We start from the raw sequence: 257,150 nt of genomic DNA on the forward strand, positions 1-257,150 counted from the left end.
CCTTTAAAATTGTGCCATTTAGTTTATATTGCCTCTTCTCATTTTTCCTACCAAAATGAATCACTTCACACTTCTCTGCATTAAATTTCATCTGCCTTGTGTCTGCCCATTTCACCAGTCTGTCTGTGTCCTCCTGAAGTCTGTTACTATCCTCCCCATTATTTACTACATTTTCAACTTTCGTTTCATCTGTAAACTTTGAAATTATACCCTGTATACCCAAGTCCAGGTCATTAATCTATATCAAAGAGCAGTGGTCCTAATTCCGACCCCTGGGAGACACCACTGCATACTTCCCTCCGGTCTGAAAATCAACCGTTCACCACTACTTTCTGCTTAGCCAATTTCATATCCACACTGCCACTGCCCCTTTAATCCCATGGGCTTCAATTTTGACAACAAGTTTGTTATGTGGTACTTTATGAAACGCCTTTTGAAAGTCCATATACACATCAACCGCACTACCCTCATCAATCCTCTCCGTTGCCTCATCAAAAAACTCAATCAAGTTAGCCAAACACGATTTGCCTTTAACAAATCCGTGCTGGCTTTCATTTATTAACCCATATTTTTTCACATGCCAATTAACATCGTTAAAAAGAAATTAGTTTTAGCTTTTAACTTTTATAATTTTTTTTTTTAAAAACACAGTTAAATGTAATTTTCTCTCCCTCTTTTAGGCCCTGAAGTGAGTTTCTTACCTTTTGTCTCCTCTTTACTCACTCCTTTCTCTGGAACCGCCTCCAACTTCCTGTCAATAATGTGATGGAAGATCCACTGGTGAATAAATAATATCCTCTTTAAGGAATCTAGAACATTGTCTTCGATGCAAGTCTGTCAAGCTGAGTATTAACTACTTCAAACTGTTCCTACTTTTGGATCTATACTAGAATCCCAAGACATTCAATAAATCAGGATCAATAAACAGCTGGTAATAACATAACAGGAACAGCTTTACCAGCATTAACCCCCAGAAACAAACGGGACCTTGGAACGGGTGCTCTGGGACTACATCGGCTTTTCTTTTGATGTTGGGACACTGATCTTCCAGGCCGGTAATCCTCAGACACAGTTTATACAATGCTCCGGGGAGCTGCTTGCTAAACATATGATAAGGTAGGATAAATTCCATATTTCCTGGTGATTCCTGACCACTTCAGGGGATGCATTTTACAGTCTAGTTTGCTGGTTGCGATGGTTTAGCCAAGCCTTTGTTCGCATAAGAAAAAGTCCTCGGTGGTACTGGTGTTGGATGCAGAACTCTGCCTGTCCGCACTCCAGTAATTCAGTGGAAAAAACGCAAGGTGGTGGGGAAAAAAAATTACTGCAATAAGCTAACATTGAGTTTAGGCAGGAACAAAGAATGTGATTTTAAAGCTGCTCTGTCCGTGTACCAAAGAAGAGTTCAGTCAACCACCAAACCCTGAGCTTTGGTGAGCCCATGAGCTGAAACTACTGCTGGCAAGGTGGGACCTTGGAACAAAGAATTTATGATCACAGGAACCCAAGGGTATGTTAACTGGTGAATGAGTCGTTCCAGGCACCCAACGAGAATCTGGGCCACATCATGAGGATTTCCTGCCAAAGGCAGTTGAGAGGTTGTGGTGGTAATCAGAGAGCTGGAGACAGAGCAGGGTCAGAAATGCCTTAAGGTCTAACAGGAGAGCTGGAACATCACTATCTAATGGGTTTCAGTCACAGTTATGCTATGAAATGAACAAACCTTTTCCATTTGACAGTTTTAAAGGGGAAGTATTTCAAGATACAAGAATGATCTATGGTACTGATGGAGGAAATGCATGTTCTGGAGTAAAAAATTAACATTATCACCTGCTTTTTTAGCTGGGTGTCTTTCAACACTATTTTGTGAGGAAACAAAACACTCTCCGATGATTCTAGTCTCACTTCAGACCTGCTCCTTTTGTACTTATGTCCTCTCAAGTCATTTTAAATCATGTCCTGGATATTCTGGTGTTGTGTCCACTCAATCTTTTCAATGAAAATGTTGAGTTCTGATTCTCTTTTCATAATTTTTGAAGTCTTGAAACTATCCCAGGTTTTTCCTCTGAATTGATCTCCAACGGATCAATGTCCATAAAGTCAGGCTGTTTTAGACACCAGAATGTCCAGGGCATGGTTGAACCTGCATTACGGTGCCTCGCAATACAACCAATACTGTCAATACAGTCCTTGGATATTGGAATCTGCTCTCCTCAGATGCATTCAGATACAAGTATCACCCTACTGTGATTTCAAGTTAAATAGAATTTCAACACCTTTTATATAGGAGCATGGGTGTAGTAAAACACAGCTCATGCTCGATAAGGTGTTTTTATCACAAGGGTGTTCAGTATTCAAACTGAGACCAGGACTCGCAGCAAAAGGTCGTGCAACATTCTAGCATAGTCCTTACATACACCCATGACCACAGCTACATTAGTTTATGTAGTACCAGGTTAAAATGAGTACGTGCCAACAGGGAGACTACATCCCTAGACCAGTCAGTCTGAGAAAACAATTTTCTCATTTGGTTCAATCGCACACCAGCCCAGGGCAGCATTGGGGGGGGAAGACATCAAATCCCACCATGCTGTAGATGTGACGATACATGGGAGTTTGAGCAGCAGCATTTGAAAAATGTAAGATGTATTGGCTGGAAATAGATTAGAGCATTCACATCTTCCCACTTCTAGTGGGAGGGTTAAAAACTAGGTCAGAAGCTTGAGAAATATTCAGCATTTCTGCTCGTTGTTGTTGATGAACCTTCATTGGGGTTTTATTAAATCTCATCTGTGACTCATGTGAAGGCTCATCCTTTTATCAGCCACCTTATGTTGAGATGCCAGCTACAGTATGAATAAACCCGAGGGACCACTCAAACCTGCTTTTCTTCATAAATTTCACCAACTCCTTGACTTCTTTGAGGAAGTGACAGCACAAGTGGACTCTTGAAAGCCTTACAACATGTTGTGCCAAGACTTCCAGAAAGCTTTTGTCAAAAGTTCCACACAAAGGGCTATTAGTTAAGCTCAAAACTGTGGGAATTCAGGGTAAATCTTGTTGTGAATAAGAAATTGGCTTAAGGATACAAAACAACAGACTCTTGTTAGGAGGAGTTACAGCAAGGTGGGTGAAAGTGACAGGTGATGTGCCCAGAAATTAATGTTGAGAACATTACTGCTTCTAATTTACACCGATGACTTGGATTCAGAAATTGGGCAAATTTGCACATAATATCAGACTAGGAGACGCAGTGGAATCGGACAAGGCAGCTCAATTATAGAATGAGCTGGACAAAATATGTAAATGGACAAAACAAATGAAGATGAATGCTACACACAGGAAAGAACAAAGGGAACACACACACACAGAATGGAGTTGAAATAGCCTCAGATGAAGTTAAAAGAGACCTACGAGTCCCAGTAGACAAGATGCAGCATATCCAACCAATGTAGAGCAGCAATAAACAAAGTCAATAGAACATTGAACTGCAGCATAACCAAAACAGTAGGATGGTGAACAGCGTGTACAGTGCTCTGATCAGACCACACCTTGGTACCATGTCCAGTTCTGATCACCGAGACACATTCAAACATTGGAGGCAATGCAAAGAGTCACAAGACTGATCCCTCGTGTCAAAGGTCTGGGTTATGAGAAAAGACTGGAGAGATTTGAGCTTTTCAACCTTTAAATAAGATATCTTGGTGATCTTTTTGAGGTATAAGATTGAATGAATGGTATCGAAAAGGAGAATCTAAAAATTACGAGAGTAGGACTAATTTCGGACTGATATCAGGAAGCTCTTCACACAACACATGGAACGATATCCAGCTGGAGTAGTGGAGGTGAAACCCTGGAATTATTTAAGAAACGATTGGATGCTCCAATGGATGGATTTTAGGGTTATCCTGAATGGATGAACTAAGATTGGCTGAATAACCTTCCTCTTGTGAACTGCAGATGCGATGGAGGATACTCGACATGTGGTGCCCACAGAAGAGGGATCGCTGCACCTGTTGCCATAAAATTCCACAGCAACATTATCCTTTTGCTATGTACATATTTTGCTGAGTGGAAGATGCAGGTGGCACCAACTCCCAACACCAGAGGGAGCAAATGATTTTCTTACCCCACCCATCTTCTCTTGAAACATGGCGACTCATTTCCAGTCTGTGTGCCTCAATACACCATCCATCTGAAACGTTAACTTTGTTTCTCTCTCCACAGATTCTGCCAGACCTGCTTCGTACTTCTAGCATTTTCTGTTTTAATTACAGAAAGAAGTATGAGGAAGATGGAGGCAATAATATGTTTACTGTAGGATGGCTCCCAAAGCAAGTCAGGTTTTAATAGAAGAAGGGATGAGGCAATTGCTTATTACAGGTCAACGAAATGTCCAACTAACTCCAGACTTCCAGAGCAAACCATAATCGGATCTTTAAAATTACCATCAAATAGAGAAAGCGCTGAGGAAATGGGGATCGTAGAAAATTAAAATTGGTTAAGGTAGTAAGAAAACCTGTGAACCTGTAATGAACAATAATGAACAGAATCCAGGCACTGTCTATGAAATGCAGCAGGAAATATGGTCTCAGAAGAGACGCTAGAAAAAGGGAGCCCAGCTTGGACTGAAACAGTTTGGAAAGTGTCTGGAACGAGCTGCCAGAGGCAGTAGTAGAGGCGGGTACAATTTTGTCTTTTAAAAAGCATTTGGACAGTTACATGGGTAAGATGGGTATAGAGGGATATGGGCCAAGTGCAGGCAATTGGGACTAGCTTAGTGGTATAAACTGGACGACATGGACATGTTGGGCCGAAGGGCCTGTTTCCATGTTGTAAACTTCTGTGATTCTATGATTCTAAATCACAGAGTTTGAGGTTATGGGGATTCTTTACTCAGAGAAAGTAGATAGCCAGATGTGTCGTAAAGACCACACCTATAAACTTAGTGAGCTGTCTACCCGGCACTGGGCACTACATATTGAAGAAAGGTTAGAAGGTTACTGAAGGGTATAAGGGGCACAGTGGTGGCAGTCCATGTAGGGGCAAACAGCATTAGGAGAAATAATAAGGGTCTTAAAAGTCACATACTTGAGGATTGCCTCTAAACTCAAAATTGGGAATGGAGAATTCACCAAGAAAATTGAGGATATGAATGAGTGGCTGGCAACCTCATGTAAAAACCACAATGTTTATACCATACACAACTGGGAAGATTTTCAGAACAAACAGAACTGGTACAGAAGAGATGGGCTGTACCTTAACAAAATAAGGACAAAAAGACTTGAGGAACATTGAGGCAGCAATTAGAAATCATTTAAACTGGATAGGTTTGGGGATGGCAAGGAAGAAACCAAATGCCAGACAAGACTAGTTAGATGATAGTCAACAGGTGGGTACGGACAATAATATCCAGAAAGGCACCTGAACCAAAGACCAGGAATGGGCAGATACTGAGGGGCATGAATGGAGGTAAATCTATAAGATGTACATACGTGATCTCTAGAAGAATATGTAGTACCTTTCGTGACCTCAGGACACCCCAAAGTGCTTTACAGCCAATTAAGTACTTTTGAAATGTAGTCAAAGTTGTGATGTAGGAAATGTAATATAAGAACTGGAGGCTGTTGCAGCAGTAACTAACTACAATGTAATGGGAATAACAGAAACATAGCTAAAATACCAGAGTATGGAAATTAATTCAACATTCAAGGGTATAAATGTATTCAGAAAAGGAGATGGTGTAACCCTAGATATCAGAGACACCTGGGAAGTAAAAGAGTTGATCACATGGGACGAGGCAATCTAGAAAATTAACTACTCTAGTTAAAGATCTTAAATATGGAAAAATCCAAGCTTACACTCAGCACTCCTACAGACCTTCAGGTCAGCATAAGAAGGATAATTCTACAAAGAGATAGGAATAGTACGCGAGGATAGGAAAGTTAATGTAATGGGAGGTGTTAATAACTGAATGAAAACTGGTCAATCCCAAGTGGTTCAGATAAATGTAATGCATGAATACTTCATGACGCAGTGCATCAAGGAAGCCACTACAGGCAGTACTCATCTTGACATGGTATTTATTAATGACCCGGATACATACAGGAGATGGAAACAGTAGCACTCCTGGGGAACAGCAATCAGAATGATCAAATTCAAAATGATCTGGTAGTCAGAAATACCCAAGACCAGGAGTCAGCTATATTCCTTTTAGAGGGCTAAATTCAAAGAAATTAGGGAGCAACAAGAACAAATGGATTGGAAAAGGTTCAACAATATTTCAGCAGAGAAGTGGTGGAATAGCTTTAAGGAGTAACACATGCAGAATAAACATATTTCTAAAACCTACATGCTCAGTCTAATCTAATTAAATTAACACAGATTAAAGTGAAATAAACAGGAACAACCACCTCTACCTCATCATTCTATGATACAAATCGTGTCGGGAGAAAAGGAAGGGGCTTACTAGGATGAATACAAGAAAATGCAGAAACATGCTAAAAGGATGGGCAGAAGGGCAAGGAGGAACCTGGAAACATCTGAAACGAAATAGTTGGTTAGAGATGGTTTCAATCCAGGGATCCACAGCAGAAAACTGCTCCTGATAGGCAATCTCACTCAAGGGATGGTTGGTGTGGGACATGGGAAAACATTACCCTGGTGCAGCAGTGGATGCTCTTCTGATCATTACTTTGCATCTTGCTGTGAAATATCAGACCTTGGAGTGTTTAATGCCAACAATGAAGACCCAAAATGAAAAGTCCTCCTAAGTTGAACTGAGCAAGGAAGAGTGTTGATAAAGCTATGTGTATCTGTACCTCTTATCAGGAGGAGTACAGATGTGGAAAAATTGTTCTAAGTTACTCCTTTATGATTTTATTGCTAATTATAACTTTAATATTACTGATTCACTGAGCACTTTGAACACTTCTGCACAGATGATTAAGAGGAATTTAATAGAAGTGTCTAAACTTTTTCTCTATGTACTACAGAGCTCTGGGAACCACATATAATGTTTCATCCTTGATCCCATTAATTTGCAGATACCTTAAGTTGATGATACTAACAAATTTTGGTGTTCAGATTTAGGATTTATTCATCAATGAGGCAACAGCCCTTTCAAAACCTCAGTCCCATAACTTCAAACATACAAAGTTAGAATATGTAATATGCATACCACATTGAAGCTGAATCAGTCACAGCATGAGAGTGAATTAGATAAACACCTCAAGGATAATATTGAAGTGCACAGGAAAAGAGCAGGAAAATGGGATTCGAGTGGATCTTTCAGATATGGAGCTAGCACCGGCAAAGGCCTAACAAATGGCCTCCTTCTGTGCTGAAATTTCTGGCTCTATGCAAGAGTGGTCCCCATGCACTATTTTAAGTGGGATTTTCCTGTACATGAGAATTTCCATGTCATCAGTGGGGACAATGTCATACGGCAAGTGAAACCTCTATGCACACACACACCACAAGATGGAGTGCTTTTAAAAGACAGTAGAATTCTAGTCTGCGTTTGAGATAAAGAACACACATGCTGCCTAGCTGACAGTGGGCTGGACTATAATAGTTTTAATACTTTTGGGGCAAATTTTTGCTGTTTGTAAACCAGTGTTTAATGAATGCATATCTAATACTGCTATAAATAACATGTAATGGAAATCCCCCAAATCTGTCACTCTATGTGACCAGTCTGCATCTTGTACATCACATTTTTAATTTTATTGCTTGGGGATTGCAGAGATAAGTTTGTGTGCAGGATCAGACAGGTCTGTTTTCCATCGACTCCAAGAGTGTTCAAAATAATTAACAAAATTCACTATCTCAAGCAGCGGCAGCAAAGAACCCATGTGTTTTTAAAACATTTTTTATATAAAAGACTTCAGCACTGTAATTTTCAGAGATAGTACAATGAAATTTCATCACACCTTCGAACATGCATTTTCTATCAACGTGTCTCTATCAAAGTATTACAAAATTAAAATGTTTCATTTTAAAAAGGCATCAAAATATAACCACACTGCACTACTGCAAAAATGGCAAATCTCCCTCAAGCTAATATACTTAAAAAGGACACCTGATTACTTACATAAAAAGACTGTCTGAGTATCCGAAGATTTGTTCAACTGTCCTTATCTCTCTCTTCTTTGCTCTCCAGGTTTATGGCCAAAGCACTCCAAATTTTCCCATCTTTGCTCAGGTGGATTGTAGTTACACCTGTCCTTTCCATCCTATCATCCAGCCGCATTATTCTTTACCTGTCCCTGGTTCTGTGACCATCAAGTTTCCTAGAGAACTACTTTCCTTCTGACTCCTGAATAACGTGCCCGCAATCTGCCATTTCTCTCATCCTAATCGGCCTTTTCAGTTTTCTCTTTTGTGCTAATTCAAGGAGCCTCATTGGTCTTCCTTGTTCAACTAATTTTCCACACATGTCTACAACACCAGAACTCAAAGGCCTCCAGTCATCACCTATCTTCTTTGATCATGGTCAAATTTTCACATCCGTTCAAGTCTGTGGACCACAAAAAATTAAACATTTTGCTCACCACCAGCTTGGTGTTTCAGTTGTACATAAACTCTTTCATGTGCCTTTTTTTGCCATTGTTATCTTTTCTTTAACTTCATTATTTCACCCATCTGATGATACTGGATGACCCAAGTAAACAACACTCTCTCTACTTGCTCTATGTTTCTCTGTTCACTTGAAGGTCAACTTTTAGAAGCTGCTCTTCCTTTCTCCAGTGTTGTGGCTTGTGACGTTTGGTTATGTAAAAGGCGCTAGCGGAATGCAAGTTTTTGTTGTTTGTGGTTATCATTGAGTTTGTCTTCTTAGCATCCATTTTCAATCAACATTCCAAATATGGCTGAATTTCATTCTCAAGTATCTGTTGTAAACACATCTTGCATCTGTGGTACTGGCCTTAGATTATCAGTTCTCCATTGATGTTGAATCAAATTTATAAATGATTCAGATTCCTTTCAGTGAGTTCAGAGTGCATATTGAAAAGATGTGTGATGTAACACATCCTCGTCTTATTCCGCTTCTAATCAATGTCTGTTTTGTCAATTAACTCAAAAAACAAAAACTCTTACTGCTGCTTGTACCTCCCAGTGAAGATTCCTCCTGTCTTTTCCATCATTGCAAGGCACCGATTACTCTTTCGTCCTTTATCCTATCAAATGTTTTATGAAGCATAGGACCATTTCTCTCCATTTTTAATACAATGCACAAATCATTCTCAACTCAAATATTCGTTTGTGTGTTCCTTTCCTGCTTCAAAAACCTACTATCCTTTGCTTAATTCTCAATCTAGCTTCCTTTTTATTTTTTGTAGTGTGATTTTTAGCAGCATTTTCAGTGTGGCTCATGAGACCGATGCTTTTTTCCATTTTTGGGGGAGTGTTAGGAATATAGGTCTGGCAGAGCCCATGGGTACAATTCCTGAGCTATAGGTATCACACAGTTGGGATATTTTCTGTGCACCAATCTCCCCAGTGTTCTGCAGCACCTCTGTTATGACACTATTTTTCCTTCCAGCTCACGTGTAATATTTGGCTTTTCTGTGAACTTTCAGACACAAGTTCTGCAGAGTCATTTTTAATGTTTTCTGCCCCTCTACACTGACTTAACAGACATCAAATTAATCAGAGGTACATAAGGTTGTCTATTCTTGTACAACTCTGTACTTAACACTTTGTTTTAAAGTGAACTGTCACAACCACAACGGCAGCAATATAGATTCAGTGTTGTCACCAGGTTATTTAACAATAATGGCACCTATAGGCCATGAGAGAACAGCAATACACTTTAACATTGTGCCAATATAATTATTACATCTCCAATTGCTCTCACCCACAGTGATACTGTACCCACCAGTATTTCACCCTATTGTTACACAGCTCAAAATGCTCTCTCCAGACATAGCCCAAATTTGGAAGAGCAGGATTTAGAACTGTACTATTGCATGATTTTCCACAATTTATGATGAAAATCTCAACACACCCAGCACTGCTGAAATCCTAGTGACAACACTGAGATTATGTGTCAGCTGGGCAGAGCAACTGTATAACATATGGTACACATCTCACACTATTATCTATCTCCTGGTACAAACAGCATTAGTATCCTATATGTGAATGCCTTAGGTTTGACTTTTTTTTGCTGTAAATGCTATACTTAACATTAATGTGAAGGCTTGGTATTTCACTTAGTACATCAACATTCATTGGTAAAATGTTTTTCAGTTAAACAAACTTCTACCAACAGTACCACAGAAATATAGTTAATAGGTCAAATCTAAAATTAAACTTAAAAAAGTAAACTTGTATTTAGAAATACCTGATGCATTAGTGCAGCCTAAACAACACATGTTAAAACTAAGCCCCCATCTCAAAAGCACGACCAGTAACCAGGGTGTTTCAGATGGGTAACATGAATCCAACAGGTTCACTCTTTTAATACATTATCAAAGTGAAAAAGACACCCTGGGGGCATATGGCAGTAATGAATCAATGTGCTGCACCACAGGGCATAGAGTCACCACGTACTGACCTATCGATCCCAGACAGGCCTTTTTGTGAGGAGCTGTGAGTGTAGGGGGCATGTGCCCACTGCAAAGAGAAAAGCAACCCAAGTAACTCTTGCATACCTCTGATCAAAGCTGCACAACAGCACTGGCAGAAGCCTGATTAACAGGCCTCATCCTCTCCCACTCAAAATGGCATGTTCTTGGGAGGAGGTTAGAGAAAAGTTTTTTTTTTCCCTTTTTAAAAAGTAAAACATAAGAACTGAAGTGAAATTTTTAAAATGACAAAACAATCCTTAATGTTTTCGGTAAGAGGTTCTGAAGACAAAAATTTGAAAATCACCAATGCATTATATAATGCTAGAGTCAATTTTTAAAAAAATGCTAGCAGGAAATCTGGCTTATGAGCAGGCAACCTGATTGTGAAACCCTGGACAGATCCCAAACTCTACATCTATAGGCTACAATCTGATTCTTGCACCTGATGTACTTAGGGCACCTTATGGAAAACATTACATGAGCTCAGAATTAACGCTGAACAGTCAGCAGTCATAGATTGCACCATCTGCTTTACTCTCAAGTACCAGTAACAGTGGCACACGTTACACAGCATCATTGTCCTCCTCTTGTTCTTTTGCAGAAGGTTGCTGAGGCTGCATATTTTGAGCCTGCTTGGAGACCTGCTCGGCACTAAAGTGTGAGTTACAAGAGGACTGGGCCTCACAACATTCCTGGGCACCAACACCGCCCATCAGGCCCACTTCCTCGTGGTAAGGGTCCTCATCCATCTGGCACACACACACCTCTATGCCAGAGTCTCCAGTGATCCTCCTGTGCCTCGAGGAGCTTTCTTCTTTCACTTCTCCTTGGTCGCACAAATGAGAATCCACGTCCAAGGTTTTAAAATCAGAAGCTGTAAGTACAGCAGATTCCTCATCTCCAATTATATCACCATTTACTCTGTCCCTTGGACAACTGGGCAATGTCCCCATGGAAGTGTCAGACACATGATGGTCATCTTCCTGTCCACAAATAGATGAGTTGGACTCTGCTTCTTGCGGAGCTGCCTCTGTCTCATCCTCTTGCACTAGTGAGGTTACAGACTCCTGAGGTTGACTCTCTACAACAGCGTTTTCATGGTTAGAGGTCTGTGCATTCTGCTGCTGTAGTTCAGTGTAGGGAGGTGGGGGTGTTGGTGGGTGGCCTGCCACCTCCTCATAGTCTGGAAGCTTGCAGTTTGTCCAGAATCCTATCGAGGGAAATAAAGGAGAATTAACTGGTGGAATGTGACTGTGTGACATGAATTGTAGCGATTGTTAAATACAGGGTACATGTGTCAAATATCAAATTGAAGTTCATGATCATTTTTCTACTCAAGGTGAAGCTTCCTTTTGCTTGGAAGAGATGGTAATTTTTGTACCCATTATCAGCATCAAAGACTTGTAAGAAAGGTATAGCACAGGAAGAGTAAAATTCAGACACTTCCTCCAACAGTGCAACTCAAAGGGGAAAGAATGTGTGAGAAATTAGCAATTTCCACAAATCTGTCCCCTTGCTGTACTTCATTTTATTCAGCCTTATCTTTCAGTTTGCAGTTCTGATAAAGAAGCTACACCCTTTTTCTTTATAGACCTGCTATATATTTCCAGCATTTTCTATTTTTATTCAGAGAATTTAAAAATTGGGATTTAACAACAATTACGATTGTTGCGTAATGCCCCTCTGCACTGATTTAATAAACAAGGTCTACTCACTTAAGTCCAACGGTTGTGTTGTGTAGGTACTAGCACCCTGGTAGGCCATCAAGCTGATCTCCCTCTGACGTTGCTCCTGTTGCAGTCGCAGTTTCACACGCCGGTGCCGATAAGCACAGCAACAGCTAAGCATAATAATGATAGTCCAGACCAACCAGAACCCTGCCATGGTCAAACAAAATGAAGTGCTGTTCAGAATTGCATTATACTTGGATGAGTTAATTTGATGTGTACAAACCGTTCAGGTTTAACTTAACTCTGCAAGGACCAAGTCCATATACTTACAACAGCTGGAATTAGCTTTCATTCCACAGCTGTAACTAGCACCATTATTTACAAATATAGCACCGTTCAAAGGCACAACATCACCTATCTACATTAATGCTTTTGGATGCCATTTAGAATAGTCTTACTTTAAATAATCTGTTGGAGCAGTTCGCCTATGGGAGGTAGGCATCAATGACAGAGTGAGGGAAGGTGGATGTCACCCAATAAAGCCTGTGCATTTCAACTCCACTCTAAGACTTCAGTACATAGTCTGAGCTAATGTTCAAGTGCAGTATCGAGGGAATGCTGCATAGTTGGAGGTGTCATCTTTCCAATGAGACAGAGGCCACGTCTACTTGTTCAGGTGGATGTCAAAGATCCCGTGACACTATTTAAAGAACTGCAGAAAGTTCTCTTGCTGTCTTGGCTGATATTCTACCTCCAATCAAAACCACCAAAATTAACACCAACCAGGAAACTGGGAGAACTCCCTGCTCTTCTTTGGATAGTGTCATGGGATTTTCAACATCTGCCTAAACCACTGGAACAGGCAGATGGGCCTTGCTTTAACATCTCCTCCTAAGGATGGCACCTCTGACCACGCAGGATTCCCTCAGTATTGCGTTGAACGATCAGCCTAGATCCAATGGCCTGATGTGGGCTGAATAGGCCCACTTCCCAATTTCATCTGGGCCATGGCGCAGCTCCTCAATGAAAATATCACTGCTCCATCTCATGTGCATAGGCAGGTATACACCATGGAGAGCACCCAACTGTAAGATGGATCACTGGATCCATCGTGAGCGTTTTGAGTGACAGCAGTAAATTGCTACAATTTGTGACAAATGGAGCACTGTGTATGGGGCTAGTGATGACCTACACATGGCATACACTAGCTATGACACAAGGGATCCAGCGCACTTCTCAAAAAAGGTTGGATGCCCCTGGCCTGGAATGGGGCTTAAACTCCCACCTTCTGATCTTCAATAACTTTATGTCTAAGACCTTGAGAAACACAATCCTCCAACAACTAAAGCAAGTTTCTGTGCCCATTCTAGAAACTTACACCATAGTTCGTAATAGTAGGTGCAACACTCAGTCTCCCCACAGCAGTATCCTGTCTCACACCAGTAAGGCTCGTTGTTCACTCCGAAGCATAGTTCTTTGGCCTGAAAAGATGAGAAAGAGTAAAAACAGTCCACAGGTACACAATGAACCACTAACAAGATGGAAGAGAAATAGAAGGGAATAAAGGTAGTATGAAAAATTGTTGCAGACAAAAAGGTGTTACACACACTCACTTTAAATCAAGGAAAGTGATCTTGGAAAAAAAAACAACCAGAAGGATTCCAACAAGACACCTGAATTAAAATATTCAAATTTAAGCATTCCTTACATTTTTTTCTAAATGGAATGAGCAAAGAGTTCCACAAAGGCAATGTTACATGTTGAGAAGCAGTAAATTTCAGTACTGCTGGGAGGAATGATCCAAATGGTCCATCCCAACTGCAAGGCAATAGATTGGTTGTGAATTGCAGGCAGGCAGGGAGACTTGAATTCAAATTTCCAATTGGTCAATATGCCATTATTTTAACTAAAGCAATGATGTGCCTCATCCCTTTGGAAGGAGTCATTCCAGTGCATTCCAAACCTGGATGTTCTTGGCCGCTTTCATATTAAGTATCGTTCGCAGCAAATTACCCAGCTTTCAGGAGAACAGCGTCCACGACACCACACAACCCTGCCACGGCAACCTCTGCAAGACATGCCAGATCATCGACACAGATACCACCATCACACGAGAGGACACCACCCACCAGGTGCACGGTTCATACTCCTGTGACTCGGCCAACGTTGTCTACCTCATACGTTGCAGGAAAGGATGCCCCGGAGCATGGTACATTGGCGAGATCATGCAGACGCTGCGACAACGGATGAACGGACACCGCGCAACAATCGCCAGACAGGAGGGTTCCCTCCCAGTCGGGGAACACTTCAGCAGTCAAGGACATTCAGCCACCGACCTTCGGGTAAGCATACTCCAAGACGGCCTTCGAGACACACAACAACGCAAAATCGTCGAGCAGAAATTGATAGCCAAGTTCCGCACCCATGAGGACGGCCTCAACCGGGATCTTGGGTTCATGTCACGCTACACGTAACCCCACCAGCGAACAAATGTTATCTGTTTTTAATATAACGGGTTATTTGCTGTCTTTTCTATGTTTCTGCCTCTCTCTCTCTCTCTCTCTCTCTCTCTTTTTTTGGTGGTTTGTATATTCGGTGGCCTTGCAGGTAACACCTCTCTGTCTGCACACTGTGATTGCCTTGGCAACGGGCAGTTGGAAAGACTATCTGTAATCACCAGGTATTGTTCTGTGATTTATAAATGCGAAGGGTTCAAGGATTTCATTTCCACAACATTCACCTGAGGAAGGAGGAAGCCTCCGAAAGCTTGTGAATTTCAAATAAAATTGTTGGACTATAACTTGGTGTTGTAAAATTGTTTACAATTGTCCACTTCATATGAAGTGGCAGAGGAAGAAGTTTAATGCTCTTGACATTCTCCCAAGGGCCCCATCAGGGCACTCTTTGCTGCATCCTTAAGAGCAGTAACCCCACCTGCCACATCCTCTTCTCTCGCTGACCTTCCCATCAAGCGTGCCTGTTGCAGGCTAATCCTCCCTTAACAACTCTCTTCACCTGGAGTACTGCGTATAGTTTTGGTCTCCTTATCTAAGGAAGGATATACTTGCCTTAGAGACAGTGCAACAAAAGTTCACTGGATTAATTCCTGGGATGAGAGGGTTGTCCTATGAGGCAAGGTTGAGTGGAATGGGCCTATACTCTCAGGAGTTTAGAAGAATGAGAGGTGATCTCATTGAAACATATAAGATTATGAGGGGGCTTGACAGGGTAGATGCTGAGAGGTTGTTTCCCATGGCTGTAAAGTCTAGAACAAGGGGGCTTGGTTGCAGGATAAGGGGTTGGCCATTTAAGACAGAGATGAGGAGGAGTTTCTTCACTCGGAGGGTTGTGAATCTTTGGAATTCTCTACCTGTGGATGCAGAGTCGTTGAATGTATTCAAGGCTGAGATAGAGAGATTTTTGGACTCCAGGGGAATCAGGCAGGAAAGTGGAGTTGAGGTGGAAGATCAGCCATGATCTGATTAGAATCATAGAAAGGTTGCAGCATGGAAGGAGGCCATTTAGCCCATTGAGTCCGTGCTGGCTCTATGCAAGAGCAATCCAGCTAGTCCCACTCCCCCACCCTATCCCCATAGCCCTGCAAATTTTTTACTTTCAAGTACTTATCCAGTTTCCTTTTGAAAGCCAGGATTGAATCTGCCTCCACCATCCCCTCAATCTGCCGTGCCACCTTCAACGATTTGTGCACATATGCCCCCAGGTGTCTCTGTTCCTGTACCCCTTTTAGGAACATAGGAACAGGAGTAGGCCATTCAGCCCCTCGTGCCTGCTCCGCCATTTGATAAGATCATGGCTGATCTGTGATCTAACTCCATATACCTGCCTTTGGCCCATATCCCTTAATACCTTTGGTTGCCAAAAAGCTATCTATCTCACATTTAAATTTAGCAATTGAGCTAGTATCAATTGCCGTTTGCGGAAGAGAGTTCCAAACTTCTACCACCCTATGCATGTAGAAATGTTTTCTAATCTTGCTCCTGAAAGGTCTAGCTCTAATTTTTAGACTGTGCCCCCAACTCCTAGAATCCCCAACCAGCGGAAATAGTTTCTCTCGATCCACCCTATCTGTTCTCCTTAATATCTTATAAACTTCGATCAGATCACCCCTTAACCTTCTAAACTCTAGAGAATACAACCCCAATTTGTGTAATCTCTCCTCGTAACTTAACCCTTGAAGTCCGGGTATCATTCTAGTAAACCGACGCTGCACTCCCTCCAAGGCCAATATGTCCTTCCGAAGGTGCGTTGCCCAGAACTGCTCACAGTACTCCAGGTGTGGTCGAACCAGGGTTTTGTATAGCTGCAGCATAACTTCTGCCCCCTTATACTCTAGATATAAAGGCCAACATTCCATTTGCCTTCTTGATTAGAATTTAGAATTGTACCCTCTAGTTTATATATTGCCTCTCCTCATTCGTCATACCGAAATGTATCACTTCGCATTTTTCTGCTTTAAATTTCATCTGTTACGTGTCCGCCCATGCCACCAGCCTGTCAATATCCTCTTGAAGCCGATCACTATCCTCCTCACTGTTCACTACCCTTCCAAGTTTTGTGTCGTCTGCAAATTTTGAAATTGTGCCCTGTACACCCAAGTCCAAGTCATGAATATATATCAAGAAAAGCAATGGTCCCAGCACCGACCCCTGGGGAACACCACTGTACACCTCCCTCCAGTCTGAAAAACAACCGTTGACCACTACTCTTTGTTTCCTGTCACTTAGCCAATTCTGTATCCATGTTGCTACTGTCCCCTTTTATTCCATGGGCTGCAATCTTGATGACAAGCCTGCCATGCGGTACTTTATCAAATGCCTTTTGAAAGTCCATATACACATCAACTGCATTTGAATGGCGGAGCAAACTCGAGGGGCCTATTTCTTATGTGCATATAACGTCTCCTACCCATATTCACGGCCACCCCCTTGACCGTGCCAAGTCATGTGACCTCTCCATTCTCATCCTCTCAATCACAGATAACGCTATCTCTGATCACATCCTTGTATCCCTCAGGACTCACATCCGCTTTTCCCCTTCCAACCCCACTTCCCTCTGCATCTGTCCCTGGAAAAAACTCTCCCACAAATCACTTACAAAGGCACTTTCAAACACCTAATTCCCGAGCCTTTGGCCATCCGTTTGCCATGATACTGCTGCAGCAATCGGTCAGCTCAATCACACCTCCTCCTCCTTTGATGCCCCTATCCCCAGCAAATCCCTTCCTCTCTACCGCCCTGGTCATTCCCCTGGTACCAACCACAGCTTCGCTCCATTAAATCCAAGAGGCGTAAACTTGAGCACATAGGCACATAATTGGTTTAGCCATTCAATGCCAGCACAATCGAGCCCTGCCCTCCTCCTCTGCCAAAACTGCTCACTACTCCAAGATCATCCTGCCATGTTTCTCCACTACCAACCATCTTCTTAAACCTCTCTTCCCTGCACCCTCCACCCTGACCTCCAACAAGTGTGAGGAGCTCATGGACTTGTCACTAAAATTAAGACTATCCGTTCAGCTGCCTCTGCCACATCCTTCTCTTCCCCATGCCCAGCAAGCTAAGCACCCCCACCCTTCCCCATGCCCAGCAAGCTAAGCACCCCCACCCTTGCCCTAAAGCCTGAACTCATATCTTTCTCTAGTTTCTGTCCCATCTCCCCATATGCCCTCATCTTGTCCATGAGACCCACCTCCTCTCTCTTGACTCTATTCCCACTAAACTGCTGACCATCCAATATCCCTTCCTAGCCTCCACGCTAGCTTGATATTGTAAATGTTTTTTTTTATTCGTTCACGGGATGTGGGCGTCGCTGGCGAGGCCAGCATTTATTGCCCATCCCTAATTGTCCTCGAGAAGGTGGTGGTGAGCCGCCTTCTTGAACCGCTGCAGTCCGTGTGGTGACGGTTCTCCCACAGTGCTGTTAGGAAGGGAGTTCCAGGATTTTGACCCAGCGACAATGAAGGAACGGCGATATATTTCCAAGTCGGGATGGTGTGTGACTTGGAGGGGAACTGCCCTTTCCTCTCCAGCTGCCCTTTCCTCTCCAAAGTTCGACAGCAAGTTGTCACTTCCCAAATCCGTGCCTATCTTTCCCGCATCTCCATCTTTCATAGAATCATAGAAGTTACAACATGGAAACAGGCCCTTCGGCCCAACATGTCCATGTCGCCCAGTTGACACCACTAAGCTAGTCCCAATTGCCTGCACTTGGCCCATATCCCTCTATACCCATCTTATCCATGTAACTGTCCAAATGCTTTTTAAAAGACAAAATTGTACCCGCCTCTACTACTGCCTCTGGCAGCTCGTTCCAGACACTCACCACCCCTTGAGTGAAAAAATTGCCCCTCTGGACCCTTTTGTATCTCTCCCCTCTCACCTTAAATCTATGCCCCCTCATTATAGATTCCCCTACATTTGGGGAAAGATTTTGACTATTACCTTATTTATGCCCCTCATTATTTTATAGACTTCTATAAGATCACCCCTAAACCTCCTACTCTCCAGGGAAAAAAGTCCCAGTCTGTCTAACCTCTCCCTGTAAGTCAAACCATCAAGTCCCAGTATCATCCTAATAAATCTTTTCTGCACTCTTTCTAGTTTAACAACATCCTTTCTATAATAGGGTGACCAGAACTGTACACAGTATTCCAAGTGTGGCCTTACGAATGTCTTGTACAACTTCAACAAGACATCCCAACTCCTGTATTCAATGTTCTGACCAATGAAACCAAGCATGCCGCATGCCTTCTTCACCACCCTATCCACCTGTGACTCCACTTTTAAGGAGCTATGAACCTGTACTCCTAGATCTCTTTGTTCTATAACTCTCCCCAACGCCCTACCATTAACAGAGTAGGTCCTGGCCCGATTCGATCTACCAAAATGCATCACCTCACATTTATCTAAATTAAACTCCATCTGCCATTCATCGGCCCACTGGCTCAATTTATCAAGATCCCGTTGCAATCCTAGATAACCTTCTTCACTGTCCACAATGCCACCAATCTTGGTGTCATCTGCAAACTTACTAACCATGCCTCCTAAATTCTCATCCAAATCATTAATATAAATAACAAATAACAGCGGACCCAGCATCGATCCCTGAGGCACACCGCTGGTCACAGGCCTCCAGTTTGAAAAACAACCCTCTACAACCACCCTCTGTCTTCTGTCGTCAAGCCAATTTTGTATCCAATTGGCTACCTCACCTTGGATCCCGTGAGATTTAACCTTATGTAACAACCTACCATGCGGTACCTTGTCAAAGGCTTTGCTGAAGTCCATGTAGACCACTTCTACTGCACAGCCCTCATCTATCTTCTTGGTTACCCCTTCAAAAAACTCAATCAAATTTGTGAGACATGATTTTCCTCTCACAAAACCATGCTGACTGTTCCTAATCAGTCCCTGCCTCTCCAAATGCCTGTAGATCCTGTCCCTCAGAATACCCTCTAACAACTTACCCACTACAGATGTCAGGCTCACCGGTCTGTAGTTCCCAGGCTTTTCCCTGCCGCCCTTCTTAAACAAAGGCACAACATTTGCTACCCTCCAATCTTCAGGCACCTCACCTGTAGCTGTCGATGATTCAAATATCTCTGCTCGGGGACCCGCAATTTCCTCCCTAACCTCCCATAAACGTCCTGGGATACATTTCATCAGGTCCCGGAGATTTATCTACCTTGATGCGCGTTAAGACTTCCAGCACCTCCCTCTCTGTAATATGTACACTCCTCAAGACATCACTATTTATTTCCCCACGTTCCCTAACATCCATGCCTTTCTCAACCGTGAATACCGATGTGAAATATTCATTCAGGATCTCACCCATCTCTTGTGGTTCCGCACATAGATGACCTTGTTGATCCTTAAGAGGCCCTACTCTCTCCCTAGTTACTCTTTTGCCCTTTATGTATTTGTAGAAGCTCTTTGGATTCTCCTTTGCCTTATCTGCCAAAGCAATCTCATGTCCCCTTTTTGCCATCCTGATTTCTCTCTTAACTCTACTCCGGCAATCTCTATACTCTTCAAGGGATCCACTTGATCCCAGCTGCCTATGCATGTCATATGCCGCCTCCTTCTTTTTGACTCGGGCCTCAATCTCCCGAGTCATCCAAGGTTCCCTACTTCTACCAGCCTTGCCCTTCACTTTATAAGGAATGTGCTTACCCTGAACCCTGGTTAACACACTTTTGAAGGCCTCCCACTTACCAGACGTCCCTTTGCCTGCCAACAGACTCTCCCAATCAACTTCTGAAAGTTCCTGTCTCATACCATCAAAATTGGCCTTTCCCCAATTTAGAATTTTAACTTTTGGGCCAGACCTATCATTCTCCATAGCTATCTTAAAACTAATGGAATTATGATCACTGGTCCCAAAGTGATCCCTCACGAACACTTCTGTCACCTGCCCTTCCTTATTTCCCAAGAGGAGGTCAAGTTTTGCCCCCTCTCTAGTCGGGCCATCCACATACTGAATGAGGAATTCCTCCTGAATACACTCAACAAATTTCTCTCCATCCAAGCCCCATATGCTATGGCTGTCCCAGTCAATGTTGGGAAAGTTAAAATCCCCTACTATTACCACCCTATTTTTCTTGCAGCTGTCTGTAATCTCCTTGCATATTTGCTCCTCAATTTCCCGTTGACTATTTGGGGGTCTGTCGTACAATCCTATCAAAGTGATCTCTCCCTTCTTATTTTTCAGTTCTACCCATATAGACTCAGTGGGCGAACCCTCGGATATATCCCCTCTCACTACTGCCGTGATGTTCTCCCTAATCAAGAACGCAACTCCTCCTCCTCTCTTACCTCCTGCTCTGTCTTTCCTATAGCATCTGTACCCTGGAACATTGAGCTGCCAGTCCTGCCCCTCCTTTAGCCATGTTTCAGTAATAGCTATGACATCCCAGTCCCATGTACCCATCCATGCCCTGAGTTCATCTGCCTTGCCCATCAGACTTCTTGCATTGAAATAAATGCAGTTTAATCTCGACTTCCCTTGGTCTTTGCCCTGCTTTCTCAGACCATCTGTCCGGTCATGTTTTGTACACTCTCCCTTCCTGCCTTTTGTTTCTGTCACCACTTTACTTCCCACTGACTTCCTGCATCGGTTCCCATCCCCCTGCCACATTAGTTTAAACCCTCCCCAACAGCACGAGCAAACACTCCCCCGAGGACATTGGTTCCAGTCCTGCCCAGATGCAGACCGTCCAATTTGTACTGGTCCCACCTCCCCCAGAACCGGTTCCAATGGCCCAGGAATTTGAATCCCTCCCTCTTGCACCATCTCTCAAGCCACGTATTCATCCTAGCTATCCTGTCATTCCTACTCTGACTAGCCCGTGGCACTGGTAGCAATCCTGAGATTACTACCTTTGAGGTCCTATTTTTTAGTTTAACTCCTAACTCCCTAAGTTTAACTCCTAACTCCCTTTGAGCCTCTCCAACAGGTTTCTCCCCCGCCACAGCACTGAAACGGTCCTAATCAAAGAAACAAATGACATCCTCTATGACTGTGACCAAGGCGCACTATCCCTCCTCATCCTTCTCCACCTCTGCAGCCTTTGACACGGTTGACCACACCATTCTCCTCCAACACCTCTCCTCCATTGTCCAGCTGAGTGGGACTGCCCTTGCCTTGTTCCACTCTTATCTATCCAGTTGTAGTCAGAGAATCTCCTGCAATGGCTTCCCTTCCCGCCTCCGTACGTTACCACTGGAGTGCCTCAAGGATCTATCCTTGGCTCCCTCCCATTTCTCTACATACTGCCCCTCAGCGACATCACCCGAAGACACGACGTCAAGTTCCACACGTACACTGACGACACCCAGCTCAACCTCACCACCACCTCTCTCGACTGTCTCTATTCCAGCTCTCTTCCTGGCCACTGGCTCAAACTGAATTTGCAACCTTGGCATCCTATTTCACCCTAAGCTGAGCTTCCAACCCCATATCCTCTCCATCACAAAGGCCGCCCACTTCCACTCCTTAACATTGTCCCTCTACACCTCTGCTTCAGCTTATCTGCTGCTGAAACCCTCATCCATGCTTTTGTGACCTCCATGCTCGACTATTGAAATGCTCTTCTGGCTTGCCTTCCATATTCCACCCTCATAAATTTGAGCTCATCCAAAACTCTGCTGCCCGTATCCTAACTCACACCATCACCTGTGCTCGCTGACCTACATTTCTCTCAGTCAATCAACGTCTCAATTTTTAAATTCCTAGCCTCTTGTTCAAACCCCTCCATGGCCTCGCCCATCCCTGCAGCCCTCAAGAACTCTGCATTCATCCAACTATGGACTCTTGTGCATCACCCACTCCCTTCAACCATTGGTGGCCTGTTTTCAGCAATCTAGGCAGATTAGCTATGGAAATCCCTCTCTAAACCTCCGTGTCTCTCTCTCTCTCTCCTCCTTTACAACCCTCCTTAAAACAAGCTTTTAGTCACCTGTCTTACTTCTTTGGCTCACTGCCAATTTTTGTCTTATTACGCTCCCGTTAAGCACCTTGGGACATTAAAGGCACACTAAGAATGGAGGCAGTTATTACTGTAAAAGGAGCAGCAGCAGAGGGCACAGCAGGCAGAGAGAGCAGCAGCTATCAGACAAATAAACAGAGGGAGAAACTCAAAAAGTGAGATCATAGTCAGCACAAAGTGAGGAGCGGCAGAGCCCGAGGAAATAGAGCTAAGTGTTTAATTTATCATTTATTGTGAGTATTGAGCAGAATATCCTTTAGGTAAACAAATAAACCAAAGAGGCTAAATAGCCTAAATTGGTCTAAAGGGACAAAATAAACTAAGTAGAGGAAACCAACATTAAAGGGACCCAATTTACATTAAATAAGTATCTGCTATACATAAATAATAAATAATCAGAGTATTACATAGAATGCACAGCAGAGAAACAGGCCCATTCGGCCCAAAAGGTCCATGCCGGTGTTTATGCTCCACACAAGCCTCCTCCCTCCCTACTTCATCTATCTCTAACAGCATATCCTTCTATTCCCTTCTCCCTCGTGTTTATCTAGCTTCCCCTTAAATGCATCCACGCTAATCGCCTCAACAATCCTTGTGGTAGCGAGTTCTACATTCTAACTACTCTCTGGATAAAGATGTTTCTCCTGAATTACCTTGTTGGATTTATCAGTGACTATCTTATATTTATGTCCCCTAGTTCTGGCTCCCCCGCAAGTGGAAATACCTTCTCCATGTCTACCCTACCAAACCCTTTCATAATCTTAAAGTCCTCTATCAGGTCACCCCCCCCCCCGCCTGCACAATGCTTCCTGATAGGATGATATGAGAACAGAGAGGTTATACCTAATACATTTTTTTGCACCTTCTCCAGTGCCACTATATCCTTTTATAATATGGATAGCAAAACTTTTTTTTTAATTCGATCATGGGATTCGTTCATGACAAGGACAGCATTTATTGCCCTTGAGAAGGTGGTGGTGAGCCGCCTTCTTGAACCGCTGCAGTCCGTGTGGTGAAGGTTCTCCCACAGTGCTGTTAGGAAGGGAGTTCCAGGATTTTGACCCAGCGACGATGAAGGAACGGCGATATATTTCCAAGTCGGGATGGTGTGTGACTTGGAGGGGAACGTGCAGGTGTTGTTGTTCCCATGTGCCTGCTGCTCTTGTCCTCCTAGGTGGTAGAGGTCGCGGGTGTCGAAGAAGCTTTGGCGAGTTGCTGCAGTGCATCCTGTGGATGGTACACACTGCAGCCACGGTGCGCCGGTGAAGGGAATGAATGTTTAGGGTGGTGGATGGGGTGCCAATCAATACTGTTCACAATACTCCAAGTGTGGTCTAGCCAAGGTTCTATAACTTCTCTGCTTTTCAATTCTATCCCTCTAGAAATGAACCTCAGTGGTTGGTTTGCTCTCTGTTTTTTTAAAAGCCGATATTAATCTGCTTCGCTACTTTTAGTGATTTGTGTATCTGTACCCCCAAATTCCTCTGCTCCTCTACCCCATTTAGACTCTTATTATCCGTGCAGTACATGGCCCCCTTATTCTTCCTACCAAAATGTAATACCTCACACTTATCTATATTAAAATTAATTTGCCAATTACAGGCCCATTCTGTAAGTTTATTAATGTCTTCCGCAGTAATTAATTACTAATTAATTTCAAATCAAACTATTCTATCAGCTAATTAATACTGGACATCAGGTGATTCTATTAGTTCTAGAAATAAATTACTGCTAACTAATAAATAAAAAAAGATTGGAGATGGCAGCACAGGCAGTGTGTCAGGACTACAGTATGTGGGAGTTTGTGGACAATGAGACCATCCCGGATTGCCACATCTGCAGGAAATGTCTCTGCATTGAGTCACTCCAGCTCAGTCATTGAGCTGGAATGCAACTTAGAAACACTAGGGAGTGGGAGGAATGTCTGGATGGTTTTCTCTAGAGTACAGTCACACCTCAAAGGAAAGCACAGGTGCAGGAAGGGGAAAGTGTGACTGTCAGTCATCAGGTACAGGGAAACAAGGAGAGATAGAGAAGGAGGTGTGGCAGACACTGGTCCTATCCAACATGTACAATGTACTTGCTACCTCTGAGCATAAGGTTGAAGACAGCAGGGAAGATGGCAATAATGCTAACCATGGCAACGTGGAGCAGGAGGCAGTCTAAGGATGGGAAGGAACAGAATAAAAAGGTTGTAGTCATAAGGGATTTGATAATTCGAGGGATGGATAACATCCTGTGCAGTCACAACCGAAAGTCGAGGAGGGTGCGTTGGGATAGGGTTAGGATATCTCAGAGCAACTGGAGAGGAACTTGGAAAGGGAGGGGGAACATCCAGTTGTCGTGGTCCATGTCAAGACCAATGATATAGGGAAGAAAAGAGAGGAGGTCCTGCCAAGGGAATATCAGAAGTTAGGAACTAAAATTAAAAAACAGGGCCACACAGATGGTAATGCCAGGATTACTACCCAAGACACGTGCTAATTGGCATAGGGATAGACAGATCAGGAAGGCGAATGCGTGGCTGAAAGACTGATGTGGGAACGAGGGGTTCTATTTCATGGGACAATGGCACCAGTACAGGGACAGAAAGGAGCTGTATTGCTGGGACAGGCTCCACCTGAACCGGAATGGGATAAATAGGCCTGTGGATAAGGTTTTAAACTAGTAAGATAGGGGTCGGGGGGGTATCTGGTGAAAATAAAGGATGATAAAAGGGAATATGAAGAGGTTAGGAAAGCAAAGAGGAACTATGAAATTAAAAATTATCGAGGAATATAAAAAGAAATAGTAAAGTATTCTACAGACACATAAATAACAAAAGAAAAATCTACAGACACATAAATAACAAAAGAAAAATATTAACATCGAGCGGGAGGAGGTATTGGCGGTTTTAGCAGGCCTAAAAATGGATAAATCCCCAGGCCCGGACGAAATGTATCCCAGGCTACTGTGTGAGGCAAAGGAGGAGATTGCGGGGGCTCTGACACATATATTCAGAACCTCTCTGGCCACAGGGGATGTGCCAGAGGACTGGAGAACCGCTAATGTAATACCATTATTCAAGAAGGGGAGTAGGGAAAAACCGGGGAACTACAGGCCAGTGAGCCTAACATCAGTGGTAGGAAAATTATTGGAAAAAATTCTGAAGGACAAAATTAGTCTCCACTTGGAGAAGCAAGGATTAATCAGGGATAGTCAACATGGCTTTGTCAAGGGAAGATCATGTCTGACTAATTTGATTGAATTTTTTGAGGGGGTGACTGGGCGTGTGGATGAGGGTAACGCAGTGGATGTGGTATACATGGATTTCAGTAAGGCCTTCGATAAAGTCCCCCACAGGAGACTGGTCAAGAAGGTACAAGCCCATGGAATCCAGGGTGCCTTGGCACTTTGGATACAAAACTGGCTTAGTGGCAGAAGGCAGAGGGTGATGGTCGAAGGTTGTTTGTGACTGGAAGCATGTGGCCAGTGGGGTACCACAGGGATCGGTGCTGGGTCCCTTGCTGTTTGTGGTCTACATTAATTACTTGGATATGAATGTAAAAGATATGATCAGTAAGTTCGCTGATGATACAAAGATTGGTAGGGTGGTAAATAGCGAGGAGGATAGCCTCAGTCTGCAGGACGATATAGATGGGTTGGTCAGATGGGCGGAACAGTGGCAAATGGAATTTAACCCGGAAAAGTGCGAGGTGATGCACTTTGGAGGGACTAACAAGGCAAGGGAATACACAATGAATGGGAGGACCCTAGGCAAGACAGAGGGTCAGAGGGATCTTGGTGTGCAAGTTCACAGATCCCTGAAGGCGGCGGAACAGGTAGATAAGGTGGTAAAGAAGGCATATGGGATACTTGCCTTTATTAGCCGAGGCATAGAATATAAGAGCAAGGAGGTTATGATGGAGCTGTATAAAACACTGGTTAGGCCACAGCTGGAGTACTGTGTGCAGTTCTGGTCGCCGCACTACAGGAAGGATGTGATCGCTTTGGAGAGGGTGCAGAGGAGATTCACCAGGATGTTACCAGGGCTGGAGCGCTTCAGCTATGAAGAGAGACTGGGAAGATTGGGTTTGTTTTCCTTGGAGCAGAGGAGGCTGAGGGGGGACATGATTGAGGTGTACAAAATTATGAGGGGCACAGATAGGATGGATACTAAGGAGCTTTTTCCCTTCGTTGAGGGTTCTATAACAAGGGGACATAGATTCAAGGTAAAAGGCGGGAGGTTTAGAGGGGATTTGAGAAAGAACTTTTTCACCCAGAGGGTGGTTGGAGTCTGGAACTCACTGTCTGAAAGGGTTGTGGAGGCAGGAACCCTCACAACATTCAAGAAGCATTTGGATGAGCACTTGAAATGCCATAGCATACAAGGCTACGGACCAAATGCTGGAATATGGGATTAGAGTAGACAGGGCTGATGGCCGGCGCGGACACGATGGGCCGAAGGGCCTCTATCCGTGCTGTATAACTCTATGACTCTAAATCAGGATAGGGTTAGGGCCACTAAGGGATGCACAAGATAAACTCACAGGTAATGACAGCGAAATGGCAGAAATATTGAATAGTTAATTTGCCCCCGTATTTACCAGAGAGACTAGCCAGGTGGTATGACATCAGAAGAGGAGATCAAAAAAGATATAAAGACATTTAAGATAGAAAGGGGGGAAGATAGTTGATAAACTAATCAAACAGAGAGGATAAAACACCTGGATCAGATGGATTAAGAACATTAGAAATAGGAGTAGGAGTGGGCCACATGGCCCCTCGAGCCTGCTCCACCATTCAATCAGATCATGGCTGATCTTCAACCTCAACTCCACGTTCCCACCCGATCCCCACATCCCCATAATTTGCATCCGTGCATATTAGGGAAGAAATAGCAGAGGAACAATTAAATATATATAAAAATTAATTAGAAAAGGAAATAGTGCCAGAGGGCCTGGCGGACAGCTAACGTTATTCCTATATTTAAAAAGGGAGATAGAATAAGTCCAGGGAATTATAGACCAGTTAGCTTAAAGTCAGTGGTAGGAAAGATAATGGAATCTTTACTCAAAGATGTAATAGAAAAACATATAGAAACCAAATATAATAGAGCAGTCAGCACTGATTTCAAAAGGGAAAGTCATACTTAACCAACCTTACTGAATTCTTTGAAGAAATAACAAAGAGTGGACAAGGGTAATGCACTAGATGTAATATATTTGGGTTTTCAAAAGGCCTTGATAAGGAGTTACAAAGGGTCCACAACACAGGAAACAGGCCATTCAGCCCATAAAGGTATCACATAGAAGAATCATGACTAAGGTCAGAGCATGTGGAGTCATGGGACAGGTAGCAGAATGAATAGCAAGCTAGCTACAAAACAGAAAACAGAGTATGGGTTAAGGTTAGCTACACAGACTGGCAAAAGGTGGGAAGTGGTGTTCCACAGGGATCTGTGCTGGGACCACTGTTGTTCACGATTTACATTAATGATTTGGACTTGGGAATCTGAAGTACAATTTCAAAATTTGCAGATGACACCAAATTGGGAGGTATGATTAAAACAAAGGAAGAAAGTGATAAAATACAGAAAGACATTAATAAACTTGCAGAATGGGCACAAAATTGGCAAATGAATTTCAATATAAATATCGTGAGGTATTACATTTTGGTTAGAAGAATAAGGAGGCCACATACTGCTTCGATAATAAGAGCCCAAATGGGGTAGAGGAGCCTCGTGTGGAGCATAAATGCCAGCATAGACGAGTTGGGCTGAATGGCCTGTTTCCTGTGTTGTGGACCCTTTGTAACTCCATATAAATGCTGCTGGTGAATCAAACTATCTGTTCAGTCAGCCAATAATAAAAATGGTAGCCTATTTCTATGTACTGGTTAGTTTATATATTTGAAATTTAATTTGTTAAAATATAATGAACAGACTTCAAGAGCAGTGTTGAGTCGGAACTGCTTTTTGCACAGTATGTTAGAGTTTGTGCAAATTCATCGTGGGGAAAAATTCTGTGCCTTATTTTTAAACTCTATTGTATTTGAGTCATTATTGCAACTTCACAGTACAAAATGGTTACTACTGCATTCAGTCACTTGTCTCAAGGTTACTTGCAAGTCTTGTTTCACGGGAACCTAATCTGCACAACACCTGAACGCAAGGAGTGAATGAAGACATGGTTTTGTGATCTTTGAGGTTATACAAAAAAGATTTTTATGAAGTGATTGATTAGTAACCGCTGCCTGATGAAACAAGAACCCAAAATGAAATTATAAATGGATACTTTATTCTCTCCACCCCACACCCCATTCAGGGTTCAAGGGCCCAAAATGTTTTTCTATTTCTCCAGGTGGTAAAGATGAAAAATCTCTAACTTTTGTAGGAGAAGGGAACATTGAACTTTCTCCAGTCCATTTCCTGGTGTTTATACAGAGGATTATTGTGGCTTCTTCACCCAACAACAGTTGAAATAGCCAAAAGAAACTGACCTTTTAATAGCACACCAGCTACTTCTAGATCGTATTGAGGTCAAAAAGCCTGGTTATCGAGACAAAGGGTACATGAAGCACCTGGAAACTGACTTCCATCATGTTACCTATACGGAGCTCAGCACGTCTGCCACGTTCAAAGTCAGAATTTAGAAAACTAAATTAAAATGACAGTTGGCAAGTTCACAGCAGTAATTTGATCTCTGGGGTCTGCTGATGGTCACTAGTCATCAGAACCATGATTAAATTACTTCTATAAGTCACCGACATCCATCTACTATGCTATATATAACTTGCCTGATCCCCTAAAGATGGCTGACTAGCTGTAACTTCACCTCACTGTTTACACACATTATTTTAGGAGCAAAACACTTCTCCCCCTCTTTATCTCATCAACTTCCTTCCGTCCTCTCCTGTAGGCATTGGTCCCTTGCTGCTACACAGCTCCACAGGCACTAATCACCATCTGATACCTCACCCAAGTGTGTGTCACAGGCTATTTGATGATGGAAAGCATCACTGCCAAGCTGGAGACTGTTGTCACCCGACGCCCATACAAAGTCATTTCCAGTAGGGCTTGCTTGATAAGAATCATAGAAGTTTACAACATGGAAACAGGCCCTTCGGCCCAACATGTCCATGTCGCCCAGTTGACACCACTAAGCTAGTCCCAATTGCCTGCACTTGGCCCATATCCCTCCATACCATCTTACCCATGTAACTGTCCAAATGCTTTTTAAAAGACAAAATTGTACCCACCTTTACTGCTGCCTCTGGCAGCTCGTTCCAGACACTCACCACCCTTTCAGTGAAAAAATTGCCCCTCTGGACCCTTTTGTATCTCTCCCCTCTCACCTTAAATCTATGCCCCCTCGTTATAGACTCCCCTACCTTTGGGAAAAGATTTTGACTATCTACCTTATCTATGCCCCTCATTATTTTATAGACTTCTATAAGATCACCCCTTAACCTCCTACTCTCCAGGGAAAAAAGTCTCAGTCTATCCAACCTCTCCCTATAAGTCAAACCATCAAGTCCCAGTAGCATCCTAATAAATCTTTTCTGCACTCTTTCTAGTTTAATAATATCCTTTCTATAATAGGGTGACCAGAACTGTACACAGTATTCCAAGTGTGGCCTTACTAATGTCTTGTACAACTTCAACAAGACATCCCAACTCCTGTATTCAATGTTCTGACCAATGAAACCAAGCATGCCGAATGCCTTCTTCACCACCCTATCCACCTGTGACTCCACTTTCAAGGAGCTATGAACCTGTACTCCTAGATCTCTTTGTTCTATAACTCTCCCCAACGCCCTACCATTAACGGAGTAGGTCCTGGCCCGATTCGATCTACCAAAATGCATCACCTCACATTTATCTAAATTAAACTCCATCTGCCATTCATCGGCCCACTGGCCCAATTTATCAAGATCCCGTTGCAATCCTAGATAACCTTCTTCACTTTCCACAATGCCACCAATCTTGGTGTCATCTGCAAACTTACTAACCATGCCTCCTAAATTCTCATCCAAATCATTAATATAAATAACAAATAACAGCGGACCCAGCACCGATCCCTGAGGCACACCGCTGGTCACAGGCCTCCAGTTTGAAAAACAACCCTCTACAACCACCCTCTGTCTTCTGTCGTCAAGCCAATTTTGTATCCAATTGGCTACCTCACCTTGGATCCCGTGAGATTTAACCTTATGTAACAACCTACCACGCGGTACCTTGTCAAAGGCTTTGCTGAAGTCCATGTAGACCACGTCTACTGCACAGCCCTCATCTATCGTCTTGGTTACCCCTTCAAAATACTCAATCAAATTCGTGAGACATGATTTTCCACTCACAAAACCATGCTGTCTGTTCCTAATTAGTCCCTGCCTCTCCAAATGCCTGTAGATCCTGTCTCTCAGAATACCCTCTAACAACTTACCCACTACAGATGTCAGGCTCACCGGTCTGTAGTTCCCAGACTTTTCCCTGCCGCCCTTCTTAAACAAAGGCACAACATTTGCTACCCTCCAATCTTCAGGCACCTCACCTGTGATTGGCAATCCTGGGCGATTTCCTCATTCCTAACCCAGGGGTGCAGAGATTAAATGTAGTGCCTCCACCATCATCCTGGCTTAGATCACCTAACAGCAAAGAGCAGACATTGAACCTGTGGAGACTTGGCGGCCTATGTGACTAACTACTCACTAGATAAACTTGCTGAGCCATCAGGGTTACATAAAACAACTATTTAAACTGAAAAATATTTCTGTAACATACATTCAGCACTCATTCAAGGCCTTCAGTCCGATTAACGACTGGCCTTTGGTAGCTCCACTGGGCTCAGTAAGTAAAAGCAACACCTAGTGTAGCACTAAGACATACATGACGGTTGTGGTTGTTGGAGGCCAATCACCTCAGCAGTTCCTCAGGACAGTGTCCTCGGCCCAACTATCTTCAGCTGGGTGCTACATCAAAGACCTTCCCTCCTTAATATCAGAAGAGGGGCTGTTCGCTGATGATTGCACAACGTTCAGCTCCATTCGCAACCCCTCAGATAATGAAGCAGTCCGTGCCCATATGCATTAAGACCTGGACAATATCCAGGCTTCGGCTGATGGTGGCAAGTAACATTCGTGCCACACAAGTGCCAGGCAATGACCAGCTCCAACAAGAAAGAATCTAATCACCTCCCCATGACATTCAATGGCATCACCATCACTGAATCCTCCACCATCAACGTTCTGGGAGTCGCCACTGACCAGAAACTCAACTGGACCAGCTATGGCTACTAGAGCAGGTCAGAGACTGGGTATTCTGCAGCGAATGACTCACCTCCAGACTCCCCAAAGCCTTTCCACAACCTACAAGCTACGTCAGGAGTATGATGGAATGATGGATGGGTACCACAGCAACAACACTCAAGAAGCTCAACACCATCCAGGACAAAGCATTCCACTTCATCAGCAGCTCATCCACCACCTTAAACATTCAGTCTCTTCACCACTGTTGTACTGTGGCTGCAGTGTGTATCATCCATAAGATGCACTGCAGCAACTCGCAAAGCTTCTTCGACAGAACCTCTCAAACCCACGACCTCCACCACCTGGAAGGATGAGGGCAGCAGATGCATGGCAACACCATCACCTCCAAGTTCCCCTCCAAGTTTCACACTGCCCTAACTTGGACATGTGTCTGTTTTGTTCTGGGGAATTGCTGGTTCATTGAAAATTTAACTGGGCATTCAAATGACTCTGCCCATGGCAAGCGTCTCTAGCAATGTAATAATTTTCCACAGAGGAAGAAAAGATGTTAACAGATGATTACTGAAATAACACTTTTATAACTGTCACTTCAGTGACACTGACCAGAACATTCAGTGCAAGCCAACATGCAGCATATGTTTTGCACTTGGGTGAGAGACATTTTCCATTTAGGGAAGCCTGAACCACAAATCAAAGGTTTGAAAATGGACTTCCAGTATGGGCGAAACTGATCCCATTCGTAATGTGTGCAAATTACAAGTACTTGGGGCAGTTTGCAACCTCTGCAAGTTCATGGCGCAAAAGTAAATGGAAATATATTTCAATAAAATATATAGGATTTGGATCCCAGCCCAGCATCTGTATAATGTTCTGACACAATGGAAGTTTACTGGCATGCAGAAGTTCAGAACCCAGCCATATTGCCCCCAGGGCAAGTTCACACTGTTGGGCAAGTCAAAACCGTATTCGTTAGGAACAGTGCTCACTTAGGCTTAAATGATGTGGAGATGCGGTGATGGACTGGGGTGGACAAATGTAAGGAGTCTTACAACACCGGGTTATAGTCCAACAGCTTTATTTGAAATCACAAGCTTTCGGAGGCTTCTTCCTTCGTCAGGTGAGGAAGGTGACTCACCTGACGAAGGAGGAAGCCTCCGAAAGCTTGTAATTTCAAATCAAGCTGTTGGACTATAACCTGGTGTTGTCAGACTGCTTAAAAATGAGACCTATATTAAGATTAAGGAGATGTTAAGTTTGGAAACTCATTGGGGCAGAAACTAAGGATATCCCACCTTTCCCATCAGGCTGCTTGTTTTCTAAACTCAATTAAACAGAATGGAATGTCTGAGAAGTCATTTTTATTTTTTCTTTCTAAATATATATAATTATACATTAGTATAGTATTCTTTCATGATTGAATCTAACATATACACACACATACACATATATATAGATTCAAAGTCTGGTGATTAGTATACAATTCCTGTGTCACATTTACTGTAAGTGTCTCACTTATTCCTGTGTCACACTTTATTGACAACATCCCTGTCCTTATAAAACAGCATCGCCCTCTGATTCAGCACAAGCAACGTAAAAAATAAAAAGATTGAGCAATGTTTTTGACAAGATCAAATCTCTACAACTCCAACAGCTCGACCCCCATGACAGAATCATACAGCACAGGAAGAGGCCATTCGGCCCAGTCCGGATCTGTGAAAGAGCTATCCAACTGGTCCCGCTTTTTCCCCCAGAGCACTGCAACTTTTTCCTTTTTAAGTACATATCCAATTCCCTTTTGAAAGTTACTACTAAATCTGCTTTACCGCCCTTTCAGGCAGTAAATTCCAGATAATGACAACCCGTTTCATAAAAAACATTCTGCTCATCTCCCCTCTGGTTCATTTGCCAATTATCTTAAATCTGTGTCCTCTAGTTACCGACCCTCCTGCCAGTGGAAACAGTTTCTCTTTATTTACTCTATCAAAACCCTTCATAATTTCAAACACCTCTATTAAATCTCCTCCTAACCTTCTCTTCTCTAAGGAGAGAGCAATCCCAGCTTCTCCAGTCTCTCCACATAACTGAAGTCCCTCATCCCGGGTACCATTCTAGTAAATCTCTTCTGCACCCTCTCCAAGTCCTTAACATCCTTCCTAAAATGTGCTGCCTAGAATTGAACACAATGCTCCAGCTGGAGCTTAACCAGTGATTTATAAAGGGTTAGCATAACTTCCTTGTTTTTGTACTCTATTTATAAAGCCCAGGATCCCGTGTGCTTTTATTTACACCCTTATCAACTTGTCCTGCCAGCTTCAAAGAATTGTGCTCTGCATTCCTCCAACTCTGTCCTCTTGCGCATCCCGCTTTCCATCGGCCCACCGTTATCGGCCGTGCCTTCAGCTGCCCTAACCTCTGGAATTCCTTCCCGAAATATCTCTGCCTTTCTCTCCTCCTTTAAGACACTCTTTAAAACCTGCCTCTTTGACCAAGTTTTTGGTCACCTGTCCCGATATCTCTTATTGTGGCTGGGTGTCAGATTTTGTCTGATAATCGCTCCTGTGAAGCGCCCTTGGGCCGTTTCACCAAGTTAGAGGCGCTGTATAACCGCACGTTGTTGTCTGTGAACCCCCGGGTCTCTCTGTTGGACCATCTGGCCAATATTTTATAACTTTGACAAATGTTTCCACCCGCACAGCCTGTCCCAGGCGGTTTTCCTCGGCCCCCACGGGCAGTGGTGTTGGGCACCTCCCGCTCAGGGCGGTTGTCAGACACGTCACCAGACGCCGGCCCTTTAAACTCGGGGGCAAAGTTTGGGCCGATCCGTTCCAACCGCAAACAGGCAGCGGAACCGGCTTAGGGCGAGCGGGGGCCCCGAGGCCCTTCCTATTGCCGAGTGTCTGACATTCCCCCAACCCGAGGCCTAACTTCGCAGACGAAGCCTCCCACTTTCCTGTCGTGGAGAGCGGCGGCCTCGTTCCGTCCTCCCGCGCTCTCCGTACCTCAGCGTGGAGCTCCATTCGGGACGGTCCGACGGGGAAGGCCGGGGAGATGAAGAGGAGGAAGCCGATCAGCATCTTCTCCATTTCTCGGGCGCCAGGCCGCCGTCGACGTTCATTTATTTCAAATTTCCGCTCGAGCCTCGGCCGCCCCAACCGCCAGCGATCCCAGCACCCGCCCTCCGCGGCCCCGGATTGGTCCCGGCCCCTCGCCACCTTCCATCCCATTAGCTGACTCCGGTGTCAATCATCGCCGCCGGCCGGCCCCTTTTGCCTTTACTCTTTTTCTATTGGCCAATGTGTGGCGGCCCCTCCACCGCTGATTGGATAGCCGCCATGTCCATCATCGCATTAAAACTTTCCACAAAACTTTCGGAAAGTTTCGGCAACTTCAGACTTGAGCTTCTTTGTGTTGCGGGGATGTGGGATTTGATTTAAGCAGAGTGCTGGCAGATTGATTCTCCAATCAACCGCGATCAGGGCAGTTTGCAAAAGCTCAAACTCTTTTAATCATTGTTGGATTAAGAGAAAGGATAATTTCAACCCATAAAAAGCCAGCTAGATCCTGTAAACAGCTCTGTGGAATGTTTTTATTCTCTTTACAAACGTTGACTGACTTGCTGTGCAAGGAGGGAGGGGAGGGGAGGGCACAGAATGGTTGGCGGAGGGAGGTAAATGTGAGAGGACAGGTGAGCAAGAAGGAACGTTCAGGGGAGGGAGTATGTGGAGAGTGGAGAGGGTGGAGTGCAAAATGGAGGAGAAGGAAGAATAGAGAAAAGGAAGAGGGGGGAGATAGGAGGAAAAAAGTAGATAAAGGAGGAAGGGGTGGTGTGAAGAGAGGGAGTGGAGGGAGGAAGCAGATAAGTCACCCAGTCCGGGTGGGATGCATCCTAGGTTAAGGGTGGAAATTGCACAAGTACTGGCCATAATCTTCCAGGGGTCAGCACTGGGACCACTGCTTTTCTTGAGATATATTAATGACTTGGACTTGGGTGTACAGGGCACAATTTCAAAATTTGCAGATGACACAAAACTTGGAAGGGTAGTAAACAGTAAGGAGGATAGTGATAGACTTCAAGAGGATATAGTCAGGTTGGTGGCATGGGCGGACACTAGCAGGTGAAAGTTAAAGCAGAAAAATGCGAAGTGATACATTTCGAAGGGAAGAACGAGGAGAGGCAATATAAACTAGAGGGTACAATTCTAAAAGGGGTACAGGAACAGAGAGATCTGGGGGTATATGTGCACAAATCATTGAAGGTGGCAGGGCAGGTTGAGAAAGCGGTTAAAAAAGCATACAGGATCCTGGGCTTTATAAATAGAGGCATAGAGTACAAAAGTAAGATGAACCTTTATAAAATATTGGTTCAACCACAACTGGAGTATTGTGTCCAGTTCCGGGCACCGCACTTTAGGAAAGATGTGAAGGCCTTAGAGAGGGTGCAGAAGAGATTGACTAGAATGATTCCAGGGATGAGGGACCTAAGTTACATTTTTTTTATTCGTTCATGGGATGTGGGCATCGCTGGCGAGGCCTGCATTTATTGCCCATCCCTAATTGCCCCTTGAGAAGGTGGTGGTGAGCCGCCTTCTTGAACCGCTGCAGTCTGTGTGGTGACGGTTCTCCCACAGTGCTGTTAGGAAGGGAGTTCCAGGATTTTGACCCAGCAATGATGAAGGAACGGCGATATATTTCCAAGTCGGGATGGTGTGTGTCTTGGAGGGGAACGTGCAGGTGGTGTTGTTCCCATGTGCCTGCTGCTCTTGTCCTTTTAGGTGGTCGAGGTCGCGGGTTTGGGAGGTGCTGTCGAAGAAGCCTTGGCGAGTTGCTGCAGTGCATCCTGTGGATGGTACACACCGCAGCCACGGTGTGCTGGTGGTGAAGGGAATGAATGTTTAGGGTGGTGGATGGGGTACCAATCAAGCGGGATGCGTTGTCCTGGATGGTGTCGAGCTTCTTGAGTGTTGTTGGAGCTGCACTCATCCAGGCAAGTGGAGAGTATTCCATCACATTCCTGACTTGTGCCTTGTACAGACTGGAGAAGCTGGGGTTTTTCTCCTTGGAACAGAGACGGATGCGAGGGGATTTGATAGAGGTGTTCAAAATCATGAAGGGTCTAGACAGGATAGATAGAGAGAAACTGTTCCCATTGGTGGAAGGGTCAAGAACCAGAGGACACAGATTTAAGGTGATTGGCAAAAGAACCAAAGGTGACATGAGGAAAAACATTTTTTTACACAATGAGTGGTTAGGATCTGGAATGCACTGCCCGAGGGGGTGGTGGAGGCAGATTCAATGATGGCTTTCAAAAGGGAACTGGATAAGTACTTGAAAGGAAAAAATTTGCAAGGCTACGGGGAAAGGACGGGGGAGTGGGACTAGCTGGATTGCATAGAGCCAGCACAGACTTGATGGGCTGAATGGCCTCCTTCCGTACTGCAACCTTTCTATGATTCTAAGAGAGGGGGTGGAGGGAGGGAAGAGAGGGGGTGGAGGGAGGGAAGAGAGGGGGTGGAGGGAGTATATTAGGGTAGCTGAGTGGGGGAGTGATGGCATTGATGTAAAGGTTTTTTTTGTTAAGGGGTGTGTTTGCTTCCTCTCTTTCCTCCATCTTCTCATCCTATTCCACTCTCCCCTTCCCCATCTACTCCTCCTCTCTCTCTACTCCCCTTCCCAATCCTCCTCTCTACTCCTCCCCCTTGTCCTCCTCTCGCAGTAGATTTATGTTTGAGAAGAATTAGGTTAGGCATCTTTCGTGGGTGAGGATGTCCCTCGCTGTTGGGGTATCTGTGTGTCTGATAGGGAGAGCAACTGCTCGAACAGCTTCATCGCAAACAATTAGAGCCGTGACTCCGGCCCACTGCCAGCTTCAACTCACACTGTGCAACCCTGAAAAAACATATTACTGACTTTAAACAACAGGCTCAACCTGATTCCTACCTTTCCCCAACTATGAAATGAGGGCATCTTTGAACAAAATGCACTCAGGCTACACCAACCTCTCCCTTTAATATGAAGAAATACAGCAGTGGAATAGTTTTAATTCATATCTATCCTTTATCTGGATTACAATCTATTACATAAAATTCTGATTCTCCCAGTTGGCGCATACACTCAGCGTCCCTGGGTTTACGCCTTGTGTCTCTCCTGTCCTCTGAACAGTTCCAGTCTTTCACTCTCCACTTCCTCTTATCTATAGCAGCTCAGACAATCAGAAGATCACCGGAACTAAAAATCGACATCCCATCCTGACTCCTCATCTAGAGGTTCCTCCTCTGTGTCCTCTGGGAAGGTGTCAAAGTTACTGGTGTCCAGAGGCCCTGTGACCTGCAAGGAGGAGAAACATAGTTTAACAAGCTGCATTTATATAGCACCTTTAACATCGTAAAACGTCCCAAGGCAGGAGGGCAATCATATAAAAAATGACACCCAGCCAAAGAAGGAGACATTAAGACCAGTTGACCAAATGCTTGGTTAATGAGGTGGATTTTAAGAAGCATCTTAAAAAGAGAAGATAGAAAAGGAGACCAAAAAGGTTTAGGGAGGGAATTTCAGAGCTTAGGGCCTGGACGGCTGAAGGCACAGCTGCCAATGGTGGGGCAATGAAAATCGGGGATGCAGAATTGGAGGAACGTAGAGATCTCGGTGGGTTGTAGGGCCGGAGGAGGTTATAGAGATAGAGAGGGGAGAGGCCATGGAGGGATTTGAACATGAGTATGAGAATTTTAAAATGGAGGCGTTGCCTCCCGAATGTACGTTAGCGAGCACAGAGGTGTTGGGTGAACAGGACTTGGTGAGAGTTTTGGATGAACTCAAGTTTACAGAGGGTGGAAGATGGGAGGCTGGCCAGGAGAGCACTGGAATAGCATTGGAGCATGGGAACAGAGTAGGGATTCGATTGCACTGACCACACCAGGACTAGCTTACAATACAGCCCCCCACACTCGGACTGGAATAACAACGACTGATACTTAGCACTTTCTGTCGACAATGGTGCTAATTAATATGGGGAATGAAACCTGGAAACTCCTGCTCTGAATGGCTCAGTTACTCACTGGACACAATCACTAACAGTACAAAATTTACACACATCATTGCTTAGGTTGCAGTTAGCATACTGTGCCCAGATTGAGAGTCCTACTTTGGCAAGAATGTCTAAGTCATGGAGAACAGACTCACTAAGATGAGCCCAGGGATGAGAGGCTTTAGTTACAAGGAGAGACCAGAGATACTGGAGCTCTGCTCATTAGATCAGAGGTTATGAGGAAGTCTGATGTTCACCCTCACAATGGGTTTTGATAAGGTTAATAGCGAAAAACTATTTCGACCAGTCAGTGAGTCAGTAACTCGAGAAGATAAATTCAAGATAATCATCAAAAGAAAAACATAAGAAGTGTAAGAGCACTTACACTGGGAACTATGGGCGGAGTGAGTGTGCCTTTCCTTAGCCCTTCAAAGTTAAAGCCTTCAAACCACCTGAAACAGAAGAAACAAAATCAGTGTGCGAGCGAACCAGCAAGTCTGAGCAAGCGGGTCAGTCAGCGAGTCAGCCACTGAGTGATTGAGTGAGCTCGACAATAAGGGTCACGCTGACGAGAGGCAATCCTCAGCCACATTGTTAAACATTGTTTGCTGTAATAATGAACTTCGAGTCTTTGAAAACCTCAATAGAAGGGTTAAAACAGTCAGAATTAATCATAATTGTCAACTTCTTTCCTCTTTTAACATATCTCTTTGCGTTTCCAGCACATCATGTTTGAGACCCTTGGTCGTGCCCAGCCAGTGCTGCTCTGAAACCTGCTGTTGAGATAAGGCTGAGAACAGCCCTGGGGGCAGGGGCGGCCCTGCAGGATAAACCTCATTCTCTGGTTTGTTTTGGGGAAATTGATGGGCCTCCCAGGCAGGAATGCTCCGTGTGAGGAATGCTGCATATGTGCTCCATTCAGTGAGGACGTCAGTTAGTTGCATCACTGACTTGCCTCAGACTCACCCCTTCAGTTCCAGAGATCTGAGTGTCAGTTTTTGCATTGTCTGTTGTACCACAGTGAGCTACATGACGTCAAGACAAGCGTGCCCGCCTGGAATCCACCCCTGCCCTCAACTTTCTATCGTCACAGTGACTGATCCTTGCTGGGCCACAGTTCCGTGGACACTGGCTGTCTTCCAAATGGCCACTCTTCATGTATGAGCCTAGGCAGTGAGTGTTAGCAGGCCGTTCAACCAAAGAGGGTATCACAGCGAAACAAGACCCTGTCCAGCAGGAACCACCAGTTAATGACCGGGAACAGGAACCCAGGGGCATATTTCCTCCTCACTACTCCAGCAGCAGCAAAGACACTGCTGGAGCTACGACACCTCCCCGGCTGAGATCAGTTAACTCAATACTGGCCCAGGCCTGAACGTGAGACATCCCTGCTCAGCACGGCTCAGCACAATGGTAAGCAGTGCATTCACACACCGACCGGGCCTGGGGTGCACCAACTCCATCTTTTTCCAGACAGCCCCGCAGTTCCCATGTAACCACTTCCATGCCACTCACTTGTGCTTCTGGATGTCCTTAACACTGTTCTTTTGGTTGCCCAGTCTCTCCGAAGGATTGTCTCTGTTAAAGAACAGAAACAGTTACAGAAGCAGAACGCTGGCTGACCACACAGCAGATGAAGTGTGGTCCAATGGATGTCCATTGGCATTACTGCTGCAAGACCACAAGCAGGCTGGCCTCGCAGTCTGGGCTGGCTCTGCACCAAACCCCTTCTACTCCTTGAAATAATTTGAGTTTTACTCTCACCTCAACGCCTCTCGATTTGGTCTTATTTTGATTGTAAATGGAGTGAGGTGTTGCTCCCAGTGTGGTGCACAAAGCTCTTGTTCTCCGATCTGTACTCCAATCTAACTACACTCTGTACTGGGAGCAGTCTTACTGAATTCACCCTGCAGAAGGAATCTAGTCACATTTTTATCCCAAATGTGTCGTGCTTTATTTTAACTGGGACAAATTTTTAATCAAAAATGTATTTTGTTTTCTCAGGGATTGCAGATTCGTTCCTCACAACTCGCAAGGCCACAAAATGCTGAGAAATAATAAAAACTGCGACTTGAATGGGACTGAAGATTCGAATCATTTGTTCTCAATTTCCAACATCCATTTCCAATATTTTGAATTTCTGAGCCACACTTCACTCAGTTTCAGTCTCGTCTCTATCACAAAATTTCATCTTAAATTTAAGTCTTTGTAAGAATTTTAGCTCCAATTGTAACAAGAGTTGATGAAAGTACATTAATTGATTGAGTAACTATTGTCCTCCTGATTTTAGTAACTGAACTAACACTTGGTTACAGTGTGTGGGGATGATCAGTGCATCGGCAGGACACTGCTGAAGTCTAGAAAACAGATTTTTATGGCAAAGATGTTCCCTTGGAAAGCAAATCGAGACCACCTGGGGTTTGAAATTTCTCTCTGCGTTATTTCAGTGCACAGGTGAACACACTCACCTCACTTTCTGTCTGCACTATTTTGACTGTGTCAGCCGTGGCTCAGTGGGTAGCACTCTCGCCTCCGAGTTAGAAGGTTGTGGGTTTCAAGTCCCACTCCAAAGACTTGAGAATAAAATCTCGGCTGGTACTAACAGAGTGTTGCACTGTTGGAAATGCCGTTGGTCGGATGAGATGTTGAATTGAGGCCCTATCTGCCCTCACAGGTGGATGAAACAGATTCCATGGCACTACTCAAAGAGCAGCAGGGCAGCTCTCCTTGGTGAGCCGGCCAACATTTATCCCTCCACCAACACCTAAAAACAGATTATCTGGTCATCATCTCATTGCTGTTTGTGGCAGCTTGCTGTGGTGTTTCTTACATTACAACAGTGACAATGCTGTAATGTGCTTTGGAACGTCCTGTCGTCGTGAAAGGTGCGATTTCAATGCTAATCTTTCTAACGCTAACTCAAACAGGAGTTGGATGCAAACACTTTAACCAGTGTATCTCACCCTGCTTAGGGTCCCGGCTGAACAATTAGCAGTAGAATTGGAGGGGGGGAGACAGTTTGGGATTCTCTCCTCATTGTTTGGATGTGGGTTGTGATGGCAAGGCCGCATTTATTTGAGCCTACCTGGGTGTTCTGAGAAGGTGGTGGTGAGCCTCCTTCTTGTGTGATTGTTTACAACTGGGTGGCTGGCTCGGCCACTTCAGAGGGGAGCAAGAGTCAACCACATGGTGCGATTCTGGAGTCACATGCGGGCCAGACTTGGTTAGATTGGCAGGTTCCCGACCCTGAAGGACATTATTTGAACCAGTTGGGTTTTTACAACAATCCAACAGCTTCCCTGGTCATTTTTCTGATACAAACCCACAAATTACCACAGTTACTGAATTCAATTTCACAAGTGGCCCTGGTGGGGTTTGAACTCCCAGCCTGTTGACTGCTCATCCAATCCCACAACAACTCAGCTACCGTACTACACCACTCCAAGTTCATCCATGGTGCTCACCTGCACAGTTTCTTGATGAGGGTGCCTGCATTTTTGGTGATTTTCTTTGGGAACTCAATCATATCGATCCCTCTCAGGATTATATTGTAAGTTTTCATTGGGTCGGAACCAGAGAACGGAGGGCTGAGGAGACAAGACAGAGAATAATCCAACAGTCTGACACAGCCTATCGCACTGATACCAGAACACACATTGCCTCACACTGTGCGCAAACCAGACCGAAGAACCAACTGTTTTCCAATCTCCCACCGAGGTGGAAACCAGGGGATTGGAGGTCACCACAGCTGAATCTCATGTACAACAAACCCATTGCATTCTTCACTTTTGTTTCAGCACCATCTCTCTCTGCCTCGGAGATACACATTGGGTGAAATTGGTCTTGTCGGTGAGGCAGTATGGGTGCTAGTGAATCGGCATTGAAGTCGGATGTGAAACGAGCTGCCGATTCACTATCTCCCGCACCGCGCTACCACCAAATACCAATTTCACCCTTCAGACTCATTATGTGGGACATCCAGCAACAGAAAGCAATAATTCCCTTTCAAAAGGGAATTGGATAAATACTTGAAAAGGAAAAATTTGCAGGGCTGTGGCGAAAGAGCAGGGGAGTGGGATTAATTGGATAGCTCTTTCGCAGAGCTGGCACAGACATGATGGGCCGAATGGCCTCCTCCTGTGCTGGATGATTCCCTAGGTGCTGGGTCTAACTATAGCCCGTGCGCAAAGCCAATCTCAGCACCCAATGGGCAGGTTGAGATGTCCCAGGCTGGCACCAGCTTGGGCTGGATGTGATGTGGGAGAGTGCACTGCCCAACTTTGCTGACCACTAGCTGGGGACTCCACTGAAACGGGCATGTGGGTAAGGACAGGGTCGGGCTTGGCTTTAATATCCTTCGAGCTGACATTGAATAACTTCCAGCACTCAGAGCTCACCCGTAAAAAATGGCTAGTGCCTGTGGAGCTGTCCCACTGAGGGAGATAGGTACCTTCAGGGGAGGAGGGGGGAGAAAAGAACTTGAAAAAGAATATGGTGCAATTGGGAACTTTTCATTCCGTTATCAAATCTAAAAAGATAAGCAACTGCTAAAAACATCCCCTTCCTCTCTCTATCTGCTGCCTGTCTCCTCACTCTCCAAGCTAAACACCAAGCAGCGTTTGGAGCTGTGTCAGGTCACGCGGGAGACACCTCATACCATAAATGACCACAGACAGCATTCCCCAAAGTGCTCTCAGAGACCAGTTCAAACGCATGTCACCACTCTCAGCCTCTCCCTTCAGCGGGGGCAGTGCACCATGTGGCAAAAGCAGCTCCCAGCGTGGTACCGAGTCAGACAGACCATGACAAAAACAGAAGGATCAATCCCCAGACCTGTGCTGAGTGAGTTGATCTCAACTAGAGCACTAGGATTAGGCAAGGGAAAAATCAGCCAGGGTTCCTGCTCCTGATCGCTGTCCAGTGACTCCTTCTAGAAGAGCACATGTGTGGGCCTCAGATGAGGAAATGATCAGTCTCAGGAGGGAGGTCCTTCCTGGTTGGAATGCTGCCTGACAGTCACTGGCTAGAATTACACGGTGACTTGGGGTGAGGTCCCAGGAACTGTACCCCAGCCCAAGTCAGCAGGGGAGGGAGAGAAAGTGGAAAAAAGAGAATAGTTGGGACTACCTAATTCTCAGATAATACATGGGAGAGGGAGAATATTGTTCAAACTGAATTTTAAAAGTGACCCCATGATTGCTCACCTGCCAGTCAGGAGCTCGTACATCAGGATTCCCAAGGACCAGTAATCTGCGGAGATATCGTGACCTTTGTTGAGGATTATCTCAGGGGCCACGTATTCAGGAGTCCCACAGAATGTCCAGGTCTTCTTCCCAAATCCAATCTTTTTAGCAAAGCCAAAATCCACCTAAATCGTGACAACATCCATTAACCCCTCGGGCTTCTCGAGACAGCACTGTGACAGCCGTCAGGAGTGATCAAATGATAAAAGAGATGATGGTTCAAGGCAAAAGTGTGTGGTAATGGGATAAGTAAAGAAACAAAAGATGGGTCCAGAGGAGGTGTAAATGGTTTCAGCAGAATAGCAGAGGGGGAGGGAAGCAAGGAAAATCTAGCAAAGTGGAGAAGGTTCCCGTGGCCCGGGAATGTGGCAGAGAAAGCTGGGGAGACCCCAGGGGGACGGATAACAGGACACTTAGAAAATATCAACGGGATTAGACAAAGTCAACAAGGGTTTATGAAAGGGAAATCGTGTTTGACAAACCTACTGGAGTTTTTTGAGGATGTAACTGGTAGAATAGATAGGGGAGAACCAGTGGATGTGGTGTATTTGGATTTTCAGAAGGCTTTTGATAAAGTCCCACTTAAGAGGTTAGTGTGCAAAATTAAAGCATGTGGGATTGGGGGGAATATACTGGCATGGATTGAGAATTGGTTAACAGACAGGAAACAGAGAGTAGGAATAAACGGGTCTTTTTCCGGGTGGCAGGCAGTGACTAGTGGGGTAGCGCAGGGATCAGTGCTTGGGCCCCAGCTATTCACAATATATATCAATGATTTGGATGAGGGAACCAAATGTAATATTTCCAAGTTTGCTGACAACACAAAACTAGGTGGGATCGTGAGTTGTGAGGAGGATGCAAAGAGGCTTCAGGGTGATTTAGACAAGTTGAGTGAGTGGGCAAATACATGGCAGATGCAGTATAATGTGGATAAATGTGAAGTTATCCACTTTGGAAGGAAAAACAGAAAGGCAGAGTATTATTTAAATGGTGATTGATTGGGAAATGTTGATGTACAAAGGGACCTGGGTGTCCTTGTACACCAGTCACTGAAAGCAAACACGTAGGTGCAGCAAGCAGTTAGGAAGGCAAATGGTATGTTGGCCTTCATTGCAAGAGGATTTGAGTACAGGAGCAAGGATGTCTTTCTGCAGTTATACAGGGCTTTGTGAGACCACACCTGGAGTGTTGTGTGCAGTTTTGGTCTCCTTACCTAAGAAAGGATATACTTGCCATAGAGGGAGTGCAGCGAAGGTTCACCAGACTGATTCCTGGGATGGCAGGACTGTCCTATGAGGAGAGATTGGGTCGACTCGGCCTGTATTTACTCGAGTTTAGAAGAATGAGAGGGGATCTCATTGAAACATAAAATTCAGACTGGATGCAGGGAGGATGTTTCCCCTGGCTGGGGGTCCAGAACGAGGGGTCACAGTCTCAGGATACGGGGTAGGACATTTAGGACGGAGATGAGGAGAAATTTCTTCACTCAGAGGGTGGTGAACCTGTGGAATTCACTACCACAGAAGGCAGTGGAGGCCAAGTCACTGAATATATTTAAGAAGGAGCTAGACAGATTTCTAGACACAAAAGGCATCAAGGGGTATGGGGAGAGAGCGGGAATATGGTATTGAGATAGAGGATCAGCCATGATCATATTGAATGGCGGAGCAGGCTCGAAGGGCCGAATGGCCTACTCCTGCTCCTATTTTCTATGTTTTCTATGAGCCCCCCTCGGGCCATGTACCAATAGGGGATCCTCTCCAGTCCGCAAACGTGACCCTGACCTGCCAGTCGCTCGCCATTTTAATTCCCCGTCCCACTCCCATTCTGACCTCTCTGTCCTCAGCCTCCTACACTGTTCCAATGATGCTCAATGCAAGCTGGAGGAAGAGCACCTCATCTTACTATTAGGCACCTTACAGCCTTCCGGTTTCAACATTGAGTTCAATAACTTTAGATCTTAATCACCGCTCCCATTATCTCGGACAGCAGGTACTGGTAATGGAGGATGGTTGTACCAGAGTCACTGGGAGTGGGGGAGGTGTGAGCTGGTGCTTGGGAGGGGGTGTGGGGTGTGGGCTGGTATTTGGGAGGGGGTGGGGGGTGTGGGCTGGTATTTGGGAGGGGGTGTGGGGTGTGGGCTGGTATTTGGGAGGGGGTGGGGGGTGTGGGCTGGTATTTGGGAGGGGGTGTGGGCTGGTATTTGGGAGGGGGTGGGGGGTGTGGGCTGGTATTTGGGAGGGGGTGTGGGGTGTGGGCTGGTATTTGGGAGGGGGTGGGGGGAGTGGGCTGGTATTTGGGAGGGGGTGGGGGGTGTGGGCTGGTATTTGGGAGGGGGTGTGGGGTGTGGGCTGGTGCTCGGCGGTGGGGGTGGGAAGGTGTGGGCTGGTGCTCGGCGGGGGGCGGGGAAGGTGTGGGCTGGTATTTGGGAGGGGCTGTGGGGAGTGGGCTGGTATTTGGGAGGGGGTGGGGAGTGTGGGCTGGTATTTGGGAGGGGGTGGGGGGTGTGGGCTGGTGTTTGCGGGGGGTGGGGGGAGTGGGCTGGTATTTGGGAGGGGGTGGGGGGTGTGGGCTGGTATTTGGGAGGGGGTGGGGAGTGTGGGCTGGTATTTGGGAGGGGGTGGGGAGTGTGGGCTGGTATTTGGGAGGGGGTGGGGGGTGTGGGCTGGTATTTGGGAGGGGGTGGGGAGTGTGGGCTGGTATTTGGGAGGGGGTGGGGAGTGTGGGCTGGTATTTGGGAGGGGGTGGGGAGTGTGGGCTGGTATTTGGGAGGGGGTGGGGGGAGTGGGCTGGTATTTGGGAGGGGGTGGGGGGAGTGGGCTGGTATTTGGGAGGGGGTGGGGAGTGTGGGCTGGTATTTGGGAGGGGGTGGGGGTTGTGGGCTGGTATTTGGGAGTGGGTGGGGGGAGTGGGCTGGTATTTGGGAGGGGGTGGGGAGTGTGGGCTGGTATTTGTGAGGGGGTGGGGGTTGTGGGCTGGTATTTGGGAGGGGGTGGGGGGTGTGGGCTGGTATTTGGGAGGGGGTGGGGGGTGTGGGCTGGTGTTTGCGGGGGGTGGGGGGTGTGGGCTGGTATTTGGGAGGGGGTGGGGGGAGTGGGCTGGTATTTGGGAGGGGGTGGGGGGAGTGGGCTAGTATTTGGGAGGGGGTGGGGGGAGTGGGCTGGTATTTGGGAGGGGGTGGGGAGTGTGGGCTGGTATTTGGGAGGGGGTGGGGGTTGTGGGCTGGTATTTGGGAGGGGGTGGGGGGAGTGGGCTGGTATTTGGGAGGGGGTGGGGGGAGTGGGCTGGTATTTGGGAGGGGGTGGGGGGAGTGGGCTGGTATTTGGGAGGGGGTGGGGGGAGTGGGCTGGTATTTGGGAGGGGGTGGGGGGAGTGGGCTGGTATTTGGGAGGGGGTGGGGGGAGTGGGCTGGTATTTGGGAGGGGGTGGGGGGAGTGGGCTGGTATTTGGGAGGGGGTGGGGTGTGGGCTGGTATTTGGGAGGGGGTGGGGGTTGTGGGCTGGTATTTGGGAGGGGGTGGGGGGAGTGGGCTAGTGCTGGGGGGGGGGGAGGAGGGAGGTGTTTGGGATGGGGGGAATCCCCTATCGATTATTGATCTGCAGCCTGGGGGTCTGGACCCCTGGGGTCTCCCCACCTTTCTCTGCCACATTGATGGGCCACAGGAACCCTCTCCTCTTAGCCAGATTATCTGTGCTTTCCTCCCCCTCGGCTGTGACCATTTACACCTCCTCTAGACCCATCCTTTGTTTCTTTACTTATCCCAAAATCACTCCCTTTTACCTTGCACCATCGTCCCTTGTGTTATTTAATCACTCCTGCCCTCCACCCTATCACAGACCTTCCCCTTTTTTCTTTCCTTCCCCCCTTTCCCTGGCTCAACCTGCTTAAAAACTGTTAAATGTCCAAAATCTTCCAGTTCTGACGAAGGGTCATCGACCTGAAACATTAACTCTGTTTCTCTCTCCACAGTTGCTGCCTGACCTGCTGAGTGTTTCCAGCATTTTCTGGTTTTATTTCAGATTTCCAGCATCCGCGGTATTTTGCTTCTTTCTCTCTCACTATTCCCCAATGTACATCCTCAATAAACACACTCAATCCTCAGTTTATCTGCCCCTGTGTCTACCACCATTGTCTCAATAAGTGATCCAACATAGGATAAGTTACCCTCGTTATCATGGCTACATATACGGATCCAGACATCCAGATAAATGGATCAAACCGATAACTTGTCTTACACCAATCACTCTTTTTTAAAAATTGCAATTAGATTTGAAGAGTGAATTATTTATTAGTGATGGAGAGCAGTGTTGCCATCAGATAAATCTAACAGCAGGACTGACTGAGGACAGAGTTGTGGGAGTGTGACGATCACCAGGAACTGTCCCGACAGACTCTGGCTCTCCCTCCACGTCCGCAGATCCAGCGGTCATTTTTGGAACTTCAAATGATGAGAGGCTGTGACTCCTGCAGGGGATTTGACCCCCAAACCCCTGTCCCCCAGTTCAGTCCTGGACGAACTGAATCACAGAATCATCCAGCACAGGAGGAGGCCATTTGGCCCATCGTACCTGTTCTTTGAATGAGCTATCCAATCAGTCTCACTCCCCTCCTTTGTCCCCACAGCCCTGCAAGTCTCTCCTTTTCAAGTATTTATCCAATTCCCTTTTGAAAGTTGCTACTGAATCTGCTTCCACCGCCCTTTCACGCAGCGCATTCTCGGTCATTACAACTTGCTGCGTATAAATAATCCTCATCTCCCCTCGGTTCTTTTGCCAATTATCTTAAATCTGTGTCCTCTGGTTACCGACCCTCCGGTGGAATTATGAAGGGTTTTGATAGAGTAAATAAGCAGAAACTTCTTACTTATTTTATCAAAACGGTTCATGATTTTGAACACCTCTATTAAATCTCCTCTTAACCTTCTCTTCTCGAAGGAGAACAACCCCAGCTTCTCCAGTCTATCCACATAACTGAAGTCCCTCATCCCTGGTAAATCTCCTGAACTACCCAGCACTCCACTATTTATTATTGGGTTTCTTTAAATTGCCAGCTCTGATTTTTGATTGTGGTGTTCTCACCTCTTTAGCTGCCACTCCACCACAGGCCCGCTCCTTCCCCAAACCTGTACCCTACAAGGCCCTGGATGTCGTGTGCTGTTCTGAGTCTTGCTGAGTCTTCTGACTGCACTGCTCCATTTCCTTGCCTGGAGTAGTACAGTGGGAGGTTGGCCTGTAGTGTTGGGTGTGGGGCTGGATAGGTATCGGAGATCTCGGCAGGACAATTGTGAGGTGTACGACTGAAAAGTGGCAGACGCACGGCTCCCAGGACTCGCCACTCCACGAATATCTGCCGCACTCCCCCCCACTTTTCCCACCTCCCACAGGGAACGTCTCTGGTTTCTTCACTGATAACTCCGCTGATATTGGGGAACTGTGGGTGCCGAGAGCAGCAAGTCCGATCCCCACACATGTCCTACCAGTTCGAATCCGTGGTTCACCAAAGCACCTCCTGACCAGGCCACCCTTAGCAATGTGAACAAACTTACCAGATAAAGAGGCAGTCGGTGCAGAGCGGGGAGGAGACGGTGCTTACCAGCTTGGCATAGCCCCTGTCGTTGAGGATTATGTTCTCCGGCTTGAGGTCCCTGTAAATGACCCCCTTGCAGTGTAAATACGCAAAGGCCTCCACCACACAGGCTGTGTAGAACCGAGTCATGGCATCATCGAAAAAGCCCCTGCAATTTACCACACAAACAAACATTCTCAACTCACACTCTTCCTTCAGTGTCTCACAGGAGCAGTAATCAGTAACCAGTAACCAGTGACCAGTCATCAGTAACCAGTGACCAGTAATCAGTGACCAGTGACCAGTAACCAGTAACCAGTGACCAGTAATCAGTAACCAGTAATCAGTAACCAGTAACCAATAATCAGTAACCAGTGACCAGTAATCAGTAACCAGTAATCAGTAACCAGTAACCAGTGACCAGTAATCAGTGACCAGTCATCAGTAACCAGTGACCAGTAATCAGTGACCAGTGACCAGTAACCAGTAACCAGTGACCAGTAATCAGTAACCAGTAATCAGTAACCAGTAACCAATAATCAGTAACCAGTGACCAGTAATCAGTAACCAGTAACCAGTGACCAGTAATCAGTGACCAGTAATCAGTAACCAGTGACCAGTAATCTGTAACCAGTGACCAGTAATCAGTGACCAGTAATCAGGCTCTGTCAGTAGTGAAGACCAGTGACCAGTTTCTCATAGCAACTGGAGGAGGCCATTCAGCCCCTCGAGCCTGTTCCACCATCCAATGAGATCATGGTTGATCTGTATCTTAACTCCATTTACCCGCCTTGGTTCCATAACCCTTAATACCCTTACCCATCAAAAATCTATCAATCTCATGAAGATCAGAGCCAATGACCAGTGACTAGTGGCCAATGACCAGTAACCAATGACCAGTGACCAGGCTCTCAACCACGTTAAAGCCAGAGGGAGTTTCTGGACTGGGGGAGCTTTCATTCTGCCCCCCCTCCCCCCCGCCCCCGCTATTCTCCTCTCCTGAAGCTCGGGTCTGTTATCAGGGAACTGCTTTACAGGGTGTTCAGCTGAGGTTAGATTCCAGCCAACCCTCATCCTGTCCTTAACCGACATCCATCCATACGTGGACACTTTCACAGGAGTCACTGGACAGTGAGCAGGTGGAGAAGCTAAAACTGGAACAAGACTTTCAAATACCCCCGAGCGGCAAATGGAGAGAGATCAGGGTGAGGGTGTGAAGTTCAAGTTTAGGACTGATGTCAGGAAATATCTGTACACAGATCATGATAAACAACACGGCTGGGCTGGGCTGGCAGAAAGGGTGGTCGAGGTCAGGACACATTTAACAAGAACAGTTGGATGCTGGAATGTGGAAGACAGTAGGGTTGGTATTCAGGGAGGAGGAAATCAAATGGGCTGAAAGCACATGTACTCTAGTCACCTGTTTGGTACAACAGGATGTGATTCTTCTAACTCGTTCACTGGGAGGTGTTTACAGTCAATGCTCGTTAAGGAATTTTAAAACCAAACCAAGTGTCAGCAATAGCGCAGGGTGCTGGGGAGCAGTCACTTCACTGCAGACCAGGTCACTGCAGACCAGGTCACTGCAGACCAGGTCACTGCAGACCAGGTCACTGCAGACCACGTCACTGCAGATCAGGTCACTGCAGATCAGGTCACTGCAGATCAGGTCACTGCAGACCAGGTCACTGCAGATCAGGTCACTGCAGACCAGGTCACTGCAGACCACGTCACTGCAGACCAGGTCACTGCAGATCAGGTCACTGCAGATCAGGTCACTGCAGACCAGGTCACTGCAGACCACGTCACTGCAGATCAGGTCACTGCAGATCAGGTCACTGCAGACCAGGTCACTGCAGACCACGTCACCGCAGACCACGTCACCGCAGATCAGGTCACTGCAGACCAGGTCACTGCAGACCACGTCACTGCAGACCAGGTCACTGCAGATCAGGTCACTGCAGACCAGGTCACTGCAGACCAGGTCACTGCAGATCAGGTCACTGCAGATCAGGTCACTGCAGACCAGGTCACTGCAGATCAGGTCACTGCAGATCAGGTCACTGCAGACCACGTCACTGCAGATCAGGTCACTGCAGATCAGGTCACTGCAGACCAGGTCACTGCAGACCACGTCACTGCAGATCAGGTCACTGCAGATCAGGTCACTGCAGATCAGGTCACTGCAGACCAGGTCACTGCAGATCAGGTCACTGCAGATCAGGTCAATGCAGATCAGGTCACTGCAGATCAGGTCACTGCAGACCAGGTCACTGCAGACCAGGTCACTGCAGATCAGGTCACTGCAGACCAGGTCACTGCAGATCAGGTCACTGCAGATCAGGTCACTGCAGATCAGGTCACTGCAGATCAGGTCACTGCAAATCAGGTCACTGCAGATCAGGTCACTGCAAATCAGGTCACTGCAGACCAGGTCACTGCAGACCAGGCCACTGCAGACCAGGTCACTGCAGATCAGGTCACTGCAGACCACGTCACTGCAGATCAGGTCACTGCAGACCAGGTCACTGCAGATCAGGTCACTGCAGACCACGTCACTGCAGATCAGGTCACTGCAGACCAGGTCACTGCAGACCAGGTCACTGCAGATCAGGTCACTGCAGACCAGGTCACTGCAGACCAGGTCACTGCAGATCAGGTCACTGCAGACCAGGTCACTGCAGATCAGGTCACTGCAGATCAGGTCACTGCAGATCAGGTCACTGCAGATCAGGTCTCTGCAGACCAGGTCACTGCAGACCAGGTCACTGCAGACCAGGTCACTGCAGATCAGGTCACTGCAGACAAGGTCACTGCAGATCAGGTCACTGCAGACAAGGTCACTGCAGATCAGGTCACTGCAAATCAGGTCACTACAGACCAGGTCACTGCAGACCACGTCACTGCAGACCAGGTCACTGCAGATCAGGTCACTGCAGATCAGGTCACTGCAGACCACGTCACTGCAGATCAGGTCACTGCAGACCAGGTCACTGCAGATCAGGTCACTGCAGACCACGTCACTGCAGACCAGGTCACTGCAGACCAGGTCACTGCAGATCAGGTCACTGCAGATCAGGTCACTGCAGACCAGGTCACTGCAGACCACGTCACTGCAGATCAGGTCACTGCAGACCACGTCACTGCAGACCAGGTCACTGCAGATCAGGTCACTGCAGACCACGTCACTGCAGACCAGGTCACTGCAGATCAGGTCACTGCCGACCAGGTCACTGCAGACCACGTCACTGCAGATCAGGTCACTGCAGATCAGGTCACTGCAGACCAGGTCACTGCAGATCAGGTCACTGCAGATCAGGTCACTGCAGACCACGTCACTGCAGATCAGGTCACTGCAGATCAGGTCACTGCAGATCAGGTCACTGCAGATCAGGTCACTGCAGACCACGTCACTGCAAATCAGGTCACTGCAGACCAGGTCACTGCAGACCACGTCACTGCAGACCAGGTCACTGCAGACCACGTCACTGCAGATCAGGTCACTGCAGATCAGGTCACTGCAGACCAGGTCACTGCAGATCAGGTCACTGCAGACCACGTCACTGCAGATCAGGTCACTGCAGACCAGGTCACTGGAGATCAGGTCACTGCAGATCAGGTCACTGCAGACCAGGTCACTGCAGACCAGGTCACTGCAGATCAGGTCACTGCAGACCAGGTCACTGCAGACCACGTCACTGCAGATCAGGTCACTGCAGACCAGGTCACTGCAGATCAGGTCACTGCAGACCAGGTCACTGCAGACCAGGTCACTGCAGATCAGGTCACTGCAGACCAGGTCACTGCAGACCAGGTCACTGCCGACCACGTCACTTTGGGGAGGAGGTCACACACTTCATGAATATGGTTTGCAAATAGCAGGGAGAGCGGCCTCCCATCGCTCCTGCTCTTTGATTGTAAATTGGTGGGAAGCATTGTAAATGCTGGTGAATCAGCAGTCAGTCAGTTACCTGTCCCTCAGGATGGTCCAGAGCTCGCCTCCCAGACAGGCCTCCATCAGCATGTAGAGGTACTTACTGTCTCGGAACGTCCTGTACAGCCTGTAACACACAAACACACACATACATGAGCAGTCAGGCTGGTTCACAAACAGCAGCAAGGACAGACAGAACACTGGGGCCTGGATTTTAAACCCCTTGCCCAGGGAGAATGGTGTGTGGGAATGGTTAAGACCAGGCCGAGCTCGCTCCATTCCCGGAGCGGGCGCTCCTTGCTGTGGCCGGGTTGTTGGGTTCTGTGACGGGCGAGACCCCCCCCGACACAACGTTAAAATCAGATCGCGGCACTGATGACGTCATCGGGCCAGGACTTTTGAATGTAAAGTTAGCCCCCGCCTGCCTGTAGCGGGAGCCTCGACTGGGCTGACAGTCGGTGAAGGTCAGAGGTCGCCGGGCAGGATCGGAGAGAGCTTAGTCTGGTAAGTGGACTCGACCCCTCAACCCGATCTTCACCCCCTCCCAAGCACCTGAGCGAAGGGGGAGCGGGGTGGGGGTGGGGTAGGGGGATTAAAATCCAGGCCAACATTCCAGAAACCCGCAGCATCTGAAAGGGAGAACGGGTTTGAGATCTGGTAGAGGGGGTTCCCATTCAAAACTGCCATCTACGTTTCTCCTTCATCTGCTCACTGACCTGCTGCACATGACCAGCACTTTCTCTCTGTTAGATATTGGTGCCTTTGATAACTCCCGACTTACTGTATCTGACCCCAATAAGAACCTAATGCTTTGTGATGCTGCACAGCGTCCAACCCCTGCTATCAGGTTACCTCTATTTCCAGGCACTTTGATTTTAGCTCGCAATCTGCGTGTGTGAAACCTTTTGAAAATGTGTGCGATGATCTGCCGTTCACTGATCCTCCTCCACCCACCAGCTGGGATTCTGCCCAACAGCTCACTTAGGCTAGTTGTACATGACTTCTCTGTCACAGAGCCTTGCTGACTCTCCCTAATCAGCCAAGATTTTTCAAAGTGCTCACTCCCTGCCTGTGGATTCTAGCAGTTTCCCCACTGCTCACCGGCCTCCAGTTACTGGGTTTGTTCTTTCCTCCTTGAATAGGGGTTAATGTTATCTTCCAATCCTCTTGTACTATCCCCAAGTCCAGTGAGATTTGCAAGACTATAGCTAATGCCTGCCCAATTTTGTCTGCTATTTCTTTTAATACCTTTGGATGGGCCTGAATATCTGTCTGTCTTCAATCCCATTATTGGTATCCATTGCAGTTTTTCTGTTTCTATCATCGACTCCCCTTCAATAATCCCTGGACTTCCCTGTTCCTTTGCTATTGTATGCTCCTTTTCCACTTCAAAGACTGAAGCAAAATGTTCATTTAGCAGTTCCATGTTCTTATCCTCTCCTATTGTTAACCATAAATCTGTTTAGAATGGGACCACCTCCTCCTTTCTCATTCCATTTTCCTTTACATACATTCAAAAACCTTTGCTATTACCCTCAAACCATCAGCAAGTGGTTTTTTTGCACTTGTTCTTTGTCTCATTATTTCCACGGGCTCCTTTTGTTGCTTCCTATAACCCACCCGATCCTCCTCCTACCATTGGTTCTTTGCCCTTCCATGAACCTTCTCCTTTAGATTACCCACTCTCACAACTACATCATCCACAAGTTCCACTTCTTCATTTCTGAGGCACACACTTGTTTTGGAATCTGCCAATTACCTCCTTGAACATATTTCACTCTTGGTCTGTTGATTTCCCACCCTTTTCTAGTCGGCTCCTTCTCCATCCCATCAAAGTTCAGCTCCTTCTCCATCCCATCAAAGTTCAGCTCCTTCTCCATCCCATCAAAGTTCAGCTCCTTCTCCATCCCATCAAAGTTCAGCTCCTTCTTCATCCCATCAAAGTTCAGCTCCTTCTTCATCCCATCAAAGTTCAGCTCCATCTTCATCCCATCAAAGTTCAGCTCCTTCTCCATCCCATCAAAGTTCAGCTCCTTCTCCATCCCATCAAAGTTCAGCTCCTTCTCCATCCCATCAAAGTTCAGCTCCTTCTCCATCCCATCAAAGTTCAGCTCCTTCTTCATCCCATCAAAGTTCAGCTCCATCTTCATCCCAACAAAGTTCAGCTCCTTCTCCATCCCAACAAAGTTCAGCTCCTTCTCCATCCCATCAAAGTTCAGCTCCTTCTCCATCCCATCAAAGTTCAGCTCCTTCTTCATCCCATCAAAGTTCAGCTCCTTCTTCATCCCAACAAAGTTCAGCTCCTTCTTCATCCCATCAAAGTTCAGCTCCTTCTTCATCCCATCAAAGTTCAGCTTCTTCTCCATCCCAACAAAGTTCAGCTCCTTCTTCATCCCATCAAAGTTCAGCTCCTTCTTCATCCCATCAAAGTTCAGCTCCTTCTTCATCCCATCAAAGTTCAGCTCCTTCTTCATCCCAACAAAGTTCAGCTCCTTCTCCATCCCAACAAAGTTCAGCTCCTTCTTCATCCCATCAAAGTTCAGCTCCTTCTCCATCCCAACAAAGTTCAGCTCCTTCTTCATCCCATCAAAGTTCAGCTCCTTCTTCATCCCATCAAAGTTCAGCTCCTTCTCCATCCCATCAAAGTTCAGCTCCTTCTCCATCCCATCAAAGTTAGCCTAATTTAAATCCAAATCTTTCCTTTGGGACCCTTCTTTCTCCCCTTTAAGCTTCACCCTGAATTCAATTCTAAAGTTAGAGTAGACAAATATTTGAAGCAGAAAATGACACAGGGATATGAGGAGAGCAGGGGGCAGTTGGCTTGCTTCAGCAAAGAGCCGCACAGACCACGATGGGCCAAATGGCCTCCTTCTGTGCTGTAAACTTCCACGGTTCAATTATATCCGGGTCACTATTCTCTCCAAATGCTCCCTTACTACCAGACCATTAACTATATCCATCACCCATAACTAGATCGAACATCACCTGCTCCCTTGCTGGATTGAAGACATGCTGCTTTCGGAATATAGTGAATAAATCTACTCCCTTTCCTACTTATTCAGCTATTTCTCTCCCTCACCAAATGTCCAGACGTTGACTGGTGCCTGTGGAATCCGAACCCAGTGGGGAGTCAGTGCCCTCCAAAGAGGAGAGGAGAGAATTGGAAGGAAAGAGTTGAGACAAAGACTTCAGTTCCCAATGAGGCAGCATTGCCAAGGGTTGTGCTGAGAGAATGAAGGTACCTGACAATGAAGTCACAATGAGTCTCCTGCATGATCTGCTTCTCTGAGCGAATATGCTCCTGCTGCCTCGTGTCAATTATGTGACGTTTCTTCAGAATCTTCATTGCAAAGGTTCTGGATTCTTCGTTCTTCAGCTGCACCTGAGGAAGAACACCAATATGAAGGTGAAAGCAAAAGCGAAAGAATCGGGAGACATTCGACAACATAAAGAGCTCGCAAAGGAAAATAAGTGCAAACAGAAATAGTATTTAGGCTCTCCTGATGACTCACTGGGTCAATGGGAGTGGGTTTGCTGTGGTACTGAGCCCCATACAGAGGCCCCAGGCTCAACCCCCACCCACCCACGGTCTACACTGTTAGCTCAGGTGGTAGATGGGGGTGCAACCATTAGCCTGGACATGCCAGGGGCAGTGAGTGAGGGGGACAGGAGGAATAGGTCAGGCTTTCTGTTAGGAGACGTGCTGAGAGGATTGGGCTGATCTGATGGCACCCACTATCAAATAGGCTCCCGACCGCTGCCTGGCTGAAATGAGCTCCCTCAGCACAGACTGGGGACTGAACCCATAACAGGGTTACACTGCCCCATTTAAAGAGACCAGCTATTGGAGCCTCCTGACTTACCAACTCAACACGCCCAAATCCCCCAACTCCTAGTGTTTCACGGATATTGAAATCCGTACGCTCCAAGCTGGCAAAGAAAACAGCTTCCGCCTCAAACCTGAAACAGATTGCAAACAAAAGGAAACTCAATCATTGGTTCATGATTGAAACGATGCAGGAGGACAGGCCATTGAAATCCAGTGCAGAAGAGAGAAAAACCAGGGGCCACCCTGTATGCAAAATGGCTGCAAAACAACGATAACTAATCATTGGCTGTGAAGCAATCTGGGATGTCCTGAGGATGTGATAGGTGCTTTAGAATTACAAGTTGGTTTGTTTGTTCTGCTGTACCCCTGCACAGGGAGGGGGAGGCTGTATCATCAAGGGCAGGAGTGGATTGACGGTCAGGGAGGGGAGGCTGTATCATCAGAGGCAGGAGTGGATTGACGGTCAGGGAGGGGAGGCTGTATCATCAGAGGCAGGAGTGGATTGACGGTCAGGGAGGGGAGGCTGTATCATCAGAGGCAGGAGTGGATCGAGGGTCAGGGAGGGGAGGCTGTATCATCAGGGGCAGGAGTGGATTGAGGGTCAGGGAGGGGAGGCTGTATCATCAGGGCCAGGAGTGGATCGAGGGTCAGGGAGGGGAGGCTGTATCATCAGGGCCAGGAGTGGATCGACGGTCAGGGAGGGGAGGCTGTATCATCAGGGCCAGGAGTGGATCGACGGTCAGGGAGGGGAGGCTGTATCATCAGGGCCAGGAGTGGATTGACGGTCAGGGAGGGGAGGCTGTATCATCAGGGCCAGGAGTGGATCGACGGTCAGGGAGGGGAGGCTGTATCATCAGGGCCAGGAGTGGATCGACGGTCAGGGAGGGTGAAGGAGTGACTCGGTTCTACAGCTACAGAGGAAGGAGTCTGGGAATGGGGCTCCCGGCAGAACAATCACTTGCTTGGCCAACGGTGCTGAGGGAAGGGGATGGAAAGGAGCAGGGGAAGTATGCGAAGCTGTCCAATACAGGACATGGAATGTGGTGCAGCAGATCCACACACTAAATCCCCTGCTTTCAGCTCATCATAACATTTCCTTGAGAAACACTGTCCGCAACACAGATAGGCTGGTGAAGGGGCATTCCAGGCAAACAAGGGAGTCGTTTTAAAGAAATGCATCCCTAACCCTAACCCTGTGAGAAAAGTGAGGCGAATGTTCAATTTTGCCATATCAAGCAGTCTTCTGAAGATGGAAAGATTAAAGACCTTTGACACCCCCACAGCACCAGGCTACGAACTCGAGACACAGCTGGGAGGATTACGAATGTACAGCTCGCCCTGTATCTCAGCAATGTGGACTCAGAGGCCTTGGTAAACTAGGCCAAGGTAACTCGAGCCCGTGTGGGTTGGGGAGGAGAGGCTTGGGGTGTAATGTGATGGTACATTACGGTGAGAGTGAGAGTTTACAGAGAGGAGGAACGGATTCAATGGGCAGGCAATGAAACAGAGTGCTGGCACGGGGTCAGCATTTCAGGCTCATCTTGTTCTAAGTCCGCCTGGCTCCATTTTGGGGGGAGGGTCAGTGTATTTCCCATGGTTCAATCGGTGACTGGGTTGGGAATGGGGAAAAAACCACTTGTGTGACCTACAAACAGATGCAGTTAACCGAGCTTTCTCTGTAACTTACATTGTTCAGGCTGCACGAGGGCCAGTGTTACAACAAGCTCTCTGCGATCACTGCAGCCCACTGTGGAATCGTCGGCTGTCCTGATTTGAGTGGAGGTAAGGGCCGAGACAACAGAAAACTAGTGTCACATGGAGAGGAGACCCTCCGTGCGGATCCCCGATATATTCATACTCACTTTGCTTGCATCTCGACACTCTCATATTCTTTATTGGATACATCTTCCATTCCTCCGATTAACTGTCGGAATGAGCTACAGACAGAAAAAAGTAAAATGCTGAGTAAAATGCAACAGATTCATCCACAATCAGCTGTTCAATGACTTCTCACTGACCAATTCGATTCACTCCACGCAATATCAAGAAACGGCTGACTACACTGGATACGGCAAAGGCTATGGGCCCCGACAACATCCCGGCTGTAGTGCTGAAGACTTGTGCTCCAGAACTAGCTGCGCCTCTAGCCAAACTGTTCCAGTACAGCTACAACACTGGCATCCACCCGACAATGTGGAAAATTGCCCAGGTGTGTCCTGTCCACAAAAAGCAGGACAAATCCAATCCGGCCAATTACCGCCCCATCAGTCTACTCTCAATCATCAGCAAAGTGATGGAAGGTGTCGTCGACAGTGCTATCAAGTGACACTTACTCACCAATGACCTGCTCACCGATGCTCAGTTTGGGTTCCGCCAGGACCACTCGGCTCCAGACCTCATTACAGCCTTGGTCCAAACATGGACAAAAGAGCTGAATTCCAGAGGTGAGGTGAGAGTGACTGCCCTTGACATCAAGGCAGCATTTGACCGAGTGTGGCACCAAGGAGCCCTAGTAAAATTGAAGTCAATGGGAATCAGGGGGAAAACTCTCCAGTGACTGGAGTCATACCTAGCACAAAGGAAGAGGGTAGTGGTTGTTGAAGGCCAATCATCTCAGCCCCAGGACATTGCTGCAGGAGTTCCTCAGCGCAGTGTCCTAGTCCCAACCATCTTCAGCTGCTTCATCAATGACCTTCCCTCCATCAGAAGGTCAGAAATGGGGATGTTCGCTGATGATTGCACAGTGTTCAGTTCCATTCACAACCCCTCAAATAATGAAGCAGTCCGAGCCCGCATGCAGCAAGACCTGGACAACATCCAGGCTTGGGCTCATAAGTGGCAAGTAACATTCGCGCCAGATAAGTGCCAGGCAATGACCATCTCCAATAAAAGAGAGTTTAACCACCATCCCTTGACATTCAATGGCATTACCATCGCCGAATCCCCCACCATCAACATCCTGGGGGTCACCATTGACCAGAAACTTAACTGGACCAGCCACATAAATACTGTGGCTACGAGAGCAGGTCAGAGGCTGGGTATTCTGCGGCGAATGACTCACCTCCTGACTCCCCAAAGCCTTTCCACCATCTACAAGGCACAAGTCAGGAGTGTGATGGAATACTCTCCACTTGCCTGGATGAGTGCAGCTCCAACAACACTCGTGGAATGGGAAGCAAGAAATGGAATCCTAAACGATGGGATTAAATAGGAAGTGGCGGATCCACTGGAATTCCACCCAGCGGGAGTGCATTGAACTATCAGAATTCTACGTAATGATCATGTGGGTATCTTATCTACTGTTCCTCAATTTGTAATAATTAAATAATGCTACTCACTCTCTGTCAATCACTAGGCAGGTCACATACTCCGCTGCAATTACACTGGCCAACCTTACATCTTCTCTGGGGAAAGAGAAAATACATTAGTGCAAACGTGGGGTCATTTCCTTCACCATCACACATGGGGCCACTCAGAGAACACTACATCACCCAAAGGGGAGGAAGAGTCGTTATGTAGACCGCAGGCCCCCTGCTCCCCTTCTGAGCTTCAGTACCAATCCAGTCCTGCATGTCCAGCTCCATCAGTGGTTCTGTTTACTGAGTCTCGATGCATTCCATCACAGGGTCTACGACCCCCCCACCCCGCCTTCCAATGCACTCCACCGCAGGTTCCAGACATTCCCATACACTCCGTACCAGCACTAACATCCCTCGCCTTGGTGAGCACCAGTCACTCGAATTACTTCACAAGAGTGAATAGGATACAGGCCCAGTTACCTTCATGGACCTTGTTCCATCACAGTAAGTTTGCTCTTTCTGAACAAAGTGTTTGCCTTTTAGCCACCCATCTGACTCCTTCCTGTCCTGAAGACATTCACTCTTTCAGATGTAGGTGGCCATTCGCCTGTGCGAGATTAGAGAGTGAGTGACAGCAGGCTGAGGATGGGTCGGGGGGAGGTGGAGTATCCGACATTCTCACCATCGAGCAAGGGGGCGTTGAACAGTAGTCAGGGGCAGGAATCCTGGCTGATTTTCCTTTCTGTAATCCAGGGGCACTGAGGCCAGTTCGAACTCCCATTTGCAGCCCTGAAAGATCAGCTCACATCACAGAATCTTACAACACGGAAAGAGGCCATTCGGCCCAGTGTGCCTGTGCTGGCTCCTTGAAAGAGCGATCCAATTAGTCCCACTCTCCTGCTCTTTCCCCAGAGCATTGCAAATTTTTCCTTTTCAAGTATTTATCTAATTCCCTTTCAAAAGTTACGATTGAATCTGCTTCCACTGCCCTTTCAGGCCATGCGTTCCATATGGCCCAATCAGGGATAGAAACATAGAAAATAGGAGCAGGAGTAGGCCATTCGGCCCTTCGAGCATGCTCCGTCATTCAATATGATCATGGCTGATCCTCTATCTCAATACCATATTCCCGCTCTCTCCCCATACCCCTTGATGCCTTTTGTGTCGAGAAATCTGTCTAGCTCCTTCTTAAATATATTCAGTGACTTGGCCTCCACAGCCTTCTGTGGTAGAGAATTCCACAGGTTCACCACCCTCTGAGTGAAGAAATTTCTCCTTATCTCAGTCCTAAATGTCCTACCCCGTATCCTGAGACTGTGACCCCTCGTTCTGGACCCCCCAGCCAGGGGAAACATCCTCCCTGCATCCAGTCTGTCTCGCCCTGTCAGAATTTTATATGTTTCAATGAGATCCCCTCTCATTCTTCTAAACTCGAGTAAATACAGGCCGAGTCGACCCAATCTCTCCTCATACGTCAGTCCTGCCATCCCAGGGATCAATCTGGTGAACCTTCGCTGCACTCCCTCTATGGCAAGTATATCCTTTCTTTGGTAAAGAGACCAAAACTGCACACAATACTCCAGGTGTGGTCTCACCAAAGCCCTGTATAACTGCAGTAAGACATCCTTGCTCCTGTACTCAAATCCTCTTGCAATGAAGGCCAACATACCATTTGCCTTCCTAACTGCTTGCTGCACCTACGTGTTTGCTTTCAGTGGCTGGTGTACAAGGACACCCAGGTCCCTTTGTACATCAACATTTCCCAATCAATCACCATTTAAATAATACTCTGCCTTTCTGTTTTTCCTTCCAAAGTGGATAACTTCACATTTATCCACATTATACTGCATCTGCCACGTATTTACCCACTCACTCAACTTGTCTAAATCACCCTGAAGCCTCTTTGCATCCTCCTCACAACTCACGATCCCACCTAGTTTTGTGTTGTCAGCAAACTTGGAAATATTACATTTGGTTCCCTCATCCAAATCATTGATATATATTGTGAATAGCTGGGGCCCAAGCACTGATCCCTGCGGTACCCCACCAGTCACTGCCTGCCACCCCGAAAAAGACCCGTTTATTCCTACTCTCTGTTTCCTGTCTGTCAACCAATTCTCAATCCATGCCAGTATATTCCCCCAATCCCATGTGCTTTAATTTTGCACACTAACCTCTTGTGTGGGACTTTATCAAAGGCCTTCTGAAAATCCAAATACACCACATCCACTGGGTCTCCCTTATCTATTCTACCAGTTACATCTTCAAAAAACTCCAGTAGGTTTGTCAAACATGATTTCCCTTTCATCAATCCATGTTGACTTTGTCTAATCCTGTTGATATGTCCTGTTATCACATCTTTTATAATAGACTCTAGCATTATCCCCACTATTGATGTTAGGCTAACTGGTCTGTAATTCCCTGTTTTCTCTCTCCCTCCTTTTTTAAATAGTGGGGTTACATTTGCCACCCTCCAATCTGCAGGAACTGTTCCATAATCTATAGAATTTTGGAAGATGACAACTAATGCATCCACTATTTCCATGGCTACCTCTTTTTGTACTCTGGGATGCAGATGATCAGGCCCTGGGGATTTATCAGCTTTCAGTCCCATTAATTTCTCCAGCACTATTTTTTTACTATTCAGACTTGCTACACCAGTGCTCCTCATGGCTTTCACCACACCGGCTAAGCACCAAGCATTTATTTTAACATTCACAACAGCTGAGTGTTGGAAAGGTATGAAAACCCATGTGCTATCCCAGTTGGGACAAGTGTGCTCGATCTGAGATAACAGAAGGAAGACACACCCATGTAGAGCCTTCTCTCCAAACCAGTCTCCCCTGGACAGAGTACTGGGAAACTTTGCTTCTTCACCTGTTGATTCCTCTTGTGTTACATTCACCTGTGGTAAAAAAAATTGCAGATGCCATTAGGAAAAAAACTAAATTTGTGGGAACAGAGGGCAAGTCGAACCTTTCCACATCCCTGTTAAACTGGTTTAACCCACAAGCCACTGCCAAAAGCAGAGACATCAAGAAAGTAGGCAGAATCAACTGATGAAGCACTTCTGCAGAAACATGCAGTCTACATATAAACCATCTGACCCTCTCCATTAGATTCCAGCCTGTAACTCACTCCCAGGTATCTGTTATTCTACATATAAACCATCTGACCCTCTCCATTGGATTCCAGCCTGTATCTCACTCCCAGGTATCTGTTATTCTACATATAAACCATCTGACCCTCTCCATTAGATTCCAGCCTGTTACTCACTCCCGGGTATCTGTTATTCTATATATAAACCTCCCGAACCCCTCGATTAGATTCCAGCCTGTAACTCCCTCCCGGGTATCTGTTATTCTATATATAAACCCCCCGAACCCCTCGATTAGATTCCAGTGTGTAACTCACTCCCAGGTATCGGTTATTCTATGTATAAACCATCTGACCCTCTCCATTAGATTCCAGCCTGTAACTCACTCCCGGGTATCTGTTATTCTATATATAAATCCCCCGAACCCCTCGATTAGATTCCACTCTGTAACTCTCTCCCGGGTATTTGTTATTCCAGGTATAAAATACCCGAATCTCTCAATTAGATTCCAGTCTGTAACTCAGTCCTCGGTATGTGTTATTCTATACATAAAACACCCGGACCCCGCAATTAGATGGCAGATTGAGTGGTGCAGGGATAAGCTCAGAATGGATGCCCTATAGGACTGTCACCATTTCCCAATTCCAAAGTTGAACTGGGTGCTGGAGTCCTGAGGTTTGAATTGCTATTGGTGAAAATTTTCATAACCAACACCTTCACAAATATATAAAATAGAAATATGTCCTTTAAAAGCCTGACTTTTGGTGTCCAGATTACATTTTCAGACAATGCAATCTAAAATTAGAATGGCCCAGGGTTACCTGGTATCTGCTGTGAATTACCCAGCTGTGGGCTGGTATCTTCTGCGAGTGGCCCAGGGTTACCTGGTATCTGCTGTGATTGGCCCAGGGTTACCTGGTATCTGCTGTGATTGGCCCAGGGTTACCTGGTATCTGCTGTGATTGGCCCAGGGTTACCTGGTATCTGCTGCGAGTGGCCCAGGTGACCTGGTATCTGCTGTGATTGGCCCAGGGTTACCTGGTATCTGCTGCGAGTGGCCCAGGGTTACCTGGTATCTGCTGCGAGTGGCCCAGGGTTACCTGGTATCTGCTGTGATTGGCCCAGGGTTACCTGGTATCTGCTGCGAGTGGCCCAGGGTTACCTGGTATCTGCTGCGAGTGGCTCAGGGTTACCTGGTATCTGCTGTGAGTAGCCCAGGGTTACCTGGTATCTGCTGCGAGTGGCCCAGGGTTACCTGGTATCTGCTGCGAGTGGCCCAGGGTTACCGGGTATCTGCTGCGAGTGGCCCAGGGTTACCTGGTATCTGCTGCGATTGGCCCAGGGTTACCTGGTATCTGCTGCGATTGGCCCAGGGTTACCTGGTATCTGCTGCGAGTGGCCCAGGGTTACCTGGTATCTGCTGCGAGTGGCCCAGGTGACCTGGTATCTGCTGCGAGTGGCCCAGGGTTACCTGGTATCTGCTGCGAGTGGCCCAGGGTTACCTGGTATCTGCTGCGATTGGCCCAGGGTTACCTGGTATCTGCTGCGAGTGGCCCAGGGTTACCTGGTATCTGCTGCGAGTGGCCCAGGGTTACCTGGTATCTGCTGCGAGTGGCCCAGGGTTACCTGGTATCTGCTGCGAGTGGCCCAGGGTTACCTGGTATCTGCTGCGAGTGGCCCAGGGTTACCTGGTATCTGCTGCGAGTGGCCCAGGGTTACCTGGTATCAGCTGCGAGTGGCCCAGGGTTACCTGGTATCTGCTGCGAGTGGCCCAGGGTTACCTGGTATCAGCTGCGAGTGGCCCAGGGTTACCTGGTATCTGCTGCGAGTGGCCCAGGGTTACCTGGTATCTGCTGCGAGTGGCCCAGGGTTAGCCCTTCCACCAACACCACACTCACCTTCCCCTTGCTGATGATGAAGAAGGTGTCTCCGCTGGCTCCCTGCCTGATGATGTACTCGCCCTCTTCATAATGAGTCTGTTAAAGTAACGGTAGAATGTCAGGGTGAACTGGGGGTAAAGCTGTCCATGGCTCAGTGGGTAAATGCACTACCCAATGTGGTACAGAGATTTACAGAGCAGGGGCTGAAGATGGGATTCTGATTAACAGAAATCTGAGAGCAGCAAAGTACAACTCATCTTCCCGACTGAAGCATCACAACTTGTTGCATAAACTTGGCTTGTGTTCATTCCCTTCAGTATAGGAGATTGAAGGGTGATCTGATCGAGGTGTTTTAAATGTTAAAAGGATTCGATAGGGTAGATACAGAGAAACTATTTCCTCTGGTGGACAAATCAAGAACAAGGAGGCATAATCTTAAAATCACAACCAGGCCATTCAGGAGTGCAATCAGAAAGGGGATTGGAAATCTGGAACTCTCTCCCCCAAAACACTGTGGATGCTGGGGGTTAATTGGAGCTTTCAAGACTGAGATCGATAGATTTTTGTTGGGTAAGGATATCGAGGAGCTAAGGCAGGAAGTTCGACATTGGAGAGTTGAGAGTTAATAATCACAATGAACTATAATAACCACAACTGGTTGATGGGCCGGCAGGTTGCTTGGTAACATAAGGAAAGATGAAACATTGAACATGAACAAAGGGATTCTATTCCATGTCATGGTATCAACTGGAATGCAAGGGAGTGTTGTCCAGAGCAGACATCAACCATGAGTGATTAATATAGAAACTACAGTCCACAGTATAGCCAGAATACAGGATGCTTTGAACTTGATGTCCTTGGTAAGGTCCAGAGACAGCTAACAAGGGAGGGAGTAGGAGTTGTAATCTGAAGGTCTGCCTAACTATGAAAGTATTACGGTATGTTGCTTTTGTAGTAAACAAGGTGTATAAAAAGGGCTACAGTTACAGGGCTCTGTAGATAGCTGGAAAGAGGCAAATGGGATGTTACCCGTGTACTGTATAGATTGATCACCTGTGCCGTACAATAAAATCTGTCCGGTATACTCAACTGTCTCGTGCTTACTTGAAGTGTACTGCTGTGAACCATAGAAGGAAGGAGACAGGCAACAGTGCAATTCAGCCATGATCTAACTGAATGGTGCAGCAGGTCCGAGGGGCTGAATGGTGCAGCAGGTCCCAGGGGCTGAATGGTGCAGCAGGTCCGAGGGGCTGAATGGTGCAGCAGGTCCGAGGGGCTGAATGGTGCAGCAGGTCCGAGGGGCTGAATGGTGCAGCAGGTCCGAGGGGCTGAATGGTGCAGCAGGTCCGAGGGGCTGAATGGTGCAGCAGGTCCGAGGGGCTGAATGGTGCAGCAGGTCCCAGGGGCTGAATGGTGCAGCAGGTCCGAGGGGCTGAATGGTGCAGCAGGTCCGAGGGGCTGAATGGTGCAGCAGGTCCGAGGGGCTGAATGGTGCAGCAGGTCCGAGGGGCTGAATGGTGCAGCAGGTCCGAGGGGCTGAATGGTGCAGCAGGTCCGAGGGGCTGAATGGTGCAGCAGGTCCGAGGGGCTGAATGGTGCAGCAGGTCCCAGGGGCTGAATGGTGCAGCAGGTCCGAGGGGCTGAATGGTGCAGCAGGTCCGAGGGGCTGAATGGTGCAGCAGGTCCGAGGGGCTGAATGACATCCTAATGTTCCTAACACTTTAGCAGTAGGGGTGGTGGAGGGTGAGGGGTTACAGCAAGAGTTTAAAACTGGCCCAACTATACAGCACAGAGCAGGGAACAGAGCTGACCACTCCCGCTGATGCACATTAAATTAAAGGGTGAATTCTGACCCTGATCTCCCAGCAGGGACAGTGCTGCTGGAGAGAGCATGGGTCAGAGACAGGACCCTGATTGTCTGACCGCCCACTCCCTCTGAGCATGCCTCTCACCCCACTGGGAGCACGGCATCGCAGAATTTACTCTTAATGATGAAATAAAAAAATTGCAAAACTGCTGGAAATACACAGCAGGACACGCAGCCTCTGTCTGAGAGGAAAATCAGGTCAATATTTTAGATGAGATCTGAATGTTAACCCATTGCTTAACAACAACAGCAACAATAGTGCCTTTAATGTAGTAAATTGTCCCAAGGTGCTTCACAGGAGCGATTATCAGACAAAATCTGACACCGAGCCACATAAGGAGATATTAGGACAAGTGACCAAAAACTTGGTCAAAGAGGTAGGTTTTAAGGAGTGTCTTAAAGGAGGAGAGAGAGGTGGAGAGACGGAGAGGTTTAGAGAGGGAATTCCAGAGCTTAGGGCCTGGGCAACTGAAGACACGGCCACCAATGGTGGAGTGAAAGGAGTGGGGGATACGAAGAGGCCAGAATTTGAGGAGCACAGAGGTCTGGGAGTGTTGTAGAGCTGGGGGAGGTCACAGAGATGGGGAGGGGGGGTGACAGAGCTTGTGCACAGGTAGATCATACATACCTTGCACATAGCTCACCTTGTCCATCTCACTTCAGGTGTTCACACTTTTATCGATGCACTTTTTGTGTTCGATTTTTAAAAATATGAAAAAAGGAGGGAAGCCAGTCATTTGGTTTTTACAAAGAAACTTTTCCAGCAACAGAAAATACCTGATTGGCTCAGGAGTCAGAATGTCTTTAGCCTCTAACTGAACTTCAAAAAGTAAAAAAAGAGAGAGACAGTCTGACCTCGAACTGACCCCAATCACGATTCAAAATTTCAGAGTAATCACAGTATAAAGGGACACACACCTGTACCTTAGCAGAATAATACTGTGCATTACGTTGTATAATGCTCTTGTTTTACACACATTGTCATGCAAAAACTAAACTATTCCACATACTAAAATGTGATATAAAATGCCCCAAATATATAATAACATAATGACTTCAATCCAATATCAAGGTCACAGTATTATGTTTAAGGGGAGGGATCTAGCCAGCCAGTGTTCCCTTGCTGTTTCCCTTATTAGTGGTAAATTCTGCCCCCCACCCCACCCATTGCCATTAGAATCAGTTCCTTCCAGTTGGTCACACACAAGTGTGGCCCTCTGAACGTTCTGCAGTCACATTGTGGAGAAATGCATCCTCCAGGAGGGCAGTGCACTGCGCTAGGGTTCATCCCTATATCATACGATGATATCACTGTGACCATCTCTCTACTCTGTCAATCCGGATGTGTGTCCAGTCCAGTCCAGTCAGTCAGGGGAGGGGGAGATCTGCTGATGGCAAATTAAAAATTGGATAAGTTGGGCTTATTTTTTTTCTGGAACACATACAGAACGCAAAGAGATGGTTACAAATGCTATTCGACTCAAGATGCATCATCGTGGTGGAGGCTGAGTTGCTCCAAAAAAGGGTCTGCAGGTGGACGAGAAGACAAAGGGAAGAGACTTCTGGTTTGTGAACGAGCTACTGGAAGGGACCAGTGTCAACTGGATCGGATTTCCCCGTTAACAAGTCTGACAGTACATGGGAAAAGGGCGGGTGGGATTTACTGAAGCTCAGTACCTCCTCCAGTACATCTGCAAGTTTACTCAGAACTTCCTCCTGGAGATCCTGGAATGAGGGGACACTGCAGACAGAAAGAAGAGACCGTGTTAGAGTGGGGGGTGGGTTTGAATGACCAGCTCAGCACTCACCACAGCTCTCTCATCATAAGCAGCCGAGCGACCATTTCAGGAACTGAAAACATCTCAGTGGGAAAAACAGGTGGTGCCATTAATAATCCTGCAATGAAACTATATTATCAGAAATCGCACATTTCAAAACCATGACTGTTAGAAAATCAGTGACGATGGAGGAAACAGCCATTCTCCCAGTAATAGAGGAATTTCACCCCTTAATATAACTTGAGACCATCTGTTAGAGTCTATGCCAGGCAGCTACCTTTCAGTATCTGGCTCCTTCACTGTATGGCAGCGGTCTGTCTCCCCTTCTAACTCTACCAAGAATCTCTGTTATAATAGCTGTGAGAACAGGGGTGACCATAATGAGGGAAGGAAGGAAGGAGTGAAGGGAGAAGGACGCAAGATGGAGAGAAACAGAATGAGAAAATTATATAAAATTAAATGCTGTAATTACATTCTCGCCAATAATTTGAAAAAAGTTTGCAAAGAAAATGAAAGAAAAATGAAGGGATTCATTCTGTCGGATGATTTGTTCTTTCATGTAACGTTGTGAACAGAAGCACAGCTCAATCTACCGGCGATAATCAGGAGCGACTGCTGATTCCACTCGCTCGGACTGTGAGGAATGGACCTGACCAGTAATTAAAATGTCTTAGCTCCTCAAGGGCTGGAGCATACAGAGGAAAAAATACAGCCTGCAGCAATTTGAGAGTTTCTGTGTAGACTCGTGGGTTGGGTTGTGTTGAGATTTACTGGAATCATTGCTATTGAGCAGTCTGAGGCCTGAGGGCAGGTTCAGTGATCCTGCACTCCACGCTCAAAATGAGTGCGTGCCGGAGACCTGGCCTGACAATTGGGGGTTTAATGTTGTAGCCCCACTCCGATCCACATTCCCCCCCAGAGCTTGGCTTTCCCACTGGGGGCGTGGGATCAGGTATTAACCCTACATTACTTGTCCACAGTGATTCTTCCACAATTACAGCCACATATATATCCCTATAATAATTACACATGGCCCTGGGGCTTTGTCTCCAATCTCCTCATTTATTAAATACTGTGTCACACTGACTTCAAAATCTCTAGATTGTCGGATGTAGTCCAGAGATTGGGTGAGTTGGTTTTCTCCTCTCTTGGCCTGGGCGGAGGCCAGCTGGGAAAAAGTGAAGCACATCTGTCTCTGATGGATTATCTATTGGATTATTTTTTGCTGGCCGTGGTACACGCAGGATTAAAATGAGTTACAGTTAGCAGAGAACATGTGATAGATGGTGGGGCATTAGAAAGGCATTAGTGTGCATCTGTGGCTTGTTCCTGGGGAAGAAAAGGGGTCATTTCAACATCCTAATGTTTTGTAAAGCACGATTTATCCAGCAGCATCCCCACTAGCTGTCCAGATAAGTGTTAAATTCTTGCAATCACAGCTTGGTCAAAGCAATTGGAACAGATCAATGGACATCTCAGGAAGGGGGGACAAGCTAGACAATTAAATTCCAGGCAGGACTCGTAACTGACACCCTGTGAGTCTATTTAAAGTTACATGTTTGATTGACAGCTTTATTGGAATTTGAGAAGTAGAGTTTTTAATTCCTTTCGTTCCAGGATATTGTCCAAGGAGTTTAGATCTGTATTGCAGCAAGACAGCAGTAGGTCTGACGCCAGCAGCGATAGGGCTCGTCAGAGGACTCTGCGGTACTGGATGGTTACAAAGGAAGAAGCCATTGTGCTTAGGGATTTGTTCTATTTTGAGGCCTATTGCAGGAAAAGCATTTTTGACACTTCAAGGAGAATAGTAAAGTTTCTAATTAATGTAAATACACTGTTTGTATTGAGTGCTGGTGCTCCACTTGTTTAATATTCAATAAATTTGTCTAGTGATTTATAGCCTGAGCTTTACTCTGATTGAGAGTATACTCTTCTGCCTTCTAGTTGAGGAGATCGGGCAGTGGCGTGTGGTAAATTCCAGTCAGCCAGATAACATGACCAAAGGTTCTCTGTTCAACCACATTTCCAGCAGCAACTTGCATTTATAAAGCACCTTTAATGTAGCAAAACGTCCCAAGGCACTTCATAGGTGCATAATCAGACAAAAATAGACACCGAGCCAAGGATGGAGATATTAGGACAGGTGACCAAAAGCTTGGAGAGAGGGGTAATTTTAAGGAGTGTTTTAAGGAGGGGCAGTGAGCTTTAGGGAGGGAATTCCAGAGCTTAGGGCTTAGATGGCTGAAGGCACGGCCGCCAATGGTGGGACGAAGCAAACTGGGGATGCACGAGGCCACAGCTGAAGAAATACAGAGTTCTCGGAGAGTTGTAGTGCTGGAGGGGGTTACAGAGATAGGGAGGGGTGAGGCAATGGAGGGGGTTCCAGAGATAGGGAGGGGTGAGGCCATGGAGGGATTGAGGATGAAAATCGAGGTGTTGGTGCTTGTTAGCATACGGGCAGCAGAATTTTTGATGAGCTCAAGTTTGTGTGTGTGTGTGTGTGTGACTTCTCCGCGGGGGGGATGTGTGATTGTGTGTTTTCTCCGCGCTCGGGTGTGTGTGTGTGTGTGTGTGTGTGTGTGAGTGAGTGAGTGAGTGTGAGAGTGAGTGAGTGAATGTGTGTGTGAGAGTGAGTGAGTGAGTGAGTGTGTGTGAGAGTGAGTGAGTGAGTGTGTTTTCTCCGCGGGGGTGTGTGTGTTTTCTCCGCGGGGGTGTGTGTGTGCGTGAGTGTGTGTGTGTGTGTGTGTGTGTGTGTGTGTGAGAGACTCCTCACCCTTGGAAATGTTACTATTACATGAAAAACATGAAGGTGAGGAATGTAGTGAACATATGTAGGTTTGCTGTTTGTGTACTTCAGAATGAGATGCAGACTGTTAAAGATTGACGCAGGGAATCAAAGATTGTGTCCTTGGAAAGGTTGGCCTGTGAAAAAGATAAAGAATGTGAATTTCACGTTCTGAAAAAGAAGTGAAGATGTGGAGAATGTCTGACACTGATATATAATGGGAATCGAGCTATCTATCAAAATGGGTTCTGTATCCTCAGAGTCTGTTCTCTTGGGCAAAGCTCCTTTTATATGTATCTCTCTGTTCTGTCTGTGAATCCTTACAAATGTTAACCTTGTGGAGGGGTTTGTCTAGTGTGAAGAAGTTGAAGAATGTGAATATTTCATTTTGAGGAAGATGTGAAGAGAATCCCTACATTAAAAATGCTCAGGCAGATCGATGACTTCCAAAAAACAAACAGCAAAGAATCAGCAATGAAAAGATTCAACGTGAAAAGATACGAATGAAACACAACTCCTCAGAGGCTGAGAAGTTAATGGTGGACCCAATCTTCAGGCTGGTGAGAATGGGAATATAGATGGCCAGTACCTCAGGTGATCATCTCAGTGTTTCACTGTGAGTGTGTGTTACTCTTTGTACGTGTTTCTTCCTGAGCCTATCGTGTGTGTAGGAGCTCGTCTCTTACTCTAAGTGTTAATCCCTCTTTCTGTAACTATTCATCATCCCGGCTGAGCCTGGCCTAAATCACATGGACCGGTTGTGAAATGAGAACAGCTGGACTGGGCTGGTCTTACGTCAGATTTGAGCAGCAGTTCCAGCCTGGACCGTATGGGAATAAGGGAAAAACTGTAAAAACCATAGATGGTGTGGGGAGATGGGGGAGGTAATGGAGGGAAAACTGCCGTGTCTCCAGAGGAAGAAAAAGGATAAGTAAAAAAACATGAAATTGATGCCAGCCCGGGTGTAATGTTAATTAACAGATTAATAAAGCACTGCCATAAATCACTGCTGCTCGCCCTCATTTCAAAGGATGAGTGAATGAATGGCAGAATACAGGAGGGAACCAATCACTGTCAATTCTCTTTAATAAAGGAACGTCTGGGGGTGGGAGTGAAAAAAATAATATGAATTTGTTTTTTTGCTCGAAAATAAATAAATTCCTGAAATGGAATGCTGAACCAACTGGCAACAGTAGAGGGTTCAAGGCAGAGGCTGCTCACACTGAAGGACCCGAGCTTCTGCTCTCAGCTCAATCCAGCGATCCTGGGGATCAGCCTCATGGCTTCTCTCCGCACTGTGTCTGGTCTCGGTGGGTAAAAATGAACCCAGCGTGAAATGTGCAGCCTGGGTGAAGCGTTGCCAGATTTCAGTAACAACTTACTCGGACACAGGCACAAACCTCCACACGAGGCACTCAAGACAAGTGGGCCTGGAGCTTCCGCTGGGGGCTTGATGGGGAAAAACGTGCCCAGGATGCGCTGGACACTGTGGCGGTTTTGCCGAGGTGGCGTTAACGCCCAAGTTCCTGCTCAAACTCATTTGCATAAGCACCAACGTAAAATCTCCCATGAATCAGCCCAATCGAGCAGCGTAATCGATTAGTGACTGGATCAAGGCCAAAGGGGCCTCAAGATTACTGAATTAAAATAATTTAAACTGAAGAGTGTGCTGATACCTGGGGTGGGGGAAACGAGCGGAAACTCCAGGTCACACACTACACGCGCGATGTGTGAGCGTGCGACTATAACCGAGTCCAGCTGCACGTGGATGAATGGGAGACGGAGTTAGGGAACAGTAACTCACCCCCTGAGGAACTCCATGTACTCTGCGTGTTTGATCAGTCCTGTCCGCATCATAATCGTTTGGAAACATTGTCGGTCGATGGCCCAAAGCTTGATGTTGGTGAGGGCTGCAAAACAAATTTTAAACTCAATCTCAAAGCAGGCGTTCATAACACACGGACATGAATCTGCTGTTACTCCAATATATCTGCGGCAGGGTATTACAGTAACTGTGAGTGAGGGAGTGTGTTTACGTTCCATGCTCATACTTAGCTTCCCCTTGGGTCAACACAGGTACCGGAATAAAACCCCCACAGACACAAATCTTTTGCCTCACTGTTGTCATCAGGTCCCACTGGGGAAAAAGGGGACAATTACACCACAGACCTTCACTTATTTCTCTCCTTTTCTTTGGTCCCTTCACGTTCCTTCCCTCTAAAAACACAGATTATCTGGTCATTTATCACGTTGCTGTTTGTGGGATCTTGCTGTGCGCAAATTGGCTGCCGCGTTTCCTACATTACAACAGTGACTACACTTCAAAAGTTCCTTTTGAATGTTTCTCCCTCTCTCTCTCTGTTTTGTGTTCTGGCCGTTTGTATATTCGGTGGTCCTGTAGGTAACACCTCTCTGTCTGAACACTTTGATTGCCTTGACAACGGGCAGTTGGAAAGATTATCTGTAATCACCAGGTATTGTTCTCTGAATATAAATGCGAAACGTTCAAGGATTTCCACAACATTCACCTGACGAAGGAGAAAGCCTCCGAAAGCTTGTGATTTTCAAATAAATTTGTTGGACTATAACCTGGTGTTATAAGATTTTTTACATTTGCCAACCCCAGTCCATCACCGGCATCTCCACATTATACTTCCCTTCAAGCAGAGCTTATGCTACAGCCCGAATGATCAAACATGTCACCGGGATCTTACAGCAACGTTCGGGGCTCCTTACAATCCAACACCACCCCCGACATCCTGTTCCAGAGAGTAATGTCTGCTGCAGGCATAACCTGCAGAGGCCTCGTTTTTGAAGGCAAATTTAAGAGATGAAAACGCAAAAAATGGCAACATGTGAACTGAAAGCAGAAAACAGTGGGAATGCACAGTCAGTCCATCATCAATTGGAAGGGTGAAGACAGATGCTTGTTCTGAGTACAGACCCATCAGAATGGTCCGCTCTGGAATCTCACTACGGATCTCAGTCCGCTACAAGGCAGTGATGAAACTTGACAGTACAAACTCACCAAAAAGTTACACGAGTAAGGAAGTTACATGAATCACGATTTATCGCTAGTTATCGTCAGTGGATTGTCTCGTAGAGGGTCAACACTGTTTGATTCCTGTGGCACCAAACTCAAGCTGCTGGGTAATATCACAAACGGCAACAACCAAAATAACAACCAATGACCCATCCGCCATTAGCAACTAGTTAAGAGGGAGTAACTGCTTGCCCTGTGTTAATATGGACATGCGATGTATCCCTATACAAGCTTATGCACGGGTACAGGCATGGCTCTCCACGGTGCAGTATCAAAGATAGCTGACAAGTCCCGGTGTGAGGTACTGACATTTCTCACTGTATAAACGGGAGAGCTGAATGGTATCAACAATAGCTATTTACATCGATACAGTGACTTTGTCCCAAGATGCTTTCCAGGAGCGTAATCAGACAAAATGGACATCGAGCAAAAGAAGGAGCTATTAGGACAGGTGACCAAATGTTTGGTCAAGGAGGTGGGTTCTAAGGAGGGTCTTAAAGGAGGCGAGAGATGTAGAGGTTTAGGGAGAATTTTAAATTTGAATTGTTGGGAGACCGTGAGCCAGTGTAGGACAGCAAGCACAGGGCACTTTGCTGCTCATTAAAAATGATTATCGCGAGAGAGAGAACAAAATGGAAAGAGTGGACTTGATTTACTAGAATGTACCTGGGATGAGGAACTTCAGTTATGTGGAGAGACTGGAGAAACTGGGGCTATTCTCCTTAGAATGGAAAAGGTTAAGAGGAGATTTGATTGAGGTGTTTGAAATCATGAATGGTTTGGACAGAGTAAATAAGGAGAAACTGTTTCCAGTGGCAGAAGGGTCGGTAACCAGAGGACACAGATTTAAGGTGATCGGCAAAAGAGTCAGAGGGGACATGAGGAAACATTTTTTTATGCAGTGAGTTGTAATGACCTGGAATGCGCTGCCTGAAAGGGCGGTGGAAGCAGATTGAATAATAACTTCCAAAAGAGAATTGGATAAATACTTGAAGGGAAAAAATTTACAGGACTATGGGGAAAGAGCAGGGGAGTGGGGCTAATTGGATAGCTCTTTCAAAGAGCCAGTACAGGCACGATGGGGCGAATGGCCTCCACCTGTGCTGTACTTACTATGATTTCCATTTGTGTCTGGTTTTCTTTTTAGAAATTTTCAGACACACCGCTGTTCCAAAGTTGGACAGGTAGCAGCCCTCCACTGAATCAACCAGCTCCCACCCCTCCACCAAACTCGGGCCATGGGCAGCAAGCTGGAGCGAATTCCCGGCGATGATTCCTCTGCCCTCTGGTACCTCCCTCCCATCTGCGCAGCCCAGATGCAGTGAGAATGACAGATCTGACCTTGACGTGTACGGGCTCTTTGCATCACATGACTTGATGTGAAGAATTTCATTGATAATTCCTTTCCTGACTGACTGCAGGGGCTCTCAGGAAACATAAGCTAATCGGCATGGAGATAGTTCCCAGCAGTTGAGTGACTGCAAAGCCAAGCAAGGGATCTGTTCGAATGACGGAAGCAGGAGACCAAGTAATAGCTGAGCTGGAAGTCCCAGCCATACTTCGGGAGTGGCATTTATAGGGACATCAGAATCTTGGCCCAAACTCTTTACAGATTCTTTCTCAAAGATCAGCCGAGTCCTTAGTCCTCTTCTGCCCAGAAACACATTTAATGATTTCCCTTCATCCCATTCACGCTGTCTCCTTCGGGATCCTTTCCTGCTAACTTATTCCACAACACGATTACCCTTTGGGTGGGAAACAAAATTGCCCCTCTCCCCTTCTTGCTCCAGCGGCCTCATTTAAAAAAGACAATGGTGTCCCCTTGAACAACTTGCCTGGATCAATTTTCTCTTTAGCCCATCACATGCCAGTGTGCGTTTGCCCAGTGTAAACTGTTCATATGGGGATCGGGCGGGAAAGTGGAGTTGAGGTCAAAAATCAGCCATGATCTGATTGAATGGCGAAGCAGGCTCGAGGGGCAATATGGCCTACTCCAGCTCCTATTTCTTATGTTCTTGTAAGCACTAAACCACTGGGTGGGTTAAATATCTGGAGAGGGAGTCGACTGAGTACGGTGTTAGCGGAGCAGGGAAATTCTCCAGCTCCAGTAGCTGACACAGAAATTAACCCAATAAGTTGAGGATAGATCGACAAGTTTCCCCAAAAAATCTTTAAGAGTCGCAATACAATATCCTGGTGTCAAGGATCCCTCTTTAGAAGCAGTCCTGATAGGGAGAAGATAGATTCACTCCTCGCTGGGACTCCACCTGCTTTTAACTCAACTTGAGTCCTGTCTCCTGTTTGGCAGGTTCTCACTGACCCAGGTCCTGGCCCTCACCGGCAAGATATTCAGGCAAAGGTTAACCTCAGTTGAAGGGCCTGCTGTGCGGTTGGAGGAACTGGGGATTTTCCACCTGTGGCAGTGTTTTGTTTTATTGGGGAGAGTGCAGCAGTTTGTGTTCTCCAGTGGTAATGAAATGTCACTGAGTCGGTCTTACTGGTAAAGCTGAAAAGGCCAGAGGGTTTTTCAAAGTCGTTCTTTATCGGTGATTACATGGTTTGTGGTTTCACCCTGCAGCTCCGCAAAGCAGCAATGTCAGGAGGATTAGAAAATGTTAGTGAGAGACGTCCACAATGTCAGCCTGTTTAGTCAGCTGCCATTGGAGATATTTCATTCGCAGGAATATATCTTTCAAAAATGTTCCAGTCCAAACATTCAGTGCTTATCAGCACGTTAAGAATTGTTTCCATGGAAACCCACTATATCTATTTATGGTGAATGCATTAGGGCCGTTGCGGCTAAGACAGGTTCTCAGATAGAGAGGTCACGCCAGCTCAGAAAAACTGCACCAAAGCCCAATACCGCAGGAGTTAGGGGCATGGACCAAGCCCGAATAATGACGGGTAATCGGGTTAACAGAGGTTTCATCTTCGGGAGGAAAAAAGTCAGAGAGTGGAGAGCGTTTCCCATCCTGCTGGTGAGAGGTTCTCCCCATCCTCCCCGTCCTCCCCGTTGGGACCCCTCTTAAAGTAGGACTCACAACACAAAACCCTTTAGTTTTGCGCAAATTGGAAATCGTTCCCACTCGGTCAACGGGAATGGAAATGTCAACTGTGGGGCCGCAGCAATCGTCCTGCTAAGGATTGGATTAGTGCCCAGTGTAGTCGGACGGTCACTGCAAATAACCCCGGCTGCATCGTGACCTGGGACTGCTTGATGCCAGGAGTCAGTTCTATTCTTGGGCGTTTACATTCCTCACCCTGATCAGAATGAAAAGTCACCTCATAACTGCAAAAAAAAAAAGAAATTTTTTAACACCACTCGCTAGCTAAAATCTGAAGACAACTAATGTGAATCACAGTCTGTAACATCAAACAGATTCCATCCAAGTTATCAACCAGACATTAACAGATGAAACTAGCCTTTGAGAACTGCACCTCCAGATCTAAAACCAAGGATGTCCAATCGAAATGTTTGAACTGGATTCTGGCAACTTGACTGAACATTTAAGTTCTAAAATAGCCAATGAGATTGCTTGGTGTGATCCTGGAATAATAGAGCATAGAAGGAGGCCATTCGGGCCATCGTATAAACTAGTCCAGACAGTCAGCAGCTAATTGGTAGCCTTAGTGTGATGAGGTTGTCCTTGCAGCCTATCCTGAGCCAGCCCAAGTTCGTCTATCCATTCCCCCCGTCCAGTCGCCAGCCGTCTCCATCTGCGGCTGCTCTGGTGCCCTCCATCACTGCACTATATCCCCCCCCCCTCCATCACTGCACTATATCCCCCCCCTCCATCACTGCACTATATCCCCCCCCCTCCATCACTGCACTATATCCCCCCCCCTCCATCACTGCACCATGGCCCCCCCCTCCATCACTGCACTATATCCCCCCCCTCCATCACTGCACTATATCCCCCCCCTCCATCACTGCACTATATCCCCCCCCTCCATCACTGCACTATATCCCCCCCCTCCATCACTGCACTATATCCCCCCCCCTCCATCACTGCACTATACCCCCCCCCTCCATCACTGCACTATATCCCCCCCCTCCATCACTGCACCATGGCCCCCCCCCCTCCATCACTGCACTATATCCCCCCCCTCCATCACTGCACCATGGCCCCCCCCCTCCATCACTGCACCATGCCCCCCCCCTCCATCACTGCACTATATCCCCCCCCTCCATCACTGCACTATATCCCCCCCCTCCATCACTGCACCATGGCCCCCCCCCTCCATCACTGCACTATACCCCCCCCCCTCCATCACTGCACTATATCCCCCCCCTCCATCACTGCACTATACCCCCCCCCCTCCATCACTGCACCATGGCCCCCCCCCTCCATCACTGCACCATGCCCCCCCTCCATCACTGCACCATGGCCCCCCCCTCCATCACTGCACTATATCCCCCCCCTCCATCACTGCACTATATCCCCCCCCTCCATCACTGCACCATGGCCCCCCCCCTCCATCACTGCACTATACCCCCCCCCCTCCATCACTGCACTATATCCCCCCCCTCCATCACTGCACCATGGCCCCCCCCCCTCCATCACTGCACTATATCCCCCCCCTCCATCACTGCACCATGGCCCCCCCCCTCCATCACTGCACCATGCCCCCCCCCTCCATCACTGCACTATATCCCCCCCCTCCATCACTGCACTATATCCCCCCCCTCCATCACTGCACCATGGCCCCCCCCCTCCATCACTGCACTATACCCCCCCCCCTCCATCACTGCACTATATCCCCCCCCTCCATCACTGCACTATACCCCCCCCCCTCCATCACTGCACCATGGCCCCCCCCCTCCATCACTGCACCATGCCCCCCCTCCATCACTGCACCATGGCCCCCCCCTCCATCACTGCACTATATCCCCCCCCTCCATCACTGCACTATATCCCCCCCCTCCATCACTGCACCATGGCCCCCCCCCTCCATCACTGCACTATACCCCCCCCCCTCCATCACTGCACTATATCCCCCCCCTCCATCACTGCACTATACCCCCCCCCCTCCATCACTGCACCATGGCCCCCCCCCTCCATCACTGCACCATGCCCCCCCTCCATCACTGCACCATGGCCCCCCCCTCCATCACTGCACTATACCCCCCCCCCTCCATCACTGCACCATGGCCCCCCCCCTCCATCACTGCACCATGCCCCCCCTCCTCCATCACTGCACCATGGCCCCCCCCTCCATCACTGCACCATGCCCCCCCCTCCATCACTGCACCATGCCCCCCCTCCATCACTGCACTATATCCCCCCCCTCCATCACTGCACTATACCCCCCCCCCTCCATCACTGCACTATATCCCCCCCCTCCATCACTGCACTATACCCCCCCCCTCCATCACTGCACTATATCCCCCCCCTCCATCACTGCACCATGGCCCCCCCCCCTCCATCACTGCACTATATCCCCCCCCTCCATCACTGCACTATACCCCCCCCCTCCATCACTGCACTATATCCCCCCCCTCCATCACTGCACTATATCCCCCCCCTCCATCACTGCACTATATCCCCCCCCTCCATCACTGCACTATATCCCCCCCCCCTCCATCACTGCACTATATCCCCCCCCTCCATCACTGCACTATATCCCCCCCCCCTCCATCACTGCACTATATCCCCCCCCTCCATCACTGCACTATATCCCCCCCCCTCCATCACTGCACTATATCCCCCCCCTCCATCACTGCACCATGGCCCCCCCCCCTCCATCACTGCACTATATCCCCCCCCTCCATCACTGCACTATATCCCCCCCCTCCATCACTGCACTATATCCCCCCCCTCCATCACTGCACTATATCCCCCCCCCTCCATCACTGCACCATGGCCCCCCCCCTCCATCACTGCACCATGCCCCCCCCCTCCATCACTGCACTATATCCCCCCCCTCCATCACTGCACTATATCCCCCCCCTCCATCACTGCACCATGCCCCCCCTCCATCACTGCACTATATCCCCCCCCCTCCATCACTGCACTATATCCCCCCCCCTCCATCACTGCACTATATCCCCCCCCTCCATCACTGCACTATATCCCCCCCCCTCCATCACTGCACTATATCCCCCCCCTCCATCACTGCACCATGCCCCCCCCCTCCATCACTGCACTATATCCCCCCCCTCCATCACTGCACTATATCCCCCCCCCTCCATCACTGCACCATGGCCCCCCCCCTCCATCACTGCACCATGCCCCCCCTCCATCACTGCACTATATCCCCCCCCTCCATCACTGCACTATATCCCCCCCCTCCATCACTGCACTATATCCCCCCCCCTCCATCACTGCACTATACCCCCCCCTCCATCACTGCACTATATCCCCCCCCTCCATCACTGCACTATATCCCCCCCCTCCATCACTGCACCATGCCCCCCCTCCATCACTGCACTATATCCCCCCCCTCCATCACTGCACTATATCCCCCCCCTCCATCACTGCACTATATCCCCCCCCCTCCATCACTGCACCATGCCCCCCCCCCCTCCATCACTGCACTATATCCCCCCCCCTCCATCACTGCACTATATCCCCCCCCCCTCCATCACTGCACTATATCCCCCCCCCTCCATCACTGCACTATATCCCCCCCCTCCATCACTGCACTATACCCCCCCCCTCCATCACTGCACTATATCCCCCCCCTCCATCACTGCACTATACCCCCCCCCTCCATCACTGCACTATATCCCCCCCCTCCATCACTGCACCATGGCCCCCCCCCCTCCATCACTGCACTATACCCCCCCCCTCCATCACTGCACTATACCCCCCCCCTCCATCACTGCACTATACCCCCCCCCCTCCATCACTGCACTATACCCCCCCCCTCCATCACTGCACTATATCCCCCCCCTCCATCACTGCACTATACCCCCCCCCTCCATCACTGCACTATATCCCCCCCCCTCCATCACTGCACTATATCCCCCCCCTCCATCACTGCACCATGCCCCCCCTCCATCACTGCACTATATCCCCCCCCCTCCATCACTGCACTATATCCCCCCCCTCCATCACTGCACCATGCCCCCCCTCCATCACTGCACTATACCCCCCCCCTCCATCACTGCACTATATCCCCCCCCCTCCATCACTGCACTATACCCCCCCCCTCCATCACTGCACTATACCCCCCCCCTCCATCACTGCACTATACCCCCCCCCTCCATCACTGCACTATATCCCCCCCCTCCATCACTGCACTATACCCCCCCCCTCCATCACTGCACTATATCCCCCCCTCCATCACTGCACTATATCCCCCCCCCTCCATCACTGCACCATGGCCCCCCCTCCATCACTGCACCGTGGCCCGCCCCCGCCGCTGCACCATGTGCCCCCCCCCCTCCGCCACTGCACCATGGGCCTCCCCCTCCGCCACTGCATCATGTGCCCCCCCTCTGCCAATGCACCATGGGCCCCCCCCCTCCGCCACTGCATCATGTGCCCCCCCTCTGCCAATGCACCATGTGCCCCCCCCCCCGCCAATGCACCATGTGCCCCCCCTCCGCCAATGCACCATGTGCCCCCCCTCCGCCAATGCACCATGTGCCCCCCCCCGCCAATGCACCATGTGCCCCCCCCCCGCCAATGCACCATGGGCCCCCCCCCTCTGCCAAAGCACCATGTGCCCCCCCCGCCAATGCCCCATGGTTCCCCCCCCCCCTCCGCCAATGCACCATGGTTCCCCCCCCCTCCACCAATGCACCATGGGCCCCCCCCACTGCCAATGCACCATGGCCCCCCTCCGCCAATGCACCATGGGCCCCCCCTCCGCCAATGCACCATGTGCCCCCCCCGCCAATGCCCCATGGTTCCCCCCCCTCCGCCAATGCACCATGGGCCCCCCCCTCCGCCAATGCCCCATGGTTCCCCCCCCCTCCGCCAATGCACCATGTGCCCCCCCTCACCCCGCCAATGCACCATGTGCCCCCCCTTCGCCAATGCACCATGGGCCCCCCCCTCCACCACTGCACCATGGGCCCCCCACCTCTGCCAATGCACCATGTGCCCCCCCCGCCAATGCCCCATGGTTCCCCCCCCTCCGCCAATGCACCATGGGCCCCCCCCCTCTGCCAATGCACCATGTGCCCCCCCCGCCAATGCCCCATGGTTCCCCCCCCTCCGCCAATGCACCATGGGCCCCCCCCACCGCCAATGCACCATGTGCCCCCCCTCAGCCACTTCAAGTATTTCTGATTCTCATCACTTACAAGTAAGGTCCCTCTCACACCTCCAGCTCTCACCAGGATAATTGCTGGTCCCAAGCACCGCCCCTCCCCGCCAGGCCAGCTCGCACCTACCTTTAACAGTTGCTGTCCTGGTGCAGTTGTAGAGAATGGCCAGCTCTCCGAACACTTTCCCTGGCGCCATTGTGCAGAGTTTCACATCCTCTTTAGTCACCTCCACTTTCCCCTCTATGAAGAGAGACAGACAGGCAGCATCAGTCACTTACACCGAGACTCACATGTCAGACAGCTGCACTGAGCAGACATTTCATGGGAATGGAGTCCTTTCAGTAGCAGAGACATAAACACGGGACACAGTTATATTGCAGAGGGGAAAACTGCTCTCAATTTGGAAACTCAGTGCAAAATTCAGACGTTCTGGTCAGCATCTTCAAAGGAACCTCCTGTCCACTGGTTTCCCCTTTACATGGACTGACCACACCATGCATGAACACACATAAATCCCCTCCACAAACATACACAGGACCCCTTTTACAAACTCAGGCGAATTATACCAAATGTAAAGCCCTTTAAATATACGTGAGGAACATATGGGCAGAATCAAGTTTGTTCAATAACACTAAAAACAAAATATATCTCATCATTCTTTGACCACATGCAGTGTAAAGAAGAATGAAAATAAGCTGTTGGACCTGTACACACAAAGACTGGGCAGAGGGAGGGACTGTCACTAACAGCTGTGACCCGTAATCCCACGGAATACATTTGGACTACTGACATCCGAAGCTGCAAGTGACAAGTGCCAGTGTGCACCCATCCTCTTCACACTCCTAGGATGAAAAGAGTGGTCCAAATACACTCAATCAACACAACCCTGCTTGATCACTGCTCACTCAGACCAACACTGACATTTGGAAGGTGCCTTGATAGACAAAGGTGCACGTACTCTGCAACGAGAGGGTGTGTGTGTGTGTGTGTGTGCACCCTTCACTAATCTTGTCTGATGGATAGTCGTGGTGCAGTAATTATCATAGATCTTACAGCACTGAAGGAGGCCATTCAGCCCATCTCTGTCTGTGCTGGCTCTTTGAAAGAGCTGTCCAATTAGTCCCACTCCCTTGCTCTTTCCCCATAGCCCTGCAAATTTTTCCTTTTCAAGTATTTATCCAATTCCCTTTTGAAAGTTACTATTGAATCCACCAGGCAGTGTGTCCCAGATCATAATTCACATAAAAAAATTTACCTTCCTCTCCCCTCTGGTTTTTTTTGCTGATTATCAGCGTCCTCTGGTTACAGACCCTCCTGTCACTGGAAACAGTTTTTTCTTATTTACTCTATCAAAACCAGTTATAATTTTGAACACCTCCATTAAATCTCCCCTTAACCTTCTCTGTTCCAAGGAAAACAATCCCAGCTTCTCCAGTCTCTCCACATAACTGAAGTCCCTCATCCCTGGTACCAGTCTAGTAAATCTCCTCTGCACCCTCTCTAAGGCCTTGACATCCTTCCTAAAGTGCGGTGCCCAGAATTGGACACAATCCTCCAGCAGAGGCCTGACCAGAGATTTCTAAAGTTGAACCACATTGGCCCACTTGCTGAAGTCTGATGGTGAGGAAGGTGTAAGGAAGATCAGGGGCGGGGGTACGACAACACAACTGAAAATGTTCATCGGGGCGGGTGGATTTGCTGTTGGCCGATGATCTCCAGTAAGGATCAATGGCTCTCTCTGTTGTGCTGTTTTAATTCCACACATCAGGCTTGGACAACAAGCTGGCAGAATGTGGATCTTTGAAGCTGAATCTGAACAGACGGGGAATTAACCAGGTGCAGCAGCAGCAACAGGTGGCACACAGACCCTGCCAAGGATTAGGGAAAATCTCCTGCGGGTCCTCACTCCAAACAACAGCACAGCCCATCAAATCAATGTGAAAACATTAACAAGGTGAAACAAGAGGCCATCTGGCCTCTCAGGCCTCTTACCTCCATGGACCATGTTGCCCTATTATGGCCTCTAACCAACTCCTCTAGCTCAAGGAAAGCCCTCAAGCTTTAACATTCAGGCAGCATCTTTCACTTAAGATGTTAAACCGAGGACCGTTCACACGCAGTGAGATGTTATAGAAATGTAAACAGTATTATTACTAATATGCTATCAGATCTCTCATGGACTTTCCATGTTGAACGTCTCTTTAAATTGACAGTTACTTGTGTCTTCTTGGGGAGGGAGTCAAGGTCAGAAAAAAATAGAAGGACACTACTGGCTTTTTTCTCTTTTGGTGCATTTTTTGAAAAAAATTCTTCAGTTGTGATCTGTAAGTGAGTTATACAAAGTGTGACAGTTCCACTGAGATAGATAAGACAGCTAGGAAGGTGAAGATTACATTCAGTAACATTTCTCTCCAAACCCTGAAGTAGAATTGGTGAAACTCCAGAACATAAATCGAACTATATAACCCACATTTACATCTCTGGCCCACTGCATCCCCCAGTCGGCACCCATGGTCTGGGCAATACACCTTCACTTCACATAATAACAAATCTCGAACCACAAACACTTTGCAACTACAAAAACATTTTCTATCTCGGATTGTGAACTGAAAATCCCGTTGGCCAGCAAGGATTCTAGTCCAGCTACAGATGGGCTCGACACTTCAGCACGGTGGCAGGTTGGGAGTGTTACCAGTGGGTCTGTCCCTACCTCTCCGGTCCTGTACTCTGCATCAAGTGGCTTTCCTTCTCATCCAGCTGCAGCTCCTCGTCTCTACCAACCACAATTCTTCCTTTTGATTTGATTTAAATATAAAGAATCCCATGAGAGGAGATTCAGAAGACAGAGGCCAGCTTTATAGAAAGTGAGACGAGGCGGAGGGGGAGACGGATTAAACAAGAAAACCGTGCGTTTATACAAGAACCTTACCCAGAAATGTTTCAAAGCTTCTTTTCAACTGCCTGCTGCCTTTTATTGTAAACCAAGCAGCTCAAAAGTCCTGATTTTCAAGCTTTTGATCAGTTTCCATGTGCTTTTCGGAATATTATTTCTATTCAGTATTGTAAGGTTTATGGTAACAAGTCAAAACCTGACTGATTCCAACTGTGAAATCAGCCGGGAATCAAACTGAAATGCAGCAATAATATTCCACAATAGTTGGAATAATTTGCCTAAATACAATGTTTAAGAATGTTTTTTCTCAATGAGGCTTGGCCCTCTCCACCCAGAATTGTCCACTGTCCAGTTCTTGGGCTTGGTAAAAGATGGCCAGCCTCCTCTCTGTACGTGGACATTGAGCAGAGCGAGAGTGTGCTCTTAATCTGAGCCTCAGGCAAGCCGAAGAACGATGCATAGCTTTTCACTGTCAGTCTGACTGGGTGCTGCACATTGAATCCAGTCTGACTGGGGAGGGAGGGGGTTCTCATGACAAATACACTCCTCCATCCTGTAATCATAATCTAATTGGATTTGAAATAGGTCACTCTGAATTTCAGCTCATTAGGAAGTAGCTGACTGCCTTTCAGACAGAGTCATTACCCTTTGCTCTTCATGTTTCCTTGGCATCTAATCCCATTTCTTGCTATGATTGCTGATGGGTGCCATATGGAGTTGACAGAGAGACAGTGGTTTGAGACAGAAACACTTGGAAAGAAAACAAAAAAACATTGCATAAATCAGCACAAAGTCAGCCAGTTCACTCCATTTCATTGTGTGCTGAATGGAACTATTTAACACAAATGCTAGACTGCCTAATGAGGGTCACCCAATGATGCTGCATGGATATCCACAGTTTATCCCACCGAGATTATGTTCAATGTACAGATAAAATAAAGACTCTGGTCGAGTGGGTAAATGTACCAACTCTGTACAATGGGTCAGACAGTCCTTGGTTTGATTCTCGGTCTGTGCTGTCTTAGGCACTCATAGCTGGTGTGCTACAGTTGGTCTTACTGACCTGTGAGATGGTCAGGGCCGAAAAATATCAGCAGGGGCTCCATCTCACCCCAGATAGAGGTGTAGGTCAGGTTAGTGCAGAAGCAGGCTAGGCTCTGTCCTCCCTTTTCAAATCAATGCCAACGACATCTATCTGGGCTGAGATACAAAGAATGGCCACTTGCTGGAAGGACTGGAGGTTCGCTGGTGCCCATGGCACAGGACCCCAGTCAGTAGGACCTTCAGGAAAGGGGGAGAAAATTGGGGAAATACCAGGAGCTTCAATGGGATTGTTAGGGTTACTGGAGGGACGGGCTATCAATGGGATTGTTAGGGTACTGGAGGGATGAGCTATCAATGGGATTGTTAGGGTACTGGAGGGACGGGCTATCAATGGGATTGTTAGGGGACCGGAGGGACGGGCTATCAATGGGATTGTTAGGGGACCGGAGGGATGGGCTATCAATGGGATTGTTAGGGGACCGGAGGGACGGGCTATCAATGGGATTGTTAGGGGACCGGAGGGACGGGCTATCAATGGGATTGTTAGGGGACCGGAGGGACGGGCTATCAATGGGATTGTTAGGGGACCGGAGGGACGGGCTATCAATGAGATTGTTAGGGGACCGGAGGGACGGGCTATCAATGGGATTGTTAGGGGACCGGAGGGACGGGCTATCAATGGGATTGTTAGGGGACCGGAGGGACGGGCGATCAATGGGATTGTTAGGGTACTGGAGGGATGAGCTATCAATGGGATTGTTAGGGGACCGGAGGGATGGGCTATCAATGGGATTGTTAGGGGACCGGAGGGATGGGCTATCAGTGGGATTGTTAGGGTACTGGAGGGATGGGCTATCAATGGGATTGTTAGGGGACCGGAGGGATGGGCTATCAATGGGATTGTTAGGGGACCGGAGGGATGGGCTATCAGTGGGATTGTTAGGGGACCGGAGGGATGGGCTATCAGTGGGATTGTTAGGGGACCGGAGGGATGGGCTATCAATGGGATTGTTAGGGGACCAGAGGGATGGGCTATCAATGGGATTGTTAGGGGAGCGGAGGGATGGGCTATCAGTGGGATTGTTAGGGGACCGGAGGGATGGGCTATCAATGGGATTGTTAGGGGACCGGAGGGATGGGCTATCAGTGGGATTGTTAGGGGACCGGAGGGATGGGCTATCAATGGGATTGTTAGGGGACCGGAGGGATGAGCTATCAATGGGATTGTTAGGGGACCGGAGGGATGGGCTATCAATGGGATTGTTAGGGGACCGGAGGGATGGGCTATCAATGGGATTGTTAGGGGACCGGAGGGATGGGCTATCAATGGGATTGTTAGGGTACTGGAGGGATGGGCTATCAATGGGATTGTTAGGGGACCGGAGGGATGGGCTATCAATGGGATTGTTAGGGGACCGGAGGGATGGGCTATCAATGGGATTGTTCGGGTACCGGAGGGATGGGCTATCAATGGGATTGTTAGGGGACCGGAGGGATGGGCTATCAGTGGGATTGTTAGGGGACCGGAGGGATGGGCCATCAGTGGGATTGTTAGGGGACTGGTGGGATGGGCTATCAATGGGATTGTTAGGGGACCGGAGGGATGGGCTATCAATGGGATTGTTCGGGTACCGGAGGGATGGGCTATCAATGGGATTGTTAGGGGACCGGAGGGATGGGCTATCAATGGGATTGTTAGGGGACCGGAGGGATGGGCTATCAGTGGGATTGTTAGGGGACCGGAGGGATGGGCTATCAGTGGGATTGTTAGGGGACCGGAGGGATGGGCTATCAATGGGATTGTTAGGGGACCGGAGGGATGGGCTATCAATGGGATTGTTCGGGTACCGGAGGGATGGGCTATCAATGGGATTGTTAGGGTACTGGAGGGATGAGCTATCAATGGGATTGTTAGGGGACCGGAGGGATGGGCTATCAGTGGGATTGTTAGGGGACCGGAGGGATGGGCTATCAATGGGATTGTTAGGGTACTGGAGGGATGGGCTATCAATGGGATTGTTAGGGGACCGGAGGGATGGGCTATCAATGGGATTGTTAGGGGACCGGAGGGATGGGCTATCAGTGGGATTGTTAGGGGACCGGAGGGATGGGCTATCAGTGGGATTGTTAGGGGACCGGAGGGATGGGCTATCAATGGGATTGTTAGGGGACCAGAGGGATGGGCTATCAATGGGATTGTTAGGGGAGCGGAGGGATGGGCTATCAGTGGGATTGTTAGGGGACCGGAGGGATGGGCTATCAATGGGATTGTTAGGGGACCGGAGGGATGGGCTATCAGTGGGATTGTTAGGGGACCGGAGGGATGGGCTATCAATGGGATTGTTAGGGGACCGGAGGGATGAGCTATCAATGGGATTGTTAGGGGACCGGAGGGATGGGCTATCAATGGGATTGTTAGGGGACCGGAGGGATGGGCTATCAATGGGATTGTTAGGGGACCGGAGGGATGGGCTATCAATGGGATTGTTAGGGGACCGGAGGGATGGGCTATCAATGGGATTGTTAGGGTACTGGAGGGATGGGCTATCAATGGGATTGTTAGGGGACTGGAGGGATGAGCTATCAATGGGATTGTTAGGGTACTGGAGGGATGGGCTATCAATGGGATTGTTAGGGGACCGGAGGGATGGGCTATCAATGGGATTGTTAGGGTACTGGAGGGATGGGCTATCAATGGGATTGTTAGGGGACCGGAGGGATGGGCTATCAATGGGATTGTTAGGGGACCGGAGGGATGGGCTATCAATGGGATTGTTCGGGTACCGGAGGGATGGGCTATCAATGGGATTGTTAGGGGACCGGAGGGATGGGCTATCAGTGGGATTGTTAGGGGACCGGAGGGATGGGCCATCAGTGGGATTGTTAGGGGACTGGTGGGATGGGCTATCAATGGGATTGTTAGGGGACCGGAGGGATGGGCTATCAATGGGATTGTTCGGGTACCGGAGGGATGGGCTATCAATGGGATTGTTAGGGGACCGGAGGGATGGGCTATCAATGGGATTGTTAGGGGACCGGAGGGATGGGCTATCAGTGGGATTGTTAGGGGACCGGAGGGATGGGCTATCAGTGGGATTGTTAGGGGACCGGAGGGATGGGCTATCAATGGGATTGTTAGGGGACCGGAGGGATGGGCTATCAATGGGATTGTTCGGGTACCGGAGGGATGGGCTATCAATGGGATTGTTAGGGGACCGGAGGGATGGGCTATCAATGGGATTGTTAGGGGACCGGAGGGATGGGCTATCAGTGGGATTGTTAGGGGGCCGGAGGGATGGGCTATCAATGGGATTGTTCGGGTACCGGAGGGATGGGCTATCAATGGGATTGTTAGGGGACCGGAGGGATGGGCTATCAATGGGATTGTTAGGGGACCGGAGGGATGGGCTATCAATGGGATTGTTAGGGGACCGGAGGGATGGGCTATCAGTGGGATTGTTAGGGGACCGGAGGGATGGGCTATCAGTGGGATTGTTAGGGGACCGGAGGGATGGGCTATCAATGGGATTGTTAGGGGACCGGAGGGATGGGCTATCAATGGGATTGTTAGGGGAGCGGAGGGATGGGCTATCAGTGGGATTGTTAGGGGACCGGAGGGATGGGCTATCAATGGGATTGTTAGGGGACCGGAGGGATGGGCTATCAGTGGGATTGTTAGGGGACCGGAGGGATGGGCTATCAATGGGATTGTTAGGGGACCGGAGGGATGAGCTATCAATGGGATTGTTAGGGGACCGGAGAGATGGGCTATCAATGGGATTGTTAGGGGACTGGAGGGATGAGCTATCAATGGGATTGTTAGGGTACTGGAGGGATGGGCTATCAATGGGATTGTTCGGGTACCGGAGGGATGGGCTATCAATGGGATTGTTAGGGGACCGGAGGGATGGGCTATCAATGGGATTGTTAGGGTACTGGAGGGATGGGCTATCAATGGGATTGTTAGGGGACCGGAGGGATGGGCTATCAATGGGATTGTTAGGGGACCGGAGGGATGGGCTATCAATGGGATTGTTAGGGGACCGGAGGGATGGGCTATCAATGGGATTGTTAGGGGACCGGAGGGATGGGCTATCAATGGGATTGTTAGGGGACCGGAGGGATGGGCTATCAATGGGATTGTTAGGGGATCGGAGGGATGGGCTATCAATGGGATTGTTAGGGGACTGGAGGGATGAGCTATCAATGGGATTGTTAGGGTACTGGAGGGATGGGCTATCAATGGGATTGTTCGGGTACCGGAGGGATGGGCTATCAATGGGATTGTTAGGGGACCGGAGGGATGGGCTATCAATGGGTTTGTTAGGGGACCGGAGGGATGGGCTATCAATGGGATTGTTAGGGGACCGGAGGGATGGGCTATCAATGGGATTGTTAGGGGACCGGAGGGATGGGCTATCAGTGGGATTGTTAGGGGACCGGAGGGATGAGCTATCAATGGGATTGTTAGGGGACCGGAGGGATGGGCTATCAATGGGTTTGTTAGGGGACCGGAGGGATGGGCTATCAATGGGATTGTTAGGGGACCGGAGGGATGGGCTATCAATGGGATTGTTAGGGGACCGGAGGGATGGGCTATCAGTGGGATTGTTACGGGACCGGAGGGATGGGCCATCAGTGGGATTGTTAGGGGACTGGTGGGATGGGCTATCAATGGGATTGTTAGGGGACCGGAGGGATGGGCTATCAATGGGATTGTTAGGGGACCGGAGGGATGGGCTATCAATGGGATTGTTAGGGGACCGGAGGGATGGGCTATCAGTGGGATTGTTAGGGGACCGGAGGGATGGGCCATCAGTGGGATTGTTAGGGGGCCGGAGGGATGGGCTGTCAATGGGATTGTTCGGGTACCGGAGGGATGGGCTATCAATGGGATTGTTAGGGGACCGGAGGGATGGGCTATCAATGGGATTGTTAGGGGACCGGAGGGATGGGCTATCAATGGGATTGTTAGGGGACCGGAGGGATGGGCTATCAATGGGATTGTTAGGGGACCGGAGGGATGGGCTATCAGTGGGATTGTTAGGGGACCGGAGGGATGGGCCATCAGTGGGATTGTTAGGGGGCCGGAGGGATGGGCTATCAATGGGATTGTTCGGGTACCGGAGGGATGGGCTATCAATGGGATTGTTAGGGGACCGGAGGGATGGGCTATCAGTGGGATTGTTAGGGGACCGGAGGGATGGGCCATCAGTGGGATTGTTAGGGGGCCGGAGGGATGGGCTATCAATGGGATTGTTCGGGTACCGGAGGGATGGGCTATCAATGGGATTGTTAGGGGACCGGAGGGATGAGCTATCAAAGGGATTGTTAGGGGAGCGGAGGGATGGGCTATCAATGGGATTGTTAGGGGACCGGAGGGATGGGCTATCAATGGGATTGTTAGGGGACCGGAGGGATGGGCTATCAATGGGATTGTTAGGGGACCGGAGGGATGAGCTATCAATGGGATTGTTAGGGTACTGGAGGGATGGGCTATCAATGGGATTGTTAGGGGACTGGAGGGATGAGCTATCAATGGGATTGTTAGGGGACCGGAGGGATGAGCTATCAATGGGATTGTTAGGGTACTGGAGGGATGGGCTATCAATGGGATTGTTAGGGGACCGGAGGGACGGGCTATCAGTGGGATTGTTAGGGGACCGGAGGGATGGGCTATCAATGGGATTGTTAGGGGACCGGAGGGATGGGCTATCAATGGGATTGTTAGGGGGCCGGAGGGATGGGCTATCAATGGGATTGTTAGGGTACTGGAGGGATGGGCTATCAATGGGATTGTTAGGGGACCGGAGGGATGGGCTATCAATGGGATTGTTAGGGGACCGGAGGGACGGGCTATCAGTGGGATTGTTAGTGGACCGGAGGGATGGGCTATCAGTGGGATTGTTAGGGTACTGGAGGGATGGGCTATCAATGGGATTGATAGGGGACTGGAGGGATGAGCTATCAATGGGATTGTTAGGGGACCGGAGGGATGGGCTATCAATGGGATTGTTAGGGGACCGGAGGGATGGGCTATCAATGGGATTGTTAGGGTACTGGAGGGATGGGCTATCAATGGGATTGTTAGGGGGCCGGAGGGATGGGCTATCAATGGGATTGTTAGGGTACTGGAGGGATGGGCTATCAATGGGATTGTTAGGGGACCGGAGGGATGGGCTATCAATGGGATTGTTAGGGGACCGGAGGGACGGGCTATCAGTGGGATTGTTAGTGGACCGGAGGGATGGGCTATCAGTGGGATTGTTAGGGTACCGGAGGGATGGGCTATCAGTGGGATTGTTAGGGGACTGGAGGGATGAGCTATCAATGGGATTGTTAGGGGACCGGAGGGATGAGCTATCAATGGGATTGTTAGGGGACCGGAGGGATGGGCTATCAATGGGATTGTTAGGGGACCGGAGGGATGGGCTATCAATGGGATTGTTAGGGGACTGGAGGGATGAGCTATCAATGGGATTGTTAGGGGACCGGAGGGATGGGCTATCAATGGGATTGTTAGGGGACCGGAGGGATGGGCTATCAATGGGATTGTTAGGGGACTGGAGGGATGAGCTATCAATGGGATTGTTAGGGGACCGGAGGGATGGGCTATCAATGGGATTGTTAGGGGACCGGAGGGATGGGCTATCAATGGGATTGTTAGGGGACCGGAGGGACGGGCTATCAATGGGATTGTTAGGGGACCGGAGGGATGGGCTATCAATGGGATTGTTAGGGTACTGGAGGGATGGGCTATCAATGGGATTGTTAGGGGACCGGAGGGATGGGCTATCAATGGGATTGTTAGGGGACCGGAGGGACGGGCTATCAATGGGATTGTTAGGGGACCGGAGGGATGGGCTATCAATGGGATTGTTAGGGGACCGGAGGGATGGGCTATCAATGGGATTGTTAGGGGACCGGAGGGATGGGCTATCAATGGGATTGTTAGGGGACCGGAGGGATGGGCTATCAATGGGATTGTTAGGGGACCGGAGGGATGGGCTATCAATGGGATTGTTAGGGGACCGGAGGGACGGGCTATCAGTTTGATTGTTAGGGGACCGGAGGGATGGGCTATCAATGGGATTGTTAGGGGACCGGAGGGATGGGCTATCAATGGGATTGTTAGGGGACCGGAGGGATGGGCTATCAATGGGATTGTTAGGGGACCGGAGGGATGGGCTATCAATGGGATTGTTAGGGGACCGGAGGGATGGGCTATCAATGGGATTGTTAGGGGACCGGAGGGATGGGCTATCAATGGGATTGTTAGGGGACCGGAGGGATGGGCTATCAGTGGGATTGTTAGGGGACCGGAGGGATGGGCCATCAGTGGGATTGTTAGGGGACTGGTGGGATGGGCTATCAATGGGATTGTTAGGGGACCGGAGGGATGGGCTATCAATGGGATTGTTAGGGGACCGGAGGGATGGGCTATCAATGGGATTGTTAGGGGACCGGAGGGATGGGCTATCAGTGGGATTGTTCGGGGACCGGAGGGATGGGCCATCAGTGGGATTGTTAGGGGACTGGTGGGATGGGCTATCAATGGGATTGTTAGGGGACCGGAGGGATGGGCTATCAATGGGATTGTTAGGGGACCGGAGGGATGGGCTATCAATGGGATTGTTAGGGGACCGGAGGGACGGGCTATCAATGGGATTGTTAGGGGACCGGAGGGATGGGCTATCAATGGGATTGTTAGGGGACCGGAGGGATGGGCTATCAGTGGGATTGTTAGGGGACCGGAGGGATGGGCCATCAGTGGGATTGTTAGGGGGCCGGAGGGATGGGCTATCAATGGGATTGTTAGTGGACCGGAGGGATGGGCTATCAGTGGGATTGTTAGGGTACTGGAGGGATGGGCTATCAATGGGATTGTTAGGGGACTGGAGGGATGAGCTATCAATGGGATTGTTAGGGGACTGGAGGGATGAGCTATCAATGGGATTGTTAGGGTACCGGAGGGATGGGCTATCAATGGGATTGTTAGGGGACCGGAGGGATGGGCTATCAATGGGATTGTTAGGGGACCGGAGGGATGGGCTATCAATGGGATTGTTAGGGGACCGGAGGGACGGGCTATCAATGGGATTGTTAGGGGACCGGAGGGATGGGCTATCAATGGGATTGTTAGTGGACCGGAGGGATGGGCTATCAATGGGATTGTTAGGGGACCGGAGGGATGGGCTATCAATGGGATTGTTAGGGGACCGGAGGGATGGGCTATCAATGGGATTGTTAGGGGACCGGAGGGATGAGCTATCAATGGGATTGTTAGGGGACCGGAGGGACGGGCTATCAATGGGATTGTTAGGGGACCGGAGGGACGGGCTATCAATGGGATTGTTAGGGGACCGGAGGGATGGGCTATCAATGGGATTGTTAGGGGACCGGAGGGACGGGCTATCAGTGGGATTGTTAGGGGACCGGAGGGATGGGCTATCAATGGGATTGTTAGGGGACCGGAGGGACGGGCTATCAGTGGGATTGTTAGGGGACCGGAGGGATGGGCTATCAATGGGATTGTTAGGGGACCGGAGGGATGGGCTATCAATGGGATTGTTAGGGGACCGGAGGGACGGGCTATCAGTGGGATTGTTAGGGGACCGGAGGGATGGGCTATCAGTGGGATTGTTAGGGTACTGGAGGGATGGGCTATCAATGGGATTGTTAGGGGACTGGAGGGATGGGCTATCAATGGGATTGTTAGGGGACTGGAGGGATGAGCTATCAATGGGATTGTTAGGGGACTGGAGGGATGAGCTATCAATGGGATTGTTAGGGTACTGGAGGGATGAGCTATCAATGGGATTGTTAGGGTACTGGAGGGATGGGCTATCAATGGGATTGTTAGGGGACCGGAGGGATGGGCTATCAATGGGATTGTTAGGGGACCGGAGGGATGGGCTATCAATGGGATTGTTAGGGGACCGGAGGGATGGGCTATCAATGGGATTGTTAGGGGACCGGAGGGATGGGCTATCAATGGGATTGTTAGGGGACCGGAGGGATGGGCTATCAATGGGATTGTTAGGGGACCGGAGGGATGGGCTATCAATGGGATTGTTAGGGTACTGGAGGGATGAGCTATCAATGGGATTGTTAGGGGACCGGAGGGATGGGCTATCAATGGGATTGTTAGGGGACCGGAGGGACGGGCTATCAATGGGATTGTTAGGGGACCGGAGGGATGGGCTATCAATGGGATTGTTAGGGGACCGGAGGGATGGGCTATCAATGGGATTGTTAGGGGACCGGAGGGACGGGCTATCAATGGGATTGTTAGGGGACCGGAGGGATGGGCTATCAATGGGATTGTTCGGGGACCGGAGGGATGGGCTATCAATGGGATTGTTAGGGGACCGGAGGGATGGGCTATCAATGGGATTGTTCGGGGACCGGAGGGATGGGCTATCAATGGGATTGTTAGGGGACCGGAGGGATGGGCTATCAATGGGATTGTTAGGGGACCGGAGGGATGGGCTATCAATGGGATTGTTAGGGGACCGGAGGGACGGGCTATCAATGGGATTGTTAGGGGACCGGAGGGATGGGCTATCAATGGGATTGTTAGGGGACCGGAGGGATGGGCTATCAATGGGATTGTTAGGGGACCGGAGGGATGGGCTATCAATGGGATTGTTAGGGGACCGGAGGGATGGGCTATCAATGGGATTGTTAGGGGACCGGAGGGATGGGCTATCAATGGGATTGTTAGGGTACCGGAGGGATGGGCTATCAATGGGATTGTTAGGGGACCGGAGGGATGGGCTATCAGTGGGATTGTTAGGGGACCGGAGGGATGAGCTATCAATGGGATTGTTAGGGTACTGGAGGGACGGGCTATCAATGGGATTGTTCGGGTACCGGAGGGATGGGCTATCAATGGGATTGTTAGGGGACCGGAGGGATGGGCTATCAATGGGATTGTTAGGGGACCGGAGGGATGGGCTATCAATGGGATTGTTAGGGGACCGGAGGGATGGGCTATCAATGGGATTGTTAGGGGACCGGAGGGACGGGCTATCAATGGGATTGTTAGGGTACTGGAGGGACGGGCTATCAATGGGATTGTTCGGGTACCGGAGGGATGGGCTATCAATGGGATTGTTAGGGGACCGGAGGGATGGGCTATCAATGGGATTGTTAGGGGACCGGAGGGATGGGCTATCAATGGGATTGTTAGGGGACCGGAGGGATGGGCTATCAATGGGATTGTTAGGGGACCGGAGGGATGGGCTATCAATGGGATTGTTAGGGGACCGGAGGGATGGGCTATCAATGGGATTGTTAGGGGACCGGAGGGACGGGCTATCAGTGGGATTGTTAGGGGACCGGAGGGATGGGCTATCAATGGGATTGTTAGGGGACCGGAGGGATGGGCTATCAATGGGATTGTTAGGGGACCGGAGGGATGGGCTATCAATGGGATTGTTAGGGGACCGGAGGGATGGGCTATCAATGGGATTGTTAGGGGACCGGAGGAATGGGCTATCAATGGGATTGTTAGGGGACCGGAGGGATGGGCTATCAATGGGATTGTTAGGGGACCGGAGGGATGGGCTATCAATGGGATTGTTAGGGGACCGGAGGGATGGGCTATCAATGGGATTGTTAGGGTACTGGAGGGATGAGCTATCAATGGGATTGTTAGGGGACCGGAGGGACGGGCTATCAATGGGATTGTTAGGGGACCGGAGGGATGGGCTATCAATGGGATTGTTAGGGGACCGGAGGGATGGGCTATCAGTGGGATTGTTAGGGTACTGGAGGGATGAGCTATCAATGGGATTGTTAGGGGACCGGAGGGATGGGCTATCAGTGGGATTGTTAGGGTACTGGAGGGATGGGCTATCAGTGGGATTGTTAGGCGACCGGAGGGATGGGCTATCAGTGGGATTGTTAGGGTACTGGAGGGATGAGCTATCAATGGGATTGTTAGGGTACTGGAGGGATGGGCTATCAATGGGATTGTTAGGGGACCGGAGGGATGGGCTATCAATGGGATTGTTAGGGTACTGGAGGGATGAGCTATCAATGGGATTGTTAGGGTACTGGAGGGATGGGCTATCAATGGGATTGTTAGGGGACCAGAGGGATGGGCTATCAGTGGGATTGTTAGGGGACCGGAGGGATGAGCTATCAATGGGATTGTTAGGGTACTGGAGGGATGAGCTATCAATGGGATTGTTAGGGTACTGGAGGGATGGGCTATCAATGGGATTGTTAGGGGACCGGAGGGATGGGCTATCAGTGGGATTGTTAGGGGACCGGAGGGATGGGCTATCAATGGGATTGTTAGGGTACTGGAGGGATGGGCTATCAATGGGATTGTTAGGGGACCGGAGGGATGGGCTATCAGTGGGATTGTTAGGGTACTGGAGGGATGGGCTATCAATGGGATTGTTCGGGTACCGGAGGGACGGGCTATCAATGGGATTGTTAGGGTACTGGAGGGATGGGCTATCAATGGGATTGTTACGGGTCCGGAGGGATGGGCTATCAGTGGGATTGTTAGGGGACCGGAGGGATGGGCTATCAATGGGATTGTTAGGGGACCGGAGGGATGGGCTATCAATGGGATTGTTAGGGGACCGGAGGGATGGGCTATCAATGGGATTGTTAGGGTACTGGAGGGATGGGCTATCAGTGGGATTGTTATGGGACTGGAGGGATGGGCTATCAATGGGATTGTTAGGGTTACTGGAGGGATGAGCTATCAATGGGATTGTTAGGGTACTGGAGGGATGGGCTATCAATGGGATTGTTAGGGGACCGGAGGGATGGGCTATCAATGGGATTGTTAGGGTTACTGGAGGGATGGGCTATCAATGGGATTGTTAGGGGACCGGAGGGATGGGCTATCAATGGGATTGTTAGGGTTACTGGAGGGATGGGCTATCAATGGGATTGTTAGGGTTACTGGAGGGATGGGCTTCGATAGGAAAGTTTGGTAACAAGGAGCTTGAGCATTGATGGGAGAATTAGAAAGACGGGCCATCAATGAGGCAGTTAGCGTATTAGAGGGACAGGCTATCATTGGGAGAGTTAACATACTAGAAGAATGGGCTATCAATGGGAGAGTTAGGGTACGAGAGGAATAGGATGGACTTCGGTGGGAGAATGAGAAGGGCAAGCTTCAATGGGCTGAATGGCCTTTTACCATCCCTGACTTTTCTTATGCTTTCATGAGTGCCGTTGTGGAGTGGGGAAAGCACTCAGTCTGTCATTGGGTCAAACTGTTCACATCAAAGGCTTCAGTAAAATGAAGCAGAGGAAAGATGAAGAGTGGAACACACTGGCAGGAAGACAAGAGATGGAGACGCTCCACTGGTCACACGCAAGATCTGTCAGTGACAGACTTTAAAGCACTGCAGGAAAACTCCATGGGCTCTGCAACATTCATTCTTAACCACCTTCGGTACAGGCAACCCCCAGCCCAGCTCAGCCCAGCCCATAAATGCCCCCTGCACCAAGGACCAGGGGAAACAGCGATGCATCATACCCTCTGCTGACACGGACGTGGATCGAGGTTCATGTTCTCTCTTGTGCTACAAGCTGTTATCTGAACCTCTTAATGAGATTACAGTTTTGTAATCACTTTCAGTCCTAGATATAATAGTGTCTGTGGGAGTCTGAATGGATTCTGAGTGTGGATTAGTCGCGTGGCAGAGTCTGAATGTACTCCCACTCTCACAGCCCAGCTCCAGCACTGCTTCAAACCAACCCCAAGGCTCGTTAATGCTCCAGTTTGGATAGGATTATGCACGGACTCGACATACTTACCAAATTACACTGTCTGCATTCCAATGGATCAAATCCCATCCCACTCACTCCCATTGTAGAGAATCCCAAAGGTTCAAACCCCTTTCCATTCACTGCTTTTGAGATAGTCCAAGCGCATGCTTGTGTGAAATGTTAAAGCATTGACTGTGTGTTTGAGTGTAACAGCATGTGGTGGGGGTTTTTGCACAGTGGACATTTTGTAAGCAGTTCAACTCCGAGCACTCACACCCAGTCTGTGGTATATCACTGCCTCCATTCACAATTCAACTCCGAGCACTCACACCCAGTCTGTGGTCCGTCACTGCCTCCATTCACAATTCAACTCTGAGCACTCACACCCAGTCTGTGGTATATCACTGCCTCCATTCACAATTCATCCCCGAGCACTCACACCCAGTCTGTGGTATATCACTGCCTCCATTCACAATTCAACTCCGAGCACTCACACCCAGTCTGTGGTATATCACTGCCTCCATTCACAATTCAACTCCGAGCACTCACACCCAGTCTGTGGTCCGTCACTGCCTCCATTCACAATTCATCCCCGAGCACTCACACCCAGTCTGTGGTATATCACTGCCTCCATTCACAATTCAACTCCGAGTACTCACACCCAGTCTGTGGTATATCACTGCCTCCATTCACAATTCAATCCCTGAGCACTCACACCCAGTCTGTGGTATATCACTGCCTCCATTCACAATTCAACTCCGAGCACTCATACCCAGTCTGTGGTATATCACTGCCTCCATTCACAATTCAATCCCTGAGCACTCACACCCAGTCTGTGGTATATCACTGCCTCCATTCACAATTCATCCCCGAGCCAGTGGTGAAGGGAGTGAATGTTTCGGGTGGTGGATGGGGTGCAATCAAGCGGGCTGCTTTGTCCTGGATGATGTTGAGCTTCTTGAGTGTTGTTGGAGCTGCACTCATCCAGGCAAGTGGAGAGTATTCCATCACATTCCTGATTTGTGCTTTGGGGAGTCAGGAGGTGAGTCACTCGCCGCAGAATACCCAGCCTCTGACCTGCTCTCGTAGCCACAGTATTTATATAGCTGGTCCAGTTAAGTTTCTGGTCAATGGTGACCCCAGGATGTTGATGGTGGGGGATTCGGCGATGGTAATGCCGTTGAATGTCAAGGGGAGGTGGTTAGACTCTCTCTTGTTGGAGATGGTCATTGCCTGGCACTTGTCTGGCGCGAATGTTACTTGCCACTTATCAGCCCAAGCCTGGATGTTGTCCAGGTCTTGCTGCATGTGGGCTCGGACTGCTTCATTATTTGAGGGGTTGCGAATGGAACTGAACACTGTGCAATCATCAGCGAACATCCCCATTTCTGACCTTATGATGGAGGGAAGGTCATTGATGAAGCAGCTGAAGATGGTTGGGCCTAGGACACTGCCCTGAGGAACTTCTGCAGCAATGTCCTGGGGCTGAGATAATTGGCCTCCAACAACCACTACCATCTTCCTTTGTGCTGGGTATGACTCCAGCCACTGGAGAGTTTTCCCCCTGATTCCCATTGACTTCAATTTTACTCGGGCTCCTTGGTGCCACACTCGGTCAAAATGCTGCCTTGATGTCAAGGGCAGTCACTCTCACCTCACCTCTGGAATTCAGCTCTTTTGTCCATGTTTGGACCAAGGCTGTAATGAGGTCTGGAGCCGAGTGGTCCTGGCGGAACCCAAACTGAGCATCGGTGAGCAGGTTATTGGTGAGTAAGTGCCGCTTGATAGCACTGTCGACGACACCTTCCATCACTTTGCTGATGATTGAGAGTAGACTGATGGGGCTGTAATTGGCCGGATTGGATTTGTCCTGCTTTTTGTGGACAGGACATACCTGGGCAATTTTCCACATTGTCGGGTAGATGCCAGTGTTGTAGCTGTACTGGGACAGCTTGGCTAGAGGCGCGGTTAGTTCTGGAGCACAAGTCTTCAGCACTACAGCTGGGATGTTGTCGGGGACTAAACTTATTTTGACTACACCAACTGCACAGCTCGAGACATCAGAGCAGGAAAGTGTTGATTTATCTCTGGTGTGGGTCTATGGCCCATATTACAATCACCACCACCTCTTCATCAATAGATTACAGCCTGAAGCCACACTTCCAACAACTTGGCTCAAAGGGCAAACAGCACACAAGTCAGAAGTTACCAATCTAATTAGATGAATAATCAACGTGCTCATTATGTCTTAAGTTCATTAAATACAATTAAAAGAAAATATAATTATCTACATTATGCAGTCTGACTGCAATAAAGATCCTTCACAATGCCATCAAACAGAATGCACTTGGTAAAACTAATCATTCACATTCCCCACCTCATTTTGAATGGTCCCTGCATATTGGAATGTCTCCTCTTGTCACTGAATGGTACCCACTGACTGCAGTGCTGTCCAACTCATGCTTTAGTACCAGCTCCTGTACAAGTACTGTACATGCCAAATGAAAAGGGAGCACTCACTTTGGGCCAGTACTGCTTGCTCCCTGGCTGCCTCTGTCAGCTCCTGTTCCCAGGTGTTGTGATCTGGATACAGTGCATGCTAATGTAAGATTCTCAAAATTCACAGATCCCCCAAAACTCAGAGGAAAACCCTAAAGAAAAGGACTTTGGACTCTGTTCTCACCATTTCAGGGTGATGAAACATTGGGCCGACTCACACACGCACCGCACCAGGAAGCATCAACCAGGGAAAAGTACTTTTCGAGGAATCCACGTCCTTTAAGGGACTCGCTTCCTCGTAGGGGCGATTGTAAGAATTCTGGGAATTCACCTTTTCCCTGAGTATGGAAAACTTTGGCCATTGACTAAAATCCTAAGATGGAAGGATGGGTGAGAGGTCACCAGACGAATCAACAACACACACAGTGGAATGTGGGAGAATTACTGCTTCAGACATGTCTCTGTTTTAATGCAAAACCTACAGCAGGTGGTCAACACTCAGCACGAATTCGAAAGGCAGTCGGCCATTGAAAGAGGCAACTGCTCCAGACATGGTGGGGCCATGTCTTTGTGTTAAAGCAAAACCGATCAACACTTAGGACGTTGGATACAAAAGGAAGCCTGTATACCAGGTGATCAGCAAATCGGAATTAAAACAATGACCCATCAGGAGAAGCAATTGCAACATGATGAGGGACCATCAAAAGCCATCAAAGATTCTTAAGAACTTTGTAAGAACTGTTTAAACAGACATGAAGTGCTTTTTTTTAAGTGACGAAGACCATTTGTAAGAGAGGGATATAGAAGTGGAAACTCGAAACCTCTCTCTCTCTCTCTGGCTCTTGCTGGCTCTTGTGTTCTGTTTCTCTTGTTCTGCCTGTCTCTGGAAGGAGAGCAGCTTCCAGTGAAACCAACGAACTCTACATGAGAGAAACGGTCAGCCAGACCTGCAAGGGCAAAGGATTGTTCAGTTCAGTTCAGCCAGGAGTTCGACAGCTCGGGAGACGACAGTTCAACAAGGCGAGGGGGCAACAGAGAGAAGGTCAGCAGCTCTAGAAGCAGGCCGACACACAAGAAGAAACCAGAGCAACAGCCCCAGTGACAATCAGACACAAGGGCCTTACGAAACAACCAACCAAATATTACCATCAACCAACCGGGTAATATTGGGCCACCGCGACCAAAGTAAACCAACTCGGGAGAAAACCGAAGATCCACAAAGTTTCCACTCTACGATCTATTCCTGACTTACCTCTGGGTGAATTACTGTCAAGGATTCGTTTGGTGAGCATTATCTCTGGTCCTTTAGAGGCAAACTTAGCTAGTACAGTGTGATTGGGAGGGGTGAGGTATCTTTCTACTGTAATTTCCCTCATGTGTACCGAAGTGTTCCCCATTTTATTGGAGTGTTAAGATTGTTGCGTTGTATTTTCTCTCTTGAATAAAGATCGAAGTTTCATGCACCAAAACCAGTTTGTCTGCTGCACTTTGTCACAACTCCCAAATAAGTCCAAGGTCTAGAACCCAGGGAGTGGGAGCGATTCGAACCGCTCAGAAGTCAGAGGTGAAGCTGACACACACCACCACCCCCTACAATATTCATAGCATAGGACAGGATGCCAAGTAGAGATGACGACAGCATCAGAACTCAACTCTCTATCATCTCAGGCTTGTACAGAAACCATATGACAAAGAAAATAGGAGCAGGAGGAGGCCATTCGGCCCTTCGAGCATGCTCCGCCATTCAATATGATCATGGCTGATCCTCTATCTCAATACCACATTCCCGCACTCTCCCCATACCCCTTGATGCCTTTTGTGTCCAGAAATCTGTCTAGCTCCTTCTTAAATATATTCAATGACTTGGCCTCCACTGCCTTCTGTGGTAGAGAATTCCACAGGTTCACTACCCTCTGAGTGAAGAAATTTCTCCTCATCTCAGTCCTAAATGTCCTACCCCGTATCCCGAGACTGTGACCCCTCGTTCTGGATCCCCCAGCCCAGGGAAACATCCTCCCTGCATCCAGTCTGTCTAGCCCTGTCAGAATTTTATATGTTTCAATGAGATCACCTCTCATTCTTCTAAACTCGAGTGAATACAGGCCGAGTCGACCCAATCTCTCCTCATACGACAGTCCTGCCATCCCAGGAATCAGTCTGGTGAACCTTCGCTGCACTCCCTCCATGGCAAGTATATCCTTTCTTAGGTAAGGAGACCAAAACTGCACACAATACTCCAGGTGTGGTCTCACCAAGGCCCTGTATAACTGCAGTAAGACATCCTTGCTCCTGTACTCAAATCCTCTTGCAATGAAGACCTGTGTGATACAAGTAGCAGTGACGCTTTTGCACTGTTTCTATTCCAAAAAAATGCTCCCAGACAGTAAGTTGACTTGCCGTAATACACGAAAGAGAAAGGGTTAACACACTTACGAGAAATACACACAAAGCAAAAAAATAGGCACAAACCTTCGTCATATTTTGGATGTCAACTAAATGCCTAACAATGATTAATCGTCCTGCAAGGACATGATGAGGGAGAAGTCAGCACTCAGTACACTTACGAGAAGTTCTCTTCCCGCAGCAGTTCTCTGGCTGCCTCTAGTAAGGAATGGGTCAGCATTTCCTCTGGGTGATTGATTTCACTACCAGCCCAACATTGCACACAAAGGCAGGGTACGGTCTTCAAAAAAGCAACACCTGCAGGAGTTCTCTGCTTTTAATCCAGTAAGGGTGAGAGTTCCTGCACAAAGATGGTGAAAGGAATGTTTATGTCAATTCTTGTTATCCCAGAGGTGAAAGAGCAACATCTGTTGCCCCGACTGAAAACATCCCTCCTCACTGAGGTACAGTTCCACAGTCAGCGGTCAGCTTCTGATACCTCACTCGTGGTCATTCAATGGCGGAGTCTAAACAGTGATAGTCTGCAGGAAGGTGGTGACAATTGAGCCTGAAGCCGCTTTCACCGAATGACTACACATTTCAATCGAGATGGGAATTGGGCGGATTCTATACCGGGCGGGTGACTTGTTCCGCCAGATTACCACCCAAGTGGTCAAGGTGTCAATTACTCCCAACTGTGTGACTGGAGGAGCAAATGTGAGACAAGGTCTTTGGAACACGACCCCCTTCAGGCTTCTTACTGCTGCCACCGTGTCCCCCACCGGGTCCTACATCCCACCCAGGACCCAAAACCTTCCTGTCGCCCCATCTGCATTTCTCCCTGAACAACCAACCAACACCTGAACCTTCCACAGACAAATAAAAACAGAAAGAGAGTGAAGAAAGCATCTTCTGGGAAGGGTCACATCACACTATTTCCATCTGGCTGTCACATTTAAGATAAACCATATATATTTATCTTTCCATCCTCCTAGCTCCCTATTGGCATCTCCATGGCCTTAATTTGTTGGCCTTGATATTAACACGAGGTCCAGGCCAGGCCCCAGTCCTGACCCACAACCCAAGAGCAACCTAGCATCCCCGGCTGCAACTCAAAACTCAGTATATACCCCTAGCCAGATACTTTCCTCAACCCTGTGATCTGCCACCTGAAAGCACAGAAGAGGAGACACTGAGTTCAGGGCAAAGACAAAGAAAAACCAATAAAGAACAGAAGTACACAAGAAAGAAACAGAAGGAACACACACATGACGTGCCCCATTCCCCTTGGCACAACGGCAAGAGATCGAAGGCTGTCATCTGACTCCCTGTGAATATCATATTTATATACAAAAAAGGTTCCACACTGTGATGCTGCCCAGTGTTCTCCACGGGCGGTGCTACAACACATGGCAGGGCAGCGGGTGCATGGGAACACCATCACCTCCAAGTTCCCCTCCAAGTCACACACCATCCTAACTTAACATTCGTGCCAGATAAGTGCCAGGCAATGACCATCTCCAACAAGAGAGAGTCTAACCACCTCCGCTTGACATTCAACGGCATTACCATCGCCGAATCCCCCACCATCAACATCCTGGGGGTCACCATTGACCAGAAACTTAACTGGACCAACTACATAAACACTCTGGCTACAAGAGCAGGTCAGAGGCTGGGTATTCTGCGGCGAGTGACTCACCTCCTGACCCCCCAAAGCCTTTCCACCATCTACAAGGCACAAGTCAGGAGTGTGATGGAATACTCTCCACTTGCCTGGATGAGTGCAGCTCCAACAACTTCAAGAAGCTCGACATCATCCAGGACAAAGCAGCCCACTTGATTGGCACCCCATCCACCACACTAAACATTCACTCCCTTCACCACCGGCGCACAGTGGCTGCAGTGTGTACCATCTACAGGATGCACTGCAGCAACTCGCCAAGACTTCTTCGACAGCACCTCCCAAACCCGTGACCTCTACCACCTAGAAGGACAAGGGCAGCAGGCACATGGGAACAACACCACCTGCACGTTCCCCTCCAAGTCACACACCATCCCGACTTGGAAATATATCGCCGTTCCTTCATCGTCGCTGGGTCAAAATCCTGGAACTCCCTTCCTAACAGCACTGTGGGAGAACCTTCACCACACGGACTGCAGCGGTTCAAGAAGGCGGCTCACCACCACCTTCTCGAGGGCAATTAGGAATGGGCAATAAATGCCAACCTCGCCGGCCACGCCCACATCACATGAACGAAAAAAAAAAAACTTGGACATATATCAGCCGTTCCTTCATCGACGCTGGGTCAAAATCCTGGAACTCCCTCCCGAACAGCACTGTGGGAGAACCTTCACCACACGGACTGCAGCAGTTCAAGTAGAAGGCGGCTCACCACCACCTTCTCAAGGGCAATTAGGGATGGGCAATAAATGCGGCCATGCTAGCCAATCCCACATCCCGAGAATGAACTTTTTAAAAATGTATTGTTTATGGCTGTCTCATTCAACCCTCACCTGCAGTGCCCTTTTGCCTCCCATGTATAAGTTTACAGATGGAACATTGAAGTGGCTTACAGCATGCAAATGAGGGTTAAACAGCATCTGCATTCTGAACACATGGCCATTACTGGTTACTGTATTTGCATCCAAAGAGGCCTTAGACCAGGGTTAACGTGACCTATTAATGTCAACAACCCTTCTGTAATTTTCACAGCATGTAGCAGTGTGCCTTTTGATTGTATACAACAATCTCCTCAGCATTGATCCGTCAGGCAGAGTGGCAGATTTCTCAGCTCCCAGCAACTCGAAAGAACTGAGCCAGTTAGCTTCAACTTTCACACTCCGTGTTCCTACCTTCCATCACGTACACCAGCGAATCCACATCTCCCTCTTTGATGATGCAGCTGTCCTTGGTGTACTCCACTGGGTACATGCAATCCACAATCTCCTGGATCTGAGACATCTCCAAGTTCTTCATGAAGTCATTCTCTAAGATGGCCTCCTTAATCAGCTCCTTTGATCTGTTGCACAGAACCAGAGACACATTAGGGATGGACTCGGAGACACTGAGGAAGCAACAATATTTCTCCACTTACCCGCTGGCACCTGTCCGATTCTGGACACAAGCCTGTGCCTATGATTTGCTGCACAGTGAACTCCAGATCTTCGGTGACCTGTCAGTCGAGGTCCTTAGTGATGATTGGGCACTTCTCCATGGTAGACCATCTCTCAATTGGTATTATTAAAGGGTTCTCTAACCCTCTGCAACACATCCCATAATAGTATGGAAATCTTATGGTGTTGAAATTCAGACTCAATCTACTCCTACTCACCATTTCCATTTCCTACTCAAAACTCATTCTTTCCCAGGACTTCCAAAACTCTGGAACTTGCTACCTTACTCAGTACCACCTTCCTCATGAAATCTAAAGCCTCTTAAAACCCAAGCTTCGACTACTTCGTTTATCTCATCTCTTTTCAGCTATGACGACATTCTACACTCTGACCCTTGTACCTTCACGGAGGCTTCTCAATTTAAAAAATAGGATGCTGCAGGTTATTAAGTAAATGCAACAACGTGAAAAGCCTGGAGTGGTCGCCTGGTGGCCTGGTGTTCGGCGGGAGAATCAATCCACAATTCCTGACCCAACAAATTGCTGACTTCATTGGATGTCGGGAAATGTTGAGTGTGGTGAAAGCAGTTCGATACCAGAGAAGAGGGGAAAAATCAACTCAATCCACCTTCAGGCAGCAAGAACACAGAACTGTGGAAAAGCCACAATGACAGAAATTCATTCCTATTGGATGGGTCCAATTGCCTATAATTGGTGTGCATTTAATGTGTTTATGAATCCCCCAGCATTTCATGAATCTGTGGTATCGCCATCTCTGAAACTTCCTCCAGCCCTCTGAAAACTCTGCGTTCCTCCAATTCTAGCCTCTTGTGCCTCCCCCACTCCCCCTCACCCCATCATTGGCGGCCATGTTTTCAGTTCTAGAATTCCCTCCCTACAACTTTCCACCTCCCTCTCTTATTTTAAGATCCTCCTAAAAAACCTACCTCTTTGACCAAGCTTTTAGTCACTCCTCCTAATCTCTCCTTTGGTTCAGTGTTGAATTTTGTCTGATTACCTCTCCTGAGACGTTGGGACGTTTTTCTACGTTAAAGGCGCTGTATAAATGCACATGGGTACGGTAACATTGTGGTTATGTTATTGGACCAGTAATCCGGAGTCATGAGTTCAAATCCCGCCACGGCAGCTGGGGAATTTAAATTCAATTAATTAAACAAAATCTGGAATTAAAAAACTAGTATCAGTAATGGTAACCATGAAACTATCGGATTGTCATAAAAACCCATCTGGTTCACAAATGTCCTTCAGGGAAGGAAACCTGCTGTCCTTACCCGGTCTGGCCTATATGTGACTCCAGACCCACAGCAATGTGGTCAATTCTTAATTGCCCTCTGAAATGGCCTAGTAAGCCACTCAGTTTACCACATGGACTGCAGCGGTTGAAGAAGGCAGCTCACTACCACCTTCTCGAGGGCAATTAGGGATAGGCAATAAATGCCGGCCTCGCCAGCGACGCCCACATCCCATGAACGAATTTTTTTAAAAGTAAGTTTGTATAGTTCAAAAGTCTGAACAACTGTTCATGGGATTTTATTTAAAATACAAAAATCACAGTGAAAGGCCAAGACCAGTACAAAAGACACCAATGTTGAAAACAAAGAGAGAAAATTATATAAATGAAGTAGCAGTGATTCAGTGCTGGGGTGTTAAATTGTTAAGATTGTACTCGGAAGGAGCGAAGAGTTCTGAGGTTCTGAGAAAGAATGAGTTAGAACAGCAGATGGTGCGATGAGTCATAGGTTCAACACAATGAAGATACAGGGAGGAGGAAGTGTGTGTCGGATGGAATATTTGGAACTTAGGAGGGACAAGAGAAAGAAGTTCAGAAAAGCACTGATCATAGTCACAGCGATGGAAGAGAGAGAGTTGGAGAAGTTGCAAGAGAGAGATGCTGGAGGCTAGAGATGCAAGAGGGATTACTCATCAGGTGCCAAGTATCTTTCTTGTATCCCGTCCAGGAGTAAGAGAGAGTGTTTAGCACAGCTTCTTCAGATACAGGAACAGTGTTCAAGGCTCGGATCAACTTGGGCTTATCGAGAGTTATGAATTGTTGAATGGAAAAAGGTGTTTTTGACACAAAAGGAGTTTCTTGGAGGCAGCTTTAGCAGTGAAGGAGATATAAGAGTTCCACTTGAGATCAGAGGAGACAGGGAGGCCAAGAATATCAAGAGATGAAGAAGGATTAAAACTCAGGCATTAAAGGTAAGGGGTGGCAGCTACTGGTTAGACTTGTGAAAGGCGGGAAGACATAATTTTGAACAGTTGAAGGAAACAAGATTTCACTGTCCCATTAGAGAAAGCGTGCAGGACTGCAAAGTGTAGTGATTCAGTCATTGCTTAAAGAGGATTGGGTCTGTGTAAAATGAGAGCATGCAATCAGAAGATGGTCAAGAGGCAATTAATGGCTATATCCCTATTTTTTTATTCGTTCATGGGACGTGGGTGTCGCTGGCGAGGCCGGCATTTATTGCCCATTCCTAATTGCCCTTGAGAAGGTGGTGGTGAGCCGCCTTCTTGAACCGCTGCAGTCCGTGTGGTGAAGGTTCTCCCACAGTGCTGTTAGGAAGGGAGTTCCAAGATTTTGACCCAGCAACGATGAAGGAACGGCGATATATTTCTAGGTCGGGATGGTGTGTGACTTGGAGGGGAACGTGCAGGTGGTGTTGTTCCCATGTACCTGCTGCTCTTGTCCTTCCAGATGATAGAGGTCTGGGTTTGGGAGGTGCTGTCGAAGAAGCCTTGGCGAGTTGCTGCAGTGCATCCTGTGAATGGTGCACACTGCAGCCACAGTGCGCCGGTGGTGAAGGGAGTGAATGTTTAGGGTGGTGGATGGGGTGCCAATCAAGCGGGCTTCTTGAAGATGTCGAGCTTCTTGAGTGTTGTTGGAGCTGCACTCATCCAGGCAAGTGGAGAGTATTCCATCACACTCCTGACTTGTGCCTTGTAGATGGTGGAAAGGCTTTGGGGAGTCAGGAGGTGAGTCACTCGCCGCAGAATACCCAGCCTCTGACCTGCTCTTGTAGCCACAGTATTTGTGTGGCTGGTCCAGTTAAGTTTCTGGTCAATGGTGACCTCCAGGATGTTGATGGTGGGGGATTCGGCGATGGTAATGCCGTTGAATGTCAAGCGGAGGTGGTTGGACTCTCTCTTGTTAGAGATGGTCATTGCCTGGCACTTGTCTGGAGCGAATGTTACTTGCCACTTATGAGCCCAAGCCTGGATGTTGTCCAGGTCTTGCTGCATGCGGGCTCGGACTGCTTCATTATTTGAGGGGTTGCGAATGGAACTGAACACTGTGCAATCATCAGCGAACATCCCCATTTCTGACCTTATGACGGAAGGAAGGTCCATTGATGAAGCAGCTGAAGATGGTTGGGCCTAGGACACTGCCCTGAAGTACTCCTGCAGCAATGTCCTGGGGCTGAGATGATTGGCCTCCAACAACCACCACCCATATATCCCATTGTAAGCCTGTTACAGGAACTCTTTGTTCTATCATGATGCTGAGCCCCTTCTCCTCTCAATTTTTAGAATAAGTTATTTTCTCCCGCAACATGTGATAGAGATTTATTCCCAGCTAGTCAGCAGAGGGTGGGAAAACATATAAACGTAGGGTAACAGACTGTGAAATGGCCCAAAATATCACTGCACTAAAATGACATGCAATAAATCTCTGGTTTACCATACTCGAGCAGTTGAACTCAACACATCCTAGGGGTTTATGGGCAAGTACATGGAGCTCACAATAAGTCTGCTAATGGATCAGACCCACTCAATGACATTTGTTGTCCTTGTTCTGTTAATCTTGATTCCCACAGCCTAGTAAGAGCCTGCTGTCGATCATTGCTCCACTAGTCTGCACCCACCACAGGCCGCATTCCTGAACATATTTACAAACTTGCAATGCTGCAGGAAAAAACCTTGGCTAGTGAGAGAGCAGAGGATCGAAACTGGAGCACAGCAGTGAAGTATGATCCAGTTAACTTGGAAGCTGCCTAATTTTCCCATTGAAATAAACTCCATGTTTGCAGATTTTCTCACATTTGGGATCAACGAATGAGTCAACAAAGAAGCAAATCGGTGATGTCAAAGGTCGGACTGGCTTGGCTGCATCAACTGCCTTTCCATCTTTTGAACTTTGGACGAGTTTAGACTTCGGATTTGCAATCCCATTCATCCTTACCTTCAACGTACTCTGCCAACAAACCCCTGCTCCCCAAGGAAAAGCAGAATGGATTCACATTTGACTTGTTTGGTGAGATATCCAACATTCTGTTATTGTGGCTATTGGACAGGCCTTCAGTTAAACTCTTACATTTTTGAAACTATAATCTCAGGCCCCAGAAATGCGTCAATGCTACTGACTAATTGCGCATGAGGAAGTTATGGACGAGTGACCTGGGCAACTCATGTATTCAGTTTTGTTTCTTGCTCAGCCTGAAGCCTGGTTCTCTGCCTTCCCCTCGGCACACCCTCTGAAAATCAAGGCATGGCAAGTGAGGATTTGTGGGTATCCACACATGGCGTTTCCAGTTGTGGGGGAGTCCAAAACCAGGGGCCATAAATATAAGATAGTCACGAATAAATCCAATAAGGAATTCCGAGATGGTTAGAATGTGGAACTTGCTACCACACGGAGTAGTTGAGGTGAATCGCATCGATGCATTTAACAGGAAGCTAGAAAAACACAAGGGAGGAAGGAATCAAGGAATATACTGATAGGGTTGGATGAAGAGGGGTGGGAGGAGGCTCGTATGGAGCATAAACACCGGCCAGATGGGCCGAACGGCTTGCTCCTGTGCAGGTAATTCGACACTGAACCACTGCTACAGTTACTGCAACTAACCTTTTTTGTTACCTCAAAGCAATCTCAGTGAGTGAAAAACAGAAGGAGCCTGGCAGAAGGAAAAACACTGAGTTCTATAATAGAAAATTTACCCCACCAAACCAGTTGATTTTAGATCTCTCCAAGATACAGCAAATCAGTTTCACTCAGTTGCAACACTTCCATTTCACAAGCCCACTGATGGCTCTATGCAACAGTCTCGATACAGTGGAGTTCTTCAGTGCAGTTTCCTCCTGATTAGATGCCCTGGCTGATTCAGTGAGAATTTCTAGTGTGAGTTGAATGAGTTGTGACCATTGCTTGCTGACCAAAACTCACAAACCATCACCAGGGAAGCTCTGACTCACCACGTGCATAAAACATGAACGAGGCGCTAATCTATTCACCCCAAAGCTACAGCTCTGAGGGCAAGCGTACAGTATTGATTGGACCACCCATAAATATTCAAGACTTTTACTTGGGCCATTGCAGAATCTCACTTTAACAAATTAACAGTCAGGCCAGAATCAGGGCAAAGCAGTGACTCAGCTTCGGTAAAAGATACGCTTCTGTTTGGGGATCCTGTTCTTTTGTGGATACACAGGCTGCACAATCAGTCTCTTGGGCAGTGTTACTGCCTGAACTGGAAATTCTCAGAGTCCTCTATAGGGGAGTGGTGGCAGCGGCAGAGCAGAGATCACAGAATCACAGAAAGTTTACAGCATGGAAGGAGGCCATTTGGCCCATTGAGTCCGCGCTGGCTCTCTGTCAGAGCAATCCAGCTAGTCCCACTCCCCCGCCCTTTCCCCATAGCCCTGCAAATTTTTCCCTTTCAAGAGAGATTACACAAATTGGGGTTGTATTCTCTGGAGTTTCGAAGGTTAAGGGGTGATCTGATCGAAGTTTATAAGATATTAAGGGGAACGGATAGGGTGGATAGAGAGAAACTATTTCCGCTGGTTGGGGATTCTAGGAGTAGGGGGCAGTCTAAAAATTAGAGCCAGACCTTTCAGGAGTGAGATTAGAAAACATTTCTGCACACAAAGGGTGGTAGAAGTTTGGAACTCTCTTCCACAAACGGCAATTGATACTAGCTCAATTACTTAATTTAAATGTGAGATCGATAGCTTTTTGGCAACCAAAGGTATTAAGGGATATGGGCCAAAGGCAGGTATATGGAGTTAGATCACAGATCAGCCATGATCTGATCAAAGGCGGAGCAGGCACGAGGGGCTGAATGGCCTACTCCTGTTCCTATGTTCCTAAGTACTTATCCAGTTCCCTTTTGAAAGCCACGATTGAATCTGCCTCCACCACCCCCTCAGGCAGTGCATTCCAGATCCTAATCACTCGCTGTGTAAAAAAGTTTTTCCTCATGTCACCTTTGGTTCTTTTGACAATCACCTTAAATCTGTGTCCTCTGGTTCTTGACCCTTCCACCAATGGGAACAATTTCTCTCTATCTACTCTGCCTAGATCCTTCATGATTTTGAACACCTCTATCAAATCTCCTCGCAACTGTCTCTGTTCCAAGGAGAACAATCCCAGCTTCTCCAGTCTATCGCTGGAATCATTCTAGTAAATCTTTTCTGCACCCTCTCTAAGGCCTTCACATTTTTCCTGAAGTGCGGTGCCCAGAACTGGACACAATACTCCAGTTGAGGCCGAACCAGTGTTTTATAAAGGTTCATCATGACTTCCTTACTTTTGTACTCTATGCCTCTATTTATAAAGCCCAGGATCCTGTATGCTTTTTTTAAGCACTTTCTCAACCTGCCCTGCCACCTTCAATGATTTGTGTACATATACCCCCAGATCTCTCTGTTCCTGTACCCCTTTTAGAATTGTGCCCTCTAGTTTATTTTGCCTCTCCTCGTTCTTCCTACCGAAATGTATCACTTCGCATTTTTCTGCATTAAATTCCATCTGCCACGTGTCCGCCCATTCCACCAGCCTGTCTATATCCTCTTGAAGTCTATCACTATCCTCCTCACTGTTCACTACCCTTCCAAGTTTTGTGTCATCTGCAAATTTTCTGCAAAGATTGTCTAACTCTCGTGTTCAGATCACTAAATGGATTTCGTGAGGTGAGACATACAAACGGCTCTTTACACAAACTCCAGTGCTAAGAAACATTCTGAAAGTGTATTTCCATCATGCATGGTGCCTGGTGATGTTAATAGACACACCACTGCATTGTGACAATGTGGAACAGTTCCAGACCTCAGACAGATGTTCCTCATCGAGTGTCCCCAAGTGGATATCACCAAACTCCAGTTGTGAAGTCCCTCTGTACATCCCCGCGTGCTGATCTTTGAAAACCCCAGGTGCTGAAAAGCGCTTGGACCCCTCCCCCACAATCTCTTGCCCAAGACCTCAAAACTGTAGACCTCCTTTCCACAATCTACAAGTATTGAAATCCAAGCTCGGCATCACCCAGCATCACTTCCCAATACCCCACATTATCTTTCCTGTTCTTTACAGCTGTGCTGGTATACAGTAACACAGGTCTTTCTGAACAAAACTCAGTTGAAAAGTCACTCTCTTTATGCTTGGGGAGAGAGAACAGCCCAGAATGATTTCCATCACAATGAGAGCACCTGCAAATTGTGCATTTTAATGTGATTCTTCCCATCGCTCTCCTTTAAGGAACAAATAAGAGCGTGAGAGCATGGGAATTGTAAAAATAAATGTCTCCTGTTGCTGAATTCCGTTGATGAAAATTTAAACTTGATTTTGTTTCACCTTTATTAATTGAACGCTTCACTGATGTCGAAGTGATGTGAGGGCACCTGCCGATTTCTATTAAATAAAGAGTAATGTGGCCTGGAGCAGGTCACCGCTCACAGCTCCTCTCACACAAGCAGCATGTTTTACAACACATTCTATACATTCAGGATTAACCCATAATTTTGTCATTTTTGTATTTCTCTCCTTTCTTCCCATGGGCATAAAGTAAGGTGAAAAAGACAGACACTCGGCTCCACACCACACTACAAGGAAGGGGCAGCTCACTGTATTGGATGGCCTTCAATTCAAAGAAATTGGATCAAAACACAGAATTCCGACTTCCTTTGAATAGGAGCCCAATGGACCAAACCATTTCCCATTCCCTCCCATTATAAAGACTCTCAAAGAGCAAACCCTTCCTATTCACTCTCACTATATCAAATTCTACTGGAACAAACTCCTTCCCATTTCCATCCACTGAATGGAATTGCAAAGGACAAACCCATCCCCATCAATTCCCTTGTAATAGAATCCCAATGGAACAAAACTTTTCCATTCAATCCCATTTTGTAGAATTCTAACAGACTACATTCTTTCCCATTCACTCCTTTTGTACAGAATTCCAAATGGACCAAACTGCTCCGAGTTCAAATCTCACTGAATGGAATCCCAACAGACCAATTTTTGTCCATTCCCATTGTGCAGAATTTCTGACATCAGGCAAACATTTAGATAATAGACAGTCTCAGCAGATAGTTGTTCTGTTCATTTTAGGCAAGGTACAGTGAAAATGTGATGGATGGAGTCATTACCGGGCAACAGAGCTGGGTAATGATCCCCTGCCACACTATATAACACTGTCTATATTTCTCTTCAATCTTTTATATCCACACCAAGGAGAAGGTTCCCCTGCAGACTACATGTAGCAAAACTAAAAGCCTATTCTTTATAAAGAGGTTTAAGGTTTCACTGCAGCGAGCGCAAGAAGAAATCTTCCCCCATCTTTTTAAATACCTTAGCATCTTAATACAGGAGGAGACTTTACTGTAATCTTGTTTTTGAAGCACTGGGGACTTTGGATAATTTTTACTTGGGAAACAATTATAATGACCATCTTTGCACTCGAGTCTCCAGTGAAAATGGGAAACCTGCTTTAAGATTTTAACAAGTGGCATTACAATGCTTGCAAAGTCCGGTTAATATTCTCTCCTTAATTGGAAAAAATTCATTGGCCTCAATGAAATTCATCAATCCAAGTCATTCAGTCCGTGATTGTATCTCCTTTCTGTGAATGTGCCCCCTGAGTGAACCTTTCTTGGAGTGGGTCTCCTCAGTAATGCAGCTTCCAATTTCAGTGCAAGTGTGAACATTTTCAGCAACACTGCCTCCATCCAAACATTAGACCACAAGTGAGCTTCCTGAATAATCCTGCCTTCTGTAATTCAGTCTCCTTAGTAATACATGCCTCTGATCCATTTTCAATCCATCAATGCACTTCATAAGTGTGACACCCCTTGCAAGGCAGCCTGTGTGGGACCTTTCTGAATTACATTTCTTCTGGACAATTGTTTCTCCCAAACAGTACCAGCAAACTCACTCTGCCTTCTACAATCCTCATTCCCAGTATTTCCCATTCTAAGCATTTCCTGGACAAAGGCAGCGCTGATGAGCTGCACATTTTCTTTTGCTTCACTCAAATGATGCTGCCTCTTTTTCTTCCACCAGATGGAACACATTTTTCTGTGACAAATTGAATGGCCTCTTTCTGTGCTGTGTGATTCTATGATTGAGTACTTATCCCCCCCTCAGGTCATAATGAGCTAAATTCTCAATTTAATCTTCACTGGACTATTTTCTCCCCATTTCACCAGTATTTTCTCAATCCTGTTACATTTTGTGTTCAATTACAGGTGTGGCATTTCTATTACATTTCTTGCCCCTTGTAAATATCCTTTTCTTTGTTCCAGCACAGTAAGTGCAATTACTTGATAGGCACCCCATCCACCACCCTAAACATTCACTCCCTTCACCACCGATGCACAGTGGCTGCAGTGTGTACCATCCACAGGATGCACTGCAGCAACTCGCCAAGGCTTCTTCGACAGCACCTCCCAAACCCGCGACCTCTACCACCTAGAAGGACAAGAGCAGCAGGCGCGTGGGAACAACACCACCTGCACGTTCCCCTCCAAGTCACACACCATCCCGACTTGGAAATATATCGCCGTTCCTTCATTGTCGCTGGGTCAAAATCCTGGAACTCCCTTCCTAACAGCACTGTGGGAGAACCTTCACCACACGGACTGCAGCGGTTCAAGAAGGCGGCTCACCACCACCTTCTCAAGGGCAATTAGGGATGGGCAATAAATGCCGGCCTCGCCAGCGACGCCCACATCCCATGAACGAATATTTAAAAAAAATGTTGGTACTAGTAGCTGCCATGAAAAGTTCATTTCGAACAGGAACAAGAGTGTCTCTGGCGAATGCATTCACAGTGCAGATAATTACTCCACAGAAAAACAAAGCTGACAGTTTCTGGATTTTTCAAGGGTTAGTACATGGACCACAGGATACATTGCGGTAACTGAAGTGTGCAGAAATAAGGAAAATGAAAGACATCGGACTTTCAATTTGCTTTAAATAAAAATAATTCACTGAGGTGTTTGTCACTTAAAATGAAGGTTGGAACAGCACAACGATGCTCTCCCATGCTGTGACGGAATGGTTGGATGCAAGTTGATGACTGCAGAAACTTGTCAAACCATCGCATTGAGCAGAGGTGCCAAGTGGGTGGCCACGTGTTTCCTCTCCCCGAAGGAGCAGAGAAAAGAAGCCAAAGGAATGCACGTCTCCCGATGCCCGTGGAACACTATCTGAGGACCTTGCATCAGCCCAGGCCTGTTGTACAGCTATGCTTTTGGTCAGGGAAAGCTGTATCGCAGAGGGAGGGGGTGGACCTTGCCTTTGGAGATCAGAAGGCAGCTGCAATGACCCTCGGCCGCCCTGTTCGTGGCAATGGCAAAGTCACCAGGATTCTTACTCCTGTCCACTGACCCGAATGGAAAGTGCGCAGGTGTGGACATAAGATGAAGATAGGAATGATGTGCTTTGTTTAGCCTCCTGCAAGAAGAATGAGCACTTGGGGTGAGGGACCAGTGAGTTAAAAGATCCAATGTATCAGGACGGAAGGGGAAAATAGCAAAAGAGCAGAAAAACTTCAAAGCACATGATGTTTACGTGATGCTTATTTATTGCTGAAAGTTCATTTCTTGCTTAATATATTTAAGCGAAAAAGAGAAAATTACTTCTCCAACCCTGATAGTTGAGACCAATCCTATCGCATGGACATTTATAGTTTGAGAAAGCTTTTTAGTTTGGAGTGAAAGTGCTCGATTTAATGCAGGAATGTATCCATGGCAACTACACTTACATGGTGTACCTCCAGAGATTGTAGAACTGAAAACATCAAGCAATCCTACTGTTCCCCCCCTCCACAATCCTACTGTTTCCCCCCCTCCGCAATCCTGCTGTTCCCCCCCTCCGCAATCCTACTGTTTCCCCCCCTCCGCAATCCTACTGTTTCCCCCCCTCCGCAATCCTACTGTTTCCCCCCCTCCGCAATCCTACTGTTTCCCCCCCTCCGCAATCCTACTGTTTCCCCCCCTCCGCAATCCTACTGTTTCCCCCCCTCCGCAATCCTACTGTTTTCCCCCCTCCGCAATCCTGCTGTTTTCCCCCCTCCGCAATCCTGCTGTTTTCCCCCCTCCGCAATCCTACTGTTTCCCCTCCTCCGCAATCCTACTGTTTCCCCCCCTCCGCAATCCTACTGTTTCCCCCCCTCCGCATTCCTACTGTTTCCCCTCCTCCACAATCCTGCTGTTTCCCCCCCTCCGCAATCCTGCTGTTTCCCCCACTCCACAATCCTACTGTTCCCCCCCTCCGCAATCCTACTGTTTCCCCCCCTCCGCAATCCTACTGTTTCCCCCCCCTCCGCAATCCTACTGTTTCCCCCCCCTCCGCAATCCTACTGTTTCCCCCCCTCCGCAATCCTACTGTTTCCCCCCCTCCGCAATCCTACTGTTTCCCCCCCTCCGCAATCCTACTGTTTCCCCCCCCTCCGCAATCCTACTGTTTCCCCCCCTCCGCAATCCTACTGTTTCGCCCCCTCCGCAATCCTACTGTTTCCCCTCCTCCGCAATCCAGCTGTTTCCCCCACTCCGCAATCCAGCTGTTTCCCCCACTCCGCAATCCTACTGTTTCCCCCACTCCGCAATCCTACTGTTTCCCCCACTCCACAATCCTGCTGTTTCCCCCACTCCGCAATCCTGCTGTTTCCCCCACTCCGCAATCCTACTGTTTCCCCCACTCCACAATCCTACTGCTTCCCCCCCTCCGCAATCCTGCTGTTTCCACACTCCGCAATCCTACTGTTTCCCCCACTCCGCAATCCTGCTGTTTCCCCCCCTCCGCAATCCTACTGTTTCCCCACTCCGCAATCCTGCTGTTTCCCCACTCCGCAATCCTGCTGTTTCCCCACTCCGCAATCCTGCTGTTTCCCCACTCCGCAATCCTGCTGTTTCCCCCCTCCGCAATCCTACTGTTTCCCCCCCTCCGCAATCCTACTGTTTCCCCTCCTCCGCAATCCTACTGTTTCCCCTCCTCCGCAATCCTACTGTTTCCCCTCCTCCGCAATCCTACTGTTTTCCCTCCTCCGCAATCCTACTGTTTCCCCCCCTCCGCAATCCTGCTGTTTTCCCCCCTCCGCAATCCTACTGTTTCCCCTCCTCCGCAATCCTACTGTTTCCCCCCCTCCGCAATCCTACTGTTTCCCCCCCTCCGCAATCCTACTGTTTTCCCCCCTCCGCAATCCTACTGTTTTCCCTCCTCCGCAATCCTACTGTTTTCCCTCCTCCGCAATCCTACTGTTTCCCCCCCTCCGCAATCCTACTGTTTCCCCCCCTCCGCAATCCTACTGTTTCCCCTCCTCCGTAATCCTACTGTTTCCCCTCCTCCGCAATCCTACTGTTTCCCCCCCTCCGCAATCCTACTGTTTCCCCCCCTCCGCAATCCTACTGTTTCCCCTCCTCCGTAATCCTACTGTTTCCCCTCCTCCGTAATCCTGCTGTTTCCCCCACTCCGCAATCCTACTGTTTCCCCTCCTCCGCAATCCTACTGTTTCCCCCACTCCGCAATCCTGCTGTTTCCCCCACTCCGCAATCCTACTGTTTCCCCCACTCCGCAATCCTACTGTTCCCCACCCCCAATTTTCTCCCCTCTAGTCCCTGCTGAGATGCAGTTCCACAGGGACTGACCCCCCTCAGATATCTAACCCACGTGACTGTTTTTCACATGTCAACTTAGTGAGTGTCGGCAGGCTGATTGTTGAGGGCACAACAGTCAGGCCCAGTCCTGTCCTCTCCCGACACCCATACAGGGGCACTTGGAGCCTGGCTGATTCCAGCCCACCTCAGCAAGAGGTGCTGAGGCCAACTGTATCCATCCTATTTCAACATAATCTCAGATCAGGGATGGAACCTGGAAGCTGCTGGTCTGTTATAGCTCAGTAACACTGCTGGGGATGCATCAATATACAAGGTCAAGGAGATGGTGATCAGGTTTTCTATGAATGAAAGTCCCAACATTTTTGACACTTTCACAAGCAGACCTTCCGGCCATGCCGGAGTGCCGGTCAGTTGAACATCTTGGTCTTGATGGTGATTCCCAACCATCAGTTCTGACCCACCCCCTCGCCAAGAATTATTGACTCAGGGCAACAGCAGTGGAACATGCTGCAACAAACCCTCCGACTGGGGCCTTCAAACACGTTCTTCATTTGTCAAACTTTTAAAAAATGTTTGATATTAACTTAGTTCCTAACACACACGAGTAATTTTGGACGAGACGTTAAACTGTGCCCCCTCTGCCTTCTCAGGTGGACGTAAAAGATCCCAAGACACTAGTTCAAAGAAGAGCAGAGGAGTTCGCCTCGGTGTCCTGGCCAACATCACATTGCTGTTTGTGGGATCTTGCTGTGCGCAAATTGGCTGCTGTGTTTCCTACATTACAACAGTGACTACACTTCAAAAGTATTTCATTGGTTGTAAAGCGCTTTGGGACGTCCTCGGGTCGTGAAAGGGGCTATAGAAATGCAAATTTTTTCTTTCCTCTTAATGACTCAAAGAGGTTACCGTTTCACAGATAATCCAATGATAAGGGTGTGAGGTGAGTGGTTCTCCTCCTGCAGCTCCTGCAGCACTGACACTCCAACATTGTGTGCAGACAGCTGGTTGTCACATCAGAAATAATTATAAATTATTTAATTAAAAAATACATTTAATCTTCTCATTTCCACAATAACATTCCTTCATTCTCCTCCCCCTGACCAACTGAACAGAATGTAAACACAATATCGAAAAGGGCATTGACAACAGAGGCACACATGGGAATCGCTGCGTTAATTCCCCGGGGCTCCGGTGCACTGGCAAGTCAGCTGCCTGCGTGAACTCTGCAAGGTTTCAGTTTCCCTGCAACAGATACGGAGCAACACCAAGGTCACGGATAATATCTCCACATGTGAGACTGACCGGTTAACTCCTGACTGATATAGTCACAACTGAGATGCAGCCATTTCACAAGCGAGGTTCAGTCACTTCACAAGTGTAGTCATGTCTGGCACATTCTTTTTATAATACTGATGCTGGGTTTTTAAATGAAAACAAAAAAAATGTAATGAGGTTTTTGAAGTTCTTGCAACTCAACAAAAATGAGTTGAATGTTCCTTTGATGTCCCCTCAGTGGGAATACACTTGTTACAATTCGTCTGATATTTCTGCAAAGAAATATTTATAAAATTTATATTAAAAATGAAAAAGTATCTCGAACCCGGACAGTGGATTGGCTTCATCTCATCCATCCAATCAGAGTTGAGAAGGGAAAGGATTTGTTCAACAAGGTGTCTATTTTCCAAATCGGCAGAATCTCCCCATCAGCCCCTCGTGTGCTGTTGGTTCAGCTTTAGATTAACAACATCTGAGCCAGGAGGTCTCCCGAACCTGTCCTCATCTGCTGCCAGGTTAAAGCGTTAGAGGGAACACAAAGAACAAACAAGTCCGACCACTAATTTACAAACACAAGTAAATCTGATCCCACTACGAAACACGCAGCAAAGTAGTGGGTAAAATGCTACTGTGAGTTGCATCCACCTTTTACCCCAGGTGTCAGGTTTCGAGCTCAAAGTGCTAGCTTTTTAAGAGATGGTGTAAAAAGAAATATCAGCTCCTGGTCAGGGCATCCTTGTGGTCTTGATGGAAGAATGCAATGGGAACAATCCTGTTTGTGCCCCTCAGCTGTGGCATTGAGGGGGAGCAGTGGTGCTTTTGTAGTTTGAGAGTTTCTTTGTGTGAACAGAAAAACAAAAGAACTTTTCGGAACAGGAAAAAAGACCATTATGTTCAACAGACCATCTATTTTTCAAAGAGAACCCCCACTGTACCTGTGCCGGCTCTGTGAAAGATCTATCCAATTAATCCCACTCCCCCGCTCTTTCCCCATAGCCCTGCAAATGTTTCCTTTTCAAGTATTTATCCAATTCCCTTTTGAAAGATACTATTGAATCTGCTTCCACTGCCCTTTCAAGCAGCGCATTCCAGATCATCACAAGTCACTGCGTAAAAAAATTCTCCTCATCTCCCCCCACCCCACCGCTCTGGCAATTACCTTAAATCTGTGTCCTCTGGTTACAGACCCACAAACAGCAATGTGATAATGACCAGATAATCTTTTTTTTCAAGTGATGTTGGCCAGGACACCGAGGCAAACTCCCCTGCTCTTCTTTGAACTAGTGTCTTGGGATCTTTTACGTCCACCTGAGAAGGCAGAGGGGGCACAGTTTAACGGGTGTGCACCCCAGGGTCACTGTGTGTGTGTGTGTCCCGGTGTCTCTGTGTGTGTGTGTCCCGGTGTCTCTGTGTGTGTGTGTGTGTCCCGGTGTCTCTGTGTGTGTGTGTGTGTCCCGGTGTCTCTGTGTGTGTGTCCCGGTGTCTCTGTGTGTGTGTGTCCCGGTGTCTCTGTGTGTATGTGTCCCGGTGTCTCTGTGTGTGTGTGTGTGTCCCGGTGTCTCTGTGTGTGTGTGTCCCAGTGTCTCTGTGTGTGTGTGTGTCCCGGTGTCTCTGTGTGCATGTGTCCCGGTGTCTCTGTGTGTGTGTGTGTCCCGGTGTCTCTGTGTGTGTGTGTCCCGGTGTCTCTGTGTGTGTGTGTCCCGGTGTCTCTCTGTGTGTGTCCCGGTGTCTCGGTGTGTGTCCCGGTGTCTCTCTCTCTGTGTGTGTGTCCCGGTGTCTCTCTGTGTGTGTGTGTCCCGGTGTCTCTCTGTGTGTGTCCCGGTGTCTCGGTGTGTGTCCCGGTGTCTCTCTCTGTGTGTGTGTGTCCCGGTGTCTCTGTGTGTGTGTGTGTGTGTCCCGGTGTCTCTGTGTGTGTGTGTGTCCCGGCGTCTCTGTGTGTGTGTGTCCCGGTGTCTCTCTCTGTGTGTGTCCCGGTGTCTGTGTGTGTGTGTGTGTCCCGGTGTCTCTCTGTGTGTGTGTGTGTCCCGGTGTCTCTCTGTGTGTGTGTGTGTCCCGGTGTCTCTGTGTGTGTGTGTGTGTCCCGGTGTCTCTCTGTGTGTGTGTGTCCCGGTGTCTGTGTGTGTGTGTGTGTGTGTCCCGGTGTCTCTCTGTGTGTGTGTGTGTCCCGGTGTCTCTCTCTGTGTGTGTGTCCCGGTGTCTCTCTCTGTGTGTGTGTGTCCCGGTGTCTCTCTGTGTGTGTGTGTCCCGGTGTCTCTGTGTGTGTGTGTGTCCCGGTGTCTCTCTGTGTGTGTGTCCCGGTGTCTCTCTGTGTGTGTGTGTCCCGGTGTCTCTCTGTGTGTGTGTGTCCCGGTGTCTCTGTGTGTGTGTGTGTGTCCCGGTGTCTCTCTGTGTGTGTGTCCCGGTGTCTCTGTGTGTGTGTGTCCCGGTGTCTCTCTCTGTGTGTGTGTCCCGGTGTCTCTCTCCGTGTGTGTGTCCCGGTGTCTCTCTCCGTGTGTGTGTCCCGGTGTCTCTGTGTGTGTGTGTGTCCCGGTGTCTCTCTGTGTGTGTGTGTCCCGGTGTCTCTGTGTGTGTGTGTGTCCCGGTGTCTCTCTGTGTGTGTGTCCCGGTGTCTCTGTGTGTGTGTGTCCCGGTGTCTCTGTGTGTGTGTGTGTCCCGGTGTCTCTCTCTGTGTGTGTGTGTCCCGGTGTCTCTCTCTGTGTGTGTGTGTCCCGGTGTCTCTCTCTGTGTGTGTGTGTCCCGGTGTCTCTCTGTGTGTGTGTGTGTCCCGGTGTCTCTCTCTGTGTGTGTGTGTGTCCCGGTGTCTCTCTCTCTGTGTGTGTGTCCCGGTGTCTCTGTGTGTGTGTGTGTGTGTGTCCCGGTGTCTCTGTGTGTGTGTGTGTCCCGGTGTCTCTGTGTGTGTGTGTGTCCCGGTGTCTCTGTGTGTGTGTGTCCCGGTGTCTCTCTCTGTGTGTGTGTCCCAGTGTCTGTGTGTGTGTGTGTCCCGGTGTCTGTGTGTGTGTGTGTGTCCCGGTGTCTCTGTGTGTGTGTGTGTCCCGGTGTCTCTGTGTGTGTGTGTCCCGGTGTCTCTGTGTGTATGTGTCCCGGTGTCTCTGTGTGTGTGTGTGTGTCCCGGTGTCTCTGTGTGTGTGTGTCCCGGTGTCTCTGTGTGTGTGTGTGTCCCGGTGTCTCTGTGTGCATGTGTCCCGGTGTCTCTGTGTGTGTGTGTGTCCCGGTGTCTCTGTGTGTGTGTGTCCCGGTGTCTCTGTGTGTGTGTGTCCCGGTGTCTCTCTGTGTGTGTCCCGGTGTCTCGGTGTGTGTCCCGGTGTCTCTCTCTCTCTGTGTGTGTCCCGGTGTCTCTCTGTGTGTGTGTGTCCCGGTGTCTCTCTGTGTGTGTCCCGGTGTCTCGGTGTGTGTCCCGGTGTCTCTCTCTGTGTGTGTGTGTCCCGGTGTCTCTGTGTGTGTGTGTGTGTGTCCCGGTGTCTCTGTGTGTGTGTGTGTCCCGGTGTCTCTGTGTGTGTGTGTCCCGGTGTCTCTCTCTGTGTGTGTCCCGGTGTCTGTGTGTGTGTGTGTGTCCCGGTGTCTCTCTGTGTGTGTGTGTGTCCCGGTGTCTCTCTGTGTGTGTGTGTGTCCCGGTGTCTCTGTGTGTGTGTGTGTGTCCCGGTGTCTCTCTGTGTGTGTGTGTCCCGGTGTCTGTGTGTGTGTGTGTGTCCCGGTGTCTCTCTGTGTGTGTGTGTGTCCTGGTGTCTCTCTCTGTGTGTGTGTCCCGGTGTCTCTCTCTGTGTGTGTGTGTCCCGGTGTCTCTCTGTGTGTGTGTGTCCCGGTGTCTCTGTGTGTGTGTGTGTCCCGGTGTCTCTGTGTGTGTGTGTCCCGGTGTCTCTCTGTGCGTGTGTGTCCCGGTGTCTCTCTGTGTGTGTGTGTCCCGGTGTCTGTGTGTGTGTGTGTGTGTCCCGGTGTCTCTCTGTGTGTGTGTGTCCCGGTGTCTGTGTGTGTGTGTGTGTCCCGGTGTCTCTGTGTGTGTGTGTCCCGGTGTCTCTCTCTGTGTGTGTGTCCCGGTGTCTCTCTCCGTGTGTGTGTCCCGGTGTCTCTCTCCGTGTGTGTGTCCCGGTGTCTCTGTGTGTGTGTGTGTCCCGGTGTCTCTCTGTGTGTGTGTGCCCCGGTGTCTCTGTGTGTGTGTGTGTCCCGGTGTCTCTCTGTGTGTGTGTCCCGGTGTCTCTGTGTGTGTGTGTCCCGGTGTCTCTGTGTGTGTGTGTGTCCCGGTGTCTCTCTCTGTGTGTGTGTGTCCCGGTGTCTCTCTCTGTGTGTGTGTGTCCCGGTGTCTCTCTCTGTGTGTGTGTGTCCCGGTGTCTCTCTGTGTGTGTGTGTGTCCCGGTGTCTCTCTCTGTGTGTGTGTGTGTCCCGGTGTCTCTCTCTCTGTGTGTGTGTCCCGGTGTCTCTGTGTGTGTGTGTGTGTGTGTCCCGGTGTCTCTGTGTGTGTGTGTGTCCCGGTGTCTCTGTGTGTGTGTGTGTCCCGGTGTCTCTGTGTGTGTGTGTCCCGGTGTCTCTCTCTGTGTGTGTGTCCCAGTGTCTGTGTGTGTGTGTGTCCCGGTGTCTGTGTGTGTGTGTGTGTCCCGGTGTCTCTGTGTGTGTGTGTGTCCCGGTGTCTCTGTGTGTGTGTGTCCCGGTGTCTCTGTGTGTATGTGTCCCGGTGTCTCTGTGTGTGTGTGTGTGTCCCGGTGTCTCTGTGTGTGTGTGTCCCGGTGTCTCTGTGTGTGTGTGTGTCCCGGTGTCTCTGTGTGCATGTGTCCCGGTGTCTCTGTGTGTGTGTGTGTCCCGGTGTCTCTGTGTGTGTGTGTCCCGGTGTCTCTGTGTGTGTGTGTCCCGGTGTCTCTCTGTGTGTGTCCCGGTGTCTCGGTGTGTGTCCCGGTGTCTCTCTCTCTGTGTGTGTGTCCCGGTGTCTCTCTGTGTGTGTGTGTCCCGGTGTCTCTCTGTGTGTGTCCCGGTGTCTCGGTGTGTGTCCCGGTGTCTCTCTCTGTGTGTGTGTGTCCCGGTGTCTCTGTGTGTGTGTGTGTGTGTCCCGGTGTCTCTGTGTGTGTGTGTGTCCCGGTGTCTCTGTGTGTGTGTGTCCCGGTGTCTCTCTCTGTGTGTGTCCCGGTGTCTGTGTGTGTGTGTGTGTCCCGGTGTCTCTCTGTGTGTGTGTGTGTCCCGGTGTCTCTGTGTGTGTGTGTGTGTCCCGGTGTCTCTCTGTGTGTGTGTGTGTCCCGGTGTCTCTCTGTGTGTGTGTGTCCCGGTGTCTGTGTGTGTGTGTGTGTCCCGGTGTCTCTCTGTGTGTGTGTGTGTCCTGGTGTCTCTCTCTGTGTGTGTGTCCCGGTGTCTCTCTCTGTGTGTGTGTGTCCCGGTGTCTCTGTGTGTGTGTGTGTCCCGGTGTCTCTGTGTGTGTGTGTGTCCCGGTGTCTCTCTGTGTGTGTGTCCCGGTGTCTCTCTGTGTGTGTGTGTCCCGGTGTCTCTCTGTGTGTGTGTGTCCCGGTGTCTGTGTGTGTGTGTGTGTGTCCCGGTGTCTCTCTGTGTGTGTGTGTCCCGGTGTCTGTGTGTGTGTGTGTGTCCCGGTGTCTCTGTGTGTGTGTGTCCCGGTGTCTCTCTCTGTGTGTGTGTCCCGGTGTCTCTCTCCGTGTGTGTGTCCCGGTGTCTCTCTCCGTGTGTGTGTCCCGGTGTCTCTGTGTGTGTGTGTGTCCCGGTGTCTCTCTGTGTGTGTGTGTCCCGGTGTCTCTGTGTGTGTGTGTGTCCCGGTGTCTCTCTGTGTGTGTCCCCCGGTGTCTCTGTGTGTGTGTGTCCCGGTGTCTCTGTGTGTGTGTGTGTCCCGGTGTCTCTCTCTGTGTGTGTGTGTCCCGGTGTCTCTCTCTGTGTGTGTGTGTCCCGGTGTCTCTCTCTGTGTGTGTGTGTCCCGGTGTCTCTCTGTGTGTGTGTGTGTCCCGGTGTCTCTCTCTGTGTGTGTGTGTGTCCCGGTGTCTCTCTCTCTGTGTGTGTGTCCCGGTGTCTCTCTCTGTGTGTGTGTGTGTGTCCCGGTGTCTCTGTGTGTGTGTGTGTCCCGGTGTCTCTGTGTGTGTGTGTGTCCCGGTGTCTCTGTGTGTGTGTGTCCCGGTGTCTCTCTCTGTGTGTGTCCCGGTGTCTGTGTGTGTGTGTGTGTCCCGGTGTCTCTCTGTGTGTGTGTGTGTCCCGGTGTCTCTCTGTGTGTGTGTGTGTCCCGGTGTCTCTCTGTGTGTGTGTGTGTCCCGGTGTCTCTCTGTGTGTGTGTGTCCCGGTGTCTGTGTGTGTGTGTGTGTCCCGGTGTCTCTCTGTGTGTGTGTGTGTCCTGGTGTCTCTCTCTGTGTGTGTGTCCCGGTGTCTCTCTCTGTGTGTGTGTGTCCCGGTGTCTCTCTGTGTGTGTGTGTCCCGGTGTCTCTGTGTGTGTGTGTGTCCCGGTGTCTCTCTGTGTGTGTGTCCCGGTGTCTCTCTGTGTGTGTGTGTCCCGGTGTCTCTCTGTGTGTGTGTGTCCCGGTGTCTGTGTGTGTGTGTGTGTGTGTCCCGGTGTCTCTCTGTGTGTGTGTGTCCCGGTGTCTGTGTGTGTGTGTGTGTCCCGGTGTCTCTGTGTGTGTGTGTCCCGGTGTCTCTCTCTGTGTGTGTGTCCCGGTGTCTCTCTCCGTGTGTGTGTCCCGGTGTCTCTCTCCGTGTGTGTGTCCCGGTGTCTCTGTGTGTGTGTGTGTCCCGGTGTCTCTCTGTGTGTGTGTGCCCCGGTGTCTCTGTGTGTGTGTGTCCCGGTGTCTCTGTGTGTGTGTGTGTCCCGGTGTCTCTCTCTGTGTGTGTGTGTCCCGGTGTCTCTCTCTGTGTGTGTGTGTCCCGGTGTCTCTCTCTGTGTGTGTGTGTCCCGGTGTCTCTCTGTGTGTGTGTGTGTCCCGGTGTCTCTCTCTGTGTGTGTGTGTGTCCCGGTGTCTCTCTCTCTGTGTGTGTGTCCCGGTGTCTCTGTGTGTGTGTGTGTGTGTGTCCCGGTGTCTCTGTGTGTGTGTGTGTCCCGGTGTCTCTGTGTGTGTGTGTGTCCCGGTGTCTCTGTGTGTGTGTGTGTCCCGGTGTCTCTGTGTGTGTGTGTCCCGGTGTCTCTCTCTGTGTGTGTGTCCCAGTGTCTGTGTGTGTGTGTGTCCCGGTGTCTGTGTGTGTGTGTGTGTCCCGGTGTCTCTGTGTGTGTGTGTGTCCCGGTGTCTCTGTGTGTGTGTGTCCCGGTGTCTCTGTGTGTATGTGTCCCGGTGTCTCTGTGTGTGTGTGTGTGTGTCCCGGTGTCTCTGTGTGTGTGTGTCCCGGTGTCTCTGTGTGTGTGTGTGTCCCGGTGTCTCTGTGTGCATGTGTCCCGGTGTCTCTGTGTGTGTGTGTGTCCCGGTGTCTCTGTGTGTGTGTGTCCCGGTGTCTCTGTGTGTGTGTGTCCCGGTGTCTCTCTGTGTGTGTCCCGGTGTCTCGGTGTGTGTCCCGGTGTCTCTCTCTCTGTGTGTGTGTCCCGGTGTCTCTCTGTGTGTGTGTGTCCCGGTGTCTCTCTGTGTGTGTCCCGGTGTCTCGGTGTGTGTCCCGGTGTCTCTCTCTGTGTGTGTGTGTCCCGGTGTCTCTGTGTGTGTGTGTGTGTGTCCCGGTGTCTCTGTGTGTGTGTGTGTCCCGGTGTCTCTGTGTGTGTGTGTCCCGGTGTCTCTCTCTGTGTGTGTCCCGGTGTCTGTGTGTGTGTGTGTGTCCCGGTGTCTCTCTGTGTGTGTGTGTGTCCCGGTGTCTCTCTGTGTGTGTGTGTGTCCCGGTGTCTCTCTGTGTGTGTGTGTGTCCCGGTGTCTCTCTGTGTGTGTGTGTCCCGGTGTCTGTGTGTGTGTGTGTGTCCCGGTGTCTCTCTGTGTGTGTGTGTGTCCTGGTGTCTCTCTCTGTGTGTGTGTCCCGGTGTCTCTCTCTGTGTGTGTGTGTCCCGGTGTCTCTCTGTGTGTGTGTGTCCCGGTGTCTCTGTGTGTGTGTGTGTCCCGGTGTCTCTCTGTGTGTGTGTCCCGGTGTCTCTCTGTGTGTGTGTGTCCCGGTGTCTCTCTGTGTGTGTGTGTCCCGGTGTCTGTGTGTGTGTGTGTGTGTCCCGGTGTCTCTCTGTGTGTGTGTGTCCCGGTGTCTGTGTGTGTGTGTGTGTCCCGGTGTCTCTGTGTGTGTGTGTCCCGGTGTCTCTCTCTGTGTGTGTGTCCCGGTGTCTCTCTCCGTGTGTGTGTCCCGGTGTCTCTCTCCGTGTGTGTGTCCCGGTGTCTCTGTGTGTGTGTGTGTCCCGGTGTCTCTCTGTGTGTGTGTGTCCCGGTGTCTCTGTGTGTGTGTGTGTCCCGGTGTCTCTCTGTGTGTGTCCCCCGGTGTCTCTGTGTGTGTGTGTCCCGGTGTCTCTGTGTGTGTGTGTGTCCCGGTGTCTCTCTCTGTGTGTGTGTGTCCCGGTGTCTCTCTCTGTGTGTGTGTGTCCCGGTGTCTCTCTCTGTGTGTGTGTGTCCCGGTGTCTCTGTGTGTGTGTGTGTGTCCCGGTGTCTCTCTCTGTGTGTGTGTGTGTCCCGGTGTCTCTCTCTCTGTGTGTGTGTCCCGGTGTCTCTCTCTGTGTGTGTGTGTGTGTCCCGGTGTCTCTGTGTGTGTGTGTGTCCCGGTGTCTCTGTGTGTGTGTGTGTCCCGGTGTCTCTGTGTGTGTGTGTCCCGGTGTCTCTCTCTGTGTGTGTGTCCCAGTGTCTGTGTGTGTGTGTGTCCCGGTGTCTGTGTGTGTGTGTGTGTCCCGGTGTCTCTGTGTGTGTGTGTGTCCCGGTGTCTCTGTGTGTGTGTGTCCCGGTGTCTCTGTGTGTATGTGTCCCGGTGTCTCTGTGTGTGTGTGTGTGTCCCGGTGTCTCTGTGTGTGTGTGTCCCGGTGTCTCTGTGTGTGTGTGTGTCCCGGTGTCTCTGTGTGCATGTGTCCCGGTGTCTCTGTGTGTGTGTGTGTCCCGGTGTCTCTGTGTGTGTGTGTCCCGGTGTCTCTGTGTGTGTGTGTCCCGGTGTCTCTCTGTGTGTGTCCCGGTGTCTCGGTGTGTGTCCCGGTGTCTCTCTCTCTGTGTGTGTGTCCCGGTGTCTCTCTGTGTGTGTGTGTCCCGGTGTCTCTCTGTGTGTGTCCCGGTGTCTCGGTGTGTGTCCCGGTGTCTCTCTCTGTGTGTGTGTGTCCCGGTGTCTCTGTGTGTGTGTGTGTGTGTCCCGGTGTCTCTGTGTGTGTGTGTGTCCCGGTGTCTCTGTGTGTGTGTGTCCCGGTGTCTCTCTCTGTGTGTGTCCCGGTGTCTGTGTGTGTGTGTGTGTCCCGGTGTCTCTCTGTGTGTGTGTGTGTCCCGGTGTCTCTCTGTGTGTGTGTGTGTCCCGGTGTCTCTCTGTGTGTGTGTGTGTCCCGGTGTCTCTCTGTGTGTGTGTGTCCCGGTGTCTGTGTGTGTGTGTGTGTCCCGGTGTCTCTCTGTGTGTGTGTGTGTCCCGGTGTCTCTCTCTGTGTGTGTGTCCCGGTGTCTCTCTGTGTGTGTGTGTGTCCCGGTGTCTCTCTGTGTGTGTGTGTCCCGGTGTCTCTGTGTGTGTGTGTGTCCCGGTGTCTCTCTGTGTGTGTGTCCCGGTGTCTCTCTGTGTGTGTGTGTCCCGGTGTCTCTCTGTGTGTGTGTGTCCCGGTGTCTGTGTGTGTGTGTGTGTGTCCCGGTGTCTCTCTGTGTGTGTGTCCCGGTGTCTCTGTGTGTGTGTGTCCCGGTGTCTCTCTCTGTGTGTGTGTCCCGGTGTCTCTCTCCGTGTGTGTGTCCCGGTGTCTCTCTCCGTGTGTGTGTCCCGGTGTCTCTGTGTGTGTGTGTGTCCCGGTGTCTCTCTGTGTGTGTGTGTCCCGGTGTCTCTGTGTGTGTGTGTGTCCCGGTGTCTCTCTGTGTGTGTGTCCCGGTGTCTCTGTGTGTGTGTGTCCCGGTGTCTCTGTGTGTGTGTGTGTCCCGGTGTCTCTCTCTGTGTGTGTGTGTCCCGGTGTCTCTCTGTGTGTGTGTGTGTCCCGGTGTCTCTCTCTGTGTGTGTGTGTCCCGGTGTCTCTGTGTGTGTGTGTGTGTCCCGGTGTCTCTCTCTGTGTGTGTGTGTGTCCCGGTGTCTCTCTCTCTGTGTGTGTGTCCCGGTGTCTCTGTGTGTGTGTGTGTGTGTGTCCCGGTGTCTCTGTGTGTGTGTGTGTCCCGGTGTCTCTGTGTGTGTGTGTCCCGGTGTCTCTCTCTGTGTGTGTGTCCCAGTGTCTGTGTGTGTGTGTGTCCCGGTGTCTGTGTGTGTGTGTGTGTCCCGGTGTCTCTGTGTGTGTGTGTGTCCCGGTGTCACTGTGTGTGTGTGTCCCGGTGTCTCTGTGTGTGTGTGTGTGTCCCGGTGTCTCTCTCTGTGTGTGTGTCCCGGTGTCTCTCTCTGTGTGTGTGTGTCCCGGTGTCTCTGTCTGTGTGTGTCCCGGTGTCTCTCTGTGTGTGTGTGTGTCCCGGTGTCTCTCACTGTGTGTGTGTGTCCCGGTGTCTCTGTGTGTGTGTGTGTGTCCCGGTGTCTCTCTCTGTGTATGTGTGTCCCGGTGTCTCTCTCTGTGTGTGTGTGTCCCGGTGTCTCTCTCTGTGTGTGTGTCCCGGTGTCTCTGTGTGTGTGTGTGTCCCGGTGTCTCTCTCTGTGTGTGTGTCCCGGTGTCTCTCTCTGTGTGTGTCCCGGTGTCTCTGTGTGTGTGTGTGTCCCAGTGTCTCTCTGTGTGTGTGTGTCCCGGTGTCTCTCTGTGTGTGTGCCTCGGTGTCTCTGTGTGTGTGTCCCGGTGTCTCTCTGTGTGTGTGTGTCCCGGTGTCTCTGTGTGTGTGTGTCCCGGTGTCTCTGTGTGTGTGTGTGTCCCGGTGTCTCTCTGTGTGTGTGCCCCGGTGTCTCTGTGTGTGTGTCCCGGTGTCTCTGTGTGTGTGTGTGTCCCGGTGTCTCTCTCTGTGTGTGTGTCCCGGTGTCTCTCTCTGTGTGTGTGTCCCGGTGTCTCTCTGTGTGTGTGTCCCGGTGTCTCTGTGTGTGTGTGTGTGTCCCGGTGTCTCTGTGTGTGTGTGAGTCCCGGTGTCTCTGTGTGTGTGCGTGTCCCGGTGTCTCTGTGTGTGTGTGTCCCGGTGTCTCTGTGTGTGTGTGTCCCGGTGTCTCTGTGTGTGTGTGTCCTGTTGTCTCTGTGTGTGTGTGTCCCAGTGTCTCTGTGTGTGTGTGTGTCCCGGTGTCTCTGTGTGTGTGTGTGTGTGTGTCCCGGTGTCTCTCTGTGTGTGTGTGTCCCGGTGTCTGTGTGTGTGTGTGTGTCCCGGTGTCTCTGTGTGTGTGTGTGTCCCGGTGTCTCTGTGTGTGTGTGTGTGTGTCCCGGTGTCTCTGTGTGTGTGTGTGTGTCCCGGTGTCTCTCTGTGTGTGTGTGTGTCCCGGTGTCTCTGTGTGTGTGTGTGTCCCGGTGTCCCTGTGTGTGTGTGTGTCCCGGTGTCTCTGTGTGTGTGTGTGTATCCCGGTGTCTCTGTGTGTGTGTGTGTGTGTGTGTGTGTGTGTCCCGGTGTCTCTCCGTGTGTGTGTGTCCCGGTGTCTCTGTGTGTGTGTGTCCCGGTGTCTCTCCGTGTGTGTGTGTCCCGGTGTCTCTGTGTGTGTGTGTGTGTGTGTCCCGGTGTCTCTCTGTGTGTGTGTGTGTCCCGGTGTCTCTCTCTGTGTGTGTGTCCCGGTGTCTCTCCGTGTGTGTGTGTCCCGGTGTCTCTGTGTGTGTGTGTCCCGGTGTCTCTCCGTGTGTGTGTGTCCCGGTGTCTCTGTGTGTGTGTGTGTGTGTCCCGGTGTCTCTCTGTGTGTGTGTGTCCCGGTGTCTGTGTGTGTGTGTGTGTCCCGGTGTCTCTGTGTGTGTGTGTCCCGGTGTCTCTGTGTGTGTGTGTGTCCCGGTGTCTCTCTGTGTGTGTGTGTGTCCCGGTGTCTCTGTGTGTGTGTGTGTCCCGGTGTCTCTCTGAGTGTGTGTGTCCCGGTGTCTCTGTGTGTGTGTGTGTGTGTGTGTGTGTCCCGGTGTCTCTCCGTGTGTGTGTGTCCCGGTGTCTCTGTGTGTGTGTGTCCCGGTGTCTCTCCGTGTGTGTGTGTCCCGGTGTCTCTGTGTGTGTGTGTCCCGGTGTCTCTGTGTGTGTGTGTCCCGGTGTCTCTCTGTGTGTGTGTCCTGGTGTCTCTGTGTGTGTGTGTGTCGCGGTGTCTCTGTGTGTGTGTGTCCCGGTGTCTCTGTGTGTGAGTGTCCCGGTGTCTCTCTGTGTGTGTGTCCCGGTGTCTCTGTGTGTGTGTGTCTCGGTGTCTCTCTTTGTGTGTGTCCCGGTGTCTCTGTGTGTGTGTGTGTCCCGGTGTCTCTGTGTGTGTGTGTCCCGGTGTCTCTCTCTGTGTGTGTGTCCCGGTGTCTCTCTCTGTGTGTGTGTCCCGGTGTCTCTCTCTGTGTGTGTGTGTCCTGGTGTCTCTCTCTGTGTGTGTGTCCCGGTGTCTCTCTCTGTGTGTGTGTCCCGGTGTCTCTGTGTGTGTGTGTCCCGGTGTCTCTGTGTGTGTGTGTGTGTCCCGGTGTCTCTCTCTGTGTGTGTGTCCCGATGTCTCTGTGTGTGTGTGTGTGTGTGTGTGTGTGTGTGTGTCCCGGTGTCTCTGTGTGTGTGTGTCCCGGTGTCTCTGTGTGTGTGTGTCCCGGTGTCTCTGTGTGTGTGTGTCCCGGTGTCTCTGTGTGTGTGTGTGTCCCGGTGTCTCTCTCTGTGTGTGTCCCGGTGTCTCTCTGTGTGTGTGTTTCCCGGTGTCTCTGTGTGTGTGTGTCCCGGTGTCTGTGTGTGTGTGTGTCCCGGTGTCTCTCTGTGTGTGTGTGTCCCGGTGTCTCTGTGTGTGTGTGTGTCCCGGTGTCTGTGTGTGTGTGTGTCCCGGTGTCTGTGTGTGTGTGTGTCCCGGTGTCTCTGTGTGTGTGTGTGTCCCGGTGTCTCTCTGTGTGTGTGTGTCCCGGTGTCTCTCTGTGTGTGTGTGTCCCGGTGTCTCTCTCTGTGTGTGTGTCCCGGTGTCTGTGTGTGTGTGTGTCCCGGTGTCTCGCTGTGTGTGTGCCGGTGTCTCTGTGTGTGTGTGTGTGTGTCCCGGTGTCTCTGTGTGTGTGTCCCGGTGTCTCTGTGTGTGTGTGTCCCGGTGTCTCTGTGTGTGTGTGTCCCGGTGTCTCTGTGTGTGTGTGTCCCGGTGTCTCTGTGTGTGTGTGGCCCGGTGTCTCTGTGTGTGTGTGTCCCGGTGTCTGTGTGTGTGTGTATCCCGGTGTCTCTCTGTGTGTGTGTCCCGGTGTCTCTGTGTGTGTGTGTCCCGGTGTCTCTGTGTGTGTGTGGCCCGGTGTCTCTGTGTGTGTGTGTCCCGGTGTCTCTGTGTGTGTGTGTCCCGGTGTCTCTGTGTGTGTGTCCCGGTGTCTGTGTTTGTGTGTGTCCCGGTGTTTCTCTGAGTGTGTGTGTCCCGGTGTCTCTCTGTGTGTGTGTGTCCCGGTGTCTCTCTCTGTGTGTGTATCCCGGTGTCTCTCTGTGTGTGTGTCCCGGTGTCTCTGTGTGTGTGTGTGTCCCGGTGTCTCTGTGTGTGTGTCCGTCCCGGTGTCTCTCTGTGTGTGTGCCGGTGTCTCTGTGTGTGTGTGTGTCCCGGTGTCTCTGTGTGTGTGTCCCGGTGTCTCTGTGTGTGTGTGTCCCGGTGTCTCTGTGTGTGTGTGGCCCGGTGTCTCTGTGTGTGTGTGTCCCGGTGTCTGTGTGTGTGTGTGTCCCGGTGTCTCTGTGTGTGTGTCCCGGTGTCTCTGTGTGTGTGTGTCCCGGTGTCTCTGTGTGTGTGTGTCCCGGTGTCTCTGTGTGTGTGTGTGTCCCGGTGTCTGTGTGTGTGTGTGTCCCGGTGTGTCTGTGTGTGTGTCTGTCCCGGTGTCTCTGTGTGTGTGTGTGTCCCGGTGTCTCTGTGTGTGTGTGTGTCCCGGTGTCTCTGTGTGTGTGTGTGTCCCGGTGTCTGTGTGTGTGTGTGTGTCCCGGTGTCTCTGTGTGTGTGTGTGTCCCGGTGTCTCTCTCTCTGTGTGTGTGTCCCGGTGTCTCTCTCTCTCTGTGTGTGTCCCGGTGTCTCTATGTGTGTGTGTGTGTGTCCCGGTGTCTCTCTGTGTGTGTGTGTCCCGGTGTCTCTCTGTGTGTGTGTGTCCCGGTGTCTCTGTGTGTGTGTGTGTCCCGGTGTCTCTGTGTGTGTGTGTGTGTCCCGGTGTCTCTCTGTGTGTGTGTGTCCCGGTGTCTCTCTGTGTGTGTGTGTCCCGGTGTCTCTGTGTGTGTGTGTGTCCCGGTGTCTCTGTGTGTGTGTGTGTCCCGGTGTCTCTCTGTGTGTGTGTGTCCCGGTGTCTCTCTCTGTGTGTGTGTCCCGGTGTCTCTCTCTGTGTGTGTGTCCCGGTGTCTCTGTGTGTGTGTGTCCCGGTGTCTCTCTGTCTGTGTGTCCCGGTGTCTCTGTGTGTGTGTGTCCCGGTGTCTCTGAGTGCGTGTGTGTGGCCCGGTGTCTCTGTGTTTGTGTGTGTCCCGGTGTCTCTGTGTGTGTGTGTGTCCCGGTGTCTCTCTCTGTGTGTGTGTGTCCCGGTGTCTCTGTGTGTGTGTGTGTCCCGGTGTCTCTGTGTGTGTGTGTGTCCCGGTGTCGCTGTGTGTGTGTGTGTCCCGGTGTCTCTGTGTGTGTGTGTGTGTCCCAGTGTCTCTGTGTGTGTGTGTGTCCCGGTGTCTCTCTGTGTGTGTGTGCTGGTGTCTCTGTGTGTGTGTGTGTCCCAGTGCCTCTCTCTGTGTGTGTTTGTCCCGGTGTCTCTGTGTGTGTGTGTGTCCCGGTGTCTCTCTCTGTGTGTGTGTCCCGGTGTCTCTCTGTGTGTGTGTGTCCCAGTGTCTCTGTGTGTGTGTCCCGGTGTCTCACTCTGTGTGTGTGTCCCAGTGTCTGTGTGTGTGTGTCCCGGTGTCTCTCTGTCTGTGTGTGTGTCCCGGTGTCTCTGTGTGTGTGTGTGTGTCCCGGTGTCTCTCTGTGTGTGTCCCGGTGTCTCTCTGTCTGTGTGTGTGTCCCGGTGTCTCTCTATGTGTGTGTGTCCCGGTGTCTCTGTGTGTGTGTGTGTGTCCCGGTGTCACTCTGTGTGTGTGTGTGTCCCGGTGTCTGTCTGTGTGTGTGTGTCCCGGTGTCTCTGTGTGTGTGTGTCCATGTGTCTCTGTGTGTGTGTGTGTCCCGGTGTCTCTGTGTGTGTGTGTGTCCCAGTGTCTCTCTGTGTGTGTGTCCCGGTATCTCTGTGTGTGTGTGTCCCGGTGTCTCTGTGTGTGTGTGTCCCGGTGTCTCTCTGTGTGTGTGTGTCCCGGTGTCTCTCTCTGTGTGTGTGTCCCGGTGTCTCTGTGTGTGTGTGTGTCCCGGTGTCTCTCTGTGTGTGTCCCAGTGTCTCTCTGTGTGTGTGTGTCCCGGTGTCTCTGTGTGTGTGTGTCCAGGTGTCTCTGTGTGTGTGTGTGTCCCGGTGTCTCTCTGTGTGTGTGTCCCAGTGTCTCTCTGTGTGTGTGTGTCCCGGTGTCTCTCTGTGTGTGTGTCCCAGTGTCTCTGTGTGTGTTTGTGTCCCGGTGTCTCTGTGTGTGTGTGTCCCGATGTCTCTGTGTGTGTGTGTGTCCCGGTGTCTCTGTGTGTGTGTGTGTCCCGGTGTCTCTGTGTGTGTGTGTGTCCCGGTGTCTCTGTGTGTGTGTGTGTGTGTGTGTGTGTGTGTCCCGGTGTCTCTGTGTGTGTGTGTGTCCCGGTGTCTCTGTGTGTGTGTGTCCCGGTGTCTCTCTCTGTGTGTGTCCCGGTGTCTCTCTGTATGTGTGTGTCCCAGTGTCTCTCTCTGTGTGTGTGTCCCCGTGTCTCTCTCTCTGTGTGTGTCCCCGTGTCTCTCTCTGTGTGTGTGTCCCCGTGTGTCTCTCTGTGTGTGTGTCCCCGTGTCTCTCTCTGTGTGTGTGTCCCCGTGTCTCTCTGTGTGTGTGTGTCCCGGTGTCTCTCTCTGTGTGTGTGTCCCGGTGTCTCTCTCTGTGTGTGTGTCCCGGTGTCTCTGTGTGTGTGTGTGTCCCGGTGTCTCTCTCTCTGTGTGTCCCGGTGTCTCTCTGTATGTGTGTGTCCCGATGTCTCTCTCTGTGTGTGTGTCCCGGTGTCTCTCTCTGTGTGTGTCCCGGTGTCTCTCTGTATGTGTGTGTCCCGGTGTCTCTCTGTGTGTGTGTGTCCCGGTGTCTCTCTGTGTGTGTCCCGGTGTCTCTCTGTATGTGTGTGTCCCGGTGTCTCTCTCCGTGTGTGTGTCCCCATGTCTCTCTCTGTGTGTGTGTCCCCGTGTCTCTCTGTGTGCACGTCCCGGTGTCTCTGTGTGTGTGTGTGTGTCCCGGTGTCTCTGTGTGTGTGTGTGTCCCGGTGTCTCTCTGTGTGTGTGTGTCCCGGTGTCTCTCTCTGTGTGTGTGTCCCGGTGTCTCTGTGTGTGTGTGTCCCGTTGTCTCTCTCCATGTGTGTGTGTCCCGGTGTCTCTCTGTGTGTGTGTGTCCCGGTGTCTCTCTGTGTGTGTGTCCCGGTGTCTCTGTGTGTGTGTCCCGGTGTCTGTGTGTGTGTGTCCCGGTGTCTCTGTGTGTGTGTGTCCCGGTGTCTGTGTGTGTGTGTGTCCCGGTGTCTCTGTGTGTGTGTGTCCCGGTGTCTCTCTGTGTGTGTGTGTCCCGGTGTCTCTCTGTGTGTGTGTGTCCCGGTGTCTCTGTGTGTGTGTGTGTCCCGGTGTCTCTCTGTGTGTGTGTGTCCCGGTGTCTCTCTGTGTGTGTGTGTCCCGGTGTCTCTCTGTCTGTGTGTCCCGTTGTCTCTCTCTGTGTGTGTGTCCCGGTGTCTCTGTGTGTTTGTGTCCCGGTGTCTCTGTGTGTGTGTGTGTGTCCCGGTGTCTCTGTGTGTGTGTGTGTCCCGGTGTCTCTCTCTGTGTGTGTGTCCCGGTGTCTCTGTGTGTGTGTGTCCCGGTGTCTCTGTGTGTGTGTGTGTCCCGGTGTCTCTGTGTGTGTGTGTGTCCCGGTGTCTCTCTGTGTGTGTGTGTCCCGGTGTCTCTCTCTGTGTGTGTGTCCCGGTGTCTCTCTGTGTGTGTGTCCCGGTGTCTCACTGTGTGTGTGTGTCCCGGTGTCTCTCTGTGTGTGTGTCCCGGTGTCTCACTGTGTGTGTGTGTCCCGGTGTCTCTCTGTGTGTGTGTCCCGGTGTCTCTCTGTGTGTGTGTGTCCCGGTGTCTCTCTGTGTGTGTGTCCCGGTGTCTCTCTGTGTGTGTGTCCCGGTGTCTCTCTGTGTGTGTGTGTCCCGGTGTCTCTGTGTGTGTGTGTGTCCCGGTGTCTCTCTGTGTGTGTGTGTCCCGGTGTCTCTCTGTGTGTGTGTCCCGGTGTCTCACTGTGTGTGTGTGTCCCGGTGTCTCTCTGTGTGTGTGTGTCCCGGTGTCTCTCTGTGTGTGTGTGTCCCGGTGTCTCTCTGTGTGCGTGTGTCCCGGTGTCTCTCTGTGTGTGTGTGTCCCGGTGTCTCTCTGTGTGTGTGTGTCCCCGTGTCTCTCTGTGTGTGTGTCCAGGTGTCTCTGTGTGTGTGTGTGTCCCGGTGTCTCTCTCTGTGTGTGTGTGTCCCGGTGTCTCTCTGTGTGTGTGTGTCCCGGTGTCTCTCTCTGTGTGTGTGTCCCGGTGTCTCTCTGTGTGTGTGTCCCGGTGTCTCACTGTGTGTGTGTGTCCCGGTGTCTCTCTGTGTGTGTGTCCCGGTGTCTCTCTGTGTGTGTGTGTCCCGGTGTCTCTCTGTCTGTGTGTCCCGTTGTCTCTCTCTGTGTGTGTGTCCCGGTGTCTCTGTGTGTTTGTGTCCCGGTGTCTCTGTGTGTGTGTGTGTGTCCCGGTGTCTCTGTGTGTGTGTGTGTCCCGGTGTCTCTCTCTGTGTGTGTGTCCCGGTGTCTCTGTGTGTGTGTGTCCCGGTGTCTCTGTGTGTGTGTGTGTCCCGGTGTCTCTGTGTGTGTGTGTGTGTGTGTCCCGGTGTCACTCTGTGTGTGTGTGTGTCCCGGTGTCTCTGTGTGTGTATGTGTCCCGGTGTCTCTGTGTGTGTGTGTGTCCCGGTGTCTCTCTGTGTGTGTGTGTGTCCCGGTGTCTCTGTGTGTGTGTGTGTCCCGGTGTCTCTGTGTGTGTGTGTGTCCCGGTGTCTCTGTGTGTGTGTGTGTGTCCCGGTGTCTCTGTGTGTGTGTGTGTGTGTCCCGGTGTCTCTGTGTGTGTGTGTCCCCCGGTGTCTCTCTGTGTGTGTGTGTGTCCCGCTGTCTCTCTGTGTGTGTGTGTCCCGGTGTCTCTGTTTGTGTGTGTCCCGGTGTCTCTGTGTGTGTCCGTGTCCCGGTGTCTCTGTGTGTGTGTGTGTGTCCCGGTGTCTCTCTGTGTGTGTGTGTCCCGGTGTCTCTCTGTGTGTGTGTGTCCCGGTGTCTCTCTCTGTGTGTGTGTCCCGGTGTCTCTCTGTGTGTGTGTGTCCCGGTGTCTCTGTGTGTGTGTGTCCCGGTGTCTCTGTGTGTGTCCGTGTCCCGGTGTCTCTGTGTGTGTGTGTGTGTGTCCCGGTGTCTCTCTGTGTGTGTGTGTCCCGGTGTCTCTCTGTGTGTGTGTCCCGGTGTCTGTGTGTGTGTGTCCCGGTGTCTCTGTGTGTGTGTGTCCCGGTGTCTGTGTGTGTGTGTGTCCCGGTGTCTCTGTGTGTGTGTGTCCCGGTGTCTCTCTGTGTGTGTGTGTCCCGGTGTCTCTCTGTGTGTGTGTGTCCCGGTGTCTCTGTGTGTGTGTGTGTCCCGGTGTCTCTGTGTGTGTGTGTGTCCCGGTGTCTCTCTGTCTGTGTGTCCCGTTGTCTCTCTCTGTGTGTGTGTCCCGGTGTCTCTGTGTGTTTGTGTCCCGGTGTCACTGTGTGTGTGTGTGTGTCCCGGTGTCTCTGTGTGTGTGTGTGTCCCGGTGTCTCTCTCTGTGTGTGTGTCCCGGTGTCTCTGTGTGTGTGTGTCCCGGTGTCTCTGTGTGTGTGTGTGTCCCGGTGTCTCTGTGTGTGTGTGTGTCCCGGTGTCTCTCTGTGTGTGTGTGTCCCGGTGTCTCTCTCTGTGTGTGTGTCCCGGTGTCTCTCTGTGTGTGTGTCCCGGTGTCTCACTGTGTGTGTGTGTCCCGGTGTCTCTCTGTGTGTGTGTCCCGGTGTCTCACTGTGTGTGTGTGTCCCGGTGTCTCTCTGTGTGTGTGTCCCGGTGTCTCTCTGTGTGTGTGTGTCCCGGTGTCTCTCTGTGTGTGTGTCCCGGTGTCTCTCTGTGTGTGTGTCCCGGTGTCTCTCTGTGTGTGTGTGTCCCGGTGTCTCTCTCTGTGTGTGTGTCCCGGTGTCTCTCTGTGTGTGTGTGTCCCGGTGTCTCTCTGTGTGTGTGTCCCGGTGTCTCACTGTGTGTGTGTGTCCCGGTGTCTCTCTGTGTGTGTGTGTCCCGGTGTCTCTCTGTGTGTGTGTGTCCCGGTGTCTCTCTGTGTGTGTGTGTCCCGGTGTCTCTCTGTGTGTGTGTGTCCCGGTGTCTCTCTGTGTGTGTGTGTCCCCGTGTCTCTCTGTGTGTGTGTCCAGGTGTCTCTGTGTGTGTGTGTGTCCCGGTGTCTCTCTCTGTGTGTGTGTGTCCCGGTGTCTCTGTGTGTGTGTGTCCCGGTGTCTCTGTGTGTGTGTCCGTGTCCCGGTGTCTCTGTGTGTGTGTGTGTGTGTGTGTCCCGGTGTCTCTCTGTGTGTGTGTGTCCCGGTGTCTCTCTGTGTGTGTGTGTCCCGGTGTCTCTCTCTGTGTGTGTGTCCCGGTGTCTCTGTGTGTGTGTGTCCCGGTGTCTCTCTGTCTGTGTGTCCCGGTGTCTCTGTGTGTGTGTGTCCCGGTGTCTCTCTCTGTGTGTGTGTGTCCCGGTGTCTCTGTGTTTGTGTGTGTCCCGGTGTCTCTGTGTGTGTGTGTGTCCCGGTGTCTCTCTGTGTGTGTGTGTGTCCCAGTGTCTCTCTGTGTGTGTGTGTCCCGGTGTCTCTGTGTGTGTGTGTGTCCCGGTGTCTCTGTGTGTGTGTGTGTGTCCCGGTGTCTCTGTGTGTGTGTGTGTCCCGGTGTCTCTCTGTGTGTGTGTGTCCCGGTGTCTCTCTCTGTGTGTGTTTGTCCCGGTGGCTCTGTGTGTGTGTGTCCCGGTGTCTCTGTGTGTGTGTGTGCCCCGGTGTCTCTGTGTGTGTGTGTGTCCCGGTGTCTCTCTGTGTGTGTGTCCTGGTGTCTCTGTGTGTGTGTGTGTCCCAGTGCCTCTCTCTGTGTGTGTTTGTCCCGGTGTCTCTGTGTGTGTGTGTGTCCCGGTGTCTCTCTGTGTGTGTGTGTGTCCCGGTGTCTGTGTGTGTGTGTGTGTGTCCCGGTGTCTCTCTGTGTGTGTGTCCCGGTGTCTCTCTGTGTGTGTGTCCCAGTGTCTCTGTGTGTGTGTCCCGGTGTCTCTCTCTGTGTGTGTGTCCCAGTGTCTCTGTGTGTGTGTCCCGGTGTCTCTCTGTGTGTGTCCCGGTGTCTCTCTGTCTGTGTGTGTGTCCCGGTGTCTCTGTGTGTGTGTGTGTGTCCCGGTGTCTCTGTGTGTGTGTGTGTGTGTGTCCCGGTGTCACTCTGTGTGTGTGTGTGTCCCGGTGTCTCTGTGTGTGTGTGTGTCCCGGTGTCTCTGTGTGTGTATGTGTCCCGGTGTCTCTGTGTGTGTGTGTGTCCCGGTGTCTCTCTGTGTGTGTGTGTGTCCCGGTGTCTCTGTGTGTGTGTGTGTCCCGGTGTCTCTGTGTGTGTGTGTGTCCCGGTGTCTCTGTGTGTGTGTGTGTGTCCCGGTGTCTCTGTGTGTGTGTGTGTGTGTCCCGGTGTCTCTGTGTGTGTGTGTCCCCCGGTGTCTCTGTGTGTGTGTGTGTGTCCCGCTGTCTCTCTGTGTGTGTGTGTCCCGGTGTCTCTGTTTGTGTGTGTCCCGGTGTCTCTGTGTGTGTCCGTGTCCCGGTGTCTCTGTGTGTGTGTGTGTGTGTCGGTGTCTCTCTGTGTGTGTGTGTCCCGGTGTCTCTGTGTGTGTGTGTCCCGGTGTCTCTGTGTGTGTCCGTGTCCCGGTGTCTCTGTGTGTGTGTGTGTGTGTCCCGGTGTCTCTCTGTGTGTGTGTGTCCCGGTGTCTCTCTGTGTGTGTGTGTCCCGGTGTCTCTCTGTGTGTGTGTGTCCCGGTGTCTCTCTGTGTGTGTGTGTCCCGGTGTCTCTCTGTCTGTGTGTCCCGGTGTCTCTGTGTGTGTGTGTCCCGGTGTCTCTCTCTGTGTGTGTGTGTCCCGGTGTCTCTCTGTGTGTGTGTGTCCCGGTGTCTCTCTCTGTGTGTGTGTGTCCCGGTGTCTCTGTGTTTGTGTGTGTCCCGGTGTCTCTGTATGTGTGTGTGTCCCGGTGTCTCTCTCTGTGTGTGTGTGTCCCAGTGTCTCTCTGTGTGTGTGTGTCCCGGTGTCTCTGTGTGTGTGTGTGTCCCGGTGTCTCTCTGTGTGTGTGTGTGTCCCGGTGTCTCTGTGTGTGTGTGTGTCCCGGTGTCTCTGTGTGTGTGTGTGTCCCGGTGTCTCTCTGTGTGTGTTTGTCCCGGTGTCTCTGTGTGTGTGTGTGTCCCGGTGTCTCTGTGTGTGTGTGTGCCCCGGTGTCTCTGTGTGTGTGTGTGTCCCGGTGTCTCTCTGTGTGTGTGTCCTGGTGTCTCTGTGTGTGTGTGTGTCCCAGTGCCTCTCTCTGTGTGTGTTTGTCCCGGTGTCTGTGTGTGTGTGTGTGTCCCGGTGTCTGTGTGTGTGTGTGTGTGTGTCCCGGTGTCTCTCTGTGTGTGTGTCCCGGTGTCTCTCTGTGTGTGTGTGTCCCAGTGTCTCAGTGTGTGTGTCCCGGTGTCTCTCTCTGTGTGTGTGTCCCAGTGTCTCTGTGTGTGTGTCCCGGTGTCTCTCTGTGTGTGTCCCGGTGTCTCTCTGTATGTGTGTGTCCCGGTGTCTCTCTGTGTGTGTGTGTCCCCGTGTCTCTCTCTGTGTGTGTGTCCCCGTGTCTCTCTCTGTGTGTGTGTCCCCGTGTCTCTCTGTGTGTGTGTGTCCCGGTGTCTCTGTGTGTGTGTGTGTCCCGGTGTCTCTCTCTGCGTGTGTGTCCCGGTGTCTCTGTGTGTGTGTGTGTCCCGGTGTCTCTCTCTCTGTGTGTCCCGGTGTCTCTCTGTATGTGTGTGTCCCGATGTCTCTCTCTGTGTGTGTGTCCCGGTGTCTCTCTCTGTGTGTGTCCTGGTGTCTCTCTGTATGTGTGTGTCCCGGTGTCTCTCTGTGTGTGTGTGTCCCGGTGTCTCTCTCTGTGTGTGTCCCGGTGTCTCTGTGTGTGTGTGTGTCCCGGTGTCTCTCTCTGTGTGTGTGTCCCTGTGTCTCTCTCTGTGTGTGTGTCCCCGTGTCTCTCTGTGTGCACGTCCCGGTGTCTCTGTGTGTGTGTGTGTGTCCCGGTGTCTCTGTGTGTGTGTGTGTCCCGGTGTCTCTCTGTGTGTGTGTGTCCCGGTGTCTCTGTGTGTGTGTGTCCCGGTGTCTCTCTCCATGTGTGTGTGTCCCGGTGTCTCTCTCTGTGTGTGTGTCCCGGTGTCTCTGTGTGTGTGTGTCCCGGTGTCTCTCTCCATGTGTGTGTGTCCCGGTGTCTCTCTGTGTGTGTGTGTCCCGGTGTCTCTCTCTGTGTGTGTGTCCCGGTGTCTCTGTGTGTGTGTGTCCCGGTGTCTCTCTCCATGTGTGTGTGTCCCGGTGTCTCTCTGTGTGTGTGTGTCCCGGTGTCTCTCTGTGTGTGTGTCCCGGTGTCTCTGTGTTTGTGTCCCGGTGTCTCACTGTGTGTGTGTCCCGGTGTCTCTGTGTGTGTGTGTCCCGGTGTCTCTGTGTGTGTGTGTCCCGGTGTCTCTGTGTGTGTGTGTGTCCCGGTGTCTCTCTGTGTGTGTGTGTCCCGGTGTCTGTGTGTGTGTGTGTGTCCCGGTGTCTCTCTGTCTGTGTGTCCCGGTGTCTCTCTCTGTGTGTGTGTCCCGGTGTCTCTCTGTGTGTGTGTGTGTCCCGGTGTCTCTGTGTGTGTGTGTGTGTCCCGGTGTCTCTCTCTGTGTGTGTGTCCCGGTGTCTCTGTGTGTGGGTGTCCTGGTGTCTCTCTGTGTGTGTGTGTCCCGGTGTCTCTCTGTGTGTGTGTGTCCCGGTGTCTCTGTGTGTGTGTGTCCCGGTGTCTCTGTGTGTGTGTGTGTCCCGGTGTCTCTGTGTGTGTGTGTGTCCCGGTGTCTCTGTGTGTGTGTGTGTCCCGGTGTCTCTCTCTGTGTGTGTGTCCCGGTGTCTCTCTGTGTGTGTGTGTCCCGGTGTCTCTCTGTGTGTGTGTCCCGGTGTCTCACTGTGTGTGTGTGTCCCGGTGTCTCTCTGTGTGTGTGTCCCGGTGTCTCTCTGTGTGTGTGTGTCCCGGTGTCTCTCTGTGTGTGTGTGTCCCGGTGTCTCTGTGTGTGTGTGTGTCCCGGTGTCTCTCTGTGTGTGTGTGTCCCCGTGTCTCTCTGTGTGTGTGTCCCGGTGTCTCTGTGTGTGTGTGTGTCCCGGTGTCTCTCTGTGTGTGTGTGTGTCCCGGTGTCTCTCTGTGTGTGTGTCCCGGTGTCTCTCTGTGTGTGTGTCCCGGTGTCTCTGTGTGTGTGTGTCCCGGTGTCTCTGTGTGTGTGTCCCGGTGTCTCTGTGTGTGTGTGTCCCGGTGTCTCTCTGTGTGTGTGTCCCGGTGTCTCTGTGTGTGTGTGTGTGTCCCGGTGTCTCTCTGTGTGTGTGTCCCGGTGTCTCTGTGTGTGTGTGTCCCCCGGTGTCTCTCTGTGTGTGTGTGTGTCCCGCTGTCTCTCTGTGTGTGTGTGTCCCGGTGTCTCTGTGTGTGTGTGTCCCGGTGTCTCTGTGTGTGTCCGTGTCCCGGTGTCTCTGTGTGTGTGTGTGTGTGTGTCCCGGTGTCTCTCTCTGTGTGTGTGTGTCCCGGTGTCTCTGTGTTTGTGTGTGTCCCGGTGTCTCTGTGTGTGTGTGTGTCCCGGTGTCTCTCTGTGTGTGTGTGTGTCCCAGTGTCTCTCTGTGTGTGTGTGTGTCCTGGTGTCTCTGTGTGTGTGTGTGTGTCCCGGTGTCTCTCTGTGTGTGTGTGTCCCGGTGTCTCTCTGTGTGTGTGTGTCCCGGTGTCTCTCTCTGTGTGTGTTTGTCCCGGTGTCTCTGTGTGTGTGTGTGTCCCGGTGTCTCTGTGTGTGTGTGTGCCCCGGTGTCTCTGTGTGTGTGTGTGTCCCGGTGTCTCTCTGTGTGTGTGTCCTGGTGTCTCTGTGTGTGTGTGTGTCCCAGTGCCTCTCTCTGTGTGTGTTTGTCCCGGTGTCTCTGTGTGTGTGTGTGTCCCGGTGTCTCTCTGTGTGTGTGTGTGTCCCGGTGTCTGTGTGTGTGTGTGTGTGTCCCGGTGTCTCTCTGTGTGTGTGTCCCGGTGTCTCTCTGTGTGTGTGTCCCAGTGTCTCTGTGTGTGTGTCCCGGTGTCTCTCTCTGTGTGTGTGTCCCAGTGTCTCTGTGTGTGTGTCCCGGTGTCTCTCTGTCTGTGTGTGTGTCCCGGTGTCTCTGTGTGTGTGTGTGTCCCGGTGTCTCTCTGTCTGTGTGTGTGTCCCGGTGTCTCTGTGTGTGTGTGTGTCCCGGTGTCTCTGTGTGTGTGTGTGTGTGTCCCGGTGTCACTCTGTGTGTGTGTGTGTCCCGGTGTCTGTGTGTGTCCCAGTGTCTCTCTGTGTGTGTGTCCCGGTGTCTGTGTGTGTGTGTGTGTCCCGGTGTCTCTGTGTGTGTGTGTGTGTGTCCCGGTGTCACTCTGTGTGTGTGTGTGTCCCGGTGTCTGTGTGTGTGTGTGTGTCCCAGTGTCTCTCTGTGTGTGTGTCCCGGTATCTCTGTGTGTGTGTGTCCCGGTGTCTCTGTGTGTGTGTGTCCCGGTGTCTCTCTGTGTGTGTGTGTCCCGGTGTCTCTGTGTGTGTGTGTGTCCCGGTGTCTCTCTGTGTGTGTCACAGTGTCTCTCTGTGTGTGTGTGACCCGGTGTCTCTCTGTGTGTGTGTCCAGGTGTCTCTGTGTGTGTGTGTGTCCCGGTGTCTCTCTGTGTGTGTGTCCCAGTGTCTCTCTGTGTTTGTGTGTCCCGGTGTCTCTCCGTGTGTGTGTCCCAGTGTCTCTGTGTGTGTTTGTGTCCCGGTGTCTCTGTGTGTGTGTGTCCCGGTGTCTCTGTGTGTGTGTGTGTCCCGGTGTCTCTGTGTGTGTGTGTGTCCCGGTGTCTGTGTGTGTGTGTGTGTGTGTGTGTGTCCCGGTGTCTCTGTGTGTGTGTGTGTGTCCCGGTGTCTCTGTGTGTGTGTGTCCCGGTGTCTCTCTGTATGTGTGTGTCCCGGTGTCTCTCTGTATGTGTGTGTCCCGGTGTCTCTCTGTGTGTGTGTGTCCCCGTGTCTCTCTGTGTGTGTGTGTCCCCGTGTCTCTCTGTGTGTGTGTGTCCCGGTGTCTCTCTCTGTGTGTGTGTCCCGGTGTCTCTCTCTGTGTGTGTGTCCCGGTGTCTCTGTGTGTGTGTGTGTCCCGGTGTCTCTCTGTGTGTGTGTGTCCCGGTGTCTCTCTCTGTGTGTGTGTCCCGGTGTCTCTCTCTGTGTGTGTGTCCCAGTGTCTCTGTGTGTGTGTCCCGGTGTCTCTCTGTGTGTGTCCCGGTGTCTCTCTGTATGTGTGTGTCCCGGTGTCTCTCTCTGTGTGTGTGTCCCCGTGTCTCTCTCTGTGTGTGTGTCCCCGTGTCTCTCTCTGTGTGTGTGTCCCCGTGTCTCTGTGTGTGTGTGTGTCCCGGTGTCTCTCTGTATGTGTGTGTCCCGATGTCTCTCTCTGTGTGTGTGTCCTGGTGTCTCTCTCTGTGTGTGTGTGTCCCGGTGTCTCTCTGTGTGTGTGTCCCGGTGTCTCTCTCTGTGTGTGTGTCCAGGTGTCTCTCTGTGTGTGTGTGTCCCGGTGTCTCTCTGTGTGTGTGTCCCGGTGTCTCACTGTGTGTGTGTCCCGGTGTCTCTCTGTGTGTGTGTCCCGGTGTCTCTGTGTGTGTGTGTCCCGGTGTCTCTGTGTGTGTGTGTCCCGGTGTCTCTGTGTGTGTGTCCCGGTGTCTCTGTGTGTGTGTGTCCCGGTGTCTCTGTGTGTGTGTGTGTGTCCCGGTGTCTCTCTGTGTGTGTGTCCCGGTGTCTCTGTGTGTGTGTGTGTCCCGGTGTCTCTGTGTGTGTATGTGTCCCGGTGTCTCTGTGTGTGTGTGTGTCCCGGTGTCTCTCTGTGTGTGTGAGTGTCCCGGTGTCTCTGTGTGTGTGTGTGTCCCGGTGTCTGTGTGTGTGTGTGTGTCCCGGTGTCTCTGTGTGTGTGTGTGTGTGTCCCGCTGTCTCTCTGTGTGTGTGTGTCCCGGTGTCTCTGTGTGTGTGTGTCCCGGTGTCTCTGTGTGTGTCCGTGTCCCGGTGTCTCTGTGTGTGTGTGTGTCCCGGTGTCTCTGTGTGTGTGTGTGTCCCGGTGTCTCTCTGTGCGTGTGTGTCCCGGTGTCTCTCTCTGTGTGTGTGTCCCGGTGTCTCTCTCTGTGTGTGTGTCCCGGTGTCTCTCTCTGTGTGTGTGTCCCGGTGTCTCTGTGTGTGTGTGTCCCGGTGTCTCTGTGTGTGTCCGTGTCCCGGTGTCTCTGTGTGTGTGTGTGTGTGTGTCCCGGTGTCTCTCTGTGTGTGTGTGTCCCGGTGTCTCTCTGTGTGTGTGTGTCCCGGTGTCTCTGTGTGTGTGTCCCGGTGTCTCTGTGTGTGTGTGTCCCGGTGTCTCTCTCTGTGTGTGTGTGTCCCGGTGTCTCTGTGTTTGTGTGTGTCCCGGTGTCTCTGTATGTGTGTGTGTCCCGGTGTCTCTCTGTGTGTGTGTGTGTCCCAGTGTCTCTCTGTGTGTGTGTGTCCCGGTGTCTCTGTGTGTGTGTGTGTCACGGTGTCTCTCTGTGTGTGTGTGTGTCCCGGTGTCTCTGTGTGTGTGTGTGTCCCGGTGTCTCTGTGTGTGTGTGTGTCCCGGTGTCTCTCTCTGTGTGTGTTTGTCCCGGTGTCTGTGTGTGTGTGTGTGTCCCGGTGTCTCTCTGTGTGTGTGTGTGTCCCGGTGTCTCTGTGTGTGTGTGTGTGTGTCCCGGTGTCTCTCTGTGTGTGTGTCCCGGTTTCTCTGTGTGTGTGTGTGTCCCAGTGTCTCTGTGTGTGTGTCCCGGTGTCTCTCTCTGTGTGTGTGTCCCAGTGTCTCTGTGTGTGTGTCCCGGTGTCTCTCTGTGTGTGTCCCGGTGTCTCTCTGTGTGTGTCCCGGTGTCTCTGTGTGTGTGTGTGTGTCCCGGTGTCTCTGTGTGTGTGTGTGTCCCGGTGTCTCTGTGTGTGTGTGTGTGTGTGTGTCCCGGTGTCTGTGTGTGTGTGTGTGTGTCCCAGTGTCTCTGTGTGTGTGTGTCCATGTGTCTCTGTGTGTGTGAGTGTCCCGGTGTCTCTGTGTGTGTGTGTGTCCCAGTGTCTCTCTGTGTGTGTGTCCCGGTATCTCTGTGTGTGTGTGTCCCGGTGTCTCTGTGTGTGTGTGTGTCCCGGTGTCTCTCTGTGTGTGTGTGTCCCGGTGTCTGTGTGTGTGTGTGTGTCCCGGTGTCTCTCTGTCTGTGTGTCCCGGTGTCTCTCTCTGTGTGTGTGTCCCGGTGTCTCTCTGTGTGTGTGTGTGTCCCGGTGTCTCTGTGTGTGTGTGTGTGTCCCGGTGTCTCTCTCTGTGTGTGTGTCCCGGTGTCTCTGTGTGTGGGTGTCCTGGTGTCTCTCTGTGTGTGTGTGTCCCGGTGTCTCTCTGTGTGTGTGTGTCCCGGTGTCTCTGTGTGTGTGTGTCCCGGTGTCTCTGTGTGTGTGTGTGTCCCGGTGTCTCTGTGTGTGTGTGTGTCCCGGTGTCTCTGTGTGTGTGTGTGTCCCGGTGTCTCTCTCTGTGTGTGTGTCCCGGTGTCTCTCTGTGTGTGTGTGTCCCGGTGTCTCTCTGTGTGTGTGTCCCGGTGTCTCACTGTGTGTGTGTGTCCCGGTGTCTCTCTGTGTGTGTGTCCCGGTGTCTCTCTGTGTGTGTGTGTCCCGGTGTCTCTCTGTGTGTGTGTGTCCCGGTGTCTCTGTGTGTGTGTGTGTCCCGGTGTCTCTCTGTGTGTGTGTGTCCCCGTGTCTCTCTGTGTGTGTGTCCCGGTGTCTCTGTGTGTGTGTGTGTCCCGGTGTCTCTCTGTGTGTGTGTGTGTCCCGGTGTCTCTCTGTGTGTGTGTCCCGGTGTCTCTCTGTGTGTGTGTCCCGGTGTCTCTGTGTGTGTGTGTCCCGGTGTCTCTGTGTGTGTGTCCCGGTGTCTCTGTGTGTGTGTGTCCCGGTGTCTCTCTGTGTGTGTGTCCCGGTGTCTCTGTGTGTGTGTGTGTGTCCCGGTGTCTCTCTGTGTGTGTGTCCCGGTGTCTCTGTGTGTGTGTGTCCCCCGGTGTCTCTCTGTGTGTGTGTGTGTCCCGCTGTCTCTCTGTGTGTGTGTGTCCCGGTGTCTCTGTGTGTGTGTGTCCCGGTGTCTCTGTGTGTGTCCGTGTCCCGGTGTCTCTCTCTGTGTGTGTGTGTCCCGGTGTCTCTGTGTTTGTGTGTGTCCCGGTGTCTCTGTGTGTGTGTGTGTCCCGGTGTCTCTCTGTGTGTGTGTGTGTCCCAGTGTCTCTGTGTGTGTGTGTGTGTCCTGGTGTCTCTGTGTGTGTGTGTGTGTCCCGGTGTCTCTCTGTGTGTGTGTGTCCCGGTGTCTCTCTGTGTGTGTGTGTCCCGGTGTCTCTCTCTGTGTGTGTTTGTCCCGGTGTCTCTGTGTGTGTGTGTGTCCCGGTGTCTCTGTGTGTGTGTGTGCCCCGGTGTCTCTGTGTGTGTGTGTGTCCCGGTGTCTCTCTGTGTGTGTGTCCTGGTGTCTCTGTGTGTGTGTGTGTCCCAGTGCCTCTCTCTGTGTGTGTTTGTCCCGGTGTCTCTGTGTGTGTGTGTGTCCCGGTGTCTCTCTGTGTGTGTGTGTGTCCCGGTGTCTCTGTGTGTGTGTGTGTGTCCCGGTGTCTCTCTGTGTGTGTGTCCCGGTGTCTCTCTGTGTGTGTGTCCCAGTGTCTCTGTGTGTGTGTCCCGGTGTCTCTCTCTGTGTGTGTGTCCCAGTGTCTCTGTGTGTGTGTCCCGGTGTCTCTCTGTCTGTGTGTGTGTCCCGGTGTCTCTGTGTGTGTGTGTGTCCCGGTGTCTCTCTGTCTGTGTGTGTGTCCCGGTGTCTCTGTGTGTGTGTGTGTCCCGGTGTCTCTGTGTGTGTGTGTGTGTGTCCCGGTGTCACTCTGTGTGTGTGTGTGTCCCGGTGTCTGTGTGTGTGTGTGTGTCCCGGTGTCTCTGTGTGTGTGTGTGTGTGTCCCGGTGTCACTCTGTGTGTGTGTGTGTCCCGGTGTCTGTGTGTGTGTGTGTGTCCCAGTGTCTCTCTGTGTGTGTGTCCCGGTATCTCTGTGTGTGTGTGTCCCGGTGTCTCTGTGTGTGTGTGTCCCGGTGTCTCTCTGTGTGTGTGTGTCCCGGTGTCTCTGTGTGTGTGTGTGTCCCGGTGTCTCTCTGTGTGTGTCACAGTGTCTCTCTGTGTGTGTGTGACCCGGTGTCTCTCTGTGTGTGTGTCCAGGTGTCTCTGTGTGTGTGTGTGTCCCGGTGTCTCTCTGTGTGTGTGTCCCAGTGTCTCTCTGTGTTTGTGTGTCCCGGTGTCTCTCTGTGTGTGTGTCCCAGTGTCTCTGTGTGTGTTTGTGTCCCGGTGTCTCTGTGTGTGTGTGTCCCGGTGTCTCTGTGTGTGTGTGTGTCCCGGTGTCTCTGTGTGTGTGTGTGTCCCGGTGTCTGTGTGTGTGTGTGTGTGTGTGTGTGTCCCGGTGTCTCTGTGTGTGTGTGTGTGTCCCGGTGTCTCTGTGTGTGTGTGTCCCGGTGTCTCTCTGTATGTGTGTGTCCCGGTGTCTCTCTGTATGTGTGTGTCCCGGTGTCTCTCTGTGTGTGTGTGTCCCCGTGTCTCTCTGTGTGTGTGTGTCCCCGTGTCTCTGTGTGTGTGTGTGTCCCGGTGTCTCTCTCTGTGTGTGTGTCCCGGTGTCTCTCTCTGTGTGTGTGTCCCGGTGTCTCTGTGTGTGTGTGTGTCCCGGTGTCTCTCTGTGTGTGTGTGTCCCGGTGTCTCTCTCTGTGTGTGTGTCCCGGTGTCTCTCTCTGTGTGTGTGTCCCAGTGTCTCTGTGTGTGTGTCCCGGTGTCTCTCTGTGTGTGTCCCGGTGTCTCTCTGTATGTGTGTGTCCCGGTGTCTCTCTCTGTGTGTGTGTCCCCGTGTCTCTCTCTGTGTGTGTGTCCCCGTGTCTCTCTCTGTGTGTGTGTCCCCGTGTCTCTCTGTGTGTGTGTGTCCCGGTGTCTCTCTGTATGTGTGTGTCCCGATGTCTCTCTCTGTGTGTGTGTCCTGGTGTCTCTCTCTGTGTGTGTGTGTCCCGGTGTCTCTCTGTGTGTGTGTCCCGGTGTCTCTCTCTGTGTGTGTGTCCCGGTGTCTCTCTGTGTGTGTGTGTCCCGGTGTCTCTCTGTGTGTGTGTCCCGGTGTCTCACTGTGTGTGTGTCCCGGTGTCTCTCTGTGTGTGTGTCCCGGTGTCTCTGTGTGTGTGTGTCCCGGTGTCTCTGTGTGTGTGTGTCCCGGTGTCTCTGTGTGTGTGTCCCGGTGTCTCTGTGTGTGTGTGTCCCGGTGTCTCTGTGTGTGTGTGTGTGTCCCGGTGTCTCTCTGTGTGTGTGTCCCGGTGTCTCTGTGTGTGTGTGTGTCCCGGTGTCTCTGTGTGTGTATGTGTCCCGGTGTCTCTGTGTGTGTGTGTGTCCCGGTGTCTCTCTGTGTGTGTGTGTGTCCCGGTGTCTCTGTGTGTGTGTGTGTCCCGGTGTCTGTGTGTGTGTGTGTGTCCCGGTGTCTCTGTGTGTGTGTGTGTGTGTCCCGCTGTCTCTCTGTGTGTGTGTGTCCCGGTGTCTCTGTGTGTGTGTGTCCCGGTGTCTCTGTGTGTGTCCGTGTCCCGGTGTCTCTGTGTGTGTGTGTGTCCCGGTGTCTCTGTGTGTGTGTGTGTCCCGGTGTCTCTCTGTGTGTGTGTGTCCCGGTGTCTCTCTCTGTGTGTGTGTCCCGGTGTCTCTCTCTGTGTGTGTGTCCCGGTGTCTCTCTCTGTGTGTGTGTCCCGGTGTCTCTGTGTGTGTGTGTCCCGGTGTCTCTGTGTGTGTCCGTGTCCCGGTGTCTCTGTGTGTGTGTGTGTGTGTGTCCCGGTGTCTCTCTGTGTGTGTGTGTCCCGGTGTCTCTCTGTGTGTGTGTGTCCCGGTGTCTCTGTGTGTGTGTCCCGGTGTCTCTGTGTGTGTGTGTCCCGGTGTCTCTCTCTGTGTGTGTGTGTCCCGGTGTCTCTGTGTTTGTGTGTGTCCCGGTGTCTCTGTATGTGTGTGTGTCCCGGTGTCTCTCTGTGTGTGTGTGTGTCCCAGTGTCTCTCTGTGTGTGTGTGTCCCGGTGTCTCTGTGTGTGTGTGTGTCACGGTGTCTCTCTGTGTGTGTGTGTGTCCCGGTGTCTCTGTGTGTGTGTGTGTCCCGGTGTCTCTGTGTGTGTGTGTGTCCCGGTGTCTCTCTCTGTGTGTGTTTGTCCCGGTGTCTGTGTGTGTGTGTGTGTCCCGGTGTCTCTCTGTGTGTGTGTGTCCCGGTGTCTCTGTGTGTGTGTGTGTGTGTCCCGGTGTCTCTCTGTGTGTGTGTCCCGGTTTCTCTGTGTGTGTGTGTGTCCCAGTGTCTCTGTGTGTGTGTCCCGGTGTCTCTCTCTGTGTGTGTGTCCCAGTGTCTCTGTGTGTGTGTCCCGGTGTCTCTCTGTGTGTGTCCCGGTGTCTCTCTGTGTGTGTCCCGGTGTCTCTGTGTGTGTGTGTGTGTCCCGGTGTCTCTGTGTGTGTGTGTGTCCCGGTGTCTCTGTGTGTGTGTGTGTGTGTGTGTCCCGGTGTCTGTGTGTGTGTGTGTGTGTCCCAGTGTCTCTGTGTGTGTGTGTCCATGTGTCTCTGTGTGTGTGAGTGTCCCGGTGTCTCTGTGTGTGTGTGTGTCCCAGTGTCTCTCTGTGTGTGTGTCCCGGTATCTCTGTGTGTGTGTGTCCCGGTGTCTCTCTGTGTGTGTGTGTCCCGGTGTCTCTGTGTGTGTGTGTGTCCCGGTGTCTCTGTGTGTGTGTGTGTCCCGGTGTCTCTCTGTGTGTGTCCCAGTGTCTCTGTGTGTGTGTGTGACCCGGTGTCTCTCTGTGTGTGTGTCCAGGTGTCTCTGTGTGTGTGTGTGTCCCGGTGTCTCTCTGTGTGTGTGTCCCAGTGTCTGTGTGTGTGTGTGTGTCCCGGTGTCTCTCTGTGTGTGTGTCCCAGTGTCTCTGTGTGTGTTTGTGTCCCGGTGTCTCTGTGTGTGTGTGTCCCGGTGTCTCTGTGTGTGTGTGTGTCCCGGTGTCTCTGTGTGTGTGTGTGTCCCGGTGTCTCTGTGTGTGTGTGTGTGTGTGTGTCCCGGTGTCTCTGTGTGTGTGTGTGTCCCGGTGTCTCTGTGTGTGTGTGTCCCGGTGTCTCTCTCTGTGTGTGTCCCGGTGTCTCTCTGTATGTGTGTGTCCCGGTGTCTCTCTGTGTGTGTGTGTCCCCGTGTCTCTCTCTGTGTGTGTGTCCCCGTGTCTCTCTGTGTGTGTGTGTCCCGGTGTCTCTCTGTGTGTGTGTGTCCCGGTGTCTCTCTCTGTGTGTGTGTCCCGGTGTCTCTCTCTCTGTGTGTGTCCCGGTGTCTCTCTCTCTGTGTGTCCCGGTGTCTCTCTGTATGTGTGTGTCCCGATGTCTCTCTCTGTGTGTGTGTCCCGGTGTCTCTCTCTGTGTGTGTCCCGGTGTCTCTCTGTATGTGTGTGTCCCGGTGTCTCTCTGTGTGTGTGTGTCCCGGTGTCTCTCTCTGTGTGTGTCCCGGTGTCTCTCTGTATGTGTGTGTCCCGGTGTCTCTCTCTGTGTGTGTGTCCCCGTGTCTCTCTCTGTGTGTGTGTCCCCGTGTCTCTCTCTGTGTGTGTGTCCCCGTGTCTCTCTCTGTGTGTGTGTCCCGGTGTCTCTGTGTGTGTGTGTGTCCCGGTGTCTCTCTGTGTGTGTGTGTCCCAGTGTCTCTCTCTGTGTGTGTGTCCCGGTGTCTCTCTCTGTGTGTGTGTGTCCCGGTGTCTCTCTCCGCGTGTGTGTGTCCCGGTGTCTCTCTGTGTGTGTGTGTCCCGGTGTCTCTGTGTGTGTGTGTCCCGGTGTCTCTGTGTGTGTGTCCCGGTGTCTCTGTGTGTGTGTGTGTCCCGGTGTCTCTCTGTGTGTGTGTGTCCCGGTGTCTGTGTGTCCTGGTGTCTCTCTCTGTGTGTGTGTCCTAGTGTCTGTGTGTGTGTGTGTCCCGGTGTCTCTGTGTGTGTGTGTGTGTGTCACGGTGTCTCTGTGTGTGTGTGTGTCCCGGTGTCTCTCTGTGTGTGTATCCCCGTGTCTCTCTCTGTGTGTGTGTCCCGGTGTCTCTCTCTGTGTGTGTGTCCCGGTGTCTCTGTGTGTATGTGTGTGTCCCGGTGTCTCTGTGTGTGTGTGTGTGTGTCCCGGTGTCTCTCTGTGTGTGTGTGTCCCGGTGTCTCTGTGTGTGTGTGTGTCCCGGTGTCTCTCTCTCTGTGTGTGTCCCGGTGTCTCTCTCTGTGTGTGTGTCCCGGTGTCTCTCTGTGTGTGTGTGTGTCACGGTGTCTGTGCGTGTGTGTGTGTCCCGGTGTCTCTGTGTGTGTGTGTCCTGGTGTCTCTCTCTGTGTGTGTGTCCCGGTGTCTCTGTGTGTGTGTGTGTCCTGGTGTCTCTGTGTGTGTGTGTGTCCTGGTGTCTCTGTGTGTGTGTGTGTCCCGGTGTCTCTCTGTGTGTGTGTCCCGGTGTCTCTGTGTGTGTGTGTCCCGGTGTCTGTGTGTGTGTGTGTCCTGGTGTCTCTCTGTGTGTGTGTGTCCCGGTGTCTCTCTGTGTGTGTGTCCCGGTGTCTCTGTGTGTGTGTGTCCCGATGTCTCTGTGTGTGTGTGTCCCGGTGTCTCTCTGTGTGTGTGCACGTCCCGGTGTCTCTGTGTGTGTGTGTGTCCCAGTGTCTGTGTGTGTGTGTGTCCCGGTGTCTCTGTGTGTGTGTGTCCCGGTGTCTCTGTGTGTGTGTGTCCCGGTGTCTCTCTGTGTGTGTGTCCCGGTGTCTCTCTGTGTGTGTGTCCCGGTGTCTCTCTCTGAGTGTGTGTCCCCGTGTCTCTCTCTGTGTGTGTGTCCCAGTGTCTCTCTCTGTGTGTGTTTCCCGGTGTCTCTCTGTGTGTGTGTGTCCCGGTGTCTGTGTGTGTGTGTGTGTGTGTGTGTGTCCCGGTGTCTCTATGTGTGTGTGTGTGTCCCGGTGTCTCTGTGTGTGTGTGTGTGTCCTGGTGTCTCTCTCTGTGTGTGTGTCCCGGTGTCTCTGTGTGTGTGTGTCCCGGTGTCTCTCTCTGTTTGTGTGTCCCGGTGTCTCTCTGTGTGTGTGTATCCCGGTGTCTCTCTCTGTGTGTGTGTGCCGGTGTCTCTCTCTGTGTGTGTGTCCTGGTGTCTCTGTGTGTGTGTGCGTCCCGGTGTCTCTCTCTGTGTGTGTGTCCCGGTGTCTCTGTGTGTGTGTGTCCCGGTGTCTCTCTCTGTTTGTGTGTCCCGGTGTCTCTCTGTGTGTGTGTGTCCCGGTGTCTCTCTCTCTGTGTGTGTCCCGGTGTCTCTGTGTGTGTGTGTGTGTCCCGGTGTCTCTGTGTGTGTGTGTGTCCCGGTGTCTCTCTCTGTTTGTGTGTCCCGGTGTCTCTGTGTGTGTGTGTGTCCCGGTGTCTCTCTCTGTGTGTGTGTCCCGGTGTCTCTCTCTGTGTGTGTGTCCTGGTGTCTCTGTGTGTGTGTGTGTCCCGGTGTCTCTCTCTGTTTGTGTGTCCCGGTGTCTCTCTGTGTGTGTGTGTCCCGGTGTCTCTCTCTGTGTGTGTGTCCCGGTGTCTCTCTGTGTGTGTGTGTCCTGGTGTCTCTGTGTGTGTGTGTGTCCCGGTGTCTCTCTCTGTGTGTGTGTCCCGGTGTCTCTGTGTGTGTGTGTGTCCCGGTGTCTCTGTGTGTGTGTGTGTCCCGGTGTCTCTGTGTGTGTGTGTGTGTCCCGGTGTCTCTGTGTGTGTGTGTGTCCCGGTGTCTCTCTCTCTCTGTGTGTCCCGGTGTCTCTGTGTGTGTGTGTCCTGGTGTCTCTGTGTGTGTGTGTGTCCCAGTGTCTCTCTGTGTGTGTGTTTCCCGGTGTCTCTGTGTGTGTGTGTCCCGGTGTCTCTGTGTGTGTGTGTGTCCCGGTGTCTCTCTGTGTGTGTGTGTCCCGGTGTCTCTCTGTGTGTGTGTGTCCCGGTGTCTCTCTGTGTGTGTGTGTCCCGGTGTCTCTCTGTGTGTGTGTGTCCCGGTGTCTCTCTGTGTGTGTGTGTCCCGGTGTCTCTGTGTGTGTGTGTGTCCCGGTGTCTCGCTGTGTGTGTGTGTCCCGGTGTCTCTCTGTGTGTGTGTGTCCCGGTGTCTCACTGTGTGTGTGTCCCGGTGTCTCTCTGTGTGTGTGTCCCGGTGTCTCTCTGTGTGTGTGTCCCGGTGTCTCTCTGTGTGTGTGTCCCGGTGTCTCTCTGTGTGTGTGTCCCGGTGTCTCTCTGTGTGTGTGTGTCCCGGTGTCTCTCTGTGTGTGTGTCCCGGTGTCTCTGTGTGTGTGTCCCGGTGTCTGTGTGTGTGTGTCCCATGTCTCTGTGTGTGTGTGTCCCGGTGTCTGTGTGTGTGTGTGTCCCGGTGTCTCTCTGTGTGCACGTCCCGGTGTCTCTGTGTGTGTGTGTCCCGGTGTCTCTGTGTGTGTGTGTCCCGGTGTCTCTGTGTGTGTGTGTCCCGGTGTCTCTCTCTGTGTGTGTGTCCCGGTGTCTCTCTGTGTGTGTGTGTCCCGGTGTCTCTGTGTGTGTGTGTGTCCCGGTGTCTCTGTGTGTGTGTGTGTCCCGGTGTCTCTGTGTGTGTGTGTCCCGGTGTCTCTGTGTGTGTGTGTGTCCCGGTGTCTCTCTCTGTGTGTGTGTGTGTCCCGGTGTCTCTCTGTGTGTGTGTGTCCCGGTGTCTCTGTGTGTGTGTGTGTCCCGGTGTCTCTCTGTGTGTGTGTGTCCCGGTGTCTCTCTCTGTGTGTGTGTGTCCCGGTGTCTCTGTGTGTGTGTGTCCCGGTGTCTCTGTGTGTGTGTGTCCCGGTGTCTCTGTGTGTGTGTGTGTCCCGGTGTCTCTCTCTGTGTGTGTGTGTGTCCCGGTGTCTCTCTGTGTGTGTGTGTCCCGGTGTCTCTGTGTGTGTGTGTCCCGGTGTCTCTGTGTGTGTGTGTGTCCCGGTGTCTCTCTCTGTGTGTGTGTGTGTCCCGGTGTCTCTCTGTGTGTGTGTGTCCCGGTGTCTCTCTGTGTGTGTGTGTCCCGGTGTCTCTCTGTGTGTGTGTGTCCCGGTGTCTCTCTCTGTGTGTGTGTCCCGGTGTCTCTCTGTGTGTGTGTGTCCCGGTGTCTCTGTGTGTGTGTGTGTCCCGGTGTCTCTCTCTGTGTGTGTGTCCCGGTGTCTCTGTGTGTGTGTGTGTCCCGGTGTCTCTGTGTGTGTGTGTGTCCCGGTGTCTCTGTGTGTGTGTGTGTCCCGGTGACTCTCTGTGTGTGTGTGTGTGTCCCGGTGTCTCTGTGTGTGTGTGTGTCCCGGTGTCTCTGTGTGTGTGTGTCCCGGTGTCTCTGTGTGTGTGTGTCCCGGTGTCTCTGTGTGTGTGTGTCCCGGTGTCTCTGTGTGTGTGTGTCCCGGTGTCTCGGTGTGTGTGTGTGTCCCGGTGTCTCTCTGTGTGTGTGTCCCGGTGTCTCTCTGTGTGTGTGTGTCCCGGTGTCTCTCTCTGTGTGTGTGTCCCGGTGTCTCTCTGTGTGTGTGTGTCCCGGTGTCTCTCTCTCTGTGTGTGTCCCGGTGTCTCTGTGTGTGTGTGTGTCCCGGTGTCTCTCTGTGTGTGTGTGTGTCCCGGTGTCTCTCTGTGTGTGTGTGTCCCGGTGTCTCTCTGTGTGTGTGTCCCAGTGTCTCTCTCTGTGTGTGTGTCCCGGTGTCTCTGTGTGTGTGTGTCCTGGTGTCTCTGTGTGTGTGTGTCCTGGTGTCTCTCTGTGTGTGTGTGTCCCGGTGTCTCTGTGTGTGTGTGTCCCGTTGTCTCTGTGTGTGTGTGTCCTGGTGTCTCTCTGTGTGTGTGTGTGTCCCGGTGTCTCTGTGTGTGTGTGTGTGTGTCCCGGTGTCTCTGTGTGTGTGTGTCCCGGTGTCTCTGTGTGTGCACGTCCCGGTGTCTCTCTGTGTGTGTGCACGTCCCGGTGTCTCTCTGTGTGTGTGCACGTCCCGGTGTCTCTGTGTGTGTGTGTGTCCCAGTGTGTGTGTGTGTCCCAGTGTCTGTGTGTGTGTGTGTCCCGGTGTCTGTGTGTGTGTGTGTCCCGGTGTCTCTGTGTGTGTGTGTCCCGGTGTCTCTGTGTGTGTGTGTCCCGGTGTCTCTCTGTGTGTGTGTCCCGGTGTCTCTCTGTGTGTGTGTCCCGGTGTCTCTCTCTGTGTGTGTCCCGGTGTCTCTCTCTGTGTGTGTGTCCCGGTGTCTCTCTCTGTGTGTGTGTCCCCGTGTCTCTCTCTGTGTGTGTGTCCCGGTGTCTCTCTCTGTGTGTGTGTCCCCGTGTCTCTCTCTGTGTGTGTGTCCCGGTGTCTCTCTCTGTGTGTGTGTCCCGGTGTCTCTCTCTGTGTGTGTGTCCCCGTGTCTCTCTCTCTCTGTGTGTCCCGGTGTCTCTCTCTGTGTGTGTGTCCCGGTGTCTCTCTGTGTGTGTGTGTGTCCCGGTGTCTCTGTGTGTGTGTGTGTGTCCCGGTGTCTCTCTGTGTGTGTGTGTCCCGGTGTCTCTCTCTGTGTGTGTGTCCCGGTGTCTCACTCTGTGTGTGTGTCCCGGTGTCTCTCTCTGTGTGTGTGTCCTGGTGTCTCTCTCTGTGTGTGTGTCCCGGTGTCTCTGTGTGTGTGTGTCCCGGTGTCTCTCTCTGTGTGTGTGTCCCGGTGTCTCTCTCTGTGTGTGTGTCCCGGTGTCTCTCTCTGTGTGTGTGTCCTGGTGTCTCTCTCTGTGTGTGTGTCCCGGTGTCTCTCTCTGTGTGTGTGTGTGTGTCCCGGTGTCTCTGTGTGTGTGTGTGTCCCGGTGTCTGTGTGTGTGTGTGTGTGTCCCGGTGTCTGTGTGTGTGTGTGTGTCCCGGTGTCTCTGTGTGTGTGTGTGTGTCCCGGTGTCTCTGTGTGTGTGTGTGTCCCGGTGTCTCTCTGTGTGTGTGTGTCCCGGTGTCTCTGTGTGTGTGTGTCCCGGTGTCTCTCTGTGTGTGTGTCCCGGTGTCTCTCTGTGTGTGTGTCCCGGTGTCTCTCTGTGTGTGTTTCCCGGTGTCTCTGTGTGTGTGTCCCGGTGTCTCTGTGTGTGTGTGTCCCGGTGTCTCTCTGTGTGTGTGTCCCGGTGTCTCTCTGTGTGTGTGTGTGTCCCGGTGTCTCTCTGTGTGTGTGTGTCCCGGTGTCTCTGTGTGTGTGTGTGTCCCGGTGTCTCTGTGTGTGTGTGTGTCCCGGTGTCTCTCTGTGTGTGTGTGCCCCGGTGTCTCTGTGTGTGTGTGTGTGTGTGTGTGTCCCGGTGTCTCTGTGTGTGTGTGTGTCCCGGTGTCTCTGTGTGTGTGTGTGCCCCGGTGTCTCTGTGTGTGTGTGTGTCCCGGTGTCTCTCTGTGTGTGTGTGTCCCGGTGTCTCTCTGTGTGTGTGTGTCCCGGTGTCTCTGTGTGTGTGTGTCCCGGTGTCTCTGTGTGTGTGTGGCCCGGTGTCTCTGTGTGTGTGTGTCCCGGTGTCTCTGTGTCTGTGTGTGTGTCCCGGTGTCTCTCTGTGTGTGTGTGTCCCGGTGTCTCTCTGTGTCTGTGTGTCCCGGTGTCTCTGTGTGTGTGTGTGTCCCGGTGTCTCTCTCTGTGTGTGTGTGTCCCGGTGTCTCTGTGTGTGTGTGTGTCCCCGTGTCTCTGTGTGTGTGTGTCCCGGTGTCTCTGTGTCTGTGTGTGTGTCCCGGTGTCTCTGTGTGTGTGTGTGTCCCGGTGTCTCTCTGTGTGTGTGTGTCCCGGTGTCTCTGTGTGTGTGTGTGTGTCCCGGTGTCTCTCTGTGTGTGTGTGTCCCGGTGTCTCTGTGTGTGTGTGTGTCCCGGTGTCTCTGTGTGTGTGTGTGTGTCCCCCGGTGTCTGTGTGTGTGTGTGTGTGTGTGTGTGTCCCGGTGTCTCTCTGTGTGTGTGTGTCCCGGTGTCTCTCTGTGTGTGTGTGTCCCGGTGTCTCTCTCTGTGTGTGTGTTCCGGTGTCTCTCTCTGTGTGTGTGTCCCGGTGTCTCTCTCTGTGTGTGTCCCGGTGTCTCTCTGTCTGTGTGTCCCGGTGTCTCTCTGTCTGTGTGTCCCGGTGTCTCTGTGTTTGTGTGTGTCCCGGTGTCTCTGTGTGTGTGTGTGTCCCGGTGTCTCTCTCTGTGTGTGTGTGTCCCAGTGTCTCTCTGTGTGTGTGTGTCCCGGTGTCTCTGTGTGTGTGTGTGTGTCCCGGTGTCTCTGTGTGTGTGTGTGTGTCCCGGTGTCTCTCTGTGTGTGTGTGTCCCGGTGTCTCTCTCTGTGTGTGTGTCCCGGTGTCTCTGTGTGTGTGTGTGTGTCCCGGTGTCTCTGTGTGTGTGTGTGTGTGTCCCGGTGTCTCTCTCTGTGTGTGTTTGTCCCGGTGTCTCTGTCCCGGTGTCTCTCTGTGTGTGTGTGTCCCGGTGTCTCTGTGTGTGTGTGTGTCCCGGTGTCTCTCTGTGTGTATGTCCTGGTGTCTCTGTGTGTGTGTGCGTGTCCCGGTGTCTCTCTATGTGTGTGTGTCCCAGTGTCTCTGTGTGTGTGTCCCGGTGTCTCTCTCTCTGTGTGTGTCCAAGTGTCTCTGTGTGTGTGTCCCGGTGTCTCTCTGTCTGTGTGTGTGTCCCGGTGTCTCTGTGTGTGTGTGTGTCCCGGTGTCTCTCTCTGTGTGTGTGTGTCCCGGTGTCACTCTGTGTGTGTGTGTGTCCCGGTGTCTCTCTGTGTGTGTGTCCCGGTGTCTCATTGTGTGTGTTTCCCGGTGTCTCTCTGTGTGTGTGTCCCGGTGTCTCTGTGTGTGTGTGTCCCGGTGTCTCTCTGTGTGTGTGTCCCGGTGTCTCTCTGTGTGTGTGTCCCGGTGTCTCTGTGTGTGTGTGTCCCGGTGTCTCTGTGTGTGTGTCCCGGTGTCTCCGTGTGTGTGTGTCCCGGTGTCTCTGTGTGTGTGTGTGTCCCGGTGTCTCTCTGTGTGTGTGTCCCGGTGTCTCTGTGTGTGTGTCCCGGTGTCTGTGTGTGTGTGTCCCGGTGTCTCTGTGTGTGTGTGTCCCGGTGTCTCTCTGTGTGTGTGTCCCGGTGTCTCTGTGTGTGTGTGTGTCCCGGTGTCTCTGTGTGTGTGTGTCCTGGTGTCTGTGTGTGTGTGTGTGTGTCACGGTGTCTCTGTGTGTGTGTGTGTCCTGGTGTCTCTCTGTGTGTGTGTGTCCCGGTGTCTCTGTGTGTGTGTGTCCTGGTGTCTCTGTGTGTGTGTGTCCTGGTGTCTCTCTGTGTGTGTGTGTCCCGGTGTCTCTCTGTGTGTGTGTCCCGGTGTCTCTGTGTGTGTGTGTCCCGGTGTCTCTGTGTGTGTGTGTCCTGGTGTCTCTCTGTGTGCACGTCCCGGTGTCTCTGTGTGTGTGTGTGTGTCCCGGTGTCTCTGTGTGTGTGTGTCCCGGTGTCTCTGTGTGTGTGTGTCCCGGTGTCTCTCTCTGTGTGTGTGTGTCCCGGTGTCTCTCTCTGTGTGTGTATCCCGGTGTCTCTCAGTGTGTGTGTGTCCCGGTGTCTCTGTGTGTGTGTGTCCTGGTGTCTCTCTCTGTGTGTGTGTCCCGGTGTCTGTGTGTGTGTGTGTCCTGGTGTCTCTGTGTGTGTGTGTCCTGGTGTCTCTCTGTGTGTGTGTGTCCCGGTGTCTCTGTGTGTGTGTGTCCCGGTGTCTCTGTGTGTGTGTGTCCCGGTGTCTCTCTCTGTGTGTGTGTCCCGGTGTCTCTCTCTGTGTGTGTGTCCCCGTGTCTCTGTCTGTGTGTGTCCCAGTGTCTCTCTCTCTGTGTGTGTCCCGGTGTCTCTCTCTGTGTGTGTGTCCCGGTGTCTCTCTCTGTGTGTGTGTCCCCCGGTGTCGCTGTGTGTGTGTGTGTCCCGGTGTCTCTCTGTGTGTGTGTGTCCCGGTGTCTCTCTCTCTGTGTGTGTCCCGGTGTCTCTCTCTGTGTGTGTGTCCCGGTGTCTCTCTGTGTGTGTGTGTGTCCCGGTGTCTGTGTGTGTGTGTCCCGGTGTCTCTCTGTGTGTGTGTGTCCCGGTGTCTCTCTCTGTGTGTGTGTCCCGGTGTTTCTCTCTGTGTGTGTGTCCTGGTGTCTCTCTCTGTGTGTGTGTCCCGGTGTCTCTCTGTGTGTGTGTGTGTGTGTGTGTGTGTGTGTCCCGGTGTCTGTGTGTGTGTGTGTGTCCCGGTGTCTCTGTGTGTGTGTGTCCCGGTGTCTCTGTGTGTGTGTGTGTGTGTCCCGGTGTCTGTCTGTGTGTGTGTGTCCCGGTGTCTCTGTGTGTGTGTGTGTCCCGGTGTCTCTCTGTGTGTGTGTCCCGGTGTCTCTCTGTGTGTGTGTCCCGGTGTCTCTCTGTGTGTGTGTCCCGGTGTCTCTGTGTGTGTGTCCCGGTGTCTCTGTGTGTGTGTGTCCCGGTGTCTCTCTGTGTGTGTGTCCCGGTGTCTCTCTGTGTGTGTGTCCCGGTGTTTCTGTGTGTGTGTCCCGGTGTCTCTGTGTGTGTGTGTCCCGGTGTCTCTCTGTGTGTGTGTCCCGGTGTCTCTCTGTGTGTGTGTCCCGGTGTCTCTCTGTGCGTGTGTGTCCCGGTGTCTCTGTGTGTGTGTGTGTCCCAGTGTCTCTCTGTGTGTGTGTCCCGGTATCTGTGTGTGTGTGTGTCCCGGTGTCTCTGTGTGTGTGTGTCCCGGTGTCTCTCTGTGTGTGTGTGTCCCGGTGTCTCTCTGTGTGTGTGTGTCCCGGTGTCTCTGTGTGTGTGTGTGTCCCAGTGTCTCTCTGTGTGTGTGTCCCGGTATCTGTGTGTGTGTGTGTCCCGGTGTCTCTGTGTGTGTGTGTCCCGGTGTCTCTGTGTGTGTGTGTGTCCCGGTGTCTCTGTGTGTGTGTGTGTCCCGGTGTCTGTGTGTGTGTGTGTGTCCCGGTGTCTCTGTGTGTGTGTGTGTCCCGGTGTCTCTCTGTGTGTGTGTCCCAGTGTCTCTGTGTGTGTGTGTGTCCCGGTGTCTCTCTGTGTGTGTGTCCAGGTGTCTCTGTGTGTGTGTGTGTCCCGGTGTCTCGCTGTGTGTGTGTCCCGGTGTCTCTCTCTCTGTGTGTGTCCCCGTGTCTCTCTCTGTGTGTGTGTCCCCGTGTCTCTCTCTCTGTGTGTGTCCCGGTGTCTCTCTGTGTGTGTGTGTGTCCCGGTGTCTCTCTCTGTGTGTGTGTCCCGGTGTCTCTGTGTGTGTGTGTCTCCCGGTGTCTCTCTGTGTGTGTATGTCCCGGTGTCTCTCTGTGTGTGTCCCGGTGTCTCTCTGTGTGTGTGTCCCGGTGTCTCTCTGTGTGTGTCCCGGTGTCTCTGTGTGTGTGTGTGTCCCGGTGTCTCTGTGTGTGTGTGTGTCCCGGTGTCTCTGTGTGTGTGTGTGTCCCGGTGTCTCTGTGTGTGTGTCCTGGTGTCTCTGTGTGTGTGTGTGTCCCGGTGTCTCTGTGTGTGTGTGTGTCCCGGTGTCTCTGTGTGTGTGTGTCCCGGTGTCTCTGTGTGTGTGTGTGTCCCGGTGTCTCTGTGTGTGTGTGTGTCCCGGTGTCTCTCTGTGTGTGTGTGTCCCGGTGTCTCTGTGTGTGTGTGTGTCCCGGTGTCTCTCTGTGTGTGTGTGTCCCGGTGTCTGTGTGTGTGTGTGTGTCCCGGTGTCTCTCTGTGTGTGTGTCCCAGTGTCTCTGTGTGTGTGTGTCCCGGTGTCTCTCTGTGTGTGTCCAGGTGTCTCTGTGTGTGTGTGTGTCCCGGTGTCTCTCTGTGTGTGTGTCCCGGTGTCTCTCTCTCTGTGTGTGTCCCCGTGTCTCTCTCTGTGTGTGTGTCCCCGTGTCTCTCTCTGTGTGTGTGTCCCGGTGTCTCTGTGTGTGTGTGTGTGTCCCGGTGTCTCTCTCTGTGTGTGTGTCCCGGTGTCTCTGTGTGTGTGTGTCTCCCGGTGTCTCTCTGTGTGTGTATGTCCCGGTGTCTGTGTGTGTGTGTGTCCCGGTGTCTCTCTGTGTGTGTCCCGGTGTCTCTCTGTGTGCGTGTGTCCCGGTGTCTCTCTGTGTGTGTGTCCCGGTGTCTCTGTGTGTGTGTGTGTGTGTGTCCCAGTGTCTCTGTGTGTGTGTGTCCCGGTGTCTCTCTGTGTGTGTCCAGGTGTCTCTGTGTGTGTGTGTGTCCCGGTGTCTCTCTGTGTGTGTGTCCCGGTGTCTCTCTCTCTGTGTGTGTCCCCGTGTCTCTCTCTGTGTGTGTGTCCCCGTGTCTCTCTCTGTGTGTGTGTCCCGGTGTCTCTGTGTGTGTGTGTGTGTCCCGGTGTCTCTCTCTGTGTGTGTGTCCCGGTGTCTCTGTGTGTGTGTGTCTCCCGGTGTCTCTCTGTGTGTGTATGTCCCGGTGTCTGTGTGTGTGTGTGTCCCGGTGTCTCTCTGTGTGTGTCCCGGTGTCTCTCTGTGTGCGTGTGTCCCGGTGTCTCTCTGTGTGTGTGTCCCGGTGTCTCTGTGTGTGTGTGTATGTGTCCCGGTGTCTCTGTGTGTGTGTGTGTCCCGGTGTCTCTCTGTGTGTGTGTGTCCCGGTGTCTATCTCTGTGTGTGTGTCCCGGTGTTTCTGTGTGTGTGTGTGTCCTGGTGTCTCTCTCCGTGTGTGTGTGTCCCGGTGTCTCTCTCTGTGTGTGTGTCCCGGTGTCTCTGTGTGTGTGTCCCGGTGTCTGTGTGTGTGTGTCCCGGTGTCTCTGTGTGTGTGTCTCCCGGTGTCTCTCTGTGTGTGTGTCCCGGTGTCTCTGTGTGTGTGTGTGTCCCGGTGTCTCTGTGTGTGTGTCCTGGTGTCTCTGTGTGTGTGTGTGTCCCGGTGTCTCTGTGTGTGTGTGTGTCCCGGTGTCTCTGTGTGTGTGTGTGTCCCGGTGTCTCTGTGTGTGTGTGTGTCCCGGTGTCTCTGTGTGTGTGTGTGTCCCGGTGTCTCTCTGTGTGTGTGTGTCCCGGTGTCTCTCTGTGTGTGTGTGTCCCGGTGTCTCTGTGTGTGTGTGTGTCCCGGTGTCTCTGTGTGTGTGTGTGTCCCGGTGTCTCTCTGTGTGTGTGTGTCCCGGTGTCTCTCTGTGTGTGTGTGTCCCGGTGTCTCTGTGTGTGTGTGTGTCCCGGTGTCTCTGTGTGTGTGTGTCCTGGTGTCTCTGTGTGTGTGTGTCCCGGTGTCTCTGTGTGTGTGTCCCGGTGTCTCTGTGTGTGTGTGTCCCGGTGTCTCTGTGTGTGTGTCCCGTTGTCTCTCTGTGTGTGTGTGTCCCATTGTCTCTGTGTGTGTGTGTGTCCCGGTGTCTCTCTGTGTGTGTGTCCCGGTGTCTCTCTGTGTGTGTGTGCCCCAGTGTCTGTGTGTGTGTGTATGTGTCCTGTTGTGTCTGTGTGTGTGCGTCCCGGTGTCTCCCTGTGTGTGTGTGTCCCGGTGTCTCTGTGTGTGTGTGTGTCCCGGTGTCTCTGTGTGTGTGTGTCCTGTTGTGTCTGTGTGTGTGTGTCCCGGTGTCTCCCTGTGTGTGTGTGTGTCCCGGTGTCTCTCTGTGTGTGTGTGTCCCGGTGTCTCTGTGTGTGTGTGTGTCCCGGTGTCTCTCTGTGTGTGTGTGTGTCCCGGTGTCTCTGTGTGTGTGTGTGTGTCCCGGTGTCTCTCTGTGTGTGTGTGTGTCCCGGTGTCTCTGTGTGTGTGTGTGTGTCCCGGTGTCTGTGTGTGTGTGTGTCCCGGTGTCTCTGTGTGTGTGTGTCCCGGTGTCTCTGTGTGTGTGTGTCCCGGTGTCTCTGTGTGTGTGTGTCCCGGTGTCTCTCTGTGTGTGTGTCCCGGTGTCTCTCTCTGAGTGTGTCTCCCCGTGTCTCACTCTGTGTGTGTGTCCCGGTGTCTCTGTGTGTGTGTGTGTCCCGGTGTCTCTGTGTGTGTGTGTCCTGGTGTCTCTGTGTGTGTGTGTGTCCCGGTGTCTCTCTGTGTGTGTGTGTCCCGGTGTCTCTCTGTGTGTGTGTCCCGGTGTCTGTGTGTGTGTGTGTCCCGGTGTCTCTGTGTGTGTGTGTGTCCCGGTGTCTCTGTGTGTGTGTGTGTCCCGGTGTCTCTGTGTCTGTGTGTGTGTCCCGGTGTCTCTCTGTGTGTGTGTCCCGGTGTCTCTCTCTCTGTGTGTGTCCCCGTGTCTCTCTCTGTGTGTGTGTCCCCGTGTCTCTCTCTGTGTGTGTGTCCCAGTGTCTCTCTGTGTGTGTGTGTGTCCCGGTGTCTCTCTCTGTGTGTGTGTCCCGGTGTCTCTGTGTGTGTGTGTCTCCCGGTGTCTCTCTGTGTGTGTATGTCCCGGTGTCTGTGTGTGTGTGTGTGTCCCGGTGTCTCTCTGTGTGTGTCCCGGTGTCTCTCTGTGTGCGTGTGTCCCGGTGTCTCTCTGTGTGTGTGTCCCGGTGTCTCTGTGTGTGTGTGTGTGTGTGTGTGTCCCGGTGTCACTGTGTGTGTGTGTGTCCCGGTGTCTCTCTGTGTGTGTGTGTCCCGGTGTCTCTCTGTGTGTGTGTGTCCCGGTGTCTATCTCTGTGTGTGTGTCCCGGTGTCTCTGTGTGTGTGTGTCCCGGTGTCTCTCTGTGTGTGTGTCCCGGTGTCTCTCTGTGTGTGTGTGTCCCGGTGTCTCTGTGTGTGTGTCCTGGTGTCTCTGTGTGTGTGTGTGTGTCGGTGTCTCTGTGTGTGTGTGTGTCCCGGTGTCTCTGTGTGTGTGTGTCCCGGTGTCTCTGTGTGTGTGTGTGTCCCGGTGTCTCTGTGTGTGTGTGTGTCCCGGTGTCTCTCTGTGTGTGTGTGTCCCGGTGTCTCTGTGTGTGTGTGTGTCCCGGTGTCTCTCTGTGTGTGTGTGTCCCGGTGTCTCTGTGTGTGTGTGTGTCCCGGTGTCTCTGTGTGTGTGTGTCCTGGTGTCTCTGTGTGTGTGTGTCCCGGTGTCTCTGTGTGTGTGTCCCGGTGTCTCTGTGTGTGTGTGTCCCGGTGTCTCTGTGTGTGTGTCCCGTTGTCTCTCTCTGTGTGTGTGTCCCGGTGTCTCTCTGTGTGTGTGTGCCCCAGTGTCTCTGTGTGTGTGTGTGCCCCAGTGTCTGTGTGTGTGTGTATGTGTCCTGTTGTGTCTGTGTGTGTGCGTCCCGGTGTCTCCCTGTGTGTGTGTGTCCCCGTGTCTCTGTGTGTGTGTGTGTCCCGGTGTCTCTGTGTGTGTGTGTCCTGTTGTGTCTGTGTGTGTGTGTCCCGGTGTCTCCCTGTGTGTGTGTGTGTCCCGGTGTCTCTCTGTGTGTGTGTGTCCCGGTGTCTCTGTGTGTGTGTGTGTCCCGGTGTCTCTCTGTGTGTGTGTGTGTCCCGGTGTCTCTATCTGTGTGTGTGTGTCCCGGTGTCTCTCTGTGTGTGTGTGTGTCCCGGTGTCTCTGTGTGTGTGTGTGTGTGTCCCGGTGTCTGTGTGTGTGTGTGTCCCGGTGTCTCGGTGTGTGTGTGTCCCGGTGTCTCTGTGTGTGTGTGTCCCGGTGTCTCTGTGTGTGTGTGTCCCGGTGTCTCTCTGTGTGTGTGTCCCGGTGTCTCTCTCTGAGTGTGTGTCCCCGTGTCTCTCTCTGTGTGTGTGTCCCGGTGTCTCTGTGTGTGTGTGTGTCCCGGTGTCTCTGTGTGTGTGTGTCCTGGTGTCTCTGTGTGTGTGTGTGTCCCGGTGTCTCTCTGTGTGTGTCCCGGTGTCTCTCTCTGTGTGTGGCCCGGTGTCTCTCTGTGTGTGTGTGTCCCGGTGTCTCTGTGTGTGTGTGTGTCCCAGTGTCTCTGTGTGTGTGTGTCCCGGTGTCTCTGTGTGTGTGTGTCCCGGTGTCTCTGTGTGTGTGTGTCCCGGTGTCTCTGTGTGTGTGTGTGTCCCGGTGTCTCTGTGTGTGTGTGTGTCCCGGTGTCTCTGTGTGTGTGTGTGTCCCGGTGTCTCTGTGTGTGTGTGTCCCGGTGTCTCTGTGTGTGTGTGTGTCCCGGTGTCTCTCTGTGTGTGTGTCCTGGTGTCTCTGTGTGTGTGCTGTTGTGTCTGTGTGTGTGTGTGTCCCGGTGTCTCCCTGTGTGTGTGTGTGTGTCCAGGTGTCTGTGTGTGTGTGTGTGTCCCGGTGTCTCTCTGTGTGTATGTCCATGTGTCTCTCTGTGTGTGTGTGTCCCGGTGTCTCTGTGTGTGTGTGTGTCCCGGTGTCTCTGTGTGTGTGTGTGTCCCGGTGTCTCTGTGTGTGTGTGTGTGTCCCGGTGTCTCTCTGTGTGTGTCCCGGTGTCTCTCTGTGTGTGTGTGTCCTGGTGTCTCTGTGTGTGTGTGTGTCCCGGTGTCTCTCTGTGTGTGTCCCGGTGTCTCTCTGTGTGTGTGTCCCGGTGTCTCTGTGTGTGTGTGTCCCGGTGTCTCTGTGTGTGTGTGTGCCCCAGTGTCTCTCTGTGTGTGTGTGTGTCCTGTTGTGTGTGTGTCCTGGTGTCTCTGTGTATGTGTGTGTGTGTGTGTCCCGGTGTCTCTGTGTGTGTGTGTGTGTCCCGGTGTCTCTGTGTGTGTGTGTGTCCCGGTGTCTCTCTCTGTGTGTGTGTCCCGGTGTCTCTGTGTGTGTGTGTGTGTCCCGGTGGCTCTCTGTGTGTGTGTGTCCCGGTGGCTCTGTGTGTGTGTGTGTGTCCCGGTGTCTCTGTGTGTGTGTGTGTCCCGGTGTCTCTCTGTGTGTGTGTGTCCCAGTGTCTCTGTGTGTGTGTGTCCTGGTGTCTCTGTGTGTGTGTGTGTCCCAGTGTCTCTGTGTGTGTGTGTGTCCCAGTGTCTCTCTGTGTGTGTCCCGGTGTCTCTCTCTGTGTGTGGCCCGGTGTCTCTCTCTGTGTGTGTGTCCCGGTGTTTCTCTCTGTGTCTGTGTCCCGGTGTCTCTCTGTGTGTGTGTGTCCCGGTGTCTCTCTGTGTGTGTGTGTCCCGGTGTCTCTCTCTGTGTGTGTGTCCCGGTGTCTCTGTGTGTGTGTGTGTCACGGTGTCTCTGTGTGTGTGTGTGTCCCGGTGTCTCTCTGTGTGTGTGTGTCCCGGTGTCTCTGTGTGTGTGTGTGTCCCGGTGTCACTGTGTGTGTGTGTGTCCCGGTGTCTCTCTGTGTGTGTGTGTCCCGGTGTCTCTGTGTGTGTGTGTGTCCCGGTGTCTCTCTGTGTGTGTGTCCTGGTGTCTCTGTGTGTGTGTGTCCCGGTGTCTCTGTGTGTGTGTCCCGGTGTCTCTCTGTGTGTGTGTCCCGTTGTCTCTCTGTGTGTGTGTGTCCCGGTGTCTCTCTGTGTGTGTGTCCCGGTGTCTCTCTGTGTGTGTGTGCCCCAGTGTCTGTGTGTGTGTGTATGTGTCCTGTTGTGTCTGTGTGTGTGTGTCCCAGTGTCTCCCTGTGTGTGTGTGTCCTGGTGTCTCTGTGTGTGTGTGTGTCCCGGTGTCTGTGTGTGTGTGTGTGTCCCGGTGTCTCTGTGTGTGTGTGTCCTGTTGTGTCTGTGTGTGTGTGTCCCGGTGTCTCTCTGTGTGTGTCCCGGTGTCTCTCTCTGTGTGTGGCGCGGTGTCTCTCTCTGTGTGTGTGTCCCGGTGTCTCTCTCTGTGTGTGTGTCCCGGTGTCTCTCTCTGTGTGTGTGTGTCCCGGTGTCTCTCTCTGTGTGTGTGTGTCCCGGTGTCTCTCTGTGTGTGTGTGTCCCGGTGTCTCTGTGTGTGTGTGTGTCCCGGTGTCTCTGTGTGTGTGTGTCCTGGTGTCTGTGTGTGTGTGTGTGTCCCGGTGTCTCTCCGTGTGTGTCCCGGTGTCTCTCTGTGTGTGTGTCCTGGTGTCTCTCTGTGTGTGTGTCCTGGTGTCTCTGTGTGTGTGTGTGTCCCAGTGTCTCTCTGTGTGTGTCCCGGTGTCTCTCTGTGTGTGTGTCCTGGTGTCTCTGTGTGTGTGTGTGTCCCGGTGTCTCTCTGTGTGTGTCCCGGTGTCTCTCTGTGTGTGTGTCCCGGTGTCTCTCTGTGTGTGTGTCCCGGTGTCTCTGTGTGTGTGTGTCCCGGTGTCTCTGTGTGTGTGTGTCCCGGTGTCTCTCTGTGTGTATGTCCCGGTGTCTCTGTGTGTGTGTGTCCCGGTGTCTCTCTGTGTGTGTGTCCCGGTGTCTCTCTGTGTGTGTGTGCCCCAGTGTCTGTGTGTGTGTGTATGTGTCCTGTTGTGTCTGTGTGTGTGTGTCCCAGTGTCTCCCTGTGTGTGTGTGTCCCGGTGTCTCTGTGTGTGTGTGTGTCCCGGTGTCTCTGTGTGTGTGTGTCCTGTTGTGTCTGTGTGTGTGTGTCCCGGTGTCTCTCTGTGTGTGTCCCGGTGTCTCTCTCTGTGTGTGGCGCGGTGTCTCTCTGTGTGTGTGTGTCCCGGTGTCTCTCTCTGTGTGTGTGTCCCGGTGTCTCTCTCTGTGTGTGTGTGTCCCGGTGTCTCTGTGTGTGTGTGTGTCCCGGTGTCTCTCTGTGTGTGTGTGTCCCGGTGTCTCTGTGTGTGTGTGTGTCCCGGTGTCTCTGTGTGTGTGTGTCCTGGTGTCTGTGTGTGTGTGTGTGTCCCGGTGTCTCTCTGTGTGTGTCCCGGTGTCTCTCTGTGTGTGTGTCCTGGTGTCTCTGTGTGTGTGTGTGTGTCCCAGTGTCTCTCTGTGTGTGTCCCGGTGTCTCTCTGTGTGTGTGTCCTGGTGTCTCTGTGTGTGTGTGTGTCCCGGTGTCTCTCTGTGTGTGTCCCGGTGTCTCTCTGTGTGTGTGTCCCGGTGTCTCTCTGTGTGTGTGTCCCGGTGTCTCTGTGTGTGTGTGTCCCGGTGTCTCTCTGTGTGCATGTCCCGGTGTCTCTGTGTGTGTGTGTCCCGGTGTCTCTGTGTGTGTGTGTCCCGGTGTCTCTGTGTGTGTGTGCCCCACTGTCTGTCTGTGTGTGTGTGTGTGTCCTGTTGTGTCTGTGTGTGTGTGTCCCGGTGTCTCCCTGTGTGTGTGTGTCCTGGTGTCTCTGTGTGTGTGTGTGTCCCGGTGTCTCTGTGTGTGTGTGTGTCCCGGTGTCTCTGTGTGTGTGTGTCCTGTTGTGTCTGTGTGTGTGTGTCCCGGTGTCTCTCTGTGTGTGTCCCGGTGTCTCTCTCTGTGTGTGGCCCGGTGTCTCTCTCTGTGTGTGTGTCCCGGTGTCTCTCTCTGTGTGTGTGTCCCGGTGTCTCTCTCTGTGCGTGTGTCCCGGTGTCTCTCTGTGTGTGTGTGTCCCGGTGTCTCTCTCTGTGTGTGTGTCCCGGTGTCTCTGTGTGTGTGTGTCCCGGTGTCTCTGTGTGTGTGTGTGTGTGTCCCGGTGTCTCTCTGTGTGTGTGTCCCGGTGTCTCTGTGTGTGTGTGTGTCCTGGTGTCTCTGTGTGTCTGTGTGTCCCGGTGTCTCTCTGTGTGTATGTCCCGGTGTCTCTGTGTGTGTGTGTCCCGGTGTCTCTGTGTGTGTGTGTCCCGGTGTCTCTGTGTGTGTGTGTGCCCCACTGTCTGTGTGTGTGTGTGTGTGTGTCCTGTTGTGTCTGTGTGTGTGTGTCCCGGTGTCTCCCTGTGTGTGTGTGTCCTGGTGTCTCTCTGTGTGTGTGTGTCCTGGTGTCTCTCTGTGTGTGTGTGTCCTGGTGTCTCTGTGTGTGTGTGTCCCGGTGTCTCTCTGTGTGTGTGCCCCAGTGTCTCTGTGTGTGTGTGTGTGTCCTGTTGTGTCTGTGCGTGTGTGTCCCGGTGTCTCCCTGTGTGTGTGTGTCCTGGTGTCTCTGTGTGTGTGTGTGTCCCGGTGTCTCTGTGTGTGTGTGTCCTGTTGTGTCTGTGTGTGTGTGTCCCGGTGTCTCCCTGTGTGTGTGTGTCCCGGTGTCTCTGTGTGTGTGTGTGTGTCCCGGTGTCTCTCTCTGTGTGTGTGACCCGGTGTCTCTCTGTGTGTGTGTGTCCCGGTGTCTCTCTCTGTGTGTGTGTGTCCCGGTGTCTCTCTCTGTGTGTGCGTGTCCCGGTGTCTCTCTCTCTCTGTGTGTCCCGGTGTCTCTCTCTCTGTGTGTGTCCCGGTGTCTCTCTCTGTGTGTGTGTGTGTCACGGTGTCTCTCTGTGTGTGTGTGTCCCGGTGTCTCTGTGTGTGTGTGTGTCCCGGTGTCTCTCTGTGTGTGCGTCCTGGTGTCTCTGTGTGTGTGTGTGTCCCAGTGTCTCTCTCTCTGTGTGTGTCCCGGTGTCTCTCTCTGTGTGTGTGTCCCGGTGTCTCTCTCTGTGTGTGTGTCCCGGTGTCTCTGTGTGTGTGTGTCCCGGTGTCTCTCTGTGTGTGTGTGTCCCGGTGCCTCTCTGTGTGTGTGTCCCGGTGTCTCTGTGTGTGTGTGTGTCCTGGTGTCTCTGTGTGTGTGTGTGTCCCGGTGTCTCTGTGTGTGTGTGTGTGTCCGGGTTACTCTGTGTGTGTGTGTGTCCCGGTGTCTCTGTGTGTGTGTGTCCTGGTGTCTCTGTGTGTGTGTGTGTCCCGGTGTCTCTCTGTGTGTGTCCGGTGTCTCTGTGTGTGTGTGTGTCCCGGTGTCTCTCTGTGTGTGTCCCGGTGTCTCTCTGTGTGTGTGTCCTGGTGTCTCTGTGTGTGTGTGTGTCCCGGTGTCTCTCTGTGTGTGTCCCGGTGTCTCTCTGTGTGTGTGTCCCGGTGTCTCTGTGTGTGTGTGTCCCGGTGTCTCTTTGTGTGTGTGTGCCCCAGTGTCTCTGTGTGTGTGTGTGTGTATCCTGTTGTGTCTGTGTGTGTGTGTCCCGGTGTCTCCCTGTGTGTGTGTGTCCTGGTGTCTGTGTGTGTGTGTGTGTCCCGGTGTCTCTCTGTGTGTGTGTCCCGGTGTCTCTCTGTGTGTGCGTCCCGGTGTCTCTCTGTGTGTGCGTCCCGGTGTCTCTGTGTGTGTGTGTGCCCCAGTGTCTCTGTGTGTGTGTGTGTGTGTCCTGTTGCGTCTGTGTGTGTGTGTCCCGGTGTCTCCCTGTGTGTGTGTGTCCTGGTGTCTCTGTGTGTGTGTGTGTCCCGGTGTCTCTGTGTGTGTGTGTCCTGTTGTGTCTGTGTGTGTATGTCCCGGTGTCTCCCTGTGTGTGTGTGTCCCCGTGTCTCTCTGTGTGTGTGTCCCGGTGTCTCTCTCTGTGTGTGTGTCCCGGTGTCTCTCTCTGTGTGTGTGTGTCCCGGTGTCTCTCTGTGTGTGTGTGTCCCGGTGTCTCTCTGTGTGTGTGTGTCCCAGTGTCTCTCTCTGTGTGTGTGTCCCAGTGTCTCTCTCTGTGTGTGTGTGTCCCGGTGTCTCTCTGTGTGTGTGTGTCCCGGTGTCTCTCTGTGTGTGTGTGTCCCGGTGTCTCTCTGTGTGTGTGTGTCCCGGTGTCTCTCTGTGTGTGTGCGTCCTGGTGTCTCTGTGTGTGTGTGTGTCCCAGTGTCTCTCTGTGTGTGTCCCGGTGTCTCGCTCTGTGTGTGGCCCGGTGTCTCTCTCTGTGTGTGTGTCCCGGTGTCTCTCTCTGTGTGTGTGTCCCGGTGTCTCTCTCTGTGTGTGTGTGTGTCCCGGTGTCTCTGTGTGTGTGTGTGTGTGTGTCCCGGTGTCTCTCTCTGTGTGTGTGTCCCGGTGTCTCTGTGTGTGTGTGTGTCCTGGTGTCTCTGTGTGTGTGTGTCCCGGTGTCTCTCTCTCTGTGTGTGTCCCGGTGTCTCTGTGTGTGTGTGTGTCCCGGTGTCTCTGTGTGTGTGTGTGTCCCGGTGTCTCTGTGTGTGTGTGTGTCCCGGTGTCTCTGTGTGTGTGTGTGTCCCGGTGTCTCTGTGTGTGTGTGTGTCCCGGTGTCTCTGTGTGTCCCGGTGTCTCTGTGTGTGTGTGTGTCCCGGTTTCTCTGTGTGTGTGTGTGTGTGTGTCCTGGTGTCTCTGTGTGTGTGTCCCGGTGTCTCTCTGTGTGTGTGTCCCGTTGTCTCTCTGTGTGTGTGTGCCGTTGTCTCTCTGTGTGTGTGTGTCCCATTGTCTCTCTGTGTGTGTGTGTCCCGGTGTCTCTCTGTGTGTGTGTCCCGGTGTCTCTGTGTGTGTGTGTGCCCCAGTGTCTGTGTGTGTGTGTATGTGTCCTGTTGTGTCTGTGTGTGTGTGTCCCGGTGTCTCCCTGTGTGTGTGTGTCCTGGTGTCTCTGTGTGTGTGTGTGTCCCGGTTTCTCTGTGTGTGTGTGTCCTGTTGTGTCTGTGTGTGTGTGTCCCGGTGTCTCTCGGTGTGTGTGTGTGTCCCGGTGTCTCTCTGTGTGTGTGTGTCCCGGTGTCTCTCTCTGTGTGTGTGTGTGTCCCGGTGTCTCTCTCTCTGTGTGTGTGTCCCGGTGTCTCTGTGTGTGTGTGTGTGTCCCGGTGTCTCTGTGTGTGTGTGTGTGTCCCGGTGTCTCTGTGTGTGTGTGTGTGTCCCGGTGTCTCTCTCTGTGTGTGTGTCCCGGTGTCTCTGTGTGTGTGTGTCCCGGTGTCTCTCTGTGTGTTTGTGTCCCGGTGTCTCTCTGTGTGTGTGTGTCCCGGTGTCTCTCTCTCTGTGTGTGTCCCGGTGTCTCTGTGTGTGTGTGTCCCGGTGTCTCTGTGTGTGTGTGTGTGTGTGTCCCGGTGTCTCTCTGTGTGTGTGTCCCGGTGTCTCTCTGTGTGTGTGTGTCCTGGTGTCTCTGTGTGTCTGTGTGTCCCGGTATCTCTCTGTGTGTGTCCCGGTGTCTCTCTGTGTGTGTGTCCCGGTGTCTCTCTGTGTGTGTGTCCCGGTGTCTCTGTGTGTGTGTGTCCCGGTGTCTCTCTGTGTGTATGTCCCGGTGTCTCTGTGTGTGTGTGTCCCGGTGTCTCTGTGTGTGTGTGTCCCGGTGTCTCTGTGTGTGTGTGTGCCCCACTGTCTGTGTGTGTGTGTGTGTGTGTATCCTGTTGTGTCTGTGTGTGTGTGTCCCGGTGTCTCCCTGTGTGTGTGTGTCCTGGTGTCTCTCTGTGTGTGTGTGTCCTGGTGTCTCTGTGTGTGTGTGTCCCGGTGTCTCTCTGTGTGTGCGTCCCGGTGTCTCTCTGTGTGTGCGTCCCGGTGTCTCTTTGTGTGTGTGTGCCCCAGTGTCTCTGTGTGTGTGTGTGTGTCCTGTTGTGTCTGTGTGTGTGTGTCCCGGTGTCTCCCTGTGTGTGTGTGTCCCGGTGTCTCTGTGTGTGTGTGTCCTGTTGTGTCTGTGTGTGTGTGTCCCGGTGTCTCCCTGTGTGTGTGTGTCCCGGTGTCTCTGTGTGTGTGTGTGTGTCCCGGTGTCTCTCTCTGTGTGTGTGACCCGGTGTCTCTCTGTGTGTGTGTGTCCCGGTGTCTCTCTCTGTGTGTGTGTGTCCCGGTGTCTCTCTCTGTGTGTGCGTGTCCCGGTGTTTCTCTCTCTCTGTGTGTCCCGGTGTCTCTCTCTCTGTGTGTGTCCCGGTGTCTCTCTGTGTGTGTGTGTGTGTCACGGTGTCTCTCTGTGTGTGTGTGTCCCGGTGTCTCTGTGTGTGTGTGTGTCCCGGTGTCTCTCTGTGTGTGCGTCCTGGTGTCTCTGTGTTTGTGTGTGTCCCAGTGTCTCTCTCTCTGTGTGTGTCCCGGTGTCTCTCTCTGTGTGTGTGTCCCGGTGTCTCTCTCTGTGTGTGTGTCCCGGTGTCTCTGTGTGTGTGTGTCCCGGTGTCTCTCTGTGTGTGTGTGTCCCGGTGCCTCTCTGTGTGTGTGTCCCGGTGTCTCTGTGTGTGTGTGTGTCCTGGTGTCTCTGCGTGTGTGTGTGTCCTGGTGTCTCTGTGTGTGTGTGTGTGTCCGGGTGTCTCTGTGTGTGTGTGTGTCCCGGTGTCTCTGTGTGTGTGTGTCCTGGTGTCTCTGTGTGTGTGTGTGTCCCGGTGTCTCTCTGTGTGTGTCCGGTGTCTCTGTGTGTGTGTGTGTCCCGGTGTCTCTCTGTGTGTGTCCCGGTGTCTCTCTGTGTGTGTGTCCTGGTGTCTCTGTGTGTGTGTGTGTCCCGGTGTCTCTCTGTGTGTGTCCCGGTGTCTCTCTGTGTGTGTGTCCCGGTGTCTCTGTGTGTGTGTGTCCCGGTGTCTCTTTGTGTGTGTGTGCCCCAGTGTCTCTGTGTGTGTGTGTGTGTATCCTGTTGTGTCTGTGTGTGTGTGTCCCGGTGTCTCCCTGTGTGTGTGTGTCCTGGTGTCTGTGTGTGTGTGTGTGTCCCGGTGTCTCTCTGTGTGTGTGTCCCGGTGTCTCTCTGTGTGTGCGTCCCGGTGTCTCTCTGTGTGTGCGTCCCGGTGTCTCTCTGTGTGTGCGTCCCGGTGTCTCTGTGTGTGTGTGTGCCCCAGTGTCTCTGTGTGTGTGTGTGTGTGTCCTGTTGCGTCTGTGTGTGTGTGTCCCGGTGTCTCCCTGTGTGTGTGTGTCCTGGTGTCTCTGTGTGTGTGTGTGTCCCGGTGTCTCTGTGTGTGTGTGTCCTGTTGTGTCTGTGTGTGTATGTCCCGGTGTCTCCCTGTGTGTGTGTGTCCCCGTGTCTCTCTGTGTGTGTGTGTCCCGGTGTCTCTCTCTGTGTGTGTGTCCCGGTGTCTCTCTCTGTGTGTGTGTGTCCCGGTGTCTCTCTGTGTGTGTGTGTCCCGGTGTCTCTCTGTGTGTGTGTGTCCCGGTGTCTCTCTGTGTGTGTGTGTCCCGGTGTCTCTCTGTGTGTGTGCGTCCTGGTGTCTCTGTGTGTGTGTGTGTCCCAGTGTCTCTCTGTGTGTGTCCCGGTGTCTCGCTCTGTGTGTGGCCCGGTGTCTCTCTCTGTGTGTGTGTCCCGGTGTCTCTCTCTGTGTGTGTGTCCCGGTGTCTCTCTCTGTGTGTGTGTGTGTCCCGGTGTCTCCGTGTGTGTGTGTGTGTGTGTGTCCCGGTGTCTCTCTCTGTGTGTGTGTCCCGGTGTCTCTGTGTGTGTGTGTGTCCTGGTGTCTCTGTGTGTGTGTGTCCCGGTGTCTCTCTCTCTGTGTGTGTCCCGGTGTCTCTCTGTGTGTGTGTGTCCCGGTGTCTCTGTGTGTGTGTGTGTCCCGGTGTCTCTGTGTGTGTGTGTGTCCCGGTGTCTCTGTGTGTGTGTGTGTCCCGGTGTCTCTGTGTGTCCCGGTGTCTCTGTGTGTGTGTGTGTGTCCCGGTTTCTCTGTGTGTGTGTGTGTGTGTGTGTCCTGGTGTCTCTGTGTGTGTGTCCCGGTGTCTCTCTGTGTGTGTGTCCCGTTGTCTCTCTGTGTGTGTGTGCCGTTGTCTCTCTGTGTGTGTGTGTCCCATTGTCTCTCTGTGTGTGTGTGTCCCGGTGTCTCTCTGTGTGTGTGTCCCGGTGTCTCTGTGTGTGTGTGTGCCCCAGTGTCTGTGTGTGTGTGTATGTGTCCTGTTGTGTCTGTGTGTGTGTGTCCCGGTGTCTCCCTGTGTGTGTGTGTCCTGGTGTCTCTGTGTGTGTGTGTGTCCCGGTGTCTCTGTGTGTGTGTGTCCTGTTGTGTCTGTGTGTGTGTGTCCCGGTGTCTCCCTGTGTGTGTGTGTCCCGGTGTCTCTGTGTGTGTGTGTGTCCCGGTGTCTCTCGGTGTGTGTGTGTGTCCCGGTGTCTCTCTGTGTGTGTGTGTCCCGGTGTCTCTCTCTGTGTGTGTGTGTCCCGGTGTCTCTCTCTCTGTGTGTGTGTCCCGGTGTCTCTGTGTGTGTGTGTGTGTCCCGGTGTCTCTGTGTGTGTGTGTGTGTGTCCCGGTGTCTCTGTGTGTGTGTGTGTGTCCCGGTGTCTCTCTCTGTGTGTGTGTCCCGGTGTCTCTGTGTGTGTGTGTCCCGGTGTCTCTCTGCGTGTGTGTGTCCCGGTGTCTCTCTGTGTGTGTGTGTGTCCCGGTGTCTCTGTGTGTGTGTGTGTGTCCCGGTGTCTCTCTGTGTGTGTGTGTCCCGGTGTCTCTGTGTGTGTGTGTGTGTCCCGGTGTCTCTGTGTGTGTGTGTGTGTCCCGGTGTCTCTCTGTGTGTGTGTCCTGGTGTCTCTGTGTGTGTGTGTGTCCCGGTGTCTCTCTGTGTGTGTCCCGGTGTCTCTCTCTGTGTGTGGCCCGGTGTCTCTCTCTGTGTGTGTGTCCCGGTGTCTCTCTGTGTGTGTGTGTCCCGGTGTCTCTGTGTGTGTGTGTCCCGGTGTCTCTCTGTGTGTGTGTCCCGGTGTCTCTCTCTGTGTGTGTGTCCCGGTGTCTCTGTGTGTGTGTGTCCCGGTGTCTCTCTGTCTGTGTGTGTGTCCCGGTGTCTCTCTCTGTGTGTGTGTCCCGGTGTCTCTGTGTGTGTGTGTCCTGGTGTCTCTGTGTGTGTGTGTGTCCCGGTGTCTCTCTGTGTGTGTCCCGGTGTCTCTCTCTGTGTGTGGCCCGGTGTCTCTCTCTGTGTGTGTGTCCCGGTGTCTCTCTGTGTGTGTGTGTCCCGGTGTCTCTGTGTGTGTGTGTCCCGGTGTCTCTGTGTGTGTGTGTCCCGGTGTCTCTCTCTGTGTGTGTGTCCTGGTGTCTCTCTGTGTGTGTGTCCCGGTGTCTCTCTGTGTGTGTGTGTCCCGGTGTCTCTCTCTGTGTGTGTGTCCCGGTGTCTCTCTCTGTGTGTGTGCCCCGGTGTCTCTCTCTCTGTGTGTGTGTCCCGGTGTCTCTGTGTGTGTGCGTCCCGGTGTCTCTCTCTCTCTCTGTGTCCCGGTGTCTCTCTCTGTGTGTGTGTGTCCCGGTGTCTCTCTGTGTGTGTGTGTCCCGGTGTCTCTGTGTGTGTGTGTCCTGGTGTCTCTGTGTGTGTGTGTGTCCCGGTGTCTCTCTGTGTGTGTCCCGGTGTCTCTCTGTGTGTGTGTCCTGGTGTCTCTGTGTGTGTGTGTCCCGGTGTCTCTCTGTGTGTGTCCCGGTGTCTCTCTCTGTGTGTCCCGGTCTCTCTCTCTCTGTGTGTCCCGGTGTCTCTGTGTGTGTGTGTCCCGGTGTCTCTGTGTGTGTGTGTCCTGCTGTCTCTGTGTGTGTGTGTGTGTGCCCCAGTGTCTCTGTGTGTGTGTGTGTGTGTCCTGTTGTGTCTGTGTGTGTGTGTCCCGGTGTCTCTCTCTCTCTCTGTGTGTCCCGGTGTCTCTCTCTGTGTGTGTGTGTCCCGGTGTCTCTCTGTGTGTGTGTGTCCCGGTGTCTCTCTGTGTGTGTGTGTCCCGGTGTCTGTGTGTGTGTGTGTGTCCCGGTGTCTGTGTGTGTGTGTGTGTCCCGGTGTCTCTCTGTGTGTGTGTCCTGGTGTCTGTGTGTGTGTGTGTGTTCCGGTGTCTCTCTGTGTGTGTCCCGGTGTCTCTCTGTGTGTGTGTGTCCCGGTGTCTCTCTGTGTGTGTGTGTCCCGGTGTCTCTGTGTGTGTGTGTGTCCCGGTGTCTCTCTGTGTGTGTGTCCCGGTGTCTCTCTGTGTGTGTGTCCCGGTGTCTCTGTGTGTGTGTGTGTCCCGGTGTCTCTCTCTGTGTGTGTGTCCCGGTGTCTCTCTGTGTGTGTCCCGGTGTCTCTCTGTGTGTGTGTGTCCCGGTGTCTCTGTGTGTGTGTGTGTCCCGGTGTCTCTGTGTGTGTGTGTGTGTGTGTGCCCCAGTGTCTCTGTGTGTGTGTGTGTGTCCTGTTGTGTCTGTGTGTGTGTGTCCCGGTGTCTCTCTCTCTCTCTGTGTGTCCCGGTGTCTCTCTCTGTGTGTGTGTGTCCCGGTGTCTCTCTGTGTGTGTGTGTCCCGGTGTCTCTCTGTGTGTGTGTGTCCCGGTGTCTGTGTGTGTGTGTGTGTCCCGGTGTCTGTGTGTGTGTGTGTGTCCCGGTGTCTCTCTGTGTGTGTGTCCTGGTGTCTGTGTGTGTGTGTGTGTCCCGGTGTCTCTCTGTGTGTGTCCCGGTGTCTCTCTGTGTGTGTGTGTCCCGGTGTCTCTCTGTGTGTGTGTGTCCCGGTGTCTCTGTGTGTGTGTGTGTCCCGGTGTCTCTCTGTGTGTGTGTCCCGGTGTCTCTCTGTGTGTGTGTCCCGGTGTCTCTGTGTGTGTGTGTGTCCCGGTGTCTCTCTCTGTGTGTGTGTCCCGGTGTCTCTCTGTGTGTGTCCCGGTGTCTCTCTGTGTGTGTGTGTCCCGGTGTCTCTGTGTGTGTGTGTGTCCCGGTGTCTCTGTGTGTGTGTGTGTGTGCCCCAGTGTCTCTGTGTGTGTGTGTGTGTCCTGTTGTGTCTGTGTGTGTGTGTCCCGGTGTCTCTCTCTCTCTCTGTGTGTCCCGGTGTCTCTCTCTGTGTGTGTGTGTCCCGGTGTCTCTCTGTGTGTGTGTGTCCCGGTGTCTCTCTGTGTGTGTGTGTCCCGGTGTCTGTGTGTGTGTGTGTGTGTCCCGGTGTCTGTGTGTGTGTGTGTGTCCCGGTGTCTCTCTGTGTGTGTGTCCTGGTGTCTGTGTGTGTGTGTGTGTCCCGGTGTCTCTCTGTGTGTGTCCCGGTGTCTCTCTGTGTGTGTGTGTCCCGGTGTCTCTGTGTGTGTGTGTGTCCCGGTGTCTCTGTGTGTGTGTGTGTCCCGGTGTGTCTCTGTGTGTGTGTCCCGGTGTCTCTCTGTGTGTGTGTCCCGGTGTCTCTGTGTGTGTGTGTGTCCCGGTGTCTCTCTCTGTGTGTGTGTCCCGGTGTCTCTCTGTGTGTGTCCCGGTGTCTCTCTGTGTGTGTGTGTCCCGGTGTCTCTGTGTGTGTGTGTGTCCCGGTGTCTCTGTGTGTGTGTGTCCCGGTGTCTCTGTGTGTGTGTGTCCGTGTGTGTGTCTCTGTGTGTGTCCGTGTGTGTCCCGGTGTCTCTGTGTGTGTGTGTCCGTGTGTGTGTCCTGGTGTCTCTGTGTGTGTGCGCCCCAGTGTCTCTCTGTGTGTCCGTGAGTGTGTGCCCCCGGTGTCTCTGTGTGTGTCCGTGTGTGTCCCGGTGTCTCTGTGTGTGTCCGTGTGTGTCCCGGTGTCTCTGTGTGTGTCCGTGTGTGTCCCGGTGTCTCTGTGTGTGTGTGTCCGTGTGTGTGTCCTGTTGTGTCCGTGTGTGTGTCCCGGTGTCTCTGTGCGTTGGGCTGCAGTGAGGTGAGATGGCGGATTGCACACAATGTACAACCTGGCATGATTCTTGTGCTCCTAATGTTGCATGGGGACAATTTGGGTCTCTCTCCCGCACTGTTTTTTTGGCAGTAATGAAATCAAAAATGCTTTTTAAAAAAATCAATTTCTACCACCTTTTTGCTGCCTGCTGGAGTCTGGGCCTTGAATTCGGCGACCAGGGCTCCCAGCTGAAACAGGCAAGATTTGCAAATCGGGGTCTGTGATGAAGATTGGACCCTGATGCCATTTTAAAGTCAAAACAGGTGGTGCCCACACTCCACACTCCCGCCCACTGACATCAAGCGGCCAAACTAACCTCCCTTCAGGGGATCCCTGGAGGCCCCTTCGAAAAGGCCAAGATTCATGTTTGTGGAGGAATTGTTTTTCGGGGAGTGGGGGAGGAAGGTTGAGCACCATTGCTCTTCCTGCTCCTCCACAAAATCCCTCCTGACTGCTGTCCGACCCCCCCCCCCCCCCCTTTACTGTTCCTCTGCCAGTTCGGATTGGTGGATGGGCTGTCAGCGTTCTCTCCCCATCCCCCCACCCCATTGGTGCTGGAAACTCACCATCTCTGTGCAAATTAAACTCAACCATGAAAACGGTTTGGGTACCTTGCTGCTGGCATGGGGCGGGCATTCTGGCCACCGCCCCCGCCCTCCTGCCCAACGTATGCCCTCAAAGTGCGACTACCCTGAATGCAGTTCGATGGCCAAAAGCTGATCTTCCAGAACAAAATAAATGTAGGAAATTATTCCAGGTGCTCATTTTCCAATGCTTGGACACCAAGTTTATTTTATTCAATGCTGAATTGGCATCCAAGATCACAAGCAGCACAGCTGTGACTCGCACAGCTGCATCTGTGCTTTATCAGTAGGGCTTCAGTTCAGCGAGGCAGTGGGAAATTGCACTGTCCCAACAGTAGTTGGAAGGTTTTTGGGTGCGACCCCTCACAAAGTGGGCAGCACCGCATGCAACATCCTCATACACAACATGGTGTGTCACCTACACCTGCTCCCTTCAGAAATGGAAAACCAATTTCACTTGTCAGAAGACTTTGCCCGAAGTTTAGCAGAGAGGGGGGAGGGAGGGGGTTTGGAGCTAACTTACTGTGTACTTTTGGAGTAACAGGGTAGGGTGACGTGGCTGATGTCCTGGAGATCGAAAGCGGAGGGCTCTGCAGAAATGGCCTGCCGCTTGGTCCTCTGATGCTCCTGGAGTTGGGCACTGGGCTCGGTCTGGTTCTGCTGGCTGGCCGGCCGCAGGACCGATCGGTATTTATCCAGCTCGGTTTGAAGTTTCTGGATCAGTTCGTCCTTCTGATCCAGTTCCAGCTCCAGTTCGTCGATGAGGGCGTCTCTTTGCCTTAACTCCTCGATCTTCTCCTGCAGGGCGTACTGGAGGTCACGCAATGTCCCCATGTCTCCCGTTAATCTCTCCGCACACACTGAACTCGAGCGGATAGACAGCCTCTTCCCTCTCCTATTTCCCGCAGACGATCCGCTGAGATCCCTCCAGGGTTAAAGCCCAATTACTGAGCATCTCTCCACATTCTCAGCCCGAGATACCTTCAGAGTGCAGCCTCGAACTCCCCTCTCCCTGGAACATTCAAGGTAAACTGGGGAAACCAGATAACTCCCCTTTTAACCCCATTCCCAGATCAACCTTTCTTCTATTTTCAGTTTTTAAACAGACCAAGAGATTTGGACGATTTGCGATCCGAGCTCCGGCGCCCTGCTCAGACCCGTGTCCTTTCCCAGCAGGAATCCAATGGTTTTCTGGAGACGGTCAAACTTCTCAGCGGTTCCCCTTTTGGACGGGGGGTGTGGGGCGGACCCGGAGTTAAACCGGACTGGGGCCGGAGTGAGGACACACACTTTCAAACGGTGCACTCAACTCTGCATCCGCTCCTCCCAAACTCAACACCAATCCTCAATAATAACAGTAGGTAGACAACCAGAAGGGACAGACATTGTCTTGGGTTTGGGAGGGTGGGAGAGATGGTCCGATTATAACAGAGGGGAACAGGTTAATGAACAGGATCACGACTGCATCTTCAGACTTGGTAATAATAACCAAAAGGACTGGGATGTGATTGAAGCGATCTGAGAATGAAGCCGGAGGGTGTTTTCAGAACGCAGTGAAAACTCCAGCCAGCTGGGCACCGGCACCAGCTCCCCTCCAGAGCCTTGCTCCTCCCGCCAGCCGCACACTGAGGTCCAGGAACCAGCTTCAAACACGGTCCCTTCACATCCAAACATCACCACATAGAAAGGACCAACCACATTTAGCCTGGGGGCGGTGGGAGAGTGGCGGTGAGCTGCCTCGCTTTGCTACTTTACAGATTAAACTACATTTATTTGGGTTTTTCAAAGGTGAAGCAATTTGAAGTCAATAGTGAATTTTGTTGGGTTTTATTTTATCAATGTCTGGAGCCCCGAGGGAGACAGACTGTTTTATATTCCTTACATCAATTTTCCTTGGTCTCACAGACGCCAATGCAAGTCTGATTTCAATGCATTTTAAGTAACAGAGTAGGACGGTCTTGACTCAGAGACACCTTTGAGAGATACATTTTGAAAGAGATAGTTAAACTAACAAAACCCTTTTAAGTAGAAAAAACACACACAGCCGATCCTACCCTAAACACAAAGTACCTGAATCACCTGATCTTTATAAACTGACAAAGGTTTGAACATATTCTAGACAGAATCTGGGAATGTGTTAGAAAGGAAATCAATTGGCCAACATAACAACAGTCACTGCACTTCAAAGTAATTCATTGCAGGCCATGAATTTGAGACCATTCCCAGAGACCGGACAAGTCGCCCTATAAATACAAAGCACATCATTTAATGACAGCCACCAAGTCCAGCACTTCAAGTCTGCACTGCCAGCCTAAGTATTATAAATAGTGAATACTGAAACCCTCAGAAGCTACTGCTCCATATCTCCAGACACAGATATGTCTAATTTTGTCTAAAATGATTAATTTTGATTACAGACTTAGTGTCCACCTCACATTTTCAAAGTGTACAGAAAGCCTGGCCCAACTATGGGCAGGTGGCCAGTCCAGTGACCTCTGGACAGGTGGCAGGTTGTAGGACATTCTGGTCCAACCTATAGATTATACACAGGACAACAGCTGGCAGGGAGATCCAAAGTGACTGAAGTGTCCACAGATATCAAAGCAGAAAGTTCAGCTGGCCAGTGAACATCCAAGCCCCTCGCTGGACATTACTCTCTTTAGCCCAATGTCCAGGATTGATTGATTACTTATTGTCTGCTCACTATGTTATTGAGTTACATCCTCTGTACTGCCATGTACCTGCCAGCTCTGTATTTTTTTACAATAAATATGCTAGTGAGAAGTTACAGCTGGTCTTGGGGGGGCGGGGGGATGACATTCTGATGGTCAAGGGGCTGTGTTAAGATGAAAGCTAGTTCCAACTGCTGTCGGTCAAGCTTAATTATGACGCTGGACCTAATGGTTCACAGCATCACATAACCTGTGCGACAGTAATTCCCAATTTCTTTGGTGTCAAAATGTGAAGAATATCATGTGTAGTACATGTTATGCTGGGGAAATGTACATTTACAGACATGTATAAATAATTATACACGGGGTTGATGAAGAAGCTCAGATATGGTATATTCAGCTTGCCGTAGACAAGCAGGAATGGTCTGGTGTTTAGTATCACTGCCGCCTCTCAGAATCTGCAAGGTCCCACAGGCTTATCCCAGATTCCCGAGTGCTTGGCAGAACTCCCCCCTCCCTTTCCCCATTTCCCCTCTCTGCCCAATCTTTACAATACCCAAGGAACAAAACACAGGTAGGGCAGATAGGATTTTGGGCCGACTCATTTCCCCCATTACTCAAGTGGCTCCAGCGGTCACCCACAGTTCCAGGCCAGCAACACGCACATCCTTTCAAACTGTGTCAGGGTGGAGAAATGTCCCTGTGGTTCAATGTGGCAACACCCTTACTTCACAATTTACCTTATCGTCTCTTCTACTCTTTCCAACCTTGGGGATTGATTCTCTTTTTAATAAAACAATTATTGGGAAGTAACACTTCACACATACATGTGCATGTATAGACACATGTAAACATGCACACACAAGTTATAGATCAATGACACATCCAGGGTGCATTATTACTGCAAAATAACAAATTATATATCACAGTGGGAAAACACACAAATATAGAGGGCAATAAAGTATATATTACATGGGAGAATAACACGAAAGTATCTGTTGTGGACACTTAACATGCTTAGTCCCCTTGCTTAACACTACATTGAAATTACAGCATGGAAACAGGCCGCTCCCTCCAAGCAGTCAGTGTGATGTTTCTCCTCCACATGAGCAATCCTAAACCCATGTTCCCTGTTCTGCACCCACATCCCTTTATCCATCTTTCCTTCAGCCACCTATCTAACCTGTTCTTAAGTGTTGACAAGGTCTCTGTTTCAATCACCAACTCCGTGATGCATTCCACAGCCTCACAGCCCACGGTGTAAAAAGAAATTTCCTCCTGCTCTCGGTCCCACATCTCTCACATTCAATCTTATTTCTGTGTCCCTTCATTCTAAACCAGAAACCGTCCATGTTTATCCATCCTGTCCCATCCCGTCAGAATTTTAAACACCTCTGCCAAATCACCTTCTAATCTCCTCTGTTCTAACAAAAACAGCCCCAATTGATTAAGTCTTTCTTCATATTTGTATTTCCTCGTACCAGGCAGCGTCCTCGTGAATCTGTGCTGCTCCCTCCTCATTGCCTCAATATCTTTCGATGATGTGGAGCCTAATACTGCACCCAGTACTGAGGGGCTTGTGATTTTCAAATAAAACTGTTGGACTATAACCTGATGTTGTTAGAGTCCTTACATTTGAGGTTTTAGAGACACTCATCATTACATTCCAATCTTTGTATTCCACACCTCTTGCCATAAAAGCCAGTAGTCCATGGTCTTTTTAAATGGTCAAATCCACTTGAGGAGCTGCTTTTAATGTCTCGTGAACCTGAACCCCCAAAACCGTCTGCTCTTCCACATCACCCCAACCTTCCCTCCCCATTCAAAGTACAATTACTTTCTTTAAACCAAAGGCAATCGCAGACGAGGTAAAGCAGAGAGAGATTAACATGCACCACATAAGATGATACAGAATAACCCAGTATATATTGCAGAGATTTGTTTGTAAATTCAGCAATCCTGCCCAGCAGGAAACCACGCACAGAGCGCGCAGATCAGGGATTGGGGCTAAAACAACGTCGTGCTGTCTCTCCGACTTGGGCCCCCTTACAGTAGGGTCCCCACTGGGAGCATGGGATGGGTAAATTTACCGACAGCACATGCTATTAGAGTAAAAGAAAATATGGAACAAGGAGAAAGATATTTAGTGTTTCTCCCCCACCGAACATGTTCCTCAGACAGGCTACACAGAAAACTTCTAAGGTGATTAAGCTCTGTGAAATTTCACCCTGACCTCCAAAATAACTAGTGGAACAAGTCAGCGAATCTTATTCTGAGATGATACACACACATACGTGTATCATACAGGAAAAGACACGTATGCATTGATACATACACAATATCATGATTGGACATAACCACACGCAGCAAATTGGATAGGGTCAGAGGAGGAAAGAGTAAAAAACATGCATTGATGTTGCACGTAATCACATCCAGGCAACATGTGAAAGCATTTCACATAAAACAAATTACCTCAAAAAACTAGTTATTGCTTAAAATAAATCAATGGGGCAGAGACATAGTGAGCTTCAGCTGCTCCTGATATCTGCTGAACATCAGACAAGAGAGACAAAGAGCAACTCTCACGTCACGATTGAGAAATAAAACAGGATGCAGATATTAAAAACCCTGCGAGATCCCGCACTATACACTGTCACTTTGTTGAGAGGTGGCTGACTCATTTTCATGCAGTTCCATTCTGAAAGAAGCTTTCACACAGCTGCTATTAACCCAGGAGCTGCTGAACATCATTCACCAGCCAGGAAGGTGCAGTCATTATTTTTTTTAGATGTTAAATGTCACAAAGTACAATTGGAGCCACACAGACCACAAGGTCCAAGGTCCAAGGTCCAAGGTCCAATCTGTGATCAGCAGGTAGGGGGCTACAATTGACCTCAGCATCCCTGGGTTAGAGAGAGAGGAGAATCGGCCAGGGATGCCATGGTCAATTCCCAACCCGTGACTCCGACAAGTGCATGTGTGCAGATGCCAATATTAAGCTCTGTAAATGACATCCTTTGCTCCACATTCTGCTGATATTCACCCTGTTAATGCCTCTCTAACTTTACAGCACCCTGTTAATGCCTCCCTAACTATACAGCACCCTGTTAATGCCTCTCTAACTTTACAGCACCCTGTTAATGCCTCCCTAACCATACAGCACCCTGTTAATGCCACTCAAACTACACAGCACCCTGTTAATGGCTAACTAACTATACAGCACCCTGTTAATGCCTCTCAAAATACACAGCACCCTGTTAATGTCTCCCTAACTATACAGCACCCTGTTAATGCCTCTCAAACTATACAGCACCCTGTTAATGCCTCCCTAACCATACAGCACCCTGTTAATGGCTCCCTAACTATACAGCACCCTGTTAATGCCTCTCAAACTATACAGCACCCTGTTAATGCCTCTCAAACTATACAGCACCCTGTTAATGCCTCCCTAAATATACAGCACCCTGTTAATGCCTCTCTAACTATACAGCACCCTGTTAATGCCTCTCTAACTATACAGCACCCTGTTAACCCCTCTCTAACTATACAGCACTCTGTTAATGCCTCTCTAACTATACAGCACCCTGTTAATGCCTCTCTAACTATACAGCACCCTGTTAATGCCTCTCTAACTATACAGCACCCTGTTAATGCCTCTCTAACTATACAGCACCCTGTTAACCCCTCTCTAACTATACAGCACTCTGTTAATGCCTCTCTAACTATACAGCACCCTGTTAATGCCTCTCTAACTATACAGCACCCTGTTAATGCCTCTCTAACTATACAGCACCCTGTTAATGCCTCTCTAACTATACAGCACCCTGTTAATGCCTCTCTAACTATACAGCACCCTGTAAATGCCCCTCTAACTATACAGCACCCTGTTAATGCCCCTCTATCTATACAGCACCCTGTTAATGCCTCCCTAACTATACAGCACCCTGTTAATGCCTCTCTAACTATACAGCACCCTGTTAATGCCTCTCAAACTATACAGCACCCTGTTAATGCCTCTCAAACTATACAGCACCCTGTTAATGCCTCTCAAACTATACAGCACCCTGTTAATGCCTCTCAAACTATACAGCACCCTGTTAATGCCTCTCTAACTATACAGCACCCTGTTAATGCCTCTCTAACTATACAGCACCCTGTTAATGCCTCTCAAACTATACAGCACCCTGTTAATGCCTCTCAAACTATACAGCACCCTGTTAACCCCTCTGTAACTATACAGTACCCTGTTAATGCCTCTCAAACTATGCAGCACCCTGTTAACCCCTCTCTAACTATACAGCACCCTGTTAATGCCTCTCAAACTATACAGCACCCTGTTAACCCCTCTCTAACTATACAGCACCCTGTTAATGCCTCTCTAACTATACAGCACCCTGTTAACCCCTCTCTAACTATACAGCACCCTGTTAATGACCCTCTAACTATACAGCACCCTGTTAATGCCTCTCTAACTATACAGCACCCTGTTAATGCCTCCCTAACTATACAGCACCCTGTTAACCCCTCTCTAACTATACAGCACCCTGTTAATGCCTCTCTAACTGTACAGCACCCTGTTAATGCCTCCCTAACTATACAGCACCCTGTTAATGCCTCCCGAACTATACAGCACCCTGTTAATGCCTCTCTAACTATACAGCACCCTGTTAATGCCTCTCTAACTATACAGCACCCTGTTAATGCCTCTCTAACTATACAGCACCCTGTTAATGCCTCTCTAACTATACAGCACCCTGTTAACCCCTCTCTAACTATACAGCACCCTGTTAATGCCCCTCTAACTATACAGCACCCTGTTAATGCCTCTCTAACTTTCCAGCACCCTGTTAATGCCTCTCAAACTATACAGCACCCTGTTAATGCCTCCCTAACTATACAGCACCCTGTTAACCCCTCTCTAACTATACAGCACCCTGTTAATGCCTCTCTAACTATACAGCACCCTGTTAATGCCTCTCTAACTATACAGCACCCTGTAAATGCCCCTCTAACTATACAGCACCCTGTTAATGCCCCTCTATCTATACAGCACCCTGTTAATGCCTCCCTAACTATACAGCACCCTGTTAATGCCTCTCTAACTATACAGCACCCTGTTAATGCCTCTCAAACTATACAGCACCCTGTTAATGCCTCTCAAACTATACAGCACCCTGTTAATGCCTCTCAAACTATACAGCACCCTGTTAATGCCTCTCTAACTATACAGCACCCTGTTAATGCCTCTCTAACTATACAGCACCCTGTTAATGCCCCTCTAACTATACAGCACCCTGTTAATGCCTCCCTAACTATACAGCACCCTGTTAATGCCTCTCTAACTATACAGCACCCTGTTAATGCCTCTCAAACTATACAGCACCCTGTTAATGCCTCTCAAACTATACAGCACCCTGTTAACCCCTCTGTAACTATACAGTACCCTGTTAATGCCTCTCAAACTATGCAGCACCCTGTTAACCCCTCTCTAACTATACAGCACCCTGTTAATGCCTCTCAAACTATACAGCACCCTGTTAACCCCTCTCTAACTACACAGCACCCTGTTAATGCCTCCCTAACTATACAGCACCCTGTTAATGCCTCTCTAACTATACAGCACCCTGTTAATGCCTCTCTAACTATACAGCACCCTGTTAATGCCTCCCTAACTATACAGCACCCTGTTAACCCCTCTCTAACTATACAGCACCCTGTTAACCCCTCTCTAACTACACAGCACCCTGTTAATGCCTCCCTAACTATACAGCACCCTGTTAATGCCTCTCTAACTATACAGCACCCTGTTAATGCCTCTCTAACTATACAGCACCCTGTTAATGCCTCCCTAACTATACAGCACCCTGTTAACCCCTCTCTAACTACACAGCACCCTGTTAATGCCTCCCTAACTATACAGCACCCTGTTAATGCCTCTCTAACTATACAGCACCCTGTTAATGCCTCTCTAACTATACAGCACCCTGTTAATGCCTCCCTAACTATACAGCACCCTGTTAACCCCTCTCTAACTATACAGCACCCTGTTAATGCCTCCCTAACTATACAGCACCCTGTTAACCCCTCTCTAACTATACAGCACCCTGTTAACCCCTCTCTAACTATACAGCACCCTGTTAACCCCTCTCTAACTACACAGCTCTCCATTCGTACCTGGAGACCGTGCAAAAAAGATTTACAAGGATACCAGGACTGAGAGGTTATAACTGTCAGGAAAGAATGAACATGTCTGAGCCTGGAGTGAGTGTTGACAGGATATGCAAGTGTGAGGTGATGCATTTTGGTGGGAGGAATAAGGAGGCCACATACACCTTGGAAAATAAGAGTCTAAATCAGGTAGAAGTGCAAAGGGGTCTTGGGGTGCAGATTCACAGATGATCAGAAGTGGCAACACAGGTTAACAAGGCTATAAAAATGCAAAAAAAAAGCACTGGGGTTCATTTCTCGAGGAATAGAATTCAAAAGCAGAAGAGTTATGTTAAATTTATATAAAACATTGGTTGGACCACACTTGGGGTACTGTGAACAGTTCTGGTCTCCATATTATAAAAAGGATATCGAGGAAGTGGAGAAGGTGCAAAAAGATTCACCAGAGTGATCCCAGAACCGAGAGGAAAGACTCAACAGGCTGGGGCTCTTTTCTCTGGAGAAGACTGAGAGATAACCTGATCGAGATCTTCACAATTAGGAAGGGATTCGACAGGGTAGATGTGGAGAAGATGTTTCCACTTGTGGGGGAGACCAAAACTAGGGGCCATCAATATAAGATAGTCACTAATAAATCCAATAGGGAATTCAGGAGAAACTTCTTTACCCAGAGAGTGGTGAGAATGTGGAACTCGCTCCCACAAGGAGTAGTTGAGGCGAATAACATAGATGGATTTAAGGGGAAGCTGGATAAACACATGAGGGAGAAAAGAATAGAAGGATATGCTGATAGGGGGAGATGAAGAGGGGAGGGAGGAGGCTCGTGCAGAGCATAAAACTGTTGGACCAAATGGCCGCTTTCTGTGCTGTACATTCTGTATGAAGTTAGAGGCGGACAGGTTTCGGGAAGGAGTTCCAAAAAGCAAAGCACAGGTGACTGAAGAATGTGCCATCAACGGGAGGGTTACAGGAGGCCAGAGTCAGAGGAACTGGTGAATCTGCACTGCACCCCCTCCAAGGCTAATATATCCTTCCTGAGGTGCGGTGCCCAGAACTGAACACAGTGTTGTAATGGGGGCTAACCAGAGCTTTATCTCACTGGAACATCACTTCCACCCTTTTGTGTTCCAGCCCCATGGAGATAAAGGACAACATTCCATTAGCCTTTTAAATTGTATTTTGTCCAGTAGTTTTTAGTGATTTCTGAACATGTACAGCTGCTGCTAATCACTTATCCTTGAAATGGACCTTTTCCACATATCAGTCAGGGCTCCACTTTCACTGAGACTGTCACATTCAAACCATTCCCTTGTCTGAGCAGGGGGTAACTAGATGCACAGCACCATCTGGAGGCCTAGTTCAGGCCTGCAGACTACCACGGCCAGATCACAGAATAATACAGTGCAGGAGGCCATTCGGCCCATCGTGTCTGTGACGGCTCTTTGAAAGAGCTATCCAATTAGTTCCACTCCCCCTGCTCTTTCCCCAGAGCCCTGCAAATGTTTCCACCTTCGAATATTTATCCAATTCCCTTTTGAAAGTTAGAATTGAATCTGCTTCCACCGCCCTTTGAAGCAGTTCATTCCAGATTGTAACAACTCGCTGCGTAATTTTTTTTTTCTTCATTTCGCCTCTAGTTCTTTTGCCAATTGATCTTAAATCCGTGTCCTCTGGTTACTGACCCTTCTGCCACCGGAAACAGTTTCTCCTTATTTATTCTATCAAAACCTTTCATGATTTTGAACACCTCTACCTTCTAACCTTCTCTGCTCGAAGGAGAACAACCCTAGCTCCTCCAGTCTCTCCACATAAGTGAAGTCCCTCATCCCTGGTACCATTCTAGTAAATCTCCTCTGCACCCTCTCTAAGACCTTGACGTCCTTCCTAAAGATAAATTAAATCAGACAGGGGATCGATCACCTCCCCACACAAACTGGCGGATCCAGAATACATTACCATCTGCAACATTGTCCAAATTCATTAAATATGTTGTGGTTTCCTTTAATTCGAACTTGGTGATTCAGTGCCTGAAAATACCAGCCTTTGCTCAAATCCAAGCCAGGATACTGGGATAAAAGCTCCTCTCTCTCTTTCTTAACCGTAAGGTCTCGAGTACAGTAAATTTCGGTTGAATCAGAATGCAGGTTGTAATGGGTTTGGAGCAACAGCGTCAAATTGCCACAAGCAGATTCAGCCAGAGAGGCTGCACCATGTTGGTTGGGCGAATGGCAACATGAGAGCAGAAGGATCCTTATTTTGTGTATCTTGCTCACACAGATGTTAACACCAGCTGTCAAAAACTGAAAAGCACTGATATCCCCTGCCTAAATGAGCCCACTAGGTAGAATGAGATAATGTTACCACAGGTCATCGAGTGTGCCTACAGTGCTGTGATAACATTCATCAACAAGTCCCTCAAACAAAAAAACACGTGATTAGAATATTTAGAAATGAATAAACTGATGCTTCAGGCTGGCCTGCTCCTCGAGTGATCTGAGAATTTCAGCAGCAATGGAGCATGTGTGTAACCTGAAGCACAATGATTTACTTTTGAGTCTTGATCCTGCAATCATTCCCTGTGAGCAGAATCCAAACCCTTTTGATGTGTTGCTGCCCCAGGTATGCATCATCCCACATGTACCAGCCTCCGAGATACCATTATCAATGGCCTCACATACGCACAGAGATGCTCATGAACCATTTACAAAGCTTTTGTCAAAAGTGTGCACCCATGTAATCTCCATTCAAAGTACTTTGCTCAATACCTGAGCTCTCTGCTCACCGACCCTCCGATGTCAAAATGTTTCCATAGTAATCGCTCCAGTTGCTATGGCTTCAGAAACTTGCTATCATATCTGAGTAATTAGCAGAGAAATCTTTGAAAGGACGGATTCATACACTGAATGGATTTCATGGCACATGTGAGAGAACTGAAGGCAAATGCTATAGGTGAACGGTTTCACCCAGTAGCTCAGCTGGTAAAAGTAGTGAGTTATTAAAGCCATACAGGGTCAAAGGTTGAATCCTCAGTCGAGGCTGAGTTAGCCAATCTCAGCGAGGGTAGAAATAGGTGATGCCACAATTGGCTGCACCCCTGGAAAGTGGAATCAGTCAGGGATCCTGCTCCTGCTCACTACCAAGTGACCTCTGCATTAGAGAGGGGGGAAATCAGTGAGGGATCCTGCTCCTTTTTTTAAATTCATTCATGGGATGTGGGCGTCGCTGGCGAGGCCGGCATTTATTGCCCATCCCTAATTGCCCTTGAGAAGGTGGTGGTGAGCCGCCTTCTTGAACCGCTGCAGTCCGTGTGGTGAAGGTTCTCCCACAGTGCTGTTAGGAAGGGAGTTCCAGGATTTTGACCCAGCGACGATGAAGGAACAGCGATATATTTCCAAGTCGGGATGGTGTGTGACTTGGAGGGGAACGTGTTGGTGGTGTTGTTCCCATGTACCTGCTGCTCTTGTCCTTCTCGGTGGTAGAGGTCGCAGTTATGGGAGGTGCTGTCGAAGAAGCCTTGGCGAGTTGCTGCAGTGCATCCTGTGGATGGTACACACTGCAGCCACAGTGCGCCGGTGGTGAAGGGAGTGAATGTTTAGGGTGGTGGATGGAGTGCCAATCAAGCGGGCTGCTTTATCTTGGATGGTGTCGAGCTTCTTGAGTGTTGTTGGAGCTGCACTCATCCAGGCAAGTGGAGAGTATTCCATCACACTCCTGACTTGTGCCTTGTAGATGGTGGAAAGGCTTTGGGGAGTCAGGAGGTGAGTCACTCGCCGCAGAATACCCAGCCTCTGACCTGCTCTCGTAGCCACAGTATTTATATGGCTGGTCCAGTTAAGTTTCTGGTCAATGGTGACCCCCAGGATGTTGATGGTGGGGGATTCGGCGATGGTAATGCCATTGAATGTCAAGGGAAGGTGGTTAGACTCTCTCTTGTTGGAGATGGTCATTGCCTGGCACTTATAAGAACATAAGAAATAGGAGCAGGAGTGGGCCAATTGGCCCCTCGAGCCTGCTCCGCCATTCAATCAGATCATGGCTGATCTGATCCTAACCTCAAATCTAAATTCATGTCCAATTTCCTGCCCGCTCCCCATAACCCATAATTCCCTTTACTTCTAGGAAACTGTCTATTTCTGTTTTAAATTTATTTAATGATGTAGCTAAATTTATTTAATGATGTAGCTATCTGGCACGAATGTTACTTGCCACTTATGAGCCCAAGCTTGGATGTTGTCCAGGTCTTGCTGCATGCGGGCTCGGACTGCTTCATTATTTGAGGGGTTGCGAATGGAACTGAACACTGTGCAATCATCAGCGAACATCCCCATTTCTAACCTTATGATGGAGGGAAGGTCATTGACGAAGCAGCTGAAGATGGTTGGGCCGAGGACACTGCCCTGAGGAACTCCTGCAGCAATGTTCTGGGGTTGAGATGATTGGCCTTCAACAACCACTACCATCTTCCTTTGTGCTAGGTATGACTCCAGCCACTGGAGAGTTTTCCCTCTGATTCCCATTGACTTCAATTTTACTAGGGCTCCATGGTGCCACACTCGGTCAAATGCTGCCTTGATGTCAATATGGGCCAGACCGGGTAAGGAGGGCAAGTTTCCTTCCCCGAAGAGTGCCCTGAACCAGATGGGTTTTTCAGACAATCCGGTAGTTTCATGGTCACCATTACTAATCGTAGCTTTTTATTCCAGGTTTTATTTTAATTAACTCAATTTAAATTCCCCAGCTGCCATGGCGGGCTTTGAATTGATATCTCTGGATTACTAGTCCAGTAACATAACCACCATGCTACCGTACCCTTAATCCTGATCACTATCCAGTGACCCCGGGGTTAGGGAGAAGGGAAATCAGCCAGAGTTCCTGCTCCCGATCACTGTCCAGTGACCCCGGGGTTAGGGAGAGGGGAAATCAGCCAGAGTTCCTGCTCCCGATCACTGTCCAGTGACCCCGGGGTTAGGGAGAGGGGAAATCAGCCAGAGTTCCTGCTCCCGATCACTGTCCAGTGACCCCGGGGTTAGGGAGAGGGGAAATCAGCCAGGGTTCCTGCTCCTGATCACTGTCCAGTGACCCCCGGGTTAGAGAGAGAGGGGAAATCAGCCAGGGTTCCTGCTCCTGATCACTGTCCAGTGACCCCTGGGTTAGAGAGAGGGGAAATCAGCCAGGGTTCCTGCTCCCGATCACTGTCCAGTGACCCCCGGGTTAGAGAGAGAGGGGAAATCAGCCAGGGTTCCTGCTCCTGATCACTGTCCAGTGACCCCTGGGTTAGAGAGAGGGGAAATCAGCCAGGGTTCCTGCTCCCGATCACTGTCCAGTGACCCCTGGGTTAGAGAGAGGGGAAATCAGCCAGGGTTCCTGCTCCCGATCACTGTCCAGTGACCCCCGGGTTAGAGAGAGAGGGGAAATCAGCCAGGGTTCCTGCTCCTGATCACTGTCCAGTGACCCCTGGGTTAGAGAGAGGGGAAATCAGCCAGGGTTCCTGCTCCCGATCACTGTCCAGTGACCCCTGGGTTAAGAGAGAGGGGAAATCAGCCAGGGTTCCTGCTCCCGATCACTGTCCAGTGATCCCTGGGTGAGAGAGGGGAAATCAGCCAGGGTTCCTGCTCCCGATCACTGTCCAGTGACCCCCGGGTTAGAGAGAGAGGGGAAATCAGCCAGGGTTCCTGCTCCTGATCACTGCCCAGTGACCCCTGGGTTAGGGAGAGGGGAAATCAGCCAGGGTTCCTGCTCCTGATCACTGTCCAGTGACCCCCGGGTTAGAGAGAGAGGGGAAATCAGCCAGGGTTCCTGCTCCTGATCACTGCCCAGTGACCCCTGGGTTAGGGAGAGAGGAAATCAGCCCGGGTTCCTGCTCCTGACAAGGTACTGGAGGGCACTGGTGGAACTATACATTAGTGAGAACCAGCATCTTCTGGAGAGAGGGAGTGGAGAAGGAGAAGGAGAAGAAAGAGTGTCCAAGAAACACTTTGCAGAGGTTTTGGGAACACTGTTAGAGCTACGACTCTGAGTAAAAGTCAGATGCATTCAGCTTTATTGAACCGAGTAAATAGCAGGAGTGAGAGTGAGGGGATTCCAGGCTCCTCCCTGGATCTTACCTCTTGCCACTCATGTGAACAGTTCTGATGAACATTCAGATAACAAATCACCTGTTGTGTATTTCCAGGATTTGGGACACTTTCATTCCATCACACCTTCTCCACTCTCCTCTGAACTCAGCTCTTTGAGCAGACTCTCTGCTTCCGCTCCCCTAACTGAACACATGAAGAAAACACCAAGAACTCTCTATTGGCTCAATTGTTAAACTCACGGGCCTGTGGTGAACTAAATCACGCAGACAAAAAATCTGCAGTATGGGCACAGGAGTGTAGTGGTTATGTTACTGGACTAGTAATCCAGACAGCTGGACTAATAATTCAGAGAACACAAGTTCAAATCCTGCCATGGCAGTTTGAGAATTTGAACTGATTTTTTTAAAATCTGGAAATAAAAAGCTGGTATCAGTTAAGTGACCATGAAGCTGTCAGATTGTCATAGAAAGCTAACTGGTTCACATTCCCTTTAGGGAAGGAATCCTGCCATCCTTACCTAGTCTGGCCTGTATGTGACTCCAATCGCACACCAACATGGTTGACTCTTAACTGCCCTCTGAAGTGGCCAGTTGTATCAAGAATTATAGAATCTACAGCACAGAAACAGGCCATTCTGGTCTCTGCCGGTGTTTGTGCTCCACACGAGCCTCCTCTCACCCTATCAGCATATCCTTCTATTCCTTTCTCCCTCTTGCATTGATCTAGCTTCCCCTTAAATGCATCTATACTGGTCGCCTCAACTACTCCTTGTGGTCGGGTGTTCCACATTCTAACCACTCTGAGTGAAGAACTTTCTTTTGAATTCCCTATTGGATTTATTAGTGACTCTTATATTTATGGCCTCCAATACAACTATCATAGGAGCTACTCTCTCCTGTTGAGCATTTGATCAAAAAGCATTGGAATTGCTAGATGGGAAAAACAAGGTCCATCTAGTTGGCCTTCTACCATCCTGGGAGTCACATGATGCAATAATAATGGATTTGTTGACTAATCATAGCAATCGATCGCCATCAATTAGCCTCCAACAGACCCAGACATGAGGTGAGGGAAACCCCCAGTAATGGAGAGATTGGGAACCAGAGGTCCAGAATCACCTGTTGCTCCCCAAACAACCACATGTCATCATGTCTCAAATTACTCAAATACTCGATCCCACAATATTACTTTCTGAAAGAAATCTATCTAATTTGGTAATCAGTTATTGAAAGTATTACCATCTTAACATTGACAAGGGAGATGAGCAAGGACTGCCACCTAACACAGCCATCGTTTCTTTTCACAAACAGGTTCATCGTGTAACTGAAACTGTGCTCTTACCCATCTGGTTTCTCATGTGCTTGAAGCTTGGCGGCATTCAAATCAGAAGAGGACAGGGAACACTGGGGCTCTGCGGAGATGCCCTGAGCCCTCCTGCTCCTGGGAGCGAGCTGGGTCCTGGGGAGCACAGAATGGCACTTGTGGAGCTTACTCCTCAGATCCTGGATCTCCTGCTCTTTCTCCACAAGGTGAAGCTCCAGTTCCTGAATCTTGGCCTCCTTCAGGGTCAACAGCGCTCTGAAACCATGCGTGATCTCACTCATTTTCAACCTTCCCTGATTAAAAACAAACAGACTATAAATTCTTGCTGCACAGCCAAAGCTCAGCTTGTGAAATGTGGTTCAGGTGTCCAGATAAAATAAAGTGGAGAATGGAACTGTAGGCTTGAAGAGAGAGAAAAACTTGTGCAAACACACACACACACAAGGAGAGCAAGCCCCTGCGTCATCTGCATCCCAACCAGTCCAGATCTCAGCACCTAATGACTGCACTCATCTTGTCCATCAAGAACACTTGCTCCCCTCCTCCACCCCATCAGCAGCTCCAAGTGCACAAGGTAGTATCAGTGCAGTGGGCCGTGCATCGTCACCAAGGCTCAGCACTGACGACTGTTTTTTCACTGCAACCTGCCCACATTAGAGTTCTGTGTCAGACCCGAATTAATAAAGAACTCAAGAGCACTCGAACTTGCAGCATTAAGAAAAGAAATGGCAGGCCAGTGCACAACACCCACAGTCTCAGACCTTGGCAAACGTTGCTGCTGCTGCCAGATTCTCGCAGGGGTGGAAGATGAAAAAGTAAAGCAAAAAGGCTCCCTGGAAACCTCCTGACGAATCTTAGAAACTTGTCTCAACGTTCCCCCCCCCCACCTCACCCCAAACCCCCAGTGAAAACCACACATGAAACACCTTATCCAGAATTCCACCAAGAGGCTGCTTCAGTCGAGCTCAGCTCCTATGCAGCGATAATGCCCCTTACTGTTCCTTTCTATTCATCTCGCAGCAGATTTATTCCCTCCTCACAAGAACTTAGGGAGATACATTCCAAGTGCATGGAAATATTATTTCAGTGAGAACATCAGCAGCTCAGAAAAGGAGGATTGAAAATGGTCCAGGGAATGGACATATAACATCAGAGAATCAGCACAGACCAGGGATCAGGGCCTCTACCCAGTAAATCATTAGGGAATCAGATTTATTCCCTATCCAAACTCTGCCTCTTCCTTCCCACTCTCCTGCGCTGTTCCAGGCTTGAATTCCCCCTTGCCACAGCTACCCTTTGTGCCTCTTTTGGCATTCTTCAAAGGGCCCCATCAAGGCACCAATCGCTGCCTCCTGGCGAGCAGAATCCCCAACTGCCCCATCCGTCTCTCATCAACCTTCCCATCCAATACACCTGCTGGGGACTAACCTCACCAACCTCCCTCCCATTCCGCTCACTCGACCCGCCACTGCCTCCTCGGACTCTGCCAGCGGATCAATCATTGTCCCTCTTCACATTTCCCTCCAGAACGGCCACTCGAGTGTGAACAAGGCCCTTGCCATGCCCAACCTTATTATGGATGATTTCATTGACATCCTGACTATGACTGAAACTTGGCTCACGGGTAGCGACACCTTGCCCCTTATTGAAACCTTCCCACCTGGCTATAGTTTCTACCATCTGCCCTGCTCGAACCGCCACGATGGCAATGTGGCCCTTATCACCAAGTCACACCCTGGCCTTTCCCCTCTGGCACCTTCTGCTCCTTCAAGCACTGCACCATGTTTAGCCCTCTCACCTCTTAAAATCCTCACTGACTACTGCCCCCCAAGCCCCACCCGACTTTCTTACCAAGATGTCCGACCTCCTTTCCTTCTTGGCCTCTACACAGAACGACTCCTCATCCTTGGTGATTTCAATCTCCATCTCAGCTCCCCTTGCCCTCTCCCGAATGAATTTACTGTCATCCCTAAACTGCTTTCTCCATATAAACTCCCCTACCCATATTCACAGACAACCCCTCAACCTTGCTGTCTCCTGTGGCCTCTCCACTCCCATGGTTCCAGTCACAAACAAGGTCATCGCCAACCATTTCCTTGTATCCCTCACTACCCACATCCTCTGTCCCTCCCCTGGAGGAGACTCTCTCCCCAAGTCATTTATGTCACTTTCAAATTCCCAATTGCCTAGTCTTTGGACTTCCATTTGCCACAATACTTCTGGAGCTGTCAGTTTGCTGAAGCACTCCCTCAACTCCACCTTTGATTCCCTCATCACCAGCAAAACCTTTACTTTTCCTATCCTGGTTGTTCCCCTAAATAGCCCCTATCTGCTCCCTCTGGCACATAACTGGTTTAGCCATCGATTACCAGATCTGGCTGGACCGAATCAAGCACCATTGGGCTTCACTCTTTCCTGCAAAAACTACCCACGACTCTCGGATCACCCCAGAGCACAATGAAAAACCCCCAGCTTCATTTCTCCATTTCCAATACTACTCTCTCTCCTGCGCCCTCCATCCTCACCAACAAGTTCAAGCAGCTCTTGGACTTTGTTGTCACCAAGATTGAGACCGTCCATTTATCTCCCTCTGCTGCCACTTCCTCTTACCCACCAAGGCAAACCTCCCCAGGCTCTCCCCTGCCCGAGCCCTGCACCCAGATCTTTTCCTAGTTTCTCTCCATCTCTCATGCCCCTCCAAGCAAAACTTATTCATAAGACCCACCTCGGGCTCCCTTGACCCCAGTCCCACTAAACTGCTGACCATCACACTAGCTGACATTGTAAATGGCTCCCTCTCCTCAGGTACTATTAACCTCACTTTCAAAACCAGTCATCACTTATAGAATCATAGAATCATAGAAGTTACAACATGGAAACAGGCCCTTCGGCCCAACATGTCCATGTCGCCCAGTTTATACCACTAAGCTAGTCCCAATTGCCTGCACTTGGCCCATATCCCTCTATACCCATCTTACCCATGTAACTGTCCAAATGCTTTTTAAAAGACAAAATTGTACCCGCCTCTACTACTGCCTCTGGCAGCTCGTTCCAGACACTCATCACCCTTTGAGTGAAAAAATTGCCCCTCTGGACCCTTTTGTATCTCTCCCCTCTCACCTTAAATCTATGCCCCCTCGTTATAGACTCCCCTACCTTTGGGAAAAGATTTTGACTATCTACCTTATCTATGCCCCTCATTATTTTATAGACTTCTATAAGATCACCCCTTAACCTCCTACTCTCCAGGGAAAAAAGTCCCAGTCTGTCTAACCTCTCCCTGTAAGTCAAACCATCAAGTCCCGGTAGCATCCTAGTAAATCTTTTCTGCACTCTTTCTAGTTTAATAATATCCTTTCTATAATAGGGTGACCAGAACTGTACACAGTACTCCAAGTGTGACCTCACCAATGCCCTGTACAACTTCAACAAGACATCCCAACTCCTGCATTCAATGTTCTGACCAATGAAACCAAGCATGCCGAATGCCTTCTTCACCACCCTATCCACCTGTGACTCCACTTTCAAGGAGCTATGAACCTGTACTCCTAGATCTCTTTGTTCTATAACTCTCCCCAACGCCCTACCATTAACGGAGTAGGTCCTGGCCCGATTCGATCTACCAAAATGCATCACCTCACATTTATCTAAATTAAACTCCATCTGCCATTCATCGGCCCACTGGCCCAATTTATCAAGATCCTGTTGCAATCCTAGATAACCTTCTTCACTGTCCACAATGCCACCAATCTTGGTGTCATCTGCAAACTTACTAACCATGCCTCCTAAATTCTCATCCAAATCATTAATATAAATAACAAATAACAGCGGACCCAGCACCGATCCCTGAGGCACACCGCTGGACACAGGCATCCAGTTTGAAAAACAACCCTCGACAACCACCCTCTGTCTTCTGTCGTCAAGCCAATTTTGTATCCAATTGGCTACCTCACCTTGGATCCCATGAGATTTAACCTTATGTAACAACCTACCATGCGGTACCTTGTCAAATGCTTTGCTGAAGTCCATGTAGACCACGTCTACTGCACAGCCCTCATCTATCTTCTTGGTTAGCCCTTCAAAAAACTCAATCAAATTCGTGAGACATGATTTTCCTCTCACAAAACCATGCTGACTGTTCCTAATTAGTCCCTGCCTCTCCAAAAAACCTACCCTCGACCCCTCTGTCCTTGTAAACTATCCCGCCCACCCCCCGCCCACTCACACCCCCCTCCGGCATTCCTCGCCAAAGTCCTTGAACGTTGTCTCCTCACAAATCCATGCCGAACCTTCCTGCAACTGTTTGAATCTCTCTGATCAGTTTTCCGCCCCTGTCACAGCCTTAACTAAAGTCACAACTGACCTCCTCTGTGGCAGTAACCGAGGTGCATTATCTTCCTCCCTGCAGACTTTGACATGGTCACCCACACAATGCTCCTTCAATAGCTCTCCACCGTCGCTCAGTGGGACTGGCTTTGCTTGGTTCCACTCTTACCTATCCAATCGTAACAAGAGAATCAACAACAATTGCTTCTCTTCATGCCCTCCGCTCCATTGCATCCAGAGTCCCCATCCTCCTCCCTATTTACACGCTGCTCCATGAAGACATCACCACAGAGATCGTCAGCTTCCACATGTACATTGACAAGTCCCAGCTCGATCTCTCCACCTCTCTCGATCCCGTCACTGCCTGTGCTGCTCGACATCCAGTCCTGGATGAGCTACAATTTCCGCCATTGTCTTTGGCCCCCCCGCCACAATCTCTGTACCCTGGCCACCGATTCCATTCGTCTCCCCAGCCCCCCATCACAGGGTGCATCTGGGTTTTTTTGATTATGCCTCTGTGAAGCGCATTGCAACATTTTTCGATGTTAAAAGTGTGGTAATAAAAGCAAGTTGTTGCAGATAAACATCACTGTTAACCACGTTCTACTTAGAATATGAAGTGAAGCTTTAAGTTAGAATAATTAATCTCTGGATGTTTCTTACCACACCCGAAAATCTGTAATGAGAAAACCTTCTTTGCTATAAATTCGAACATCCCTCACTTGCACATATACCAATTCACACTTCATCGTGTGCCAGAAATGGATATAATTTAATCCTGGCAAGTGTGAAGTTTGCCACATAATTTTGCATCCGCATCAGGATTTGTATCATCCCCAGATGGAGCGCACTGATTTGCTGATCTCTGGCCTGAAGCCCATTCATTCATTCATTCAAATTATGCAGTCCGAGAAAACCCGAAACAAAACCATTTCTAACAATAGGTCTCATTTACTACAATAATCATTAATGCTTGGGATGAGGCAATAGGTTGGCAGAGCAAGCATCCGGCCCCTCGAGCCTGCTCTGCCATTTCATGAGATTGTGGCTGATCTGATTTTTACCTCAACTCCACTTTCCTGCCCTTTCCCCATATCCTTTGACTCCCTTGCTGATCAAAAATTTGTCTAACTCAGCCTTGAATGTATTCAATGACTCAGCCTCCACAGCTTTTTGGGGTAAAGAATTCCAAACATTCACGACCCTCTGGGAGAAGAAATTCCTCCTCATTTCCGTCTTAAACGGGTGACCCCTTATTCTGAGACTATGCCCCCTAGTTTTAGATTCCCCCATGAGGGGTAACATCCTCTCAGCATCTACCCTATCGAGTCCCCTCAGAATCATGTATGTTTCAATAAGATCTCCTCTCATTCTTCTAAACTCCAATGAGTATAGACCCAACCTGTTCAATCTTTCCTCATAAGACAACCCTTCCATACCCAGAATCAACCGAGTGAACCTTCTCTGAACTGGCTCCAATGCAAGTATGTCCTTCCTTAAATAAGGGCACCAGAACTGTACACAGTGCTCCAGGTGTGGTCTCACCAGCACCCTGTACAGTTGTAGCATGACTTCCCTGCTTTTATACTCCATCCCCCTGGAAATAAAGGCCAATATTCCGTTTGCCTTCCGGATTACCTGTTGCACCTGTATGTTCACTTTTTGTGTTTCATGTACGAGGACACCCAGATCCCTCTGTACCACAGCATTTTGTAGTATTTCTCCATTCAAATATTATTTTGCTTTTTTATTTTTCCTCCCAAAGTGGACGACTTCACATTTTCCCACATTATATTCCATCTGCCAAATTTTTGCCCATTCGCTTAACCTGTCAATATCCCTTTGCAGACACTTTGTGTCCTCATCGCAACTTGCTTTTCCACCTATCTTTGTATCATCAGCAAATTTGGCCACAAGACACTCTTTTCCTTCATTCAAGTCATTGATATATATTGTAAATAGTTGAGGGCCCAGCACTGAGCCCTGCGGCACCCCACTAGTTACAGATTGCCATTTTGAAAATGACCCTTTTATCCTGACTCTTTGTTTTCTGTTAGTTAGCCAATCCTCTATCCATGCCAGTATATTACCCCCAACACCATGAGCTCTTATCTTGTGCAGTAATCTTTTATGTGGCACCTTATCGAATGCCTTTTGGAAATCCAAATATACTGCATCCATTGGTTCCCCTTTATCCACCCTGCTTGTTACTTCCTCAAAGAACTCTAATAAATTTGTCAGACATGATTTCCCCTTCATAAAACCATGTTGACTCTCCTTGATTGTATTTTGAGTCTCCAAATGTCCTGCTACTACTTCCTTAATAATGGATTCTAGCATTTTCCCAATGACAGATGTTAGGCTAACTGGTCTATAGTTACCTGCTTTCTGTCTCACTCCCTTCTTGAATAGGGGTGTTACATTTGCGGTTTTCCAATCCGCTGGGACCTTTCCAGAAACTAGTGAATTCTGGAAGATTACAACCAATGCATCCACTATCTCTGTAGCCACTTCCTTTAAGACCCTCAGATGCAAGCCATCAGGTCCAGGGGACTTGTCAGCCTTTAGACCCATTAGTTTACCTACTATTTTTTCCTCTAGTGATAGTGATTATTTTTAGTTCCTCCTTCCCCTTTGCCCCTTAATTTTCTACTATTATTGGTATATTATTAGTGTCTTCTGCTGTGAAAACAGATACAAATTATCTATTCAATTCCTCTGCCATTTCCTTGTTTTCCATTATTATTTCCCCAGTCTCATCCTCTAAGGGACCAATGTTTACTTTAGCTACCCTCGTCCTTTTTATATACTTGTAGAAGCTTTTACTGTCAGTTTTTATATTTCTTGCTAGTTTACTCTCAAAGACCAAACTCCTTCCCAGTCACTGTACAGGAATCCAATGGACAACTGATCCCATTCAATATGAATTTTTCCTGAACTATGTCTTCCAGCTTCTCTTCAAATAAGTTTGAAAAACAACCAAACAGGCAGGGAAAGAAGCTGGAGAGAAAGAATGCGCTTTCAAAATGCTACTCAAACTTTCTGGGAAATTGTGCACACTGTATTCAACAGGGAAGCATAGCCCTGGACACAAATACCAAGTCCTGGCTTGTGAGTCCTTCAAGTAAAGACTTAAGAAGATACTCAAAAGCACAGAAAAAAACCTTATACTTATGTTTAATCATGTTATTGTGAAACTTGTATGTTTTTATGTTACAAACCTTATTTTGGGCAATAGAAATTTCAGTCACTGGGGAAAAAGATTATTTCAAAAAGTGTTTTCAGTGATTTGATTGGTTCACCATCTCCTTCCTTTTGTTGGCCTTTATTGCAAGGGGTTGCAGTACAGGAGTAAGGAAGTCTTGCTGCAATTGTACAGGGCTTTGGTGAGACCTCACCTGGAGTCCTGTGTACAGTTTTGGTCTCCGTATCTAAGGAAAGATATACTTGCCTTAGAGGCGGTGCAACGAAGGTTCACTGGATTGAATCCTGGGACAGGAGGGTTGTCCTATGAGGAGAGATTGAGTGGAATGGACCTATATTCTCTGGAGTTTAGAAGAATGACAGGTGATCTCATTGAAGCATATAACATTCTGAAAGGGCTTGACAGGGTAGATGCTGAGAGTATAGAACTAGGGGGGCATAGTCTCAGGATAAAGGGACTGAGATGAGGAGGAATCTCTTCACTCAGGTGGTCATAAATATTTAGAATTTTCTACCCCAGAGGGCTGTGGATGCTCAGTCGTTGAGTATATTCAAGACTGAGATAGAGTTTGGGAGTCTAACGGAATCAAGCGATATGGGGATCGGATCAGGCAGGAAAGTGGAGTTGAGGTTGAAGATCAGCCATGAGCTGATTGAATGGCAGAGCAGGCTCGAGGGGCCGTATGGCCTACTCCTATCTTACATTCTTATTGATAGGTTCTTCTGGCTGATCATTCAGGAATGGTTGGTTTTCTATGATGGTATGAGAGCGGAATTGATTAAAGTGACTGGGAAAATAGATTAAAGGGTAAGACGGTACATGAGCAGTGGTGTTCATTCAAGGAGTTATTTTACAACTTTCAAAAAAAAAATATTCCACTGAGGAAGAAAGGGTGTAAAAGAAATGACAGCCATCCATGGCTAAGTAAAGAAATTAAGGATAGCATCCAACTAAAAACAAGGACATATAAGGTAGCCAAACTTAATGGGAGGATAGAAGATTGGGAAGTCTTCAAAAGACAGCAAAAAGTAACTAAAGGATTGATTAAAAAAGGGAAGATAGATTATGAAAATAAATTAGCAAAAAATATAAAAACAGATAGCAAGAGTTTCTATAGTTATATAAAAAGAAAAAGGGTGGCTAAGGCAAACATAGGTCCCTTAGAGGATGAGACCGGGAAATTAATGGTGGGAAACACGGAGATGGCAAAAATGCTGAACAAATATTTTGTTTCAGTCTTTACGGTAGAGGACACTAAGAATATCCCAACACTGGACAAACAGGGGGCTCTCGGGGGGGAGGAGCTAAATACGATTAAAATCACTAAGGAATTGGTACTCAGTAAATTAATGGGACTCAAGGCGGATAAATCCCCTGGACCTGATGGCTGACATCCTAGGGTCTTGAGGGAAGTGGCAGTGGGGATTGTGGATGCTTTGGTAATAATTTTCCAAAATTCTCTGGACTCGGCAAAGGTCCCGGCAGATTGGAAAACTGCTAATGTAACACCCTTATTTAAAAAGGGTAGTAGGCAGAAGGCTGGAAATTATAGACCAGTTAGCCTAACATCTGTGGTGGGTAAAATTTTGGAGTCTATTATTAAGGAGACAGTAGCGGAACATTTGGATAAACATAATTTAATAGGACAAAGTCAGCATGGCTTTACGAAGGGGAAGTCATGTCTGACAAATTTGCTTGAATTCTTTGAGGACATAACGTACAGGGTGGATAAAGGGGAACCAGTGGACGTAGTGTATTTAGACTTCCAGAAGGCATTCGACAAGGTGCCACATAAAAGATTATTGCTCAAGATAAAGAATCACTGGATTGGGGGTAATATTCTGGCATGGGTGGAGGATTGGTTATCTAACAGGAAGCAGAGAGTTGGGATAAATGGTACATGCTCGGACTGGCAACCAGTAGCCAGTGGTGTTCCGCAGGGGTCGGTGCTGGGTCCCCAACTCTTTACAATCTATATTAACGATTTGGAGGAGGGAACCGAGTGTAACATATAGAATCATAGAAGTTACAACATGGAAACAGGCCCTTCAGCCCAACATGTCCATGTCGCCCAGTTTATACCACTAAGCTAGTCCCAATTGCCTGCACTTGGCCCATATCCCTCTATACCCATCTTACCCATGTAACTGTCCAAATGCTTTTTAAAAGACAAAATTGTACCCGCCTCTACTACTGCCTCTGGCAGCTCGTTCCAGACACTCACCACCCTTTGAGTGAAAAAATTGCCCCTCTGGACCCTTTTGTATCTCTCCCCTCTCACCTTAAATCTATGCCCCCTCGTTATAGACTCCCCTACCTTTGGGAAAAGATTTTGACTATCTACCTTATCTATGCCCCTCATTATTTTATAGACTTCTATAAGATCACCCCTAAACCTCCTACTCTCCAGGGAAAAAAGTCTCAGTCTATCCAACCTCTCCCTATAAGTCAAACCATCAAGTCCCGGTAGCATCCTAGCAAATCTTTTCTGCACTCTTTCTAGTTTAATAATATCCTTTCTATAATAGGGTGACCAGAACTGTACACAGTATTCCAAGTGTGGCCTCACCAATGCCCTGTACAACTTCAACAAGACATCCCAACTCCTGCATTCAATGTTCTGACCAATGAAACCAAGCATGCTGAATGCCTTCTTCACCACCCTATCCACCTGTGACTCCACTTTCAAGGAGCTATGAACCTGTACTCCTAGATCTCTTTGTTCTATAACTCTCCCCAACGCCCTACCATTAACGGAGTAGGTCCTGGCCCGATTCGATCTACCAAAATGCATCACCTCACATTTATCTAAATTAAACTCCATCTGCCATTCATCGGCCCACTGGCCCAATTTATCAAGATCCCGTTGCAATCCTAGATAACTTTCTTCACTGTCCACAATGCCACCAATCTTGGTGTCATCTGCAAACTTACTAACCATGCCTCCTAAATTCTCATCCAAATCATTAATATAAATAACAAATAACAGCGGACCCAGCACCGATCCCTGAGGCACACCGCTGGACACAGGCATCCAGTTTGAAAAACAACCCTCTACAACCACCCTCTGTCTTCTGTCGTCAAGCCAATTTTGTATCCAACTGGCTACCTCACCTTGGATCCCATGAGATTTAACCTTATGTAACAACCTACCATGCGGTACCTTGTCAAAGGCTTTGCTGAAGTCCATGTAGACCACGTCTACTGCACAGCCCTCATCTATCTTCTTGGTTACCCCTTCAAAAAACTCAATCAAATTCGTGAGACATGATTTTCCTCTCACAAAACCATGCTGACTGTTCCTAATTAGTCCCTGCCTCTCCAAATGCCTGTAGATCCTGTCCCTCAGAATACCCTCTAACAACTTACCCACTACAGATGTCAGGCTCACCGGTCTGTAGTTCCCAGGCTTTTCCCTGCCGCCCTTCTTAAACAAAGGCACAACATTTGCTACCCTCCAATCTTCAGGCACCTCACCTGTAGCGGTGGATGATTCAAATATCTCTGCTAGGGGACCCACAATTTCCTCCCTAACCTCCTATAATGTCCTGGGATACATTTCATCAGGTCCCGGAGATTTATCTACCTTGATGCGCGTTAAGACTTCCAGCACTTCCCTCTCTGTAATATGTACACTCCTCAAGACATCACTATTTATTTCCCCAAGTTCCCTAACATCCATGCCTTTCTCAACCGTAAATACCGATGTGAAATATTCATTCAGGATATCAAAGTTTGCAGATGATACAAAGATGGGAGGGAAAGTGGAGAGTGAGGAGGACATAAAAAACCTACAAGGGGATATAGACAGGCTGGGTGAGTGGGCAGAGATTTGGCAGATGCAATACAATATTGGAAAATGTGAGGTTATGCACTTTGGCAGGAAAAATCAGAGAGCAAGTTATTATCTTAATGGCAAGAAACTGGAAAGTACTGCAGTACAAAGGGATCTGGGGGTCCTCGTGCAAGAAAATCAAAAAGTTAGTGTGCAGGTGCAGCAGGTGATCAAGAAGGCCAACGGAATGTTGGCTTTTATTGCTGGGGGGATAGAATATAAAAACAGGGAGGTATTGCTGCAGTTATATAAGGTATTGGTGAGACCGCACCTGGAATACTGCATACAGTTTTGGTCTCCATACTTAAGAAAAGACATACTTGCTCTCGAGGCAGTACAAAGAAGGTTCACTCGGTTAATCCTGGGGATGAGGGGGCGGACATATGAGGAGAGGTTGAGTAGATTGGGACTCTACTCATTGGAGTTCAGAAGAACGAGAGGCGATCTTATTGAAACATATAAGATTGTGAAGGGGCTTGATCGGGTGGATGCGGTAAGGATGTTCCCAAGGATGGGTGAAACTAGAACTAGGGGGCATAATCTTAGAATAAGGGGCTGCTCTTTCAAAACTGAGATGAGGAGAAACTTCTTCACTCAGAGGGTAGTAGGTCTGTGGAATTTGCTGCCCCAGGAAGCTGTGGAAGCTACATCATTAAATAAATTTAAAACAGAAATCGACAGTTTCCTAGAAGTAAAGGGAATTAGGGGTTATGGGGAGCGAGCAGGAAATTGGACATGAAATTTAGATTTGAGGTTAGGATCAGATCAGCCATGATCTTATTGAATGGCGGAGCAGGCTCGAGGGGCCGATTGGCCTACTCCTGCTCCTATTTCTTATGTTCTTATGTTCTTCAGCCCTTCGCAGATTCTCATTGGTAGTTTTCTAGCCACCAACCTTGCTTAATTTTACTTCTTCATTTCTGATTTACTACTGTTTTCCTTTGAACCAAACAGTGTGACAGAGAAATGATGACATGATAGGAAGTGTGATAAACAGGAAGGGCACACCAGGTGCAAAGTCAATACATGTGTGTTTTTGTTTTGACTGCATGCTGCTACACATGTACATTTCTACGTCGCGCATATAAAGTAAAAAAAAAAGGCCAGACATTTCTTACTGGTTTCTTTGGACCTTGGAAGAAACCAGGGATTTACAAATTCTCAAACAGCAAGTGTTCTCTAATTGACTACATGATGTGTCTCAGGGCCATTACCCTCTAAATGACGCACAGGGTGTACCTGTTTACAGCAGTTAAACTTTGGCCTGAAAGCAACATGCCAGTTTAGCCACAGAATAATACATGGTATAATGCTCCTGTCCTTCAGTTTACCATGAGCAACACTATGAGGAATCTGCTGGTTTAAAAAAATGACTTAAGCAACAGTCAGGCTGAGATCTGTTTATTTCACATTGATATTTGACAGTGATAATTTAATAGCAATCCAAGGAGAACCTGGGCTGGCCGATTACTGCAGTCAATGGAACTACTTATAACAAAAGACCAAATCAAAAATAAGTCTCCCCCCACCCCACTGTACAGTAGTCAATGATACCAAATTATATACACATGAAACAATAAATTATCACTCATAATAAAAATCCTTTCTACTCAAGTTCCATAAGTGCAGAGACGCATTAACTTGTGCTAAGTGCAGATTATTGCAAGGATACTCACTACTATTTTGGCCAGGCTTACAGTCCCATGCAGTGCCTTATTGGAGGACCAATCTCACAGCCAGAAGCATCTCTTTTCCCCCCTCCTCTCCTGAACCCAACTGTACCAAAAAGCTGCTGGAGTCTGTCGAACCACAAGGGCACCACTCGTTCAGGAGAGGAGAAAATTAGACAAAATAAAAGTCTTCCCATTTAATTGAGTTTTGAACATGCCTCGTATCTTGCCAGATTTTTTCACTCCACCATATCACAAATTAGCATGAAAATAGAAAAGTGGTCAATGACAGGGTATGCAGGTAACTCAGCCAAAGTCCCCACATACACTGAGGTCCCAAAACAGGACTTAGTCTGGGCATTTTATGTTTGCCCTCGGAATCAGCTGTATATTGTTTGGTGAAAGTTCAGTTAGAAATTCTGAAATGCCGTTTACAGTGCATATAGTAAAATCCCTGAACTTCTGAAAAATGTTAACTGTAAAATAACCACAAATAAAAATCAAGCAACAAAATGTGACCTTTCCTTCCTGTTTGGCCTTTATTCCATTATACTCACATGAGTCTTCTAAACTGGCTAACAGCTTTCCTCCTGTTTATTTGTCTGGTGTACAGTACACTGGGCAGGATTCGCTCACAGTGCTGGCTACAGCACACATCTACAAGGTTTAAAACCTGCAAAAGATCAAGTCTTCAAGTTTGGCTTTTGTTGGCTAAAATTAAACGACAAAAAAAATCCTTTGCTCCAGCTTTTTAAAAAAAAAATACAAACTTGAAAATATCAGAATCTTTTCTGGTGTGTGTGCTGACCCAGCACATGACAACACACGAGGAGTCTCAGTAGTACATGAGTTCTTGTGGAAACCAGGGTTTAACTGGTTTTTAAGCCAGAGGATGGCTACGCACAAGGAGGCTCATTCAGCCTATTCTAGCTCACCGGTTAAGAAGTGTCCCACCGTTAACTCCCTCCCCCATCAATGTTGTATGTTGGTCACTGCTTATCTGAAGCACATTTCGGACTGATGTCAGGAAGTGCCTTTCCCCAGTTTGAACCTGTGGCCCTTATCCTGCTGTCATGGTTTGAAGACACTCAACTCCCACTCCAGCTCAATGTGTCTGCACCAAAGTCAACTCCATTTTTTCTTAAAAAAACTAAATGTAAACAAGATTCATCCATCAGGTGCTCAGATAAGACCACAAAGAAAAAAATAAAAGACTTTAGTGAACGGGTTTGCAATTCCCTCTTCTCGCCCTCCCTGTTTCAAGACGCTGGCTATCTGTGGTATTGGTCACTCATTCTTCATGTGTGAGCCTACAGAATGAATGTTGGCAGGTTATGCAAGTGTGAGGTGATACATTTTGGTAGGAGGAATAAGGAGGCCACATACACCTTCGAAAATAACAGTCTAAATGAGGTAGAGGAGCAAAGGGATGCAGGAGCACAGATACACCATTAAAAGTAACAAAACAGGTGAACAAGGCCATAAAAATGCAAAAACACTGGCATTCATTTCTCGAGGAAGAGAATTGTAAAGCAGAGAAATTATGTTAAACTTATAGAAAACACTGGTTAGACCACATTTGGGAGTACTGTGAACAGTCCTGGTCTCCATATTACAAAAAGGATATAGAAACACTGGTGAAAGTGCAAAAAAGATTTACAAGAATGATACCAAAACTGAGAGGGAACAACTATGAGGAAAGACTGAAAAGGCTGGGGCTCTTTTCTCTCGAAAAAAGACTGCGTGGTGACCTGATAGAGGTCTTCAAAATTATGAAAGGGTTTGATAGGGTGGACGTGGAGAAGATGTTTCCACTTGTGGGGGAGACCAAAACTAGGGGACATAAATATAAGATAGTCACTAATAAATCCAATATGGAATCCAGGAGAAACTTCTTTACCCAGAGAGTGGTTAGAATGTGGAACTCGCTGCCAGATGAAGTGGTTGAGGCAAATCGCAAGGATGCATTGAAGGGGAAGCTAGATAAGTGAGAAAGAAAAGAATGGTAAGATATGCTGAGATGAAGTAGGGAAGGAAGAAAGGCAAAAGAAGCAAAGGTTAGTGTTCAGCACAGGAATTTGATGGGGTTAAAGGGTATATACTTCAATGCAAGGAGTATTACAAACAAAGCAGATGAGCGAAGGGCACAGATAGATACATGGAAACCTGGCTTAGAAGGGGATAATTGGCAGCTCAATATCCCTGGATACAGAGTTTTCAGGCAGGATAGAGTGGGTGATAAAAAAGGAAGAGGGGTAGCATTATTGGTTAAAGAATCAATTCCAGTTGTGAGAAGGGATGATCTGCAAAATGGATCATCAATCGAGGCCATATATGTTGAGCTAAGAAATAAAAAAGGGGCAGTCACACTACTAGGAGTGAACTATAGACCCCCGAATAGCAAAAGGGAGATAGAAGAACAAATATGTAGGCAAATTTCTGAGTGCAAAAATAAGAGGGCAATAATAGTAGGGGACTTCAACTACCCTAACATCAACTGGGATTCAAACAGTGTGAGGGGCACAGAGGGTGCAAAATTCTTGATCGGTATCCAGGAGAACTTTTTTAGCCAGTACGCGACAAGCCCAACAAGAGGGGATGCAATTCTAGATTTAGTCCTGGGAAATGAAGATGGGCAAGTGGGTGGTGACAGTGGATGACCATATTGGGGATAGTGACCACAATTCAGTTAGTTTTAGCATTATAATGGAAAATGAGAGAGTTAAATCAGGAGTAAATGTTTTAAATTGGGGGAAGGCAAATTTTACAGAACTAAGAGGTGATTTAGAGAAGTGGACTGGACACAACTACTTGAGGAGAAATCAGTGGCAAGCCAGTGGGAGGCACTAAAAAGTGAAATTCTACGGGTACAATGCAGACACGTCCCCTCAAAGAAAAAGGGTGGCACTGCCCAATCTAGAGCCCCGATTGTCTAGAGGTATACGGGGCAAGATAAAGCAGAAAAAGAAAGCTTATGACTGTCACAAAAAACTAAATACTGCAGAAAGCCTAGAGGAGTATAGAAAGTACAGGGATAATGTAAAAAAGGAAATAAGGAAAGCAAAGGGAGGGCATGAAAAAATCAGCTGGTAAGATTAAAGAAAACCCAAAGATGTTTTATCAGTACATTAAGAACAAGAGGATAGCTAAGGAAAAGGTGGGACCTATCAGGGATGATAAGGGTAACTTGTGTGTAGAAGCAGAGGATGTGGGTAGGGTTTTAAATGAATATTTTGTCTCCGTATTCACAAAGGAAAGGGATGATCCGGACGTAGTAGTTAAAGAGGAGAGGTGTGAAATATTGGATTAGGTAAACATAACGAGAGAGGAAGTACTGGAGGGACTGGAATCCTTGAAAGTTGATAAGTCACCAGGGCCAGATGGATTGTTTCCTAGGCTATTGAAGGAAGCCAGGGAGGAAATAGTGGATGCTCTGAGAATCATTTTCCAATCCTCACTAGATACAAGGGAGGTACCGGAGGACTGGAAGACGGCAAACGTAGTACCATTGTATAAAAAGGATACAAGGGAAAGGCCGAACAATTATAGGCCAGTCAGTCTTACCTCGGTGGTGGGAAAACTATTCGAATCAATACTGAGAGATAGGATAAACTGTCACTTGGAAAGGCATGGTTTAATCAGGGATAGTCAGCATGGATTTGTTCAGGGAAGGTCATGCCTTACAAATCTGATTGAATTCTTTGAGGAAGTGACAAGGAGGATTGATAAGGGTAGTCTACATGGATTTTAGTGACGCATTTGACAAGGTCCCACATGGCAGACTGGTCAGAAAGGTAAAAGCCCATGGGATACAGGGAAATGTGGCGAATTGGATCCAAAATTGGCTCAGTAACAGGAAACGAAGGGTAAAAGACGATAGATTCTTTGCGAATAGAAATCCATTTCCAGTGGTGTGCCACAAGGCTCAGTGTTGGGTCCCTTGCTGTTTGTGGTATATATTAATGATTTGGACTTGAATGTTGGGGGCATGATTGGCAAATTTGCAGACGACACAAAAATTGGCCGTGTAGTTGATAGTGAAGAGGATAGCTGTAGACTCCAAGAAGATATCAATGGGTTGGTGGAGTGGGCGGAAAAGTGGCAAATGGAGTTCAACCTGGAGAAGTGTGAGGTAATGCACTTTGGGAGGGCAAACTGTAAAAGGGAATATGCAGTAAACGGGAATATATTGAGAGGGGTAGAGGAAGTGAGAGACCTTAGAGTGCATGTGCACAGGTCCCTGAAAGTGGCAGTACAGGTAGATAAGGTTGTGAAGAAGGCATACAGGATGCTCTCCGTTATTAGCCAAGGTATAGAATACAAAAGCAGGGATGTAATGATGGAACTGTATAAAACGCTGGTAAGGCCACAGCTGGAGTATTGTGCGCAGTTCTGGTCACCACATTACAGGAAGGACGTAATTGCTCTGGAGAGAGTGCAGAGAAGATTTACAAGAATGTTGCCAGGGCTTGAAAATTGCAGCTACGAGGAGAGATTGGATAGGCTGGGGTTGTTTTCCTTGGAGCAGAGGAGGCTGAGGGGAGACTTGATTGAGGTGTACAAAATTATGAGGGGCCCAGATAGAGTAGACAGGAAGTACCTGTTTCCCCTAGCGGAGAGTTCAAGAACTCGAGGACATAGATTTAAGCTGATTGGCGGAAGGATTAGAGGGGACATGAGGAAAAACCTTTTTATCCAGCGGGTGGTGGGTGTATGGAATTCGCTGCCTGAATTGGTGGTAGATGCAGGGACCCTCAACTCTTTTTAAAAGTACCTGGACCCGCACCTAAAGTGCTGTAAGCTGCAGGGCTACGGACCGGGTGCTGGAAAGTGGGATTGGAATGGGCACCTGGTTGTTCGAGTCGGCGCGGACATGATGGGCCGAATGGCCCTCCTTCTGTGCTGTATCTTTTCTTTAGTTCTCTTGGAGGCTCGTGTGGAGCATAAACACTGGCACACACCAGTTGGGCCGAATGGCCTGTTTCTGTGTTGTATATTCTATGTCATGGGGAATGGGTGCCATCGGATGGAGATGAGCAGCAGGAATGCTGGCTGATTTTCTACTCCCAGCCATTCCAGGGGCAATGGTGCCATAGTAAGGTTAGCTGTTACAGCATTCACCGGGTCCAGCAACACAGACTGAAACCAGCGAGAGACAAATCTGGGACAGAAGGCGACAAGCTCTTCATGCAGAAAATGATTTGTATCTGGAATTAACTTTTGGGTCGGATGATGGAGCAAAGATCTTGGAGACATTTAAAGAACAGTTGAACGCTGTGGCGGGGGAACATCGGCTTTTCCAGATTGCTGAATTATCTTCCCCAACTTGGGATCATGGAGCATGTTGTACACAGTAAAAAATGAAAGGGAAGTTGTAAATATCGTGGTTGGTATTTTCTCATTGTGTTATCTGGGAGGACAATACTCAATTAATTTGAACTTATCATTAATGCCAGTTATTAGAAAGACTTACATTTATATTGCACCTCTCACAACCTCAGGATGTCCCAATGAGCTTTACAGCCAATGAAGCACTTTTGAAGTGTAGTCACTGTTGTAATGTAGGAAACATGGCAGCCAATCCGAGCACAGCAAGATCCCACAAACAAGAATGAAATAAACGGCATTATTTGTTTTTAGGTGTTGATTGAGGGATAAATATTGGCCCAGGACACCGGGGAGAACTCCCCTGCTCTTCTTTGAATAGTGTTGAGAGGGCAGGCGGGGCCTTGGTTTAATGTCTCATCTGAAATATGGCACCTCGGACAGTGCAGCACTCCCTCAGTACTGCTCTCGAGTGTCAGCCTAGATTTTATGTTCAAGTCTCTGTAGTGGAGCTTAAACCTACAACCTTCTGACTCAGGCAAGAGTGCTACCAACTGAGCCAAGCTGACACCGCGTGAAAGAATATGCAATGGGTGGAGATGAAAAACCCAAAACCAGCTCTAATGATGGCTCAATTGGTAAAACAAACTTGCCTTTATAAATTGTAACACCACTGAGAAAGTCTCAATTTATTACCCTAAAATACAATAACTTGTTATGTAGCAAATGCAGCAGCCATTTTGCACAGAAGTTCCCACAAATAGCAGCAAGATGAATTAGCAGTTCATCTGTTTTTGGTGGCACTGGTTGAGGGAGGAATGTTGGCCAGGACACCCAAGAACTCTGTACTGCTCTTCAAATAATGCCAATGGTTCTTTACAATCCACAATGCTGAATCACAACAGGGCAGACAGGGCTTCAGTTTAACCTCTCACTGAGACAAGACAACCTGCAACACATGCAGCTCTCACTCGAGTGTCAGCCTCGATTTTATGTTCAAGTCCTGGAGTGGGACTCGAACCCACAACCTGCTACCAACACTGACGTAAGTGGAACCGAGGAAAGTCCGAGATTCAATCCCAGCTTTGTGGTGAATTAGCTGATCTCGGGTGAGTGGTAGAGTGCGTGTAACATTTGGTCTTAGCGGCCTGGGTCAGGGAGGGAGGGAGGGAGGGGGAAAGAAATTGTGCCAGTTTCCTACTCCTGGCTTGTTATTGAGCGGTCCCTGTTGGACAAGACTGGGCTCACAAATAATAAAAGACCACTCTGGAGAGGTGCTGGAGGCTGTTGTCACCTGTGAAAGCACACCCCAGCGAGAGTCAGCACCTGAAGGAGAGGAGATGGGATGGGAAAATATAGCAGAGCCTGTTACTTTTAGTCATTAAACATGTCTTCACTGAAGTAGGGACACCTTCACTTTGAGACACAACTACAGGAATCCCTGGATGTACGTCAGGTCTCTTCCACTAATCCTGTGCCAAGCGATGTCTGTACCAGATGTAGCGCTGAAGTCACTAAACCCTCAGCCCACAACTTGTAAGTTTGGTGAACTTCCTTTCTTGAAGCCAGCAGTGGGAGTGGCCGTGGCCGCTCGTTACTCGGACAGAGAATGAGAGTTGATGGTTTCTCAGCAACACCTGCAGTCCAATCTCATGAAGGGAAGGTCGCCCATTTGTGAAACTTAACTGTAACAGGAAGAAGTCTATCGAACTATCTTTAAAACAAATTGAAGTGACTTGCACTAAGCCCATTGGTCAGTATTGCTCAATGTGTACTGGACTCAGTCCACAGGAGTGTCTTGCAGTATCCGAGTGACTGTCCCTGCCTTTGATTCTCTCATCCTCTCCAAGGCCAGCCGTAGGTCCGTCTGAGTTATCGTTCTCAGACCCTCATCCGTGGAGCTTAAAAATACACAGCATGTATTAGATTGTTTTACTGTATCAAACGGGATACTGATGGCTGCTTCACACTGTCGCCCAGAGACCCAAACTAATTCATCTTTCAATCCCGTTTATCTGACCTGTTTTATTATACTCCACACCCCCAATTTTCTCCCCTCATCTCCTAAACCCACTGACTCTGGCTTGGGTACGGTGCCATGTGCACTGGTCAGTTTCCGGTCTCACCCAAGTGCCCGTTCTTCACGTGTGAGCCCAGACAGAGAATGGTAGGATACCTGATTGTGGGGTGACCATCACAACCGAGCTCGACCCTGTGGTCGTGCAATGTTCACATATACTTACACCTTCAGGATCGCAGGATAAAAGTTTGGAGGGAAAGCACACAAGAATCCAAAGCTATTGGTCGTCAAGTCATTAAACAAGTCTTCACTGAAGTGGGGACCCTTCACTTGATGAGACAACTACTTCAGGACTCTCTGGGTGCATGACAGGTCTCTTCCACTAATCCTATGCCAAGTGAGGTCTGAACTGGATATATTGCTGAAGTCACTGAATTCTCAGCCCATGCACTGTAAGTATGTTGAACTCCTTTTTCTGGAAGCCAACAGTGGGAGCTGTGTACTTGCCACTCAGGTGAGACAACAAATAGCCTGCCGTTACCCTGTGTCGGGAATGCTGCATTTAAATTGGCCACTGCTTGCCATCGCCCCCCCCAACTAAGCAGTACCCCAGCAAGAGTCAGCACCTTCAGGAGAGGAGGGGCAAAAGCAGCATCACAACAGGATCTAGTTCCACAGCTTGTTTTGTCTCCCACAGGAGAGTGGAGCAGAGGAAGAATAATGAGATGATCCTGCCCATGACAGTGCTTGAAAGTGATGCTGCCTCACACTCCATGGAAACAGCAACTGGATGGAATTCAGGGCACACGGGTATGAGTTGCCCAAGTATTCCCCTAAAGGGACGTGTTCCCTTCTGTCCCCCCACCTTACCATCCTGCTACTCTCGTTAACTTTCCCATTGTGGAACAAACTTTGCCTCTTAGGCCACGTTCTGCCCCCTCCCAGCCCCAGTGCGAATGTCCCTCAATGATACGAGGCACACCTTTCCTTGCAGTCGTCAGCCTGTCGCTGCCTCCCGATGCACTGCATTTGTTCTTTTCGAACAAAGTCACGAAGCCGGTGCAAGGCTGCCTCTCTGCAGAGCTCCCGCAGGTCGCTGCCCGAGTACCCTTCCGTCTTCTCCGCTATTTCTTTCAGCTCCACGTCACTGCTCAACTGGAAAGAATACTTAAAAATAAAATCAATGAAGCACACAACTTAGACCAGGAAGAGCACTGGGTAAAAAGCAGAAACAAAGCGAAAAAAGGAGACACGTACACATTCACCAGAAAGGATCAACTTCAGAATCTCCTGCCGCTGTCTCTGCCTCTGTGGGATTACACAGAAATGGTTAGCTCCCATTTTAAAATCTGACAAATGAACATGGAGGTAACATACCATTCCGTGTGGAGCTGTGGGAGCGGAATTTCTTGGTCCATTGCCTCCATTCTCCTCTCCCCCAGGCACTGCTCAGATACCAACACTGTTACCAGAGCCACACAAAGGTTAAGGAGGTGTGACAATGAATCACTCACCGGCAGGCTGACATGGAATGTACTGGGCATCCTTCTCATGATGGCTGGATCCACATCCTGTGGCCTGTTTGTAGCACCCATCACAATCACCTGGAGAAAGGGGCACAGAAACAAGAAACTTAGACTGCAAAACATGTTACATTCTCACCTCCTGACATTTCTTTTCAATTACAGTGAACACATCTGATTTGACTTCCTGGGACACAGGGGCTTCTGAAGTTTATTTCTTCCTCCCTTGTTCTCCTGGCTCCTGCTGGGATATTAGGTCCACAAGGTATCAGCCGTACTCGTTTGTAAATGCCAGCTGACAGTTAAATCTGACTGGGCAGCATTTAAAAATATGGACTTCCTCTTTCATTCACATAATCGGTAAAATTAAATCCCGGTTTTAAAACTCATGGTTTTACAATTGCCAGTCACAAGCAGCACAAATATAAAGCAGCGTGGAACACCTCTGTACAAAGTTGCGGTCCTTGTCCTGACCCCACCTCTGCCCATTTACCTGGCAATCTGTGTCAGTGCTCAGTCCATCCCACAGGCTCATGAACTGTGCTTTCATCATGGCCGTCGCTTCATGGTCAGAGCAGGAGCGATTCCGCAGAAAGGAATCTAGCAGATTGAATAGACACTACAGTGAAGATCAAACGGATTCAGACCGGCATCAGGAGAAGGGCAGGGATCACACAAGTAAATCAGTCTGAACTGTTAAAACTTACCTACTCACATTATCCACAATACCCTGCAATCACAGGCCCCAACTGAAACTGCTGATCTAATCGAGGGGTTCAGGGGTTTATATACCGAATTACAGATACCCGGGACTGAGTTACAGGCTGGGATCCATGTGAGGGGTTCGCGGGGTTTATATATAGAAGATACCCGGGAGTGAGTTACAGGCTGGGATCTAATCAAGGGGTTCGGGTGATTTATATATAGAATAACAAATACCCGGGACTGAGTTACAGGCTGGAATCCATGTGAGGGGTTCGCGGGGTTTATATCTTGAACAGATACCCGGGAGTGAGTTACAGGCTGGGATCTAATCAAGGGGTTCGGGGTTTATATATAGAACAGATACCCGGGAGTAAGTTACAGGCTGGGATCGATTTGAGGGGTTCAGGGTTTGTATATAGAACAGATACTCGGGAGTAAGTTACAGGCTGGGATCTAATCGAGGGGTTCACGGGGGCGGTGATTTATAAAGAATAAAATATACCTCTTTTCTCTTTCGGGTTCTGACAAAGGAGAAAAGTTCTACAGAGCCCCAAGTAATCGTTCTCCAGGGAGATAGGACCTACCTATTTCATCAATGAATACAATACAAGGTTCAATTTTTGCAGCCAAAGAGAAGACGGCAGCCGTTAGTTTCTGCGACTCTCCGTACCACTTATCAGTTAATGTCGAGGGCTGCAGGTTGATGAAATGACAGCCAGCGACACGCACTGTGGCTTTGGCGATGAGGGTCTTCCCACAGCCTGGAGGACCATACAACAACACACCTGTTCACAGGCACAGAAAGAAAGCTCTCGTTTGAAATCCATCATAAATAGAAAGTGCTGCAAATAGCACAATCAGGATCTGAAAGAGAGAGGCAGGTAAACGTTTCAGGCCAGGGACCCTTCAAACCCGAAACATTGACCTGGCTTTTCTCTTTTCAGGTGTTGACAGATCTTGTGTTGCCAGCATTTCCTGTTTTCTTTTGAGATTTCCAATATTCACAGCTTCAGGGTAAGCGTATCTGGCAAACTACAAATCTACACCTACTGCAGGGATTTGCTGCCAACGCACAGGGTGTAGATAAACAGAGACACTCTGGGACAGCTAGAGAAAGCCATAAAAATGCCAACATTTTGGGCTCGATTGGACAGTGTAGAGTGAGCTTTACTCTCTATCTAACCCGTGCTGTACCTGCCCTGGGAGTGTTTGATGGGACAGTGTAGAGGGAGCTTTACTCTGTATCTAACCCGTGCTGTACCTGCCCTGGGAGTGTTTGATGGGACAGTGATGAGGGAGCTTTACTCTGTATCTAACCTGTGCTGTACCTGCCCTGGGAGTGTTTGATGGGACAGTGTAGAGGGAGCTTTACTCTGTATCTAACCCGTGCTGTACCTGCCCTGGGAGTGTTTGATGGGACAGTGTAGAGGGAGCTTTACTCTGTATCAAGCCCGTGCTGTAGCTCGTGGATGGGTTGTATGTTGTGTAGTGTTAATTATACCTCGTGTTCCTAAGTTACGGGACATTGGCATTACCAAAGACGCTAAACAGTACACCACACCTCATCTACCACCCTGCCTCCACCCCGAGTACAGTCAATCCTCACCTTTTGGAGGCTGGAAGAGTTTGGATCCGTGGAATAAATGTCTCTTCTGGAATGGGAGAATGACTGTCTCCTGCAGCTCAGTAATAACCTCATCCAGCCCAGCAATGTCCTGCCATGTCACCTATAGGAATTTATATAAAATTATATTTATATACCTAGAAACATCCCAAAACAGTGAGTGCAGTGACTGTTATGTCGGCAAACATGACCACCATTGTATGTGAGCAGCATCCCATTAAACAGCAATGAGATGAATGACCAGTTAACCTGTTTTTGTGTTGTTTGAGTAAGGAATGTTAGTCAGGACATTGAACACTCCCTGGTCATCTTCAAATAGTGCCTTGGGATTTTTAATGTCTACTTAAACCACCCAACCAGGCACATGTTTTAATATCACAACTGCAGGACAGGACCTAACAATGCAGTACTCTCTCAGTGCTGCTCTGAAGTGCCAGTCTGGGTTACAGACTCAAAACCAAAAGTCTTCTGACCAAGAGGTCAAAGTGTTACTAATTGAGTCAAGCTGACAAAGGATGCAGTTAAGCCCGGCTCGTAACAGTTTCACTCCCATTGAGCCCTGCTCTCCTGAACACTTTTAAACAGACACCTTATTCTATGTAATAGAAAACGAGCTGTACAACAGAAGCTCTCCAACAGACTCCAGAAGAGATATTCCTATATCATAATGAACTTATCCTGAAGAATGCATTTACAAAATGAACCTCGTCCAGTGTATCTTCAGTGTATTTCTGAGACTCCGTTGCAGAAAGTCCGTACAGAGTTATAGAATCATAGAATCATAGAAGTTACAACATGGAAACAGGCCCTTCGGCCCAACATGTCCATGTCGCCCAGTTTATACCACTAAGCTAGTCCCAATTGCCTGCACTTGGCCCATATCCCTCGATACCCATCTTCCCCATGTAACTGTCCAAATGCTTTTTAAAAGACAAAATTGTACCAGCCTCTACTACTGCCTCTGGCAGCTCGTTCCAGACACTCACCACCCTTTGAGTGAAAAAATTGCCCCTCTGGATCCTTTTGTATCTCTCCCCTCTCACCTTAAATCTGTGCCCCCTCGTTATAGACTCCCCTACCTTTGGGAAAAGATTTTGACTATCGACCTTATCTATGCCCCTCATTATTTTATAGACTTCTATAAGATCACCCCTAAACCTCCTACTCTCCAGGGAATAAAGTCCCAGTCTGTCTAACCTCTCCCTGTGAGTTCCTCCTCCTTTATGTCTTTACTTAAAACTTCTTTCGCCAGTAGCTGCAACTATTTATGAATTGGAGGCCATTTCTAAAAGGCTCCAGTTCATGATTCAAAATGCCCACAGTGCTGGACTAATAGGCACTTGATGGCACAGCCCAAACTTATAACAGCTAACCAAAGATTCATCCTTCATTTAATAAGACAACGAATATGCCAGAGTAAAGATGAGTTAGTGACAACTTACCTTCAGTGCTCCAGGATCCACTAGATGAGTTGCTATTGTCAATTCATATTCCGAGAGTTTGATTCCTTCCACACCAATCTGTTTCATCAGCTTCTCTGCCTGTTGAGCAATTCAACAACAAACTTTAGCTGTAATCAAACATGACTCCGGTGAAGATTAAACATTTATGCTACACAAGCAAATACAAAAAGGTGGCAGCTGCAGCTACTGGCTAACCGCATTTCGAAGCTGGAGCTGCGGGTGGATTCACTGTGGAGCATCCGTGATGCTGAGACTATCGTGGATAGCACGTTCAGTGAGGTGGTCACACCGCAGGTAAAGATTACACAGACAGAAAGGAAATGGGTGACCACCAGGCAGAGTAAAAGGACACGGCAGGTAGAGCAGGAGTCCCCTGGGGCCATCGCCCTCTCAAGCGGATATTCCGCTTTGGATATTGTTGGGGGAGATGGCATATCAGGGAAATGCAGCAAGAGCCAAGACTGTGGCACCACGAGTGACTCAGCTGCACAGGAGGGGAAGAAAAAGAATGGGAGAGCAATAGTGATAGGGGATTCCATCGTAAGGGGAACAGACAGGCGTTTCTGCGGCCGCAGACGTGACTCTAGGATGGTATGTTGCCTCCCTGGTGCTAGCATCAAAGATGTCACGGAGTGGCTGCAGAACATTCTGAAGGGGGAGGGTGAACAGCCAGAGGTCGTGGTCCATATCGGTACCAACGACATCGGCAAAAAAAAGGGATGAGGTCCTGCAAGCAGAATACAGGCAGTTAGGAAATAAATTAAAAAGCAGGACCTCTAAGTAGTAATCTCAGGATTACTCCCAGTGTCACGTGCTCGTGAGAGCAGAAATAGGAGAATAGACCAGATGAATGCGTGGCTTAAGAGATGGTGTAGGAGGGAGGGGTTTAAATTCCTGAGGCATTGGGACCGATTCTGGGAAAGCAAAGAGAGGGCATGAGAAAATATTAGCTAGTAAGATTAAAGAAAACCCAAAGATGTTTTATCAGTACATTAAGAACAAGAGGATAGCTAAGGAAAAGGTGGGACCTATCAGGGATGATGAGGGTAACTTGTGTGTAGAAGCAGAGGATGTGGGTAGGGTTTTAAATGAATATTTTGTCTCCGTATTCACAAAGGAAAGGGATGATCTGGATGTAGTAGTTAAAGAGGAGAGGTGTGAAATATTGGATAACATAATGAGAGAGGAAGTACTAGAGGGACTGGAATCCTTGAAAGTTGATAAGTCACCAGGGCCGGATGGATTGTTTCCTAGGCTATTGAAGGAAGCCAGGGAGGAAATAGCGGATGCTCTGAGGATCATTTTCCAATCCTCACTAGATACAAGGGAGGTACCGGAGGACTGGAAGACTGCAAACGTAATACCATTGTATAAAAAGGATACAAGGGAAAGGCTGAACAATTATAGGCCGGTCAGTCTTACCTCGGTGGTGGGCAAACTATTAGAATCAATACTGAGAGATAGGATAAACTGTCATTTGATTTGGACTTCAATGTAGAGGGCATGATTGGCAAATTTGCAGATGACACAAAAATTGGCCGTGTAGTCGATAGTGAAGAGGATAGCTGTAGACTCCAAGAAGATATCAATGGGTTGGTGGAGTGGGCGGAAAAGTGGCAAATGGAGTTCAACCCAGAGAAGTGTGAGGTAATGCACTTTGGGAGGGCAAACAGTAAAAGGGAATACGCAGTAAACTGGAATATATTGAGAGGGGTAGAGGAAGTGAGAGACCTTGGAGTGCATGTACACAGGTCCCTGAAGGTGGCAGTACAGGTAGATAAGGTTGTGAAGAAGGCATACGGAATGCTCTCCGTTATTAGCCGAGGTATAGAATACAAAAGCAGGGATGTAATGATGGAACTGTATAAAACGCTGGTAAGGCCACAGCTGGAGTATTGTGCGCAGTTCTGGTCACCACATTACAGGAAGGACGTAATTGCTCTGGAGAGAGTGCAGAGAAGATTTACAAGAATGTTGCCAGGGCTTGAAAATTGCAGCTACGAGGAGAGATTGGATAGGCTGGGGTTGTTTTCCTTGGAGCAGAGGAGGCTGAGGGGAGACTTGATTGAGATGTACAAAATTATGAGGGGCCCAGATAGAGTAGACAGGAAGTACCTGTTTCCCCTAGCGGAGAGTTCAAGAACTGGAGGACATAGATTTAAGCTGATTGGTGGAAGGTTTAGAGGGGACATGAGGAAAAACTTTTTACCCAGAGGGTGGTGGGTGTATGGAATTCACTGCCTGAATTGGTGGTAGAGGCAGGGACCCTCAACTCTTTAAAAAAAATACCTGGACCTGGAGTGCTGTAAGCTGCAGGGCTACGGACCGGGTGCTGGAAGGAGAGATTAGAATGGGCAGCTGGTTGTTCTTCGAGTCGTCGCAGACACGATGGGCCGAATGGCCCCCTTCTGTGCTGTATCTTTTCTCTGTGGGGAGCAGGGCAATGGCAGGATACACCTTTTGCTCTCTGTGTCAAAGAGTGCAAACCCCAGTCAGCACAAGTTAACATTTAGGAAATTACGAGTAGGAAGGGAAGTCAAACGGAGAATGTTCACCCAAAGGGTAATGTAATTGTGGAATATTGAAGCAGACATTCTAAATGGGGTCAAGGCAATTGAAGACGTTTCTGGAGAGAGAAGGACTGAGGGATATGATGGGCAGATCGGGGTTGATCTATCAAAAAGGATGTGCTTTTACAGCCTCATGGCCTCATCCTGTTCCCAAAAATTATTATTTTAACAGGCAGGTCTCCATGACAGCAAGACCCACTATTTAAGAGAGGCTTGCACTCGATCACCATACCCTTTTCTTGGCCTCTATCTTCTGTCTCCGTGTGGGATCTATGGCATCCACCATCCATTTGAAACCGAAGTACGTGACAGCTCCAAATACCGTGAGGCGGAGGAGCATTCCCAGAACCTCACTGCGACTAAGCGGTCGGGTCAGTGCTTCCTTTGATATTTCTTTCAGCAGCATGTTCAATACTTGTTAAACCAGAAAGGAAAAATAGAAGTTCAGAGTTAAAACCGACCAGTGCCTTTCAGCTAATCAATAAACAAAGTGGCAGTAATTAGCTTTCACTCTGTTTGATATCCCCTCAAAACTTGCTTGTTTATGGTCCCTTGAAGATGAGGGCCATTCGTACAGGGGAATGAAACACTGCCACTTTTGACATCCATTATATCTAGAACACAGCCAACTACATAAAAAAAAGCAGCTCTACTCCCTACAGAGACCTTTAACCTCATCTGCAATGCAATGCAGCACCCCCTCCCTCCTACCGACCTCCACCCAACTGCACCTAGTGTGAATAGAAGGAACTACTAGATAAATATCGGCAAGACACTGGGAGAATTCACTCCTCGTCTTCAAATAGTGGCACAGGTCCAGAGAGACCAGACAAGACGTCTCATCCAAAAGGCTCTCTCAGTCCTGCACTGAAGTGCCAACCGAGACTCAAGTCATTAGTGGCATTTGAAAGGTTGTCTGACTCAAAGGCAAGAGTGCAACCAACTGGGCCAAGTTTTCACCTGAACCATTCTTGTGGTCTCAGAGATGTATGCAGATAATACCCTATCGAACCCCTTCATAATTGTGAAGATCTCTATCAGGTTGCCGCTCAGTCTAATCTAGAGAAAAAAGCACCAGCCTGTTGAGTCTTTTCTCTCGGTTCTGGTATCACCCTTGTGAATCTTTTTGCACCTTCTCCAGTGCCTCTATATCCTTTTTATAATATGGAGACCAGGACTGTTCACAGTACCCCAAGTGTGGTCCAACCAATATTTTATATAAATTTAACATAACTCCTCTGCTTTTGATTCTATTCCTCTGGAAATGAACCCCAGTGCTTTTTTTGCATTTTTATACCATCGTTGACCTGGCCAGCTGAACTTCAAGACCAATATATCCTTCCTGAAATGCAGTGCCCAAAACTGCATACAGTAACTCCAGATGGGGTCTAACCAGAGTTTTATATAGCTGTAACATAACTTCCAACCCTCGAGATAAAGGCCAACATTCCACTCGCCTTTTAAATTATTTTTTGTACCTGTCCACGAGCTTTTAGTGATTTCTGTACATGAACCCCTGAATCTCTCTGCTCCTCCACAGTTCCGAGCTTCTCACCTTTCTGAAACTACTCTGATATCTTTCTTAGGTCCAAAGTGAATGACCTCACACTTCCCCAGTTTTGCCCACTCACTGAATCTATCAATGTCTCTTTGCAACTTTCTGTTCCCATCTACACTATTTACTGTGCCACCTAACTGGGTGTCAATTGTAAACAATTTTACAACACCAAGTTATAGTCCAACGATTTTATTTTTAATCCCACAAGCTTTCGGGGGCTTTCCCCTTCCTCACCGCCTGAGGAAGGAGGAAGCCCCCAAAAGCCTGTGGGATTAAAAATAAAATTGCTGGACTATAACTTGGTGTTGTAAAATTGTTTACAATTGTTAACCCCAGTCCATCACCGGCATCTCCACATCTTAATTGGGTGTCGTCAGCAAACTTGGATCTTCAGCTCTCTATTCCTTCATCTAAAATCATTGTTAAATAAAGTGAAAAGCTGAGGCTCCAGTCCAGCTCCTTGGGGGACACCACGAGTCACATCCTGCCAATGTGTACATACTCTGATTCCTCACCAATCCCTGTCAGTAGATTGCCTCCAATGCCACGCACTTTCACTTTTGCTCCGTTTCTTACGTGGAACCTTATCGAAATCCTCTGGGAGTCCATGGAAAAAACATCCATTAAAACTCCCTGATCACCACGTTAAGTAATACAAAGTGAGCAAGTCTGTACTTTCCTTATTTTCAATTACAAAAACACACATGCGGCTGTCTTTAGGAGGCTCTTAACCGGCGGGGGGGGCAGGCAGGGGAGGAGGGAGAGGGAGAGGGACCGGCGGGGGGAGACCCGGGCCCGGCGGGGGGAGACCCGGGCCCGGGGGGGGGGGAGGGGGGGGGGGGAGGGGGTAGCCCGGGGGGGCGGGGGGAGACCCGGGCCCGGGGGGAGACCCGGGGAGGGGGTGAGGGGGAGGGGGGGACGGGGAGGGGGGAGGGGGGAGGGGGGGGGAGGGGGGAGGGGGGGGGGGAGGGGGGGCGGGGGGAGACCTGGGCCCGGGGGGAGACCCGGGGAGGGGGTGAGACCCGGGCCCGGGGAGGGGGTGAGGGGGAGGGGGTAGCCCGGGGGGCGGGGGGAGACCCGGGCGGGGGGGGGGGGACCCGGGCCCGGCGAGGGCGAGGGGGTAGGGGGGGGGGGCGGGGGGAGACCCGGGGGGGGAGGGAGAGGGAGACCCGGGGGGGGGGGGAAGAGAGAGACCCGGGGGGGGGGGGGGGAGAGAGACACGGTGGGGGGGGGGGGGGGGGGAAGAGACCCGGGGGGGGAGGGAGAGGGAGAGGGACCGGCGAGGGAGACCCGGGCCCGGGGAGGGGGTGAGGGGGGCGGGGGGAGACCCGGGCCCGGGGGGGGGAGACCCGGGGGGGCGGGGGCCTCCGGTGCCCGGTTTTCCGCCTCCGGTCCTTACTTGAGCCGCTCCTTTAACCGGAAACGTTCCCACATTCGGCCACAAACCGACCATCACCACCGCGCCGCCATCTTCGCTGCAACCGGCAAAAGGTCCGACCGGAAACCGCTTTCGAGACGATGGTTCCGCCCGCGCTTTAATTGTCCTCCCTGGAGGGACAGAAAGTTCAAAGTATTTTGCTCGGATTGTCCCGCTGAGTCCTTGCTCGCGCTTGTTTTATTTATTTGCTGCAGTGCTTTTCCTAATCATTAAATGTTTATGATTTCAGAAAAGGGAAAATCTTATCAAGGGCAGAGATACAATTAGAAGACGTAACACAATGTGTAACAATGCTGATTATTATTGGTTTCTCTCTCACTCACATTGCTCCATTTTGCTGAACTCACTTGTTTTTCTCCATATTCTCCTATCCTGTGTATCTTTATCAGATAACCAGCCCTTTCATTATTCTGGCTCCCCCTAATAGTTCTGTAACTGCTAACTAGCCCTTCACTAGCACTATCTATCTATCTGTTCCACTATCTCCAACTTTACCTCTCAACTAGCCTTGAACCTGGATCTTCTATCCCCCTATCGCAGGAAGCTGAGAGTCTATTCCTTTCAGCTACTCTGCCTTCCTTGTTCTTAAATTCTTTTGGTTGATATTTAACATCTGCTTTAAATGATATCAGTACTCGAAGAGACGATGGATATTATAGAGACCTTTACACCCTCTGTAAACTCTCCACCTGGGTTTCAACGTTGCTTTTCACACTGAACCTCAACACTGGGAGGTGAGCTCATTGGACACAAACCACTCTGCCTTCCTTACTCCAAATCCTATTGAACTCAAAACCTGTCCTCACTTCACTACATTTTGACATGTAACACTTAACTTTCAGTGTTCCAAACTCTTTAGCACGATCTTTAAAACCTACACCTGGGTTTAAACTCGCTTCACATGCACGCAGCAGGCTGACATTCACCAAGCCATTCTAGCTTCCTTGCTTGACGTTCTTTTGGCCTGTTACTTTACAGCCCTCGGAAAGGGAATGGAAATGTTCAGGATACACTTTGCTTCTTTGCCCAAATTGAAATCAGAAAGGCTGCCAGAAGGCTGGAACCTGGCTCTTACACAGCAGCAGCATTGGAAAGCAAGCTGTATTTCTTGCTCAATAGATACTCAATATAACTATTCAGTTCTCTGCACCTTAAATTTTATTGGTTGCTTTGCACCATGACATTGGTACATCAGGCTCCAAGGAGGCTTCACTGTGGTCACCACGGCAGCGTAATGTTTTCGAATTATACTCTCCCCTAGCTTTTCAGCTGGCTCCTTCCTACCCTTTAACACTCAACAGCAAGCTCCTTATTCATTGTTTGCACTTTTCAGTTGATGGGAATAGATATATCCACTATCAAGACACATTAAATGACAGATTTTATTTTCTTTGACTGTGAAAATGTAGCAGAATGATTAGACGCAACACCAAGACCCCGAGAGAAAGCTGAAAACTCTGACCAATTTTACATTCCCATATTAGGGTGAGTGTTACCTTCTTGCTGCAGGGGATTTTGTGCCCTGCATAAATAAAGAGCCCCCACCCAGGGAAATGTGTTGGGGCAACGGTCAGTCCTACCCTACACAGAACCACCACGGAGGAGAATCCAGCCCTTGGTGTCCAAAACGGAGCAGGTAACACAGCGATCACATAAGGAGACACATACACACGTCTACTGTTACCTTGGTTACACTACAGTTTCCAGAGTGAGTTCGACACGACACTGTGACAGATTATTGTCATTGAAATGACATGGTCCTTCAGAGCGACAGGTTAGTTGCCCAGTTCTGTTATGTGGCCTTCAAAATAATTCAGCGAACTCATTAACCACATAAGTGATTTAGGGAGACCTCAAAGTGTTTGAGAAATAAAACATAAAAGAGACCACTGCCATCCATGTTTCATTCGTAAGTGTTGTTGTAAGCAGTACCATGTTCCAAGTGTGTGATCAAAGGATTTGGAGCCTTTTAGCAATCCTGCTACAGCCAATTTTTCAGTTAAATGGGTGTCCAGTCCTGCGTCAATAGCCTGGGCTACAGATGAGTTCTAGCTAAGTATTCACAAGTCTTTTTGCCCCTTTATACCCAAAATATGTTCAAGAAAGTACTTTCCACTCTATTATCCTGGTGTGCATTTTCAGGGCCTGAGACGTGTTCCGCATGATTGGCATTGCCCTGGAGTATCCAGCAATGTAAGATGAATCTCTCAGGCACTGTTGCTGGCAACCAAGGAGAAAAGTAGAGTTTACACTTCACACTAATGGTTATGGACAACTTTGGATGTAAAGGATTCCATAGCACTATTCAACGAAGAACAGGGGTGTTCTCCCCCATGTCCTGGCCTACATTTATCCCTCAATTAACATAGATTATCTGGTGTTTGTGGAACCTGGTACAGTTGATGTGTACTGGTGTGTTTGGCCACTCTGTCAATTGCTGGTGGGTTTCGATTGCTGGGATTGGGTGAAGCCTAAGTTACATGATGAGTGCTGTCAATGCTCCAAGAAGCCACCAATGATTGGGTGAGGGGCTGTGGCCCAAATATCAATCGTGAGTCGTGCTCCAGCCTCGGTACGCGTACGATGATCTTGAACTGCGCTATTTTCTCTGGTGTCTCAATCCACAAAAATTAAAACGCAATGGACAATCTCCAGCCTCCAGATACTGCTCGGTAATCAAAATGGCCGCTCTTTGACTGCATCTAAGCCAAGGTTCCAAGACACATATCTCAGTCTTCCAGTCCTGTCAGACCATTGTTACAGTGTTGACAACGAAACTTAACAGTTCTTCAATGGAAACTGAAGCCCAGCCAGCAGCCAACGAGTGTTTCTCAAAACCGTTTACCTCCCTAACGACAACAATAAATCACAACAGCGGTGTTCGGAGCCAGTAAGCTGCTGCCAGTGGAAAGCAGCAAGTACAAATGCTTGCAATTTACAGTCAGGGCCTCCAGCCACATCTGGAACATTCCAACAGCAGCTGGTGCCAATCCCTTTGGCTCTTCATTTTCCCTGTGGCACCATGGAGATGAGAGGTGGGGAGGGGGGAGGTGCCCGGTATGCCCCGTTGTACAGGGCTGCCCTGTGGCACTTGCAGGGAGTTGGTGGTGTAATATCACAGTCTCAATTCTTCTTGCAGGAAGTTCCCTGATCCACACCCTGAGATGGGGAGCAATGCCCAACACCACAGGAGGACGACAGATGGGTTTCAGTGAGGAACAACAGAGTTCTTTCATTTGAAAGCTCTCTTTCCAAATTAAATTGCATTAAGAACACAATGGAACCCAGGAGAAATCCCTCATCATCCAGTCCAGGACACAGCAGTGGTCCCACAATCAAGTCTGACTCTTTGTTACTGTGAGCATCTCACTTCACGTTGAGGTCAAAGATCAGCCATGATTCTATTGAATGGTGGAGCAGGCTCGAGGAGCTGTATGGCCAACTCCTGCTCCTATTTCTTATGGTCTTATATACATCCACCTGTTGGTGAATTACTGACAACAAACACAGAGTGATGGGAAACTCTACAATTGAAGGGCAAATGTCACTGTCTGCAACCTGATGTGGAGTGAGGTTGGGGAGATAATGAACATGAGCGTGTGTGAGAGAGAGAGAGAGAGAGAGTGTGACAGTGGAAAGTGAACAAAGAGAAGGAAAGGGGAAATAATGAACATGAGTGTGAGAGAGAGAGAGTTAAAGTGGGAAGTGAACAAAGGGAAGGAAAGGGGCAATAATTTTTGGATAGCTGAGCATGCACTGCAGTCAGCCTGCTACTGTGGAAACAGACAGAGTGTCAGGGTACAGGATTCCACAGTAGTCTGACCTTATCCTCCAACAGTTCCACAGCAGTTAACCGCTGCTGTCAGTCCCTGTTACACATGATGTGGAGATGCCGGTGATGGACTGGGGTTGACAATTGTAAACAATTTTACAACACCAAGTTATAGTCCAACAAATTTATTTTAAATTAAATTCCACAAGCTTTCGGAGGCTTCCTCCTTCGTCGGGCGGATGGTGGAAATGATATTTTTGAATCCTTCGCATTTGAAAAACATAGAACAATGCCTGGTGATTACTGCCCGTTGCCAAGGCAATCACAGTGAGCAGACAGAAAGCTGTCATCCAAAAGGCCACTGAATATACAACCCCCCAAAAAAAAAGAGAGGGAGAAAGAGAGAGAAGGAAGACAGTCAATGACCCGTTATATTAAAAACAGATAACATTTGTTCGCTGGTGGGGTTACGTGTAGCGTGACATGAACCCAAGATCCCGGTTGAGGCCGTCCTCATGGGTGCGGAACTTGGCTATCAATTTCTGCTCGACGATTTTGCGTTGTCGTGTGTCTCGAAGGCCGCCTTGGAGTATGCTTACCCGAAGGTCGGTGGCTGAATGTCCATGACTGCTGAAGTGTTCCCCGACAGGGAGAGAACCCTCCTGTCTGGCGATTGTTGCGCAGTGTCCGTTCATCCGTTGTCGCAGCGTCTGCATGGTCTCGCCAATGTACCATGCTCTGGGGCATCCTTTCCTGCAACGTATGAGGTAGACAACGTTGGCCGAGTCACAGGAGTATGAACCGTGAAACCTGGTGGGTGGTGTCCTCTCGTGTGATGGTGGTATCTGTGTCGATGATCTGGCATGTCTTGCAGAGGTTACCGTGGCAGGGTTGTGTGGTGTCGTGGACGCTGTTCTCTTGAAAGCTGGGTAATTTGCTGCGAACGATGGTCTGTTTGAGGTTGGGTGGCTGTTTAAAGGCGAGTAGTGGAGGTGTGGGGATGGCCTTAGCGAGGTGTTCGTCATCATTGATGACATGTTGAAGGCTGCGGAGAACATGGCGTAGTTTCTCCGCTCCGGGGAAGTACTGGACGACGAAGGGTACTCTGTTGGTTGCGTCCCGTGTTAGTCTTCTGAGGAGGTCTATGCGATGTTTTGCTGTGGCCCGTCGGAACTGTCGATCGATGAGTCGAGCGTCATATCCCGTTCTTACAAGGGCGTCTTTCAGCATCTGTAGGTGTCCATCGCGTTCCTCCTCGTCTGAGCAGACCCTGTGTATTCGCAGGGCCTGTCCATAGGGGATGGCCTCTTTGACGTGGTTAGGGTGGAAGCTGGAAAAGTGGAGCATCGTGAGGTTGTCCGTGGGCTTGCGGTAGAGTGAGGTGCTGAGGTGCCCGTCTTTGATGGAGATTCGTGTGTCCAAGAAAGAAACTGATTCTGAGGAGTAGTCCATGGTGAGCTTGATGGTGGTATGGAACTTGTTGATGTTATCGTGTAGTCTCTTCAGTGATTCTTCGCCGTGGGTCCATAGAAAGAAAATGTCGTCGATGTATCTGGTGTATAGTGTTGGTTGGAGGTCCTGTGCAGTGAAGAAGTCGTGCTCGAACTTGTGCATGAAAATGTTGGCGTATTGGGGTGCGAATTTGGTCCCCATGGCTGTTCCGTGTGTTTGGGCAAAGAACTGGTTATCGAAGGTGAAGACATTGTGATCCAGGATGAAGCGGATGAGTTGTAGGATGGTGTCCGGAGATTGGCTGTTGTTGGTGTTGGGTATTGATGCTGTCGCAGCGATGCCGTCATCGTGGGGGATACTGGTGTATAGTGCCGAGACGTCCATCGTGGTGAGAAGTGTTCCTGGTTCAACAGGTCCGTGGGTACTGAGTTTTTGTAGAAAGTCTGTAGTGTCGCGACAGAAGCTGGGGGTTCCCTGCACGATGGGTTTCAGGATGCCCTCGATGTATCCAGAGAGGTTCTCACACAGGGTTCCGTTGCCTGATACGATAGGACGTCCGGGTGTGTTGGCTTTGTGTATCTTTGGGAGGCAGTAGAAGTCTCCCACGCGGGGATTACGTGGGATGAGAGTGCGTAGGATGTTTTGAAGGTCTGGATCGAAGGTCTTGATCAGTTTGTTGAGCTGATGGGTGTGTTCTTTTGTCGGGTCTGTGGGTAACCGTCTGTCGTGTTCCTGGTTGTCCAGTTGTCGGTATGCTTCTTTGCAATAGTCCGTTCTGTTCTGTATGACGATGGCTCCTCCTTTGTCCGCTGGTTTGATGACGATGTTGCGGTTGGTCTTGAGAGCTTTGATGGCGTTGCGTTGTGCTCGGGTGACATTCTGGACTGTCTTCCAAGTGCGGCTGATGAATCTGGCATTGACGCATTTCCTGACAGCTTGAGCATACATGTCAAGCTGAGGGCAGCGACCCTCTGGAGGAGTCCAGTGTGACTCTTTCCTCTTCGGTTGCTGTACCACGGATCCCTCTGTCTGCTGTTCCGGATCGTCGATTGTCTCATTGGGTTCGCTGCTGAAATCTTGGGGTTTGTGGTAGAATTCCCGGAGCCTCATTCTCCTGATGAATTCCTCTGTGTCCGCCGCGAGACTAGTGGGGTCCATTTTGGTAGTGGGGCAGAAATTGAGCCCTCGGCTGAGAATTTCGATTTCGTCTGGTTGAAGGGTGTGGTTCGACAAATTGACGATAGACTTCCCTGTGGTTGCAACCGTGGTACCAGGGGAAGCTTGGTCGATGCTGGTGGTGATGCCGAGTTTCTCAAGCTTCCTGCTCTTGGTTTTCATGTAGGCAGCGTAGTTCCGTTGCCTCGTCTGTTTGGCGGTATCTCGTAGCTGGTCTGCTGTGTCCTGAGTACAGGTTGAGAGTATGGACTCTATCTTAGTTTCGAGGTTGCGCCGTCTGCTGTAGAGTTGGTGTACGAGATGGTTGCGGAGTGTGCGAGAGGTACGGCGGCAGAGTCTCTCAGCGTAATCCGAGTTGTATGTGGACTTGAGTGGGTTCGTGATCTGTTGTCCTTTCGGGATCTTGTCTGCTTTCTTGCAGCTCTGTAAAAACTTGATGTCTGTGTCTAAATGCGCGATCTTCTTGGATATCCTTTCCACTGTGAGCCGGCAGTTTGTGGTGTCTATGGTGGCCATGATGTGCTGAATCAACATGGGAAGATGTGACCATGTACTGTCAGTATATGGTCACATCTTCCCATGTTGATTCAGCACATTTACAGCCATTTACACAGATACACAAATGGCCCAGGATGAGCCCTGATAGATCTCCAAGGGCCTGGGACACCCTCACTCCTGTCCGTAACATTTAATGTAAAACACATTATACAGACATTGGAACTTGTGCTGATGTTTTTCTCCACTATGAAAATGTTGAGCTGATCTGAGGCTCTGCTTCACACTGACCCTTGACAGGCTGACTGAGAATGGCAATTCACCGTGTGAAAACCCCAGAGCAGCATCTGACCACTCTGAGCCACAGAGAGCAATGATCCTGCCAAGACAGAATGCCAACTCCCAGCAGCAGGCCCACTCCTCACCATGGCATTGAGCAGAGAGATTCACTCCTTCTCTCAGATTCAGCTTCAGGCTGATGATCTCTTTGGCCAGACTTTCAAGGACTGAGTGGGCAACTCCAGGCAAAATGAAGGAAGGAGTCAGTTCAAAGCTTGAGACACGAAAGACAGTACATGGTCACATTTTCCCATGTTGATTCAGCACCTCTTTGTAAATTTAGTTATCAATGTGAGGGATTTCAGCCACCAGATGTTAGCATCAAACACTCCCAGGGCAGGTACAGGGTTAGATACAGAGGAAAGCTGCCTCTACATTGTCCCATCAAACACTCCCAGGGCAGGTACAGGGTTAGATACAGAGTAAAGCTCCCTCTACACTGTCCCATCAAACACTCCCAGGGCAGGTACAGGGTTAGATACAGAGTAAAGCTCCCTCTACACTATCCCATCAAACACTCCCAGGACAGGTACAGCCCGAGTTAGATACAGAGTAAAGCTCCCTCTACACAGTCCCATCAAACACTCCCAGGGCAGGTGCAGCCCGAGTTATAAGAACATAAGAACAGAAGAAATAGGAGCAGGAGTAGGCCAATCGGCCCCTCGAGCCTGCTCCGCCATTCAATAAGATCATGGCTGATCTGGTCCGAACCTCAAATCTAAATTCATGTCCAATTTCCTGCCCGCTCCCCGTAACCCCTAATTCCCTTTACTTCTAGGAAACTGTCTATTTCTGTTTTAAATTTATTTAATGATGTAGCTTCCACAGCTTCCTGGGGCAGCAAATTCCACAGACCTACTACCCTCTGAGTGAAGAAGTTTCTCCTCATCTCAGTTTTGAAAGAGCAGCCCCTTATTCTAAGATTATGCCCCCTAGTTCTAGTTTCACCCATCCTTGGGAACATCCTTACCGCATCCACCCGATCAAGCCCCTTCACAATCTTATATGTTTCAATAAGATCGCCTCTCATTCTTCTGAACTCCAATGAGTAGAGTCCCAATCTACTCAACCTCTCCTCATATGTCCGCCCCCTCATCCCCGGGATTAACCGAGTGAACCTTCTTTGTACTGCCTCGAGAGCAAGTATGTCTTTTCTTATGTATGGACACCAAAACTGTATGCAGTATTCCAGGTGCGGTCTCACCAATACCTTATATAACTGCAGCAATACCTCCCTGTTTTTATATTCTATCCCCCTAGCAATAAAAGCCAACATTCCGTTGGCCTTCTTGATCACCTGCTGCACCTGCATACTAACTTTTTGATTTTCTTGCACTCGGACCCCCAGATCCCTTTGTACTGCAGTACTTTCCAGTTTCTCGCCATTGAGATAATAACTTGCTCTCCGATTTTTCCTGCCAAAGTGCATAACCTCACATTTTCCAATATTGTATTGCATCTGCCAAATCTCCGCCCACTCACCCAGCCTGTCTATATCCCCTTGTAGGTTTTTTATGTCCTCCTCACTCTCTACTTTCCCGCCCACCTTTGTATCATCTGCAAACTTTGATATGTTACACTCGGTCCCCTCCTCCAAATCGTTAATATAGATTGTAAAGAGTTGGGGACCCAGCACCGACCCCTGTGGAACACCACTGGGTACTGGTTGCCAGTCCGAGAATGAACCATTTATCCCAACTCTCTGCTTCCTGTTAGATAACCAATCCTCCACCCATGCCAGAATATTACCCCCACTCCAGTGATTCTTTATCTTGAGCAATAATCTTTTATGTGGCACCTTGTCGAATGCCTTCTGGAAGTCTAAATACACCACGTCCACTGGTTCCCCTTTATCCACTCTGTACGTTATATCCTCAAAGAACTCAAGCAAATTTGTCAGACATGACTTCCCCTTTGTAAAGCCATGCTGACTTTGTCCTATTAAATTATGTTTATCCAAATGTTCCGCTACTGTCTCCTTAATAATAGACTCCAAAATTTTACCCACCACAGATGTTAGGCTAACTGGTCTATAATTTCCAGCCTTCTGCCTACTACCCTTTTTAAATAACGGTGTTATATTAGCAGTTTTCCAATCTGCCGGGACCTTTGCCGAGTCCAGAGAATTTTGGAGTTAGATACAGAGTAAAGCTCCCTCTGCACTGTCCCATCAAACACTCCCAGGGCAGGTACAGGGTTAGATCCAGAGTAAAGCTCCCTCTACACTGTCCCATCAAACACTCCCAGGGCAGGTACAGCACGGGTTAGATACAGAGTAAAGCTCCCTCTACACTGTCCCATCAAACACTCCCAGGGCAGTTAATGGGGCACTGGCAGAGGGGAGGGGCAAAATTGTACAAGGTGAGGACAGTGAGGTGAATCCTTGTAACTATGATTAGACATGGCAAGAGTAAACACAAACTTTCCACTGCTCAGTGTTTAAATACATCACCGGGTTCATACACAGCACGAGGTCCTACGTTTGACGCCAGACCTGTGCCAGGTCAGCTGATCTCAGCTCGGGCACTATAACTGGCCTCTGCTCATGTGTCAGCAAGGTAATGGCACACAGTTGCGATGCCATTCACAGTCGAATAGCCTGTCACTTGGCTCACATCATGAAGACTGGCCACTTGGGTAATGTGCCTGTGGGACTGTGCTCTGCCAGGAGTTACCACCCCAGGAGAGGTAGCAGGCACAGCCCAACCCACAAACTGGAGCAATGCTCGTGATACAGACACAAGGCAGATAAAGGGCATTCATGCTATGATTCCAGGGATGTCACCTCCACCCCTCGATCCAGGAGCACATCCGATGTGTTGATCATTCTGTGGCAAATAACCTTCTGACATCAGGTCTTACCTTTTGCTATTTTGAAACCGTGTTCCTTAATCCTACTCTCGGGCTAGTTTGAAGTGATTTTCCAAATTGACCTTTTCCATTCCCTTAACTCTCAAACACCACTCTGTGAAATCACTTCTTCGATGTCTCCTATCAAGGCTGGAAAGCACAAGTCTCTCTGGTCTTTTCTCACAACACACTGACATTACACGACTGTGAATGGCATCAGTCACGTGTCTGCTTTTAATCCTACATTGAGTCCTGATATTTGCTTTGTTGCTGATAAAACCTCATTATTAACATAAGAACATAAGAAATAGGAGCAGGAGAAGGCTATTCGGCCCCTCGAGCCTGCTCCACCATTCAATAAGATCATGGCTGATCCCGCCCGATTCCCATATCTCTTAGAGTCCAAAAATCTATCGATCTCTGCCTTGAATATACTCAATGACTCAGCATCCACAGCCCTCTGGGGTAGAGAATTCCAAAGATTCACAACCCTCTGAGTGAAGACATTTCTCCTCATCTCAGTCCAAATGGCCGACCCCTTATCTTGAGACTATGACCTCTAGTTCTAGACTCTCCAGCCAGGGGAAACAACCTCTCAGCATCTTTGTGAGGCACATATATTCAGAACCTCTCTGGCCACAGGGGATGTGCCAGAGGACTGGAGAACCGCTAATGTAGTACCATTATTCAAGAAGGGGAGTAGGGAAAAACCGGGGAACTACAGGCCAGTGAGCCTAACATCAGTGGTAGGAAAATTATTGGAAAAAATTCTGAAGGACAAAATTAGTCTCCACTTGGAGAAGCAAGGATTAATCAGGGATAGTCAACATGGCTTTGTCAAGGGAAGATTATGTCTGACTAATTTGATTGAATTTTTTGAGGGGGTGACTAGGCGTGTGGATGAGGGTAACGCAGTGGATGTGGTATACATGGATTTCAGTAAGGCCTTCGATAAAGTCCCCCACAGGAGACTGGTCAAGAAGGTACGAGCCCATGGAATCCAGGGTGCCTTGGCACTTTGGATACAAAACTGGCTTAGTGGCAGAAGGCAGAGGGTGATGATCAAAGGTTGTTTTTGTGACTGGAAGCCTGTGGCCAGTGGGGTACCACAGGGATCGGTGCTGGGTCCCTTGCTGTTTGTGGTCTACATTAATGACTTGGATATGAATGTAAAAGGTATGATCAGTAAGTTCGCTGATGATACAAAAATTGGTAGGGTGGTAAATAGCGAGGAGGATAGCCTCAGTCTGCAGGACGATATAGATGGGTTGGTCAGATGGGCGGAACAGTGGCAAATGGAATTTAACCCGGAAAAGTGCAAGGTGATGCACTTTGCAGGGACTAACAAGGCAAGGGAATACACAATGAATGGGAGGACCCTAGGCAAGACAGAGGGTCAGAGGGATCTTGGTATGCAAGTTCACAGATCCCTGAAGGCGGCGGAACAGGTAGATAAGGTGGTAAAGAAGGCATATGGGATACTTGCCTTTATTAGCCGAGGCATAGAATATAAGAGCAAGGAGGTTATGATGGAGCTGTATAAAACACTGGTTAGGCCACAGCTGGAGTACCGTGTGCAGTTCTGGTCACCACACTACAGGAAGGATGTGATCGCTTTGGAGAGGGTGCAGAGGAGATTCACCAGGATGTTACCAGGGCTGGAGCGCTTCAGCTATGAAGAGAGACTGGGAAGATTGGGTTTGTTTTCCTTGGAGCAGAGGAGGCTGAGGGGGGACATGATTGAGGTGTACAAAATTATGAGGGGCACAGATAGGATGGATACTAAGGAGCTTTTCCCCTTCGTTGAGGGTTCTATAACAAGGGGGCATAGATTCAAGGTAAAAGGCGGGAGGTTTAGAGGGGATTTGAGAAAGAACTTTTTCACCCAGAGGGTGGTTGGAGTCTGGAACTCACTGCCTGAAAGGGTTGTGGAGGCAGGAACCCTCACAACATTCAAGAAGCATTTGGATGAGCACTTGAAATGCCATAGCATACAAGGCTATGGACCAAATGCTGGAATATGGGATTAGATTAGACAGGGCTTGATGGCCGGCGCGGACACGATGGGCCGAAGGGCCTCGATCCGTGCTGTATAACTCTATGACTCTATGACCTTGTCAAACCCTAAGAATTTTATATGTTTCAATGAGATCACCTCTCATTCCTCTAAACTCCAGAGTATAGGCCCATTCTACTCAATCTCTCCTCATAGGACAACCCTCTCATCCCAGGAATCAACCTGGTGAACCTTCGTTACATATCATTAATAACCTTATTAACAACTTGCATTTATATATCGCCTTTAACATAGTGAAACGTCCCAAGGCACTTCACAGGAGTGTAATCAGACAAAATTTGACGCTTAGCCACTTAAGGAGATATTAGGACAGGTGACCAAAAACTAGGTCAAAGAGGTAGGTTTTAAGAAGCGTCTTAAAGGAGGAGAGAGAGGCAGAGACGTTTCGGGAGGGAATTCCAGAGCTTCGGGCCCAGGCAGCTGAAGGCACGGCCGCCGATGGTGGAGCGATTAAAATCAAGGATGCGCAAGAGGCCAGAATTGGAGGAGCGCAGAGATCTCGGAGGGTTGTAGGAGGTTACAGAGATAGGGAGGGGCGAGGCCATGGAGGGATTTTAACACGATGATGAGAATTTTAAAATCGAGGCATTCCTGGACCGGGAGCCAATGTAGGTCAGCGAGCACAGGGGGTGATGGGTGAACGGGACTTGGTGCGAGTTAGGATACGGGCAGCAGAGTTTTGGATGAGCTTAAGTTTAGGGAGGGTGGAAGATGGGAGGCCGGCCAGGAGATAGTCGAGTTTAGAGGTAACAAAAGCATCGATGAGGGTTTTAGCAGCAGATGAATACAACATGTTTCTGATACTGCTCCATAATGCACAAAAGGTAATCGTCCCATCCCCCCACTGTTTAATCTGATCCCATCCTCTGATATGATCCTTGTAAACAATTTTACAACACCAAGTTATAGTCCAGCAATTTTATTTTAAATTCACAAGCTTTCGGAGATTTTCTCCGAAAGCTTGTGAATTTAAAATAAAATTGCTGGACTATAACTTGGTGTTGTAAAATTGTTTACAATTGTCAACCCCAGTCCATCACCGGCATCTCCACATCATGATATGATCCTGACCATGGTTTCTCTCACGTCCCCGAACTCTAGGTCTGTGTCCATTCTCTCTCAAACTCCACCCATGAAATGCTGTGGGATGTTTCTCTCTGTTAAAGGCACCGTCTAATGGTTATAAGTGGAGTTGGCAGATGCTGCAATTACTTTTCAAAAGGTTTTTGTCTCCCCATTCACAATAAAGTGCACTGCAGTTTAAAAACAGGATATGTTGTTTGCAGCAGTGTGATAATTGAAGACCATCTTGTCGAACAGCCAGTGAAAAATGCTCGGAGGTGATAAGGTGCAGCTGCCTGACATTTGGCCCCAGGGTGTTAAGTTTAATGGCCTGTCTTGCCCTGAAAGTGAGAAAGTCAAAAATTAGTCAAACCGTAATTATAAAAAGCCAGAACATTATTGAGAAGATAATCAGATACTGAACGATTGAACGGATTCTGTAAACCTTCCTCATGAGAAATACCACTTGCTACATAAAATGGTTTGTCCTGAATTTGGAGGAGGGGCACGAAGTTACATAGCAATTACAACACGCAGCCCAACCAGTGTGGGTGTTTATGCTGCACACGAGCAGTACCCTGCTCCCACATCCCTTTCTCCCCTTTCCTTCAACCATCTATCTAACCGATTCTTAAATGTTGACCTGGTCTCTGCTTCAATCACTCACTCCAGTAATTGTAAACAATTTTACAACACCAAGTTATAGTCCAGCAATTTTATTTTAAATTCACAAGCTTTCAGAGGCTTCCTCCTTCCTCAGGTGAACGTTGTTGGAAATGAAATCCTCGAAATGAAATCGCATTTATAATTCACAGAACAATGCTTGGTGATTACAGACAGTTTTTTCAACTGCCTGTTGCCAAGGCAATCAGTGTGCAGACAGACAGGTGTTACCTGCAAGGTCTCCGAATATACAAATCACCAAAAAAAACAAAAAAAAGAGATAGAGAGGTAGAAACATAGAAAAGACAGCAACTGACCCGTTATATTAAAAACAGATATTTGTTCACTGGTGGTAACGTGTAGCGTGACATGAACCCAAGATCCCGGTTGAGGCCGTCCTCATGGGTGCGGAACTTGGCTATCAATTTCTGCTCGACGATTTTGCGTTGTCGTGTGTCTCGAAGGCCGCCTTGGAGTACGCTTACCCGAAGGTCGGTGGCTGAATGTCCTTGACTGCTGAAGTGTTCCCCGACTGGGAGGGAACCCTCCTGTTTGGCGATTGTTGCGCGGTGTCCGTTCATCCGTTGTCGCAGCGTCTGCATGGTCTCGCCAATGTACCATGCTCCGGGGCATCCTTTCCTGCAACGTATGAGGTAGACAACGTTGGCCGAGTCACAGGAGTCATCACTCCAGTAATGCATTCCACAGCCCTCACAACCCTCTGTGTAAAAAAAAAGGTTTCTCCTGCTCTCTGTCCTAAATCTCTTGCATTTAATCTGGTCTTATCGATGTCCCCTTGCTCTAGATCCGTTAACCACTGGAAACGGTCTGTTTCTATCCACCCTGTCCCAGATGGGTTGGTACAGTAACACGATGGAGCCTTGCAGTTGTTTCTTTCAAGAAACCAGTCAAAGGCAACTTCCAGCAGTTAAGAAGAACCAGTCTATCTAATTTTACATCAGTTAATCCCATTCCATCTGGTCTGTCTGAAACTTTCTAAAATGTAAACTGGGCATCCCAAGTCTGGGTTTTAAAATAGACAGCCATTTGTTCCCATTGGCTTGTCTTATAAAGTGGATGCATTAATTATTGTACACAATAATCACATTAATTTTGATCACCAGCAAACAACAACAACTTGTGTTTATACAGCGACTTTAACATAGTAAAACATCCCAAGGCACTTCACAGGAGCAATTTTCAAACAAAATTTGACACTGCGTCAGATAAGGAGATATTAGGACAGGTGACCAAAAACTTGACCAAAGAGGTAGATTTTAAAGGAGGAGGAAAAGGTAGAGAGGCGGAGAGGTTTAGGGAGGGAATTCCAGAGTTTAGGCCCCTGGCAGCTGAAGGCACAGCCACCAATGGTGGAGTGATTAAAATTGGGGATGCGTAAGAGGCAAGAATTGGAGGAGCGCAGAGATCTCGGAGGGTTGTAGGGCTGGAGGGGGTTACAGAGATCGGGAGGGGTGTCGGGCTGGAGGAGGTTAGAGAGATAGGGAGGGGCGAGGGCCATGGAGGGGGTTACAGAGATAGGGAGGGGCGAGGGCCATGGAGGGGGTTACAGAGATAGGGAGGGGCGAGGGCCATGGAGGGGGTTACAGAGATAGGGAGGGGCGAGGGCCATGGAGGGGGTTACAGAGATAGGGAGGGGCGAGGGCCATGGAGGGGGTTACAGAGATAGGGAGGGGTGTGGGGCTGGAGGAGGTTACAGAGATAGGGAGGGGTGTGGGGCTGGAGGAGGTTACAGAGATAGGGAGGGGCGAAGGCCACGGAGGGATTTGAAAACAAGGATAAAATACGTTCGAGCTCAAGTGCTGATCCCACCCACCCCTCCCCTTTCAGATCAGCCATGATCTTATTGAATGGTGGAGCAGGCTCGAGGGGCCGATTGGCCGACTCCTGCTCCTATTTCTTATGTTCTTATGTTCCTTCTCCCTCTCCCCTTCTTCGATCTTTCCCCCTGGCTGACTTTGGATATTTTTCACCAACCAAATCACGACTCACCGGCAGTCACGACGAGCCGAATGAGTGGCCTCCTTCAGTGCTGTAATTTTTGTAATATGGGCTTTTAATACTCACCCCCACCCCCTTGTCATTTCCTGAGAGGTTTCACTTCCTCCCACAATGTAAAATGGCTCCTGGCCTGTGGCTTTCCTGCTCTGCAGGAGGCAGCACTCCAAAGCAGAATGAGTTAAAGATCCGTAATATCATGACCGCCCTCCCCTAAAGGTTTCTGTGGTGTTTTTAAGGTACGAGTGAAGCAATGTTGAGCTGATGGAGGTTTCCTGCACCGAGCAGATTCCATAGCACTGACGGGTTTACGCGGAAATTGATGGGGTGACTGAAGAGCAGGAAAATCTCCAGATAACATAAACCTAGAGCTGGGTGAACGCAATGACGGTCAATAAAGATTGGGTTATATCATTGTCTGTGTGAACAAGACTGAGGACTCTCTGAATATCGTTGGCACCTGTTCCACTCAAGACTTGAACATTGTCGAAACTCAGCAGAAATGGAACAAACAGCAGATTCGCTCAACACGGCAGAGGGATAAAAACATTCTCTCTCCGTTATAACTCTTCTCATCTGTCTGTTTAGCAATACAGCCATGGTCATTCCTAATCTGAATTCTTCCCTCTTATTTCTGCCAAATACACTGGATATACATTGTGTCAATTACACAGACAGGCAGAAAGAAACCCAAATGGCAGAGAGAGGGAATATTAAAAACATAATTTTTTTTTACCCCCTTTTTATTTTGTAAATTTACATTCTTGTAAATCTTCTCTGCACTCTCTCCAGAGCAATTACATCCTTCCTGTAATGTGGTGATCAGAACTACGCACAATACTCCAGCTGTGGCCTTACCAGCGTTTTATACAGTTCCATTATTACATCCCTGCTTTTGTATTCTATACTTCGGCTAATAACAGAGAGCATGACATGATATCCCTTCTTCACAACCTGATCTACCTGTACTGCCACCTTCAGGGACCTGTGTACATGCACTCCAAGGTCTCTCACTTCCTCCACCCCTCTCAATATATTCCCGTTTACTGCGTATTCCCTTTTACTGTTTGCCCTCCCAAAGTGCATTACCTCACACTTCTCCGGGTTGAACTCCATTTGCCACTTTTCCGCCCACTCCACCAACCCATTGATATCTTCTTGGAGTCTACAGCTATCCTCTTCACTATCAACCACACGGACAATTTTTGGGTCGTCTGCAAACTTGCCAATCATGCCCTCTACATTCAAGTCCAAATCATTAATATATACCACAAACAGCAAGGGACCCAACACTGAGCCCTGTGGCACACCACTGGAAATGGATTTCCATTCGCAAAGACATCCATCGACTTTTACCCTTTGTTTCCTGTTACTGAGCCAATTTTGGATCCAATTCGCCACATTTCCCTGTATCCCATGGGCTTTTACATTTCTGACAAGTCTGCCATGTGGGACCTTGTCAAATGCCTCACTAATACCTCCACTGCACTACCCACATCAATCCTCCTTGTCACTTCCTCAAAGAATTCAATCAGATTTGTAAGGCATGACCTTCCCTGAACAAAGCCATGCTGACTGTTCCTGATTAAACCATGCCTTTCCAAGTGACAGTTTATCCTATCTCTCAGTATTGATTCTAATAGTTTGCCCACCACCGAGGTAAGACTGACCGGCCTATAATTGTTCGGCCTTTCCCTTGTATCCTTTTTAAACAATGGTACTACGTTTGCAGTCTTCCAGTCCTCCGGTACCTCCCTTGTATCTGGTGAGGATTGGAAAATGATTCTCAGAGCATCCGCTATTTCCTCCCTGGCTTCCTTCAATAGCCTAGGAAACAATCCATCCGGCCCTGGTGACTTATCAACTTTCAAGGATTCCAGTCCCTCCAGTACTTCCTCTCTCGTTATGTTTACCTTATCCAATATTTCACACCTCTCCTCTTTAACTACTACGTCCGGATCATCCCTTTCCTTTGTGAATACGGAGACAAAATATTCATTTAAAACCCTACCCACATCCTCTGCTTCTACACACAAGTTACCCTCATCATCCCTGATAGGTCCCACCTTTTCCTTAGCTATCCTCTTGTTCTTAATGTACTGATAAAACATCTTTGGGTTTTCTTTAATCTTACCAGCTAATATTTTTCCATGCCCTCTCTTTGCTTTCCTTATTTCCTTTTTTACGTCATCCCTGTACTTTCAATGCTCCTCTCGGCTTTCTGCAGTATTTACTTTTCTGTGACAGTCATAAGCTTTCTTTTTCTGCTTTATCTTGCCCCGTATACTTCTAGACAACCAGGGGGCTCGAGATTTGGCAGTGCCAGCCTTTTTCTTTGAGGGGATGTGTCTGCATTGTACCCGTAGAATTTCACTTTTTAGTGCCTCCCACTGGCTTGCCACTGATTTCTCCTCAAGTAGTTGTGTCCAGTCCACTTCTACCAAATCACCTCTTTGTGCTGTAAAATTTGCCTTCCCCCAATTTAAAACGTTTACTCCTGATTTAACTCTGTCCTTTTGCATAATAATGCTAAAACTAACTGAATTGTGGTCACTATCCCCAATATGGTCACCCACTTGCCCATCTTCATTTCCCAGGACTAAATCTAGAATTGCATCCCCTCTTGTTGGGCTTGTCACGTACTGGCTAAAAAAGTCCCCTACTATTATTGCCCTCTTATTTTTGCACTCAGAAGAACAAATACGGAGGCAAATTTCTATCTCCCTTTTGCTATTCGGGGGTCTATGGTACACTCCTAGTCGTGTGACTGACCCTTTTTTTTTGTTTTTTAGCTCAACCCATATGGCCTCGATTGATGATCCATTTATCATATCATCCCTTCTCACAACTGTAATTGATTCTTTACACAATAATGCTACCCCCCCTCCTTTTTATCACCCACTCTATCCTGCCAGAAAACTCTATATCCAGGGATATTGAGCTGACAATTATCCCCCTCTTTAAGCCAGGATTCCGTTATAGCAATGATATCGTGCTGCCATGTGTCTATTCCTGTGCTGAACACTATTTAACCTTTGCTTCTTTTGCCTTTCTGAGTCGCTGACTATGTCACTAACTGCTTTTCTATTTACCGTTTCCTGGTCTGAATTTGTCCTATCTGTACCTGCCCTTTGGTTCCCATCCCCCTGCCATACTAGTTTAAACCCTCCCCAACAGAACTAGCAAATGCCCCCGCGAGGATACTGGTCCCAGTTCTGCTTGGGTACAACCCGTCCAGCTTGTACAGGTCCCGCCTTTCCCAGAATCGGTCCCAATGCCTCAGGAATTTAAACCCCTCCCTCCTACACCATCCCTCAAGCCACGCATTCGTCTGGTTTATTCTCCTATTTCTGCTTTCACTAGCACGTGACACTGGGAGTAATCCTGAGATTACTACCTTCGAGGTCCTGCTTTTTAATTTATTTCCTAATTGCCTGTATTCTGCTTGCAGGACCTCATCCCTTTTTTTACCGATGTCGTTGCTACCGATATGGACCACGACCTCTGGCTGTTCACCCTCCCCCTTCAGAATGTTCTGCAGCCACTCAGTGACATCCTTGACCCTAGCACCAGGGAGGCAACATACCATCCTCGAGTCACGTCTGTGGCCGCAGAAACGCCTATCTGTTCCCCTTACGATGGAATCCCCTATCACTATTGCTCTCCCATTCTTTTTCTTCCCCTCCTGTGCAGCTGAGTCACTCGTGGTGCCACAGTCTTGGATCTTGTTGCATTCCCCTGATAAGCCATCTCCCCCAACAATATCCAAAGCGGTACATCTGTTTGAGAGGGAGATGGCCCCAGGGGACTCCTGCTCTACCTGCCGAGTCCTTTTACTCTGCCTGGCGGTCACCCATTTCCTTTCTGCCTGTGTAATCTTTACCTGCGGTGTGACCAGCTCACTGAACGTGCTATCCACGATAGTCTCAGCATCGTGGATGCTCCACAGTGAATCCACCCGCAGCTCCAGCTCCGAAATGCAGTCACATAAGAACATAAGAAATAGGAGGAGGAGTCGGCCAATCGGCCCCTCGAGCCTGCTCCGCCATTCAATAAGATCATGGCTGATCAGATCCTAATCTCAAATCTAAATTCATGTCCAATTTCCTGCCCGCTCCCCGTAACCCCAAATTCCCTTTACTTCTAGGAAACTATCTATTTCTGTTTTAAATTTATTTAATGATGTAGCTTCCACAGCTTCCTGGGGCAGCAAATTCCACAGACCAACTACCCTCTGAGTGAAGAAGTTTCTCCTCATCTCAGTTTTGAAAGAGCAGCCCCTTATTCTAAGATTATGCCCCCTAGTTCTAGTTTCACCCATCCTTGGGAACATCCTTACCGCATCCACCCGATCAAGCCCCTTCACAATCTTATATGTTTCAATAAGATCGCCTCTCATTCTTCTGAACTCCAATGAGTAGAGTCCCAATCGACTCAACCTCTCCTCATATGTCCACCCCCTCATCCCCGGGATTAACCGAGTGAACCTTCTTTGTACTGCCTCGAGAGCAAGTATGTCTTTTCTCAAGTATGGACACCAAAACTGTATGCAGTATTCCAGGTGCGGTCTCACTAATACCTTATATAACTGCAGTAATACCTCCCTGTTTTTATATTCTATCCCCCCAGCAATAAAAGCCAACATTCCGTTGGCCTTCTTGATCACCTGCTGCACCTGCATACTAACTTTTTGATTTTCTTGCACTAGGACCCCCAGATCCCTTTGTACTGCAGTACTTTCCAGTTTCTCACCATTGAGATAATAACTTGCTCTCCGATTTTTCCTGCCAAAGTGCATAACCTCACATTTTCCAACATTGTATTGCATCTGCCAAATCTCCGCCCACTCACCCAGCCTGTCTATATCCCCTTGTAGGTTTTTTATGTCCTCCTCACTCTATACTTTCCCTCCCATCTTTGTATCATCTGCAAACTTTGATATGTTACACTCGGTCCCCTCCTCCAAATCGTTAACATAGATTGTAAAGAGTTGGGGACCCAGCACCGACCCCTGCGGAACACCACTGGCTACTGGTTGCCAGTCCGAGAATGTACCATTTATCCCAACTCTCTGCTTCCTGTTAGATAACCAATCCTCCACCTATGCCAGAATATTACCCCCAATCCAGTGATTCTTTATCTTGAGCAATAATCTTTTATGTGGCACCTTGTCGAATGCCTTCTGGAAGTCTAAATACACTACGTCCACTGGTTCCCCTTTATCCACCCTGTACGTTATGTCCTCAAAGAATTCAAGCAAATTTGTCAGACATGACTTCCCCCTCGTAATGCCATGCTGACTTTGTCCTATTAAATTATGTTTATCCAAATGTTCCGCTACTGTCTCCTTAATAATACTCCAAAATTTTACCCACCACAGATGTTAGGCTAACTGGTCTATAATTTCCAGCCTTCTGCCGACTACCCTTTTTAAATAAGGGTGTTACATTAGCAGTTTTCCAATCTGCCGGGATCTTTGCCGAGTCCAGAGAATTTTGGAAAATTATTGCGAAAACATCCACAATCCCCACTGCCACTTCCCTCAAGACCCTAGGATGGAAGCCATCAGGTCCAGGGGATTTATCCGCCTTGAGTCCCATTAATTTACTGAGTACCAATTCCTTAGTGATTTTAATCGTATTTAGCTCCTCCCCCCCCAGAGCCCCCTGTTTGTCCAGTGTTGGGATATTCTTAGTGTCCTCTACCGTAAAGACAAACAAAATATTTGTTCAGCATTTTTGCCATCTCCATGTTTCCCACCATTAATTTCCCGGTCTCATCCTCCAAGGGACCTACGTTTGCCTTAGCCACCCTTTTTCTTTTTATATAACTGTAGAAACTCTTGCTATCTGTTTTTATATTTTTTGCTAATTTATTTTCATAATCTATCTTCCCTTTCTTAATCAATCCTTTAGTTACTTTTTGCTGTCTTTTGAAGACTTCCCAATCTTCTATCCTCCCACGAAGTTTGGCTACCTTATATGTCCTTGTTTTTAGTCGGATACTATCCTTAATTTCTTTACTTAGCCATGGATGGCTGTCATTTCTTTTACACCCTCTTTTGCTCAGTGGAATATATATTTTTTGAAAGTTGTAAAATAACTCCTTAAATGAACACCACTGCTCATGTACCGTCTTACCCTTTAATCTATTTTCCCAGCCCACTTTAATCAATTTCGCTCTCATACCATCACAGTCTCCCTTATTCAAGCTCAGTACGCTTGTTTGAGAACCAACCTTCTCACCCTCTAATTGGATATGGAATGTAACCATGTTATGGTCACTCATTCCAAGGGGATCCTTAACGAGGACATTATTAATTAATCCTGGCTCATTACACGGGACCAGGTCCAAGGTTGCTTGCCCCCTTGTAGGATCAGTTCCATACTGCTCAAGAAATCCATCCTTAATACATTCAATAAACTCTTCCTCAAGGCTGCCCTGCCCAATTTAATTTGTCCAGTTAATATGATAGTTAAAATCCCCTATAATTATAGTTGTTCCCTTATTACATGCCCCGACTATTTCCTGATTAATACTTCTTCCAGCAGAGTTGCAACTATTAGGAGGCCTATATGCTACGCCCACTAGTGTTTTTTTCCCCTTATTATTCCTTATCTCTACCCAAACTGTTTCATTATCCTGATCCTTTGTCCCAATATCGTTTCTCTGTATTACAGTGATTCCTTCCTTTATTAACATAGCCACCCCACCTCCCCTTCCTTCCTGCCTGTCCTTCCTGATTTGTTAAATACCCTGGCATATTTAATTCCCAGTCGCTGTCACCCTGCAGCCATGTTTCTGTAATGGCCACAAGATCATACCCATATGTAGTTATTTGTGCCGTTAACTCGTCCATTTTGTTACGAATGCTACGTGCATTCAGGTAAAGAACTTTCAAATACGTTTTGTGACACTTAGTTCCTGCTTTTTCCTTTTTTAACACTTTACCTTTTACTCCATACCTTCTGTCCCTTCCTGACACGCTTTCCTCTGTCTCCCTGCTCAGGTTCCCAACCCCCTGCCACAGCTTTGATGCTGGGTTAATCGCCTTGCGCCTTCTAGTTTTTATTTTATCTGTCGTGCCTAAAGTACACTTTCTTTCCGCTGCTCCACGCTTTTCCCTTTCACTTGTTCTTGAACAACTGTTAGCCAGTAGCTGCAGCTGGACACACTTCCTGCACACATGGTCGCCAGGGACACCGGTAGTGTCCATGACTTCCCACATCGTGCAGGAGGAGCATATCACGGGTACGAGCTCTGCTGCCATGACTTGCCTTAGATTAAGCTAGTTAGTTACTCCCTTTCAGGAGTTTACTCCTTTAAATTACTCTTAATTTAGAGAATGTTAACTACACTCGGTACCTTGATTCACTAAAAAACACTACTTCCTGTAACTAAATTAAGTTTAGTTTTTTAAAAATTTAGTTTTATGCTGTCAGTTACTGAGCCCACAGTCCGAAGATAGAAGAAAACAGAAGATCCTCACCACCAACCACCTACCTCCTTACCTGTGACGTCACACTGCAGTTTGCTCTTGTTGTTGCTGTGACCCCCGCTCTCGGCCCGCCCCTCCCCCCCCGCTCTCGGCCCGGCCCTCCCCCCCCGCGCTCTCGGCCCGCCCCCTCCCCCCGCTCTCGGCCCGCCCCCTCCCCCCGCTCTCGGCCCGCCCCTCCCCCCCCGCTCTCGGCCCGCCCCTCCCCCCTGCTGTCTAAACAAATGCACCTCACCCCTTACTGCACCGAATCCCCTCACTCACCAAATTCCCAATTATCGACTCTGTCGAGACCAGACTCTGCCGATAGCTGCTACTCCGTGCTCCCTCACTCCCACAAAGGAGTTACATTCTGGCCTTGGAGGGAGTATGGAGGGCAACAAAGTTATTAAATTAACAGGTTTGGGGCTCTTTTCTCTCGGTAAGGGAAGAATGAGAAGTGACCTGAGAGAGGTCTTTAAAATTATGAAGGGGTTTGAAAGGTCGAGATAGAGATGTTTCCACTTGTCGGGGAGTCCAAACGTAGAGTGCATAAATATAAGAGTCACCAATAAATCCCAATCGGAAACTCAGGAGAAATTTCTTTACTCAGAATGATGAGGATGTGGAACTTGCTAAGTAGTTGAGGCGAACAGCACGAGCATTTAAGGAGAAGCGAGGTGAACACATGACAGAGAAAGGAATAGAAGGAGATGCTGATAGGGAGAGATGAAGTAAATTGTGGGAGGAGGCTCGTGTGGAGCAGAAACACCGGCATTGACCTGTTGGGCTGAATGGCCCGTTTCTGTGCTGTGTATTCTATGTAATGGGATTCGACACTTGAGGTGTGAGGACAGAGTAAGGTTATGTAGAGGGTGGTGAATATGTGAAACTATTCTACTCGAGAAGACAGTGCAAGCACAAGATGCTGTACATTTCAAGAAACTGATGGAAAAAGTTTTGGCAAACATGAGATAAAGTGGGGTTGAAAATCTGATAACGTTGGGATGGATGGAGATCGTGGTTTCCAGTCTGCTACCAGCCCAATCAGCAGAAGGTCACTGACACATGGGCTAGAGGAAGGGGGTGTTATTAGTTGAGAATGTCAGTGACAGACTTCGGGACACGAGGAGGAATTACCCAGTGTTTCCTGAAATTGGTCATTTTTGCTTCACCAGGAGTTAACATTAATGAATGATTGGGGAGAGTGGGGCACAAGGTTAAACTAGCTAATGGATAGGATGGACCCAATAGTCTCTCAACCCCCTTCCCATTCAGCCCATCAGTTCACCCACAGGGCAACCTAACTATTGTTGCACCAGCCTCATGCTGAATGTCCCCCATGTTTTGCGTGTCCTTCCCCTTCAAAGAGATTCGCTGAATTTCTTTGTGGGCAAGACAAAGTGGAAGTGAAGTCACATCAAACAAGAAATAAATCAATCCTCGTCGGTCAGAATTAGCAGTGAAAGAATGTCATTTTCTTTCTCCATATTCACAAAAAACTTCAGAAATCTCCTGGAAACTAATTTTACGGTAGCTCAGTGTTTAAAAAGGAACTGAGGTATAAAGTCCAGTCAGACCCTCGGAATTTAAAGAACTAACAACAGCCCCCTTTCAGGGAAAAGACTGTAAAGGAAGCAAGAACTGGAAAAAGAGGACACGGTGACAGCCTGTGAGAATACAGCCACACGCCCGTCTGGAGCCTTTCCAAACCCAGGGTCTCGCTAGGCTTCTTTGGTTGGGGTGAAAGAACTGCTGACATTTCTCCAGCGCCTTTCACGAAATCAGGATGTCCCAAAGTGCTTTCCAGCCAATGATGTCCTTCTGTTGTAATGTCGGTGAATGTTCGCCTCATGGTTCTGGGGGTGAATCCTCTCTCTACCTGGTTCAAGGAGGGTTTGCTTGCACTGGGACAGCAATCACAGCTTTAAAAAATCTGAACCAAGATTGAACACCTCAAAGTCACAAGTCAGGTTTTTAAACATATTCCTGGTGTCCAGTTTACCTTCTAAAAATTGCAGGAGAGCCCAGTCAAATAGGAGAGCCCAGTCCAAACTGGGCAGTCAGCCATTCTGCTGCTAGTGGAGGAATGTGTGGTGCAATATGTTGGAACTGCTGTGGTCTGGTTGTGAACTGGAGACATCTCTCTCGAGTTACCCTCCACTCAAGTTGCTCCCATGGTCTCAGCCTTGTTCTCTCATACATTTTCTGCATTCCTTGCCCTGGCATACAGAAGTGAATCTTCAAGGTGGTAACAGGTGGTGGTCTCCCATAAGAACAAGAAATAGGAGCAGGAGCAGGCCAATCGGCCCCTCGAGCCTGCTCCGCCATTCAATAAGATCATGGCTGATCAGATCCTAACCTCAAATCTAAATTCATGTCCAATTTCCTGCCCGCTCCCCGAAACCCCTAATTCCCTTTACTTCTAGGAAACTGTCGATTTCTGTTTTAAATTTATTTAATGATGTAGCTTCCACAGCTTCCTGGGGCAGCAAATTCCACAGACCAACTACCCTCTGAGTGAAGAAGTTTCTCCTCATCTCAGTTTTGAAAGAGCAGCCCCTTATTCTAAGATTATGCCCCCTAGTTCTAGTTTCACCCATCCTTGGGAACATCCTTACCGCATCCACCCGATCAAGCCCCTTCACAATCTTATATGTTTCAATAAGATCGCCTCTCGTTCTTCTGAACTCCAATGAGTAGAGTCCCAATCTACTCAACCTCTCCTCATATGTCCGCCCCCTCATCCCCGGGATTAACCGAGTGAACCTTCTTTGTACTGCCTCGAGAGCAAGTATGTCTTTTCTTAAGTATGGACACCAAAACTGTATGCAGTATTCCAGATGCGGTCTCACCAATACCTTATATAACTGCAGCAATACCTCCCTGTTTTTATATTCTATCCCCCGAGCAATAAAAGCCAACGTTCCGTTGGCCTTCTTGATCACCTGCTGCACCTACAAACTAACTTTTTGATCATCTTGCACTAGGACCCCCAGATCCCCTATCCCACCACTCTATTGGTCCCCTTATATTACAGCACAATGAGCTTGAAACTGAGCTGGTGCTAAATTCACCAGGGGCAGATTTGGCAACAGAAGCTCACACAGAGACTTGCTCACAGAGTCATGTTTGCGACTGTGACTCTGGCCACGGGCTTGCTCCATTGTTTGGAGGGTGTGAAAAACAGGGGAAAGCCGGAGAGTGGTTGGAAAGCCAGGG

General features: G+C 49.5%; 3 protein-coding genes across 7 annotated transcripts; all 3 read right to left on the minus strand.

Moving 5' to 3' along the window:
• Positions 1 to 6,066: 6,066 nt before the first annotated feature.
• Positions 6,067 to 35,188, minus strand: LOC137335881 (WW domain-binding protein 1-like). The gene is made up of 4 exons (XM_068001384.1): positions 34,997 to 35,188; positions 13,623 to 13,725; positions 12,290 to 12,451; positions 6,067 to 11,784 (listed from the first exon to the last, which is right to left on the minus strand). Exons 1-4 carry the CDS (start codon positions 35,078 to 35,080, stop codon positions 11,138 to 11,140), a joined length of 996 nt encoding a protein of 331 aa, XP_067857485.1. The 5' UTR covers positions 35,081 to 35,188; the 3' UTR covers positions 6,067 to 11,137.
• Positions 35,189 to 38,031: 2,843 nt separating this feature from the next.
• LOC137335874 (cGMP-dependent protein kinase 1-like) lies at positions 38,032 to 184,575 on the minus strand. 2 transcript variants are annotated; one of them, XM_068001371.1, is made up of 18 exons: positions 183,574 to 184,575; positions 107,978 to 108,144; positions 83,686 to 83,799; positions 74,100 to 74,205; positions 69,410 to 69,473; positions 65,884 to 65,961; positions 63,699 to 63,793; positions 60,928 to 60,993; positions 59,452 to 59,526; positions 57,624 to 57,720; positions 57,003 to 57,142; positions 53,798 to 53,887; positions 49,854 to 49,995; positions 44,223 to 44,386; positions 42,483 to 42,605; positions 40,534 to 40,596; positions 39,404 to 39,470; positions 38,032 to 38,321 (listed from the first exon to the last, which is right to left on the minus strand). In XM_068001371.1, exons 1-18 carry the CDS (start codon positions 183,882 to 183,884, stop codon positions 38,223 to 38,225), a joined length of 2,061 nt encoding a protein of 686 aa, XP_067857472.1. In that variant the 5' UTR covers positions 183,885 to 184,575; the 3' UTR covers positions 38,032 to 38,222. The 2 variants fall into 2 exon arrangements, with proteins under 2 accessions (XP_067857472.1, XP_067857473.1); XM_068001372.1 differs by lacking the exon at positions 65,884 to 65,961.
• Positions 184,576 to 218,305: 33,730 nt separating this feature from the next.
• LOC137335877 (outer mitochondrial transmembrane helix translocase-like) lies at positions 218,306 to 230,612 on the minus strand. Of its 4 annotated transcripts, none has more exons than XM_068001378.1 (10): positions 230,514 to 230,612; positions 227,789 to 227,970; positions 224,966 to 225,064; positions 223,506 to 223,626; positions 222,484 to 222,660; positions 221,688 to 221,794; positions 221,186 to 221,275; positions 220,929 to 220,979; positions 220,654 to 220,838; positions 218,306 to 219,552 (listed from the first exon to the last, which is right to left on the minus strand). In XM_068001378.1, exons 2-10 carry the CDS (start codon positions 227,960 to 227,962, stop codon positions 219,432 to 219,434), a joined length of 1,125 nt encoding a protein of 374 aa, XP_067857479.1. In that variant the 5' UTR covers positions 227,963 to 227,970; positions 230,514 to 230,612; the 3' UTR covers positions 218,306 to 219,431. The 4 variants fall into 4 exon arrangements, with proteins under 4 accessions (XP_067857479.1, XP_067857478.1, XP_067857477.1 ...); XM_068001377.1 differs by having other exon boundaries at positions 220,654 to 220,826; positions 222,484 to 222,684; XM_068001376.1 differs by having other exon boundaries at positions 222,484 to 222,684.
• Positions 230,613 to 257,150: the final 26,538 nt, after the last annotated feature.

The sequence above is a fragment of the Heptranchias perlo genome, chromosome 20 (assembly GCF_035084215.1).
Source record: "Heptranchias perlo isolate sHepPer1 chromosome 20, sHepPer1.hap1, whole genome shotgun sequence".
NCBI lineage: Eukaryota > Metazoa > Chordata > Chondrichthyes > Hexanchiformes > Hexanchidae > Heptranchias > Heptranchias perlo.

What these genes read in the sequence shown, in the direction of transcription:
- LOC137335881 (XM_068001384.1), bottom strand. Translation starts at nt 35,080, where the DNA reads ATGGAGAAGATGCTGATCGGCTTCCTCCTCTTCATCTCCCCGGCCTTC. An exon ending in CTACTATTACGAACTATGGT is followed by an intron (nt 12,452 to 13,622) that starts GTAAGTTTCTAG and finishes TGACCATGGCAG; the next exon opens with GGTTCTGGTTGGTCTGGACT. An exon ending in AACACAACCGTTGGACTTAA is followed by an intron (nt 11,785 to 12,289) that starts GTGAGTAGACCT and finishes TTCCCTCGATAG; the next exon opens with GATTCTGGACAAACTGCAAG.
- LOC137335874 (XM_068001371.1), bottom strand. Translation starts at nt 183,884, where the DNA reads ATGGGGACATTGCGTGACCTCCAGTACGCCCTGCAGGAGAAGATCGAG. An exon ending in GATTTGGGCGTGTTGAGTTG is followed by an intron (nt 57,143 to 57,623) that starts GTAAGTCAGGAG and finishes GTTCTTCCTCAG; the next exon opens with GTGCAGCTGAAGAACGAAGA. An exon ending in TACGAGCTCCTGACTGGCAG is followed by an intron (nt 42,606 to 44,222) that starts GTGAGCAATCAT and finishes TTGTCTCCTCAG; the next exon opens with CCCTCCGTTCTCTGGTTCCG.
- LOC137335877 (XM_068001376.1), bottom strand. Translation starts at nt 227,962, where the DNA reads ATGCTGCTGAAAGAAATATCAAAGGAAGCACTGACCCGACCGCTTAGT. An exon ending in TGGATCCTGGAGCACTGAAG is followed by an intron (nt 223,627 to 224,965) that starts GTAAGTTGTCAC and finishes AAATTCCTATAG; the next exon opens with GTGACATGGCAGGACATTGC. An exon ending in ACTCTTCCAGCCTCCAAAAG is followed by an intron (nt 222,685 to 223,505) that starts GTGAGGATTGAC and finishes GCCTGTGAACAG; the next exon opens with GTGTGTTGTTGTATGGTCCT.